Source organism: Chlorocebus sabaeus, chromosome 12 (genome assembly GCF_047675955.1).
Source record: "Chlorocebus sabaeus isolate Y175 chromosome 12, mChlSab1.0.hap1, whole genome shotgun sequence".
In the NCBI taxonomy this organism is placed as follows: Eukaryota; Metazoa; Chordata; class Mammalia; order Primates; family Cercopithecidae; genus Chlorocebus; species Chlorocebus sabaeus.
This window is the reverse complement of record NC_132915.1, coordinates 81,031,086-81,293,789: the sequence shown is the minus strand read 5'-3', so window position 1 is coordinate 81,293,789 and position 262,704 is coordinate 81,031,086. Positions and strand designations below refer to the sequence as shown.

The window sequence follows — 262,704 nt, the reverse complement described above, 5'->3', positions numbered from 1 at the left end:
GAACTCTAGTTAAACATATGTTAGATCTTTTGATGTTGTTCTACAGGTCTTAGTCATGTTTTAAAAATTCTCTTTAAGTTTACTGACTCTACCATGTGCATTCTGATATTAAAGCCCATCTAGCGAGTTTTTATTTCAGATATTTTAATTTTCCATTCTAAAATTTCCATTTTTTAAAATTTTCAATTTCTAATCTTTCATTAACATTTTTAAAAACTTCATGAAGCATAATTATAATTGCTTTTAAGTTCTTATTTGATACACATCTGGATCATCTTGGCTTTGGTCTTTTTTTATTGCTTCCCCCAGGTCCCCAACATCATTTCCTGGTTCTTCGTATATCCAGTATTTTGGGACTATGTCCCAACATTCCTGGACATTGTGCATGTTATGTCATGGAGACTCTGGATTGTTCCTTCAAAGAGCTGCTGTTCAATTTGAGCAGACAATGAACATGGTTAGACTCAAACTGCCAACTGTCTCCCCTTTGGCTCAGATCTCAGTTCAGCTTATTTTTGGCTGAGCTGTTTGCAGTCTGCTGTGAACATAAGTGGTTCAGAGGTTAATCACAGACTTGGGCAGAGTTACACATAGAAACTTGGGTTCTTCTCTGCTGATTTATATCCAGGATTTTCCCCTTACTTTGTAGTGGGCTCTGCCTCCCTCAGGCTGGAGAGAGGGTGATTTTCAGTGGGAGCTTCCACTGTTCTGTGCCACGCTCTGACTGTGCTTTACCCTAAGGACAAAGCCACAAAGCCCCGAAACTCACCCCCTGCCGGCCCCTTCCATGTTTTGGCTCTCCGCCGAAATCTACCCGACTCTGACTCTAGAGCCTTAAGAAAATTGTTTGTTTTTGTTTTGTTTTGTTTTGTTTTGAATGCAGTGTTTATAGTTTCTATATGCAAGGCAGTCTTCTGGGAAGTTACTCCACCATATTGGACATAGAATTGGAGAATATTTGTTTTTAAAAAGCTATACAAAGCTAAACATACTCTTACCATTCGATTGTGCTCATTGGTGTTTATGCAGGTGAATTGAAAACTTGCGTCCATGTAAAATCTGCACATGGATATTTATAGCAGCTTTATCCATAATTGCCAAGAATTGGAAGCGACCAGGATGTCCTTCAGTAGGTGAATGGTAAAATATAAAATAAACTGATACATCCAGAAAATGGAATATTATTCAGTGCTAAAAAGAGCTATCAAGCCATTAAAAACATGGAAAAAACGTAAGTTTATATTATTCAGTGAAAGGAGTCAATCTGAAAAGGTTACATCCTGTATGATTCCAACTATATGACATTCTGGAAAAGGCAAAGCTGTGGAGACGGTAAAAAGATCAGTGATTGCCAGGAGTTGCGAGAAGGAAAGGGTGAATAAATAGAGCAGAGAGGATTTCTAAGGCAGTGAAAATACTCTGTCTAATACTACAGTTGTGAATATATGTCATTGTACATTTGCCCAAACCTATAGAATGTACACCACCAGGAGTGAACCCAAAGGCAAACTATGAACTTCAGGTGATAACTGTGTGTCAATGTAAGTTCATCAGTTGCAACCAATGTACCCCTATGGTACAAGATGTTGATAGTGGGCAAGGTTGTGCATGTGTGAGGATAGAGGATATATGGGAACTCTGCATCTTCCTCTCAATCTTGCTTTGAACCTGAAACTTCTCTTAAAAGTAATGCCTGTTTAAATTACGTTTTAGATCTAAAAAAACATTTTTTTTTTTTTTTTGAGGCAGAGTCTCACGCCCAGGTTGGAGTGCAGTGGTGCGATCTCAGCTCATTGCAGCCTACGCCTCCCGGATTCAAGCAATTCTCCTGCCTCAGCCTCCCAAGTAGCTGGGATTACAGGTGCCCATCACCACACCTGGCTAATTTTTCGTATTTTTAGTAGAGATGGGGTTTGACCATGTTGGCCAGGCTGATCTCAACTCCTGACCTCAGGTGGCCCACCCACCTCAGCCTCCCTAAGTGTTGGGATTACAGGCATGAACCACACCCCCCACCCCCCGCTTTTTTTTTTTTTTTTTGAGACAGGGTCGCACTCTGTTGCCCAGGTTGGAGTAAAGTGGCATGATCATGGCTCACTGCAGTCTCAGACTCCTGGGCTCAGTTGATTCTCCTGCTTCAGCCTCCCAAGTAGCTAGGACTACAGGTGCACGCCACTGTGCCCAGCTAATTCTTGTATTTTTTGTAGAGATGGGGTTTCACCATGTTTGTTGCCCAGGCTGGTCTCGAACTCCTGAGCTCAAGTGATCCACCTGCCTTGGCCTCCCAAAGTGTTGGATTACAGGCATGAGTCACTGCACCTGGACTACACATGAGTTTTAAGTGAAAAGGAGAATATGGGTAGGTAATTTTGCCTCTGGTCAAAAAATTAGAGCAGGTTTTTAAAAGTTATTCAAATACGGAGTGTGGAATATGGTATATTTATTTGCACTGGTAACGTCTGCTTGCTCTCATTTGGATTCCTAGGTATTGGATTCTAGCTTATTCTTTTCTATGCTGATACGATCTTTCTAATTTGACATTGAATTATTCTGGCCATTTCAGGAATTTTAGAAATAGGGTTTTGAAATGAAGGTTTACATTGTTGAGAACTATTCTCCAGAAATCAAAAATGTAAGGGAAGAAGAAAAGTATGAAAAACACCTTTAGAATATTTCTTTCAAAAAGGGAGGTTTGTTTCCATATACTCCCTTTCCTCACACATGCACAACCTCACCCACTATCAACATCTTGTACCACACAGTGGTGCATTTGTTGCAAATGATGACTTTACATTGACATATAGTTATCACCTGTCTTGGGGCAGGGATTAACAGTCCGTAGGCCATAAAACAAGCCACAACTCCTGAGTTGATCTACAGATTCAATGCAATTCCTATCAAAATGTGAAAGTATTGAAACTGTAGAAAATGTACTCTATAATCACAATGAATTGAAAATAGAAATTAATAATGAAACTGGGAAATTTATAAACATGGCAATTAAGTACATACTTCTAAATAAGCAGGGAAACAAAGAAGAAATCACCAAGGAAATTAGAAAGTACTTTGAGATGAATGAAAATGATACAAAATTCCAAAACTTACGAAGTGCAGCTAAAGCAGTGCTTAGAGGAGAATTTATAACTAAAAAAAGGCCATCTTATTAGAGTATGAATAATAATAATAAAAGACCAGGTGCAGTGGCTCATGCCTGTAATCCCAGAAGTTTAGGAGGCCGAGGTGGGAGGATTGTTGGAAGCCAGCAGTTCAAGACCAGCCAGACCATGTCTCTCTGAAAAATTGTAAAAATTAGCCAGGCATGGTAGCATGCACTTGTAGTCCCGGCTACCTGGGAGGCAGAGGTAGGAAGATTGCGTGAGCCCAGGATTTCGAGGCTGCAGTGAGGCATGATTACACCACTGCACTCCAGTCTTGGTGACAGAGTGAGACCCTGACTCAAAAAACAAAAAAACCTATCCCAAACCTTCCTCTTGAAGCACTATAAAAGAAAAGGCAAATTAAACCTGAAGGGAGGAAACAAAGATCAGAGCGGAAATTGTGAAATTGAGAATAAGAAAGAAAAAAAAAAAAAGCAAGTTGGTTCTTTGAAAAGATCAACAAAATTGTTGATCAGCAAATCTGTAGGTAGACCAAAAACCAAACAAAACCCACTGAATTACTAAAACAGGAATGAAGGAGGTATTGCTACTTGCTAATCTTAAAAGATAAACCAAAATATAAAGGAATACTATGAGCAACTATATGGCAACAAAGTAGATAACTTAGATGAAATCAACACATTCCTGGGAAGCTACAAATCAAAAAATTAAATCTGACTCAGAAGAAATAGAAAATATGGATAGACCTGCAGCAAGTAAAGAAGTTGAGCTAGTACTCAAAAAGCTACCTGCAACAAAAAGTCCAGGCGCAGATGGTGAATTCTACCAAACATTTTAAAAGAATGCCAGTTCTTTTTAAAATTTTTAATTTTTTTATTTTGAATTATGGGTACATAATTGTTATGCCTGTATCAAAAGAATATCAATTATTTACACACTCTTCCGAAAAATAGAAGAGGGAGTACTTCCTAATTTGTTCTGTGAGGCCAGTATTACCCTAGTACCAAAACTGGACAAAGACATAGATGAAAAACTAAAGCTACAGAGAAATTTCTCTTATAGACACAAAACTTGCAAACAAAGTACTAGAAACTGAGTGAAGCAATATAGAAAAAGGATTATACATCATGACCATGAGGGATTTATCTCAGGAATACAAAGTTGGTTTAACATGAAAATCAAATTGTGTAATGCCTCACACCAATATAATAAAGGGGAAAAGCCATATTATAATCTCAATAGATGCAGAAAAAGCATTTGATAAAATCCAATGCGCCTTCATTTTACACACACACACACACACACCCCACTCAACAATTTGGAATAAAAGGGAACTTCATCAGCTAATAAGGGGGATCTACAAAAAACATATAGCTTACACCATAAGGCTACATGATAGTACATAATAGGGTTACAAGACACCTAATGAAAGACTGGATGTTTTCCCTCTAAGCTCAGGAATGAGGTAAGGATGTTTACTCTTGGTCCTTCCTTTAAACATTATGCTGGAAGTTCCATCTAGGGAAATTAGTCAAGTGAACAGAAGGCATCGAGATTGAAAAGAAAAGAAGTAAAATAACAATATTTTCAGATAACATTATGTTGTATATAGAAAATCCTAAGGAATTCACTAAAAACCTATTGGAACTCTAAATGAGTTTAGCAAAGTTGAGGATCAATTGATAATTGATTGATTTTTATAAGTTAATTAAAAATATCACATTTCTATGTTGTACCAATGGACAGTCTAAATGAAATTCAGAAAACGGTTTCATTTGCAATAGTAAATTCTTTGTTCAAAATGCATTTTTAGGGATGAATTTAATGAAACATGCAAAAATTACACTCTGGGAAATTACAAAATATTGCTGAAAGAAATTAAGGTAGAGCTAAGTAAATAGACATCCATTCTTATGATCAGAATAGTTAATACTGTTAAGATGACAGTAGTGACCAAGTTGATTTACAGATTCAGTAGACAAACTAATTCTAAAATTTATGTGGAGTGCAAAGGACCCAGAATACTTAAAATATTTTGAAAAAGAACAAAAGTGGGCTGAGCGCAGTGGCTCATGCCTGTAATCCCAGCACCTTGGGAGGCCGAGGCAGGCGGATCACGAGGTCAGATCAAGACCATCCTGGCTAACACAGTGAAACCCCGTCTCTACTAAAAATACAAAAAATTAGCTGGGCATGGTGGCATGCACCTGTAGTTCCAGCTACTTGGGAGGCGGAGGCAGGAGAATCTCTGGAACCCGGGAGCTGGAGGTGGCAGTGAGCCGAGATTGCACCACTGCATTCCATCCTGGGCGACAGATCAAGACCATCACACACACACACACACACACCAAAAAAACAAAAGTGGATTACTTCTCTTTCCTGACTTCAAAACTTAAAAACTATGGTAATCAAGACTCTGTGGTACTGGCACAAGACTGGACATGCAGTTCAAAGGAATAGAATTGACAGTCCAGAAATAAACCTTTACATTTATGGCAAATTGACTTTCAACACGGTGTCAAATTCACTCAATGAGGAAAGAATAGTCTTTTCAACAAATGGTGCTGGTACAACTGGATATCTACATGCAAATGAATGAAGTTGGACTTCTTCCTCACGTTGCATGCAAAATGAACTCAAAATGGATCAGACTTAAATGTAAGAGCTAAAACTAAAATCTTCAAAGTAAATCTAGAAGTAAATCTTCATAACCTTGGGTTAGGTAAAGACTTCTTAGACATGATACCAGAAGCTCAAGTGACAAAAGAAAAAATATATAAATTGAACTCCATTGAAATTAACATCTTTTTGTGTTTTCACAGGACACTATCAAGAAAGTAAAAAGACAGCCTATAGATTTTTATAGAGTGGGATAAAATATTTGCAAATTCTATACCTGATAAGGAACTTGAATCAGAAAAAAACTCTTACAACTCAAAAAGACAACCTAATTTCTAAAATGGATGAAGGATCTGTATAGACATTTATCCAAAGAAGATATACAAAAGATATATACATAAAAATTGCTAAAAATCAATAACCCTTAGGGGATTGCAAATGCAAACCACAATGAGATGCCACTACAAACTGTCTAGGATGGCTATTAAAAAAGAAGACACAGAAGTATTGATAAGGAAGTGGAGAAATTGGAACCCTCAAGCATTGCTGGTGGGAATGTAAAATGATAGAGCTGCTTTGGGTAACAGTTTTGCAGTTTCTCAAATGTTTAAACAAAGTGTAACATACTCAAGAGAAATGAAAACATACTTCCCACAAAAAATTATAGATACATGTTCATAGGAACATTATTTATAAAAACCAAAATCTCAGAACAACCCAAATGCTCAACTGATGACTGGATAAAAATTAAATGTGGAGTATCTATACAATGAGATGTTTGGCATGTATCATTATTTCATTCCTTTACTTGCCAAATATCTCATTGTATATGGATATCCAAGTAAAGGAATGAAATAATGATTCATGCTATGACTTGGATGAATCTTGAAAACATATAAGGGAAAGAAGTCAGCTTTAAAGACCACACATTGTGTGACTCCATTTATGTGAAATGTCCAGAATAGACAAATCCATAGAAACAGAGTAGATTAGTAGTTTCCTAGGGTTAGGGGTTGGGGGAAAATAAGAGAATTTCTGCTAATGAGTGTGAGTTTCTTTTAAGGGTGATGTTCTCAAATTGATTGTGTGCTGATAGTTGTACAACTGTGAATCCACTTAAAATTTTTGGATTGTACATTTTAAATGGGTAAATCATATGGTATATGAATTATATCTCAATAAAACTTTTTAAAAAACATTTGGAACATGTTGGGGCATTTTTGAATATAATTTATAGATACAAAAACATCTGTTGGTTATTTTCTATACACACTACTTGTTAAAATATGTTAGTACATCATATTTCCTTGAAAAAAAAACCAACATGGGTCATCACATATTGAAATGACGAATCAAAGAGTGACAAAATCAAGCGGTCACACACATGTGGAGCAACAGGAATTCTCATATCGCTAATGGGATAGCAAAATAGGAACAGCATCTTTGAGAAACAGTTTGACATCTCATACGAAGTTAAGCATACACTTGTACTATGACCCATACATTTTACACAAGTGTATTTACCTAAGACAAGAGGAAATCTATGTTTGCACAACGACTTGTAAGTAAATATTCATTATAGGTCAAAACCGAAAACCATCCAAATGTCTATTGATTAGTGAGTGCATCAACAGTTGTAAATCTACACAGTGGAATACTCAGTAATACAATAAATGACTACATAAACATAAGACATTTTGCTAAGTAAAATGACTGCATACTCTACATAGTTCTATTTATGTGAAATTCTAGATAAGGAAAAACTATAGTGAAGGAAGTCAGGTCTGTAGTTGGGGGCATGGGGTCAGGGGAGATAATTGACTGTAAATGGGCATGAGGGAACTTCTTGGTTCAAGAATATTCTACATCTTGATTTGGTCATAAACCAAATGATGTCTCTATCTTATTTAAAACAATTCTCCATTCTCCCAGAATTAATTTCAACTTAATATGGCATTAAACCCATTTATGATGTCAGTACCTCCTACTCTTGAAGTCTTATAAGTAAGTTTATGGTTTCATCTGACTCTTTTGACAATCAAAACAACTTTCAAATGCAAAAATGTGCTAAGCTGGAAGTTCCATATTGGCCATGGTCTGGAGTCAGCTACCACTTGAAAGACTTTTCTGGGAAAGTTTGGGAGTAGGGAGGGGGGACTCCTCATATGGGAGTTATCCTTTTTCATTGGTGATTACAATAAAGAGTTTGCAATCATTGGCTGCAGATTACAGCATACAGGCTAAAATGTTCTATGTGTAAGACAAGCAGTAAAATTGTATGATTCAGAAACAAATCAATGTTCTTTTCAATGTCAATAAGTTATGTATTAATCAGTACGTCAACAGTTGGAGGAACTCACAATAAGATCCCTTACTCAGGGAACAGGATGTAGGCCATGAATTATAAGACTTTCCCCAGGCAGATAATTTGAGAGTCTGCCAGATGTGACCTGCAGATTATCACTTCCACGACCCCTCTATATGTTTATGCTCACATAATTCCATAATGAAATATATAAAATTGGAGGTGTTCTTTTAGGTATTATTTTTACATGTCAACCCCTAATATTAGACAATAATTTATTTTTTTTGAGACAGAGTCTCGCTCTGTCACCCAGGCTGGAGTGCAGTGGCACAATCTTGGCTCACTGCAGCCTCCACCTCCCGGGTTCAAGTGATTCTCTTGCCTCAGCCTCCTGAGTAGCTGGGATTACAGATGTGCACCACTACGACCAGCTAATTTTTGTATTTTAGTAGAGAGGGGGTTTCACTATGTTGGCCAGGCTGGTCTCAAACTCCTGACCTCAAGTGATCCACTGGCCTCAACCTCCCAAAGTGATGGAATTACAGGCGTGAGTCACTGCATCCAGCTAGACCATAAATTCTTTAGTGAAATAACTTTCTCTTAGATAATTCTCCTAGAGAATATTTATTTACAGAATGAATCCTCTCCTTTCGTTAGTTTTACCAGTCCTTTTAATTCTGAGGATTAGCTCATCAGGTCTGACCATAGCTGAACCAACTCCTAAAAGAAAAAAAATCTAACCACAAAAATTAAAAATAAAAAAAAAAATTGAGTGAAAAAAAGAAAAGTTTCTAATCCAAAATCTTTGCCAAACTTATACTATTCAATCTCTCACAAATACTTCCATTAAGTAGTCTGAGTTTCTGACTCAGACATCCATGATATATAGGAAAATGCCTATTGTTTAAGTCACTAAATTTTGGTTTAGCTTGTTATGCATCAGTAGGAAACCTTGCGGTTTACTTGAGGGTGCACATTTTCATAACATACTGAAAAATAATTTAGTACTATCTACTAAAGTTGACTTCAGCATGTCCTATCACCTATCATTTCCACTCGTAAGTATATACCCAAGAGAAATGTGTACGCCTGTGAACCAAAAGGCATATGCATGCAGGTTTATAATGACATTGTTGAAATAGGCAAAAAGTGAAGACAGTTCAAATGTCTAACAATAGGACAACAGATAAAGTGTGTTGCTTATAAAATAGACAATAACAGCAATAAATATGGACAAGCTGCAACCACAAATGTCAACATGGATGAATCTTGCAGGCATACTGTGGAGGGAAGGACACCAAACACACCATAATGCGTATCATATGCTTCCTTTTTTTTTTGAAGCAAAGTCTCACTCTGCTGCCCAGGCTGGACTGCAGTAGTGTGATCATAGCTCACTGCAACCTCAACCTCCCAGGCTCAGGCAATCCTCCCACCCCAGCATCCTGAGTAGCTGGGACTTCAGTCATGTACTAATGAATTTTTTAAATTTTTAGTAGAGACAGGATCTCACTGTGTTGCCCGGGCTGGTCTCAAACTCCCTGGACTCAGGCAATCTTCCTGCCTCGGCGTCCCAAAGTCCTTGATGATAGGCCTGAGCTACTACCCCTGCCCTGATTACATTTTTTAAAAGCTGCAATAACAGGCAAACTAACATAGGAAGTAGAATAATTCAGGAGTGCAGTCACCTTTGTGGAGAAAGGGCATACTGACGGGCATGGGCACAAAATCAGCTGGTAATATTCCGTGATCACTGGAGAAGAATGTGCAGTGTGTGGGTGTGTGCAGTGACATGGTGAAGAAGAGTGGTGGCATGGTGGAGAAGACTGCGGTGCGTGGGTGTGTGCGGTGGCATGGGGTATTCTCTAGAAGCTGCTAGGTCTGTAGGTTTGTAGTGTAGTTTCAGCCTTACATCTTCTGTCCAGTTCTACCAGTTATTGAAAGTGCAGCATTAAAATCTCCAACTACGGTAGCTTAATTGTCTATTTTTCCCTCCAAATCTGTCAGTTTTTGTTTCAAATATTTTGGAGCTCTGTTTTAGGTGTATATACATTTATAATTGTGTCTTCTTGGTGGATCAATACTTTTTTTTTTTTGAGACCGAGTCTTGCTCTGTCGCCCAGGCTAGAGTGCAGTACTGCAATCTTGGCTCACTGCAACCTCTGCCTCCTGGGTTCAAGTGATACTCCTGCCTCAGCCTCCCGAGTAACTGGGATTACAGGTGTACGCCACCGTGTCTGGCTAATGTTTTTTTTTTTTTTTTTTTTTTTTTTTGTATATTTAAATGTAGACATGGGGTTTCACCATGTTGGGCAGGCAGGGACACTTTTATCATTATAAAAATATGGACCATACTTTCCTGTCTCTTCACATGTCTTATAATCTTTTGTTGAAAATCAGATATTTAAAATAATATGTGATTATATAATTACATATTATTTTAAAAGGAAATAAAACATATTAAATACTTAAATATTAAATGAAAACCAGATTTCCCTCCCATTCCAGGGTTTGTTGTTGTTGCTATTTTTTTAAAGTGACTTCCTAAACTAATTCTGCAAAGTCTTCAATTCTTTTTTATATGTGACCGTGGAAGTCTCTGCTCAGTTAGCTGGGTGGTCAGCTAATGACTGGACAGAGATGTCCTTAAGTGCCTTGCACCTAGAAGTCCTCCATTCTGGTAGCTAGTCCTGTTCTTCCATAATCAAAGCTCCATTATCCAAGACCATTGTATTTGCATGACTTTACCTGAAGGTTTGGGAGTGACAGACAGGGGAATCGAGAATAGTTGAAAGCAGTCAGTAACCTAAACTTCAATCTGAGTCCTCACTGTTTTTATAGACCTTAGCTTTCCCTTCCTCTTGTTAGTGTCTTTGGATTCCCTATTCCTGCAAGGTTTCTGGGCTGCTGCTTCTCTAATTCCCTCTCTGCTTTCTCTCCCAGTGCCCCAAGCTTCTCCTCAAGAAGCCAGGAATGAATGCTAAAATCCTATAAGATCATTATTAAATAGAAAAATTTAGTTATCTTTATCAACACATTTCCCCATTTGAACTAGCCCAGGGCCTGCTTTCATAAGAAAACAGATCCCTTGAGGTGTTTTCCTAAATAAAAGAGCCATGTAACCCGGAGGGGAGATCCTTATGCCACTCTTCTGAAAGGTGAAGTGGCTGAAGTATACATTTTGTTATTCCATAGCATTTTTTTCCTTTAAGTTATTTGGTTTTGTGAGAAACGCTTAAAAGACTCATTTATCTCTATAATCTTTTAGGGAAACACCTGCTTAGTGATTGCTCACTTGAAGTTTTCATTTTAATATAACATTTTTTTGTTTCATCAGAAAAGAATTATTTTTATTTATTGATAAAAATAATGTATGTTTCGAGAGGTAGACTCTAGATTTTGCATTGGTATACATCCAGTTTATTGGCTAGGGCACTCCTGTTATTAAAATTTTATCGTTCCTTTTTTGTAAGTTCTGCACTGTTCTCATTTGAGTCAGTCTAAGATAGCTCACATTTTTAATGCAGCTGATAATGGAATCTTTTTCCGGTTACCATATCTTCCAACTGGCTACAAGAAATTGGTTTTTATTTATTTCTTTTATTAGGCTATTTTACTAAACTTTTCACTTCTGGGGAACATTTTAGTTGATTCTCTTGTTCTTTTTTAGATATAAAATCATATAGTTTGCTAGTGATAATTTTACATGCTTTTCTTCAATATTTTTGACTATTATTCCTATTTAACATCTGATTGTCAATTTTTTTTTACCATTATAAGTGTTTATTTCATTATCTGTTTTCTGCACATTATCATTATATGTGTATATGTTTGTATGTACAACCACACAACTACTATATATTAAAAAACAATATTAAAAACATTCTACTGAAAGTGACCATCTTTGGTTTAAAAACAAAACAGAACAACAACAACAAAAAACACCAAAAAAAATCCTGACATTTTCGAATCTTTTTATTTTACATTGTATTGTGAGAATTATCTTTTGTCTTTACATACTCTTGCAAACTATGCTTTTTAATGATCAAATAGTATCCCAATATTTGGTTATAATTTTTAAATCCATCATTCTCCTTTGTTGGACATTTATGTTACTTCCCATTTTCACTCTTTGATTATGGGAAATAGGCACAACAATTAGTAGTAGCGCTTATTGACACAACCCTTCCCCTGTTCCCGATACCATTTTAAGTACTTGTCTCTCTATTAGTTATTTTAGTCCTCTATTATACTCATTCGTAGATGAGTTAACTAAGGCACAGAGCTTTCAAGAAAACGCTAAGTAACCAAGCAGTGGGGCATAGAGTGAAGAGTCCACGTTCTTAGCGAAGAGCTAAATAAATAACTGCTCATGGTCATACAGGGCCAGACACTGCTCTAAGAACTTTATACATAATAACTCTTTTATTTCCATTAAACACAACCAACCCTGCTTGAGACCAAGAGTTTAAGACCACCCTGGGCAACATAGGGAGACCTCATCTCTAAAACATTTTTAACAAATTATCTGGGCACGGGGGGCGGAGAAACATGGCTGAATAGGAACAGCTCCAGTCTCCAGCTCCCAGCGCCAGTGACACAGAAGACGGGTGATTTCTGTGTTTTCAACTGAGGTACCAGGTTCATCTCACTAGGGAGTGCTGGACAATCGGTGCTGTTCAGCTGCTGCAGCCCGACCAGCCAGAGCTGAAGCAGGGGGAGGCATCACCTCACCTGGGAAGCGCAAGGGGGAAGGGAATCCCTTTTCCTAGCCAGGGGAACTGAGACACACAACACCTGGAAAATCGGGTAACTCCCACCTCAATACTGCGCTTTACCAAAGGTCTTAGCAAAAGGCACACCAGGAGATTATATCCCACACCTGGCTCAGAGGGTCCCACGCCCGCGGAGCGTCCCTCATTGCTAGCACAGCAGTCTGCGATCTAATGGCAAGGCAGCAGTGAGGTTGGGGGAGGGGTACCCGCCATTGCTGAGACTTAAGTAGGTAAAGCCCCTGGGAAGCTGGAACGGGGTGGAGGCCACAGCAGCTCAAGGAGGCCTGCCTGTCTCTGTTGACTCCACCTCTGGGGACAGGGCACAGCTAAACAAACAAACAAAGCAGCAGAAATCTCTGCAGATGCAAACGACCCAGTCTGACAGCTTTGAAGAGAGCAGTGGATCTCCCAATATGGAGGCTGAGATCTGAGAAGGGACAGACTGCCTGCTCAAGTGGGTCCCTGACCCCTGAGTAGCCTAACTGGGAGACATCTCCCACTAGGGGCAGACCGACACCCCACACCTCACATGGTGGGGTACACCCCTGAGACGAAACTTCCAAAGCAAGATCAGACAGTTACACTAGCTGTTCAGCAATATTCTATCTTCTGCAGCCTCTGCTGCTGATACCCAGGCAAACAGGGTCTGGAGTGGACCTCAAGCAATCTCCAACAGACCTACAGCTGAGGGTCCTGACTGTTAGAAGGAAAACTAACAAACAGGAAGGACACCCACACCAAAACCCCATCAGTAGGTCACCATCATCAAAGACCAAAGGCAGATAAAACCAAAAAGATGGGGAAAAAGCAGGGCAGAAAAGCTAGAAATTCAAAAAATAAGAGCGCATCTCCCCCTCCAAAGGAGCGCAGCTTATCGCCAGCAATGGATCAAAGTGGGACGGAGAATGATTTTGACGAGTTGAGAGAAGAAGGCTTCAGTCGATCAAACTTCTCAGAGCTAAAGGAGGAATTACGTACCCAGCGCAAAGAAACTAAAAATCTTGAAAAAAGAATGGAAGAATGGATAACTAGAATAATCAATGCAGAGAAGGCCATAAACGAACTGACAGAGATAAAAACCATGACACGAGAAATACGTGACAAATGCACAAGCTTCAGTAACTGACTCAATCAACTGGAAGAAAGAGTATCAGCGATTGAGGATCAAATGAATGAAATGAAGCGAGAAGAGAAGTCTTAAGAAAAAAGAAGAAAAATGAACAAAGCCTTCAAGAAGTATGGGATTATGTGAAAAGATCAAATCTATGTCTGATTGGGGTGCCTGAAAGTGAGGGGGAAAATGGAACCAAGTTGGAAAACACTCTTCAGGATATCATCCAGGAGAACTTCCCCAACCTAGTAAGGCAGACCAACATTCAAATTCAGGAAATACAGAGAATGCCACAAAGATACTCCTCGAGAAGAGCAACTCCAAGACACATAATTGTCAGATTCACCAAAGGTGAAATGAAGGAAAAACTGTTAAGGGCAGCCAGAGAGAAAGGTCGGGTTACCCACAAAGGGAAGCCCATCAGACTGACAGCAGATCTCTCAGCAGAAACTCTCCAAGCCAGAAGAGAGTGAGGGCCAATATTCAACATCCTTAAAGAAAAGAATTTTCAACCCAGAATTTCATATTCAGCCAAACTAAGTTTCATCAGTGAAGGAGAAATAAAATCCTTTACAGATAAGCAAATGCTTAGAGATTTTGTCACCATCAGGCCTGCCTTAACAAGAGACCCCGAAGGAAGCACTAAACATGGAAAGGAACAACCGGTACCAGCCATTGCAAAAACATGCCAAAATGTAAAGACCATCGATGCTAGGAAGAAACTGCATCAACTAACGAGCAAAATAACCAGTTAATATCATAATGACAGGATCAAGTTCACACAAAACAATATTAACCTTAAATGTAAATGGACTAAATGCTCCAATTAAAAGACACAGACTGGCAAACTGGACAAAGAGTCAAGACCCATCAGTTTGGTGTATTCAGGAGACCCATCTCACATGCAGAGACACACATAGGCTCAAAATAAAGGGATGGAGGAAGATCTACCAAGCAAATGGAGAACAAAAAAAAAAGCAGGGGTTGCAATACTAGCCTCTGATAAAACAGACTTTAAACCATCAAAGATCAAAAGAGACAAGGCCATTACATAATGTTAAAGGGATCAATTCAACAGGAAGAGCTAACTATCCTAAATATATATGCACCCAATACAGGAGCACTCAGCTTCATAAAGCAAGTCCTTAGAGACTTACAAAGAGACTTAGACTCCCATACAATAATAATGGGAGACTTCAACACCCCACTGTCAACATTAGACAGATCAACAAGACAGAAAGTTAACAAGGATATCCAGGAATTGAACTCATCTCTGCACCAAGCGGACCTAATAGACATCGACAGAACTCTCTACCCCAAATCAACAGAATATACATTCTTCTCAGCACCACATCCCACTTATTCCAAAATTGACCACATAATTGGAAGTAAAGCACTCCTCAGCAAATGTACAAGAACAGAAATTATAACAAACTGTCTCTCAGACCACAGTGCAATCAAACTAGAACTCAGGACTAGGAAACTCAAAACCACTCAACTACATGGAAACTGAACAACCTGCTCCTGAATGACTACCGGGTACATAATGAAATGAAGGCAGAAATAAAGATGTTCTTTGAAACCAATGAGAACAACGACACAACATACCAGAATCTCTGGGACACATTTAAAGCAGTGTGTAGAGGGAAATTTATAGCACTAAATGCCCACAAGAGAAAGCTGGAAAGATCTAAAATTGACACCCTAACATCACAATTAAAAGAACTAGAGAAGCAAGAGCAAACACATTCAAAAGCTAGCAGAAGGCAAGAAATAACTAAGATCAGAGCAGAACTGAAGGAGATAGAGACACAAAAAACCCTCCAAAAAGTCAAGAATCCAGGAGTTGGTTTTTTGAAAAGATCAACAAAATTGATAGACTGCTAGCAAGACTAATAAAGAAGAAAAGAGAGAAGAATCAAATAGATGCAATAACAAATGATAAGGGGGATATCATCATCGACCCCACAGAAATACAAACTACCATCAGAGAATACTATAAACACGTCTACACAAATAAACTAGAAAATCTAGAAGAAATGGATAATTTCCTGGACACTTACACTCTCCCAAGACTAAACCAGGAAGAAGTTGAATCAATATCGTGAAAATGGCCAAACTGCCCAAGGTAATTTATAGATTCAATGCCATTCCCATCAAGCTACCAATGACTTTCTTCATAGAATTGGAAAAAACTGCTTTAAAGTTCATATGGAACAAAAAAAGAGCCTGCATTGACAAGACAATCCTAAGTCAAAAGAACAAAGCTGGAGGCATCACGCTACCTGACTTCAAACTATACTACAAGGCTACAGTAACCAAAACAGCATGGTACTGGTACCAAAACAGAGATATAGACCAATGGAACAGAACAGAGTCCTCAGAAATAATACCACACATCTACAGCCATATGATCTTTGACAAACCTGAGAAAAACAAGAAATGGGGAAAGGAGTCCCTATTTAATAAATGGTGCTGGGAAAATTGGCTAGCCATAAGTAGAAAGCTGAAACTGGATCCTTTCCTTACTCCTTATATGAAAATTAATTCAAGATAGATTAGAGACTTAAATGTTAGACCTAAAACCATAAAAACCCTAGAAGAAAACCTAGGTAATACCATTCAGGACATAGGCATGGGCAAGAACTTCATGTCTAAAACACCAAAAGCAATGGCAACAAAGCCAAGATTGACAAATGGGATCTAATTAAACTAAAGAGCTTCTGCACAGCAAAAGAAACTACCATCAGAGTGAACAGGCAACCTACGGAATGGGAGAAAATTTTTGCAATCTACTCATCTGACAAAGGGCTAGTATCCAGAACCTACAAAGAACTCAAACAAATTTACAAGAAAAAAACAACCCCATCAAAAAGCGGGCAAGGGATATGAACAGACATTTCTCAAAAGAAGACATGCATATAGCCAACAGACACATGAAAAAATGCTCGTCATCTCTGGCCATCAGAGAAATGCAAATCAAAACCACAATAAGATACCATCTCACACCAGTTAGAATGGCAATCATTAAAAAGTCAGGAAACAACAGGTGCTGGAGAGGATGTGGAGAAATAGGAACACTTTTACACTGTTGGTGGGATTGTAAACTAGTTCAACCATTATGGAAAACAGTATGGCGATTCCTCAAGGATCTAGAACTAGAAGTACCATATGACCCAGCCATCCCATTACTGGGTATATACCCAAAGGATTATAAATCATGCTGCTATAAAGACACACGCACACGTATGTTCGTTGCGGCACTATTCACAATAGCAAAGACTTGGAATCAACCCAAATGTCCATCAGTGACAGACTGGATTAAGAAAATGTGGCACATATACACCATGGAATACTATGCAGCCATAAAAAAGGATGAGTTTGTGTCCTTTGTAGGGACATGGATGCAGCTGGAAACCATCATTCTCAGCAAACTATCACAAGAACAGAAAACCAAACACTACATGTTCTCACTCATAGGTGGGAACTGAACAATGAGATCACCTGGACTCGGGAAGGGGAACATCACACACGGGGCCTATTATGGGGAGGGGGGGAGGGGGAGGGGGGGAGGGGGGAGGGTTTGCATTCTGAGTTTTTCCTGATGTAAATGAGGAGTTGATGTGTGCTGATGAGTTGATGGTTGCAGCACACCAACATGGCACAAGTATACATATGTAACAAACCTGCACATTATGCACATGTACCCTAGAACTTAAAGTATAATAATAATAATAATAAAAGAAATTTATGACACTAGAAAAAAAAAGATGTACTCTGAATAATTTTCTGTGTGTATCCAAGGGAGTAATCAATACACCTTCCTTTACAACTGAGAGCTGGGTTCAGCAACTCCAACAGTTCTCTGATTTCCAATTTTATCTCTAAATTCTAGTAAGGAGCAAAATCTTATAACTGGACATAACATGTAGAATAATAAGTGACTTACCAGAAAAAAAAAATTATCTGGGTACAATGGCACTCACCTGTAGTCCCAGCTACTCGGGAGGCCAAGGCAGGGGGATCACTTGAGCCCAGGAGTTTGAGGTTACAGTGAGCAGTGATTGCGCCACTGCACTCCAGCCTGACCCTGTCTTTAAAGAGAAAACCAAACCAACCAACCAAGCAACCAACCAAAGCAACCTTAGGTGGTGACGAGGCCAGGTTTAGAGGTATACAGACTTGGTTTCAAATTCTAACTTAAACTCGCTAGCTCTGTGGCCTTGATACAATGCATCCTTTGCAGAGCTTGTTCACTTTTCATAATATCGAGATGTTGATTTTTCCTACATCATATACTTTTACAGAGAGAATCTGTAAAATGCTTTGCATAATACTTTGGCATATGGTGAGCATTCAATAAATGATAGTTGTTGATATTAAAATTATTACTTCTATCATCTTAAAGTTAGCTTAATGTTCACCAACATATTCTTGTAATTATTATTTTTTTAAGATTTTATTTTTAAGGCAGTTTTAGGTTCACAACAAAATTGAGAGTTCTCATATACCCCGTGCCCCTACACATCCATAGCCTCCCCAGTTATCAACATCCCCCTCCAGAGTGGCACATTTTTTACAATAGATGAACCGATATTGTCACACCATAATTGCCCAAAGTCCATAGTTTGCCGTAGGGTTCACTCTTGGTGGTGTACAGTCTACGGATTTTAGAAAATTTATAATGACTTATACCCATTATTATAGTATGATACGGAGTATTTTCACTGTCTTAAAATTCTTCTGTGCTCCTCGTATTCATCCCTCTTCTTACCCCCAACTCCTGTCATCCACTGATCTTTTTACTGTCGCCATATTTTGCCTCTTCTAGAATATCATATAGTTGGAATCATACAGTATGTAGCCTTTTCAGATTGGCTTCTTTCACTGAGTAATATGCATTTAAGTTTCCCTCATGTCTTTTTTTTTTTTTTTTTTTTTCTGTTTGTTTAACCTTGACTTGAAACTCATCCCCCATGCCTTTTCTCAGGACTTAATAGCTAATTTATTTTGAGTGCTAAAGAATGTTCTACTGGCTGCACATACCATCGTTTATCCATTCACCTACTAAAGGACATCTTGGTTGTTTCAAAGTTTTGGGAATTAAGAAAAAAGCTGCTATTAACATCCTTGTGCATGTTTTTTTGTGTGGACATGTATTCAACTCCTTTGGGTAAACACCAATGGGCACAATTGCTGGATCATGTGGTAAGAGTATGTTTGACTTTGTAAAAAAGAAACTGCCAAACTGTCTTCCAACATGGCTGTCCCATTTGGATAAAAGTTTTAGAGTCAGTTTATTGTTATCTACAAAAGAACTTCCTATGATTTTGATTGGGATTGTATCAAATCTATAGCTCATGTTGGAAAGAGCTGATTTGTTTCTTCTTTTTTTTTTTTTTAATTATACTGTAATTTTTTGGAACACATGTGCAGAAAGTGCAGGTTTGTTACATAGGTATACATGTGCCATGGTGGTTTGCTGCACCCATCAACTTGTTATCTACATTAGGTATTTCTGCTAATGCTATCCCTCCACAACAGGCACCGGTGTGTGATGCTCCCCTCGCTGTGTCCATGTGTTCTCATTGTTCAACTCCCACTGACGAGTGAGAACATGCGGTGTTTGGTTTTCTGTTGCTGTGTTAGTTTGCTGAGAATGATGATTTCCAGCTTCATCCACGTCCCTGCAAAGGACACGAACTCATCCTTATTTATGGCTGCATAGTATTCCATGGTGTATATGTGCCACATTTTCTTTATCCAGTCTATCATTGGTGGGCATTTGAGTTGATTCCAAGTTTTTTGCTATTGTGAACAGTGCTGCAATAAACATAAGGGTGCATGTGTCTTTATAGTAGAATGATTTATAATCCTTTGGGTATATACCCAGTAATGGGATTGCTGAGTCAAGTGGTATTTCTGGTTCTAGATCCTTGAGGAATCTCCACCCTGTCTTCCACAATGGTTGAGCTAATTTACACTTGCATCAACAGAGTAAACGCGTTCCTATTTCTCCACATCCTCTCCAGCATCTGTTGTTTCCTGACTTTTTAATGATTGCCATTCTAACTGGCGTGAGATGGTATCTCATTGTGGTTTTGATTTGCATTTGCATTTCTCTGATGACCAGTGATGATGAGCATTTTTTCATATGTCTGTTGACTGCATAAATTTCTTCCTTTGAGAAGTGTCTGTTCATGTCCTTTGCCCACTTTTTGATGGGGTTGTTTGTTTATTTTTCTTGTAAATTTGTTTAAGTTCTTTGTAGATTCTGGATATTAGCCTTTGTCAGATGGATAGATTGCAAAAATTTTCTCCCATTCTATAGGTTACCTGTTCACTCTGGATAGTTTATTTTGCTGTGCAGAAGCTCTTTAGTTTAATTAGACCTCATTTGTCAATTTTGGCTTTTGTTGCCATTGCTTTTTATGTTTTAATCATGAAGTCTTTGCCAATGCCAATGTCCTGATTGGTATTGCCTAAGTTTTTGTCTAGGGTTTTTATGGTTTTAGGTCTTATGTTAAAGTCTTTAATGCATCTTGAGTTAATTTTTGTATAAGGTGTAAGGAAGGGGTCCAGTTTCAGTTTTCTGCATATGGCTAGCCAGTTTTCCCAACACCATTTATTAGATAGGGAATCCTTTCCCCATTGTTGTGTATGTCAGGTTTGTCAAAGATCAGATGGTTGTGGATGTGTGATGTTATTTCTGAGGCCTCTGTTCTGTTTCATTGGTCTATATATCTATTTTGGTATCAGTACCATGCTGTTTTGGTTACTGTAGCCTTGTAGTGTAGTTTGAAGTCAGGTAGCGTGATGCCTCCAGCTTTGTTATTTTTGCTTAGGATTGTCTTGGCTATGCAGGCTTTTTTTCAGTTCCATATGAAATTTAAAGTAGTTTTTTCTAATTCTCTGAAAAAAGTTAATGGTAGCTTGATGGGAATAGCATTGAATGTATAAATTACTTTGGGCCATATGGCCATTTTCATGTGATTGATTCTTCCTATCCACAAGCATGGAATGTTTTTCCATTTGTTTGTGTCCTCTCTTATTTTCTTGAGCAGTGGTTTGTAGTTCTCCTTGAAGAGGTCCTTTACATCCCTTGTAAGTTGTATTCCTAGGTATTTTTTTCTCTGTAGCAATTGTGAATGGGAGTTGACTCATGATTTGGCACTCTGTTTGTCTGTTATTGGTGTGTAGGAATGCTTGTGATTTCTGCACATTGATTTTGTATCCTGAGACTTTGCCAAAGTTGTTTATCAGCTTAAGGAGATTTGGGGCTGAGATGATGGGATTTTCTTAATATACGATCATGTTCTCTGCAAACAGAGACAATTTGAATTCCTCTCTTCCTGTTTGAATACCCTTTATTTCTTTCTCTTGCCTGATTGCCCTAGCCAGAACTTCCAACACTATGTTGAATAGGAGTGGTGAGAGAGGGCATCCCTGTCTTGTGCCAGTTTTCAAAGGGAATGCTTCCAGTTTTTGCCCATTCAGTATGATATTGGCTGTGGGTCTGTCATAACTAGGTCTTATTATTTTGAGATACGTTCCATCAATACCGAATTTATTGAGAGTTTTTAGCATGAAGGGCTGTTGAATTTTGTCAAAGGCCTTTTCTGCATCTATTGAGATGATCATGTGGTTTTTGTCATCGGTTCTGTTTATGTGATGGATTACGCTTGTTGATTTGCATATGTTAAACCAGCCTTGCATCCCAGGGATGAAGCCCACTTGATCGTGGTGGATGAGCTTTTTGATGTGCTGCTGGATTCGGTTTGCCAGTATTTTGTTGAGGATTTTCACATCGATGTTCATTAGGGATACTGGCCTGAAATTTTCTTTTTTGTTGTGTCTCTGCCAGGCTTTGGTATCAGGATGCTGCTGGCCTCATAAAATGAGTTAGGGAGGATTCCCTCTTTTTCTATTGTTTGGAATAGTTTCAGAAGGAATAGTACCAGCTCCTCTTTGTACCTCTGGTAGAATTCTGCTGTGAATATGTCTGGTCCTGGGCTTTTTTGGGTTGGTAGGCTATTAATTACTGCCTCATTTTCAGGACTCATTATTGGTCTATTCAGATATTTGACTTCTTCCTGGTTTAGTCTTGGGAGGGTTATGTGTCCAGGAATTTATCCATTTCTTCTAGATTTTCTAGTTTATTTGTGTAGAGTGTTTATAGTATTCTCTGATGGTAGTTTGTGTTTCTGTGGGATCGGTGGTGATATCCCCTTTATCATTTTTTATTGTGTCTATTTGATTCTTCTCTCTTTCTTGTTTATTAGTCTGGTTAGTGGTCTATCTATTTTGCTGATCTTTTCAAAAAACCTGCTCCTGGATTTATTGATTTTTTGAAGGTTTTTTTGTGTCTCTATCTCCTTCAGTTCTGCTCTGATCTTAGTTATTTCTTGTCTTCTGCTAGCTTTTGAATTTATTTGCTCTTGCTTCTCTAGTTCTTTTAATTGTGATGTTAGGGTGTCAATTTTAGATCTTTTCTGCTTTCTCTTGTGGGTATTTAGTGCTATAAATTTCCCTCTACACACTGCTTTGTATCTTAGAGATTCTGGTATGTTGTGTCTTCGTTCTCATTGGTTTCCTAGAACTTATTTATTTTTGCCTTAGTTTTGTTTTTTACCCAGTAGCCAATCAGAAGCAGGTTGTTCAGTTCCCGTGTAGTCGTGCAGCTTTGAGTGAGTTTCTTTATCCTGAGATCTAATTTGATTGCACTGTGGTCTGAGAGACTGTTTGTTATGATTTCTGTTCTTTTCCATTTGCTGAGGAGTGTTTTACTTCCAATTATGTGGTCAATTTTGGAATAAGTGCGACGTGGTGCTGAGAAAAATGTATATTCTGTTGATTTGGGGTGGAGAGTTCTGTAGATGTCTATTAGAGACATCTACATCTAGAGATTCTGTAGATGTCCGCTTGGTCCAGAGTTGAGTTCAAGTCCTGAATATCCTTGTGAATTTTCTGTCTCGTTAATCTGTCTAACATTGACAGTGGAGTGTTAAAGTCTCCCACTTTATTATTATTGTGTGGGAGTCTAAGTCTCTTTGTAGGTCTTTAAGAACTTGCTTTATGAATCTGGGTGCACCTGCATTGGGTGCATATATATTTAGGATAGTTAGCGCTTCTTGTTGCGTTGATCCTGTTACCATTATGTAATGCCTTTGTTTATGTTTTTTGATGTTTGTTGGTTTAAAGTCTGTTTTATCAGAGACTAGGATTGCAACCCTTCCTTTTTTTTTTTTTGCTTTCCATTTGCTTGCTAAATCTTACTTCATCCCTTTATTTTGAGCCTATGTATGTCTTTGGACATGAGATGGGTCTCCTGAATATAGCACACTGATGGGTCTTGACTCTTTATTCAATTTGCTAGGCTGTGTCTTTTAATTGGGCCATTTAGCCCATTTACATTTAAGGTTAATATTGTTATGTGTGAATTTGATCCTGTCATTATGATATTAACTGGTTATTTTGCTCGTTAGTTGATGCAGTTTCTTCCTAGCATCGATGGTCTTTACATTTTGGCATGTTTTTGCAATGGCTGGTACCGATTGTTCCTTTCCATGTTTAGTGCTTCCTTCAGGGTCTCTTGTTAAGGCAGGCCTGGTGGTGACAAAATCTCTAAGCATTTGCTTATCTGTAAGGATTGTATTTCTCCTTCACTGATGAAACTTAGTTTGGCTGGATATGAAATTCTGGGTTGAAAATTCTTTTCTTTAAGAATGTTGAATATCAGCCCCCACTCTCTTCTGGCTTGTAGAGTTTCTGCAGAGAGATCTACTGTTAGTCTGATGGGCTTCCTTTTGTGGGTAACCTGACCTTTGTCTCTGGCTGCGCTGAACAGTTTTTCCTTCTTTTCAACGTTGGAGAATCTGATGATTATGTGTCTTGGGTTTGCTCTTCTTTAGGAGTATCTTTGTGGTGTTCTCTGTATTTCCTGAATTTGAACGTTGGCCTATATTGCTAAGTTGAGGAAGTTCCTGGATAATATCCTGAAGAGTGTTTTCCAATTTGGTTCCATTCTCCCTGTCACTTTCAGGTACACCAATCAAACATAGGTTTGATCTTTTCACATAGTCCCGTATTTCTTGGAAGCTCTGTTTGTTCCTTTTCATTCTTTTTTCTCTAATCTTGTCTTCATGCTTTATTTCATTAAGGTGATCTTTAATCTCTGATATCCTTTCTTCTGCTTGATCGATTTGGCTATTGATACTTATGCACGATTCATGAAGTTCTCATGCTATATTTTTTAGCTTCATCAGGTCATTTATGCTCTTCTCTAAATTGGTTATTCTAGTTAGCAATTCCTCTAACTTTTTTTTCAAGGTTCTTAGCTTCCTTGCATTCGTTTAGAACATCCTCCTTTAGCTCAGAGAAGTTTGTTATTACCGATCTTCTGAAGCCTACTTCTGTCAGCTCGTCAAAGTCATTCTCCATCCAGCTTTGTTCCATTGCTGGCAAGGAGTTGTGATCCTTTGGAGGAGAAAAGGCATTCTGATTTTTGGAATTTTCAGCCTTTTTGCGCTGGTTTTTCCTCGTCTTTGTGGATTATCTACCTTTGGTCTTTGATGTTGGTGACCTACTGATGGAGTTTCTGTGAGGACATCCTTTTTGTTGTTGTTGATGCTGTTCCTTTCTGTTTGTTAGTTTTCCTTCTAACAGGTCCCTCTGCTGCAAGTCTGCTGGAGTTTGCTGGAGGTCCACTCCAGACCCCGTTTGCCTGGGTATCACCAGCAGAGGCTGCAGAACAGCAAAGGTTGCTGCCTGTTCCTTCCTCTGGAAGCTTTGTCCCAGAGGGGCACCCACCAGATGTCCAGAGCTCTCCTGTATGAGGTGTCTGTTGATCCCTGCTGGGATGTGCCTCCCAGTCAGGAGGCATGGGGATCAGGGACCCACTTGAGGAGGAAATCTGTCCCTTAGCAAAGCTCCAGTGCTGTGCTGGGAGATATGCTGCTCATTCAGAGCTGGCAGGCAGGAATGTTTAAGTCAGCTGAAGCTGCACCCACAGTCACCCCTTCCCCCAGGTGCTCCATCCCAGGGAGATGGGAGTTTTATCTATAAGACCCTGACTGGGGCTGCTGCCTTTCTTTCAGAGATGCCCTGCCGAGAGAGGAGGAATCTAGAGAGGCAGTCTGGCTACAGCAGCTTTATGAGCTGTGGTGGGCTCCGCCCAGTCTGAACTTCCTGGCGGCTTTGTTTACACTGTGAGGGGAAAACCACCTACTCAAGCCTCAGTAATGGTGGACGCCCCTCCCCCTATCAAGCTTGAGCGTCTCAGGTTGGCTTAAGACTACTGTGCTGGCAGTGAGAATTTCAAGCCAGTGGATCTTAGCTTGCTGGGCTCCATGGGGGTGAGATCTGCTGAGCTAGACCACTTGGCTCCCTGGCTTCAGCCCCTTTTCCAGGGGAGTGAACAGTTCTGTCTCACTGGTGTTCCAGGTGCCAGGTTCCAGGTTCCTGGGGTCTGAAAAAAAACTCCTGCAGCTAGGTTGGTGTCTGCCCAAACAGCCGCCCAGTTTTGTACTTGAAACCCAGGGCCCTGGTGGCGTAGGCACCCGAGGGAATCTCCTGGTCTGCAGGTTGCAAAGACTGGGAATAGTGCAGTATCCGGGCTGGAGTGCACCATTCCTCACAGTATGATCCCTCACAGCTTCCCTTGGCTAGCAGAGGGAGTTTCCCAGGCCCTTGTGCTTCACAGGTGAGGCAACGCCCCACCCTGTTCCAGCTCCCCTCCCTGGGCTGTACCCACTGTCTAGCCAGTCCCAGTGAGATGAGCCGGGTACCTCAGTTGGAAATACAGAAATCACCTGCCTTCTGGGTTGATGTCACTGGTTGCTACAGACCAGAGCTGTTCCTATCTGGCCATCTTGCCAGGCCCGTTTGGAAAGAGCTGATTTCTTGATGATCTTCTTTGATTTCATTTATCAGAGTTTTATAGTTTTCCTTATATAGATCATACACATATTTTGTTAGATTTATGCCCAAGTATATCCCTGTGGGGGAGGGATGCTAGTATAAACAATGTTGTGTTTTTAATTGCAAATTCCATTTCTTTTTTGCTTGTAAACAGGACAGCAATTGACTTTTGTTCATTAACCCTGTGTCCTGAAACCTTACTGGAATTGCTTATTGTTAGTTCCAGCAGTTTTTTGTTGATTCTTTCAGATTTTCTCCATAGACGGTCATCTCGTTGTCAATTTTCTTCTGAAATTCTTGTTGTCTCGTTATATGGTGGTGGGAGGGATTTGTCGTGAGTGCTGACATTTAGAAAAATAAAGTTTCAAGATTAATATTATTAAAACTTCAAGTCATTAGCTATCATGTTTCCTATGTTTTACAATCAAACAAGCCTATTGGATTTAGCCAGTTTCACTATTCCAAGCTCATGCTATTATGGGCTACTCTAGCCCATTATCCCCAAAATATAATCCTACTACTTAATTAGCTCTATTTTATATTTTTACATTATTCAATATAGTTGTTGTTCCTTCTTTTCCTAAGAAGGAAACAATTTGCTTATTCATATGGTAGGACCAAGTTCTTCTGAGGGTCTTCTTTCTGGACATTTGCCATCAGTGATCCAGAGTAAACGAGCTGTCATAAGAACACAGAAAATATGGAGGCTGCATGACTTGCAAAAAAATGTGGCAATAAGTGCATCTTCTCTCCACACATAATTTTTAAAAACCAAATTTTTACCAATGATTTGAGGGTAAATTGGAGACATTTTGCCCTTTTAACACTAAATGCTTCAGTCTGTATTTCCTAAGAACAAGAGCATTATCTTACATAACCATAGTACAGTGATCAAGATCAGGAAATTTGATACTCATAGAATATGAATATCTAATCCCCAGGCCATATTCAAATATTGTCGATTGTTCTAATAATGTCCTTTATAGCCCATTTTTTCCTGATTTAAGATTCAATGCTGGCCGGGCACGGTGGCTCACACCTGTAATCTCAGCACTTTGGGAGGCCGAGGCAAGTGGATCACCTGAGGTGAGGAGATCAAGACCATCCTGGCTAATACGGTGAAACCCTGTCTCTACTAAAAATACAAAAAATTAGCCGGGCGTGGTGGCGGGTGCCTGTAGTCCCAGCTACTCGGGAGGCTGAGGCAGGAGAATGGGGTAAACCTGGGAGGCGGAGCTTGCAGTGAGCTGAGATTGCGCCACTGAACTCCAGCCTGGGTGACTGAGCGAGGACTCTGTCTCAAAAAAAAAAAAAGAAAAGATTCAATGCTGGGGCATGCATCGTATTTAGTTGTCCTGTCTCTTTCAGGTATGGAACATTTTCTTGGTTTTTCTTTTTGTTTCCTGATTGTGACACTTTTTTTAAAAAATTAGGAGTTTTTAAATTTTATTATTTTTTCTTTTTTATTTCAGTAGGTCTTGGGGGAACAGGTAGTGTTTGGCTACATGGATAAGTTCTTTAGTGGTGATTTCTGAGATTTTGGTATACCCATCAGTACACTATCCCCAATATGTTGTCTTTTGTCCCCCAGTCCCCCATCCTTTCCCCCGAGCCCCCAGAGTCCATTGTGTCATTCTTATGCCTTTGCATCCTCATAGCCTAGCTCCCCTTTATGAGTGAGAACATAGGATGTTTGATTTACCATTCCCGAGTTACTTCACTTAGAATACTGATCTCCAATTCCATTCGAGTTGCTGCAAATGCCATTATTTTGTTCCTTTTTGTGACTGAGTAGTATTCCATGGTGTGTGTGTGTGTGTATATATATATATATATATATATCACATTTTCTTTATCCACTCATTGATTGTTGAGCATTTGGGCTGGTTCCATATTTTTGCAATTGTGAATTGTGCTGCTATAAACATATGTGTGCAAGTATCTTTTTTGTATGATGACTTTTCCTCTGGGTAGATACCCAGAAGTGGGATTGCTGGATAAAATGGTAGATCTACTTTTAGTTCTTTAAGGAATCTTCACACTCTTTTCCATAGTGGTTGTACTAGTTTACATTCCAACCTGCAGTGTAAAAATGTTTCCCTTTCATCCCATCCGTGCCAACATCTATTAGTTTTTGATTAAGGCCCTTCTTGCAGGAGTAAGGTGGTACTGCACTGTGGGTTTGATTTGCATTGCCCTGATAATTAGTGATGTTGAGCATTTTTTCATATTTATTGTGGCCATTTGTATATCATTTTTTGAGAATTGTCTGTACTTTTGGAAAGTATAGACTGATTATGTTGCATGATATCCCTACATTTAGGTTTGTCTGGTTTACACTCATGGTTAGATTCTGGTGATTTAATTTTGATGGGAGTACCGCAGAAGTGATAATGTGTTCTCAGTACCTCGTATCAGAATGCACATGGAGTCTATTTGTCCCAATATTGGTGATGTTAACATGATTATCTTTCAGGCCTCCCCACCGTAAAGTTATTATTTTATCTTTAAACTTACTAAGTAATTTGTGGTGAGATATTTTGACACCATGTAAATACCCTGTTCATCCAACTTTTACCTTCAACAACGACACTGCCTACATTAACCTAATACAACATTTTACCTATGGTAATCTATTGCCTACAAAACCCTTAACTGTGATTGATTATTTTCTAACATCATTCCTCTATATTTATAATTTTTGGCATCCTACTGTGAGGAAAAGCTTCCTATTTCTATTTATTTACATCATAATGAATACGTACATTTTTATATTATTCTATGAATTATGATCAATTATCATTTTTATTTTGATGCTTCAAATAATCTGTCCTAAATTTAGCAATGGGAGCTTCACCAAGTGGGTGTCTATGACCCTTTGCTATGTCTCTACCATTCTTTGCATATTTCTTATTTTCTTGTTCGATAAGATACACTAAGTTAATCTTGTTCTTTCCATATCCTAGCTCTGGTATTAGTCATTTTTCCAAGGAGCCATGTTTCCTGCTAGTTGAGAATGGTGTTTAGAAACTAATATCTGGGGCCGGGGATGGTGGCTCACGCCTGTAATCCCAGCACTTTGGGAGGCTGAGGTGGGTGGATTACTTGAGCTCAGGAGGTTGAGACGAGTCTGGCCAATGTGGTAGAGACCTGTCTCTACCAAAAATACAAAAATTAGCCCAGCGTGGTGGCACATGCCTGAGTCCCAGCTACTCAGAAGGTTGAGGCAGGAGAATCCCTTGAACCTGGGAGGTGGTGGTTGCAGTGAGCCAAGATCATGCTACTGCACTCAGCCAAGATCATGCTACTGCACTCCAGCCTGGGTGACACAGCCAGACCCTGTCTCAAAAACAAAACAAAGATCTAGGATGTGCCCATTACTACCGAGGTTTCATTGCTTTGCAATCCTCTCAGTATGGGTATACTGAATAACATTTCTGATCACTTGTTGGGGCAGTCAGTGATTTCTCTGCGGCTTTAAAAAGTAAATGTTCTTTCCCTAATTTCTGAAAACCAGGAATTAAATTCACAATTGCACAAAATGTATTTTAGGGACATCTTTTCTCTGTATTCTGTTAAGTATTCTACACTGAAATCATTCATAAAAAAAATCTTGACATAGCTAAGGATTGACAAGAAGAAAGCAAATAGAAAACTTTGTTTTCTGAGTTTTCCAAAGTATTTTGGAGGAACTGTGTGGTTCACTCTCTATTTGACTTTTTAAAAGTTTGATATAATTGGATCTTTGGGACAATATCCCTGAAGGATCTGAAGTTTCATACCTCTGTATATCTTAACTGCTGAACTCTAAATTGTTCAGGGACAACAGGTATTCCCCCAAAACAACAAATGATTTAAATTTGCCTAATATTTCAGTTGCTATCCTTTGATATTTTTAGTTATGGCAGCAAGAGTTAACAATTTGGAAAGAAATGAATTGCATTATTGTTTTCTACATAACATTTAACATTTTAAAAAGTGAATTAATTTATTATTTCTTGGACATAGTTAACTTTATGAAGAGCATCATAAAACAACATTTTATTTGAAGCTGGTGACAGGGAATTCAGATGGGAGGGCCAATTCTTCTTGGCTACTACTAAATACTTTTTAAATAACAGAAAATATCAGATCTCAGGTAACTGGGCTGATTTTTTCATTTAAAAACTTTTATGCTTGTTAGTCTTAACAGTGGCACAAAAATTAAGCTTCTTTGAAGTAATGCTTTATAATAATCTAATAATTTTTTATTATTAGAGAAATCTATTAAATCTAAAACTTGGCAGAGAAATTTGTAAGATGAAAGCAATGTTTAAGGACATTTGTATTTGAAAATACAAAAGACTCAGTGGAGAAAGAAAACGGTTGAAGGTTTATTAAAAGGCAATATGAGTGAAGAAGCAAGGTAAGTTTTCTGTAGTAATTTTTTGTTAGCAATGTGAAATGTAAGAAAAAAAATAACGCTTTGTTTCTGGCTGCCCTGCTAGAAACTAGTTTTGCCCTGCAGCGATCCCTCTGTGGGAATCTCATTGATCACAAGTGAAATTCTGGCGGTGCTAAAGTTAGTTTGCACAAGTTCACTGGTCATGGATATGATCATGACGGTGGTCAACGTTCTTCTCTTGCCAATTCCAGTGTTCCTATTTATAACTATATGCTCTGTAATCTTTTTTTTTTTTTTTGAGATGGAGTCTTGCTCTGTCGCCCAGGCTGTAGTGCAGTGGCATGATCTCCACTCACTGCAAGCTCTGCCTCCCAGATTGATGCCATTCTCCTGCCTCAGCCTCCCAAGTAGCTGGGACTACAGGTGCCCACCACCATGCCCGGCTAATTTTTTGTATTTTTAGTAGAGACGGGGTTTCACCGTGTTAGCCAGGATGGTCTTGATCTCCTGACCTTGTGATCCGCCCACCTCGGCCTCCCAAATTGCTGGCATTACAGGCGTGAGCCACCGCGCCCAGCCTGTAATCTTATTTTCAAAGAGATCTTATGGTAATCTTCCAAGGGAGTTTAGTTTCTGCATTTCCTGGATATATGGGTTTTCATGTATTGCCTGGCTATAATTTTTAGAGCTCTTCATACACTCACAAAGATATGGGGCTCAACAATGAATGAAATTGTACAGTGGATGTATTAGTATTAAATGTGTTAGTATTAAATTGTGTGACATAAGCTGGCTCTTAAATATAATCACAAATTAGTATCTACAATGCTTCGAGCATTGACTACATTGCCGTCCTTTTTGAAACCAGTGTACAGCCCCCCAGACTATTAGCTGGAAAGGGTAGGGTTCATTTAGACCCAGAGCCTCCACATATGAAGTTGGTTTAATTTTTGTTTCTTTTTTTTTGAGACAGAGTCTCACTGTCACTCAGGCTGGAGTGCAGTGGTGCACTCAGCTTACTACAACCTCTACCTCCCTATCTCAGCCTCAGCCTCCTGAGTAGCTGAGACCACAGACGTGTGCCACCACATCTGGCTAATTTTTGTATTTTTCATAGGATTTCACCATCATATTGCCCAGGCTGGTCTAACTCCTGAGCTCAAGCAATCCACCCGCCTCAGCCTCCCAAAGTGCTGGGATTACAGGCATGAGCCATTGTGCCTGGCCTAAAATTTATTTGTTTCTTTCAAGGTTCCTCCTCTTCTTTTAGTTAAGATCAATATTGCTTTTTATTGTACATTTGAGCTTTCTTTTCTCACTTATCTGCATTACTTTTCTGATTTGAGCTCAATAACTTCTTCAATGTACATTCATATTTTTCCTCATTCAGTCACTTTCAAATCTTTATTAAAGTCCTACTGCATGCTAAGGATAGGTTTAGGAGCTCAGATTCAAGTATTAAATATGTATATTCTTTTTTTCAAATTTGCTGTTTTCTAAATTTTGTTGTGGAAGGATCAACTTATATAGATGAAACCTGCTTCCCCCGCTTACATCAATAAACACACTATCCTGTGATTTCTTGTAGTAAAATTGCATTTATAATAATATGAAAATGTTTGAGAGTATTTCCTAACTTTATTCACACTTTATTCATTTCTTTATGTCTTCAGGTTAAATGAAGGGAATAATATTGGAATAAATATAGATGAAAGAAAGAAAATGGAAAGAGAAAACTTCACCATTTGGAGCATTTTTTTCTTGGAGGGATTTTCCCAGTACCCAAGGTTAGAGGTGGTTCTCTTCGTCTTCAGCCTTGTAATGTATGTGGCAACCCTCTTGGGCAACAGCACTCTTATTTTAATCACTATCCTAGATTCACGCCTTAAAACCCCTATGTACTTATTCCTCGGAAATCTCTCTTTCATGGATATTTGTTACACATCTGCCTCTATTCCTACTTTGCTGGTGAACTTGCTGTCATCTCAGAAAACCATTATCTTTTCTGGGTGTGCTGTACAGATGTATCTGTCCCTTGCCATGGGCTCCACAGAGTGTGTACTCCTGGCCGTGATGGCATATGACCGTTATGTGGCCATTTGCAACCCGCTGAGATACTCCATCATTATGAACAGGTGCGTCTGTGCACGGATGGCCACGGTCTCCTGGGTGACGGGTTGTCTGACTGCCCTGCTGGAAACCAGTTTAGCCCTGCAGATACCCCTCTGTGGGAATCTCATCGATCACTTCACGTGTGAAATTCTGGCGGTGCTAAAGTTAGCTTGTACAAGTTCACTGCTCGTGAACATGATCATGCTGGTGGTCAGCATTCTTCTCTTGCCAATTCCAATGCTTTTGATTTGCATCTCTTACATCTTCATCCTTTCCACTATTCTGAGAATCAGCTCAGCAGAGGGAAGAAACAAGGCTTTTTCTACCTGTGGCGCCCATTTGACTGTGGTGATCTTGTATTATGGGGCTGCCCTCTCTATGTACCTAAAGCCTTCTTCATCAAAGGCACAAAAAATAGACAAAATCATCTCGTTGCTTTATGGAGTGCTTACCCCTATGTTGAACCCCATAATTTACAGTTTAAGAAACAAGGAAGTCAAAGATGCTATGAAGAAACTGCTGGGCAAAATACCATTGCGTCAAACACACGAACATCTCTGATTGGGTCCCTATGGTTTTACCAGAGATGTGCCCCTGGCAGAGCTCACCAGAGAAATTCTAGACAACATACAACCTCTTAGAACTCTGATCGGATCTTACCTCTATATAATTTCATAGTTATGAGATGCATACACAGAGTGATTGCCTATTAACAACAGTAGATTCCAATTTGCATTTGTTAATATTTCCTTTTTGTGTTTTGCGGTTGTGAGGTTTTGAGTTACAGAGTCATAGAATACTTGCTCCAGAAGAAATCTTGTGTATCTTCTGTGCTTTAACCCTTTCTCAAATGAGGTGGGAGCATACAGAAACAAATAAAGACTGGCCTTGATTGTGCAAGTGAGAAAACAGAATTTAAAAATATAAAAGACTAGCTCAACATCACACAACTGTAGAACTGGGACTATGACATCCTTCCAATTTCTTGGCCAGAGCTTGTTCTACCACATGGTGGTAGCTCTCTAATTACCCTTCATTATTCCAGACTCCTCATTAAAACTCTGTATCTCCCTGAGTAAGGCATTCAATGATGCCTACTTGATTTTTCCACTTGCCAGCCTTGCTTTTCTAAGCACATAAATACTTGTGCAAATTGCATCTGCTTTTATGCCAGTATACTACTCATATACTAATTAAGTCTTTTTCATTCATGTTTTTCTTTTTTCTTCGTTGGATGATTGACTTCACAGGGACAAGTATTCCTGTTATTTTGTACCTTTTCTGTTTACAGCAGTCATTCAGTAAATTAACACATTTATCAGCTTTACACCAGTAACTTTGAGAAGAAAGTACCACTTGGGAAATTACAAAGAAGAAACAAGGGCAATGAGGTATATTGCTTTATAAATGCTTAAACATTATAGAGACAATATTTATATTAGTTGTTTTAAATCTTTTATTTGCGTACAAATATTGCTTGTTAAAAATGCCTTCACTCCCAGATATTCTGAGTCAGTGACTCTAGGGTGGTTCCTCAATAATCTGTAGTTATAGGTGGAGCCCCAAGAAATTCTGATATAGATTGTGTGGTGACCATATGGGAGACGTTATTTCCAGCAAAAATTTATCTTTCAAAAAGAAAAGTAGGGTTAGTTCTTGTTTCTCTCTTTTTCCTTTTTTATTTGATTTTTTCCTTCATTCTTTCTGCCTCCATGTGTACCTTCTCACTTGTCTATCTCTACTTCTAGAGTAGAGAAGGGAAGAGGGTTTTGACTGGAGGAATGTAAACTCACTGGACAAATTAAAAATATAAAATACTTTAAAAGTTTTAGCATTAGATGTTGACTTTTGGATTACTTAACTCTAGCATTAGGAGAAATACCTAATGTAGATGACAGGTTGATGGGTGCAGCAAACCACCATGGCACGTGTATACCTAGGTAACAAACCAGCATGTTCTGCACATGTATCCCAGAACTTAAAGTATAATAAAAAAAAAATAAATAAATACATTTAGGACTTCTGTTACATGTCCCTAGATGTGTAACCCATATCTAAAGAAACTCATAGCAAAATTCTGGAGAGGAAGCAATGAAATTAATTTTTTTTTTTTTTTTTTTTTTTTGAGATGGGGTCTCACTCTGTCACCCAGGCTGGAGTGCAGTGGCACAATCTCAGTTCATTGGAACCTCTGCCTCTCAGGTTCAAGTGATTCTCCTGCCTCAGACTCCCAAGTTGCTGGGATTACAGACATATGCTGCTATGCCTGGCTAATTTTTTGTATTTTTTGTAGAGGCAGGGTTTCACCATGTTGACCAGGCTGGTCTCAAACTCCTGACCTCAAGTGATCTGCCCATCTCGGCTTCCCAAAATGCTGGGATTACAGGTGTAAGCCAATGCGCCCGACCAACAACAGGACAAATTTGATGCCAGATATTGCTGCCAAGAGACATTTGATAGTAGAAAATGGAATTATGCCCCCAGTAATGGTTTTGGAATGGTAAGGGAAAGCCGACAGGGAATCATTTATCCTAGAAGTAACTATGTTTCTTCCTAGATACCTCAATCTTCCCAATGCAATGGGCACAATCATTGCCTGGCAATTTTAGTGTTACGTTGCATTGTAATTTTATAGTAGGCTTTTATTCGAGCAGAGCTAAATTTTGTTATAATAGAAGTGAATTGTCTGCTTTCTGGAATTTGTTATGTGTGGTTCTAAATATAAACAGAAATAGCTAGAGCTATAGAAATAGTTGGAAGATTTACTTCAAAGAGGGAACTATGAGAGACCTTGGAGACAGAGACTGAACACCCTCTGTAGTCAGTCTATCAGCTTTGACATAAGGAACTGAGCAGATTGGCATGGAACCAAGTGTTTTAGAATGGGATATAGACCAGAATGGGACAACAAAACAGATGAGAAATAACCCAGATGTCAGAAGATGACCCAGAACAGAACCTGGGTGGGTATCTCCTTGCACCAGATCTTGGTTAAGAGAATAGTAGTTAAAGCCATATGTTCCATAACATTGTTGTGCACAACTATATATATTATATATGCATAATAAATGTGCTTTATATATAATATGCAATACTAAAGTTAATTATTGGTAAAACAGTGCATTCTTTTCTTTGGATCGCAATCAACACTAATTTCAATTGTTACTTTTATAGAGCCTCAGGTAAGGGATCCTTTTGAGGTACTGTTAAAGAGGAATATATTTGACAGAGAAGGTAGAACTACCTCTGATGGAGAACCAATTCTCGCATGAAGGATTATGTGACTAGATTTATGCTTTAGAAAAATCCATTTATGCCACTTCTCTGCTTAAATCCCTTAGCACTGTTTCACTGCCCTAACATTTGAAGTCCTTAAGATGACATGCAAAAACTTTCATAATCTGATTACTCACCATTCACATCTTTTGCTTTAAGCACACCAAAATTCTTTTGTTTCATGAATGTGTTATGCTCTCTCTTGTTTCTTTCTTTCTTTCTTTCTTTTTTTTTTTTTTTGAGACAGAGTCTCCCTCTGTCGCCCAGGCTGGAGTGCAGTGGCATGATCTCAGCCAACTGCAACCTCTGCCTCCCTGGTTCAAGTGATTCTCCTGCCTCAGCCTCTAGAGTAGCTGAGACTATGGGTTGCACACCACCACACCTGGCAAATTTTTGTAATTTTTAGTAGAGACAGGGTTTCACCATATTGGTCAGGCTGGTGTTGAACTCCTGACCTCAGGTGATGCATCCACCTTGGCTTCCCAAAGTACTGAGATTACAGGTGTGAGCCACTGCACCCAGCCTCTTGTTTATTTTTTTAATTAATAGCATTTACCATACTTTGTAATTCAATAATAATTTCAATTTATTTACCACTGTATACCCAGGACCTAGCACAAGTCTGGCATAGAGAAGACAGACATTCAGTGCATAGTTTTTATAAAAAAATTAAGTGCTTACTGAACATTGATTGAATAAAAATATACATGTAATAAGCTTTTAATAGCTATTCAATTAGGTACTTGACCATTTCTGTGTTGAATGCCTCTCTTTGATTGCTAGTGGTTGGTAGGTGGTGGTGGTGGTGAGAATATCTACCTAGATTTAAAGAACAAAAATGTCATTAGTTCTTAGCATGGAATCTTTAAGACTAAAGCATTTGATTAACTATCTTTACTTTTCCAATAGAAATGGCACATTGTTAAAAAAGTTAAATATGCTAGAAATTATTGTTTCAGGTCTTTGGCCTCTGGTACTGTATTTGATACAAATTCTAATGATCAAGATGGAGCATTCTATGTACATTTATGAATGACTCATAATTTGAGTGACTCTAGGGCAGGTCCTCACTAATCTGTCGTTATAGGTGGAGCATCAAGAAATTCTGATATAGATTGTGAGATGACCATACATTGGGAGACATTATTTGCAGAAAAAAAATCTATCATTCCAACAGAAAAGTAGGATTAGTTCTTCTTTCTCTCTTTATGAGGAATAAGATGAACACTGGAAGAGTGTTGGATCTGATGAACACAGGAAGAGTGCTCACAATAGAATCAGTACTTGGTCTGTTCATAGAAGGGATTCAAGTATCACATGAATGATTGGGCCATATGTCCCTTACAGCTTTGACTCCTCATTTGCAAACTAGTAATTATAACATAATAGGCTTTTAGCATTCCTTCATTCTCAGCAATATAAATAGCTGTAATTTTTAGACCTATCTAAGCTATCTAACCTTAGAACTTGTCTCACTGGATAGAAGAAAAGAAGATAAGTATCATTTGTAGATAAAGTGACCTGGACATGAACAGAAGCTCTTGGACTGACTTGGGTTATACAAGTTTTACTCTCTCTTTTTTTGATAAGGCACAGAAATAGGAAGTAAATATTGGGCTGATATGTGAAGAAAAAGAGATGATGTGAGGAGGGGTAGAGAGTATCTCTGGCAAGGGAGCAAAAGAAAACATGGCATGAAGAACCGAAAGAAGACAAATGAGTAGAGGCACGTAAAGAAAAGGGAGGAGTGGGGCTGGGTGCGGTGGCTTAGGTCTGTAATCTCATTACTTTGGGAGGCCTAGGTGGGTGGATCACTCAAGGCCTGGAGTTCAAGATCAGCCTGGCCAACATGGTGAAACCCCGTCTCTACTAAAGATACAAAAATTAGCTGGGCATGGTGGCACATGCCTGTAATCCCAGCTACTCTGGGGACTGACTCAGGAGAATCGCTTGAACCCAGGAGGCAGAGGTTGCAGTGAGCCGAGGTCATACCACTGCACTCCAGCCTGGGCAACAGAGCAAGACTCTATCTCATAAGCATATGGAACAGCCATTGAAATGGCTTGAGTGGGGGTTTAGCAAGTATTTTCATAGAAAAGTCATTCTGGCCGCCATGTGGAGAACTGATTACGGAGAATAGAAGTGGTCACAGGGAGATCAAGTTGGAGAAAATTGTAGTGGTTCAGGTGAATGTTACTGGAAGCTTGGATTAGCATGGGGCAGTGGAGAAAGTAGACAGATTTGAGAGTTATTTAAAAAGTAACCTGTCAACAATTTGAGAGGTAACATCAGCAGGATTAGACATAGGCAGAGAGAGAGGCAAAAACATCAAAGATGACGCCTCGGTTTCTTGTTTGTAAAACAGAAGACCGATGGTGTCATTAACTGACATAAAGAATCCTGAAAGAGGACTAAGTTTGAGGTTGAAAGGTAGGTCATGATTTGTATTCTAGACATGCTGAATTTTCCCATGATTTTGAGATATGTGGTGGAGATATCAAGGAGTCAGTTGGATATGTTAGTCTGGAATTAATGAGAAAGGTCAGTCTGGAGATACAAATTTTGCATGTACATGATAATTTAAGTAATGAACATGGTTAACATTAACTAGGGAGAGAAAGTAGAGTGAGAACATTGCCTAAAATGAGCCTAGGGGAATGCTAATATTTAAAGCCAACCAATTAGGAAAAGCTAACCAAGGGGCATTGAGAAGAAACAACCCCTGAAGTCGGGGGTGGATAAAAACTAGGAGACCACTTCCAGCTTTGGTCGAGATGAAGTAACCACATTCCACTTTGCCTCTCCCCCTGATAGCAATTTAAAACCCTAGACAGAATGCATGGGACAGCTGAGGACTCCTCCAACCCCACCCCCAATGTAACTTGGCTGGGTGACTCCAGTGCAACCTGAAACCCAAACCTTCACACTGGGGACAGACAGAAAGCTCTAAAAGAAGCTCTAAGAGAAAGCTCCCTAAAAAGAGGGAAATGGGGTCCCTATGCATCAGAGTGAAGTAAATGCCCTGATTTTTTTTCTATTATGCCCAAATCCCCAGGAAATCCTGTGGTGGCAGTAGCAGCATCAACAGTGGTGACTGGACAGGCACCTAGAATTCTCGGGAAGAAGAACTCTTCTTTTTGACCAGAGGAACTGTGACCCCAAGAAGATGAGGGAGTCCCTATTGTTCCCTTACCCACCTCTATCTTCTTACCATTTGGCCCCTGAGACAGATGCAGTTGCGAGATGTGAACAGCAGAGTGGAGAAATAAAAGCCCTGGCTTTTTAGCTAGAGAAGGAGGACTTTTAGGGAGTGAAAAGTTTCAGAAAGATCATGGAGATGAGGGAGTCAATAAAGCAATCCCATAAAGTTGTATATAAACGCCTGGGCCATCTTCAAGTGGAACATGAATTGGTCTGACCCTAAATAGTATAACAAAGGCTTTGAGAACTAAGCTCTGTAATGTAGGCCACTTTTAAGTCCCAAATATGCCACTGGATGGCATGCATACAGGGCAGATTTAAATAACACTGCAAAGTCTCTGAAAATTTAGGTAACAGTGAACCATACCTTAAAGAAGATGGGTAGAAGCACATAACCTGAGCTCAACCAAGTCAATGGCTTGTTGAAACACACACACACACAAATCATAATTTTCTTTTGGATTTAAACAAGAGTCAAAGTCTCATGACATAATATTCAAAATGTCCAAGATATAATCCAGAATCACCCAGCATATGAGGAATTAAGAAAATCTCAGTATCTTGCAAGGGAAAAGGCAGCAAATGCCAACCCCGAGATGTTGAAGTAATCAGATAAAGGCTTTAAAGCAGCTGTTATAACCATGCTGCAAGTCGTAAGGGCAAACATTCTTAAAATGAATGAAAAGAAAGAGAACCTCAGCAAAACAAAAAAAAAAAAACAAAAAAAAAAAAACAAAAAAAAAGAAAAAAAAAAGGAAGATAAGAAAAGAAATAAGTGGAAATCTTGGGATTAAAAAATACAACTGAAATAAAAAATGTACTTAATGGACTCAATATAGAATGTAGATTACAGAAGAAAGAGTCTGTGAACTTGAAAACAGATCAACAGAAATCATCCAAACTAAACAACAGAGGGAAAAGATTGAAAAAATAAAACTAACATTTATTTTCCAGTTGTTTTTTGAAGAAAAAAGTGGTAATCTATGGCCAGGCATGGTGGCTCATGCCTGTAATCCCAGCACTTTGGGAGGCCAAGGTGGGTGGACCACCTGAGGTTGGGAGTTCAAGACCAGCATAACCAACATGGAGAAACACCATCTCTACTAAAAACACAAAATAAATTAGCTGGGTGTGGTGGTGCATGCCTGTAATCCCAGCTACTTGGGAGGCTGAGGCAAAGTGATTGATTCAGCTCACAACTCAAACAAAACAACTGAACAAATGCTTTTCCTCAAGGTAATCATGAAACTTCCAGATGTAGCAGAGCTGCATCCTTCCCATTTTGTCACAGTGACTATTAAAAACACATGTGCTCAAAGGTCAAGATTTAATTTTTTTTTTTTTTTTTTTTTACTGCTTCATCATATATGCTTCAGTGAAACTGGAACATTTTTCTATGAGTGCATTATGATAAAGAATACAATAATTACTAGTAGAGTTAGATGCTAGTGCTTTTATTTCTACTACGGTGCCATCAGTTTTACTCACCATTGCTTTTGCAACATTTGCAACCATTGAAAATACCATCAAGGTAAAAAAGTAAAATAAACTTGTTTGTAGAATTATAAATATTGTTTTGACCTCACAGAAAAGGGCTTGAAGACTTTCAGGGGTCTGCATACCATTTGTGTTAGTTTTCTATTGCTGCTGTAACAAATTACCCCAAACTTAGTGGTTTAAACAATACAAGTTTGTTATCTTACATTTATATAGGTCAGAAATCTGACATGAGTCTCAGTGAACTAAAGCCAGTGTATGGGCAGAGATGTATTCCTTTTAATAGGTACTGGGTAGCAATTATTTCCTTGCCTTTTCCAGTTTCTGGTGGCCACCCACATTTCTTGGCTCATGGCCCCTTCCTCCATCTTCTAAGATTTCTCATATAGCAACACCCTGACTCTGCTTCTGTCACCACTTCTCTTTCTCTGACTACCTCTTATGCCCCTCTTTGTCCACTTTTAAGGCCTCTTGTGATTGCACTGGGCCAAGCTCGATCATCTTTCTATCTTATGGTCAGCTGATTAGCAACCTTAATTCTATCTCCAACCTTTCTTCTCCTTTGCCATGTAACTAAAATATTCACAGATTCCATGGATTAAGACGTGGACATCTTTTGGGGCCATCATTCTTTTTGCCACAACTTGGTTTCAAAATAACTGCAGTAAGAAACAAAAACACGTAGAACTTTTGGATTTCTGAATATTGATTCGCAGCTTACTCCAATTCCCAGAGACCCAGAATGATACTGCAATATATGTATCTTGCTCCATGGCTCAGGCTGGAGTGCAGTGGTGTGATCACAGGTCAGTGCCGTTCCAAATTCCTCGGAGCTTCCTCTTCTGTTTTTTGAAATAATTTAAGAGGGTTGGTGTTGATTTTCTTAAACATTTAGTAGAATTCACTAGTGAAGCCACTTGGTCCTGGGATTTTCTTTTTTGACAGGTTTTTGATTTCTAGTTCAATAACTTTGTTACTTACAGGTTGGTATAGATTTTCTGTTTCTTCTTGAGTCAGATTTGGTAGTTTGTGTAGTTTCCAAATTGAAAAACAAGAAGAAAAATTATCTCTTTTGGTAGATGACATGATGTTATGTAAAAAATTTCTAAACAAGTGACCAGGAAAAAAAGAAAAGAGGCCAGGTGCGGTGGCTCAAGCCTGTAATCCCAGCACTTTGGGAGGCCGAGACGGGCGGATCACGAGGTCAGGAGATCGAGACCATCCTGGCTAACACGGTGAAACCCCGTCTCTACTAAAAAAAATACAAAAAACTAGCCGGGCGAGGTGGCGGGCGCCTGTAGTCCCAGCTACTTGGGAGGCTGAGGCAGGAGAATGGCCTAAACCCGGGAGGCGGAGCTTGCAGTGAGCTGAGATCCGGCCACTGCACTCCAGCCTGGGCGACAGAGCCAGACTGTGTCTCAAAAAAAAAAAAAAAAAAAAAAAAAAAGAAAAGAAAAACAATTAGAGGTAATAAATGAATTCAGCAAAGTTATAGGATCCAAGATCTATGTATAAGAACCAGTGATGTTCCTATACATTAGTAGTGAACATTCTGAATAGAAAAAAGGAAAACTATTTCATTTGTTTAGTATCAAAAAGAATAAAATACTTAAGAATAAATTTGACCTGGGAGTTGCAAGACTTGTATACTAAAAACTATAAAAAATTTGAAATTAAAGACCTAACTAAATGGAAAGATATTCCATGTTCATGTACTGGAAGACTTAAGATACTCCACCAAAGTGATACTCCCCCAAAGTGATCTACAGATTCTATGCAATCCATATCAAAATCCTAATGGATTTTTTCATGTTAAATTCTAAAGGACACCAAATAGCCAAAACAATCTTGGAAAAGAAGAACAAAGTAGGAAGACTCCCACTTCTTGATTTCAATAGGTACTATAGAGCTACAGTAATCAAAACAGTGTGGTACTAGCATAAAGATAGACATATAGGACAATGAAATAGAATTGAGAGTCTAGAAATAAATCCATACATCTGTTGTCAACTGGTGATCTACAGATTCTATGCAATCCATATCAAAATCCTAATGGATTTTTTCATGTTAAATTCTAAAGGACACCAAATAGCCAAAACAATCTTGGAAAAGAAGAACAAAGTAGGAAGACTCCCACTTCTTGATTTCAATATGTACTATAGAGCTACAGTAATCAAAACAGTGTGGTACTAGCATAAAGATAGACATATAGGACAATGAAATAGAATTGAGAGTCTAGAAATAAATCCATACATCTGTTGTCAACTGGTTTTTGACAATGGCACCCAGAACATTCAATGGGGGAAAGAATAGTCTGTTAAACAAATAACATTGGAAATGCAGGTTATCTATGTGCAAAAGAATGAAGTTGCACCCTTATCTCATACTATATATACATATATATAATTCACATTATATGTAAAATTCACATTATATATAAAATTCACATAGCTATAATTCACGATATATAGTGAATTGTATATTATACATTTATATAATATAACCTATAAATATATAATACTTAAAATATAATATTTAAAATAAAATAAATATAAATTAATAAATTAAAACATACAGTATTATATAATATATAATATAATATTATATAATATATAACAAAATAATATATACTATCATATGTAATATATATTATAAATATAATTACATACATAATATGTAAATATAATTACATACATAATATATATATAATTAACTAAAAATAGATCAAGGACCCAAATGTAAAAGCTAAAACTCTTTGAAGAAACAGAGGGGCAAATACTTATGACTTTGGCTATAATAATGGTTTCTTAGATATAACAGTCAAAGCCCAAGCAACAAAAGAGAAAACGGATAAATTGGACCTGATCAAAATAAAAGACTTGTAGCATCAAAGGATACTATTAAGAAAGTGAAAAGGAAACTCACAGAATGGGAGAAAATATTTGCTAACCATAAATCCAGGTCTTGGATTTATGGTAATCATAAATTAGATTCTAGTATATAAAATATATAAAATCCTTATAACAAAAAGAGAAACAATCCAATTAAAAAGCAGGTAAAGGGTGGGCATGGTGGCTCATGCCTGTAATTCCAGCACTTTAGGAGGCTGAGGTGAATGGATCACTGGAGGTCAGGAGTTCGAGACCAGCTGTCCAACAGGCAGGTCTCTACTAAAAATACAAAAATTAGCTGGGCATGGTGGCATGCACCTGTAATCCCACCTACTCACGAAGCTGAGGTGAGAGAATCACTTGAACCTGGAAGGCGGAAGTTGCAGTGAGCCGAGATCGAGCCACTGCACTCCAGCCTAGGCAACAGAGTGAGACTCTGTCTCAAAGAAAAAATTAAAAATTAAAATAAATAAATAAATAAAGCAGGTAAAGGATTTATATAGCTGTTTTTAAAGAAGATATACATATGGTCGATAAACACATGAAAAGGTACTCAAGTTATTAGTCATGAGAGGAATGCAGTTGCAAACCATAATAACATTCCCACTGGAATGGTTATAATTAAAAAATGGAAAATAACGAGTGCTAGTGAGAATGTGGAGAAATTGAAACTTTCATACATTGCTGATGAGAACATAAAAGGGAGCAGCTGCTGTGGAAAACAATTTAGTGGTTACTTAAAAAGTTAAACTTAGAATTATAATATGCCCCAGAAATTTGATACCTAGATATATACCTAATAGAACTGAAAATGTGTGTTTAAGAAAATACTTGTACCTGAAAACTCATAGCACTCTTCACAATCATAAAAATGTGAAGAAAACTCAAACATCCATCAATGGATTAATGGATAAACAAATGTAGTATATCCATACAATGAAAATATTATTCAACCATAAAAGGAATGAAGTACTGATATGCTACAACATGTATGAACCTTGAAAACACTGTTAAATGAAATAAGCCAGACACAAAATGCCATATATTGTGTGATTCCATTTCTATAAAATATCCAGGTTAGGCACATTCATAGAGACAGAAAGCGGGTTAGTGGTTGCAATGGGCTGGGAAGAGTGAGAAGTGGGGATTGCCTGCTTATGGGGTTTTCTTTTAGGGTGATAAAAATATTCTGGAAATAGATTGTGGTAATGGTTGTACAACAGTGTGTATGTGGTCAATGCCACTAAATTGTACATTTTAAGGTGTTTAGAACGACTATATGAATTTTACTACCATAAAAATATAAGAAAATACTATGAATGCTAATGTCAAAAGCTTTGAAAAATTAGATGAAATAGACCACATTGTTAGAAAAATATAACTTGTCGTAATTCAGTATGAAAGAGAATACTTGAGAGTTTCTTACGTAGCGATTAAAAACTTTTCTCACTAAAATATTTGTAAATTTTACCAGAAATTTTGGGACTAAGTAACTCTAATCTTAGAAAAAATAATTCCAGGATATAGAAGTGAGAATGCTTCCAAACTCATTTTGTGAAGTTATCAAAATCTTGATACCAAAATATAAGGAAGAGTATATAAAAATGAAAATCATAGGCCACTTTTATTCAAGAACATAAATGCAAGCGTCAGAGATAACCCATTTACAATAGCTACAAAACCAGAAAATATCTAGGAATCAATCTAACCAAAGAAGTGAAAGGAATGTAAGGAAAATGATAAAACTCTGGTGAAAGAAATTGAAGAGGATGCACAAAAAAGGAAAGATATTCCAAGTCCATGGATTGGAAGAATATTGTTAAAATGACAATACTATCCAAAGCAACTTAGGGATGCAACGCAATCCCTATCAAAATACCAATGACATTCTTCACCGAAAAAAAAAATCCTAAAATTTATGTGGAACCACAAAAGACCTCGAGGAGCCAAAGCAATCCTGAGCAAAAAGAACATGGCTGGAGGTATCACACTACCTGATTTCAAAATTTACTACAAAGCTATAGTAACCAAAATAGCATGAAAACAGACATATAGACTAATGGAACAGAACTGAGAACCCAGAAACAAACATACACATTTACAGTTCACTTATTTTTGACAAAGGGGCCAAGAACATACAATGGGGAAAGGATAGTCTCTTCAATAAATGGGGATGGGAAAATGGGATATCCATATGCAGATAAATTAAAGTAGACTCCTATCTCTCACCATACACAAAAATGAAATAACAATGGATTAAAGATGTAAATCTAAGACCTAAAACTGTGAAACTACTAGAAGAAAATGTTGGGGAAATGCTCAGGACATTGGTCTGGGCAAATTTTTCGCATATAAGACCTCAAAACCATAGGCAACCAAAGCAAAAATAGACAAGTTAGCTTGATTATATCAAGTTTAAAAGTTCTGCACAGCAAAAGAAACAATCAGCAAAGTGAAGAGACAACCCACAGAATGGGAGAAAATATTTACAGACTACCCATCTGACAGGGATCAATAACCAGAATATATAAGGAGCTCAAAAAACTCAATAGCAAAACAACAAGTAATCTGATTAACAAATAGCCCAAGAAACTAAACAGACATTTCTCAAAAGAAGATGTAGAAATGTCCAACACGTGTATGAAAAGATGTTCAACATTACTAATCAGCAGAGAAATGCAAATCAAAACCACAATGTGATAAACAGGCAGATAAAATGGTTTATATACAAAAGACAGACAATAATGGATGTTGGTGAGAATGTGGAGAGAGGAGAACCCTCATACACTGTTGGTGGGAATGTCAATGAATACAGCCACTATGGAGAACAGTATAGAGGTTCCTCAAAAAAACCACAAATAGAATTATCATATGATCCAGCACTCCCACTGCTGGGTATACATACAAAAGAAAGGAAATCAGTATATCAAAGAGATATCTGCACTCCCATGTTTATTGCAGCACTAATCACAATAGTCAAGCTATGGAATCAATCTAAGTGTCCATCAGTGGATGAATGATAAAGAAAATGTGGTATCTATATTCAACAGAATATTATTCAGCCATAAAAATGAATGAAATCCTATGATTTGCAACAATATGGATGGAATTGGAGGCCATAATATTAACGGATATAATCCAAGCATGGAAAGACAAATATCGCATGTTCTCAGTATTTCGTGAAGATAGAGAATAGACTGGTGGTTACCAGAGGCTGAGAGGGGGAGGAGGGAGGAATGAAGGGAAACAAAAAGAATATACGTGTATTTATTTACTATTACCACAGAACTGTACATTTGAAAATGATAAAAGTGAAAACTTATGTATGTATATTTTACCCCAACAAAAAAAGTTTTAAAATCAGAATTAAACAAGTAACGAAATCTAATCACGTATAAAAAAAGGTAATGCATGTAAAACTTGTATTACATGTAAAACATATCCCAGATATGCATTTTTTGTTTGTTTGTTTGTTTTGTTTTGTTTTCGAGACAAGGTCTCACTCTGGTGCTCAGGCTGGAGTGCAGTGGTGCAATCTCAGCTCACAGCAGCCTTGACCTTTTAGGCTCAAGAGATCCTCCCACCTCTGCCTTGTGAGTAGCTGGGACTACTGTGGGTGCCACCATGCCCAGTTGATTTTTGTATTTCTTGTAGAGACAGGGTTCACCCTGTTTCCCAAGCTGGTCTTGAACTCATGGGCTCAAGCAATCCACCTGCCTCGGCCTCCCAAAATGCTGGGATTACAGGTGTGTGCCACTGCACCCAGTCCTGCAAAGTTGTTTTAATAAAAACATCAACTACCACATTAGTAGATTAAAGGATAAAAGTTATATTGGCATCTCAACAGATGAAAAAAATCCCATTTGATAAAATTAACATCCTTTCATGATTTTACAAAACTGCTAGCAAACTTAAAATAGGCACAAACTTCCTTAACTTGGACAAAACCCCATATATTTATTGTGAATTTTGAAAGCATCTTTTGTCTTTAGTTTTGTGCAATTTGTTAGCTCATAATTTAATTGTTTAATTGAGATAATATTTGTATATTTTATGGGGTACATGTGATATTTTGTTCCGTGCATAGACTGTGTAAAATGATCAAGTCAGGGTATTTAGGATACACATTGCCTCGAGCATTTATCATTGCTATGTGTTGGGAACATTTTTTTGAGATGGAGTTTTGCTCTTGTTGCCCAGGCCAGAGTGCAATGGCACGATCTCGACTCACCACAACCTTTGCCTCTTGGGTTCAAGCGATTCTCCTGCCTCAGCCTCCTGAGTAGCTCGGATTACAGGCAAGTGCCACCACGCCTGGCTAATTTTGTATTTTTAGTAGAGATGGGGTTTCTCCATGTTGGTCAGGCTGGTCTTGAAGTCCTGACCTCAGGTGATCCACCTGCCTCGGCTTCCCAAAGTGCTGGGATTACAGGTATGAACCACTGCTGTTTCAAGGCCTCTCTTTTAGCTATTTTGAAATATACAATACATTGTTAACTATGGTCATTACTCTGCTATCGAACAGCAGAACTTATTCCTCCTATCTGTTCCTGTATGTTTGTACCCATTAACCAACCTGTCTCATGCTTGACTCCCCCCACTTCCAAGCTTCTGGTAACTATTATTCTACTCTCTACCCTCATGAGATTAACTTTTTTAGCTACTACATATGGGTGAGAACATGCAATATTTGTCTGTAATTTTTCTTTCTCAGGCTAGATTTATTGGGTCTGGATATAAAAGAACGCTAGCACTATAAAATGAGTTCAGAAGTGTTTCCTTTTCTCTATTCTCTGAAAAAGTATGTATAAAAATTGGAATTATATTTCCTTAAGTATTTGGTAGAACTCACTGGAGTTTTTCTTTTTCTTCTTTTTCTTTATGGATCATGGGTGAATAGAATTGTAGTAATTGGAATCCTTGGTTCATTAAATAATTTCATTATTCAAATCTCATTTATTTTGGATAATAGCATGAAGAGTCATGAGCTCATTCATTTGCTATAAATTAGAATATTGACATAATAACTTGTGTCTACCTATAGGCTCATTCCCAGCCTGTTCCTCGACCTTCCTATTAAGGTAAACACTGTTCTGAATTTTGTGTTTATCATTCTTTTGCTTTATTGTTATATGGTTTGTCATATATAATGAGGTGTATTTAGGATCTTCTTTGTTTAAGAGGCATCTCTATTATGTTTTGTGCGAGTAGGTATTCATTCTGACTTCTGCATAACATTCCATTGTGTGAACATACCAAAATTTATACACTTTCCAGTTTGGAGCATTGGGACTATTTTTTCAGTTTGTTTGTTTTTTGCTATCATGAACAGTGTCATTATAAACAATCTTGAACATTTCTCCTGGTATAAATGTGAAAGAGTGCCTGTTGGTTTTTGCTGAATGGAATTATTAGCTTGTATGAAATGTGAATGTTCACTTTTAAAGGATAATCCCAAACTGGTTTCAAGAGTGGCCATTAACAGTTTATAGTCCAACCACTAATGTTTCTGTTAATACACATGCTATCTATAGATTCTGTTAACACACATGCTATCTATAGATTCTGTTAACACACATGCTATCTATAGATTCTGTTAACACACATGCTATCTATAGATTATGTTAACACACATGCTATCTATAGATTCTGTTAATACACATGCTGTGTATACTTGGTATGTCAGAGTTTTAAATATTTGCCAATATGAATAAATATAAATTGATATTGTGGTCTTGATTGCATTTCTGTGCTTGTGGTATTAGCTCACTGTTATGAGGATACATAAGAGAATGATATCTTACCACATTTCCTATATGTGCCCTCTGTGCTGATGGAGACTATCTATCTTAGTTTGTTGTGCTGCTGTGACACAATACCTGAGACTTGTGAACACCGAAATTTATGTCACACAATTCTGGAGACTAGGAAGTCTGAGATCAAGGTACTCAGGTGTTTGGTGTCTAGTAAGGGCTGGATGTCTGCTTCCAAGATAGTGCCTTCAATGCCGCATCCTCCGGAGGAGATGAATGCTGTTCCTCACATGGTGGAAGAACAGAAGAGAGTGAATCCTCTCTTGCAAGTTATTTTTATAGCAGCATTAATCCATTCTCGAGGACCCTACCCGAAACACTTCCTATTAGGTTCTACCTTCCAATGCTTGCACTGGGGATTAAGCTTCCAACAAATGCATTTCAATGGGGAGAAAAATGTTGAAACCGTAGCACCATCAGATGATAGAATTCCAGCACAGCTAGGTCAGAAGATTGGCCTCAGGAATATGGTAGGAAGGTTAAATAGAAACATTTTGACTTTGGTGATTCTGTGACGCCCAAGAAATGTAAAGAAGGTGAAAGGTATTACCTAGGACTATAATGAGGGCTGTGTGAAAGAGAGGCAGCCCCAGATAGAGTTAAGAACCCCACTACCTCTTAGAAATCCTTGTAGAACTATGACTTTATCAGAGACAGAAGGTTCAAGGATCTTACTAAGGTTAAAGCACACTGAACAAATAACCTGAGATTTATCAACAAAACAAATTGAGGATGTTTTGCTTTGGCTTTCTGGGAGCTGGTGGTTCTTAGTGCTTGATTTAAGGAGCGGTGTGGGTATTATCAGATACTTGTGGGAAATAAAACTAGAAGCAAATAGCTTTCATTTGCCCATTAATTTTTTTCCAATTTTGGTATGGACATCTCTGGAGCCATAATGTCTTTGCGTGGTTCATGGAGATGGTGCTGGAAAATTAATTATAGGGAACTTCTTATGTATTTGGGCGGTATAGCTATGCCTGGAAGAGCTTCGTAGGTTCATAGGAAACTACTTATTAAAGAGTTTATCTTCTTAAGCAGAATGTGTTGAAATTGTCACTGGACGAATATAAATTCTATTGCAGTTTATTGAAATATTTATGGCATCTTTGTTCCAGATATGGGTGAGTACAAATGTCGACAAAATGCTAGCTTAATCTCACTAGTCCTAGAGGAATGAAGCCATTTTATGCTTGGTTCAAGTGCTATTAGCATTTTATTAAAAAATTAATGTGCATTTCTAACTCACCCAAGGATATGAGGACAGACTTTGCGCTATACAGCCAGATAGTGGATATAAAACCTAGAAGGAAGAGCAGGGATCAGTTTGCAGAAATATGGGACATGCCTATGAGCTGTCATTCATAATACATGAGAACGGTCAATCACCATTGAGATGTTAACTTTTGTAGACCCTCACATCTCTTTACTCTAGACACTTACGTTAGCTGGAAGGGCATAGGGATGATACAAGGATGACTCTGGGGAAGATGACAGTGTGAAAGCAGATCTGATGGTGAGCTAATAACTGAGCCATAAACTGGACTACACATGATACATTCAATATGCATATGGAGTAGTCTGTCAAACGGCTTGACCTAGTAATGATCCTCTCTGTTCTGACATGAGCTAAACTGAATGCTACAGCCTAATGCTTTCTGGCTGCTTTAGTTTACTGTAATTGTAGTATTCTATTTTGTTGGGTGCTAAGAAATAGAGGCAGTTTCTTTTACCTAGAGAAGGCTACAATCCAGGACATGGATATTATGCCAACTGAGATAATAAAATGGTCACTTCTGCTAAGAGGAACAGCCAGAGCTTACCCTGAAGGATGTGCCCAAATAATCTGAATTATATTATCCTATATTAATTGCTCCTGCCCCAGGAAAGGCGTGGGGAGCTAGGGAGCAGAGCACAGTGGGCTGATTTAGGGACTAGGTCAGTAATGGAGGAAAATATAGCCCTACCTGTGGGAAGGAGGTGAATTTCTTCCCAATGCATAAGAGTTCTGCTTTGAGATTGGCAGAAATCAGCACTAAGTAGAATGGATTGCATAGATTGTTTTTGTGGATTGTGGAAGCCCAGACATTTATTTCTTGCCTTTCTCTGCTTCAGCGTGGATAACATTCACCTGTGGAGCTTGTTATAAATGAAGACTTCTGGGCCTCATTCTCAGTAATTCTGATTCAGTAGACCTGGGGTGAAACCTAGGCAACTGCACTTTATGAGCACGCCAGGTGATTACACCATGCATGTAGTCCAAAGGCCACATTTCGAGGGACCATAGTTCGAGAGCAAAGTCCACCATTTCCAGTAGAAACATTATTGTACTCACTCTCATCCCGCTATGAAACTTCATAATATTTGCAATTTTGTAAACTTGAGAGTGACATTTTGAGAGTGAAATAAATTTCTTAAACTTGAGAGTGATTTTTTTTTTTTTTTTTAGACTGAGTTTCACTCTTGTTGCTGAGGCTGGAGTGCAATGGCGCGATCTCGGCTCACTGCAACCTCCACCTCCCGGATTCAAGTGATTCTCCTGCCTCAGCCTCCCGATTAGCTGGGATTACAGGCATGTGCCACCACGCCTGGCTGATTTTGTATTTTTAGTAGAGAAAGGTTTAGTAGAGAAACCTCCATGTTGGTCAGGCTGGTCTCGAACTCCTGACCTCAAGTGATCTGCCGGCCTTGGCCTCCCAAAGTGCTGGGATTACAGGCATGAGCCGCCGCGCCCAGCCAAGAGTGACACTTTTATGCCACTCTTTATGGGCCCTTTTATGAATACTTTCAACTACTCTCACTTCTCAATATTTCATTGTTGCCCAAAAGAAGAAATCAATTTCACCTTGAATCCACTTCAAATTCCCCTTAGGAAACTTTCTGAGAAGAAAAGTTCTCTTACTAATAAGTCCCAATTGTATTTGTACACACTCCTACGCTATTGCCTACCCCCGGGTCAGAGTCTCATGGTATCTTATTTAACCTGTGCACAGTTCCAGGGCAGGAGTGCCTCTTGGTTCTAACCCATAATGAAGTCTCTTGAAACTCAGCTCCCTCCAGAACAGTGAGGATTAGTCTGTAACTCATACTTGGTGTAGTGGGAATACTGTCATAATGAACTGAGGTGCCAAATAAAAAGAAAAGCATTATGACTGTGTTGGTTTGGTATATTTTGTCAACAAAGGCATACTCTTGGGCTATTTGCAGAGCGAAGCCAAGTGGCTGCTTCTCCCAGAAGGCCACAGGAAGGTCTTCCGAGAGGACTGGCGAAGTGAGAGACAGGCTAGGTGGAGTGGGCTGCGTGCATTTTACTGCTCCCCGAGCAAAGAAGCCCTTCCCAGTAGGGCTCCAGCTCCTTTCCCCATCTTCCATTCTTCTGCCTCTAATGCACCTGCAGATTAACCAAAATATTTTCTTTTATCTTCACGCTCTATTGTTCAATGGTTAGGGAAGAATGATTCCTAAACATTGTATTAATATTAGCACAGTGCCCAGGACAAGTCAAGGGCTACTTCCATTCTACCCTGCATGGGTCAGAACTGTTTCCACTGTGTCTGCTAAGTTGAGATGGAAGATACCTACTTAGTAATTATTCTGAGCAGTCCTGGTCCATAGGAGGCTACTCCTAGTACCAGATTGCCTGCCAGCTGTGCTTAGAGGAAACAAATTTAGGCATGGCATCAAAATCCATTTTAACTTCCCTTCTAGTATTGGTTGTCTTTCAGCCGTAGGCCAGAGTTAGCAATGGATGAAATTTATATCTAGAGACTAGCATTCCTATTTACGAGACATATCGATAAAAAATGGGGGCTATGCCATATTTTATGCAAATATTTCCTGAGTACATTATCCTTGAAAAAAATTATTTCAAGTTTTGTTGTATTTTCTAAATTATACTTTAAGTTCTAGGGTACATGTGCACAACGTGCAGTTTTGTTACATATGTATACATGTGCCATGTTGGTGTGCTGCACCCATTAACTCGTCATTTACATTAGGTATATCTCCTAGTTCTATACCCCCCGCCCCCACCCCACGACAGGCCCTGGTGTGTGATGTTCCCCACCCTGTGTTCAAGTGTTCTCATTGTTCAGTTCCCACCTATGAGTGAGAACATGCGGTGTTTGGTTTTCTGTCCTTGCAACAGTTTGCTCAGAATAATGGTTTCCAGCTTCACCCATGTCCCTACAAAGGACATGAACTCATCCTTTTTTATGGCTGCATAGTATTCCATGGTGTATATGTGCCACATTTTCTTAATCCAGTCTATCATTGATGGACATTTGGGTTGGTTCCAAGTCTTTGCTATTGTTAATAGTGCCACAATAAACATACGTGTGCATGTGTCTTTTTAGCAGCATGATTTATAATCCTTTGGGTATATTTTTAAATAGCACAAGTGATGGGCCAGGTGCGATTACAGGTGCTCATACCTGTAATCCCAGCACTTTGGGAGGCTGAGGTGGGAGGTTCGCTTGAGCCCAGGAGTTTGAGACCAGCCTGGGTGACATAGGGAGACCCTGTCTCTACAAATAATTAAAAAGTTAGCTGGGCATAGTGATGTGCACCTGTGGTCCCAGCTGCTCGGGAGGCTGAGGTGGGAAGATTGCCTGAGCACAGGAGGTCAAGGCTGCAGTGAGTCGTGATACCACCACTTAAGACCCTGTCTCTAAATAAATAAGTAAGTAAATAAATAGCTAGCATAAGCAATGAACCAATATATTCTTGTAAAAACCACTATAGCGATATGCTTTACCAGAGTTCTCCTTTGACCCCATTGCCACCCCATCCCAGCCCTACTCCTAGAGTTAATTTCTCTAATTAGTTTGGCATGTATCTCTCTGGACCTTTCTTAAGTCATCTTATAATAGTTCTCAAACTTTACTGTGTTTGAGCATCACTTGGTGTTATGGGCTAAATCTTGTCGTCCCAGAATTTATCTGTTGAAACCCTTGTCCCTAGCACCTCAGAATGTAACTATTTGGAAAATAGGGCTTTTAAAGGGGTGATTGAGTTAAAATGAGGTTCTGATTCATACAAAGCAATATTAAAATTATGATGTACTCTCATAATAGAATACCATGCTGTAATTAAAAATGATGTATATCTGTATTTATTCAACTGGGGAAAAGTCATGTGACATGAAAAGACAAAAATATGTATATATGAAACATTTTTATGTTACTTAGAGACAGCGGGTCCTGAAATCTGTCAAGGCAAACAAACTGGAAAAAAGCTACCATCCAAAGTTAGCAATGGATGAAATTTACATCTAGAGACTAGCATTCCAATTTACAAGACACGATGACAAAAAATGGGGGCTATCCCATGCTTTATGCAAGTATTTCCAGAGTACATCATCCTTGAAAAAAATTATTTCGCACAAGCAATGGGCTGGGCGCAGTGGCTCCTGCCTGTAATCCCAGCACTTTGGGAGTTATTATTAACTATTGTCACTCTGTTGTGCTATCAAATACTAGATCTTATTCACTTTTTCTAACTATTTTTTTGTACCCGTTAACTATCTCTACTCTCCCACCCCCCACTACCCTTCCCAACCTCTGGTAACCATCATTCTACTCTATTTCCATGAGTTCAATTGTTTTAATTTTTAGCTCCCACAAATAAGTGAAAGCACCCTGTATAATTTCTAATTTCTCGGATTTGGCTTTTTTTCCAGTCTGTTTGCCTTGACAGGGTTCAGGACATGGTATCTCAAAATAATATAAAAATGTTTCATATATAAATATTTTTGCCTTTTCTTTTTTTTTTTTTTTTTTTTTTTTTTGAGACGGAGTCTCGCTCTGTCGCCCAGGCTGGAGTGCAGTGGCCGGATCTCAGCTCACTGCAAGCTCCGCCTCCCGGGTTCCCGCCATTCTCCTGCCTCAGCCTCCCGAGTAGCTGGGACTACAGGCGCCGCCACCACGCCCGGCTAGTTTTATGTATTTTTTAGTAGAGACGGGGTTTCACCGTGTTAGCCAGGATGGTCTCGCGATCTCCTGACCTCGTGATCCGCCCGTCTCGGCCTCCCAAAGTGCTGGGATTACAGGCTTGAGCCACTGCGCCCGGCCTATTTTTGCCTTTTCATGTCACATGACTTTTCCTCAGTTGAATAAATACAGATATATATCATTTTTAATTACTGCAAGGTATTCTATTATAAGAGTAGGTCATAATTTTAATATTGCTTTGTCTGTCTGTGAATACTCATTGTTTCTCTTCTTGAGTAATTTCAATTTGCCCAATGGTCAAGGAGCAAATTTTGTCCCTTTGTCTCTTACTCATTATTTCCACATTGGCTGGATTCAGTCTGGATGATATTTGCTGTTCTTCATCAGCTTTGTCTTTTCTGTTTAGAATTGCCACATATCTGTTTACTGTGCTGGAACAAAAAGAAATTCTTAATTCTTTGTGATGTTGCTTTTACTAAAGACAGGCCTTTAATTCAACAGCTTTAATACACTTTATTTACTCAAAACATGCACTCTTTTATATGACTTTCGTACTGGTTTAAAAACTGCTGAAGGTCTTTCACTATTGTGTCTTCTAGTTTTATGATATAGAACATACACACATAAGTAAGAATTAATTCTATTAAGACAGAATGAGTCTGCCCACCTGTACACCCCTGCTGTTTTGAAAATGGGATATTGAATCAATATCCCAAGCATGATTGACTTCATCTAAATATATTTCCAAAGCAGTACATGGAAGGAGTCTTTAAACTTTTTGAAGATACAAAAATGAGAAGAGGTCTATACACAATCTGTTAAATAGTCAACATAAGCAGAATCATATGCAATAAACTATAAATCATATCCAGTGGGATTTTGATATTAATTTACAACTAGTGTGTAACTATGAGAGTTTGCCTTATTCTATCAGGCATAGATTTCTCTTTTCACATAATGTAGATTCTGCTGATCTTCCGTACAGGAGTTATGATAAAACTTAATGCAACAGAGTACCGAGAAAAAAGTCCTCTTTAAAATAGTGAAGGGAATGTTGAGAACATGAGGATCCAAACAATGAGGGGATAAGTAGTCTACATAAATTCTTGGTGAAACAAGAGAAGAATGAAGTTATGAGAGCCAACATGCACAATAGATGTTCCATCTTGGGACATCAATTGGGTCCAGGAAGGAGAAATTCTTTAAAGCATGACACACTCCAGGGTTGTTAGGTGGAGTCTTTGGCTTGGCTGAGTACCTTCTTGTCTGGCTTCATAGCATTCCTTTTTATGATTCCAAAGTATTGTAATTCTCAGGGATCAGAAACTTCTGGAAAGAGCTATGATTATTTAAGCAAAGAAGACTAATTTCCAACTTCCCAAGCTTTGGCGGAACAAAAGCGTAACTTATTGCATAGAAAACTGAGGAGCACTGGTGGCCAGAGGTCATCAGAGCTAGCAGGTGGTCAAGAAGAACTTTGATGATATGAGCTCTCTTACAAGGAAACAAATAGCCCTGGGTATTGGCTCAGAGAATAATACCATATTACTGTACCCAAGCTCTTGCTATTCCTTCTAGCTGGTATGCTCTGGTGGCAATCCATTCTTTTCCTCCTTCTGTCTCTCTTTCTTTTGAAACGTGCATCGGTACTTTTCATTGTCTCCATACACGTTGATGCCATTTCCTCCCACTTGAATGTGATTTTTTTGTTTATTTTCATTTAAAAAAATTTTACTTTAAGTTCTGGGATACATGTGCAGAACATGCAGATTTGTTACATAGGTATACATGTGCCATGGTGGTTTGCTGCACCCATCAATCTGTCAACTAGATTTTAAGCCCCACATGCTTTAGGTATTTGTCCTAATGGTCTCCCTCCCTTCGCCCCACACTCCCTGACAGGCCCCGGTGTGTGATGTTCCCCTCCCTGTGTGCATGTGTTCTCATTGTTCAACTCCCCCTTCTGAGTGAGGACATGCTGTGTTTGGTTGTCTGTTCCTGTGTTAGTTTGCTGAGAATGATGGCTTCCAGCTTCATCCGTGTCACTGCAAAGGACATGAACTCATTCTTTTTTATGACTTCAGAATGTGAATATTTTAATGCCCTATTATTAGTTGAAAATAATATATGTATCTTGATAAAGTAAATAGGTTTACCCCAACAGACAAATTCCTTGATAGTTTAAAAGGAGAAATTCGTTAATGTCTTCGAATGTACTTTTCTCCAGTCTGATATCTTTTGGATCCACACTAGGGGGCACTGTTGAGTTATAAACGCTTTCAACACTGCCTGTTTTGTATTAATGTTGAACTTGCAACTGCTTTCATTTATGTCAGTATTTCACCTTCTGTGCTAACAGTAGGATATGAAAAAGACGTGTGGATTTGCTTCCAGCACAGAAAAAAATAATGATGACTTAAAACAGTGCTTGTTGGAAGGTGGGGAAAGAAAAAAATGCATATTTGTGAAGGAGTGCTAATTTTCTTTTCTTTTGGCATTTTTGGATTATAAATTCACATTAGTGATACAGCCAATATACAAACCACAGTTGTAGCAACCAGAGAAAGAAACAGGATATGACCCCTTTTGTAAGATGCTCATAATATTCCCAAGGAGGCAGGAGAAAACTCCATTCATCTGTAGTTTATTCAGAATGTTCTTTTCTGTTGCTTGTCATTTTGGAATGGATTTAGCTGTTGCTAAAAAGTTACAGGAACAACAGCCTCATAGCTAGAAATCATCTGTTTCTTTACAAAACAAGTTCATCTCAGATCAGCCACGTGACTTGCCCCAGCAGTGCCCAGCCCTCTGACCTGAGTCTTGCTGGAAGTGTCTCTTTTGGGACTAAGAAAGAATTTACGTTCTAGTTCTTCCTGCTATTTCTCTCAAGTTTGGTGCCTGCTGTGATGGAGAGTTCTTTTTCCTTTAAACCAGATACTGAAAAGTAAACCTAAAAACCCAAATCCATTCAACAGAGAATTAAATGTGCAGATTTGGGATAAAATAAGCCACAAATATTTGACCACTATCATGATATACCAGTGCAAAAATTTACAAAAATTGGCCAGGATGATTGAGCTTTCTCAGTAGTAAAGCTGACATAGCATCTAAACTGTTTGCAATATTATTTAAGCTGTACTTCAAAAGATTCTTACATTAATTTTTGACCTTTTGTATTAATAGAGTCAGAGCTAAGTCTGTTTTATTATCTACACTTAATATAATTATCATTTCACAAATATTTTAGAAATGATATGCCCTCATTGACTTCCATTAAAAACCGTTTATTAAAAACACACATCTGTTTATGTAGTCGCTGTGCACAACCCGTTTTTTGTGATTCTTGTTGACCCGATGTCCACTCTCCACTAAGGCACCAAATATACTCGGGTTTGCATCCCAGCCCAGCGGGTGTATTTGATTCTCTGAGTCTCACATTAATGAGGATAATAATACCTTCATCATAGTGGCTTTGTAAGAATTAAATGATGCATTAATGTAGAGTAGCCAAGTTGGCAAAGTATTCAATGGGGTCTAGTGTGCTCCTCTTTGCATTCACTTAAGAGCAGCAATGATGTAATATACAGAAACAATGAGTCCAATCTGCTGCATTGTTGTGTGTTCCCACATGATCCTAGAAAAGTATCACAAAGGCAAAAAAACAAAAAACAAAAAACAAACAAAAAAAAACCACACACACAAAAAAACAAATTAGAAAGGGGGAATGCTTATTTCTTGCATTATGATGTCAAAGAAAAAACATATATGCTGTTTAAAACCTAGAATAAATTTGAGCTATTTATACTCCAGAATATTTTAATCAAAGTTTTATGAATAATTTTAGATCAAATAAATGAATAAAATAATCAACAGACGTACAGCCTGTATTTCTTTAATGCTTCATATTCATATTTAGAACATTTAAGTGAAGTACAGCCCTTTTGGAAAACATTGGGAGGTTCCTCAAAAAACTAAAAATAGAATTGCCATGTGATCCAGCAATTCCACTTCTGAGTATATATCCAAAGGGAATGAAATCAGCCTGTTGTAGACATAGCTACTTTCCCGTGTTCATTGCAGCATCATTCACAATGGCCAAGGTATGGAAACAACCAAAGTGCCCACCAGTGGATGAATGGATTAAAAAACCGTGGTATGTGTATACAATGGAATACTATTTAGCCTTTAAAAAGCAGAAAATTCTGTCATTTGCAATAACATGGATGAACCTGGAGGGAATTATGCTAAGTAAAATAAGCCAGACCCAGGGTGGCAAATACTGCATGATCTCACTTATATGTGGAGTTTTGAAAAAGTTGAACTTGTAGAAATGAGTAGAATGAGAGTTACCAGAGGCTGGGAACTGGGGAGGTAGATAGGGAAAGAGGAGATATTGTCAAAATATACAAAGTTTCGATTAGACAGGAGGAATAAGTTCTGGTGATCTGTTGCACAGCATGATAACTATAGTTAATAATAATGCACTGCATACTTTAGGACTTTAAATGTTCTGGCCACAAAAATGGTAAATATTTGAAGTGATGGACATGGTAAATAGCCTGTTAAGTGTAACAATATATACATGTATTGAAACATCACATCATACCCTATAAATAGATACAATAAAGACAGGAAAAAAGATAGTTTAAATTTCTAATTACATTAATTAGTGTGAAGGAAAAGTTAAAGAAAGGTCTTGTAATAAAAATGGATTTTCTTAATTTAAAAAATATGAAAAAATATAAAAAATAAATTTTGAAAAGGTAGTAGGGCTTGAGGTCCAAAGGGTACAAACGAGTGTAGTAAATGCATGTAAAGAAAATAGTTTTTCTTTCTTCTTTGTATCCCACTATCCATTGTCCTTCCCAGAGGCAGCCTCTGATAGATTTTTGGGTATCTTTCTATGGAGAGAGACCAATGGATATGAATATGGATATAGATATAGATGTTAATATAATCTTTTCACACATTTGGGATATATCTTTAGGATAAATTACTAGGAGAAATTGCTGATCAAAGTCTTTGTACATTTTTAATGGTTATATGGCTGCATTGCCCTCTGTAGGGGATAGGAGGGCAATGTAGCTATTATGACTATTATAAATATAAATATATATTTTTCTCTCTGTAATTCCATACACACATGTGCACATGAATATGTTCTTATCAGCAATACCTATATTCTTCAGCAGCATTGATTTTTTGATCATTTGTTATTTTATAGGTTAAAATATTTTAGTGTAGTTTTGTGACAGAAAGCACTCTTTTTTTTCTTTTTTCTTTTTCTTTTTTTTTTTTTAGACAGGGTCTCACTCTGTCACCCAGGCTGGAGTGCGATGGTGCCATCATGGCTCACTGCAGCCTCAATCTCCTGGGCTCAGGTGATCCTTTCACCTCAGCCTCCTGAGTGGTTGGGACTACAGGCACATGGCACAATGCCCGGCTAGTTTTTGTATTTTCAGTAGAGGTAGGATTTTGCCATGTTGCCCAGGCTGGTCTTGTGCTCCTGGGCTCAAGCGATTCTTCCACTTCAGCCTCCCAAAATGCTGGGATTACAGGAATGAGCCACTGTGCCTGGCCTTGTAAACACCTTTTAAGAGTCATTTTCACTTTTCTTCTGTGAATTGTCTTTTCATATCCTTTACCCATTCTTAATTGGACTTCATCTTTTTCTTACTAATATTTACATATATTAGGAAAATAAGACCTTTGTAATCTCAATTACAATTTTTCCAGCTTTCTATTTATCTTTTGGCCATTTATTTAAGTTTTAATATGCAGACATATACAATTGTTTTGTAACCAAGCCATACTAAGGTTATAAAAACATAGAATTTGCCACATGCTGAATCCCTATGTGTATTTTGATGTGTTTAGTGTTTACAACATTGCATTTTAAGATAACTTTTTCCTCCTTTCTACTGGAATTACTATCTTTTACTCTAAAAAATATAATAAAATTTTCTAAAACGGTTGGGAGAGACCAAATTGAATTATAGAAATGGATTGTATTAAAGAACACACAATATCAAAGAGTAGAGTAAGGCTTGATGAGTAGAGATAAGTGATTTTAATTGGCACGTTGATTGTATGTCTGTAAATGAATGCTTCTGATGAGCCTGAAACTAGTCCTTCTCTTGATTGGCTCTTTTAAGACAACTTTAGTTTAAGAAGAACATTTGTGAGGTATTCTGGCACTGGCTTTAGAAATATCCCATTAGTATGACCAATTACTTTTTAGCATTCCTGGGAATATCTGTTGTATATGACAGGTGCATTTTGCCCTGCCCAACAGCACAACATTACACTCATAACATAAGGTTGGAGAAATGTTTTATTAATGACCTTGTTTACATTCTTGATATATGTATGTATGTGTACACACACACACACACACACACATTTTCCTATAAAGGATAATGCTGAACATCAGCAGATAATTTCCAAGATATTTTTAAAAAACAGTAGAGTGCAATCTGATGAGATTTCTCTACACTACTTGTAGCACTTCAAGTCATCGTGTATTATATTTGTAAATATTTAAACAGTGTCACTGGGAGAGATTTTGGCTTATGAAAAGTTATTGTAGAAATGTGCTTAAAAAGCATTTGTGTAATTGTGAGAAGAGTTTCTCAGTGATTAAAGATGGTTAAAGAAAGGTGAGAAGCTGGTTGTCTTTACTGGTTCTCCTCGGCCCCTTTCAGAAGTTTCTGGTTTGTCCTACTAAATGGCTACCCATGGTTTTACTCAACAGCTGTAACTTAAGACTATCAGGGCTTGTTTCTTTGAGTGAAGGCTGCTGAATTGCTCTTTTTCCAATAAATATAGACTCTAATTTTTTTCATGTTAACCAGACAAAGATTCCCTTTGAAACTTGTAGTCTGAGCAACAAACACTGGACCCATTGTCTCTGAAACAATAAGTGCCACATTCAGTCTTTAGAAATGGTGACCAATTTGCTTGTATTCAAGAACCATAGAAGTTTTACACATCTAGAAAAGTGATTCACAGCTGAGTTTTCAATAATGCTAATACTGCATGTAGGAGTGTGATTTAATGCTGTGATGTGTACAGTATTGTATCCTGACTGTTATATATCTGCCACTCATGGATCAGTCTTGGACTTTTCACAATGAATTACTAGTAATTCACCCAGTGACTTCAAATGAGAGTAGAACAAATTCTTGTGGATGTTTAGTTTTGCATATAAGCATATAGAATTTGATTATAACTGTCATACACATTCTGGATGTAACGTGGCGCTCCACATCAGGGATAGTCTTGTAGGAGTTACTCCAGGGGCAGACACTGAATCGAGGATTTATGTGCAAATTATATTAGGAAATTGCTCCCTGGGAAAAACTCGTAAAGAAGTTAGAGAAGCAGATCAGGGAATGGAAGGAATCCAGCCAAGGGTAAAATTTCAGGCAAAGTTGTAGCCTCAGTTATATTGTACAGATGAACAGTGGAGATTACGTTATAGCTCAGAATTTGTTCCAGTTTGAGGCAAGGGGGCTGGACCTTCATAAGTCAGACATTGTTGAAGTATACTTAGGAGCCTTAAACTCTCAGATCTTCCCAACTCACAGCACAGGCAGGCCAAGTGGCATCCGTGGCTGAGGGCAGTCTTCTGAAGATGGTCATAGGTGCAGGCCCATGGAAGTAGAAGCACTGAATAGCTCAGGGTGTGTCAAAGTGGATACAAACAAGTGACAGAAGGACTTCAGGGGGATCTGGGTCTACTACCAATAGTTGTTTGCTGCAAAGGTATTTGGGTAATAATTCTGAAGAAATTTTTCAATAATTAAAAATAATTTATTTAGTGATTATAATACATAATATGTTTTTAAAATGTTAGATAAATGATTCTGATCAGATATCCATTTAGTCAAGGACTACACTACAGAAAATCTTACTTCTCACTATTTCTCAAATACACCACACATGCCTCTGTCTCAGGGACTTCTTATTTGTGTCTTTTGCCAAGGTTTCACCCCACAGATTGATTTTTGGTAAAAAGCAGGAAAAACATAACTTTGTGATTGGTCTGTTTCATCTTGATCCAGTCCTGCTGTCATTGACTAGATGTTGTATACCTCTTAATGTCAGGCGATATGAAATATACATGTTCATGAAGCGTTCTTGCCCAAAATAGAACCTGATCAGATCTTTCCCTAACTTCTGGTTCAGAATACAAATATTATTGTTTTATTTTATTTGTTTTATTGGACAGAGTCTGTCTCTGTAGCCCGTCCTGGAGTGCAATGGCGTGATCTCGGCTCACTGCCACCCCCACCTCCTGGGTTCAAGCGATTCTCGTGCCTCAGCCTCCCAAGTAGCCAAAACTACAGGCATGCACCAACATGCCCAGCTAATTTTTGTATTTTTAGTAGAAATGGGGTTTCATCATGTTGGCCAGGCTGGTCTTGACCTCAAGTGATCTGCCAGCCTCAGCCTTCCAAAGTGCTGAGATTACAGGTGTGAGCCACCACACCTGGACCATATATTATTGTTTTATATAGTCAATGTTGTTTTAGAACATTGGATTTACCCCCATATTTACCCCTTGCTTTCCTCAACCTCCCTTCTTGCACATCAGCCCTTCCATCTGGAATCACTTTCCTTCTATCTAAAGTGTATCTTTTAACACAGTGCTGACCGATATAGTGATCACTAGTCATGTGAATACTGAGCACTTGAGATATTACTAGTCTGAACTGAGATTTGCCATAAGTGTAAATTACACACTGTGTTTCAAAGGAAGTACCAAACCCAAAATATCTCACTAATGATTCTTATATCAATTACATTTTGAAATGATAATATTTTGGATATATTGGATTAAACAGACTCTTATTAAAATTAAATTTACCTTTTTTTGCTTTAAAAATGTGGCTACTAGAACTTTTAATTTACAGATTGCTCACATTATATTTCTGTTGGACAACTCTGTTTTAGAATGTTCTTTAATGATGGCAAATTATGAAGTTTTGTTTTGTCTGAAAATGTCTATTTTGTACTTGCTCTTGAAATTTTTTTCCACTGGATCTGCTGTGCTAGGTTGAGTTATTTCATCTTATCATATTGAGAATATTATTTTACTGCCTGCCTTCCATTTTTGCTGTTAAGATGTCAGTTAATGTTGTTACTCTTTTGGCATTAGTTTGTCTTCCCACTCTAGTTCCTGTTTGAAAAATCTTCTCCTGGTTTGTAATATCCTGATATTTTATTATGATGAATTTAGCTATATGTTTATTATTTTGTATCCTGCTTGGATTCACTATTGATTTCTTCTATAAATTCTAGGAAATTATTCATCATTATCTCTTCAGGTATTACCTCTTCCCCATTCCATTTCTCCCTTTTTATGAAACTCCATTTACATGTATATTACACTTTAACTGCTAGATCTTAACCTTCTTTTTATTGTTTTCCATCTTTTTGTCTCCCTAAGGAGCATACTAAGTTAATTCTGTCTAACCTTTTGCTAATACTTTTATCTGTGTCTAATCTTCCGGTTCAGCTCCTTCATGGAATTTGTTTCATATCAATGATTTTATTTTATGTTTTGATACTGGGAGCACAATTTGGTTCTTTTTCAAATCTGCTTACTCTTACAATCCCTTGCTCTTTAATCATATTTAAAACACTTCATTTCTTTGAATATATTTTAAATCAACATATTTTAAAAATATTCTATTACCAGTAATTCCAAACTCTTTGCAGGACTGATTTTATTGTCTATTATTATTGCAGGCTTTCTCAGATGGTAGCTTCTTTCCTTGTGTATTTTGTAATTTTTGACTGTAAGCTGCTCATGGTCCTTGGAATACCTTTGGTGGGAATTCTTTGAGGCTTTTGCTGAGGGTTGGTTCATTGAAAAAATATTAACATTTGCTTCTTTCATGAGCCTAGGGACACTGAAAACCCAGGGGGATAACTTTAAATTAAGTTCTCAGGTTGATTAGATCATCTAGATAGAGAAAATTTCAGATTCCCGAGGGGGTTAGCCTGTGGAATGAATTTGCATACTTTCTTTACCCCATCCAAGGTTTCAAACAGGCAATTTTCTCTCTTATGCCTTTGGTGTGTGAGGTGTTTGAGTCTATTCATCTTACACTGATGTACAAGTAGTTCTTTGGGAACCCACTTGTTATTTGGCCAGTTTTCCATGAGACTATGCATCATAGGTGAGCTTTGTCTTCTGTCCTCTGCAACCCATGAGCCTGTGAAAACAGAAGCCTAAGGTCACCTGGATTCAGAAAATGCCTCAAAACAAAGCCAGGTTTAGTTCTCCACTTATTCCTTTAGGTATTTTTTTGTTCTTTTCAGTTTTTATTGTCTAAAGGTTGTCTATTTTCTTATCAGCTTATTGAGTATTTAAAAAGAAGTTTAAAAACTATGTGTATATATATTTATTTATTTAGGGCCAGGTATGGTGGCTCATGCCTCTGATCCTAGCACTTTAGGAGGCCAAGGCAGATGGATCACTTGAGTCCAGGAGTTCAAGACCATCCTGGGTAACATGAGTGAAAGCTCGTCTCTACAAAAAATACAAAAATTAGCTGGGTGTGGTGGTGCATCCCTGGTCCCAGCTACCCCAGAGGCTGAGGTGGGAACATAACTTGAGCCTGGCAGGCTGAAGTTGTTGTAGTGAGCCATGATTGAGTCACACTGCACTCCAGCCTGGGCAACAGAGGGAAACCTCATCTCAAGAAAAAGAGTTAATTAAAAAATACATATATTTAATCTAGCATTTTTAGTCATTTTCACCAGCAGGGTCAATCATGGTCTTTAGTCCATTATGATACCATAAATGGCAGTCTTATGTTTGCTTTGAGTGAAATTTTAAAATTTTATTTGCAACAGGTTTTGTAGTTATTTTATGTGTTCTATTGTCATGTTATCTTGTCTATACGGACACTAGTGCTTTTATATTTTGACTTTTGACTTCTTGAATCCTCTTTCAACTACTTTAACTTCAGAATGTAGTTTAAGACATTTCTATCAAAGGTGCATTTGTGGAATTCTTGCTGTATCTTTGCATGAGAAGTTTTCTCTGTTGCTTTTGTTTGTGAAAGTTGACAAAGTTTAGAATTTTAGTTCACTATGTTTTTCCCCTCAAAATCTGGCAGACACACTTCCATTTTCTTCTGGAATTTACATGTGATGAAGCTTGAATTTTTTCCATTTCTAGATAAACTTTTCTTCTTCTTGTACTCTATAGTATTTTTTTATTCATGTAATTAAAATAGTTTGCCTTTCATGTTGGGTTTCTAGTTCAATAATTTTTCCCAGAACATACTGAACACTGTTTTCGAATACACTCAGGATTTCTATTTTTTTAATTCCAGAGATTTTTTTTCTTTCTTTTATGTTTTTTGTTCAGTTCATTTTTGGATCCTAATGTTTCTGACTTTTCTGTTTTTTAAAAATATTATTTTTCCTGTCATTGTTTAATTTTTGTTCTTATTTTCTCTCTGTGCAGTGATAGATTCTCAAGTTTGTCTTCAATATCATTGTTTCAGTTTTACTCGGTGTCACATCTGCTCGTTACCTTCTTCAATGGAGATTTTAATTTTTTAATAAAATATTAGAATTTTTTGTGCTTGTTTTTCTCATTTCAGCTAGTTCCTTCTGCATCTCTTTCTTCATTAAACTATATTCCCCATCCAAACTTGGAGTTTTTGTTTTACAAAGGTCATGTCTTCTTATAACTCTGGGAACACTAGGAAACTGTTATCATAATTTTCTTCTGATTCTTCTGGAAGTCATTTTATTATTTTTTTAGAGTCTACTTTTCTCCTGAGTTTTCATGCCTTATATTTGGCTTCCTTCTTTGTTGCACTGTCTTTTCATTGATTCTATATTGATTTATTTGTTATTCATTTAATTTTGAATATTTAGATCTCTCCAGGCATGGTATGGTCTACAAATCAGGGTAGAAGTTTATCTATCTATCTATCTATCTATCTATCTATCTATCTATCTACCTACCTGTCTATCTGTCTATCTTCTATCTATCTACACACATATACACACATACAGTATTTAAATAATTCAGATTCTGCTAGCACAAGTGTTTTTAAAATGTGCTCTACAGGTTCCTAGATTTCTAGAAAGATCCTTCTGGGCAGCCTCGGGGGTCAAGAATGATCACAAGCCTACCTGTCTGAGTTCTCTTATCCTGAAAACTGAGGCACTCCACACTTACCTGTTTTATATATCAAGTGTCTGCATTAAAATTTATTTGAAGAAAGGAGCAAGCTGTTTAAGACATTTCTGAAAACGATTCCTCTGATGTATGAGTAACATCTTAGGTTAAGTTAGTCACTTTGGAAACTTTGCTGTTTCAGGATATTAGAGTATCAAAAAGTATAAAAGCTGAAGGAAATAGGTCCCAAGAGAAAACAATGGACTACTAACTGCCTAAAAAGACTTAAACGAGGGGGCAAATGACTTAATAAGAGGAAATAGATGTAAATTACTTGAACAAAAATAAGCCAGCTACCATGAAGATGTGCTTAGCTAAAGCGAAATAAGTATGACTTGTATCTGAACTCTGAAATAAAGAGTGAGTCAGCTTAGAGGTTGATGAAGTTTCAGCTCCTTTGGTTTCTACTTACTCCCTTGTGACAACATCTAAAATACAACTGTTCCAATGAATGCTCCAGGATTTGATAGTTTCTGCAAAGGGAATCCAAGGGGACTGATTGGCTGGAAGTGGGGCACAGGACTTGAGAATGTCCATGGCGGAAACATTGTGGACAGCAGTGGGACTGACGTCTCAAGGTGAAAGACAAAACTTAAGGAACATCCAGCCCCACTAAGAAAGGATTTTTTCATATCACACTTTTTTTTTTTTTTTTTTTTTTGAGACAGAGTCTCCCTCTGTTGCCCAGGTTGGAGTGCAGTGGCGTGATCTTGGCTCACTGCAACCTCTGCCTCCTGGGTTCAAGCAATTCTTCTGCCTCAGCCTCCTGAGTAGCTGAGATTACAGGCATGCGCCACCATACCTGACTAATGTTTGTATTTTTAGTAGAGACAGGGTTTCACTATGTTTTCCAGACTGGCCTTGAACTCCTGACCTCAGGTGATTCACCTGCCTTGGCCTCCCAAACTGCTGGGATTACAGGTGTGAGCCACCATGCCCCACTTCACACATATTTTCATAAGTGTGTTTATGTGATAGGAATTGAGTGGATCAAAACTATAAGATAAAATTTGAGTAAGGAACTAGAATGAATATTAGTGTAGGGTTTGGATACATGGCAGAAGGTGGAGATGGGGGTGTAGTTCTGGGAGCATGATAATTTTCTCTTTGGCTCTTGTCATTGGCTTCTGCTGGCATCAGTTTACATTTGGGAGTAAAAAGCACACACTGCTTCTCTTCCCTTTCCTCTGTGTTCTTCTTCCTCATTACTTCATCTGTTATCTTACGGGTAATCACATGTTATCTTACAAAAGTACGTTTTTGCTTAAAAGCTTTCCTTTTCTATGCAACGAATTAATTTAATTTAATTTTTTTTTTTGGAAACAGGGTCTCAGTCTGTTGCCCAGGATGGAGTGCAGTGGTGTAATCATAGCTCACCATAACCTTGAGCTCCCGGGCTCAAGAGAGCTTCCTACCTCAGCCTCCTGAGTAGCTGGGATTATAGGCACGTGCTTCTATATCCAGCTAACTTTTAAAATTTTTGTAGAGACAGAGGTCTCACCATGTTCCCCAGGTTTGTCTCAAACTCCTGACCTCAAGAAATCTTCCCACTTTGGCCTCCCAAAGTGCTGGGATTACAGGAGTGAGCCACACTGGCTGGCCAAAGAATTGATTTTTTTTTTAAAGGAATTATCTCATGTAATAATCTTAGAATATGTGTTTATATATATATGTATACATATGTATGTATGTACATATATAAATATATATGTGTGTATATATCTATATATCTATATGGACACTTTATCTGTAGATAGTTGATGAACTTTGAGATATGTCATGGCTAAGTGGCAGGAAATGATTGAGCCACCTCGAAGGAGTGACTCAAGGTTGCCTTGAAGCTCAGCAGAACCTTTCCCAGAAAGACACTGGCCCCTGTGTGAATGTATTCCAATGCTTCCAATGCATTCCAATGCTTCCAGCCTGAAGCATCTGAGGCAGAGGGAGAAAGATCATCAAAAGGCCTGGAGATCCATCTTTGAGAGAGTTGATTTCTCTACTGAATGTGTGCTAGGATTGCTATGAAGGCCAGACCAGAGGTCAAACCCTCTGTTTCTCAGGCTGTATCATTAGGATAAAAGTGAGGCTACCCCATGTGGAGAAATCCTCTATCTCAGGTGAGAACCCTGCTACTATCTTGAAAGGTGGCTCAGATGTTCAGAGGGACCTGCTCGGTAGAACTGGTTTTATACCCTTCAGCAAGCCACATTGGCATAAACGAAACAGTATCACCGTCCTTGATATGGCACCATCTAGAACAAGGTGCTTAAACTGTGGCTGCCCCTAAGAATCACCTGGGGAAACTGTTAAAAACACAGACTTGTGGGCCTCACCACAGACCTACTAAATCAGAGCTTTTACTAAGGCAAAAGAAAATGAGGTAAACCTAAGACAAATTGTGCCCATATTTGTACCTTGTTGAACATATAACTCATCTTGCTAACAGTCATTATGATCGAGTAAAAGGTGGCATTGTAGTCTAGTGAAAAAGCACGGGACACTAATCACCAGAGAACCTCAAGTGTAAATAACACTCAATTATGTAATAGTTGAATGACCTTACACATTTAACTTCACCTTCAGAGCTTCAGTTTATTTATCTCTTCTCTTTTTTGAGACGGAGCCTTGCTCTGTCTCCCAGGCTGGAGTACAGTGGCACGATCTCAACTCGCTGCAAGCTCTGCCTCCCGGGTTCAAGCCATTCTCCTGCTTCAGTCTCCCGAGTAGCTGGGACTACAGGTGCCCGCCACCATGACCGGCTCATTTTGTTTTTGTATTTTTGGTAGAGATGGGGTTTCACTGTGTTAGCCAGGATAGTCTTGATCTCCTGACCTCGTGATCTGCCCGCCTCGGCCTTCCAAAGTGCTGGCATTACAGGCATGAGCCACTGCGCCCGGCCTATTTATCTTTTCTTAAGAATTATAGGCCAGGCACGGTGGCTCACCACTGCAATTCCAGTGCTGTGGGAGGCTGAGGTGGGATAATCGCTTAAGGCCAGGAGTTTCAGACCAGTCTGGGCAACCTAGTGAGATCCTATCTCTACATAAAAATAAAAATATTAGCTTGGTATGGTGGTGCATGTCTGTAGTCTTAGCTACTTTGGAGACTGAGAGGAGAGGACTGCTTGAGCCCTGGAGTTTGAGGCTGCAGTGAGCTATGATCGAGTCATTGCACTCCAGCCTGGGTGACATAACCATACCCTGTCTCTAAAAAAAATAAAAATAAAAGTAATAGGAACTGCGAAAGTTTAAGTTTCCTTCTCCTCATGTGTGGATCCAAAGAAATAGACCTTCTGAGTTTCACTGTATTATACTGAATTTGTATGTTCTCTATGTAACAATTCTACCATATTGAATAAGAAGTTTGTGATATTCTGCTTTGCTTCCATTGTATTACGGAAGTTAAAAGCATATTCCTTTGAATGTGCTTTTTTTAAAAAACGATTGCCCAAGGTGAAATAGTAGTTTACTGATCTGCCAAACAAATTAGCTGAATACTGTGTTGTTCCTTGTGCATGGCAAATTTCATGAGTGGATTTGGAAAACAGATTAAAACTATGAAATACAAAAAATTTCTTTACATTGATCTGACACTAAGTTGGACTTAACTGTGTTTCTTCATATGCCAGTGGATTTACAAGCTTTTCAAGTTTGGTTAGGGAAGGGGTTGTATTTTTACCTATTAGTTGAAAAGAATGTGTATACCATATTGATTTGCAGACAACTTGCAGCCCTCCACAATCTCAAATTTCTCAGATTGGGAAATATTGCCTTTTAGGAGACATTTTGGGACTGAAGGAGACTTATTTAGGTCAGAAAATTCAAATCCTCTCCTTAGTTTTATGCTGCAGATTCGTTTTTAGGACATTGGAGGCTTCTTACATTCCAGATGAATCCTTAACATTCAGATAAACGGGACCAGTTTCAGCACCTGCAGGTTCAGCACTCAGTTGGGGTCAGATGGAAGGGCATTTTTATATCTTGTTATTTGATCTGTCACAATCTATATTGAACAACATCTCCCAGGTGTACTGGCCAGTCAATGGGCCTACAATTTGCTGTTTCTACAGTAAAAATATGAGAAAAGCATTACATTTGTTAGGTCACAATAATGACTCACAAATCCTTTCAGTATGTGTGTGTGGCGGGGGTGGGAGGTGAGTGAGGGAGCTGGGAGAGGCTGTACTTTTTGCTTTGCCTGATTTTGGCTCATTGGTAACGGTAATAGTGTAAATGTGTTTTGCTTTTTATTATAACCCAAATGTTGGAACTCATCGGAGAAATCCATACATCTAAAAATCAATGCAAAATACAAAAGTCTAACTCAAAAACGTTTAAAAAACGATGATCCTTACTGTTGTTTTCTTGTGAAGATGGGGGAAGGGTTTCAGTGCATACCTTAGTACAAAGCTCCTTAAAAGTCCTCTGTAAGCATCTTTCTTCTGTGAAGTTAGTTTCACTCCACATAGCAGCTGCTCTATTTCTCCCCTTTTCACTTTCTCTTTCCCACCGTTTGCCTGAAACTCCTCAACCCCTTCCTTGTGCCTCCTTAGAATTCTGCCAGTGCACCTTATTCAGGCATTCATCAAGAAAAAGTCCAGTTGAAGGCAGACAGCCAACAAAACCCAGTCGTTAGCTACAGCTCTGGCCGTCCTCGTCCCTCAAGCATGCCCATCGGGAGCTTCCATTCATCTTACCAGTCTGTTATGGAAGATCTCAGTGAAATGGAAAACGCACAGAGGACTGAGAAGACCTGCTACCAAGAAGCAGTGTGGTACCAGTAAGCTTATTGAATGTTGGGCCCCATCTTTCTCATTCTACAATGAGGCTAGTAATTTCCACCTAACCAACCAGATAGGTTGGCCCTGCATAAGGGCTAAATTCAATGATGAATGCAGTGGAAGTGCTTTAAGAGCTGGAAACACTTTGATACTGGTATGAGTTTTAGAATAAGAATGTGATCACTGGCTGGGGGTCTTAGAGTTATCTAGTCCTATCCTTTACTTTAACAATGAGAAAATTGACAACCCAGAAGGTGTTGTAACTCACTCAAGGCCATATAGGCAGGTGGAAGCAAAACCAGATTAGAGCCAGTTTTCCCAGTTTGATGGCCTAGAGTTAGAATGAGTTTTCAACTGTTCCATAATGGAACAAACACAAATTGATCAAATGGCTTCCGGTGTTGGAAGTGATGCTAGCAGATTAAGGATAAAATGGAGGAACAGAGTCAGTGATATTGCTGATAGTGGACAACAAGGGAAAACCACGTGAAACAGGGCATCAATGTGGGAAAGAGTGATTGAATTCTTGGAGCTGTTGGTCAAGGATGATAGGGAGTCAGTAACATTTGTTATCCTACCTATTCTAAAACGCCACACAAAGATGTGTTTTGTTTGGAGCATTTATTTATTTTGAATGATTAATGATAGGTTATCATCTCAAATTGAATTCCCTAATTTCCAGTCTTAATTATGGCTATACAACAGCTGTGGATATGTGTCAGAAATTCATTTACTGGAATGAGAAAATTCCCCTTACCCATGAGTCATAAGAATCTTCTTGCCATTGGAGTTTTATTTTAATAGATCCAGTGATTTTTTTTTTTTTTTTTTTTTGAGATAGACTCTCACTCTGTCGCTTAGACTGGAGTACAGTGGTATGATCTTGGCTCACTGCAACCACCACCTCCTGGGTTCAAGCACTTCTCCCAGCCTTGCCTCTTGAGTAGCTGGGATTATAGGTGCCCACCACCACACCCGGCTAATTTTTTTTTTTTTTTTTTTGGATTTTAGTAGAGACGAGGTTTCACCATGTTGGTCAGGCTAGTCTTGAACTATTGACCTCAGGCGATCTGCCCACCTTGGCCTCCCAAACTGCTGGAATCTGCACCTGGCCAGGCATTGATTAAGCAACTGGCAAATTATTAGGTTCATGATGTCCAGATTCTCATAATCTGCCTACATGTATTGCTTACCTTTTATTTTGGGGTTCTCCATCACTTGGGTGAATAGACCTCAGATAAGGCAGATGGCCAGGTCATTCTCTCCTTCTAAATGGCAATGTCATGAGAGACCTGACAACCTGATGGTGGCTAGGTGAGAAGCTGGTGTTCCCAGGTAACAGAGTGATATGCATTAGGAATGAAGTGAGTTAGTTTACTCCGTGTCTTTGCTTTTGTGTTTCTTCCGTTTACATGTCACATGATGTGTGCTCTTAAAGCTTACTCTGTCACCAAGTGTTACCATTTTTCTTAAGCAATTCCTTCAAGGGAAGTTTCATTACCTCTTTCTTTGAAACGATACTCTCCATCTGTTTTTGTTGGCAACACATGGAACAATTTCCAGTACCCAACTGAAGTTATGCAGGCTGACTTTCATTAATATGTTGCCAAACATTTCTGACTCTTGTGCATTTTTTAAAAATAAAAAATCAAGGTCCCTTGGTAGTCACTTTCTGAACTTTCTACGGCTTACATCTGTTCCAAGTCCTCTTTTTGGAGGTACTAATGCTTCTTTCTTGTTATGGAGACAGCATTTTTTTTTTTTTTTAAATGTGAGGGACAATGCCTTGAAGAGCTCCGATAATGCTCATTTAGGTTCTTACCATGAACAGTGGGCCAGAGTATATGTATATTGCTGTGGTTGAAGTACATAACTTTAATATACATTCACAGTTTTGATTATCTTCTTGTACAATTTTGAAATTCTCATGTCTGAAAGCATGTTTTGTCTCATCACATCTCAAACTCTTGAACCTATTCTCAGGATGGACTTAAGGACAATAAGAATTTATCTGCTCGTTGCCATATTTACAATTCATCACAATTAATTTCATTTAATATAAAACAGATTCTGAAAGAAACTTTTTCAATTTTAACATGGTTGGATATTTCACGAAAAAAAAAAAGCCATACAGAAGCTAGAAAGAGGGAGCAGATCTGGAGAGTCAGAAGAAATTATACATTCTGATCGCAGGCTCTGTGGGGGAGAGAGGAGGGAGAGAGAGAGAGACAGAGGGACACAGAGAAAGAGAGAGAATGAATAAATCCTAGATAGCAGGTGCTGAGATCTGAAACCCCCTTGGATCCAGTCATCCTTGTGCTGAGTGTTTCCTGGGGAAAATGACTGCTTGCGAGTGTGTATAAGGTCAAAATAAATAAGGCACAGGCTTGAGTCTGGGCTATTGGTTGAGAGCTCTAAGAATCTGTGAACCCAAATGATATGGACCATATCCAAGCATGTGCCTGTGTTTCCTCTATCTTTTTGCCCAATAAAGTCAACAGTTGTACAAGTGGTAAATTATTGGTTAATGATGTCCAGGTACTCACAATCTGCCTACACATATTGCTTATCTTTTAGCCTTGGGTTTTCTACTACTTGGTTGAATAAACTTCAGATGACATCTGTTGCCATTGGTAGAAAAGCCTGAACTAAGGGGTCTATGCCTGGAAGTGGACCACAGTTATCACAAAACTGATGGGTTGGATGGGCACGGTGGCTCATGTCTGTAATCCCAGCACTTTGGGAGGCCGAGGAGTGTGGATAACCTGAGGTCAGGAGTTCCAGACCAGCCTGGCCAACATAGCGAAACTTCGTCTCTACTAAAAATACAAAAATTAGCTGGGCATGGTGGCATGTGCCTGTAATACCAGCTACTGGGGGAGCTGAGGCAATAGAATCACTTGAACCTGGGAGGCGGAGGTTGCAGTGAGCCGAGATTGTGCCACTGTACTCCAGCCTGGCAACAGAGTGTGAGTCTGTCTTAAAAAAAAAAAAACAAAAAAACAAACAAAAAAACCCTGATGGCTTGCAAGATTTTGATACAGGTGTGGGCCCATTTTACCATAAATCTAGCAAGAAAAAAAGCTGGATCGTACCCAAGTTACTGAACCACCTGGGCTTCACTAGTGACCTCATGTGGCAGTGCCAACCCCAGAGGCAGTAGAGTATGGGTCCATCTGGTGGACAAAATTTTCTCTCTGGCTGCATCCATGTTCCTGCAAAGGACATGATCTCGCTCTTTTTTATGGCTGCCTAGTATTTCATGGTGTATATGTACCACATTTTCTTTATCCAGTCTACCATTGATGCACATTTAGGTTAATTCCATATCTTTGCTATTGTGAATAGTGATGCAATGAACATATGCGTACATGCGTCTTTATAACAATTCTATTCCTTTGGGTATACATCTAGTAATGGGATTGCTGGATCAAATGGTAGTTCTGTTTCTAGCTCTTTGAGGAATCATCACACTGCATTCCATAACAGTTGAACTGATTTATGCTCCCACCAATAGTGCATAAGTGTTCTCTTTTCTCCACAACCTTGTCAGCATTTGTTATTTTTTGACTTGTTAGTAATAGCCATTCTGGCTGGTGTGAGATGGTCTCTCATTGTGGTTTTGATTTGCATTTCTCTAATGATGAGTGATATTGAGCTTTTTTTTCATATGCTTGTTGGACACATCTATATCTTCTTTTGAAGTGCCTGTTTTGTGTCCTTTGTCCACTTTTTAATGGGGTTGCTTGTTTTTTTCTTGTAAATTTGTTTAAATTCCTAATATATGTTGGATATTAGACCTTCGTCAGATGCATAGTTTGCAAATATTTTCTCCCATTTTGTAGGTTGTCTGTTTTCTCTGTTTCTTTTGCTGTGCAGAAGCTCTGTTTGATTAAATCCCATTTGTCACTTTTTGCTTTTGTTGCAATTACTTTTGGTATCTTTGTCATGAACTCTTTGCCAGTTTCTATGTACAGAATGGTATTGCCTAGATTGTCTTCCAGGGTTTTTATAGTTTTGGGTTATACATTTAAGTCTTTAATCCATTTTGAGTTGATTTTTGTATATGGTGTAAGGAAGAGGCCCAATCTTCTGCATATGACTAGCCAGTTATCCCAGTACCATTTATTGAATAGGGAGTCTTTTCCTCATTGCTTGTTTTTGTCAGCTTTGTCGAAGATCAGATGGTTGTAGGTGTGTGGACTTATTTCTGGGCTTTCTGTTCTGTTCCATTGGCCATTATCCTGAGCAAACTAACACAGGAATAGAAAATCAAATATTGCATGTTCTTACTTATAAGTGAGAGCTAAATGATGGCAACACATGGACACAAAGAAGGGAATAACAGATGCTGGGACCAACTTGAGGGTAGAGGGTGGGAGGAGGGAGGGAATCAGAAAAAATAACCATTGGGTACTAGACTTAGCACCTGGGTGACAAAATAATCTGTAAAAAAAGCCTCTGTGACATGAGTTTACCTATTTAACAAACTTGCACATGTACCCCTGAACCTAAAATAAAAGTTATTTTTTTTCTCTCTAAAAGGCATTTGTAACCAAGAATGAAGCTTTGAATTGAACAGTAAATTCTTGAGGTTGGTGGACTTATCTTGGATGTGACAGTGGTGTGTTGAAGGAGGAAGAATAAAAGGCATGCTTTAAAGAGAGATGAAGGATTCAAAAATAAGTAACTTTGTTTTATATCCTAAGCTACTAAAGCAGGAACTATCTGTTGCATAATATTAATTCTATGAGATTTTCCTTCAAACTGGAAAACAGAGAAATCACTTCCCAATTGTAAAGGATGCTTATGTTTTTAATTATTACATTCAATCTAGAATATGTAAAAATCCCATAAAAGGGTAAAATGTCAATATTTAGATAACAGAGGTCAAGCTATTATGCAAACGTGGTGAATCCTAGAAGCCTTTAGGCAGATTTTCTCTTTCTCACTTGGGAGAAAGAGCGCATCCTAACAGACTCTGGTTGGTGTTCTTTATATGAAAGTGGAATTTCTACTTGTTTTGAATGAAACAAAAATATCTAGGGCATACTTTGATAGGTGGAAACAAAATGTAAAGTTTCAGGGTCTTAGTATTTCTGTGGTATTTGGATAATTAGAATCTGATTTGACTGCGCATATTCCCAAGCTAGCATACAATTCTTTTTTTTTTTGAGACAGAGTCTCGCTCTGTCGCCCAGGTTGGAGTGCAGTGGTGCTATCTCGGCTCACTGCAAGCTCCGCCTCCCAGGTGCAGGCCATTCTCCTGACTCAACCTCCTGAGTAGTTAGGACTACAGGCGCCTGCCACTGCGCCCGGCAAATTTTTTGTATTTTTAGTAGAGACGGGGTTTCACTGTGTTAGCCAGGATGGTCTTGATCTCCTGATCTCGTGATCCACCCGCCTCGGCCTCCCAAAGTGCTAGATTACAGGCGTGAGCCACCGCACCCGGCCACAGTTCTTTTTTTTTTTTTTTTAAAGCCATAAAATTACACATCGCAGAATGTAAATTCTGAATGTAAGACGTGAGCAGGAAATGGAGTGTTATGGCCTTTTAACTCTTTTGTATGACTTACCTTGCAACTCAGCGGTGAAGAAGAGCGTCATGGGAAGGTTATGACTTTGAAATCATACTGACCAGGGTTTGAATTGTTGCTCTAGCATTTGCTAGCCAGTGTGACCTTGAACCTCAGTTTCCTTATTCATAAAATCTACCTTGTTATAAGAATAAGAAATCTGTGGCCAGGTGCAGTGATGTACACCTGTAATCCCAACACTTTGGGAAGCTGAGGCAAAAGAATCACTTGAGCCCGGAACTTTGAGACCAGCCTGGGCAACAGGGCAAAATGCTTCCTCTACAAAAGATTTAAAAAAAAAAAAAAAAAAAAAGCTTTGCATGGTGGCGTGTCCCTGTAGTCCTGGCTAGTTGGAAGACTGCGGTGGGAGAATTACTTGAGCTGGGAGGTTGAGGCTGCAGTAAGCCGAGATAGTGCACTTCAGCCTGGGTGACTGAGCAAGACTCTGTCTCAAAAAAAAAAAAAAAAAAAAAAAAAAAAAAAAAAAAAAAAAAGGTTAAAGTTCCAGGCACCTAGAAGTTACTCTTTAATGGTAACTATTATTATGACGACATGTGTTTTTCATTCATGAGTTGTACTTTTATGTGTATACATTCATATAAAATCTATACATAATATTTTTTAGGTTTTTACATCTTTTACCATCTTGTTCAGAAATAGTATACATCATATTAGTAAGCATCAACAATTGATTACATCAGTAATCAACCCCCCTTGTCCAATAAGACAGTATAAAATTATAAAAACTGCAACTTATTTTATGCATTGTTTATATAGATATTATTTTACATTCATTTATAATCTGCATCTATGATTCCTTTTGTACTTGGACACAAAGTCTAAATATTGTATTTAGAGTTATCTAAAACCTAAGAAAAATTATTAGAGGGCAGAGTTCAACAGAATTTTAAGGAGCAAAGGAAATAAGATAATTTCAAAAGATAATGAAGTTAAGTAAATGTGAAAAAAATTTTCCATTGGAAATCAAGGGAAAGGAAGCAATAAGATGCCACTCCCCACTTAATGAGATAACAAAGAAAAGAAGAAAAATTGTAAGATAGAAGTTGAAATTCTTAAAATGACAATACCCCAAATTTGAAAAGAAAGGAATGAAAATGATTTTTTTTTTGGTTATTTTTGGTAAGAACACATTCTGAAGGAAAAAAATCATCATAGAAAGCTGATTTGATTATATGTATTTATTGAGAATGAAAATTGTTTATTTACTTTGACTCAATATCCAGCTCCTCCTGGGAATTTAGAATGCATTGATTCAGGGAAAGGCTATTGAAGGTATATATTCTTTACAACATTCGAAGCAGTGTAAATGTTTAAATTTGGGGGGTGGTTAAGCAAATCTCAGCATAGTCATTTAATGGGCTATTGTGAAGTGGGTGAAAAATCATGAAGGCTGTAAAGCATATGAAAAATTGCTAATGACAAACTTTTAAAGAGAAAGGAAAAACATAAAAATTGATTATAGGCTATGACCACAGTATTTTTTTAAGTGGTCTTTCTTCTCTATGCTGGGAGGAGGCTAGTCTGGCTTATTTCTCAAGTCCTTGACATTCCCAGGTCTAGTGAGAGATGTTCTCCCTTGAGTCCTCCTTCCCTACACCTAAAGCCAGCTTACTACTTACAGAAAATACCTTTTGCCCTTTCTCCGGTTCCTTTGACCCACACTTAGTTATACAGACTAAATTCTTTAAAGAGCAATTCTGCCTTGTGTTTTAGTGTCCTCATAGGTGTCTAAATCCAGCCCTTTTCTGTTTATCATTTAGTATCCACAGGGCTCCAGCTCAGACCCTTAGGAGAAAGGGATCGTGCTGGAGAAAAATCTGAGTTGCATATACAATGCTCTACTGAAAATGACACCTTCCTTCTGGTCCTTACCCAGTGTGTTTGGCTTAAGCATGCGTGCCACATATTTCCTTTCCTTATGATGGGTTTTTAGCAAAGAAGCTTCTCACTTTTCTTTTTTCTTTTTTTTTTTTTTTTTGAGACGGAGCCCTGCATGGGCGATTCCACCAAATATCCAGTCATGCCCAAACCCATCTGAATTTAGATTGAGCATGTTCCAATGCTATTCCACTGAAACCACCAGTCCTCCCCCGACCCTTCACATAAGCTTTTGGAGAGTATCTGTGTTGCATATTGTGAGCTTTGAAGAGATTATATTATTACGTAAAATCCTTACACATCTTTTTTTTTTTTTTTTTTTTTTTTTTTCCTGAAGTAGTTTGGTAATTTCCAGGATGGTTTTCACTAAGTCCATTTGTTTCTATGTGTTTTGACAATATAGTCTTAGTTCTGCTACTGGATCGTTATATAAACTTATATAACCTGCTACTGGATAGTTATATAAACTTATATAACTACATAACTGTTTAATTTGCAATTCTGAATTCGCAAAAAGAGCAGGTAGACTTCCATGTGTTTAAAGCTCTCATCAGAAAACTCTGGGAACTCTTGGTTAAGGACAAGATGAGCTTCCTAAGGGGACCTTTGATCGTCCTCTCAAATCCCCAGGGACTCAGACTGTATTCTTACTTGCCACTGCCTACTTTCTCTTTTGGGGTTGAATAGCCTTCAGATTTTCATCAGCATGAGCTTTAGTATTTTCAGATCTTATTGTCTTTTTTGTGTGTGTGTGCTGAAAGGAAGCAAATATGTCATTGTAGCTTTGAGTTTTCCTGTTGTAAGGAGACAGACAAAACATAACCAAGGCAATAATTCTAGAAAGTTAAAAAAATGATCATGGTTGTGTTCATAATCTATGTTTCCCGAGTTCCTTTTTTTGTTTTGTTTTGTTTTCAGGAGAAAGCATGAATATAGTCCCAAGGTCCCCGTTCAGTTGGTAGCTGGAAATGTCTTTTAGATGATGCTGAAGGTTGCTTTTAGATAGCTGAGTTTCAGAGTAAGCTACTCATAAGGCAGCCTGCGATAGCTGCTACTGCCAGGTCTGGTGGTACACTATATTTTCAATCTGTTTTCTAATCTTCTTTCATTTGCTGTTTTCATCTATTCTTCCATTTGTCCATTCATCTATCAATCTATTTCATGTTGAATCTCACAACTTGCTACTCAGAAATGAATAAGATTCATGACCAGGTGTAGTGGCTCATCCCTGTAATCCCAGCACTTTGGGGGGCCAAGGTGGGCAGATCACTTGAGCTCAGGAGTTTGAGACCAGCCTGGGCAACACAGTGAGATCCTGTCTTTACTAAAAACACAAAAAAGTAGCTGGGCATGGTGGCACGTGCCTATGGTCCCAGCTACTTGGGAGGCTGAGGTGGGAGGATCGCTGGAGCCCAGGAGGCAGAGGTTGCAGTGAGCTGACTTCACGCCGCTGTACTCTGGTGTGGGTGACAGAGTAATGCCCTGCCTCAAACAAAACAAAACAAAACAAAACAAAACAAAAAACAGCCTGGCTAACATGGCGAAACCCCGACTCTACTAAAAATACACAAATTAACCAGGCATGATGACGATACCTGTAATCCCAGCTACTCGGGAGGCTGAGGCAGGAGAATTGCTTGAACCTGGGAGGTGGCGGAGGTGGCAGTGAGCCAAGGTCACGCCACTGCACTCCAGCCTGGGCTTTCAATGAACTTACAGGATATAAAGGAACAATGTATTGCTGAATGTGAGAAATGTAACAATCCAATCATGCACAAAATGAAGCAGCAGCACATTGGAGCCAATATCTGGCTAGATTTTAAAGAAGAAAACTTTTTTTTTTTTTTTTTTTATGAAGACAGGCAAGTACAGAGACATTCCAGGCAGAGGCAATAGTATATGCAAAAGCGCTGATATAGAAAGTAGTGTGGTGTGTTGGGGCCATAATGAGAGATCAGCTGGCTGAACAGGGGCCACATCGTGAAGAGCTTTGAGTGTCTTGCTAAAGAGCTTGGATTTGATCCTGTAGAGAATGGGGAGTCATCGAGGGATTTCAGACAGAGGGAGGTGTGATTCCATTTGTGCCTCGGAAGAATGGATTGACAGTACACAAGGCTAGAGGTGTGAAGAACAACTATAAACATGTCCAAACATGAGAAGCAGGACCCAGGCATTGTTAGTTAGGATTAGAACAAAGACGGACTAAAATATTTCGGAGGTAAAATGGACAGAAATGGGTATGTTTAGTATTGGACATGAAGAAGAGAAAGGAATTCAGGGATGACTTGTTTGTTCTGGCTTAGGAAACTGAGAAACTTTTGTGGTCATATACTTAGGGGCACTAGAGAGGTAGTTAGGGTTCCTGGTTGAGTTGTTATGATAGATACCTCCAAATACAATTGCTTAAAGAAAGATGAAGTTTATCTTTCAGTTCTCTAAGTGTCAGAATAGGTGGCTCAGGCAGCTGAAAACTTTTGGAGACCTAGGCTCCTTCTACCTTTTTTTCCTGTCATTCACAACATGTGGTTTCTATATCAAGATCTGGGATAATTGCTCCAGCCCTGGCCATCATGGACACACTGCACACACACCTTCTCTTTAGGGGAATGATTCAGAGGCTGAGCTCATCATTTCTGCTTACATCCACTCTGCTCACATTTGTTGGCCAATCTTAATCAAAAGGCCATAGCTAGATGTAAGAGACGCTGGAAAATGTTTTCACTTGGGTGGCTATATACCATTTAAAATTCTGGTGTTCCATTATTAAAGGAATCAGGGGAGATCAAATACTAGAGGACATTCAGCAGTGTTTGCCACATGTATGCTGTTTCAAGTGCCTGTTGGATATCCAAGTGAAAATGTCTGTATGTATTTTGAATATATAGGCTTACAGACCAGGAAAGAGGTCTAAACTGAAGAAAAAAAGTTTCAATACAGGACATTAACTCTCTTCGTTCTTCCCCCCTAGCAGAGATTGCCAATTCTCCCCAAGTATCCATTCTCTCCACCTTCCTATTAGTGATAGGAGTTGCAGAAGGCCAGGTGACTGCTCAGCTACAGACTCTATCTACCAGCCTCCCTTGCATATAGGTATTGCCATGTCATGAAGGTCTGAACTTATTTAACTATTTTTTTTTTTTTTTTTGAGACAGGGTCTCACTCTGTCACCCAGGCTGGAGTGCAGTGGCATGATCGCGGCTCACTGCAGCCTTGACCTCCTGGGTTCAAACCGTCTTCCCATCTCAGCCTCCTGAATAGCTGGGACGACAGTTGTGTGCCAGCCACCATGCCTGGCTAATTTTTAATTTTTTGTAGAGATGGGATTCTTACTATGTTCGCTTACTATATTCCCTATGTAGGCTGGTCTCAAACTTCTGAACTCAAGCAATACTCCCTCCTTGGCCTCCCAAAGTGAAAACTGAACCTTTTTTTTTTTTTTTTTTTTTTTTTTGAGACGGAGTCTTGTTCTGTCACTCAGGCTGGAGTGCCATGGGGTGATCTCGGCTCACTGAAACCTCTGCCTGCTGGGTTCAAACGATTCTCCTGCCTCAGCCTCCTGAGTAGCTGGGATTACAGGCACATGCCACCATGCCTGGCTAATTTTTGTATTTTCAGTAGAGACAGGGCTTTACCATGTTGGCCCGGCTGGTCTCAAAGTTCTGACCTCAGGTAATCTGCTTGCCTTGGCCTCCCAAAGTGCTGGGATTAGAGGCATGAGCCACCGTGCCCAGCCAGAACTGAACTTTTAAATGAAAATTGTTTTTTTTTTTCTTTTTTTAAATTTCCTCTCCAAGTATAGTGGCTTATTCCTGTAATCCCAATGCTTTGGGAGGCTGAGGCAGGAGGATGACTTGAAACCATACCAGCCTGGGCCACGTAGTGAGACCATCATCTCTATAAAAAACTAAAAAATTAACTGGGCTTGCTGATGTGCACCTGTAGTCCCATTTACTCTGAAGGGTGAGGCAGGAGGTTGAGCTCCGGAGTGTAAGCAGCAGTGAGCAATGATCACACCACTACACTTCAGTCTGGGCGACAAAGCAAGATCCTATCTCTGTTAAAAAGAAAAATCTGAAACCCTAAATGGAGAAGGAAGAGAGATGTTGAGTCAGCACACTGGAGCAGTAGTGGGGAAGAGAATGCTGGCAACTTGAGACCCTGCACAGTTTGGCCTGATGCTTCCAACTTTCAAATTTAAATTACTTTTCTTTAACTTTCTTAGTTCTTTTTCCAACCATCAAACTGAAGGTCTTAGAGTCACAGAATTGCTTTATACCCATTTAACCAAGAGCAATGCTATTGTATACAAAAACAATTCTTTAATGTAACTGTCACTTAAAAAAAAAAAACCAGGGAAATGATTGTAGCCTTCATTTCTTTCTGCTTTGTTCAGTATGTGACACTTTCCACCACAAAATTGCAAGTCCTTATCCCCATTTCTTATTTATTCATCTTTGTACCTTTATGTCTATCATCTTGTAGGTTCTGCATTAAATGGATTTTGAAGTGATTAAAACCACCATTATTCCTGGCTCCATCAGCTGGTGGAAGAAGCAGCTCTCCTATTTCACCTTTCCTCTCTCTTCCAGCTCCATTGCAATCAGAGGATTATTTATGTATAAAAAGCAAAATGGAGATATTTAAAAGACTGAGAGAGAGCAGAAAGCTGCTTAAGAAATTTCTGTGAGTCCACAGGAGGGAAGCACAAAGGAGATGGGATAATAGTTTTATACACTACATGGTAAGTGTAATAAACTCCAAGCTGGGAGGACAGCAAGGGCACTCTGTGTGGGTTAATTGGTGCCCTGCCTACACACAAGAGAGAATAAATTTTCAACCACATCAAAGTCTTCTCCAGAAAAAAAAAAAAAAAAAAGCTCATTAAAAATCCCATTTCCAGGAACCCTGGCAGCCAGACAATAAGAAGGCTTAAAAAAAAAAAAATCACCTCTATTTGGCCTGCTACTCCCTCAAACATTAAACTATTTGCCTTGAGAAGAACAAAGAAAGTATGTAAGTAATATGTTTAAATTCAACTTCTTAGAAAGTGGAGTGATTTAGCCAGGGTTGGCTTCGATCAATCTGAGACCTCCCAAAGCCTCAAAATGTATTATTTAGAACTGTGTAAAAATTCACCTTTGGATACCCTTCTGTCCTGTCCTCTTGAAATGCTTACAGTGTGATACATAGACGCATACAAAATTGCACAATTCCCCTGATGGGGAAAAAGGCAGATTGGCTTCTGCATTCACTTTCAAAGGAAGAATCGGTAGTTCATATTTTTTTTTTTCCCCCCACTATTTACCTCATTTATCCCAAGATTTTGTGTCACTGTGAGATCACTGATGGCAGGGAATATACCTTACTCAATTTTTAAGACTTTTAAAATTTGGAATAATTTTAAGTTTATGGAAAAGTTGCAAAGATATTATAGAAAATTCCCATATATCCTTCACCCAGCTTCCCCTAACATTATCATTTTACATAACCATGGTACATTTGTTAAAACTAAGAAGTTACATTAGTACAATGCTATTAATTAAACTACAGACTTTATCCAGATTTCACCAGGTTTTCCACAAATATCCTTTCACTATTCTAGAATTCATGCCAGTATACCACATTCCATTTAGATCATTGTTGCATTTAGGTCTTATTCAATTTTATATTTCTGGTACCCAGGATGGTGACTAGTAGGTACTCAGTGTATGTCTGCTGAAAGAACAAGCCAGAAAATACAACAAGAATTGAATGGTCAGATACTGAAGAGGGGACTGGGGTGGGGGCCATGGAAGTAGCAGACCTGGATCTAGCACTCAGCAGGGTCCACTTCTGTCTCAAAGCTTCAAAAGGGTGGAGGGGGCAGGAGACAGTTTTAATGAACTGAAGAGTGAGTGGGAAGAGGAGATTGAGTGTGGAGAACTTGCAAAGCAGATTGTCAATGAAAGCAAAGGCAGAAAAGGTACACTAATTGAAGGGGAATAAATGTCATAAAAGTAGTTTTAGGAAAGGGAATAGCGAGCTGTTTTGTAGTCTGAGAAAAGGGAAACATGAAAAGGTGGGGGTGGGTTGGGGATTGAAGACCCAGTACAGACGAGATGATTGCTGAAATAATGCCCAGGAAAAAGCAAGGGGAATATGATTTGGAGTCCAGGTAGAAATGGGGTCTTGCAGAGACTGATGAAAATTATTGGAATATCTGCTATGTAGTAAGGAAGAGTAAATCAACTAAGAATGAAAGAAAAGAATGACATCATTATTGAAGGCCCAGAGATAATCAGGTCATTATATTTTGGGTCTGGCACTAATGACACTTAGTGCTACTCTTAGACTGTCAGGCTCCCTGAGAACATGCAGTTTCAGGGAGTCTGGCAGTCTAAGTGTGGCGCCAATGTGAATCTTCTTAAGTTCACTCTTTCATTTCTGTTCATACGACTACATCATCGGTCAAATCATTTACTTTGTCCCAGGATTCGGTAACAGGCTTCATTGAATTCATAATGAATAATTTTTGTTTTGTGTTGGGATCCCATAGAGTGACCTGGATATATTAACAGTGGAATTTTTCTATGTTGTTTATAGCAAATTATTCTTGTAATATTTATCGTAATAAAAACAGTAACTATAATCAGAATTTTTTGAGCAGTTACTCTGTTATAGCAATGTACTACTAGACATTTTATGGACTCTACAAGGCATCTCCATTTCAAATGTGGGAACTGAGTCTTGGAGAGAGTCATTCTTTCATCAAATATTCATGAAGCATCCTCTATGTGTCAGATTCCACTTGAGGCAATTGGGATACATCAATGAGAAAGTGAGACAAAGATCTCTGACCTGTGATGTCACATTTTAGCAGAAAGTCCAAGCGAGTGAATGATGTACCTAAATTCACAAATGTAATAAGTAGCTGCAATGACCTTTACCAATTTTTAGCGGACTTGTGTCCATTTCACCTTCTTTTGGGGGGGAATTTTTCTTTCCCTATTTGATGCAGTTTTGTAGGACTGTTGGTCAAGGTGTCCTGTTTTCCCTAGTACCTATACACTAGGTACATGAGTAGTCTTGACTAGGCCAATTGAATGCTTTTTTCCCCCTAAAATACGACTCCTGTATCTAGAGGAAAAAAGTACAGAGAATCATTGAAACTTATCCACCCTTCTAGTATCCTAAGATTTTTTCTAAATGAGATCCCTTGGTGTGTTTATAGGGTTTCTCTTTTCCAAGTCTGATTGGCTAGACTCCCCTTCAATTCGGAGAGCTCCTCCAAATCATTCCATCATCATCAATCATCATCATCATCATCATCATCATTTTTACTTACACTAGCTTTAGTTAGTTTCTGTTGCTTACTATCCAGGAACCTGGATTTGTGATTCCAGAATCAACCCTTTGACTACACTTAGCTTCACTAACATACGTTCCGTCACACACTGAAATTCCTGAGAGATTGTCCAAGTATTTTTCTGTTAGCATATATATTCTGACTGGAAAATTTTCTGTCTTTAGACAGAACTGGGCATTGACTTATCTGTGTTTCTTGATTTTGAGCATGACTTAGAAAGGATGTCCCCTGCTTCATTTCTCTTGGGATATGGAACAGGCTAGACAGAATACCCAATCAGCTTTTACTCAGTTGGCCTTCCTACAATTGTGGAATTTGGCATTTACAAGTGGTTGATGTAATCTTATTTCAGCAAGGGCCCAGTCAGCAGTTCCCACAACCTCTGGAGACTTCCGTTGCTAGAATCTTATACTGCAGGCCCTATTCATTGATATTCATTGACACAGGCACAAGAGGAATAGCTGGCATTGCTGTCACTTGGAGTGTCATCCTATATTTGTAGAAACATGGAATTATTGTTGCTAGCTTTTATGCCTTGCTGCAGCATTGTACAAACCCCAGGGCACCATTCACATTGTAAGCATCATGAGTGGCACTCCCAGAGTCAGAAGATGCCTGGTGTGGAATTGGCTTCCTGCCTATTTCTTCCTGCTTGGCATGTTCTCCTGGATGCTGGCCCAGACTTCTTTCTTAGGACTCTTCATGGCTGCTTCCTCATGCCGTCTCTAGTTGAGGCTCAAAACTTAACTCTACACTCAGAATTTATTTTTCGTATCTGTTTTATCTAAGAGCTAATTCCTGGATATGCCATGTGTGTGCAGAGACTTTCACTACTCTTCCCCCTTTGCCTGCCTGACTCTTGACACTGCCTCTGCTCACTTTCTCTGTTGTGTGCACCAAAGACCTGCACTACCCGTACAGTTCTCTATAGGTGTAAGTTCAGGCCCACTTCTAAAATTGGTGGAGCCCAGTGCAAGGATAGAAGTGAGTGCCCACATGCTATGCTATCTAAATATTTACAAGTGATACTTCAAGCTAGTAACATACCTTCTGTCCACCTACCTTGACTAATATATCTTCATAATTACTTGGAAGGTCAGGGGTCTTGGACTTCTATAGGTTTTGCTTCTGAACATAGCAGCAGGGAGAACCTGTCCCCTAGTCCATATTCTGGCTCTGCCTTCGCTTCTCACTCTAGGTCTGTCTTATACAATGAGAAGTCTCATGCACATGTGTGTGGAAACTCCAGCCCATATTTACAAGCTCCATTCGCATCCCCACAAATGGCTCTCTTTTGGCCATTCCCTGGGCCTAAGGATGTTCTTTTCATTGGTGTGGTCTGCCCTCAAGAGACAGGGCCTAGGGAAGAGGCCTTCTCTGGCTCTAGACGTGAGCTCAGGGACACTTTGGCAGAGAATTTTGGGGTCCAGGTACGAGAAGCCTGGTCTAGAGGGAGAGATGCAGGTTGAGAGTGAGCCTATACCCTTGGATCCAGAAAGGTCTTCGTCTGTGAGAAGGAAGATGGCTAGAGAAGGCCAGGGGTTTTCTTTGCCTGAGCTGAAGTATGCAATGGTAAAAGGTAGAGCCAGTCTCATTCTTCTGTAATGCTGGGAGTATAAGCCAGTTTAGCCATGCTCTTCTTCTTCACAAGGGACATTTTGGGGCAATGGGAAGTAGTGGTTATCTTTATACTCAAGATGAGGAAAAAGTGTAAAATATGGTGTTTCTGACCTACTTCTCAGAAGGTGATGAACATAAAAGATATTTCCATTGTCTCTGGATCTTGAGGTAGTTATGTAAGCCATATGACTAGCTGTTTTAGAATAGTACTGTTGACACAAATGCCTAGTCCAAATGAGAAACTGTTCAAATATCATGTGTGGGGGAGAAAGCTCTACATTACTCAAAATTTCAGTGGATAAATTCACTCTTAATTTCATGCAAGAACAAATGTCAAGTTGCTTTACAGCTACTTTGTCTTTATTAAATTTAATAATCGTTTGTTGAATGTCTATTATGCTTTGAATTCTAACTGGAAGGCTATAGAATTAGATGATAAAATGTGATTTGCACCTTGAGGGATAAGAAGGGCATTACTGGGTGAGTAAATTGGAAGAATGTCTTTGAGAAACAAGTTTCTTCATCTGTAAAAAATAGCGATAGTGCTTACCTTACAGGGATTTTATGAAGATTAAAAGAGTAACAAAGGCAAGACACACAGCTCATACTCAATAAATTTTAAGTATTCCTGTTTTCTGTTTTTTTTTTTTTTTTAGTGGGAAGAAAAAGACAAAGAAAGTGGATTGAGAACATAATTACTTGTTTGAGAAGCTGGGTGCAGCTTGTGTTGTTAGAATACAGTTTGCACAAGAGAAGTGACTGGAGATTAGTCTAAAGAACTAATTGAAACCAGACTGTATTACCTGATGAAGAGTTCACGTATGTCCTATAGGCAAGAGGACTCAGTGAATGGCCTGATGAGAGGGCTAACACAAGGATATTTACCATTTTAGAAAATTCATTTGCATAGTATCATAGAGGATGGTTTGGAGATAGAAGAGACTGGAAACAGGATGATCTGCAATCATTCAGATAATACATGAGATGGTCTCAAACTAAGACTCTGACTGTGGAATACTTAAGAGAGGACCAATGTTAGTGGCCAAGTCAATGATACTTGGTACAAAAGGTTAGAAAGATTAAGTGACAAAGATACTTGAAGGTTTCTGGCTGTTGCAGCAACTTGTTTGGAGGGACTACCAACAGGGATAGGCATGACAGATTAGAGGAAGCTTTGTGGGGCAAACCTAGAATTGAAAACATGAGACAGCTGGTCATTGGTAACAGAGAGATCACAGTGGAAATACAAATCTGGTGTCTCCTTCATTTGTATGATGACTGGGACATTTTCCCAGTGCACTCACCTGGTGATATGGTTTGACTCTGTGTCCCCACCCAAATCCCATCTTGAATTGTAGCTCTCACAATTCTCATGTGTTGTGGGAGGGACCAGGTGGGAGATAATTGAATCATGGGGACAGCTTCCTCCATACTTTTCTCATGATAGTGAATAAGTCTCATGAGATCTGATGATTTTATAAGAGGTTTCCATTATTGTTTCTCTCTCATTTTCTCTTGTCTGATGCCATGTAAGATGTGTCTTTTGCCTTCTTTCATGATTGTGAGGCCTCCCTGGCCACGTGGAACTGTGAATCCATTAAACCTCTTTTTCTTTATAAATTACTCAGTCTTGGGTATGTCTTTATCAGCAGCAGGAAAATGGACAAATACAGCAAATTGGTGCTGGTAGAGTGCGGTGCTGCTGTAAAGATACCCCAAAATGTGGATACAATTTTGGAGCTGGGTAACAGGCAGAGGTTGAAACAGTTTGGAGGGCTCAGAAGAAGACACGAAAATGTGGGAAAGTTAATTTCCTAGAGACTTGTCAAATAACTTTGACCAAAATGCTAATAATGATATGGACAATGAAATCCATGCGAGGTGGTCTCAGATGGAGATGAGGAACTTGTTGGGAACTGGAGTAAAGGTGACTCTTGCTATGTTTCAGCAAAAAAACTGGAAGCATTTTACCCTTGTCCTAGAGGGACTTTGAATTTGAGGGAGATGATTTAGGGTATCTGGCAGAAGAAATTTCTTTTTTTTTTTTTTTTTTTAAATTTATTTATTATTATTAAACTTCAAGTTGTAGGGTACATGTGCACAACGTGCAGGTTTGCTACATATGTATACTTGTGCCATGTTGGTGTGCTGCACCCATCAACTCGTCATTTACATCAGGTATAACTCCCAATGCAATCCCTCCCCCCTCCCCCCTCCCCATGATAGGCCCCGGTGTGTGATGTTCCCCTTCCCGAGTCCAAGTGATCTCATTGTTCAGTTCCCACCTACGAGTGAGAACATGCGGTGTTTGGTTTTCTGTTCTTGTGATAGTTTGCTAAGAATGATGGTTTCCAGCTGCATCCATGTTCCTACAAAGGACACAAACTCATCCTTTTTTATGGCTGCATAGTATTCCATGGTGTATATGTGCCACATTTTCTTAATCCAATCTGTCACTGATGGACATTTGGGTTGATTCCAAGTCTTTGCTATTGTGAATAGTGCTGCAATAAACATACGTGTGCATGTGTCCTTATAGCAGCATAATTTATAATCCTTTGGGTATATACCCAGTAATGGGATGGCTGGGTCATATGGTACATCTAGTTCTAGATCCTTGAGGAATCGCCATACTGTTTTCCATAATGGTTGAACTAGTTTACAATCCCACCAACAGTGTAAAAGTGTTCCTATTTCTCCACATCCTCTCTAGCACCTGTTGTTTCCTGACTTTTTAATGATCGCCATTCTAACTGGTGTGAGATGGTATCTCATTGTGGTTTTGATTTGCATTTCTCTGATGGCCAGTGATGATGAGCATTTTTTCATGTGTCTGTTGGCTGTATGAATGTCTTCTTTTGAGAAATGTCTGTTCATATCCTTTGCCCACTTTTGGATGGGGTTGTTTGTTTTTTTCTTGTAAATTTGTTGGAGTTCTTTGTAGGTTCTGGATATTAGCCCTTTGTCAGATGAGTAGATTGCAAAAATTTTCTCCCATTCTGTAGGTTGCCTGCTCACTCTGATGGTAGTTTCTTTTGCTGTGCAGAAGCTCTTTAGTTTGATGAGATCCCATTTGTCAATTTTGGCTTTTGCTGCCGTTGCTTTTGGTGTTTTAGACATGAAGTCTTTGCCCATGCCTATGTCCTGAATGGTACTACCTAGGTTTTCCTCTAGGATTTTTATGGTATTAGGTCTAACATTTAAGTCTCTAATCCATCTTGAATTAATTTTCGTATAAGGAGTAAGGAAAGGATCCAGTTTCAGCTTTCTACTTATGGCTAGCCAGTTTTCCCAGCACCATTTATTAAATAGGGAATCCTTTCCCCATTTCTTGTTTCTCTCAGGTTTGTCATAGATCAGATGGCTGTAGATGTGTGGTATTATTTCTGAGGACTCTGTTCTGTTCCATTGGTCTATATCTCTGTTTTGGTACCAGTACCATGCTGTTTTGGCTACTGTAGCCTTGTAGTATAGTTTGAAGTCAGGTAGCGTGATGCCTCCAGCTTTGTTCTTTTGACTTAGGATTGTCTTGGAGATGCGGGCTCTTTTTTTGTTCCATATGAACTTTAAAGCAGTTTTTTCCAATTCTGTGAAGAAGCTCATTGGTAGCTTGATGGGGATGGCATTGAATCTATAAATTATCTTGGGCAGTATGGCCATTTTCACGATATTGATTCTTCCTATCCATGAGCATGGTATGTTCTTCCATTTGTTTGTGTCCTCTTTGATTTCACTGAGCAGTGGTTTGTAGTTCTCCTTGAAGAGGTCCTTTACATCCCTTGTAAGTTGGATTCCTAGGTATTTTATTCTCTTTGAAGCAATTGTGAATGGAAGTTCATTCCTGATTTGGCTCTCTGTTTGACTGTCACTGGTGTATAAGAATGCTTGTGATTTTTGCACATTAATTTTGTATCCTGAGACTTTGCTGAAGTTGCTGATCAGCTTAAGGAGATTTTGGGCTGAGACAATGGGGTTTTCTAAATATACAATCATGTCGTCTGCAAAGAGGGACAATTTGACTTCTTCTTTTCCTAACTGAATCCCCTTGATTTCTTTCTCTTGCCTGATTGCCCTAGCCAGAACTTCCAACACTATGTTGAATAGGAGTGGTGAGAGAGGGCATCCCTGTCTTGTGCCAGTTTTCAAAGGGAATTTTTCCAGTTTTTGCCCATTCAGTATGATATTGGCTGTGGGTTTGTCATAAATAGCTCTTATGATTTTGAGGTATGTTCCATCAATACCGAATTTATTGAGCGTTTTTAGCATGAAGGGCTGTTGAATTTTGTCAAAAGCCTTTTCTGCATCTATTGAGATAATGATGTGGTTCTTGTCTTTGGTTCTGTTTATATGCTGGATTATGTTTATTGATTTGCGAATGTTGAACCAGCCTTGCATCCCAGGGATGAAGCCCACTTGATCATGGTGGATAAGCTTTTTGATGTGCTGCTGAATCCGGTTTGCCAGTATTTTATTGAGGATTTTTGCATCGATGTTCATCAGGGATATTGGTCTAAAATTCTCTTTTTTTGTTGTGTCTCTGCCAGGCTTTGGTATCAGGATGATGTTGGCCTCATAAAATGAGTTAGGGAGGATTCCCTCTTTTTCTATTGATTGGAATAGTTTCAGAAGGAATGGTACCAGCTCCTCCTTGTACCTCTGGTAGAATTCAGCTGTGAATCCATCTGGTCCTGGACTTTTTTTGGTTGGTAGGCTATTAATTATTGCCTCAATTTCAGAGCCTACTATTGGTCTATTCAGGGATTCAACTTCTTCCTGGTTTAGTCTTGGAAGAGTGTAAGTGTCCAGGAAATTATCCATTTCTTCTAGATTTTCCAGTTTATTTGCGTAGAGGTGTTTATAGTATTCTCTGATGGTAGTTTGTATTTCTGTGGGGTCGGTGGTGATATCCCCTTTATCATTTTTAATTGCGTCGATTTGATTCTTCTCTCTTTTCTTCTTTATTAGTCTTGCTAGTGGTCTGTCAATTTTGTTGATCTTTTCAAAAAACCAACTCCTGGATTCATTGATTTTTTGGAGGGTTTTTTGTGTCTCTATCTCCTTCAGTTCTGCTCTGATCTTAGTTATTTCTTGCCTTCTGCTAGCTTTCGAATGTGTTTGCTCTTGCTTCTCTAGTTCTTTTAATTGCGATGTTAGAGTGTCAATTTTAGATCTTTCCTGCTTTCTCTTGTGGGCATTTAGTGCTATAAATTTCCCTCTACACACTGCTTTAAATGTGTCCCAGAGATTCTGGTATGTTGTATCTTTGTTCTCATTGGTTTCAAAGAACATCTTTATTTCTGCCTTCATTTCGTTATGTACCCAGTAGTCATTCAGGAGCAGGTTGTTCAGTTTCCATGTAGTTGAGCGGTTTTGATTGAGTTTCTTATTCCTGAGTTCTAATTTGATTGCACTGTGGTCTGAGAGACAGTTTGTTATAATTTCTGTTCTTGCACATTTGCTGAGGAGTGCTTTACTTCCGATTACGTGGTCAATTTTGGAGTAAGTACGATGTGGTGCTGAGAAGAATGTATATTCTGTTGATTTGGGGTGGAGAGTTCTATAGATGTCTATTAGGTCTGCTTGCTGCAGAGATGAGTTCAATTCCTGGATATCCTTGTTAACTTTCTGTCTCGTTGATCTGTCTAATGTTGACAGTGGAGTGTTGAAGTCTCCCATTATTATTGTATGGGAGTCTAAGTCTCTTTGTAAGTCTCTAAAGACTTGCTTTATGAATCTGGGTGCTCCTGTATTGGGTGCATATATATTTAGGATAGTTAGCTCTTCCTGTTGAATTGATCCCTTTACCATTATGTAATGGCCTTCTTTGTCTCTTTTGATCTTTGATGGTTTAAAGTCTGTTTTATCAGAGACTAGTATTGCAACCCCTGCTTTTTTGTGTTCTCCATTTGCTTGGTAAATCTTCCTCCATCCCTTTATTTTGAGCCTATGTATGTCTCTGCGTGTGAGATGGGTCTCCTGAATACAGCAGACTGATGGGTCTTGACTCTTTATCCAGTTTGCCAGTCTGTGTCTTTTAATTGGAGCATTTAGTCCATTTACATTTAAGGTTAAGATTGTTATGTGTGAACTTGATCCTGCCATTATGATATTAACTGGTTATTTTGCTCGTTAGTTGATGCAGTTTCTTCCTAGCCTTGATGGTCTTTACATTTTGGCATGTTTTTGCAATGGCTGGTACCGGTTGTTCCTTTCCATGTTTAGTGCTTCCTTCAGGGTCTCTTGTAAGGCAGGCCTAGTGGTGACAAAATCTCTAAGCATTTGCTTATTTGTAAAGGATTTTATTTCTCCTTCACTTATGAAACTTAGTTTGGCTGGATATAAAATTCTGGGTTTAAAATTCTTTTCTTTAAGAATGTTGAATATTGGCCCCCACTCTCTTCTGGCTTGAAGAGTTTCTGCCGAGAGATCTGCTGTTAGTCTGATGGGCTTCCCTTTGTGGGTAACCCGACCTTTCTCTCTGGCTGCCCTTAAGATTTTTTCCTTCATTTCAACTTTGGTGAATCTGGCAATTATGTGTCTTGGAGTTGCTCTTCTCGAGGAGTATCTTTGTGGCGTTCTCTGTATTTCCTGGATTTGAATGTTGGCCTGCCCTACTAGGTTGGGGAAGTTCTCCTGGATGATATCCTGAAGAGTGTTTTCCAACTTGGTTCCATTTTCCCCATCACTTTCAGGCACCCCAATCAGACGTAGATTTGGTCTTTTTACATAATCCCATACTTCTTGCAGGCTTTGTTCATTTCTTTTTCTTCTTTTTTCTTTTGGTTTCTCTTCTCGCTTCATTTCATTCATTTGATCCTCCATCGCTGACATTCTTTCTTCCAGTTGATCGAGACGGTTACTGAAGCTTGTGCATTTGTCACGTATTTCTCGTGCCATGGTTTTCGTCTCTTTCATTTCGTTTGTGAGCTTCTCTGCATTAATTACTCTAGCCATCAATTCTTCCACTTTTTTTTCAAGATTTTTAGTTTCTTTGCGCTGGGTACGTAATTCCTCCTTTAGCTCTGAGAAATTTGATGGACTGAAGCCTTCTTCTCTCATCTCGTCGAAGTCATTCTCCGTCCAGCTTTGATCCGTTGCTGGCGATGAGCTGCGCTCCTTTGCCGGGGGAGATGCGCTCTTATTTTTTGAATTTCCAGCTTTTCTGCCCTGCTTTTTCCCCATCTTTGTGGTTTTATCTGCCTCTGGTCTTTGATGATGGTGATGTACTGATGGGGTTTTGGTGTAGGTGTCCTTCCTGTTTGATAGCTTTCCTTCTAACAGTCAGGATCCTCAGCTGTAGGTTGTAGCTGTAGGAGATTGCTTGAGGTCCACTCCAGACCCTGTTTGCCTGGGTATCAGCAGCAGAGGCTGCAGAAGATAGAATATTTCTGAACAGCGAGTGTACCTGTCTGATTCTTGCTTTGGAATCTTCCTCTCAGGGGTGTACTCCACCCTGTGAGGTGTGGGGTGTCAGACTGCCCCTAGTGGGGGATGTCTCCCAGTTAGGCTACTCAGGGGTCAGGGACCCACTTGAGCAGGGAGTCTGTCCCTTCTCAGATCTCAACCTCTGTGTTGGGAGATCCACTGCTCTCTTCAAAGCTGTCAGACAGAGTCGTTTGCGTCTGCAGAGCTGCTGCGTTTGTTATTATTTACTGTGCCCTGTCCCCAGAGGTGGAGTCTACAGAGACAGGCAGGTTTCCTTGAGCTGCTGTGAGCTCCACCCAGTTCGAGCTTCCCAGCAGCTTTGTTTACCTACTTAAGTCTCAGCAATGGCGGGCGCCCCTCCCCCAGCCTCGCTGCTGCCTTGCTGGTAGATCACAGAGTGCTGTGCTAGCAATGAGGGAGGCTCCGTGGGTGTGGGCCACTCCCGGCCAGGTGTGGGATATGATCTCCTGGTGTGCCTGTCTGCTTAAAGCGCAGTATTGGGGTGGGAGTTACCCGATTTTCCAGGTGTTGTGTGTCTCAGTTCCCCTGGCTAGGAAAAGGGATTCCCTTCCCCCTTGCGCTTTCCAGGTGAGGCAATGCCTCGCCCTGCTTCAGCTCTCGCTGGTCGGGCTGCAGCAGCTGACCAGCACCGATCGTCTGGCACTCCCCAGTGAGATGAACCCAGTACCTCAGTTGAAAATGCAGAAATCGCCGGTCTTCTGTGTCGCTCGTGCTGGGAGTTGGAGACTGGAGCTGTTCCTATTCGGCCATCTTGCTCCGCCCCCATCTGGCAGAAGAAATTTCTAAGCAGCAAAATATTTGAGATGTGACTTGGGTGCTCTTAAAAGCATTCAGTTTTAAAAGGGATACAGAGCACATAAAAGTTTGAAAAATTCACAGCCTGAAGATGAGATGGAAAAGAAAAACCCATTTTCTGAAGAGAAATTCAAGCCAGCTGCAGAAATTTGCATATGTAACGAGGAGCCAAATGTTAATCTCTAAGACATTGGGGAAAATGTCTCCAGGGCATGTCAGAGACCTTTGTGGCAGCCCCTCTCATCACAGGCCCAGAGGCCTAGGAGGAATAAATGGTTTCATGGGCTGGGCCCAGGGCCCCCCTGCTGTGTGCAGCCCAGGGATTTGACGCCCTGCATCCCTGCCACTCCCGCCTTGGTTAAAAGGGTCCAAGCTACAGGTTGGGCCATGGCTTCAGAGAGTTCAAACCCAAGCCTTGGCAGCTTTCATGAGGTGTTGAGCCAGCGGGTGCACAGAAGTCAAGAATTGAGGTTTGGGAACCTCCACCTAGGTCTCAGAGTGTGTATGGAAACACCTGGCTGTCAAGGCACAGGTTTGCTGCAGGGGTGGAGCCCTTATGGAGAACCTCTGCTAGAGAAGTGCAGAAAGGAAATGTGGGGTTGAAGCCCCTATACAGAGTCCCCACTGGGGTGCTGTCTAGTGGAGCTGTGAGAAGAGGACCATCATCCTCCAGACCCTTGAATGGTAGATCCAGTGACAGCTTGCACCATGCACCTGCAAAAGCTGCAGACACTCAATGCCAGCCCATGAAAGCAGCCAGGAAAGAGGCTGTACTCTGCAAAGTCACAGGGGCAGAGCTGCCCAAGATCATGGGAACCCCTCTTGCATCAGCATGCTGTGGATGTGATACAAGAAGTCTAAGGAGGTGATTTTGGAGCTTTAAGATTTGACTGCTCTGCTGAATTTTACATTTTGGAGCTTTAAGATATGACTGCTCTACTGGATTTCAGACTTGCATGGGGCCTTTAGTTCATTTTGGCTAATTTATTTCTTTTGTAATGGGTGTATTTATCCAATGCCTGTACCTCCATTGTATCTAGGAAGTAACTAACTTGCTCTTGATTTTACAGGCTCATAGGCAGAAGGGACTTGCCTTGTCTCTGATGACGCTTTGGACTGTGGTCTTTTGAGTTAATACTGAAATGACTTAAGACTTTGGGGGACTGTTGGGAAGGCATGATTGGTTTTGAAATGTGAGGACGTGAGATTTGGGAGGGACCAGGGGCACAATGATATGGTCTGGCTCTGTGTTCCCACCCAAATTCCATCTTTAATTGTAGCTCCCATAATTCTCACATGTTGTGGTAAGGACCTGGTGGGAGATATTGAATCATGGGGGCAGCTTCCCCAATACTGATCTTGTGGTAGTGAATAAGTCTCATGAGATCTGATGATTTTATAAGGGGTTTCTGCTTTTGCCTCTCTCTCATTCTGTCTTGTCTGCTGCCATGTAAGACATGCCTTTAGCCTTCTGCCATGATTGTGAGGCCTCTCCAGCCATGTGGAACTATGAGTCTTTTTCTCTTTTTCATTATAAATTACACAGTCTCAGGTATGTCTTTATCAGTAGTGTGAAAACAGACTAATACATCCAGCAATGCCCTTCTTATCCCTGAAGGTGCAAGTCACATTTTACCCCCTTGTTCTCTAGTCCTCTGGTCAGAATTCAGGACATAACAGACCTTCACCAAATGATTATTGAATTCAGTAAAGACAAAGTAGCTGTGAGGCAACTTGTCATTAGTTCTTGCATGGGTTCTCTCACTTATAAGCGGGAGCTAAATGATGATAATACACGGACACATAGAGGGGAACAGCACATACTGGGGCCTTTTGGAGGGTATTGGCTGGGAGGAGGAGAAAGAGGACCAGGAAAAATAACTAATGGGTACTAGGCTTAATACCTGTGTGATGAAACAATTTGTACAACAAATCCCCATGACACAGGTTTACCTATGTAACAAGTCTGCACATGTACCCCTGAACTTAAAATAAAAGTTAAAAAAAAAAAACATAAATTATCCACTGATGTTTTGAGTCATTTGGAGCTTCCTTTCACACAAATGATATTTGAACTGTTTCTCATTTGGACTTGGCATTTTAGTCCACAGTACTATTCTAAAACAGCTAGTGGTATCACTTACATAACTACCTTAGGGTCCAAGATAATGAAATGCTTTTCATGTTCCTCACCTTCTAAAAAGTAGGTCAGAAACATCATATTTTATACTTTTTCCTCATCTTGAGTATCATGGGCAATGATCAGGTATGTCAGTGAGAGTATAAAGCGATGAAGAAGGAGAATCAAAGAGAAAGTGGGGGAAATAATGAGAATGAGACGAGGTAGTGTGGCAAGAGAGTTAAAGGACTTAGGAAAAGAAGGCTGGACTTAGGTTGTAAGGTGCTATATGTGAGATGGTAAAATGAAGTAAAGACTGAAAAGTGGCCATTGGATTTGACAGTGGGGAGGTAATTGTTGATCTTAATGAGATTAAGGGTTGAACAAGTGACAACAGGAGGAAACAGCTAGTTAGATCTTGTCATAGTGAATTTTGGGGCATTTTCTTGGGCTAATTTGAGCATACAAAACACTATTTTTATTAGAAAAACATGTATATGTGTATACACACATGTGTATATTTGTAACTCACAGAGATGTGGAAAAATACATTCTTTATGGGTGATAGTGTTTGCCTCAAGATAATGGGAACAGAAGAACAATGGAGAGATATTAGTAATATTTTCTTCATAAACTGTATGGTTTCAATGTTTATGAGTACTTCTTTTGTAATAAAAATATTTAAAATATGGCATTTATTAATAGTTGGTAACTTGAAAAATTAGATTCATGCCTACCAAAAATAAGAAGAATATTTGTAATAATAAGAAATACATCTAGTGAGTATAAATCAACCACAGGAGAAAACGTGCTGAATATGTATTAAAACTCTGAAGTATAGATGACTTTCTAAGCTCAGAAAAAAATAAAGAGATCTGAAAGGAACAAAGGAACATGTTTATTACTAGGGAAATATTACAAGATGTTAAAAATTAATTTTTAAAAAGTCACAACTAAACACAGGTGGGGCAAACAGTAGATTGGGGGAAGCTACGGCAAAAATAGCAGAAAGTCTAGTGTCTTTATGACACAGAGTCAGGAACGTGCGAGCTGTTATCTGATGGATGAGGTCTTCCAGCGCATTGTGGTGTACAATTTCTGCAACCCCTCTGTTTTCTCTCTCTCTTTTGAAAGTTGATCAGGCAGGACAGTGTGAGAAGTGACCCCCCAAGTGTGCTTCCTCTGTGGCAGGTTTTAGTACAAGAGAATCATTGTCTTTTCTTACTGGACTCACCCCTCTTTTGGAACCAAAATGTTTCTTTTGCCTTGAAGAGTGCCAACTTGGTCCTGTTCCCTCTCTGAACCCCAAAGCATTTTAAAATAAAATGACTTTACTCAGAATCTTCTCAATTTTCTAAAACCTCTTGGCTGGAAAATATTAAAACAAAAGGCTTGTTTCATTGAGCAACCTCAAGCCATGTTTTAGGAATTATGGAAAAAGAGTATACGCAGTTTCTTTGCTTACGATGAGCTTTCCCAGACATTTTAGATAAAACTAGTATTTTATCTTGATATTACTGAAATCATACCAAAGAACTTTGAAAGCATTTTAAAAAGCAGAGAAACCAAGGACTTGATGATCTCAAGGCTTAAAGTCTGCAGCCTGCATTTGCTAGAGCAAGACTTGAAGGGATCTTTCAAGATGCCTTCAGTGAGTGTAATTTAACAGAGTACCATAGACAGAGTAAAGTTTTATTAAAATAGAGTTCTTATTTGTTTTGTCCATTTGAGCACCAAGTCTTGGTTCAAAGAGTCAAGCAGAGTCCAACTACTTACATATAATAATTTTTATGGGACTTTTGGAGGATGATGACAAAAGTTCAGAATCCATACTCTGAAATAAGAACTAATGTTCCTAATCAAACACATCCACACATAAATATGTGTAAAATATTATATTTTTTTTCATAAAATCCAACTCCTGCAGAATAAAATATTATTACATGGGATTCTGATACCAGTTCAAGTTCCTCCTCAGTATGTGAAGATAACTCTTTTTTTTTTTTTTTTTTTTGAGATGGAATGTTTCTCTGTCCCCCGGGCTGGAGTTCAGTGATGTGATCTCAGCTCCCTGCAATCTCCGCCTCCCGGGTTCAAGTGATTTTCCTTCCTCATTCTCCCGAGTAGCTGGGATTACAGGTGTGTGCCACCATGCCTGGCTAATTTTTGTATTTTCAGAAGAGACGGGGTTTCACTATGTTGGCCAGCCTGGTCTTGAACCCCTGGCCTCAAGTGATCCACCTGCCTCGGCCTTCCAAAATACTGGGATGACAGGCGTGAGCCATCACCCCCTGCCCAATATGTGATGATAACTCTGAAAAGTCAAATAGTTTTGGTTCTTATCCAGTCTGGCGTTGCTTTCCCTGCATCTCTCCATGTTTGCATTAGAATGTCCCTTGCTTATTTCACATTGTGGCCTTATCAGGATTTGTACACAGTTCTTAGTCTTTGCATCTATGAATGCTCTAAGTTCACTTTCAGTACAGAATTTTGATGCACTACAATTTGTCCAGTAACATGTTCATCATATGCTTGATATTAACATTGGGATTTGTTGGGTCTAATGTTCCATTACCAGAGTGCCCCATCCTGTTTTTAATTCTCTGTTCTGGGTCTTTATTCTCCAATACTCTATGGCAGCATTTCTGAACACTGGCTTACCATCAGAATCACTTGGGGGAGGTTTTATTTATTTACTTACTTATTATTACTTTTATTGAAGAGCAGTCTTTCTCTGTCACCTAAGCTGGAGTGCAATGGCGTGATCTCGGCTCACTGCAGCCTCTGTCTCCTGTGTTCAAGCGATTCTCGTGCCTTGGCCTCCCAAGGAGCTGGGATTGCAGGCACACGCCACCACGTCTGGCTAATTTTTGTATTTTTAGTAGAGATGAGGTTTCACCATGTTGCCCAGGCTGGTCTTGAACTCCTGACCTCAGGTGATCCACCCACCTCGGCCTCCTAAAGTGTTGGGATTATGGGCATGAGCCACCACACTCGGCCAGGGGAGGTTTCAAAACATACAGATGCCCAGGTCCCATCCAAGACTAATCAGAGTCTCTGGGAGTGAAACTTGAGCATCAATACATTTTTAAAGCTCCCTAGTGATTCTAATGTGCCGACTGGTTTCAGAAATTTTACTCTAGGGTTAAAAGGGGGAAGATTTTTATGCTGCTTCTTTTGGTAGCAATTCACCCCCTTTTTGGATGCCAAAAGTTAATTAATCATCTGATTCTACAACACAGTGATACTTCCAGCATAACTCTATTAAATATCTCCCTAGGAGTACTAGTTCATGAAAGCATTTCATGTCCAATATTATGTTGGCTGGTAGTTAGCATTAAGTATAGGATAGCCTTCTTCAAGAATTGGGCTTCTGATTCTAGTTGCTTGTATGTTGACATTCATGGAATAGGTAGATGGGATAGATGACTATGTGTCATCAATGTTAAATTGGAGAAGGACTGATAAATTTTCTTTTTATTCTTGGGGTATAATTTCTATGATGAGTTTAGATCTACAGGGTTTCTGAAATATTACACTTCCTCTGTTTTCTATTTGTCTAATCCTTGCATGTAGGAATTTGAAGGTGCTACATCACCTGCTGTCTTCATGCACAGTAATAGGTTGAAACCTTGGGAGTGACTTGCTTTCTGGAATAATGAGGTTGAAGCCTTGGGAGGAAGTTGCTTTCTGGAATAATGAGGTTAAAGCCTTGGGAGGGAGTTGCTTTCTGGAATAATGAGGTTAAAGCCATGGGAGGGAGTTGCTTTCTGGAATAATGAGGTTAAAGCCTTGGGAGGGAGTTGCTTTCTGGAATAATGAGGTTAAAGCCTTGGGAGGGAGTTGCTTTCTGGAATAATGCTTAATCACACTCTCCTGTAGGGGAGGCTAGTTTGGGATGTAATATCTCTTTTCCATAGCTGTTGTGTATGAGGCCAGAGGCTAAACTCTGAGGGACAGTGCTTTATTTGAGACCAAGATGCACGTCCAAGATTGGTCATAAAAGCAAAAAGCAGGCATGAGGCTAGATTTAGAAGCTTTAAGCATGGATTTGAGCCCAACTTTGAGATCAATAGAGGTTGATGAACTAGGAATAATGAGAGGTGCATAGATCTGAAGAGTAAATATGAAGTCATCTTAAAGAATTCTGAAGATAGACGTCAGTGATTTTCACTAATTTTTCACATTGTCATGCTAGGTATCTCTATAGGAGAATATTATTTACTGGTGGCTGAGATGGTTGAACATAAAATAAACAATCCCAGGGCTATTTTGTCTGAATTGTTTGGTACATCCCAGAGGTATTGATATTAATTTTGCAAAACTCAATTTTGTGTCTGCCTTAGTTCTCATCCATTTCAAATTCATAGTAAAAATAATGATGTTTCACTGAAGTTCACTAAGGCATAGTTTGTAACTCTTGTCAATATAAATCCATTAATTCCTTCATTTTTTCATTCGGAAAACATTTATTGGTTGCTGTTGTGATTTGGATATGGTTTGCTTGGCCCCATGAAGTCTTACGTTGAAATTTGATTCCTAATGTTGGAGGCAGGGCCTGGTGGGAGGTGTTTGGGTCGTGGGGGTGGATCTCTCCTGAATGACTTAGTGCCCTCCTCAAGATAATAAATGAGTTCTTGCTCTATTAGGTCCTGAGAAAGTTCCCTTAGGAGCTGGTTGTTAGAAAGAGCTTGGCATCTTCTTCCTTGCTCTTGCCTCCTCTTTCAGCAGGTGATCTCTGCACCCCAGCTCCCCTTCCCCTTCTGCTGTGAATGGAAGCAGCCTGAGGCCCTCACCAGATGCAGACATCAGCGCTGTGCTTCTTGCACGGCCTGTGGAGCTATGAGCCAAATAAACCTCTTTTCTTTATAAATTTCCCAGCCTCAGGTGTTCCTTTTATAGCAATACAAACAAACTAAGACAGATGTCTACCATTTGCTAGACCTATGATACAATACCTATAGAATTCATTTCTGATATTTAAAATTTTTTTGAGATGTAATTAATATTTCATAAAATTCACCCATTTAAAGTGTACGATAGATGCATTTGTTATTCTGGAAATTTGACTATAGACTTTAAAAATGTCTGGACATTTGATATAAACAGAATCACATGGTAAGTGGTCTTTTGTGTCTGGTTTCTTTCACTTCATAATGTTTTCAAAGTTCATTCACCTTGTAGTAGGTATCAGTACTTCATTACTTTTTATTGCCAAATAATATTCCACTGTATGGATTGATCACATTTTATTTTATTTTATTTTATTTTTATTATGCTTTAAGTTCTAGGGTACATGTGCACAACGTGCAGATTTGTTACATATGTATACTTGTGCCATGTTGGTGTGCTGCACCCATCAACTCGTCAGCACCCATCAACTCATCATTTACATCAGGTGTAACTCCCAATGCCATCCCTCCTCCCTTCCCCCTCCCCATAATAGGCCCTGGTGTGTGATGTTCCCCTTCCCGAGTCCAAGTGATCTCATTGTTCAATTCCCACCTATGAGTGAGAACATGTATTGTTTGGTTTTCTGTTCTTGTGATAGTTTGCTGAGAATGATGGTTTCCAGCTGCATCCATGTCCCTACAAACGACACAAACTCATCCTTTTTTATGGCTGCATAGTATTCGATGGTGTATATGTGCCACATTTTCTTAATCCAGCCTGTCACTGATGGACATTTGGGTTGATTCCAAGTCTTTGCTATTGTGAATAGTGCCGCAACGAACATACGTGTGCATGTGTCTTTATAGCAGCATGATTTATAATCCTTTGGGTATATACCCAGTAATGGGATGGCTGGGTCATATGGTATTTCTAGTTCTAGATCTTTGAGGAATCGCCATACTGTTTTCCACAATGGTTGAACCAGTTTACAATCTCACCAACAGTGTAAAAGTGTTCCTATTTCTCCACATCCTCTCCAGCACCTGTTGTTTCCTGACTTTTTAATGATTGCTATTCTAACTGGTGTGAGATGGTGTCTCATTGTGGTTTTAATTTGCATTTCTCTGATGGCCAGTGATGATGAGCATTTTTTCATGTGCCTGTTGGCTGTATGCATGTCTTCTTTTGAGAAATGTCTGTTCATATCCTTTGCCCACTTTTTGATAGGGTTGTTTGTTTTTTTCTTGTAAATTTGTTTGAGTTCTTTGTAGGTTCTGGATATCAACCCTTTGTCAGATGAGTAGATTGCAAAAATTTTCTCCCATTCCGTAGGTTGCCTGTTCACTCTGATGGTAGTTTCTTTTGCTGTGCAGAAGCTCTTTAGTTTAATTAGATTCCACTTGTCACTTTTGGCTTTTGTTGCCATTGCTTTTGGTGTTTTAGACATGAAGTCCTTGCCCATGCCTATGTCCTGAATGGAATTACCTAGGTTTTCTTCTAGGGTTTTTATGGTTTTAGGTCTAACATTTAAGTCTCTAATCCATCTTGAATTAATTTTCGTATAAGTAGTAAGGAAAGGATCCAGTTTCAGCTTTCTACTTATGGCTAGTCAATTTTCCCAGGACCATTTATTAAATAGGGAATCCTTTCCCCATTTCTTGTGTCTGTCAGGTTTGTCAAAGATCAGATGACTGTAGATGGGTGGTATTATTTCTGAGGACTCTGTTCTGTTCCATTGGTCTATATCTCTGTTTTGGTACCAGTACCATGCTGTTTTGGTTGCTGCAGCCTTGTAGTATAGTTTGTAGTCGGGTAGCGTGATGCCTCCAGCTTTGTTCTTTTGACTTAGGATTGTCTTGGCTCTTTTTTGGTTCCGTATGAACTTTAAAGCAGTTTTTTCCAATTCTATGAAGAAAGTCATTGGTAGCTTGATGGGAATGGCATTGAATCTATAAATTACCTTGGGCAGTATGGCCATTTTCACGATATTGATTCTTCCTATCCATGAGCATGGTATGTTCTTCCATTTGTTTGTGTCCTCTTTTATTTCACTGAGCAGTGGTTTGTAGTTCTCCTTGAAGAGGTTCTTTACATCCCTTGTAAGTTGGATTCCTAGGTATTTTATTCTCTTTGAAGCAATTGTGAATGGGAGTTCACTCATGATTTGGCTCTCTGTTTGTCTGTTACTGGTGTATAAGAATGCTTGTGATTTTTGCACATTGATTTTGTAACCTGAGACTTTGTGAAGTTGCTTATCAGCTTAAGGAGATTTTGGGCTGAGACAATGGGGTTTTCTAAATATACAATCATGTCATCTGCAAAGAGGGACAATTTGACTTCTTCTTTTCCTAACTGAATACCCTTTATTTCTTTCTCTTGCCTGATTGCCCTAACCAGAACTTCTGACACTATGTTGAATAGGAGTGGTGAGAGAGGGCATGCCTGTCTTGTGCCAGTTTTCAAAGGGAATGCTTCCAGTTTTTGCCCATTCAGTATGATATTGGCTGTGGGTTTGTCATAATAGCTCTTATGATTTTGAGATACGTTCCATCAATACCGAATTTATTGAGAGTTTTTAGCATGAAGGACTGTTGAATTTTGTCGAAGGCCTTTTCTGCATCTATTGAGATAATCATGTGGTTTTTGTCTTTGGTTCTGTATATATGCTGGATTACGTTTATTGATTTCCATATGTTGAACTAACCTTGCATCCCAGGGATGAAGCCCACTTGATCATGGTGGATAAGCTTTTTGATGTGCTACTGGATTCAATTTGCTAGTATTTTATTGAGAATTTTTGCATTGATGTTCATCAGGGATATTCGTCTAAAATTCTCTTTTTTTTGTTGTGTCTCTGCCAGTGTTTGGTATCAGGATGATGCTGGCCTCATAAAATGAGTTAGGGAGGATTCACTCTTTTTCTATTGATTGGAATAGTTTCAGAAGGAATGGTACCAACTCCTCCTTGTACCTCCGTAGAGTTTGGCTGTGAATCTATCTGGTCCTGGACTTTTTTTGGTTGGTAGGCTATTAATTATTTCCTCAATTTCAGAGCCTGCTATTGGTCTATTCAGGGATTTAGCTTCTTCCTGGTTTAGTCTTTGGAGAGTGTAAGTGTCCAGGAAATTATCCATTTCTTCTAGGTTTTCTAGTTTATTTGTGTAGAGGTGTTTATAGTATTCTCAGATGGTAGTTTGTATTTCTGTGGGGTCAGTGGTGATATCCCCTTTATCATTTTTTATTGCGTCTATTTGATTCTTCTCTCTTTTCTTCTTTATTAGTCTTGCTAGCAGTCTATCAATTTTGTTGATCTTCTGAAAAAACCAGTTCCTGGATTCATTGATTTTTTGGAGGGTTTTTTGTGTCTCTATCTCGTTTAGTTCTGCTCTGATCTTAGTTATTTCTTGCCTTCTGCTAGCTTTTGAATGTGTTTGCTCTTGCTTCTCTAGTTCTTTTAATTGTGATGTTAGGGTGTCAGTTTTAGGTCTTTCCAGCTTTCTCTTGTGGGTATTTAGTACTATAAATTTCCCCCTACACACTGCTTTAAATGTGTCCCAGAGATTCTGGTATGTTGTATCTTTGTTCTCATTGGTTTCAAAGAACATCTTTATTTCTGCCTTCATTTTGTTATGTACCCAGCAGTCATTCAGGAGCAAGTTGTTCAGTTTTCATGTAGTGGAGCGGTTTTGATTGATTTTCTTAGTCCTGAGTTCTAGTGATTGCACTGTGGTCTGAGAGACAGTTTGTTATAATTTCTGTTCTTTTACATTTGCTGAGGAGCGCTTTACTTCCAACTATGTGATCAATTTTGGAATAAGTGTGATGTGGTGCTGAGAAGAATGTATATTCTGTTGATTTGGGGTAGAGAGTTCTGTAGATGTCTATTAGGTCTGCTTGCTGCAGAGTTGAGTTCAATTCCTGGATATCCTTTTTAACTTTCTGTCTTGTTGATCTGTCTAATGTTGACAGTGGGGAGTTGAAGTCTCCCATTATTATTGTATGGGAGTCTAAGTCTCTTTGTAAGGCTCTAAGGACTTGCTTTATGAATCTGGGTGCTCCTGTATTGGGTGCATATATATTTAGGATAGTTAGCTCTTCCTGTTAAATTGATCCCTTTAACATTATGTAATGGCCTTCTTTGTCTCTTTTGATCTTTGATGGTTTAAAGTCTGTTTTATCAGAGGCTAGGATTGCAACCCCTGCTTTTTTTTGTTTTCCATTTGCTTGGTAGATCTTCCTCCATCCCTTTATTTTGAGCCTATGTGTGTCTCTGCATGTGAGATGGGTCTCCTGAATACAGCAAACTGATGGGTCTTGACTCTTTATCCAATTTGCCAGTCTGTGTCTTTTAATTGGAGCATTTAGTCCATTTACATTTAAGGTTAAGATTGTTATGTGTGAACTTGATCCTGTCATTGTGATATTAGCTGGTTATTTTACTCATTAGTTGATGCAGTTTCTTCCTAGCATCGATGGTCTTTACATTTTGGCATGTTTTTGCAATGGCTGGTACCGGTTGTTCCTTTCCATGTTTAGTGCTTCCTTCATGATCTCTTGTAGGGCAGGCCTGGTGGTGACAAAATCTCTAAGCATTTGCTTATCTGTAAAGGATTTTATTTCTCCTTCACTGATGAAACTTAGTTTGGCTGGATATGAAATTCTGGGTTGAAAATTCTTTTCTTTAAGAATGTTGGATATTGGCCACCACTCTCTTCTGGCTTGGAGAGTTTCTGCCGAGAGATCTGCTGTCAGTCTGATGGGCTTCCCCTTTGTGGGTAACTCGACCTTTCTCTCTGGCTGCCCTTAACAGTTTTTCCTTCATTTCACCTTTGGTGAATCTGACAATTATGTGTCTTGGAGTTGCTCTTCTCGAGGAGTATCTTTGCGGTGTTCTCTGTATTTCCTGAATTTGAATGTTGGCCTGCCTTACTAGGTTGGGGAAGTTCTCCTGTATGATATCCTAAAGAGTGTTTTCCAACTTGGTTCCATTTTCCCCCTCACTTTCAGGCACCCCAATCAGACGTAGATTTAGTCTTTTCACAGAATCCCATATTTCTTGGAGGCTTTGTTCATTTCTTTTTCTTTTTTTTTCTCTAGACTTCTCTTGTCACTTCATTTTATTCATCTAATCTTCAATCATTGATACTCTTTCTTTCGGTTGATTGAGTCAGTTACTGAAGCTTGTGCATTTGTCACATATTTCTCGTGTCATGGTTTTTATCTCTGTCAGTTCGTTTATGGCCTTCTCTGCATTGATTATTCTAGTTATCCATTCTTCCATTGTTTTTTTTAAGATTTTTAGTTTCTTTGCACTGGGTACGTAGTTCCTCCTTTAGCTCTGAGAAGTTTGATCGACTGAAGCCTTCTTCTCTCAATTCGTCAATGTCATTCTCCATCCCACTTTGATCTGTTGCTGGCAATGAGCTGCGTTCCTTTGGAGGGGGAGATGCGCTCTATTTTTTGAAATTCCAGCTTTTCTGCCCTGCTTTTTCCCCATCTTTGTGGTTTTATCTGCCTTTGGTCTTTGATGATGGTGACCTACTGATGGGGTTTTGGTGTGGGTGTCCTTTCTATTTGTTACTTTTCCTTCTAACAGTCAGGACCTTCAGCTATAGGTCTGTTGGAGATTGCTTGAGGTCCACTCCAGATCCTGTTTGCTTGGGTATCAGCAATGGAGGCTGCAGAAGATAGAATATTGCTGAACAGTGAGTGCTGCTGTCTGATTCTTGCATAGAATATTGCTGAACAGCGAGTGCTGCTGTCTGATTCTTGCTCTGGAAGCTTCGTCTCAGGTGTGTACCCTGCCGTGTGAGGTGTGAGGTGTCAGTCTGCACCTAGTGGGGTATGTCCCCCAGTTAGGCTACTCAGGGGTCAGGGACCCACTTGAGCAGGCAGTATGTCTGTTCTCAGATGTCAGCCTCCGTGCTGGGAGATCCACTGCTCTCTTCAAAGCTGTCAGACAGGTTCATTAACATCTGCAGAGGTTTCTGCTACTTTTTGTTTAGCTATGCCCTGTCCCCAGAGGTGGAGTCTACAGAGACAGGCAGGCCTCCTTGAGCTGCTGTGGGCTCCAACCAGTTTGAGCTTCCCAGCGGCTTTGTTTACCTACTTAAGTCTCAGCATTGGTGGGGGCCCCTCCCCCAGCCTCGCTGCTGCCTTGCCATTAGATCTCAGACTGCTGTGCTAGCAATGAGGGAGGCTCTTGGGCGTGGGACCCTCCCAGCTAGGTGTGGAATATAATCTCCTGGTGTGCCGTTTGCTAAGACCCTTCATAAAGCGCAGTATTGGGGTGGGAGTTACCAGATTTTCTAGGTGTTGTGTGTCTCAGTTTCCCTTGGCTAGGAAAAGGGATTCCCTTCCCCCTTGCACTTCCCAGGTGAGGCGATGCTTCGCCCTGCTTCAGCTCTCACTGATCGGACTGCACCAGCTGACCAGCACCGATTGTCTGGCACTCCCCAGTGAGATGAACCAGGTACCTCAGTTGAAAATGCAGGAATCACCCATCTTCTGTGTCACTTGCGCTGGGAGCTGGAGGCTGGAGCTGTTCCTATTCAACCATCTTGCTCCGGAATTCCCACATTTTATTTATCTAGCATCAGTTGATGGACATTAGGATTGTTTCTGTTTTTGCCTATTATGCATAATGTTTCTATGAACATTTGTGTACAAGTTTCTCTTGAGTATATGCCTAGGAGTGGAATCACTGGGTCATATGGTAATTCTATGTTAAGAAACTACCAAACTGTTTCTAAAATGACTGCATCTCTTTACATTCCTACCAGCAATGTATGGCGGTTGTAATTTCTCCACATCCTTGCCAACACTTGAGTGTTGTGCTGAACAATCTTTTTGACATTCTTGATTTTCCAAGTTTAATCATTTGTGTATGGTATTTACAATCCTTTGGATTTTCTAAATAGTACACAACAGTACAGAAAATTGTCTAGTTTGAAGTTATGCTTTTTCAATGAAATATTTTATCTGTAAAGTTTTAGTGTTTTAAAAAGTAAAATGCAGTATGAGAATCCTTTTAGCAAAATAAGGTAGACTGTGTGAGACATATCAACTCTGAATGAACTCTATGAATGAAAATTACTTTATACAGGAACATGAAACACCTGGCACAGGAAACTCTCAGTGTTTTGAGAACTGGGGCTGTGTGGTGAAGCTGGAGCCAGATCCTGGTGGTTGTTTGCCTGGTCACTATGGGAGAATACAAGGGATCAACACAACATCTAAAAGGCTTCCTTTTGGAAAATGAAAAATATGATTGGCAGGAGTGAGGAAAAACATCAAGATTGAGAACGGGACTGGTTCCTTATTCTAAGACCGAATAATGACCTCTGGATTAGGACACGAAAACAAGAGAGCTCTGTATTGCTACTGCCGGCTCTAATGGGCATGCTCTGTCCTAGGCTAGTAATGTTTTACTGCAGGTAACAGTTGGGGGAAAGAATGGGAGACAAACATGCTGACCTCCGCAAGCTGTTTATTGTCAGCCTGCCCTCAACATACTGATAGCAGAGTTCTAATCCTACCAGTTTTTCATCCTTTCCAATCCTGGTTACCCTCAAATGCAAGCCCTTCTTGTCACCTAATCATTCCCCTACTTGCTCGCATTCTTGTATCATGCTATAGTGCTCTTCCTTTATGCAAATCCACATGACTCTCCCCTTTCCAAAGGACTCCTCTGTGCTCTTTGGCACATTCACTCCATGCTAAACGAACTCTGTTATCTTTTATGTCTTTTCTGAACGATCCTTCCACTTCCTGCCTTAATTGAAATGATGCTCTCATTTGAGGAGTGACCCCTTCCCCTGTAGCCTTTTCAAGAGGCTGCTCCTTCACCCCAGTCTCAGCTACTACTCAGATCAACATCCTCCCTGATTACATTGCATTTACAACCCATTGCTCTTCCACTTGCATGGGAAAATTACCTTCTTGTGAAATTCATTCTATCTAGGTAAACCGTTTTCTAAGTTCAGTTCATGCATGTCATCCATGACTGTGAGCCCTATGACCATATTCATGAACTACTCTGGTACTTGGCTCAGTCTTCTCTCCATCCAGACTCCTTGTATCATCTGAGCAAATATCATACTCATAGGACAATCTCCCAAGACTCTATTCTCACAGTTCTTTGACATTTTAAGCTTGAATGACTCTCAACCACTCACTTTCAGGGTTATACCTTAGCTTCATTATCATACACTAAAGTAGCAATCTCTTAAATCTGATTTATTTTATTTCATTTTTAGAGATTCATTCTTGCTATGTTGCCCAAGAACACCTGGGCTCTTGTGATCTTCCTGCCACAGCCTCCAGATAGCTGGGACTACAAGCATGAGCCATCACGTCCTTAAATCTTATATCCTAATAGCATACTGTTTGCCATGAACTATTCATCCCGATCTCTGTCTTCCTTGTTCTATGCTTGTTCTTTGGCCTCATTCTGGATCTGCTTTCTCTAAACTGAAAATGTTTAAGAGTAAGAAACAAATGAGGTTTTTGTTATATTTTGCTGGGTTTGTACCCACAATTATTGTTCATTAGCTGTCTATTTTTACTATCTCTTATTTATTTGGAGTTCTTCTTTGAGTAAGTTTTTCCAGGAAAGGTCATTTTGGGGCCTTTACATACCTGAGAATGCTTTTCTGTTACTTTCACATGTATTGTGTTGCCTGTACACAGATTTCTTTTTACTGCCTTTTCCCCAAAAACTCAGAAAAGCATTGCTGTACAGCACTTATTATTGTGGACTAGTATCTGGGGCCAGACTGAGCTTTCTTTGTACTTTAGTGGACTGTGATAGTTTTTTTTTTTTTTTTTTCCCTACCCAGTTCTTCTGGTTCCTTAGGGAAAATCTACATGGTCCCGTTGAGCCTGTCAATAATGATACCATGAGGGCCCCCAGCCCACCCTGCACTCCCACAGGGTGTGTACATAATGTAGGCTGATCAATCAAAGCACTGCAATCACTAGACATGCTGACTGCTTCTTGGATGGAACCTGACTCAGCCGGGGCCAACCAGAATATTCCCTGCAGCTGATACAAGGGGTTGGGAGAAATAGTTATTTCTGTTGGGTTTGATAATTGAGGGAATGTGAGTCTGGGATTACTGATAGCTATGTTGAGAGAGAGAGGATGGGGAGAGAGTAAGAGTGAAATCAAGGGAGAGAGGGAGAATATGAACATGAATATGAAGGTAAGCAGCGGCACACAGAACTGAGAAGTGGAAAGAGAAAGACAGCCCTGAAGGTATCATTTGAAGCCTAGAGTTAGCTGACTCTGAAGCAAAATTCATCCTAGACTTCTCAGATTACATGAATCAAAACATTTCTTAAGCTAATTTGAGTTGAGTTTCTTTCACTTGCAGCTGAAGGGTTTTTTTTTTTTTAATTAAAAATAAAAAAATCATTTTAGGCTGGGTTCAGTGTCTCACGCCTGTAATCCCCACACTTTGGGAGGCTGAGGTAGGCAGATCACTTGAGTTCAGGAGTTCAAGACCAGTTGGGGTAACATAGCAAAACCCGTTTCTACAAAAAATACAAAAATTAGTTAAGTGTGGTGGCGTGTGCCTGTAGTCCCAGTTACTCAAGAAGTTGAGGTATGAGGATCACCTTAGCCCAGGGATATCAAGATGTGATCACGCCACTGCATTCCAGCCTGGGTGACAGAGTGAGAAAGTGTAAAAAAAAAAAAAATTCTTTTAGAGTTGGAGTCTTGCTGTGTTGACCAGGCTGGCCTTGAACTTCTGGGCTCAAGCAATTGCTCCCACTCCAGCCTCCTGAGTAGCTGGGACTACAGGTATGTGCTACCAGGCCTGGCACACTGAAGGATTTTGACCAGTAGTGTCTTAGTCTATTTGGGCTGCTATAATAAAATACCACAGACCAGGTGACTTATAAACAACAGAAATTTATTTCTCACAGTTCTAATGGCTGGGAAGCCTGAGATCAAGGTGCCGGCAGATTAGGAGATGTCTGGTGAGGGCTCATCTTCTGATTCATAGATGGTGCTTTCTTCCTGTGTCTACATGTGATGGAAGGGATGAGCTAGTTTTCTGGGGTCTCTTTACAAAGGCACTAATCCCCACCATGAAGATTCTGCCCTCATGACCTAATCACCTCCCAAAGGCCCAGTCTCCTAATACCATGACTCTGGGAGTTAGAATTTCAATATATGAATTTTGGGGGTACACAAATATTTAAACCATAGCAAGTAGTAATAAATCCACTTTTTCCCCTTTGAGTAGTTGCAGAATTCTTCTCCTCATGAAATTTTAAAACATCTGCAGAGTATGGTTAAGTTGAGATATCTTCGCAGCAGATTTGCCTGAATTGGTAAAATCAGAATCATGAAAGTTTTTTTCTATTATTTCTCTGAATACTGCTTTTGTTCTATTTGTTCTTTTCCCCAGATGTTGAACTTCTTAAAACCAGTAATCTATATTTGTCACATGTTTAGTTTGTTCCCATCCTGCTATGAAGAAATACCCAAGACTGGGTAATTTATGAAGAAAAGAGGTTTAATTGACTTACAGTTCTGCATGGCTTAGGAGGCCTCAGGAAACTTACAATCATGGCAGAAGGGGAAGCAACACATCCTTCACATAGCAGCAGGAGAAAGAAGAATGAGAACCTAGTGAAGATCTCGTGAGAACTTACTATCATGAGAATAGCATGGGGGGAACCACCTCCATGATTCAGTTACCTCCCACTGGATCCCTCCCATGACAGGTGGGCATTATGGGTTTATAATTCAAGATGAGATTTGAGTGGGGACACAAAGCCAAACCGTATCATCACCTTTCTTGATATTTCATCTTCTTGATCTTTTTTCTCTGTAGTCGAGAAACCTTCCAAAGTTTGTCCTCCATATTACTGATTTGATTTTCTACATTATATACTTGGTCTTGACTACTTCCAATGAAATTTTGCCTTCTCTTACACTATTTATTTCCCAACATTACTTCTGTATCAACTTCAGATTTATTTTTAAATTTCTGCCTATTTTGTAGCCTCTGTCTTTGAGTCTATAATTTTAATGAGTCTATATTTTTTCAAATTTGTGGAAAGCAAAAGAAATTCACCTGAAGTTTTTCTTCCTGTAACAAATCTTTTGCAAATGCATATGCTTCCTCCATAGAATATTTTCATAAGCTGTTTTTTTCCTTCTACTTATATCTTCTTGAATAAAGATAGATCTATTTGTCCTTAGTGTTTACCTGTGTATCCACAAACAAGGGGGCTGAATTATTCTTGGATCTACTCCCTATATACCTAATTACTATTAGATTTTTCTTTTCAGGTTTTAAGCTGGAGGACTAACAGGTGTATATGTATATTTCCAGCACATTGAAGTGAGTGAAGAGGGACCATGATCCTAGGCTGTTACATGGGTAAGAACTTGGTGTTTATCTTCCTCTTTCCCTGAAGCTGTTGTACTTGGTGCTAATTATTTGTGCCCAGCAATCCATGCGGCATGGCTCTCTCTGTCATCCAGTCTTGTTCTGCTGCCCACTGCCTTGAAAGCCTTGCCTCACTGGGGAGAAGTGCTGTCATTTCAGAGAAGTCTTACTACACTGCCTGCTTCCTTCTTGGCAGAACAACAACACAGTGCTTGAAATCTCCTTAAATAGTTGCTTTTGATTGTTGCTATCTTAGTCAGTTTGGGAGTATATAACAAAGTACCATAGATTGAGTGGCTTCTAAAAAACAGAAATTCATTTTTCACAGTTTTGGAGGCTGTGAAGTACAAGATCAAGGTTCTGTGGATTCGGTGTCTGATGAGGACCTACTTCCTGCTTCATAGACGGCACCTTCTTGCTGTGTTATCACATAATGGAAGGGGCATGGGATCTCTCTGGGGCCTCTTTTACAAGGGCACTGCTCCCATTCATGAGGGTTCCACCCTCAGAACCTAGTTGCTACCCAAAGGCCCCGCCTCCAAATCCCATCATGTTGTGAATTAGGTTCAACATTTGAATTCTGGAGACACATAAACATTCAGTCTGTAGTGCTACCCACAGCTACTGGTATAATTCTAAGGAGTGCTTCTCTTTTATTCACTGCTACCCCATCCCAGTCCTTGCTCCTTCACATTTGTGAAGGTTAATAGGGGTATGCCAGGATGTTGTCCACTTACTTTTTTTCATTAGAGGCTCATCAATGTTGTCTCTAGGCATTATCTTTCCATCTGGTTTCATCAGAATCATTCAGAACCCATACAAAAGAATCCTTTCTCAATTTTTAGCAGGGATTCAGGTTTTCTCCCATGTTCCTTTTTTTCATTTCCATGGGGTTTGGGAGGAATAGATGAAAGTTAGACCCAGTTTTTCTAAATATCTTAAGTCTGACTCCTTTATTTCATCCCCATTGTTACTGCCTTATCTCCTATCTGAGCATATCTAACTCTTTATTGCAAGAGTCCCCTACCAGCTCTTCCTGCCTCTTTTTTGTCATTGTTCCTTTAATGTCGGTGTTCAAGTGAACAATGGTTTGAATCCTAGGAGATATTTTATTGTATTAGAATTGTGTTCAATTTCAAGTAATTAAAAATGGTTCTACTGTTGCTTTAGTAAGTACAGGGGTGGTCAATCCAGGACCAATGGAGTGACTCGATGATACCATCAAATCCAGGGCCCTTCTGCCTTCCTGCCTTACCATTTTCAGTGATGTCTGCTGTACTTCCAGGCTGTGTATGTAATAGTGAGAGGAAGGCTAAGGAAAAGAGGCAGCACCAAGAGATTCTGCTTATATTTCTTTGTCTGGGAGTATGCCTCATGGCCATGATAGCTGACAGGAGGCAGGGAAATTGAGTCTTTTACAGACTTCATGGCAGAGGCAAGCAAGAAAGAAATGGGTTGAGGAAGGAAGTGGGTCAGTTAAACTCTCTTGTTCCCCACCTTCTTAGTTCCCAACACCTGTTTGTAAGAGGAAAAAACAATGATAGGATATGGCTACTTTATTAGTCTGTTTTCACACTGCTGATAAAGACATGCCCGAGACTGTGTAATTTATAAGAAAAAGAGGTTTAATGGACTCACAGTTCCATGTGGCTGAGGAGGCCTCACAATCATGGTGGAAGGTAAAAGGCACGTCTCACATGGCAGCAGATAAGAGAGTTTGTTCAGGGAAACTCCCCTTTATAAAACCGTCAGATCTTGTGAGACTTATTCACTATTACAAGAACAGCACAGGAAAGACCTGCCCCCATGATTCAATTACCTCCCACCCTGTCCCTCCCATGACACACGGGAATCGTGGGAGCTACAATTCAAGATGAGATTTGGGTGGGAACTCAGTCAAATCATATTCACACTCAGGTCCCAGGGTATGGTTTCTAGACAGGGGGAAAATAACAAGAGGAGGAGAATGGCTGCAAGTGGATGTTTCTCATTTTTTCCCTTAGCTCCCATCTCTAAATCTCTGTCTCTTCAAATTAAGGGATATAATGTTTCCTTCCAAATTTCTTCCATTTTATGCCATCACACTGCACAATTATTTCAGTAACAGTGATATGTGGGTTTAATAGTTGTTAAGGTTGAAACATTCCCCTGGAATTTACATGGATTATTTTTGTTGAATAATTGTGCCTTTTAAAAAAAAATTGTAGTCTATTTTAGGGAGGGGTGATTTGTATATATATATTTACGTCACAGAATTACTCAGAAATGTCCTTGTTTTTTAGATAAAGATGTTTTTGTGGCTCCAGATCTTTAGTACCTTGCTTTTCTTATTTCTAATAGTCCAGCAATGTCTTTTCTTTTTTTTTTTTTTCCCCATCCTTTCCCTCTATGCTCTGACTGCTCCTTGGCATTTTGGACCACTCCAGAACATTAAGTGGCTTTTTCCATTTCTTTTGTGCGTCTCGATGGCCACAGCAGGTTCACAGCTGCAGCACAACTGTGGAGAAGGTCAGAGAATGCTAATGGGACATTTAGCAGCAAGTGTTCCTGCTTGACTTTGTTGAAAATAAAATTGAATTGACAGGAGGAGAAAGTGCAATTCTAACTTAATGTAGAAACAGTTTCAAGTTAGGGCTTTTAGATTAGTCATTGATAGATACAATTAAAGATATCATTTCACAAGAAATAATATCCTCACTCTAAAAATGGCCTTTTGAGTGAGTGATGAATCATTATGATGTGAGTCATCAGACATACCCTACTGAGTGCTTCTTCTGTAACATATTAGAGAGATTTGGACTGTGCCTAGTAAATATGCAGTAAAATGTGTACGTTAGAATTATGTTGAAATTTGAACATGAGGATAGATGAATAATTTGGGGATGTATACTACTACAATTGTAGTTCAAAAGACATTTTATCCACCTACTTATGGAAACATCGTTCCCTGTAAGTACAGTATTATGTACTCTTGCTTTCCCCCTTAGGCAATGTGATAAAGTGAAAAGGTCAGGTGATTTAAGGTTAGACGCTCTAAGTACAAGCCCTGGATCTCACATTTACTGGCTATGTGAATTCAGATGAATCACTTGATTCCTGACTCCAGTTTTATCATCCACAGAATGATGATAGTAGAGTACTTCACAGAGTTGTTGGAAGTATCACGTAGCAGGATGTAGTTTGCAAATTGCAAAGCGTTATGTATAAGTACGTACTATTTTGTGAACTGATTTTTTTAAATTTTATTTTTTGATGTTAGTGCAATGGCGCGATCTTGACTCACTGCAACCTCGGCCTTTTTTATGCAGCAAAGTTAAGTACACTTTTCAAGTGGATGCATGCTATTCCACTATATGGATGATTCCAACATTTAAGTTATTTCATATATATATATGAGAAACACATACATATCATATATGTAAATTATTATAAATACTGCTGCAATAAACAGCCTTGTAGACAATCCTTTGCTCATATATGTTTTAATTTAATTTAATGTAACTTAATTTAGGAGAGCTAAGTAATTAAACATGAGGCCAAAGTACGTAAGAAAGTGGCAGTCTTTTATTGCAAATATGCACACACTCTCAGGCGAGGTTCTCTGGTCCTCAGGTGTGGGGGCCAGGGAAGTTGAACCGGCACTCTCGGGTGATGTTCTCCGGTCCACAAATGCGGGGACCGAAGAAGTCACACTGGCACTTACCGGCGGCCGACTTTTATGCCTGGGAGCTGGAAGGGGAGGAGTTTGGGGCGTGTGTGTAGGAGTGGCTTCTTGAATTTCGGTGTCCCCAGCTTGACGTCATTCTGCGCAGGCTCAGTTGATTTGGTTCTTTCCCCGGGCGTGGGAAAATCTGTGATGAAGAACCCGGAAAAAACAGGGACTGCTCCATCTTGTTCACCTTCCTCCATCTTGTCCCTTCTCCCTCACCCAAACAATATACATTATTATTATTATTATTATTATTATTATTATTTGAGACGGAGTCTCACTCTGTCGCCCAGGCTGGAGTTCAGTGGCACGATCTCGGTTGCTCACTGCAACCTCTACCTCTTGGGTTCAAGCAATTCTCCTGCCTCAGCCTCCTGAGTAGCTGGGATTAGAGGTGCCCACCATCCCACCCGGCTAATTTTTTATATTTTTGGTAGAGACAGGGTTTCACCATGTTGGCCAGCCAGGTCTCAAACTCCTGACCTCAGGTGATCTGATCACCTTGGCCTCCCAAAGTGCTAGGATTACAGGTGTGGGCCACCATACCTGGCCTCATTATTATTTTTTAAAGAAAATATTAGTTCACCTGGAACATTCCTGTGACTCAACGACATGTAGAAGTTAGTTAAGCCCTTATCTGATTCCTAAGTATTCACAATCTAATGCTAACTCTGCCTTCTAAATTTGATTGGTTAGATTACAATCTCTTTTAGTTCAGAAAACACGCCTATTCACCACTGTATCTTCATTTGTTAGGTGATTAGACAAATGACTCCATTAATTGTTGCTGTTATTTTTATAATAATTTTTCTCATTAGAAAAACTTATGTTGTATGTTCTGTTCATTTACAGTCATGTGTTGCTTAATGATGGGGTTACGTCCTGAGAAATGTGTCATTAGCTGCTTTTGTTGTCATGCTAACATCATTGAGTGTACTTTCTGAGAAAGAAAAAACTTTTAATCTAGGAATGTGAACCCCCTTTAGTGATCAGGCCCAGAGAGGCACTGAAATGCAACAGCAGTCATGTCTTACTCCTGCTTGAGCGAAATTATAACCTCCTGAAGCCACCTCTTATGTGGGCTCTGGACTAACTTACTCCAGGGAGCCGTAAAATGCAATATGCTGAACACCGTAACTTATACACTGTGGTTCAACAATGCATAGCCAATCACTAACCCATGTAACTTCTGTAAACCAGGGAGAATTCCTGTAAAACAACTTTCTGTCAGCTAATTTCTTATCCCTTTGGCCTTTAAAAAACCTGCTTGCCAACATGGCAAAACCCTGTCTCTACTAAAAATATGGAAATTAGCCAGGTGTGGTGGATTACACTTGTAATCCCAGCATCTACTCAGGAGGCTGAGGCAGGAGAATCGCTTGAACCCGGGAGACATAGGTTGCAGTGAGCTGAGATCGTGCCATTGTACTCCAGCCTGGGTGACAGAGTGAGACTCTGTCTCAAAAAACAAAAACAAACAAACAAAAAACGCTGCTTGTAGCAAAGGCTGAAGGGAGCACTCCCCAAGGCAACTTGGAAGTGTGTCTCAGGCTGTGGTCCTCGACCTTAGGCCAAATAAACTCTCTATATTAATTTTGCCTCCATTTCTTTCTTTAGGTGCACATTACACCAACCTAGATGATACAGCCCTACTACACACCGAGACTAAATGGTATAGCCTGTTACTCCTAGGCTACAAACTGGTACAGCATGTTACTGTACTGAATACGGTAGACAGTAGTAACACAATGGTAAGTATTTATGTATGTAAACATATCTAAATATAGAAAAAGTACAGTCAAAATCAGCATTGTAATCTTATGAGAGCACCACCATATATGTGGTCCATCTTTGAACAAAACATTGTTGTGGCACATGACTGTATTTCTATTTCGCATTTGAATCACTTATTTCTCCCAAACATGGTATGAAGCAAACAGTTATTAGACAGAAATGATCCAGATGAAGGTCCTGCATGGTTTATTTCTCAAGTTAATTTTATTCTAAATTTCCATAATCTTTACATTAAACAGCAACAAGAGTACATACAACAGCTGTTTCTCTGTTTTGTACTCTTAATTTCTCTTCCCATCATTTCTGAATGATTTCTAGATCAATTTATTAATTATGGTTTCAGCCTCATTTTTATCCTATTCATGGGGAATTGTGCCAATATTCTCCAGTGTACTCACCTTACAAAGAGAAATCCTAAAGCATTTATATGAGCTTAAGTAGAGAGAGAACATGAAACCTTCAGGAGGCATATGGAAGCCTAGTGCTGTTTTGTGCATCCTACCATGAGAAGATTGTGCACCAGTGGATCATAGAAGCAGAGTGAAGGTTTAAATTTCTTCATAATCATTGAGAAGATTTTGTATAAATTCTTCTAAAGGTCTATTTCAAATACACTTTGGTTAAAGTATACGTTAAGAAAGGAAATATATTTTCATTTATCTTTTCTAATAAGGACAATTATAAAAGTAGAGTAATTTGCTTCTGAGCACAGCTTTGGCTTCCTCTCATATTATTTTCCAAAAAAATCAGTGCAGTAGTCCTCCCTTATTCACAGGGGATATGTTCCAAGACCCCTAGCAGATGCCTGAAACCATGGATAGTCTTAAACCCAATTGCTGTTAATAGAAACATGTTTAGGTCTTCCACCCACAGATTTAATGCCTTTTCCATCTTCACAAAGCACTTACCATGCACTGTGGACTTTTGCAGTTTGAGGTGCAACAGCAAAACTAGCATGAATTTCTTTTTTCTTCACAATTTCACTGATAGAAAGCTTGTTCTTATGGTAGATTTTAGCAACCTCAGTACGCAATGTTTTTATTTCCTTACTAACTTGAGAACTTTCACCTTTTCGCTTAAGGGAAGCAGCTTACAGCTTCTCTTTGGCATATCAGAATTGCCATTGTCACTATGCTTGTGCTTTGCGGCCATTATTTAGTAAAGTAAGGATTCTTTGAACATGAGCACTGGATACCATGACAGTAGAATGGATAACTGAGACAACTAGAGACAACTAATAACTGACTAGCGAGCGTGTAGTGTAGACAGTGTGGACACTCGCGACAAAGGGATGATTCAAGTCCTGGGTGGGACAGAGTGGGATGGTGCAAGATCTCATCATGCTACTCCAAACAGTGTGCAATTTAAGACCTCCTAAGTGTTTATTTCTGGAATTTTCCATTTAATATTTTCGAACCATGGTTGACCTCGCGTAACTAAAACCGGTGGGGTTGTGGGGAATACTGCTAATTGCTATTTCGATTTCTTTTTTGTGTATCTGATACTTTTTGTGAAAAAAAGTATTAAATCATACAGAAAATTTGAGAGAGTAACACAATGTAACAGATACTTTCCACCTAGATTCAATCATTGCTAACCTTTTGCTACTTGCTTTAGCTATAGATCTACATTTATTTTTTGCTCAGGCATTTGAACCTAAGTTTCAGATAATGTGACATTTCACCCTTAATTACTTCAGCATGCATCTCCTAAGCATGAGATGTTCTCCTAAGTTACCACAATAATATTGTCATGCCTAGGAAAATTCATAGTAATTTCATAATACAGGATTCTGTATGATCCAGTTTGTAATCAAGTATATCAAAAATTTCCCTCAAAGTATTTTTAAACTAGGATCCAATCAAGATTCAGCACCACATTGATTATTGGCTCTCTTTAGTCTCTTGTTCTACATATTGTTTCCCAGGGACACTGACTTTTCAGTCCTAGGCGGTTGTCCTGCAGAACGGTCTACTTCTGGGGTTGTCTATTTCCTCTTGATTAAACGTTTTTGTCAGGAATACGTCAAAGGTAATTCTGTGTTCTTCATATTACATCCCATCCGGAGGTATAAAAACCATGTTGTTATTAATACAACGCTAGTGATGCCAACTTTAGTTTTGTTACTTGGTTAAGGTTCTGAATGTTAGCTATCTCCATTATAAAGGTACATGTTTTCTATTGCAATTAAGACACAATGTGTGGGATGGTATTTGGTGCCATGCCAATATCCTGTTTTCCGATAATCTTTCATCTAATGGATTTTAGCATTCATTGATGCTAACACGAGTGTTATTACACTAAGAGTTGAAAACGGTGATTTTCTAATTCTATCACCCCTTTTACAGTTATTAGCTGGGACTCCTCTTAAAAAAAAGAGACTGTGTCTCTCTCACTTCCCTCTTCTCTCTCTCTTTTCCTTCTTCTCTCTCTGACACCATTATCCAAACATGGATTTTATTCTACGTATTAGTTCAGTTACTGTTGTTGTGTATTATGTCACCCATACTGTCCCAAAGTGGCCAATGTGAGCCCCTTCAAACTAGCTCTGTGTGTGACTGACATGCCCCACTGGCCTTTGAGAATGTCTTTGCTTTCTGGCCCCTGTGTTTTACCTATTCCAGACCTGGTATTAGTCATTCCAAGGAACCCTAGCTCTTTTTAGTATAGAATAATATTTAGAAACAAATATTTGGGTGTTAAGTATACTCCTTGATTTTACTGGATCATCTGCTTCCAGGATATTTTAGTGTGTAGATCTAGAAAATATATGTTTTTTAAAAATCATGAGGTCATGTTGATATTTCCAAATCAAGTTTTCATTATTGGCTATTGTCTTTGTTTACTTGTCTCTGTTGTTCTTATACTATATATCTTTTTTTTTTTTTTTTTTTGACTCTTGCTCTGTCATCTAGGCTGGAGTACAGTGGTGCAGTGTCAGCTCATTGCAGCCTCCACCTCCTGGTTTCAAGTGATTCTCCTGCCTCAGCCTCCTGAGTAGCTGGGACTACAGGTGCGTGCCACTAGGCCTGGCTAATTTTTGTATTTTCTTTTAGTAGAGTCAGGGTTGCATCATGTTGGCCAGGCTGGTCTCGAACTCCTGACATCAAGTGATCCGCCTGCCTTGGCCTTCCAAAGTGCTGGGATTATAGGTGTGAGCCACCATGCTCAGCTGATGTCTTTGTTCTTAATAGCAGTATATTTACTTATTTGTTTTCTACTACAATATACATCAAATGGGTTTAAAATTAAAATAGAAATACTGTTACTACAACAAATCTATATTTTTGTTCTTTCAATAAACTTCTCTAAGAATATGCAGTCAGCATACTACGCTTAAAAGTTTTGGAAATAATTATTTATGTGATGATGTAGCCAATTTGACAGGTTCACCTGTTCCTCTTTGAGCACAAGCACAGTGATTTTTTTCTTTTTTATTTAATTTTTGAACATGTTTAAATCATTTTCATGGTTCAAAATTTGAAACTATGTAAAAAGGTGTAGTTGGAGAAGTCTTACTTTCACCCCTATCTTCTTGATCCCTACTCCCACAGGTATCCTTTTTTTTTTTTTGAGACAGAGTCTCGCTCTGTTGCCCAGGCTGGAGTGCAGTGGCGCTATCTGCGCTCACTGCAATCTCCACCTCCTGGGTTCATGCCATTCTCCTGCCTCAGCCTCCTGAGTAGCAGGGACCACAGGCACCCGCCACCACTCCCAGCTAATTTTTGTATTCTTTAGTAGAGACGGGGTTTCGCCATGTTAGCCAGGATGGTCTCGATCTCCTGACCTCGTGATTTGCCCGCCTCAGCCTCCCAAAGTGCTGGGATTATAGGCGTGAGCCACCACACCTGGCCAAGTATCCATTTTTAATAGTTTCTTGTGTATCTTTCAACATTGTGGCAGCATAGTTATCTGGTGTGTGGTGTGTGGATATCTTAGAGGTTAATCAGTCCCCTCTTGATGGGTGTATGCATTGATTCCAGACAAATAGTGTCGCACTGAATAACCTTGAGCAAAGCATGAAGATATCTCTTTAGGATGAATTCCCAGATAAGGGATTGCTAGTGAATGCATATGTAGTTTTGTGAGAAATTGCCAAAGTCCCCTTCAAAATAGTATTTGCATTTTGTACTCTCATAATCAAATGAATAAGAGTGCTTGCTTTTCAGTATCTTGTCACCAAAGGTATTGTCAAACTTTTAGATTTTTTGCTAATCTGAAATTGTAATTCAGTGTACAGTCATCCCACAGTATATGCAGGCGATTGACTCCAGGGCACCTGTGGATACCAAAATCCTCAGTTGCTCAAGTATCTTATATAAATGGCATAGTATTTGCATATAACCTGTGCACACCCCCCTGTATACTTTAAATCATCTCTAGATTAATTATAATACCTAATGCTTTAAATCATCTCTGTATACTTTAAATAATCTCTAGATTAATTATAATACCGAATGCAATGTAAAATCTATGTAAATAGTTGTTATACTATATTGTTGTAAATTTGTATTATTTTTATTGTCATATCATTATTTTGTATTGTTTTATTTCTTGAATGTTTTTGATCCATGGTTGGTTGAATCTGCTCATGTGGAACCTGAGGATATGGAAGGCTGATTGTATTTTTGCTCACTTTTTTCTTACTATGAGTGATGTCGAGCATATTTTCATATGTTTAAGGGATATGTTTCTTTCTTTTTCTATGAATTTCTGACTTTCTGCACAGGACTACCTCTTCTTCCATATGAATGCTATTCATATCCATTTGGTCTAATTATGGATATGTTTTTAAATGGCATTTTAATTTTTTCATTTTCCACCAAACTCTTTGTAACTATAATTTATATTAACCAACTAGTGTGTAATCTTTTGTTTCTCTATGCTCAAATAATCACATATATGTCCTCTTATTTTTAAAAAATGGGGTAACATTATGTACTCTTCTCTGTGCCTTGACATTTCTTTTCTCTCTTGATGATGTATCATTGGCATACCCTCCAAGTCAACCAGTATTGTTCACTGTGTCCTTTTTAAAGGCTGTATAGTATTCCGCAGTATGGATTTGTGATGCTTTGTTCAAACATTTCCCTGAGATGGGCATTCCTTTTGTTTCTAATCTTTTGCTACTGCAGACATAGCTACTGCCAATATCCCTGTATCCAATTGCTAGATTACTCAGTCTTATAGACTTATCAAGGGGAGGTTCATTTCGGGCATTGGGGAAAAAAGAAGCTATTGATTATTTTCCTCTGGTTCTGGAAGCAGTGCTTTTATCTGAGACTTAGATTTGGGTTTGGAGGTGGGGAAGTATTACTTAAATGGCCTATTTCATATAGAAAAAGGAGTTTCCCATATGCTGCATCTTATTTTTTGGCAAGTTACCTTGGATTTTGAGGCCAAACCCCTAAACTGTAATAAAATGCTGCTTTATTCAGCTTTGCCTATTATGTACACTTATCTCCCTAAGACAGTTGTTTTCAACCGGGGGTGATTTTGTCTCCCTGAACTCAAGGGAATATTTGGTAATGTTTGAAGACACTTTTGGTTTTTACCACTGGAAGGATGCTACTGACATCGAGAAGGTAGAAGCCAGGGACACTGCTCAAAATACGGCAATGCACAGAGCAGTCCTCACAGCAAGGTTATTCAGTCCAAATGTCAACAGTGCCACTTTTTCTTAAACTTTTATTTCAGGTTCAGGGGTACATGTGCAGGTTTGCTATATAGGTAAATTGCATGTCACAGGGGTTCGGTGTACAAGTTATTTTGTCACCCAGGTTATAACTATAATACCCGATAGGTAGTTTTTTGATCCTCACCTTCCTCCCACCCTCCTTCCTCAGGTAGACCCCAGTGTCTGTTGCTTCTTTGTTTCCAGGTGTACTCAATGTTTAGCTTCCACTTATAAGTGAGAACATATGACATCTGGTTTTCTGTTCGTGTGTTAGTTTGCTTAGGATAATGGCTTCCAGCTCCATCTATGTTGCTGCAAAGGACATGATCCTGTTTTTTATGACTGTGTAGTATTCCATGGTGTATATATACTGCATTTTCTTTAGCCAGTTTACCATTGATGGGTAGGTTGATTCTGTGGCTTTGCTATTGTGAATAGTGCTGTAATGAATATGCATGTGCATATGTCTTTATGATAGAATGATTTATATTCCTCTGGGTATATGCCCAGTAATGGGATTGGAGAAACCCTGTCATAAGTGAATTCACAGAGAACTTGAATGGTTGAGAATAGATTCAGAACATCATTGGTCATCTTGGTCATGACATCACCAAATGCCAACTTAGTATCTCCCCATAACTGTACCCCAACTTAATATTTAATATAATACACATCAATTCATCTCATAGCCTTAGTTTCCAACAGAAAGCTCAATCAACAGATTGTTTATTTAAAAACTTAGGATCAGTTGGGGTCCCTTCTGATAATTAGCTAGAGGACTGGCTAAAATGTGTACATACTAGACTAACTTCCCATGTTTTACAATATTCATTTCATGTGGCTGTGCCAGATCGAGGTATGTGTTTCTGTTTCCACCAACTCTTTCTTTTTCCATTTGGTATCAAGAACTAAATGGATAAACATAAAAAAGGACAGTATTCTGCATGCAGGATTTGCATCACTCTTTCTATTTCTCTTTTGTCCTATGGTATTTTCCTTGTTTGGACTACACCTCCCCAAATGTCCTGCATAACTGACCCTCAATTCCACCCTTTTTGATGTCTGTGGTTGTTTAACTTTGAACGTAAGTTGCATGAGAAGGATGAAGAGGAAGGGAAGGGGAAGAAATTAATTTTTGGATTCTTTAGAAAGCAATACCCACACAGTGTATGGAAGGCTACTTAGTTTTCTGATTGGTTTAAATCCAGGGTCTCTGAGAAAGGAGTAAGCAATGGAGGAAGTGGTGAAATCTCTACTTACAGGTTTTCAAGATGGTAGTCTCCCTTTTTAAAGCAGCAAATCATACGTCAGCATGAGCCCTTGTTTATAATTCTCATTTTAGCTTTATGCATCTTATAATTTAGGAACATTCCTCCCTAATTTGGGAAAATAGTTGTCTCTCAGATTTGATATTGATTGTTGTCATTAGCATTTGTCTCTTTCTAGATATTTTAATGAGAAGTTGAGGAAGTCTGGTTTAGACCTCCAGTCAAACCCTATCTTAATTGTGATTTTAGCTGGAATAAATTGTTCTATGTTAATTGAGATAAAAACCTAAAGAAATCAAATTTGTTCAAAGTCATCATTTGCCAACTTTGGGAAGAAGTCCAAAAGAATCTAGCTAAGTCTCACACCTTTCAGGAAAAATGGGGAGAGACAATCTGTCTGTGGTTGCCTCTAGCATTTTATTATTTAAGACTGCATGTCAATTTAGGGATAAGCTAACAGTTGAGCCAGGCGCAGTGGCTTATGCCTGTAATCCCAGCACTTTGGGAGGCCAAGGCAGTTGATTGCTTGAGCCTAGGAGTTCAACACCAGCCTTGGCAATGCAGCAAGACTCTGTCTTTACAAAATAATACAAAATTTAGCCAGGCATAGTGGCACTCACACTTGTTGTCCCAGGTACTCGGGAGGCTGAGGTTGGGGGATCACCTGAACTGAGGAGGTCGAGGCTGCAGTGAGCCATGATTGTACCACCGCACTCCAGGCTGGGCAACAGAGTGAGACCCTGTCTCAAAAAAAGATAGCAGTTGATATTAATGAAATAGAAAGCCAAAAATGTTAGAAAGGACACATTAATCCAAAAGGTAGATAACCTAACCTCCTGGTATTTTGAAGTGGAAAAGTAAGATACAGAGAAGAATATGTAATACATTTATACATTTTATAAAACAATCAATGGCTTAAACTCCTGCTATGTATATACCTGTATATATGGTTTAAACTCCTGCTATGTATATACCTCTTTGTTTGTATTTGAATATGATTTTATTACTTTATAATTTTTGAGTGTCAGCAAAATAAGCAAACAAAGGAAAGCAAAGGCTATCTGGGGAACTGAAGAAAACCAAAGTACTGCATTAAAAATGATTATGTGAGCTGGGTGCAGTGGTTCATACCTGTATTCTCAGTGCTTTGGGAGACAGAGGTGGGAGGCCAGGAGTTAGAAATTAGCCTACACAACCTAGTGAGACCCTGTCTCTGCAATGCAAAAGAAAAAAATTAGCTGGGTGTGGTGGTGCTCACCTGCAGTCCTAGCTGCTTGACTAGGACTACAGTCAATAGTAGAAAAGAGGCTGAAATAAGAGGATCCCTTGAGCCTAGAAGTCTGAGGCTGTAAGTCTGCTGAGTTGTGATTGAGCCACTATACTCCAGTCAGGGCAACAGAGTGGAGGCCCTCTCTCCAATAAAATAAAATAAAATAAAAAATAAAAGTAAAGATGATAATGTCTCATGTTTTTGAGTTTTTAACATATGTCAATATGTGTTTAGGCATAAAAAGTGATGCAAGAAAAAATGGTCACCAAAATATTAATGATTATCTCTAAGTTGGTTTTCAGATGAATTTTTCTATATAATTTTATGTATTGTTCCAATTCATTGTAATGATAACTTATTGTTTGTAAATCATGAAAAACTGTTTTTGTTGCAAAACCTCACTCTCAACTTCTGCAATGCAAACAATCCTATAAATTAGATAAAAAGTGAAAGACAAATTGGCAGTGTCTTTTTATTACATATATAGCAAATTAATCTCTTTGATACACAAAGAGCTTTTAAATAAATCCACCAAAACCAGTTGAAAACATTAACATAATTTAGGTAAAGATCATCAACTGGCAAGAAATAAAGTTAAAATTAGAGTTCATTTTTTCCACTTAACATTTTGGGAAAGATTAAAAAGTTTGAAAATACAAAATATATTTGAAGGTGTAGAAAACCAGGCATAAAATATAAATTGGTGTGACTTTTAGGAGTCATTTCATATTTTCAAACATGTCAATGTAAAGTTTGACCCAGTATTTTAACTTCTAACAATTTATTCTATAAAATAAATAGTTGGACACTGGGGCCTGTCGTGGGGTGAGGGTCTGGGGGAGGGATAGCATTAGGAGAAATACCTAATGTAAATGACGAGTTGATGGGTGCAGCAAACCAACATGGCATATGTATACCTATGTAACAAACCTGCACATTGTGCATATGTACCCTAGAACTTAAAGTATTATAAAAAAATTGGATAAATATAAAAAGATAGTAGTATAAGGATGTTCACTGTAACATTTGTGCCTATATAAGTGTTAGCAAAACTAACTAGAAACAACTCACGTAGTCTGTCTCAACATGGCATTGATTGAATTATGTACAATCATCCCTTGGTGCCCAGGGTGGATCAGTTCCTGGACCCCTTGAGGATACCAAAATCCAAGAAAATTCAAGTCCTTTATATTAAATGGTGTAGTGTTTGTACACAACACACACATCCTCCTGTATGCCTTAAATCACCTTTAGATTACTTAGAATACCCAATACAATGTAAATGCTGTGTAAATAGTTGTATTATTTAGGGAATAATGATGAAGAAAATAAGTCTGCACATATTCAGTACAGGTACAACTATCCATGTTTTTCCCTGAACAATTTTTGATGCAAAGTTGGTTGAATCCATGGGTGCAGAACACAAGGAAACAGAGAGCCAATTGTATATTCATAAAATGAAATTTCATATAACTAAAAAATGAGACTGATTTCTGTATACTACATACTGATTTGAAAAGATTTTCGTGATGTGTTCATAACTGAAAGCAAGTTTCAGGTTTGCTCTTATGCACTTAATGTTATATGATGCATGCCATCAGGTACAAAATAATATGTGCTCATATATGTACCGACAACTTCTGGGAGGATATATAAGAAACTGTTAATAGTGAATATCTTCTGAGAACCAGACTTAAGTAAGTGAGTGGAGTTTACTTTTCATGCTATCCTTTCTCATACTTTTGGAATTCCCTACTCCCAATATTTTATTATAAGAAGCTTCAAACATACAGAAAGTTTAACAACTGTATGGTGAACACAGGAATCAAAAATAAATTTGCCAGACCTGGTGTGGTGGCTAATGCCTGTTATCTCAGCACTTTGGGAGATAGAGATGGGAGGACTGCTTGAGTCCAGGAGCTGGAGACCAGCCTGGGCAATATAGTGAGACCTTGTCTCTCCCAACAAACAAACAAACAAACCAACAAACCACCTAGATGTTACAATTAACATTTTGCTATCCTTGCTTTATCACTAAATTTCAAAAAGGAAGGATGATGAATTATTTTAAAAATATACCTAGCGGCCAGGCAAGGTGGCTCATGCCTGTAATCCCAGCACTTTGGGAGGCCGAGGCAGGTGGATCACCTGAGGTCAGGGGTTCGAGACCAGCCTGGCCAACATAGTGAAACCCCCGTCTCTACTAAAAATACAAAAAATTAGCTGGGCGAGGTGGCAGGTGCCTGTAACAGCTACTCGGGAGGCTGAGGCAGGAGAATCGCTTGAACCCAGGAGGCAGAGGTTGCAGTGAGCCGAGATCACACCATTGCACTCAGGCCTGGGCAACAAGAGCGAAACTCTGTCTCAACAACAACAACAACTACACACACACACACACACACACTTAGCAAGAAATGAAAGCTTTAGCCAGAAGAGCATAGAATAATGAAACAATAAAATAAAAAAGTACGTTGCCTGTTCACTCTGATGGTAGTTTCTTTTGCTGTGCAGAAGCTCTTTAGTTTAATGAGATCCCATTTGTCAATTTTGGCTTTTGCTGCTGTTGCTTTTGGTGTTTTAGACGTGAAGTCTTTGCCCATGCCTATGTCCTGAATGGTACTACCTAGGTTTTCCTCTAGGATTTTTATGGTATTAGGTCTAACATTTAAGTCTCTAATCCATCTTGAATTAATTTTCGTATAAGGAGTAAGGAAAGGATCCAGTTTCAGCTTTCTACTTATGGCTAGCCAATTTTCCCAGCACCATTTATTAAATAGGGAATCCTTTCCCCATTTCTTGTTTCTCTCAGGTTTGTCAAAGATCAGATGGCTGTAGATGTGTGGTATTATTTCTGAGGACTCTGTTCTGTTCCATTGGTCTATATCTCTGTTTTGGTACCAGTACCATGCTGTTTTGGTTACTGTAGCCTTGTAGTATAGTTTGAAGTCAGGTAGCGTGATACCTCCAGCTTTGTTCTTTTGACTTAGGATTGTCTTGGAGATGCGGGCTCTTTTTTGGTTCCATATGAACTTTAAAGCAGTTTTTTCCAATTCTGTGAAGAAGCTCATTGGTAGCTTGATGGGGATGGCATTGAATCTATAAATTACCTTGGGCAGTTTGGCCATTTTCATGATATTGATTCAGACATTTCTCAAAAGAAGACATTCATACAGCCAACAGACACATGAAAAAATGCTCATCATCACTGGCCATCAGAGAAATGCAAATCAAAACCACAATGAGACACCATCTCACACCAGTTAGAATGGCGATAATTAAAAAGTCAGGAAACAACAGGTGCTGGAGAGGATGTGGAGAAATAGGAACACTTTTACACTGTTGGTGGGATTGTAAACTAGTTCAACCATTATGGAAAACAGTATGGCGATTCATCAAGGATCTAGAACTAGATGTACCATATGACCCAGCCATCTCATTACTGGGTATATACCCAAAGGATTATAAATTATGCTGCTATAAAGACACATGCACACGTATGTTTATTGCAGCACTATTCACAATAGCAAAGACTTGGAATCAACCCAAATGTCCATCAGTGACAGATTGTATTAAGAAAATGTGGCACATATACACCATGGAATACTATGCAGCCATAAAAAAGGATGAGTTTGTGTCCTTTGTAGGGACATGGATGCAGCTGGAAACCATCATTCTTAGCAAACTATCACAAGAACAGAAAACCAAACACCGCATGTTCTCACTCATAGGTGGGAATTGAACAATGAGATCACTTGGACTCGGGAAGGGGAACATCACACACCGGGGCCTATCATGGGGAGGGGGGAGGGGGGAGGGATTGCACTGGGAGTTATACCTGATGTAAATGACGAGTTGATGGGTGCAGCGCACCAACATGGCACAAGTATACATATGTAACAAACCTTCACGTTATGCACATGTACCCTACAACTTAAAGTATAATAATAATAAATAAATTAAAAAAAAAAAAGTACATAAATCTGCTGAAAGAGACAACTAAATAGGATAATGTGATAAATGTCAGCAGCTGTTAGGAGTATAAAGTCCAGTGTTCAGGTCTATGCAAGAGCAAAGAAAAAGACTCTGTGAAGCATACAGGAGGAGTTTCCGTCCCGCAGTTCCTCAGGCCTGTGGTCAAGGGAGGATGTTCCCAGAACAGGAGACCTCGGAACAGGTAGTTTTGGCTCCACGAGAGGTTTATGGCGGATACATGCAGTGTGGTCTCTGGACCTCTAAGACTCTGCTTCATCAGGAAGATTTGCTGAAATGCATTTGACCCCCAGGAACCCTTACCTTAGATCTCATAAAAGTTGCAAATCAGTTTGGATTTGGATAATGCCTAAACAGGAGGTTGTTTTGTTTTGTTTGTTTTTTAAAAAAATTCCTAGTTATTTAACACGAGCTATTCCTTTGTATGTAAACCTTCAGTTAAAAGAAAATAGTTGGGTTCCAGAAATCTAAATTTCTGAATTCTGAAATCTGAATTTTTAACAAGCACCCAAGGTGAGTTCATTGCAGGCAGGTGTTGCAAAAATATGGTCGTCTTCTAAGAATGTGGTCTATTTGGGCCTCATGAAGATTCACCTGCTCCAGGAGTCTACAACCTTGCTTTGCCAGGAATGCCTTTCTTCTCAAACACCTAGTACTTATCTTCTAAATGAGCTTAATTACTAAATTCCTAAGGGAGTTGAACATCAAGGACTTTATCTCTTGGTGTGGATAAATTAGCTCGCTCAAATGTAAACCAGTTTGGACCTGGGAGGGGTCTAGAGAGAGGAAATTATTATTATTTGATACACAACATTTGTACATATTTATGGCATACAGATGGTAGTTCATTAAGTGTGTAGAACGAGTAATGATTAAGTCACGATATTCAGAGTATCCATCACTTGATTTATCATTTCTATATGTTGGGAACGTCTCAAATCCTCTCATCTAGCTGTTTTGAAAAACACAGTACATTGTTGTTAGCTATGATTATTTTTAACTTCCTTGTTATTTAATACTACTGCTATGCCCCTTTGTGTAAACCTTCACATGGGCATTTAATACCATCTTCTTTAACCCCTGGTTCACTGGGGTCTTCCAGATACAGGTGGTTTAATTCTTCGCTTTTCTAAGCGAGAAAAGTCTGCAAATCTTTTTTTCTAGTGTTTTTCTTTGGCAGCTTCGTCCCACTGTTATCACAGAGTATTTGAATTCTCATCAGTTTCCTTGTAACTTCTGTGGAATGTGCTGGTAGAACTGCAGCTGTTAGTCCTTGTACTTAGAATAAGTTTTCTTCCCCTGAAGGATTAATAAGGAGGCCAACTATTTGCAGTCGCTTCTACCCCAGCTCTGACAGTTCTTTAACCCCCTAAGAAGGAAGGATCTCAGAGTTTCTCATTCCTTCTCAGGGTGACAATTGTTGTGGATTCTTCTTGTCTATTGTTTTTACCTCCTCTTTTTCCATTTTGGCCTGTCAATTTGAGTTGAATTCGTTTCTGTGGTGGTCTATCACCTAACAGAAAACGTGGTGCACCAAGTAATGAGTAACTGAGTTTTAATTATGTTTTAAAAAAATACAATAAACATTTCTTGAGCACTTTCTGTGCACTAGGCATTTGTTAAATGCTGGTGACACGAGTGAGAAAGTGGGGACAGAGGCAGCCAAGTCTCTGAAGAATCTTGACACATCCAGTTTGAGAACATCCATCTAACAAGAAACAGCGTTAAGAAAAAGCCTGGAAGTAAATTTGTAAGATGGAGACAATTCAGGTATGCTCAGGATCCAGGGTACCTGGTGAGAAATAAAAGCTGCTTTTCAGACTTGAGAGCTGCTGTTAAAAATCTGAATATTACCCAATAGGAAATTATTTCTTAACTCGCTTCTAAAAGTTAAGCTATGGAGAACTCATTCTCATGCAAAAGCACAATTATACATAAAATGATGCTTCTATTTTCTTTTATAGTCAGTTTAGACAAGGGAAGTGTGGGAAGGGGTGGAGATGATAAAGGAAAAAGGGGGAAGAAATCCAGATTGAAAGATGGTCAGAAAACAGGATGTATCAGCAAAGAGAAAGCTACGTAGAGAAAAAGGTTGACAGGTCTGTTTCTTAAGGGTCTAGAACAGCATCTGGCACATAGTAGGTGCTTATGAAATGCAGTCATGTGCTGCATGATGTTGTGGTTAATGATGGACCGTGTATACTATGGTGGTCCCATAAGATTATAACAGACCTGAAAATCCCTATTGCCTAGTGACATTGTAGCCATCTTAACATGTATGCCTAGGCTAATGTTTGTATTTGTGTCTTGGTAGTTATGAAAAAAGTTTTAAAAGTTTAAAAAAAAGTTAAAAATAGAAAAAAGCTTATAGAATAAAGAAATATTTTTGTACAACTGTACAATGTGTTTTAAGCTGTGTTGTTACAAGAATTGAAAAATATTAAGCTGAAAGTTAAAAATGTTACAGTAAGCTAAAATTTATTATTGAAGAAAACAATTAATATAGCCTAAGGGTACAGTGTTCGTAAAGTCTACAGCAGTGTGCAGTAATGTCCTCAGCCCTCACATTCACTCACTGGCTCACCCGGAGCAACTTCCAGTCCTGCGAGCTTTATTCATGGTAAGTACCCTAGACGTACCATTTTAAATCATTTATACTATCTATTTTTTGTTGTATTTCTTCTACATTTGCAGATGTTTAGATGCACAAATACCATTGTGTTACAACTGCCTACAGTGTTCATTACAGTAACATGCTGTACAGGTTTGTAACCTAGGAGCAAAAGACTCTACCATATATCCCAGACGTGTAGTGGGCTATGCCATCTAGGTTTGTGTGAGTACACTTGGTGATGTCCACACAACTTTCATCAGTGCCTAGCAACACGTTTCTCTGAACATAGCCTCATGGGTAAGCGACACATGGCTGTAGTTATTATTAAAGGAAAGAAGAAATCTTTTAGAGAGAAAGATAATAAAAGGGAAATAGATGGACAAGCACAGATGTACAAAGAAAAAAATGTTGAGAGAGGCAACTAATGCAGATAGAAATACAAAAAGGAGGCAGGATGAAAGGGACATAGGGAAAGAAGGGATTGGGACTCAGGGAGGCTCATACATTTATGCCAAGTACTATTGAGCAAATAATTCTTTTTATGTTCTGTCTCAGACACTGTGTGGAGTATGTGATGTAGACCTGGGGAGAGTCATTCAACCATTCTGTGTTTATTTAAAAAAAATTTTGAAAGGAAATGGAATCAAATACAGTATTGTAAAATGTTAAGAAGACCTGGTGGGTACTTGGGATTTTTGCCTTACTAGTCTCTATATAATGTATGCTTGAAACTTTTCATAATACAAACTCAAAAAAATTTTAGAATGATCAATAATTGAGCATGGGCCCATTTAGGCCCCATTCCCTTACACAAAGTCCCTAGAGTTAGAATTGTCAAGGTCTGGCAACAGATGGCATGTGGAAGGCAAATGGGAGAAGGTCGTGTTCACTCAAAATGTTGGTGCCCTGCTGATTAAGAGGATGATTATTCCTCATGAATTGCAGGTTTTGGAAGAAAGCTAAGTAGTTCATTTCTAGTTTCCCTGATGGGGTCTCACTCTGTTGCCCAGGCTGAAGTGCTGTGGTGCGATCTCCTCTTACTGCAGCCTTTTAACCTTGCAGGCTCAAGTGATTCTCCCCGCTTAGCCTTCCAAGTAGCTGGGATCACAGGCATAAACCACCATGCTTGGCTGATTTTTGTATTTTTTGTAGAGACAAGGTCTCACTATGTTGCCCAGGCTGGTCTTGAACTCTTGGGGCTCAAATGATCCTCCCCACTTGGCCTTCCAAAGCGCTGGGATTACAGGTGTGAGCCACAGCGCCTGGCCAGAAATTTTTTTAATTAATGTTGGGGGAATTCTCAAGGAAATATTTGTAGACCAAAGGAATTTTGTTCCTTATAGAACTGGGGTTTCACGAGGCACAGTGGAGAGGCTCAGAGAGAGCGGGGCCTGGGTGGGGAGCTAGAAGACAGGGCTGGGGGCTGTGGCTTCTGGTTTTCAATAGTGAAGAAGAATGAGGTTTGGATGGAAGCCCAGACCGAGGGTGTGGCCAGGATAACAGCTGAATTGGTTGAATTATCCAGCACAGAATTTCTGGTGGAATGTTGATTTGTTGGCTTCTGCAGGGTTCTTTCGCCTCCCAGGTGCTGGGCACAGTTGCTCAAAGCGGCTCCTGCAGGGGAGGTCAAAGGGTCAGAAAGGAGGGAGGTCAGAGGAGAGAGCTGGCGATCTCAGCCTCTGCAAAATGCACTTATTTTTCTTGGCATTTAACAGGTGGACTGGATTGAATCTAGCTGAGGGCTGGGCCGGTCAACAAATTCCCTCAACTCTTTCTCATCACTTCATAACCTCCTCCCTTGTTTAAGGGATCTCTTCTTTTTAAAAATTTTTTATTTTTATGTTTTGCCTCTGGTGGATATTTTACTTCAGTGTTCATTTGCTAAATGATGGTTTAAGGGAAGAATATTAACCTAATCAACAAAGCAGTGGTGTGAATGTAGTGGTGTGATCATAGCTCACTGCAGCTCCAACTCCTGGCCTCAAGTTCTGTCTCAGCCTCCCAAAGTGCTGCGATTACAGGTGTGATCCACAGCACCCAGTCCTGAATTCCAGATATTTAGCACTATTTTTTAGGACTTGGAGCTGGCCAACTCAATTGAATTAGAGAAAGATTTTTTGATGTATGAGATTAAGAAGCAAAATTTTAATTTTGTCTATGTAAAGGAAGATTTCTAATGCAATGATTACTGATTGGTTTAGAATATCACAAACCTACCCTGTAACACGCTCATGACAACAAACAAATACTACATCAACAGGGAGTCTCAGCAAAAATTAGCATGTCCTAAAACAAAAACCAGCTGAACATCATAGAGGGGGATGAGAGAATTCAAACTTAATTATTTCCTTGGTTGGGAAACAAAATCTTTAAACAAAGAGAACATTATATCTATAAGGCACTAGCATTTCCAAGGTTCCACCCACAATAAGGCCAGAAGACATAAAGCCAAGTCGTTTGCTGGTTTTTAAATTACTCATATAAACTTGGAAAATTACAAGAGAGTATAACTGAGAGACTGTGTCTAGATCAGCAGTCCCCAACCTTTTTGGCCCCAGGGACTGGTTTTATGGAAGAGGATTTTTCCATGGATGGAGTCGGTGAGGATGGTTGAGAGATGAAACTGTTCCACCTCAGATCATCGGGTATTAGTCAGATTCTTGTAAGGAGTGCACAACCTAGACCCCTTGCACGCACAGTTCACAATAGGGGTTGTGCTCCTGTGAGATCTAATGCCACCCCTGATCTGACAGAAGGTGGAGTTCAGGCGGTAATGCTTACTTGCCTGCCTGCAGCTCACCACCTGCTGTGTGGCCTGGTTCCTAACCGATACCAGTCCATGACCCAGGGGCCCAGTATGGGAAACGTTCCTAAGACAGCTGATAGTCAAAAGACCGGTCTGCTTCCTTTTCTGTTTTCCTCCCTGAGTGTACCAATCAGTATTCTTGTCTTTTATTCTTTTGCATCCAGGTTGTCATCAAATCTGATTTCTTAAAAGTACTATCTATTTCTTACGATTCTTTAATATCAGTTGCAATCAAACTGCAAAACTTGTTTGTAAAGTGAGCGGTAAGAGTGAAACTTCATTGACTACCAGACACTATCCTAAGCACACACTATCACCTTTCATCCTTATAACAACTCTCCAACAAGGTATCATCATCATCATCATCATTGCAGTTTTACAGATGAGGAAACTGGGGCTTACAGCAGTGGTTCACAGCCATGGCTGCCCATTAGGATCTCCTGGGAGCTTTCAAAATTATCAGTGCTCAGGCCATCATTCACCTGGATCAATTAAATCAGAACCTCTGGAGGTGGCACTGGGTTTTTGTAGTTTTTTTTTTTTTTTTTGAGATGGAGTTTCACTCTTGTTAGACTGCAATGGTGCGATCTCAGCTCACAGCAACCTCCGCCTCCCGGGTTCGAGTCATTCTCCTGCCTCAGCCTCTGGAGTAGCTAGTATTACAGGCATGTGCCACCATGCCTGGCTAATTTTGTATTTTTAGTGCAGACAGGGTTTCTCCATGTTGGTCAGGCTGGTCTTGAACTCCTGACCTCAGGTGATCCGACTGCCTCAGCCTCCCATAGTGCTGGGATTACAGACGTAAGCCACCACACCTGGCCAGTTTTTGTAGTTTTTAAAGCTCCTCAGGTGATTACAAAGTGCAGCGAAGGTTAGAACCACTGGCTTACAGAGCAATTAAGCATCACAAGGTCACAAGATTGAGTAATGGACTTGCGATTGGAATCCAGGTTTGTTAGATTTCAGAGTCTCATTTTAACCTCTCTATTTTGTTGTCTTTCAAAGTATTTAATTGCTTTTAAACAAAAACAAATTAATATTTTCATGTTTTAGATAACTGTAGGAAAGTGCATAAAACATACATAGAGCTATGAATGGTAAACATACAGTGGTAGTGAAACCACACACATTTCAACATAGAACACTTCCCTATGGTGCCTTCCATGAGTGTAACTTTTATCTTCTCCCTTTAAGAATCTTATGTCCTGACTGTTGAGATAATTACTTTTTGCTTTTCTTTATGCTTTACCGCTTATGTATTTCTAAAAATTTAAGTTTTGCCTGTTTTTGAAGTTTATATGGAAGGATTCATACCATATGTAGTATTTTGAGTCTGGCTTTTTTCACCCAACATTATGCTTGTGAGTCACCTGTGAGGCGTGGGTATCTACTGTTGCTCATGTTCATTGTGATGTGATATTCCATTGTAAAAATGTAGCATAATTTGTCTACTTTATGAATGACATATTTCAGTTGATTCCAATTTGAGGCAATGGTAGCATATTTCCTGTTGTATGTGTAAATGAGACTCTAGAAGCCGACTTGCTGTAAGTTATGCCTACTTAAATTGACAGGTAAAAATTGTACATGCTTATGGTGTACAACATGTTTTGATATATGTATATATGTGGAATAGCTACATCAACCTATTTAACATATGTATCATCTCACATTTTTTTTTTGTGGTGAGAACACTTAAAATCTACCCTTAGCAATTTTCAAATATATAACATTATTATTAATTGTAGTCACAATGATGTACAATAGAGCTCTTGAACTTATTCCACCTGTCTAACTGAAATTGTGCATCCTTTGACCAACATCTCCCCAGTTCTCCCACCCAGGCTATACCTATTTTCAGATTGATAGGTAATGCTATTCACATTTCCAATGTAGCTTATACTATTAGGTTGGTGCAAACAGAATTGCGGTTTTTGCCCCTAAAGTAATGGCAAATTACAATTGCGATTACGTTTGCACCAACCTAATACTTTATCTTCTACACAGTGGTGCATGAGATTTCCTAATGTTCCATTTTCTACAATGCGTGCTAGTGTCAGAGTTTAATGTTTGCCAGTGAGGTGGTTCTAAAATAACTGTTGCTATTTTTTTTTTTTTTTTTTTGAGACGGAGTCTCGCTCTGCCACCCAGGCTGCAGTGCAGTGGCCGGATCTCAGCTCACTGCAAGCTCCGCCTCCCGGGCTCACGCCATTCTCCTGCCTCAGCCTCCCGAGTAGCTGGGACTACAGGCGCCCGCCACGTCACCCGGCTAGTTTTTTGTATGTTTTAGTAGAGATGGAGTTTCACCGTGTTAGCCAGGATGGTCGCGATCTCCTGACCTCGTGATCCGCCCGTCTGGGCCTCCCAAAGTACTGGGATTACAGGCTTGAGCCACCGCGCCCGGCCAACTGTTGGTATTTTTAATTTATATTTTTCTCATTACCTATAAGGTATAAAGTTTTCTCATATGTTTATTGTCTATTTGAATTTCATATTTTGTGAAGTGCCCATTTGAAACTTTTGACTATTTTTCTATAGGTTTTCTGTTCTTGTTGATATATAGTTGTTCTTTTTTGGCTTGAGACAGGGTCTCACTCTGTTGCTCAGGCTGGCATGCAGTGGTGTAATCATGGCTCACTGCAGCTTGACCTCCTGGGCTCAAGTGTTCCTCCCACCTCTGTCTCCTGAGGAACTGGGACTACAGGCACATGCCACCATGCCTGGCTAATATTTTTACTTTTTGTAGAGACAGGATCTCACCATGTTGCCTAGGCTGATCTCAAACTCCTGGCCTCAAGCAATCCTTTAGCCTCAGCTTCCCCAAGTGCTGGGATTACAGGCATGAGCCACTGTAGGCATTATTTATATATTCAGTACTTGCTCAGTAATATTATTGAAAATATTGCTGAAGTATGAGAAAAGTTCTTAATTTTAATACAGTTGAATTTTTCCTTTAGGGTTTATTCTTTTCTATGTTTGAGATCTTCACCTACCCTAGTTTAGTAAAGATATTTTCCTGTATTTTAAAAACATTATAGTTTTGCCTTTCTTACTTAGGTTTTCAATTTACATGGAACTAATTTTTGTGTACATAGAAGAGAAAGGACCAATTTCATTTTTCTTCATATGGGAAAAATGGCCGGCACCATATTTTGAGCAGTCCTTTCCCTTATGATCAACAGTGTTATTCTGTCATATATTAAGTATCTATTATGTATAAGTCTGTCCCGCTTTCTGTATTGTGTTGCTTTGTCTACTTGTCTGTCCCTGAGCAAATACCACACTATCTGAATTATTATAGGTTTATAATGTCTTGATAGCTGGTGAAGCAAGTCCTTCCAACTCTCTCAAGAATATTTTGGGTATTCTTAGGTCTCTGCATTTGTATAAATTCAAATGACTAAATCTCACAAAAGGAAACCTGCTGGATTTTGACTGGGATTGCAATGAGTCTATCTAATCTACTTGGGGTAATTTATACCTTTACAATTTTGAGTTTTCAGATTCATAACATGATATGTCTCTCAATTTTTTAGAGATTTTTATTAATGACTCTTTAAAAAGTTGTATAATTTTCTCTGTATAGGTTTTAAACATCTTTTATTTGAGTTAATCATATAGATGGTGTTATCTGTTTTAAAAGCACTGTTTAAATTTCATTTTCTGGTAGTATGTAATGGATAAAAAGCTAGTAGATATGAGTACCGGCACTTTTGCAAGGATACTAAGAGAAGGAAAAATTACAGAGTATCTCACACAATTATAGATAACAAAATTCTTTAATCAAACTGAATACTGTACAAAATAACTAACTTATCATGATCAATTTGGACTCATCCCCGAAGTGTGAAGTTACTTTAATGATTCTAATATTAGAACTTTCATTTACCATAATTAATTACATTGACAAATTAAGGGAAAAAGTAGTGTAGATAAAAATCATTTTTATAAAATTGAACATTCATGATTTGCAAACTAATCAAAAATTAGCTTAATCTAAAAAGAAGTTAACTTCAAAGAACATAGGGCAGGTATTATCTCTAATGGTTAAACATAGAAAACATCTCCTTTACAAGTAAGAGGATTCCAAGAATGTCTTCTCTTAACATTGAAATAGGAATCCTTGCTGGATCAATTTGGCAGAAAAAAGGAAAAAAAAGGGCATAAAGATTTGAAGAGAATAAACAAAACCATTACTATTAGCTAATAATGTCTTCACTGAAATTTCAAAGAAATTTATAGATAAATTAGGATTAATAAATAAATTTGGTAAGTTTGCTTGATACAAAAATCAGTATACACAATTATATTGCTATATTCTTGCCACCTACAGTTAAGGTAATTCTAAATTACCTAGGAATAAATGTGACAAACATTTGTGAGACTTTTTAAGGACAAAATTATAATATTAAAGTAACATTAAAGTACATACCATGTCCATGGATCAGAAGTCTCCAAATTCATAAAAATTGCAATGCTCCATCAATTGACATGTAGATTTGATTGAAGTCAAAATACCAACTTTGTTTATTTTTACAGAACTTGCCAATCTGGGCCTAAAATTTACATGGAAAAGCAAAAATTAATAACCCACTCATTCCTGAAGAACAAGGGAGGTAGATTTCTTTACTAGGTAGCAAGAATTATTTTAAATCCATAGTAGTCTGATATCTGCAAAGGCAGAGACACAGAGACAAATGAAACAACAGAAACAACAGAAAACTCAAAACCAGAACCAGATATATATATAAATTTGACTTTTAACAGAGTTTGCATTGAAGATAGACTACAATAAATCAAGCCACTAAAACTGGTTACTCATATTGTAAAAAGATCAAATTGTATTCCTATTTCTATCATATCTTCTCCCAACAGATTCCACATGTGTAAAAATTTGAATATGAAAGGTAGAACTATACAACCTTTAAAGGAAATTATCTTTATGACATTGGAATAAGTTTCTTAAAGGAGACACATGCACCAATTGTAAGATAAATTATTGATAAATGTAGCTATACTACAATTAAGAACTTACGTTTACCAAGGGACGCTGTAAAGAAAGTGAAAAGACAAACCTGGAAGAAGTTATTTGCAACACATACAACAGTAAAAATAATTGTAACCAGAATATAGAATAAAAGTACAGAATAATAATAAAAATATCCCAATAAAAAACAAAAGTCTTGAATGGCATTCCACAGAGGAGAATTAGCCAATAAACACATGAGATCCTCAACTTCTTTAGTTATTCGATAAATGAAAAATTAAAACACTGTGAGATATCCTTTCATATTCTCCACAGTGAAAATAATTTAAATGTCTGACAATATCAAGTGTTGATGAGGATATAGAACAATGGGTGCTATATATATCACTGATGGTAGCATGAGTTTATATCACAGTATTATAAAACAATTTGGCATTATCCAGTCAAGTTGAATATATTCATCTACCTCTGAATATATACTAGATATTCTAACAATGGAAGCCATATATAAGAATATTTATAGTAGCCGTTTTTGTAATAAGCAAAATCTAGAAATTGAAGTGCTCAACAGTAACATGGTTAACTGTGGTATGTTAATAAAATGAAATACAATATAGCAGTAAAAACGGAATGCACTCTAACTTTGCACAAAAACATGAATATTCAGGCAAACAATTTTTAATAAATCAGGTTCTGGAAAACACATTTCCATTTATTGATAATAATAAGCCATGTAATTTTATATTTGGTTATATAATATTTGGGGAAATTTCCAAAGAAAAGAGAAGGATAAAGCAGAAATTTAGGAAAGGTGCTGGGTCATGAGAGGACTACACAGATAACTTCAAATGTAATGTAATGTTCTATCAAACTGGATGGCGAGTATGCAGGCATTAAAATTTTATTTTCATAGGCATTTGCTTTAGTCTTTATACCTTATACATATTTTATAAGCATTCTTTTTATGTTGATAACATATTCTTAAAAGGTTATAGAAAAGAAGCACCATAAAGTACTTTTTAAGCAAAAAGCTAAAATAAGAAAACTAAAACAAAACCCAAAAAAGCTTATCAAAAATATCAGCACCCAGAAACACACATTAAGTGATAATCATTTCACAGTATCCTTAATACATATATACAGGAAGGATAAAATAGAAACTATTAGGACTCTCTCAGTTATCTACCATGCATAACAAACCACCCCAAAATTTAGTGGTTTATAACAACAAAACCAGTTATTTACTCATGATCCTGCCACTGAGCAGAGAGAACTTGATGGGATGACTAACTTTATTCCATGTGTTGGCTGCAGTTACATAGTTGTATTTAGCGAAGAACTCAGCTGGGGTTGGAACATCTCAGATTGTTTTACTTGTCTGTTGGCAATCTTTGCTGGAACAGCTGGGATGGCTTGGCGCCTATCGGCTGGGCTTCTCCTTTCCCATAGTTTCTTATCATTCAATGAATCTCAAAAATGGGGAAGCAGAAGCTACAAGTCTTTTAAGATCTGGGTGTGGAAGTCCCAGAATATCACTTCCGTGCATTCCATTGGTCAAAGCAAGTTACAAGACCAGCCCAGATGCAAGGCAAAAGGAAACAGACTGTCTTTTGATGTGCAGAGATGTGTGCCTGCAGGGATTGTAGGAATTGTTTGAGGTCGTCTTTGGAAATGATCTACCCCTGAAATCATAATAAGTATACAGCTTCCATAGTCTGTTGTCAGAACGCTGGTTTTGCCTGGTTCTTTGAACAATTTCATTCAACAATTATTACTAAACACCTACTATGTGCTAGGGACTGTTTTAGCCATGGTCAAAGAAATGAACCAAACATTTCAGTGATTCAGGCAATCATTCAGGTCATATGCAATTTTATACCAGAAGTCAGGATGGCAAAAGAGTGAATGTTTGGTTAGTTTAAATAAAAGAATAGCAACAAGCAATAGCTGCTGACCGTACTCAGTGGCTCAACTGAACTCAGAACTAATAGAACAAAAGTTTCCAGAAATATGAATCTGCTTGAGATCCCATTCAAACAAATTCAGCAAATACTATATAAAAAGATTTTTCCTAGCCTACTAGAGTGAGAGATTATTTTGGAAGCATTTGGTTTGATTCAATTAGGATTTGTTGGACCTATTTGTGAGTTGCCAAAGGAGATAAAAAAGATTAAAAGCACAGGATTCCTGGCCTCATGGTGTCAACGATGTTGAGTACTCGTAGCTATGATACCAGGGAAGTAAAAGTGCCATAACTTGATATTAATGCTAAGGGCATTATAGAAGCTAATATTTCATTCATCTGTGGGAATTGTGTTCATGAAGTAGGTAGCATTGTGAGCTAGTTCTTAAAGGTTGCCCACATTTTCATTTGACAGGATGCCAGCAGACTTGAAGAAGGACATACTAGCTTAATGTGCTCTGTACTATCAGCTTTGATGGTAGGTGTGTATTTCCTCTTTGTTTCTGACTGAAACTTGTGTGGTGCGTTAATGGTAGTTCAATGATTTCCATTTTCTACTTGAATTCCTTGTTTAAATGACCTATTTACATTACTAGTCTGGGTGACATCTATGCCTAGAGATGCCTACTAGTTGAAAAGGAACAAACAGCAGCTAGGTATTTCTTATCTCTAATGGATGGTCTGCAAATCCCTTTGCTTTAGAATTTTGTGTGCAACGAGTTTTTTTAAAAAAGGAATAAAAGTGACAAACACATGTCCAAGTGCTTTGTGTAAACATGATATTCTTCTTCTGTCGAGGTGACTCTAAACATAGGATATACAGTTGGAATGTGATTGATACAGAATTGTTTGTGCCATTTCCCTTACTCCGTTTCCTGTTTGAAAACTGGACTTATCTTTGGGGTGGAGAAACCCTTGAGATTTCTCACCTTTCAATGTCTTAATGTCTGCTATATTGAGATTCTTAAGGTATGCTTTTCATCCGGTTATTCCTCTATAGAAAAGGCTAAAATGAGTCTGAACAGCTGACTGCAGTCAGGCCATTTTTGGTGCTCTGGGTTCTCAGAATAATATTTCTACTGTATCGTGAACATCTTTCTCTTTTTCCTCTTCCTAACAAATATTCATCCATTGCTTTGACAAATTAACATTTAAATAACTGTTGTATACCAGCCGCTATTCTATGGACTTGGGATACATTTATGAAGAAAAGAAAGAAAATTCATGCTGTCTTGGAATTTATAGTCTAGCTATAAGTAATAAACTCAATAAGGAAGGAAGTTATAGAATATTAAAAGGTGATAGGTGCTATAAACAATTGAGTAGGGCAATGGGGGCAGGGTGAGAGTGTAAATTATAGCTGTAAAGAGATTTGTTGGGATGATGCTCATTAAGGAATGAGTTAGCTTTTGGTCCTCTGGGTGTAAGAGCCTTCTGAGCAGAGGGAGCCACCTGTGTTCAGGTGCTTTAGTGGGAGCTTTTCCAGGATGTTCTAGGAACAGCCTGTAGGTTAATGTGATGAGCAGACAGTCAACAAAAGGGAGAATAGTTGGGAAGGAGGTGAGAGTGGTAACAAGGACAGATTGCATGGGGATTTGAAGGAGTTTCTAAGGACTTTGACTTTTATCCACTGGAGGCTCTTCGGCAGACAAGTGACTTTTTCCCTTCTTTTGTGGTGTTGCTGTCATATGTTTTACCTCTGCAAATGTTGTAACAGTACTTTGTTGTTTTTGCTTTAAACACCAGTTGATTTTTTGGAGGGGTAACTTTTGGATTAATGTTTGCATGATATAACTTTTACCATTCTTTTACTTTCAACATACCTATGGTGATATATATGAAGTGAGTTTCTTATAGGCAGCATATTAATGGTTGATGTTTTTTATCCAATGTGCCAATCATGGTCTTTTAATTGGTATATTTAGATTATTTATATTTAAGGTAATTACTGATAGGGCTTAAGTCTGTATTTTTGTTTTTTGTTTGTTTGCTTCCTCTACTTCTCATTCCTCTGTTTCCCTCCCTCTCTCTCTTTCTACCCTCTTTCTTTTTATGCCTTCCTGTGGGTTACTTGAAGATAATTTGGAATGCCATCTTAACTTATTTATAGTAGATTTGTTTGTCTATACTACTTTGTATAGCTTTCTTTAGTGGTTGCTTGGGAGAAATTTTTAAAATTTTGATATCATTTTAAACTTAAAAATAGTTGCAAGAGTGGTACAAAGAACTCCTTTACCCTCTTTAATCAGATTAACCAATATTTTACATTTTGCCCCACTTGCTTTATCATTCTCTAATTTTCTCTGTGGTGTGTGTGTTTGTGTGTACATAAATTTTTTTGAACCACTTGAGAGTAAGTTGCAGATATTGTACTTCTTTAACTTGAAATACTTCAGTGTATATTTCCCAAGAGTAAGGACATTCATTTATAGAACAAGTATAAAAATCAAGAAATATAGGCCAGGTGCAGTGGCTTACAGCTGTAATCCCAACACTTTAGGAGACCAAGGTGGGCAGGTCACTTGAGGTCAGGAGTGCCAGAGCAGCCTGGCCAATATGGTGAAACCCCGTGTCTACTAAAAATACCAAAATTAGCCCTGCGTCGTGGCATGTGCCTGTAGTCCCAGCTACTCAGGAGGCCGAGGCATGAGAATAACTTGAACCTGGGAGGCGGAGGTTGCAATGAGCTGAGATTGTACCACTGCACTCCAGCCTGGGTGACAGAGCGAGACTGCCTAAAAAACAAAACAAAACAAAAACAAAACCAACCAACCAAACAACAAAAAAGCAAGAAATATAACATTGTACTCATTCATAAATCTGCTCCACAGTCCATATTCCAATTTTGTCAATTACTCCAATGTTTTATGAAACTATTTACCATTCAGTCTCTTTAGTCTTCTTTAATCTGGAGGAATTTTTCATTTTTTTTCCTGATGTTTTTACTTTTGACTTTTTGGAGAGTAAAGGCAGTTATTCTCTAGAATGTTCTTCAATTTCGATCAGCCTCCCTGCCTCCTTTTCTTCCTCTCCTCTCCCCCCACATCCCTTCCTTCCTCTCACTACGTTGGCCTGTTGCCCAGGCTGGCCTTGAACCCCTGGACTCAAGTGATTCTCTCGTCTCAGGATGCCCAGTGGCTGGGACTACAGGTGCATGCCACCATGCCTGGCTTTCTGATATTTCTTAAGGAAATATTCACAATATTTATTTGTAATAGAAGAAGTTTGGAAACAATCTAAATGTGACATTTAAAAAGTTTGGTTGAATACATTAAGATATACCTATATTATGATATATTATGTAGCCATCAAAATCATGGTATAGATATTTAAATATTAACATAAAAAGTTCTGAATACATTAAGAACAAAAGGCAATGTACAAAACTGTCTGTATAAATGATCCAATATTTGTAAATAAACATATTATTTACATGTGCAAATACGCGGGTGGATCACGAGGTCAGGAGATCGAGACCATCCTGGCTAACATGGTGAAACCCCGTCTCTACTAAAAATACAAAAAACTAGCCGGGCGTGGTGGCGGGCGCCTGTAGTCCCAGCTACTCGGAGGCTGAGGCAGGAGAATGGCGTAAACCCGGGAGGCGGAGCTTGCAGTGAGCCGAGATCGCGCCACTGCACTCCAGCCTGGGTGACACAGCGAGACTCCGTCTCAAAAAAAAAAAAAAAAAAAAAAAAAAAAAAAAAAAAGAAAATAGTTTGGAAGGAAATACACCATGTTATGAACAGTAGTGATCTCTGGATATTATTGCTATCTAAATGACGACCTAGAGATTTTTCCTCACATTTTTCTTTTTAAATTCTATTTCCTGTTTTTCTATAATAAAGATTATGAAGTTTTAAATAGGAGAAAAAATCTTTCTTACAACCTCATCGTTCATTATATTGAAGTTATTGTATATACTGTCACTGTATCTCAGCCTATTCTTAATAAAAAGAATCACACCTCTGAGGTTCCGTTGCCAGGAATGGATGAGTGATTTGCTGAGCAACTGCTTTATTTTCATTTCATAGGCATTTAGAGTTATATCATTGTCTTTGCATTAGCTGAAAAACATATTAGAGCCAAAGCTGTGGCCCATTCTTATCAATGTGAATTGTACTTTATGGCTTATATTTTGTGTACTTGACTTTTCTTAATGTCATCTTATTTTTTTTCAGACTTTGGTTTATCTTCTTTTCCCACCCTCGTTTTCTCATACCACACCTTAATTTTCTTACTGATTAAAAAAAATCCTTTTTATGCTCCACATTCATTTCACTTTGAAATCCTCTTTTGAATAAAGTGTGATACAAAAAATAAAATGAATAACTTATTAACTGACCAATTACTATAAAATCATATATATATATATAAAATACAGTAGAATAATAGCTGTTTGAGTGCTTACCTTGCCAGACCCCGAGTTAAGCAATCGATAGGCATTTTCTCATGAATGCTTACAACCATCCCATATGGTTGATCCTATTTATTTCTCATAATTTTTAGATAAGGAAAGTGATGCTTTGTTTTTTATTTCTGTATCAATTTTTTCTTTATTTGTGAATTATTTCTTAATTTTGAAAGAGTATGAAAATTTTTCCTTTAGTCTTTTGAAATTTCTGATTTGCCATATCCTAGGAAATAGAAATAATAAAAAGCTGCCGATGAGTGTGTATTATCACTAGAGGTATAAGCAGATGCTCCTGGGTTCTCAGAGGTTAAATAACTTTCCCAGGATCAGTCAATAAGAAGCACTGCAGAACTGTCAACTACATAAAAGAAGTATGTTGCATAAGAAAAATACTGAAGGGAACACAAACTCTTAAGTAGTTACCATGAAACTGGTAATTTGTGAATATGATTGCTATTTTTTTATGTTTTCCAAAATTTTCACAAGTATATAATTTTAATTAGAAGGAAAAAAGTTTGTGAACACACTAACGTGACCAGCCATCTTAAAATGAGACCATTTCAATAATTTCCCATTGACAAAGTTGGATTTATGAATGCAGATCTGTTCGGTTATTCACAGTTGTGTATCTTTCTCTTCTTTGACCAGCTCCCACCCCTGACCATTTTCCCCCTGAATATTTAAACAACTCACAACTGTATAGTATGGAAATTTCACTTCTGCAATGGCCTCTTCAAGTTGGCCCTTTGCCTACTGATCAACTCGAACAAGATGGGGAATGTTTCCGGCTTATATTTATAAGGATGGGCATTATCGATGAGGTTGTAAGATAGGGAAGATGTGTCCAGACAGTGCAAGAGGGCAGGACTATTCTGTGAACATGCCGGTGAAGCCACATCAACTATATTGCAGTTGTGTAGCCAGATATTGTTATATGAATAGCAAAAAACTTAACTGCCACACAAATAACCTTTAGGTATCTGGAAAAGCCAGTTTCATTTTCAATGTTTAAAATAGGAGCTCCTTAACTTTTCCAGAAAGCTGGGGGTATAAAAAGCCATTAGGGTGTAATGGAAAATACACTGCACTGAGATCAAGGCCAAATATCATTACTTACTTTTTGTCAGATCTTGGTTAGGAGCCTTATGATTTTTTAAATTTTTATTTTTGGACAAGTTCTCAGTCTGTCGCCCAGCCTGGAGTGCAATGGCATGTTCATGGCTTACAGTGGCCTCAACCTCCTCGGCTCAAGCAATCTTCCCACCTCAGCCTTGTGAGTAGTTGGGACCACAGGAGGGTGCCACCATACCTGGCTAATTAAAAAAAAAATGTAGTCATGGAGTCTTGCTGTATTGCACAGGCTGTCTTGAACTCCAGGGCTCAAGCAATCTTCATGCCTCGGCCTCCTAAAGTGCTGGGATTATAGGTGAGTGCCACCACACCTGGCCAGATTTTTGAGCCTCAGTTTCCTCACCTGTAAAATGGAGAACATAGTCTAACTTTCCTTTCCATTTCACAGTCATTTTGAGAATCAAATGAGATAATGTAAATTATAGCTTGTTGTAATCTTTAAAACCAAATACCAATAAAAGGCATCCTTACTTTTCACTGAAATTATTCCCAGATCATTGCATGCCAAAGACAAATTTTTCCTAAAATTAAGTACAGTTAAAAAAAACCCCAACAAAACCTCAAACTATCAGGCATTTGAACTTCATCTTTGAAAGTTTGCAGTGTTACATTTCTTCATCCAGTGACATTGAGCAGGAAGAATTAGCAAGTCAACTAATCATTATCAAGATTTATCTTTATGAACTCAAATCATTTTTCCATTTCTGCTTCAAATTTTTTTCACTTATTACATAATTGGCTATTTCTTAGTTTTGAAATAGTACAGAAAATTTACCCTTTTTCTTTAGACGTTTCTGATTTGCTGTGTTATAGGAAATGGAAATAAGAAAAAGCTGTTAATGAATGAGTAGTTACATCTGGATGCTTCTGAGATCTCTGAATTTCTGAGAAAGATAATGCACCCCATTTCTGGGATGGATGTAAATGCTTCACTGCCTTCTGCTTCTACTGACACCAGGACTGCAGAGCAGAGCGGGTAACTAACAGGGGTAAGGAGAAACAGCAGCAGTGATGGATAAGATGGCATATAAGATGGTCTTTGGTCACAGCAGAGAGACTTCTGGAGTCATCCAGGAATTTTGCTGGAAGTCAAAATAGCTGGGGAAGAGGTGATAGGAGGAAGCAGAATTGAGGCTCCAGCAGTTCATCTTGTAAGGTCACAGACGTTGGTTTTGGCTGTGCTTATTTATCCAGATCCAGTGTATGGTCCTGTCTTAGGCTGGTGGTCTGTTATGCCACGTTTTTGTTGTCCATGCTTTCATTGTGATGTTAAATAAATATTTAAGTAATAGGTATTCACATAATGGGGTTTAGAGGCCAAGATGGCCTTCCACATCCTGTATATGACTATTCATCATGTTGTGCAGAATTCATTGGAAGCAAATTCACAATGGCAGTGCAAAAGAAGCCACTGTAATCTCAGTAAATTTAAGAAAATCGAAATCATATCAGGTATCTTCTCAGACCACAGTGGAATAAAACTAGAAATCAATTGCAAAAGGAGCTCTCAAAACTATACAAATACATAGGAATTAAATAATTTGCCCCTGAATGATCTTGAAGTTAATGAAATCAAGATGGAAATTAAAAAATTCTTTGAAATGAGCAATAGTGACACAAATTATTAAAACCTCTGGAATACAGCAAAAGCAGTGCTAAGAGGAAAGTTCATAGCATTAAATGCCTACATCAAAAAGTCTGAAAGAGCGGCCAGGCGCAGCAGCTCATGCCTGTAGCCCCAGCACTTTGGGAGGCTGAGGCGGGTGGATCACAAGGTCAGGAGATGGAGACCATCCTGGCGAACACAGTGAAACCCCATCTCTACTAAAAATACAAAAAAAATTAGCCAGGCATGGTGGTGGGCACTTGTAGTCCCAGCTACTTGGCAGACTGAAGCAGGAGAATGGCGTGAGCCTGGGAGGTGGAGCTTGTAGTGAGCCAAGATCGCGCCACTGCACTCCAGCCTAGGTGACATAGCGAGACTCCTCTCAAAAAGTCTGAAAGAGCACAAATTGACAACCTAATGTCACACCTCAAGGAATTAGAGAAACAAGAATAACTGAATTCAAACCTAGCAGAAGAAAAGAAATAACCAAGATCAGAGAAGAACTAAATGAAACTGAAATAAAAAAATTAAACAAAAAGCTGGTTCTTTGAAAAGATAAACAAAATTGATAGATCATTAGCGAGATTAACAAAAGAAGAGAGATCTAAATACGCTTAATTAGAAATGAAACTGGAGGCATTACAACTGATACCACAGAGGTACAAAAGATTATTCAAGACTGCTATGAACGCCTTTATGTGCACAAACTAAAAAAACCTAGAGGAAATGGATAAGTTCCTGGAAGTATACAAGCCTCTTAGATTAAATCAGGAAGAAACAGAAGGCTGGGTGTGGTGGCTCATGCCTGTAATTACAGCACTTTGAGAGGTCGAGGTGGGTGGATCCCTTGAGATTAGGAGTTCGAGACCAGCCTGGGTAACATGGTGAAACCCCGCCTCTTAACAAAAACAAAAACAAACAACAACAAAAATATATATATAAATAAATTAGCCAGGCATGGTGACACATGCCTGTAGTCCCAGCTACTTGGGAGGCTGAGGCAGGAGGATCATTTGAGCCTGGGATGTGGAGGTTGCAGTGAGCTGAGTTTGTGCCATTGCACTCCAGCTTAGGCGACAAAGCAAGACCCTATCTCAAAAAACAAAAACAAGAAAACCCTGAACAGACCAATAATAAGCAGTGAGACCGAATAACTAATTTACAAAAAATGACTATCCTAAGTGAAATAACTTAGCAATTTAATTTTTTAAAAATTTATTTGTAACAACAAAAAAAGCCCAGGACCAGATGGATTCACAGCCGAATTCTACCAGACATTCAAGGAATAATTGGTACCAATCCTACTGAAACTGTTCCAAAAGATTGAGAAAGAGGGAGTCCTCCTTAGATCATTATATGAAGCCAGTATCACCCTAATGCCAAAACCAGGAAAGGATATAACACAAAAAGAAAACTACAGACCAATATCTCTAATGAACATAGGCATGAAAATCCTCAACAAAATGCTAGCCAACCAAATCCAACGGCACATCAAAAAGATAATACATCCTGATCAAGTGGGTTTTATCCCAGGGATGCAAGAGTGGCTTAACATACACAAGTTAATAAATGTGATAACATCATATAAACAGAATTAAAAACAAAAACAATATGATCATCTCAATGGATGCAGAAAAAACTTATGATAATATCCAGCATCCCTTACTGATAAAACCCTCAATAAACTAGGCATAGAAGGGACTTACCTCAAAAAAATAAAAGCCATATGTGACAAACCCACAGCCAACATCATACTGAATGGTGACAAGTTGAACACATTTCCCCTGAGAACTGGAACAAGACAAGAATGCCCACTTTCACCACTTCCATTCAACGTAGTACGGGAATTCCTAGCCAGAGCAATCAGGCAAGAGAAAGAAATAAAGGGCATCCAAATTGGAAAACAGGAGGTCAAACTACTGCTGTTCACCAATGATATGATCTTATACTTAGAAAACTCTCAAGACTCACCCACAAGACTCTTAAATTTGATAAATGAATTCAGTAAACTCTCAGGTAACAAAATTAATATACACAAATCAACACTGCTATATATCAACAACAACTGAGCTGAGAATCAAGAATTCAATTCCCTTTACAATAGCAGAAAAACAAAACAGAAACAAAACCTTAACCAAGGAGGTAAAAGACCTCTATAAGGAAAACTACAAAACACTGCTGACAGAAATCATAGATGACACAAACAAATGGAAACACATCTTATGCTTATGGATGGGAAGAATCAATATTGTAAAAATGACCATACTGCCAAAGCAATCTATAGATTCAATGCAATTCTCATCAAAATATCATCATTTTTCACATAGAAAACAGTCCTAAAATTCATATGGAACAAAAAGAGAGCCCAAATAGCCAAAGTAATTCTAAGCAAAAAGAACAAATCTGGAGGCATCATACGACTGGACTTCCAATTATACAACAAGGTTATAGTTAACAAAACAGCATGGTACTGGTATAAAAATAGGCACTTAGACCAATGAAAGAGAAGAAAGAACCCAGAAATAAAGCCAAATACTTAAACAGCCAATTGGTTTTCAACAAAACATATATAAATTGGGAAAACAACACCCTATTCAATAAATGGGAAAACTGGCAAGCCACATGTAGAACAAAACAGGATTGCCATCTCTCACCATATATAATAACCAATTCAAGATAGATCAAAGACTTAAATCTTAGCCCTGAAACCATAAAAATTCTAGAAAATAACATTAGAAAAAGTATTCTGGACATTAGCCTATACAAAGAATTCATGACCAAGACCCCAAAAGGAAATGCAACAAAAATAAATGGGACCTAATTAAACTAAAAATCATCTGCACAGCAAAGGAAATAATTGGCAGAGTAAACAGACTACGCACAGAATGGGAGAAAACAGTTGCAAAGTATGTATCTGACAAAGGATTAGTGTCCAGAATTTACAAGGAACTCAAACCAACCAGAAAAAAAAAATTTCATCAAAAATTGTGTGAAGGATATGAATAGACATTTTTCAAGAGAAGATACACAAATGACTAACATGAAAAAGTGCTCAACATCACTAATGATCAGGGAAATGCAAATCAAAACCACAATGAGATATCACCTTACTCCTGCAAGAATGGCCATAATTAAAAAGTCAAAAAACAACAAATAGATGTTGGTGTGGATGTGGCGAAAAGGAAACACAACTTACACTGCCAGTGGGAATGTAAATTAGTACAACCTCTATGGAAAACAGGGTGGTGATTCCTTAAATAACTAAAAGTGAATCTGCCATTAACTCCAACAATCCCACTTCAGGGTATCTATCCAAAGGAAAAGAAGTCACGAAAAAGACACATGCACACACATGTTTATAGCAGCACAATTCACAATTGCAAAGATCACAGAATCAACATAAGGGCCCATTGACCAATGAGTAGATAAAATGTGGTATGAATAACCAAGGAATACTACTTAGACATGAAAAGGAATGAAATAATGTCTTTCACAGCAAGTTGGATGATGCTGGAGGTCATTATTCTAAGTGAAGTAATTCGGGAATGGAAAACCAAATACTATATGTTCTCATTTATGAGCGACAGCTAAGCTCTGAGGATACAACGATATGCAGAGTGATATAATGGACTTTGGGGACTTGAGGGGGAGGGTGGGAGGAAGATGAGGGATAAAAGGCTACATATTGAGTGCAATGTACATTGTTCAGGTGATAGGTTCAGTGAAATCTCAGACTTCGCCACTATAGAATTCATCCATGTAGCCAAAAACCACTTGTAGTCCAAACCAAAAGCTATTGAAATTAAAATAATAAATAAAAAGAGAAACTATTGTAATCCCACAACACACAGAATCAGGGAGTCACTGAGTTTCTGTAAGAATGTTCAGCTAATTTTTTTTTTTTAAATGACAACAATGTCCCCAAAGCAATCTAAACAGTTTAGGCATCATTGTAAACCACTTTGTGAAAGAATATATTATAAACACAAAATTTACTTTCCTTAAAGATAAAGTCTACTGGAAAATTAAATCTTCAGGGTATTATTGAAGATTTTCACATTCTTTCTTAAAAATTTAATTCTGAAGAAGGAAATATAATCAGGTGAAGCAATTAAATCTGTTTATGAAAAGCATGGCAGACTTACCTCCATTATAGAACCATCTTATGCAGATTGCCTTTTAATTACTTAGCTGTTGCTGTATATCTTAATCCTAGGATGTTTTAATAATGTTGACAATCTCAATGGTGTATGGAGAAGGTTCATGCTCAACATGCAAATTTGGAACGTGAGTCAGGCTTGGTTCAAACACATTGAGAGTTTTTTTCACACATACTTTCTTTTGGTAAGTAGTCCTTCACAATATGTCAATATCATGAGATCATTATCAGTGGAATTAAACAGAAACAGCTCAAATTGATATAGTTAATCGCACCCTACATAGAACTAGATAGGAAGCAATTAAATGGCAATATCAGTGGCATACTTCCAGTAAATCAAGAATGGGGTTACAGAAGTATCCTGGCATCTTGGAGGCACATAATGAGGAATCCAAAGGAGCATCTTGATTCTTTTTTTCAATTACCACAAAGGATGATCATTGGGTTAGAAAGAACAGAGTTGCCTATGAAAAAAGGCTATTGACAATCAGTTTAGGATGGCAATACTGGGAGCTGCAGTATCACCCCTATCCTGCATTGCATAGTGAATTTTGAAGGGAAGCAAAGTCTTCCATTAACATCAAATAATTGCAGAAATAACTGCTAAGAATTAGCGGTATGTTCCATGAAGTGAAAAGTAAATATCCTAGCATAGAACAAATGGAAAAAAGTCCAGAGTGGGACATAGCAAGGAAGATGGGAACCATTAGTCAAACTAGTTAAAAAGATTAACTGTTGCTTGCCATACCAAGAAACAAAGGAAGAGATAGTCAAACTGGTTAAAGATTATTATGAATTTATTACTGAGTAAAATGTAGAAAGTGGAATCAGAATGTCCTAGAATAATGGATTGGAGCAAGGAGCCAAAGACAGGATGGATTAAAAATACATGTTCTCTATGAACCTGCAATTCCATGTCTAGGTACTTATCCAAGAGAAAAAGATATGTCCAAAAAACCTTTAACATAAATATTCATGTCAGCTTTATTTGTAATATTCCCAAATTAAGCTGGGAAGGAGCACACAGGAACTTTCTGGGGTAATGGAAATTATCTATACCTTGATTGGGTTAGTGATTGCATGGTTGTATACATCTGTCAAAATTCGTTGATCTTTGCATTTAAACTCCATGAATTTTATTGTAAATTATACCTCAGTAAAGCCAAAACAAAACAAAACAAAACAAAAAAACAGATGGAAGAGATTGGGGAGGTGGATGCAAACCTTCAAATTGTGGCACAGAATAAGTGGAAAAATCTTCTTGCCTTCCAAAATAGCAAGTGAACAGCAACATCTCCAGGTTCAAAGCGGCTCTGTTTTCTTGAGCCAATAACCCAAACTACTTTATAGTTTGAATGTATAACTATGTACAAGTAGACCATGTAAAGTTAATAGAGTCTCAGACTACAACTGAACTATTCAAAATATCCTTATTTATTTGGACACAAAGTTATAAAAACTTGGACATGTAGAACAAATAACTATCTTTTAAAATCTGACACACTTAAGAGAAATTTGCTGTCCTGATGCTACACAATTTCCAAATATTTTAGTGGGTGTGATAGAATAATGGCCCCTGATGCTACACTATTTCCAAATATTTTAGTGGGTGTGGTAGAATAATGGCCCCTAAAATATCAGATCCTGATGTCTAGAAGCTGTAAATGTTACTTTATAAGGAAAAAGGGTCTTTGCATATGTGACTAAGGCTCTTCAGATGAATATGTTATCATGGATTATTCAGGTGGGTTCCAAATGCTTTCACAAGTGTTCTCATAAGAGAGGAAAAAAGGAGATTAGAGAGAGACGCAGAAGAGGAGGAAGCAATGTGACCATCCAGGTAGAGATTATGGTGATGGAAAGCAAGGGAAAAAGGAATGAAGAAGAGCAGTACTTTATTTTTCATTACTTAAGTAAACGTGTGTGTATAGACCTGTCATGTCTGCCAGGTGGAAATTTCATTTTTAGTTTCTATGAGTTGTTCAATTCCATGAAGTTGTGCTGCAGTTTGAGGGGGCTTGCATTGTGCTAGGGTATTGGTGAGAAGTCCATCTGTTTCTTGGTCATTGGAACACCCAAACCAGTGCTGAAAACCCTTGTCTCTGGTTCACGTAGCCTCCCCCAACCAGAAGACCACTGCTTAATTGCTATGTTGGGAACCTCATGGTTCTTCGCTTCTGGCTCCTACTTTCGAAGTTAACTCCATGCAGACTGCCTTCATTCTTTTGGTCTAAAATCTAGGGGAACATCGTTCTGGCATTGGGTGGGGGCAGCATGGGGAAGCCCCACAACCTTCTGCCTGTTATTCTCAAATATTTAATTTATGCCCCAACCTTCTTTTTCCTTCAACTTTTAAGTTCCAGGGTACATGTGCAGGATGTGCAGGTTTGTTACATATGTAAATGTGTGCCATGATGGTTTTACATTTCAGTCTTTAATACATCTTGAGTTGATTTTTTTTTTTTTTTGAGATGGAGTCTCACTCTGTTGCCTAGACTGGAGAGCAATGGCATGATCTTGGCTCACTGCAATGTCTGCCTCCTGGGTTCTCCTGCCTCAGCCTCCTGAGTAGTTGGGACTACAGGAGTGCACTACCATGCCTGGCTAATTTTTGTATTTTTAGTAGGGATGGGGTTTCACCATGTTGGCCAGGTTGGTCTTGAATTTCTGACCTCAGGTGATCTGCCTGCCTTGGCCTCCCGATGTGCTGGGATTACAGGTGTGAGCCACTGCACCTGGCCCTTGAGTTGATTTTTGTATATGGTGTGAGGGAGGGGTCCACTGTCAATTTTCTGCATATTGCTAGTCAGCTCTCCCCCAGGTTTTTCTAAGATCAGATGGTTGTATGTATGTGGTCTTATTTCTGAGTTCTCTATTCTGTTCCATTGATCTATGTATCTGTTCTTGTACCAGTACCATGCTGTTTTGGTTACTGTAGCCTTGTAGTATAGTTTGAAGTTGGGTAGCATGGTGCCTCCAGCTTTGTTCTTTTTGCTGAGGATTGTCTTGGCTCTTCAGTCTCATTTTTGGTTGCATATGAATTTTTTTTTTTTTTGAGACTGAGTCTCACTCTGTCACCCAGGCTGAAGTGCAGTGGTGTGATCTTGACTCACTGTAAGCTCCACCTCCTGGGTTCATGCCATTCTCCTGCCTCAGCCTCCTGAGTAGCTGGAACTATAGGTGCCTGCCACCATGCCTGGCTAATTTTTTTTTGTATTTTTTTAGTAGAGATGGGGTTTCACCATGTTAGCCAGCATGGTCTCAAGCTCTTGACCTTGTGATCCACCTGCCTCAGCCTCCCTAAGTGCTGGGATTACAGGCATGAGCCACCGCACCCGGCCTCCATATGAATTTTAAAATAGTTTTTTTCTAACTCTGTGAAGAATGTCAATGGTTGTTTACTGGGAATGACATTGAATCTATACATTACTTTGGGCAGTATGGCCATTCTGACAATATTGATTCTTCCCATCCATGAGCATGGAATGTTTCTCCATTTTGTGTGTGTGTGTGTGTGTGTGTGTGTGTGTGTGTGTTCTTCTCTGACTTCTTTGAGCAGTGGTTTGTAGCTCTTTTTGAAGAGGTCCTTCACTTCCCTTGTTAGCTGTATCCTTATGTATTTTACTCTTTTTTCGTAGCAATTGTGAATGGGACTTCATTCATGATTTGGTTCTCTGTTTGCCTATTGTTGGTATATAGTAATGTTAGCCATTTTTGCACATTGATTTTATGTCCTGAGAATTTCCTCAAGTGGCTTATCAGCTTAAGCTTTTGGGCTGAATTGATGGGGTTTTCCAGATATAGGATCATGGCATGTGCAAACAGATAATTTGATTTCCTCTCTTCTTGTTTGAATACGGTTTTTTTTTTTTTTTTTTTTTTTTTTTTTTTCTTCTCTCTTGCCTGATTGCCCTGGCCAGAACTTCCAATACTATGTTGAATAAGAGTGGTGAGAGAGGGCATCCTTGTCTTGTGCCAGTTTTCAATGGGAATGCTTTCAGCTTTTCAGTATGATATTGGCTGTGGGTTTGCCATATATGAGTCTTATTATTTTGAGGTATCATCCTTCAATATCTAGTTTATTGAGAGTTTTTAACCTGAAGGGATGTTGAATTTTATTGAAGGCTTTTTCTGCATCTATTAAGATAATCATGTGGTTTTTGTCTTTAGTCCTGTTTATGTAATAAATCACATTTATTGATTTGCATATGTTGAACTAACCTTGCATCCTGGGGATGAAGCCAACTTGATTGTGGTGGATAAGCTTTTTGATGTGCTGATGGATTCAGTTTGCCAGTATTTTGTTGAGGATTTCTGCATTGATGTTCATTGGGATATTGGCCTCAAGTTATCCTCTTTTGTTCTTTCTCTGCCAGGTTTGAGTATCAAGATGATCCTGGCCTCATAGAATGAGTTAGGGAGGAGTCCCTCCTTTTCAATTGTTTGGAATAGTCTCAGTGGAAATGGCATCAGCTCTTCTTTGTCCCTCTGGTAGAATTCAGCTGTGAATCCATCTGGTCCTGGGGTGTTTTTCTTTGTTGTTATTGTTGTTGGTAGGCTATTTATTACTGCCTCAATTTCACAACTATTGCTTGGCTATTCAGGCATTGAATTTCTTCCTGGTTCAGTCTGGGGAGAGGTTGTATGTGTCCAGGAATTTACCCACTTCTTCTAGATTTTCTAGTTTATGTACATAGAGGTGTTTATAGTATTCTCTGATGATTGTATTTCCATGAGGTCAGTGGTGATATCCTCCTTGTCATTTTTGATTGTGTTTACTTGATTCTTCTCTCTTTTCTTCTTTATTAGTCTAGCCAGTGGTCTATGTATTTTATTAATTTTTTCAAAAAACCAGCTCCTAGATTCGTTGATTTTTTTGGAAGAGTTTTTTTTGTGTCTCTCTTTTCAGTTCGCCACTGATCTTGGTTATTTCTTGTCTTCTGCTAGCTTTGGGGTTTGTTTGCACTTAGTTCTCTAGTTCTTTTAGTTGAAATATTAAGTTGTTAACTCGAGATCTTTCTAGCTTTCTGACGTGGCCGTTCAAGTGCTATAAATTTCCCTCTTAACACTGCTTTAGCTGCATCCCTGAGATTCTGGTGTGTTGTCTCTGTGTTCTCATTAGTTTCAAAGAACTTCTTGATTTCTTCCTTTGTTTCATTATTTACTCAAGAGTCATTCAGGAGCAGGTTGTTCAATTTCCATGTAGTTGTGTGTTTTTGAGTGAATTTCTTAATCTTGAGTTCTAATTTGATTGTATTGTGGTCTAAGAGATTGTTATGACTTCAGTTCTTTTGCATTTGCTGAAGAGTGTTTTACTTCCAATTATGTGATCATTTTTAGAGTAAGTGCTGTGTGGCGATGAGAAGAATGTATATTCTGTGGTTTTTGGGTGGAGAGTTCTGTAGATATCTATAGGTTCACTTGACCCAGAGCTGAGTTCAGGTCTTGAATATCTTTGTTAATTTTCTGTCTTGATGATCTGTCTAATATTGTCAGTGGGGTGTTAGTCTCCCACTATTATTGTATGGGATTCTAAGTCTCTTTGTAGGTCTCTAAGAACTTGCTTTATAAATCTGGGTGCTCCTGTATTGGGTACATATATATTTAGGAGAGGTAGCTCTTGTTGTTGAATTGAACCCTTTACCATTAAGTAATGACCTTCTTTTTCTTTCTCAATCTTTGTTGGTTTAAAATTTATTTTGTCATAAGCTAGGATTGCAACTCTTGCTTTTTTCTGTTTTCCATTTGCATAGTGACTTTTCCTTCATCCCTTTATTTCGAGCCTGTGTGTGTCTTAGCACATGAGATGGGTGTCTTGGAGACAGCATACTAATGGGTCTTAGCTCTTTATCCAGCTTACCATTCTATGTCTTTTAATTGGGAGCATTTAGCCCATTTACATTTATGGTTAATATTGATGTGTATGAATTTGATCCTGTCAAGGTGTTAGCTGGTTATTTTGTGGACTTGTTTATGTGGTTGCTTCATAGTGCCACTAGTCTGTGTGTTTCAGTATGTTTTTGTATTAGCTGGTAATAGTTTTTCCTTTCCATATTTAGTGCTTCCTTCAGGAACTCTTGCAAGGCATGCCTGGTGGTGACAAATTCCCTAAGCATTTGCTTGTCTGGAAAGGATCTTACTTCTTTTTTGCTTATGAAGCTGTTTTGCCAGATACAAAATTCTGGGTTGGAAGTTCTTTTCTTTAAGACTGTTTAATAATTGGCCCCCAATCTCTTCTAGCTTGTAGGGTTTCCACTGAGAAGTCTGCTGTTAGTCTGATGGGTTTCCCTTTGTAGGTAACCTGGCCTTTCTCTCTGGCTGCCATTAACATTTCTTCCTTCATTTCAACCTTGGAGAATCTGATGACTATGTGCCTTGGGGCTGATCCTCTCATGGAATATGTTATGGGGTTCTCTGGATTTCCTGAATTTGAATGTTGGCCTGTCTTGCTAGGTTGGGGAAGTTCTCCTGGGTGATATCCTGAAGTATGTTTTCCACCGTGGTTCTATTCTCCATGTCTCTTTCAGGTACCCCAATCAGTTGTACATTCAATCTCTTTACATAGTCCTACAATTCTCGGAGGTTTTGTTCATTTCTTTTCATTCTTTTTTTAAATTCTTGTCTACCTGCCTTATTTCAGAAAGATAGTCTTCAAGCTCTGAGATTCTTTCCTCTGTTTGGTCTCTTCTGCTAATGATAGTTGTGATTCATTGTGAAGTTCTCATGTTGTGTTTTTTGGCTCCATCAGGTTGCTTATGTTTCTCTCTAAACTGGCTATTCTGGCTATCAATGCCTGTATTGTTTCATGATTATTATTATCTTCTTTGTATTGGGTTACACATGCTGCTTTAGCTCAGTGCGGTTCCTTATTACCCACCTTCTGACGCCTACTTCTGTCAATTCAGCCATCTTAGCCTCAGCCCTGTTCCATGCCTTTACTGAAGAGGTGTTGTGGCCATTTGGCAGAGAAGAGGCAACTCTGGCTCTTTGAGTTTTCAGCATTTTTGCATCGATTCTTTTTTTTTTTTTTTTTTTTTGAGATGGAGTCTCGTTCTGTCACCCAGGCTGGAGTGCGGTGACACGATCTCGGCTCACTGCAAACGCCACCTCCTGGGTTCATGCCATTCTCCTGCCTCAGCCTCCTGAGTGGCTGGGACTACAGGCACCTGCCACCACACCTGGCTAATTTTTTGTATTTTTAGTAGAGACAGGGTTTCACTGTGTTAGCCAGGATGGTCTTGATCTCCTGACCTTGTGATCTGCCTGCCTTGGCCTCCCAAAGTGCTGGGATTACAGGCGTGAGCCACTGTGCCCAGCTGCGTTGATTCTTATCTTTATGGGCCTATGTTTGATCTTTGAGGCTGCTGACCTTTGAATGGGGTTTTGGTTTGTTTTTTTTTTATGTTGTTGTTGTTGTTGTTTTCTGTGGGTTTCTTCTTCTTTTAACAGGCCACCCTACTGTCGAGTTGCTGTGGTTGGCTGGGTGTACACTCCAGACCCTAGTTCCCTTGGTTTTTCCTGTACCTGAAGGTATCACCAGTGAAGGCTGTGAAATAGTGAAGAGGGCAGCCAGCTCCTTCCTCTGGAAGTTCCACCCAGTGGGGTACTGACCGTAGGAGGTGGCTGGAGACCCTCATTGGGAGGTCTCACCCAGTCAGGAGGAATGGGATCAGAGACCTGCTTAAAGAAGCAGTCTGGCTGCTATTTGGCCGAGCAGGTGTGCTGCATTGTAGGGGACCTTTCCTTGTCTGCACCGTTTGTGTTCTCCAAAGCCAGCAGGCTGAAACAGCTGAGTCAACTGAACCACAGACATGGTGGTTGCCCCTCCCACTGGGAGCTCTGTCCCAGGGAGAGACCAGAGCTCTATCTGTAGAATCCTGGCTGGAGTAGCGGAAGCCCCCACACTGATGTCCTCCCAGTGAGGATAAATGGAAAGGGGTCCTGCTTAAAGAAGCAGTCTGGCTACAATCTGGCAAGGCAGCTGTGCTGTGTTGTGGGGGACCCTTTCTGGTCCAGACCCTTTGTATTCTCCAAAGCCAGCAAGCTGAAATGGCTGAGTCTGCTGAACTGCAGATGTGGTAGAAACTCAGACCTGTCTCCTGCAGATTCCAGCCTGTTGCCATTGGCTGGCTGGAATTCCAAGCCAGTAGGTCTAAACTTGTGAGGTGCTGTGGAAGTGGGGCCGCAGAATGACATTGCTTGGCTCCCTGGATTCAGCCCCCTTCCTAGGAATATGTACAGATGGACTTTCCACCTTTCTGGGGATCCTGGAACCGGAGTATGTAAAACTCCTGGGTCTCTGTGTATGACTGAGTGGCTGCTCTGCCAAGTCACCACACAGCTCCGTGTATTGGACCCAAGGTTCTGGTGGCATGGGCTCATGAGGGGATCTCCTCATCTGTGGATTGCAAAGATCCATGGGAGAAGTGCACTTTCCCAGTCAGGGTCACACAATCACTTACTGCTTCTCTTGGCTGGGGGTGGGGGTTCCTTTGGCTCCAAGCCATTTCCAAGTGGACTGTCACCTCCCCACCCCTCTGCTTTTCTTCATTCTCCAGGGGTTGAGTTGGTTGCCTAGTTAGTCCCAATGCAAGAACCTGGGTGTTCAAGTTGAAGGTGCTAAATTCACTCACCCCTTTTCATTCCTCTCTGTGAGTGCTGCAAGTCACAGCTGCTTCTAATCTTGGATTGCTCTACCTTAGTGATGTGCTTGTAATTAACAGAATGCAGCAGAAATGATGTTTCACTTCCAGGGTCAGTCAAGGTCATGTGGCTTCTGAGTTTATCTCTTGAAATTCTCACTGGGAGAAGCCAGTCGCCATGTTCAAAGTCTGACTTCTCTCAAAGCACCATGCTGGAGAGGGTGCATGTAGGCAGTTGAGTGCTTGGCTAATGGTTAGCAGCAACAGCTGGCTATGTGATTTGCTCCACCTTGGACATCTAGCCAGGTAAGCCTTTAGATTACTGCAGCCTCAGTGGACATCTGAATGCAACTGTGTGAGAGACCGCAAATGAGAGCTGCTCAGCACTGCTTCCCCCAGTTCCTGACCCTCAAACCTGGGAACAAAATAAACGAATTGTAGTTTATACCTCTAAATTGTGGAATGATTTTTATACAGTAAGAGTGACTGGAACAATTGTGTGGCCTCATACACTTTAAGGAAAAGTAGAAGCAAAGGTTTCAAGTGTCATCCTGCTGGAGAATTTCAGAGCAGGCACATCCTTTGCCAGAATGCAGTTTTCCATTTCATGTATCACTCCCGCCTCCCATCGTCTCCCTTGGTGAAACTCCACAGCCCTGCAGCAGCCCCAAATCTTATAAGCCTGTGTGATTCAGGCTTTAACTTTTCCTAGACTTTCTCATGATTCCAACAGCCTCTAGCTCTGTAAAATCTGCATGAGGAACTGTTGTCCAAACTAGGGGAATAAAAGAATCTGTGTTTCGCTCAAAGCCACTGATTGGATTTTGAATTGTTTTCCTTCTCCCTGACATTCCCAGAACAAGATGCTTGTTTTTCCAAGATTCTTTCCTGCTGAATAACAGACTACAAACCATGGCGTAATAGACTTTTGTTGTGAACTGGCCACATGGGCTCAAAGTTCCTTTTCCCATCTCCCTTTTTTATTTTACTTAGACTTACCTTCCTTGGATTACCATGGAGACAAGAGGAGCCTGGAGGGAGCAGGATTTTTCCTAACAGATGTGTAGACTTTTCACATCTTGCTTCCATTACTGTGACTTATATTGTTTTGCACCAAATTTAAAGAAAATTTAATGTACGATTTAGGGAAAATTTCATGGACCAATAACCGAACATTTTCACAATTTGACACCTATTTAAGGAGAGGCAATCCTTTCTTCCTCTCTTCCTTTTTTTTCTTCCTTTTTAATTTCTCTTACTGCATGAGACAACTTATTGTCTCGGTATTTTTTCTCCTCCAACTCCCAAAACAAAACTCATTTTATTTTTTCTTATTTACTTATTCAACAAACATTCATTGAACACCATGTGCTTCCCACTGTTCTAGCTCTGGAAATAAATATATGAGTAAACAACACAAAGTCCCTGATCTACTGTAGTTTGATAAATTAACTTGTATTAATGGATATGGAGAAGAACAAAGTGAGAAAGATAGGGGTAGGGATGGGAGTAGAAGCTATTCCTAATTTTATACAGGTCTATCATCAGTTTTTGATAATGTTTGAATTAGATCTGAAGGAAATTATAGTAGACAGAATAATGCTCCCTTCTAAAAATTTGCATGTCCTAATCTTTAAATCCTGTGCATATGTTACCTTATGTGCAAAAGGGACTTTGCAGATGCAATTAAGTTAATGGTTTTGTTTTGTTTTGTTTTTGTTTTGTTTTGTTTTGTTTCTAGATGGAGTCTCGTTCTGTCACCCTGGCTGGAGTGCAGTGGCACAATCTCGGCTCACCACAACCTCTGCCTCCTGGGTTCAAGCTATTCTCCTGCCTCAACTTCCTGAGTAGTTGGGATTACAGGTGCCCGCTACCATGCCCAGCTATTTTTTTTTTTTTTTGTAGTTTTAGTAGAGACAGGGTTTCACCATGTTGGCCAGGCTAGTCTCAAACCCCTGACCTCAGGTAATCCACCTTGGCCTCCAAAAGTGCTGGGATTACAGGTGTGAGCTGTCATTCTTAGCCAGGTTAATGGTTTTGAGATGGGAAGATTATTCTGGATTATCCCAAGAAAATAGTCCCAATGTAATCACAAGGCTCCTTATAAAAGGGAGACAGAAGGGTCAGAGTCACAAAAGGAAATGTGACATCAGAAGCAGAGTCAGAGAGATTTGAAGATGCTATGGGGTGATTTGACAGTGGAGGAAGGGGCCATGAACCAAAGAATGCAGATAGCCTCCAGAAGCTGAAAAAGACATGGAAACAGATTCTCCCCTACAGCCTCCAGGAGGAACACAACCCTGCTGTCACCTTGATTTTAGGGCTTCTGGTGTCTGGAACTGCAAGATCATAAATTGACGTTGTTTTAAGCTACTACACTCATGGTAATTTATTACAGCAGCAATAGGAAACGAATACAGTAATGTGGAAGTATGATGTGCAGGGAACTGGGGAAAAAGAAAACCCTAAGGAAAGGGCAGCAAGGGCAAAGGCCTTGCTTGAGGTGGGGTGGGAGCATGTAGGATGGATTGAAAAGAGAAAAGGGGTCCATATGGCCATGAGTCAAGTGATTTGGGGTAGGGCGTGTTATAAGGGTAGCAGTAGATAAGGCCAGAGAGCTGGAGGATATATGGAGTTAGACCTTTTTTCTGAGTGAACTAGGAACTCCCCAAAATAGAAAGCATTCATTACAATTGCACTTTGGGAGGCTAAGGCAAGAAGATTGCTTGAGCCCAGGAGTTCAAGACCAGCTTGGGCAATGTGGTAAAGCCCCGTCTTTACAAAAAATTAAAAAAATTAGCTGGGCATGGTGTGTAGTCCAAGCTACTCAGGATCCTGAGGTAGGAGGATCACCTGAGCCCAGGAAGGTGCAGGCTGCAGTGAGCTGTGATTGCACCACTGCACTCCAGCCTGCATAACAGAGTGAGACCCTGCCTCCAAAAAAATTATTCATTGCAGCTGAAAATATATTACCCCATTTATTCATATTTTTTCCTTAATATGTCAAAGTTTCTAAATTTCCTTTGAGGAAATTTTTATGCTTAGAAATTCTTTTTATACCTCAAATCAATTAAGTAACTGATTACTAATAAGTAATTACTTCCAGTTTGTAATGGTCTCACCTACACTTAACTTTTAAACTACATCTTGTTAATTTTCATGCATAGTATTATTAGGTAAGGATCAAACTTTATCGGTCTTAACTTTTTTTTTTTTTTGCCCCAGTGGAAGCTAGTGATCTCAACATTTATTAGATTGTTTGCCACATTTTCACTGTGGTGTAACTCCTCTATATTACACATTAAATTCCTATACGTACTAAAATCTGTCTTCTGGCTGCATATTCTGTTTCACTGATCTGTTTGTTCTAGACCAGACTTGTTATGTTTTTAGCAAAATGCCTAGAAATAGTATATATGTATTTTAACAACTTGCTAAAGGTCTGGAGGTTAAGATAGAGTTTGACTCATTTGAAAAGTTGTTCATATTATTATTGGAGTACAGGGGAAAGAAGGAGAGAAGGTGAGGTGGGGGCAGTGCCTAGAGATGATGCTAGACACATAGGCAAGACTTGTAAGTCAAGCTGAGCAGTTTATACTTAATTACAAGGGCAATGGAAAATTATTTTATTAAAAGCTTTTAAGCAGACAGTGATAGGATCAGATACAGCAGGCCAAAACAATTGTATTCAAAATAAACTCAGTGGAAAGTGAGAGCCCAAAGTCAGAAATAACCATGAGAATTTAAATCCCCTCCTTAGGAATATGCAAGATTTTGGGAGGAAGCATTGGACTTCCCCAATGCTGATCTAAGGGTGCACCCAACTGACCATTGTTCATAGAAAATAGTTAAATAAATGGTGGAACAGTCACAGTTTATTATTTTCCATATTAAAATAAACCAGTATCTAACCCCGACCTTACCAATGACACTGTAGGAGAATTTTCAATGACATAGAAGACAAATTTGTGGCAGATTGTTAAATGAAACTGGAAAGTTATCTTTGGATAGATAACCCAGAGATGTATAGGTGATTATAACATTTTTTCTATTATTTGAATATTCTTTTAATAATAAATTTGTTATACATTTTATACTTAAAAATAAAAAATTAAGATAAAAAAGACACTTGGATTCTGTATTTTCTGAATTCTTATATGTCTGGAATGATGATTTTTTCTTTCACACAGGAATAACTATTCATTTAGAGATAATATTCTCATGTCACAGCTTTTCCCCCAGGAAATCCTATAGACTTTTCTCTATTTATTTTTTATTTTTTGCATTTTTTATGAGACAGAGTTTTGAGGCCACACAATGTCTTTTTATGGGGATACAGTGTATTTCTTTGTTTGTGTGGTAATTTTGTGGGTCAAATTTCCTGGGCTAAAGGATGCCTAGATAGCTGGCAAAATATTTTTTTCTGGGTGTCTGTGAGGATGTTCTGGAAGAGATGGAATTGAATTGATAGACTAAGTAAAGATCTACCCTTCTCAACATTGAGGGGTATCATCCAATCTCTTGAGGTCTGGAATAAGATAAATAGGCTGGTATGTCAGAGCTGCTGCTTTTTTCTTCAGACTCTGAGACTTATACCACCAGCATCCACTCCAGTTTCTTCCTCAACCCTTCCCTTTTTACCTCTTCCCTCCCAACCCCAGGCCTTCAAACTCTATTCCATTGGCTCTCCTAGTTCTCAGGTCTTTGGATTCAGAATGAATTATACCACTGGCTTCCCTGGTTCTCCATCTCACAGGCAGCAGATTGTAGGACTTTTGACGTCCATAATTACATGAACTGATTCCCATAATTAATTATATCTGTATCTATATAATCTCTATCCCTCCTATTGGTTCTGTTTCTCTTGAAAACCCTGATACAGTAGGTCACATCCCTCTAACTCTGAAGACTTACAGGACATTTTCTTGATCTTTGTAATTCAGAAATTTTGGCCTGGCTCTCTTTGATAATTTTACCTAGAACATGCTAATCACCTTTGATATGAATAATCTAATTTTTACATATTTTAACTCAGAAAAGTTTTAACTTCTAAATTCTGATTTTGTTGGCCTGTCACTAATGTTTTGACTGGATTTTTATCTAATTTCTCTATATTTATAAAATCATATAGTTTTCTATATTTATAAAATCATATAGTTTTCAGAACACTCTGTGTTCTGGGTATAAGCATTTATTTACTTAAAATTATTTTTGTCCTACCCTCCCTGGTAGCTGAAGACAGAGGGCATATAATCTTGGGAGTGCTAGGGTCCCGACCACCGCTGGTTCCTCTTCATGCTACCACAGCTGATGCTCCGTGGAAAGCACCACTTCCCAGCAGAAAGCAAACCAACACAAAAATAGAGCATTAAGCCAACAAAGCTAAGAACCCTCATGTAGTCCATTGCACCCCCCTGCAACCTCCATCAGAATAGGTGCTGGTATCCACGGCTGAGAGACCCACAGATGGTTCACATCACAGGACTCTACGCAGACAACTCTCAGTACCAGGTTATCCAAATACCCTCACTGAGAAATGAAACAGGAGATGTTACAACTGACACCACTGGAATACAAAAGACCATTCAAGGCTACTATGAACACCTCTATGTGCATAAACTAGAAAACCTAGAAGAGATGGATAAACTCCTGGTAAAATACAACCTTCGTGGCTTAAATTGGGAAGAATTAGATACCTTGAACAGACCAATAACAGGCAACGAGATTGAAATGGCAATTTAAAAATTACCAACAAAAAAAGTCCAAGACCAGATGGATTCACAGCAGAATTCTGCCAGACATTCAAAGAGGAGTTGGTACCAATCCTTTTGACACTATTCCACAAGATAAAGAAGGAATCCCTGCTAATTCATTCTATGAAGCCAGCATCACCCTAATACCAAAATCACAAAAGGACACAACCAAAAAAAGCAAACTACAGACCAATATCCTTGATGAACACTAGACACTAAAATCCGTAACAAAATACTTGCTAACCGAATCCAACACATATCAAAAAGATAATCCACCATGATCAAGAAGGTTTCATACCAGGGACGCAGGGATGGTTTAACATGTGCAAGTCAATAAATGTGATATGCCACATAAACAGAATTAAAAACAAAAATCACATGGTCATCTCAATAGATGCAGAAAAAGCATTCGACAAAATCCAGCATCCCTTTATGATTAAAACTCTCAGCAAAATCTGCATACAAGGGACATACCTCAATGTAATAAAAGCCATCTATGACAAACTCACAGACAACATAATGTTGAATGGGGAAAAGTTGAAAGCATTCCCCCTGAGAACTGGAACAAGACAAGGATGCCCACTCTCACCACTCCTCTTCAACATAGTACTGGAAGTCCTAGCCAGAGCAATCAGACAAGAGAAAGAAATAAAGTGCACCCAAACTGGAAAAGAGGAAGTCAAACTGTCACTGTCTGCTGACAATGTGATGGTTTACCTTGAAAACCCTAAAGACTCCTCCAGAAAGCTCCTAGAACTGATAAAACAATTCAGCAAAGTTTCTGGATACAATATTAATGTGCACAAATCAGTAGCTCTTCTATACACCAACAGCAACCAAGCAGAGAATCAAATCAAGAACTCAACCCCTTTTACCATAGCTGGAAAAAAACCCCTTAGGAATATAACTAACCAAGGAGCTGAAAGACCTCTACAAGGAAAACTACAAAACACTGCTGAAAGAAATAATAGATGACACAAACAGATGGAAACACATCCTATGCTCATGGATGGGTAGAATCAATATTGTGAAAATGACCATACTGGCAAAAGCAATCTACAAATTCAGTGCAATCCCCATCAAAATACCACCATCATTCTTCACAGAACTAGAAAAAAACAATTCTAAAATTCATATGGAACCAAAAAAGAGCCCACATAGCAAAAGCAAGACTAAGCAAAAAGAACAAATCTGGAGGCATCACACTACCTGATTTCAAACTATACTATAAGACCATAGTCGCCAAAACTGTATGGTACTGGTATAAAAAGAGGCACATAGACCAATGGAACAGAATAGAGAATCCAGAAATAAACCCAAATACAGCCAACTGATCTTTGACAAAGCAAACAAAAACAAAGTGGGGAAAGGACACTTTTTTCAACAAATGGTGCTGGAATAATTCGCTAGCCACATGTAGGACATTGAAACTTGATGCTCATCTCTCACTTTATACAAAAATCAACTCAAGATAGATTAAGGACTATAAGACCTAAAAGTATAAAAATCCTAGAAGATAACATTGGAAAAAGCCTTCTAGACACTGACTTAGGCAAGGATTTCATGACTAAGAACCAGAAAGCAACTGCAATAGAAGGAAAGATAAATAGTTGGGACTTAATTAAACTAAAGAGCTTTTGCATGGCAAAAGGAATATTGAGTAAACAAACAACCCACAGAGTGGAAGAAAATCTCCACAATCTATACATCTGACAAAGGACTAATATCCAGAAGCTACAATGAACTCAAACAAATCAGTAAGAAAAAAAAATCCCATCAAAAAGTGAGCTAAGGACATGAATAGATAATTTGCAAATGAAGACATACAAATTGCCAACAAACATATATAAATGCTCAATATCACTAATGATCATGGAAATGCAAGTCAAAACCACAATACCATACCATCTTACTCCTGCAAGAATGGCCATAAAGGCCGGGCGCGGTGGCTCAAGCCTGTAATCCCAGCACTTTGGGAGGCCGAGACGGGCGGATCACGAGGTCAGGAGATCGCGAGACCATCCTGGCTAACACGGTGAAACCCCGTCTCTACTAAAAAATACATAAAACTAGCCGGGCGTGGTGGCGGCGCCTGTAGTCCCAGCTACTCGGGAGGCTGAGGCAGGAGAATGGCGGGAACCCGGGAGGCGGAGCTTGCAGTGAGCTGAGATCCGGCCACTGTACTCCAGCCTGGGCGGCAGAGCGAGACTCTGTCTCAAAAAAAAAAAAAAAAAAAAAAAAAAGTAGATGTTGGCATGGATGCAGTGAAGAGGGGAACACTTCTGCACTGCTAGTGGAAAAGCAAACTAGTATAGCCACTACGGAAAACAATGTGGAGATTCCTTAAAGAACTAAAAGTAGAGATACCATTTGATTCAGCAGTACCACTACTGGGTATCTCCCCAGAGGAAAAGGAGTCATTACATGAAAAAGATACTTGCACATGCATTTTTATAGCAGCACAATTCACAATTGCAAAATCGTGGAACCAACCCAAATGCCCATCAATCAATGAGTGGATAAAGAAACTGTGGTATATAGATACAATGGAGTACTACTCAACTATAAAAAGGAATGAATTAACAGTATTTGCAGTGACCTGGATGAGATTGGAGACTATTAGTCTAAGTGAAGTAACTCAGGAATGAAAAACCAAACATCATATGTTCTCACTGATGTGTGGGAGCTAAGCTAAGGACTCAAAGGCACAAGAATGACACAATGAACTTTGGGGACTTAAATGGGAGGGGTGCTAGGGATAAAAGACTATAAACATGGTGCAGTGTATTGCTCAGTTGATGGGTGCACCAAAATTTCACAAATCACCATTAAAGAGCTTATGTTACCAAATACCACCTATACCCCAAATATCACCTGTACCCCAGATACCACCTGTACCCCAATAATTTATGGAAAAATAAATTTAAAATTATTTTTAAATTTTTCATGGGTACATATAGTAGTTATATATGTGTATAAGGTATATGAGATGTTTTGATACAGGCATGCAGTGTGAAGTAAGCACATCATGGAGAATGGGGTATCCATCCCCTCAAGCATTTATCCTTTGAGTCACAAACAATCAAATTACACACTTTAAGTTGCTTTAAAATATAAAATTATTAACTATAATCACCCTATTGTGCTATCAAATAGGTCTTATTCTTTTTTCAGTACCCATTAACCATCCTCACCTCCCCTGCAAAGGGATTTAATACAGGTATTTTGGACTTACACAATCATTACACCATAAGAAGACCTGGGGGGAAGGAAGGGCATGCTACTTCTAAATGGTTTTATCCATTAAAGGAATTAGTTGTATGCAACAGAAATGGACTCTGGCTGGTTGAAGCAGAAAAAGACTTGATTAAAATTGTGTACAGTGTCGAAGTAATAGGAGGATCTTCCGGATAACATTACTGAGCCAAAGATTGTTCAGACACATACACTAACTAGCTCAGGTCTGTGAAGTTCATCTATATAAAAAAGGATCAGCTTGTGTTCCTGCTACGGACACATTCCTTGCTCATTCAGGCAAATGGAGATGTGCTACCTGCATCCCTGTGGAGTTGCGGTGGAGGTCTCTACTCCTCCAACCATTGGATTCCTGGTGCCTTTCTCCATGCAGATCTACCCCATCTTTTGCCACTCCTCATTTATTCATGGCACCAAAATCTCAACTTCCATTTATCATTCCTGTGACAGAGAATGAAAAAAGTGCTTAAGGGAAATCATAGAATCACAGTGATCCACTAGGATGAATGCAGGAACTGAGACAGTTCTGGGACCTTAGGAATATGGTATAATATATCTTACATAATATACAGTCTCCACTGAATGCATTAGGTAATCAGTGAACACTGTTACAACACCTTCTGGTTTCTGCCTCATGAACCTGCTTGACCATTCTTGTATTTTTGCATTTTTAAAATAGTATTGAAACATTTCTTCCAACCTTGAGCAGCATAATATTTAACAGTGAAAGCAGTGAAACAGGGTGAGAACAGGGATTCTTGATACTACCATTAGTTTACAATATGGTGCAGAAATTATTGCCAATGTATTAATAGCCAAGCTGTCTGGGAGCCCTTGGGAACTCTTCTACCTCATATCTTCTTAATTACCTATAAAATATGAATAAAACAATTGTTTGTCTCAGTTTCCTTGGGAATACCCTGGTTTCTAGTTATCCCAGTGCAATTATCGATAATGTCCCAGTTAGGTAAATTCTATAATCACCCTGTTTATAAAGGTCGCCTTTCCTCTGGGTATCATTATCTCAGTAAATCTCTATAGATGTTTGAATCCATAACTAGTTTAATGAATATTCCCTAATGTTTGGGGCAGATGTTTTCTAATTTTTTGCTTGTTTTCCACTCCTGCCTTTTGATGCATTGATGTAGGTTGCCATTGCCTCTCAAGCATGCTTTCATCTGGGACACTGACATTGGCTACTTTTTCCTCCACGAACATATTAGCAGGCAGGCCCTATATTCTTTTATTCCTTTCTGTTCCATGATTAGCATCCCTAATGGCGCATACCCAAAATTACAAGCTTGGCACGTTGTGGAAATGTGTAATGGTTAGAAGGAAACTCATGATGTAATGTTACATAAAAGGAGAGAGACTTGAAACTATTTCCATGTGTGGCACTAACTATGATTTTTTAATAGCTGTGACTAGAAACATAGTATTTTGAATTGGTAACAGTACTTATCACCTCCTGGGGAAACAATATTATGAAACAAATATTATTTTGTCTTTTACTCATACAAATTTGCCTTTATTCCACAATTCATCATATAACAGAGAAAGGATGTTTTTAAAATAATGCAATGGTGTTAGTTATCCCTTTGCCTTAAGGAGTGCAGAGTCCACAAGTTTCTAGAGGTGCTCCGGCAAAATCATTTAGTATGTAGATTTTAGATCAGTGACAAACCTCTCCAGCTTTCTTTATTTACATATGGAAAGAGACTCTGAGAGATATTTTCAAGGCCTCTCTACAGTGAGTTTAGTGGCTCCACAAGAGAGATGAGACTCAAGGTCATCTTTGGTTATCCAGAAAACTCCTCATCGGGGACTTTGAGGATCTCCTAAATTTGTCAAGCTTTGCATTAACCAGTTCACAATGAACCCAAGGAAATATGGAGCTTTGTGCATCACTGGAATTGATGGCTGGTTCTGGGCCATCTCGTGTTTCTTCTTAATATTCTCAGCATGGGTTGTATTATCTAATCCAGACATAAAACAACCAGTTAAGTATTGTGGATGATCTCTGAGTAACTTGATCTGCCAATGTCTCCCCATGAGATTTCTTGTCTCTTCAGTGGCAGCCAAAATAATTTAGTGAAAAGAACATGACTTTTCAAGTCAGGTTGTCCTGGGCTTGAATCTTCAATCTACCACTTAATAGCTTTATGTCTCTGGACATCAGCTTTTTTTTTTTTTTTTTTTTTTTTTTTTTTTTTTAACCCCTGTGACTCTGTTTGCCTAGAATAATCACAACTTCTCATTGATTATTGGGAACATTTTAAAAGTTTCCTCTACGGTGCCTGATGTGTAACAGGTACTTAGTCATAGTTAGCCATGTGGTCTGCTCTAGCAGCTGGGAATAAAAAGGTTGACAAGTATCTTGATTTTCAATTAATTTTCTATGAATGCAGAGGTGTACTCAGTTTAGGGGGTGTCCGTCTTCCAAGTCAGGTGGAGAGAGAGGACTGGCAGTGTGACTCAATCCATTGGCGCTACTGCTTTTTGTGTCTCGTTGCTATGGTAAAGCTGGTTCTGCTCAGCTTGCTGTTGAGAAAATCCTGTGGATGATCTGGATTCCTGCCGGCACTGCAGTGGTTCCTGCTTGGTCTACCAGATGTTCTGTTTTGGTCATTGTCCTTCTAATACTATGCCAGAGTGGCTAAGTCTGTAGGGCTTCCTATCTCAGTCTTTCCCCCTTAAAATTAGGCTTGCCTTGAGTTTGTGGCACCTACCTAAGAAAAGCCAATTATTATTATTATTTTTTCAATTTCTCTTTGGTGTGCTCATTGTCATTTTCTTTCAGCATCTCCTGCTGTGTAGTACCCTGGTTGAGCCCAAATTTCCCTAACCTTGGATTTTGAGGGAATAGGGGCTGGATTCTTCATTCTTTCCTCTTTGAAAAATCTGAGCTTCTTATGCAGGGTGATACATTCTCTACATAAAACTTTCCAGAGGAGGGGCAACCTTTCTTCTAGCTGAAAAGTGACTGCTGCTTTTATATTTGCATAATCAAGAGGAACCACACAGGTGAACTTTCACAGAACAGAGATCAGCTCCTAGGTGACTTTCTTTTTAGGTTTCTTCTTAAATTGAGAGGTCACTCCAGAACAAAAATCAAATAAAGCAAAACAAAGCAAACAAAACTCGTCTGCCTCATCAGTCACCATCATGAGAGCTGTTATATTTCATGAATTCTAGGGCAACACTGACAGTAAATGCAGCATTATTTTATGTTCCACTAAGGAAAATACAAAAGTAGTAGATGAAGAATAGAACAAGAAACCTTTGCCAATTAAACCATGATGCATGCTTGATTGTAAGACCCATCGAAATTACAGAGATATTAAAATATGAAAATAAAACAAAAACAGCCAAACCTGAGTCTTACAGTTGGTGAAAAAACGATAAATGACTTCCTCATCAGTAAGAATTAAAGAACCTCCTTCTTCAGTTAGTGATCAGGAGACTAACCAGACCAGATGGCATCCTGTCGATTCAGAGGGAGGTTAAGAGGTTTGGGGTAAGGAAGCGAGGAGGAGGGAATAATGAGGTGGCCGTGCTTGGTATGCATTAAATTCAAGCATGTTATATTCATGAGTGAGAAACCCCCTGCTTTAAATCCTTCATACACACACACACGCACACACACACACGTGCACACACACACACATTTCTCCCTCATTTCCATCTGGACTTTGTTGAAAACCTCAGGTCAAGCCAGCCTGGAAAAGAAAAAAAAGAAAAAATACAGTGGAGCGACCTTCTACAGCATGACATCATGTCTCCCCTGTTTCTCATTATAGAGTTGAGTTTCAGATGTTAAAATCATATCCTCCTTACCCCTCACTGCTTTCTTCTTGCCTTCCCCCACACAATCCCAATTTGATGGAGTTCCATTGTTTTTACAGTTAAACCGCAGTGCCAGACGCACAAAATTATTAACCTGACATTGGGAAAACACATCTTATGAGTCAGACTTCAGCTTCTATAATTTTTTAACTCGGCAGAGATTCTAGTGTATTTCTTCACCAGCTGCCAGCCTGTAACTTCTTTTTAAGTTTTTAGTTTGGCCCTACATACAAGAGGTTATATTTCATAAAATAAAACTTTGGATTTGTTAAACGGCATTACTTAATTTACATAATTTCTTAGGCACAGATGTGAAATTGTGACAGGAGTTACAGAACAATGTGTACAATTTTTAAAATTTACGAAATAGTAACATAGTTTTAAATTTATAAAATAGTGACAATTTTGAAAATTTATAAAATAGTGACATAATTTAAAAAATTAAAAATGGTGAAGATATGCCACAAAAATGGAATAATGCTTGTTCTTCTCACTAGAAAATATAGAAAGGCTGTATAAGAATTTTGGCTACAACATACAGTAATTTCTAAAATCTTAATCCAAAAATATCCAAATTATATGAAAACTTAGTTAAAAAATTTAAAGACTAATTTATAGTGAAACTACAATTTGAAATACATTGCATTATTTTTAATATTAGTAACTGTAGTCCCTAGTGTTTTATTAAAGAGGAACATTTGTGCAAGATAATATCAGCGGAAAATAGCAAACTAGCCATTTCTAAAATAAGTTACATTTCTATAGAATGATGACAATGAGATATGCGAAGCTGTCATTGTCTACCCCTCTGCCAGATGTAAGCGTCTATTCATAGAAGAGTTGTAGAAAACTGGAAAATGAGTGAAAGGAAAATAGCATGGTTGATCCTGGAAATGTAACTGACAGGTGAAGTGCTTTAGGTATGAATAGACAGGGAGAAGCCAGATGGAAAAGCAGAGTTATAAATATATACAAAACTTACAACTCCACAAAAGAAACATATTCTTTCTTAATATCTAAAGATATTTTCAAAATATATAATCATTGGCCAGGCGCGGTGGCTCAGGCCTGTGGTCCTAGCACTTCGGGAGGCCAAGGAGGGCAGATCACTTGAGGTCAGGAGTTCAAGACCAGCCTGGACAGCATGGTGAAAGTCCATCTCTACTAAAAATACAAAACTTAGCTGAGCATAATGGCATGTGTCTGTAATCCCAGCTACTCAGGAGGCTGAGGCAGGAGACCTGCTTGAACCTGGGAGGCGGAGGTTGCCGTGAGCTGAGATTGCGCCATTGCACTCCAGCCTGGGGGACAAGAGCAAAACTCCATCTCAAAAACAACAAAAAAACAAAATATATAATAACTTACTAAGCTATAAAAATAGGTAATTTAAAAATATAGAAATAATTCAGATTCCATTGTTCTACTGGAAAAAATATTAGAAATTAAAAAAAATTTAGGCCAGGTGCAGTGGCTCATGCCTGTAATCCCAGCACTTTGGGAATCTGAGGCAGGCAGATCACTTGAGGTCAGGAGTTTGAGACCAGCCTGGCCAATATGGTGAAACCCTGTCTTTACTAAAAATATAGAAGTTAGCCGGGTTTGGTGGCGGGCGCCTATAGTCCCAGCTAGTCAGGATGCTGACGCAGGAGAATTGCTTGAACTTGGCAGGCGGAGGTTGCAGTGAGCCGTGATCACGCCATTGCACTCCAGTCTGGTCGTTGCAGTGAGGCTTCCTCTCAAAACAAAAAAAAAATTAGCTGGGCATGGTGGCATGTGCCTGTAGTCCTAGTTACTCAGGAGGATGAGGCATGAAGATTGAGCACAGGAATTTGAGGCTGCAGTGAGCCAAGATCATGCCACTACGCTCCAGTCTAGGCAACAGAGCAAATCCCTGTCTCTAAGAAAAAACAAAAGAAAAATTTAAAATAAACAAAACAGCTAATAGAAAATATTTTTAAAACTGTGTAAGATACTGATAGTTCTCTACTTATCTGTGCTGTCATTTTATATAATAATAGAATTTTTAGGCCAGGCGCGGTGGCTCAAGCCTGTAATCCCAGCACTTTGGGAGGCCCAGACGGGCGGATCACGAGGTCAGGAGATCGAGACCATCCTGGCTAACACGGTGAAACCCCGTCTCTACTAAAAAAATACAAAAAACTAGCCGGGCGAGGTGGCGGGCGCCTGTAGTCCCAGCTACTCGGGAGGCTGAGGCAGGAGAATGGCGTAAACCCGGGAGGCGGAGCTTGCAGTGAGCTGAGATCCGGCCACTGCACTCCAGCCTGGGCGACAGAGCCAGACTCCGTCTCAAAAAAAAAAAAAAAAAAAAAAAAAAAAAAAAAATAATAATAATAATAATAATAGAATTTTTAATTGGGCCCACGGTCAACCAGTGAAAGAATACATTTCCTAGGATCCCTTGATTCTAGACGTGGACATGCGATCAAATTCTGGTCAATGTGGCGGGTGGCAGTGATGTTTGCAACTTACACTTTGCAAATCCTTTTCTTCCTCCTTACGCTGCTTCTGTGGGATAGAATGTGGTTATGATGCTAGGACCTACAAGAGTGATCTGAAATCACGACGGGAAACTGCCTATTGTGGAAACTGTTGTGGGTACAGCAAAGAAGAAAAAGACCAAGCACCCTCAGCCCTAGACTGCCTGCATGGACGTATACCTCATTTTAGCCACTGTTAGTTAGGACCTCTCATCTATAGCAACTGAACAAGATTTCTAACAAATACGCCTCTTTTCTTAAGTAGGAAAAAACCCAAATTCGAGATTATTGAAAAATGATCACGAGGATATTGGATATCAGATCTTATATGCTGGAAACTAAAAATATATCCAGAATATATTCTCTTGGTGCATTTTTTTAATTAAATAAGGAGGAATGAAACTAAGCTAACACTCATCAAAGAGTTAGAAAATATTCAAATTAATCTAAGGAAAGCAAGAGAAAAAATTATAGAAGCAGAAATTAAGACGGAGAAACTGCCGATAAAGTTAAATATATAGCGTGAAAACAAAACATTGCAAAATAATTTTCTCCAAGATGGATACAGACCTGAGTCATTTTTATGAGTTTTTTTCAAATCTTCTGATAACTGGCATTTGCCATGGCACATGAAATATTCCAGAGTCTACAAGAGGAAAGAAAGTTTTGTTATTTACTATACAATGCTAGCTTAACACTGATACCCAAATCTGACAAAACAGACTTTTTTTTTTTTTTTTTTAATACTTTAAGTTCTAGGGTACATGTGCATAACGTGTATACTTGTGCCATGTTGGTGTGCTGCACCCATCAACTCGTCAGCACCCATCAACTCGTCCTTTACATCAGGTATAACTCCCAGTGCAATCCCTCCACCCCTCCGCCATAATAGGCCCCGGTGTGTGATGTTCCCCTTCCCGAGTCCAAGTGATCTCATTGTTCAATTCCCACCTACGAGTGAGAACATGCGGTGTTCAGTTTTCTTTTCTTGCGATAGTTTGCTGAGAATGATGGTTTCCAGCTGCATCCATGTCCCTACAAAGGACACAAACTCATCCTTTTTTATGGCTGCATAGTATTCCATGGTGTATATGTGCCACATTTTCTTAATCCGGTCTGTCACTGATGGACATTTGGGTTGATTCCAAGTCTTTGCTATTGTGAATAGTGCCGCAATAAACATACGTGTGCATGTGTCTTTATAGCAGCATGATTTATAATCCTTTGGGTATATACCCAGTAATGGGATGGCTGGGTCATATGGTACTTCTAGCTCTAGATCCTTGAGGAATCGCCGTACTGTTTTCCATAATGGTTGAACTAGTTTACAGTCCCACCAACAGTGTAAAAGTGTTCCTATTTCTCCACATCCTCTCCAGCACCTGTTGTTTCCTGACTTTTTAATGATTGCCATTCTAACTGGTGTGAGATGGTATCTCATTGTGGTTTTGATTTGCATTTCTCTGATGGCCAGTGATGATGAGCATTTTTTCATGTGTCTGTTGGCTGTACGCATGTCTTTTTTTGAGAAATGTCTGTTCATATCCCTTGCCCACTTTTTGATGGGGTTGTTTGTTTTTTTCCTGTAAATTTGTTTGAGTTCTTTGTAGGTTCTGGATATTAGCCCTTTGTCAGATGAGTAGATTGCAAAAATGTTCTCCCATTCTGTAGGTTGCCTGTTCACTCTGATGGTAGTTTCTTTTACTGTGCAGAAGCTCTTTAGTTTAATTAGATCCCATTTGTTAATTTTGGCTTTAAAACAGACAAAATTAAAACTCTACATTTATGATCACCGAGGCAAAACTTGCTAAAATGCTTACTACAGGAAAAAAATTCTATGTTTCCAATTACATGGCAAAAAACTACCTAAAATGTTTATGAAAGACAAGAATAAAACTGTATTTACCATATAAAGACAAAATACTACCTCAATATTTTACAAACCAAATGTAGAACTATGTTAAAAATGATATCTAAGAATATGAAATAATATAAACACTATTAGTGCAATGTATCATGGCATCACTAGATCAAAGGAAAAAAATTTGAACATTTTTATAAATTCTGGAGATACATTTTCTATACTTTTTTTTTTGAGACAGAGTCTTGCTCTGTTGCCCAGGCTGGAGTGCAGTGGCACAATCTCTGCTCACTGCAACCTCTGCCTCCCAGGCTCAAGCAATTCTCATGTCTCAGCCTGTAGCTGGGACTACAGGCCAAGTGCCACCATGCCCAGCCAATTTTTGTATTTTTAGTAGGCTAGTCTCGAACTCCCGGCCTCTCCCAAAATACTAGTATTATAGGTATAAGTTCTATAAGTATTTGTTAATACTTAGAGATGCAAAATTGTATATCCAACCATGACAAAACAAGGAAAATTAACATGGTAGCAAACAGCACTCTCTCATAACACTAACATCGTACCAAGCCCACAAGGAGGACAGGAACACTGGTTTTCATTACTTTTTAAAGGTAGTTTTTTAACAGTTCTAGCCAAGAACAAGTCTATAATATTACCATTTCTCAGTGATATTTTGAATGTAAACAAAAATGACAACACAAAATCCTAGAAGGAAAATAATAGAGATAATGATATTTTCCTCTATATGAGAACAACATTGGTAAGTATTATGGAAAAATATATAATTAAAATTTATGTAATACCAATTCTAGATTAGCTAAGGAAAAAAACGTAAAACAATGAGAGACTCAAATAAAAATGAATAAATGGAGACACAGTATGTTTCTAATAGGATGATCCAGTATGTTAACAATCCTCCTCAGGTTGATTTATATATTTAACGTAACTTCAGGCAAAAACCCACTATGAATATTTTGGGCCTATCCAAATTTTTTTGGAAGTGCAGGAAGTCAAGAATACAGAATAATATGTACAATAAAGATTTTTAGCGTTGTCTATGTTGAGGTAATTGATACAGTAAAATGTACAAATCTTGATTTTATAGCTCAGTGAATTTTTATGAATGTGTATATCCCTTGTGATTACCACACAAGATATAAAACATTTTCACATTCCTAGAAAGTTCCCCCATGTTCCCTGCTAATCAACAGCCCCAACTCGGAGATCATTATGACCTTTACCACCATAAATTAGTTTTGCCTGGTATTGAATTGCATAAAAATGGGAGCCTATAGTATATACTCTTTCATGTCTCTTTTTGACCATCACCCATGTAGCTGTGCGTATCAATCATTTGCTCTTTCTTACTGCTGTGTAGCAGTGCATGGTATGACTCCGTATCTTGAAGATTCATTTTTCTCTTGATGTACATTGTGTTATTTCCAATTTTGGACTTTTGGAAATAAAGCTGCCATAAACATTCTTGAGTACGTCTTTTTGTGGCTATATACTTTCAAGTCTCTTAAGTATATACATAGGAGTGAAATTTCTGGGTCATAGGATAGATGAATGTTTACTTGATTAGAAACTGGCAAACATCTTTCCAAAGTGATTTTACTGTTTTTCTTTCCCCTCTCCCGTCAATGTATATGAAACCCAGTTGCTCTATATCCTCATCAGCACTTCTATTGCTGGTCTTTTAACTTTAGTTATTTTGCTTGTGTGAAATTGTATCCCATCATTTTAATTTTCATTTTCCTGGTGAATAATGACATTGACTATCTTTTTATTTGTTTACTTTCTATTCAAACATTTTGCCTTGTGAAGTGACAGATGGAGTCTTTTGCTTGTTTTAGTTGTCTGCTCCTTATTGATTTGCAGGTATTTAAAAATATATATGTTGGGCACAGATCTTTTTTTGTTAGGCATATGTATTGTAAATATTTTACCCCAGTGTGTGACTTGCCTGTTTGCTTTATTGATGAGAAGTGACTTTCTGATGAGTGGTATCATTTTTGATTCAGTCTATTTTCTTTTAAAGCTAGTCCTTTTTGTATATTGCCCAATAAATAATCTCTCACCCCAGGGTTGCAAAGATATTCCCATATGTTTTCCTACCGAGGCTTTAAAATTTTAGTCTTCACATTTAAATCTCTGATACTTCCTTGAATTAATTTTTGTGTACGATGTAAGAAATGGATAAATATTAATTTTGGTGGGGGAAGATGTCTAGTTGTTCCAGGACCATATATTAAAAATTAAGTTCCACAGTGAAAACACTTGGACACAGGAAGGGGAACATCACACACTGGGGCCTGTTGTGGGGTGGGGGGAGGGGGAGGGGGGAGGGATAGCATTAGGAGATAAACCTAATGTAAATGACGAGTTAATGGGTGCAGCACACCAACATGGCACATGTATACATATGTAACAAACCTGCACGTTGTGCACATGTACCATAGAACTTAAAGTACAATAAAAAAGAAAAAAAATTAAGTTCCAGTTTATAAGCAAGATAATCTCTTCATTTATTTAGATTTTATTTAATTTTATTCAGTCATGTTTTATAGTTTACAGTGCTTTTGTCAGAAATCAAAGGCTCATATTTTTGTGGGTCTATTTCTCTAGTTCCTTTGATCTATTTGCCTAGCTTTAACAACAATAGCACATCGCCTTGTTTATTGTAATTTTGTAGTAACTACCAAAACCTGGTATTGTAAGTTCTCCAGCATTGCTGTTCTTGAATTTCTTGGTTATATCAGGTCATTTGCATCTTCATATAAACCTTATAATCAGCTTGTATATCTTTACTAATAAAAGCCTGCTGATATTTTGACTGGGAATATGTTGAATTTTTAGAGCAATATGGAGAGGACTGGCAAATTAACAACATTGAGTCTTCCAGTTCATGAGCATGATAATCTCTCCATTTATTTAGATCTTATTTAATTTTATTCAGTGATGTTTTATAATTTTCAGTTAAGAGGCTTTGTATAATTTTCATTAGATTCCCACCCTAGGTTTTTATACTTTTTGATGCCCTTGTATTTAATGTTTAAAAAAAATTATTCCCAATTGCTGCGGCTAGTGTTCAGAAATACTCTTGATTTTTGTTCGCTTACATTATAACCAGCAGTGTTGCTAAAATTCACATATTATTTCTTGTCAATAAATCTGTCGGCTTATTTATAGATTTCTTTGGAATTTCCATGCACATAACCATGTCAAGTACAGAGCGTTACTTCTTCCTTTCCAATGCTTAGAACTGTTATTTCTTTTTCTTGCCTTATTTCAACGGGTAGAACCACCAGTATGATGGTCAATAGAAACAATAATAGTGAATATTTACATTAAATTTCCTATTAGCTGTACCACTGTTTTAGTAGATAACCTTTATAGATTTAGTTCTTCCTTATACCTACCATGTTAAGAGTATCCTTTTAAGTAAAAAGGTGTCAAATTTTATGAAATAATTTTTCTCTATCCAATGATAACATTTTGTAGTTTATTTTTCTGAATCATTTGATGTGAATTAAACTGACTGATTTTAAATGTTATGACAACTTTGCATTCATTGAGTAGCTAGACTTGTTTATGATATATTATCCTTCAAATATATTACTGATTCAATTATTTTGCATAGGATTTTTCTATCTATGTTAATGAGGAATATTGGTCTATGATTTTTCTTTTTCTTAAATAGTCTTGTCGTATTTTGGTATGATGGTTATGTGAGCCATATAGAATGAGTCAAAATGTACTCTTTCTATTTTCTGAAAGTTTGTGTAGAACTGGTATTTCTTAAATGCTTGGCAGAATTTTCTTCTTTATTTTGTTTTGGCTTGTGTGTCTCTTTGAAGATTGTTAATTTCAGGTCTTATCTCATAACTCTCTCCCTCTCAATTTTTTTAATGTTCTTTTTTCTCTGTTCTAATTTCTACTTCTATTGATCTGTCTTTAAGTTCACTCGGCATTTCTTCTGCTTCCCTTCTAGCCTGGTATTGTCCATCTAATGAATGTCTAATTTTAAATATTACTTAAAATTATTTATTTGTATTTGATGAATAAAAATTGTATGTATTTATGGTGTACGAACATGATATTTTGATATATATATACATTGTGGAATGGTTAAATCATGCTAATTAACATATGCATTAACTTAAAATATTTTATAATACCTATCTCAGTACTTCCATTTCTCTGTTGAAATTATCAAGTTTTTCATCCATTAGATCTATTTTTTGCTCTAATTTTAAGAGACACTTTTAGTAGTGATTTTACAGTCATTTTTGGGTTATCTGTAATCCTTATATAGATTATATTTTTCTTTTGCACAAAAGTTACATTTTCCATATTTTTGCCCTGAGCTGTAACTTTTTATTGTGTTTAAAAACCATGGAGACTTGTGCTCGCTTTGGCAGAACATACACTAAGAAGATTAGCATGGCCCCTGTGCAAGAATGATGCGAATTTGTGAAGCATTCCATTTTCAAAAAAAGAAAAAAATAATAAAAATAAATAAAAACCATAGAGACGGAAGTAAATATTATTTCTTCCAGAAAGGGCATATCTTTTCTTCTAATCAGGCAGCTAGAATGAAAATGGGAGGCTTTTTGCTTTGATCCAATAAGGAATTTAATAGGATTGGGGCTGATTTGGAGATCTAGTTTCAGATTGCCTTTGTTTTCAAGATTTCTTGAGTGTGAAATCTTATCTATGTATATAATAGGCCCTTCCTTCTTGTAGACTTTGGCTCTCTAATCACTTTTTAGTCTTGCCTCCGGCTTCCCAAATGCTTCTGTAAGACACTGAGCAAAAGTCTATGATAATTGGTGGCAGGAAGGCTCTGCTGGCTCTGCATTTGGGGTTTCTAAGGTTCTGTTTCATTATGCCAACTCACATGGCTGTTAAAAGTTTAACTGTTTTTTTTCGTACCCCAGACGATTCTTTCTGCCTAAATTCAGCAAGTGGTCCCAGGAGGAAAGCAGTTCATAGTCTGTGTTCACCCAAGAAGGGCTGCCCCTCTTTGGAAGTCTTTAATTCTTTGCATTCATAGTCCTTCAATGTGTTAAAAATATTCATTTTACTTCATTTTTTTCTATTGTTTTGGTGAGAGCAATAGTCTGTCAACATTCTATATCTGACTTTACTTGAAGTAAAACTCTGCAATTAAATTGTCGGGGAGAAAAGGAATCGCAAGGTGATGTTTGCATCACAGAATTTTAGAGCATACTATAATTTCACACTGTAGTATTGCACAGAGTAGACCAATGCAGTTTGGTAAACAGAATAGAAACTCAAAAAACGGGTTTTAGTTTGTGATAAAGATTATTTCCTCTCAAAATTTGTAGAGTAATGTGTATTTAAGACATATAAAATACCTATTTATTTAAAAAAGTTAGAGCTTTTCCTCACCAAGTAATCCAAAAAGAGATTATATAGGAGTTAATTTGAAAAATGAAGCTACAAGAGAAAATATTTTACAAATACAAGAGAACATACCAAGAGATGCAAAAAATAAAAAACAGAAACAGACTCTGCTTACATTAGTAAAATATTTCTAAGCATAAAATTAAGAAAAAATGAAAAAGGAGAATAAAAATAGAATTTTTCTGTCTCAAAATTATTACAAATTTGAAAGTCCAACTTCAAAGTAGGTGTATTTGCAAAATAAATGATACACAAGTGTTATCACCCTTAACATATAAAAAGCTCTTATCAATCAAGAAAAAAGCAAATAGAAAAATGCCTTAAGAGGTAATTCACAGAGACATATCAATGGCTTATGAATATATTTTAAAATTTACATCATTAGTAATCAAAGCTGCCTCATACCATTTTTTTTTGTTCTCCTCCTGAGGTGAGAGGGAACTCCTTAATATTTTCATAGACTCTTTTTTATTCTATATATTTTAGGTGTACGAAACAATGTTTTGATATACACAGTGAAATCATTGCTACAGTCAAACCAATGAACATATCCATCATCTCAGTTACTCTTTTTTTGTGCTAAGAGTATCTAAAATATACTCTCTTAAATTTCCAGGACACAATACAATATTATTAATGTGCAATACAATATTATATTAATAATACAATATATCTCTAGACTTATGCATTTTTCTAACTATGTCTTTGTATCCTTTTACCTGCATATAACAACTTACCATCAACGGATAAAAGAATTTTACATTTTTGTTCCATCCTCATTTTATGTTTTGATGTCACAATTAACATATTTTTTCCATTAAGGAAATATTGTATCTATCATTATTTACAATACTTTTGTCTTTTGACCTTTATACAAAGTTGTAAGTGATTTAAACACCACCATTATGGTATTATAGTATTCTGCATTTATACGTTTACTTTTACCAGTGAATTTTATACTTTTATGTCTTTTTATGTTAGTAATTAGTGTCCTTTCATTTTTTTTTTTTGAGATGGAGTCTTGCTGTGTTGCCCAGGCTGGAGTGCAGTGGTATAATCTCAGCTCACTGCAACCTCTGCATCCCAGGTTCTCCTGCCTCAACCTCCCAAGTAGCTGGGACTACAAGCATGCACCACCATGCCTGGCTAATTTTTGTGTTTTAGTAGATATGGGGTTTTGCCATGATGACTGGGCTGGTCTTCAACTCCTGACCTCAAGTGATCTGCCCACCTCAGCCTCTCAGAGTGCCGTACCCGGCCTTCTTTCATTTTCATTTGAAGAACTCTCTAGCATTTCTTCTAAGGAAAGTCAATGGTGATGAACTTCCTCAGCATTTGCTTTTCTGAGAAAGTCTTTATTCCTCCTTCATTTCTGAAAGACAGCTTTGGCAGGTATAGTTCTTGACATTCCCTTGTATGTGACATGTTGCTTGTCTTGCTGCTTTCAAAATTCTCTCTTTGACATTGACTTTGGAAAAGTTTATGATAATGTGTCTTGGTGAAGATCTCTTTGGATTGAATCTATTTAGGGAATTTGGGGCTTCATAGATCTGGATTTTCATATCTCTCCCAACATTTTGGCAGTTTTCAGCCGTTGTTTCTTTTTTTCTTTTTAAATGTATTATACTTTAAGTTCTGGGATACATGTGCAGAATGTACAGGTTTGTTACATAGTTATATACGTGCCATGGTGATTTGCTGCACCCATCAACCCATCATCTACATTAGGTATTTCCCCTAGTGTTATCCCTCCCGTAGCCCCCACCCCCTGACAGGCCCCAGTGTGTGATGTTGCCCTCCCTGTGTCCATGTGTTCTCATTGTTCAACTCCCACCTATGACTGAGAACATGCGACATTTGGTTTTCTGTTCTTGTGTTTACTGAGAATGATGGTTTCCAGCTTCATCCATGTCCCTGCAAAGGATATGAACTCATCCTTTTTGATGGCTGCATAGTATTCCATGGTGTATATGTGCCACATTTTCTTTGTCCAGTCTATCATTGATGGGCATTTGGGTTGGTTCCAAGTCTTTGCTATTGTGAACAGTGCCGCAATAAACATACATGTGCATGTGTCTTTATAGTAGAATGATTTATAATCCTTTGGTTGTATACCCAGCAATGGGATTGCTGGGTCAAATGGAATTTCTGGTTCTAGATTCTTGAGGAATTACCACACTGTCTTCCACAGCGGTTGAACTAATTTACACTCCCACCAACAGTGTAAAATTCTCCACATCCTCTCCAGCATCTCTTGTTTCCTGACTTTTTAATGATTGCCATTCTAACTCAACCATTGTTTCTTTAAGCTTTCTCTTCTTCTCTCTCTCTTCTCTATTTTGGAATCTCATAATGCATATACTGATTCGCTTAATGGTGTCCCATAAGTCCCATAGGCTTTCTTCATTTCTTTTCATCTTTTTCATTCTTTTATCTCCTCTGACTGGATAATCTCAAAATATCTGTCTTCAAGTTCACAGTTTCTTCTGCTTGCTTTAGTCTGTGGTTGAGGTTCTCCATTGCATTTCTGGTTACATTCACTGTATTCTTCAGCTCCAGGATTTTCTGTCTGGCAATTTTTTAAATGATTTCTATCTCTTTGTTGAATCTTTAGTGTTTTTTACATATTTTTTCCTGACTTCATTGAGTTATCTATTTGTGTTCTCCTATATCTTGCTGAACTTCTTCAAAATAATTATTTAAATTTCTTTCAGGCAATTTATAGATCTTGATTTCTTGGGGGTTTTTACTGTGTTCCTTCGTGGTGGCGTTTTCTCTTCCCTCCCTCCCTTTCTTCCTTCTTTCCTTCCTTTTTAAAAATGTTTTTAAAAAGCAAGACTTATAGCTTTGCATTGATGTCTGCATGTTTGATAGATCAGTCACCTTTTCCAAACTTTACAGCCTGGCTTTGGTGGGAATCAATTTTCATCTGCACCTAAGTGAAAGACTGCAAGCTGGGTGAGGCTGTGGCAGCTTTGTTTCCAGAGGGCGTGCAGGTATAGTCTCCATGTATTGCTCCCCGTTGAGGTCAGCATTGACAAAGACTATGAGGGCCTCAGTGGCCAAGGCTGCAGGTGTTTGTAATGGCAGCAATAACAGTGTGGGCTGTTGGAGTCCCCAGAAGGAAGGTTGTTGTGGTCCTTCTGTTATACCATTCCTCACAGGAGAGAGTCCTAGCTGAGGGATTCCCTCTTGATACTGGGTCTGGTGTGGGCTTCAGGAGGCTGCAGTGGTTTCAGGCCAGAGAACAGGTGCTCAGAACAGGTGTGGCACCTGGGTCTTGGGATACTGGTGCACTCACAGAGGCATGGGTTTATGCACATCACCTACAGAGCTGGGGTCTAGGACTTTGGGGTGTGCATCTCAAGCCCAGAGAGAGGGGATACAGCAGTAGCTCAGACTGTGGGGACAGAGTGCGGCAGTGGTATGGCCCAAGGGATAGAGTGGTGCTGTGATGACTTAGGTCCCAGGGTATGCGGTAGTACAGCAAAGACTCTAGTTCCTGGGAAAGCAGGGTATTGTAGTATCTCAGGCCCTGGGAGTGGGGGTGGGTTGGGGTGCTGTGGCAGTAAGACCCCAGAATGGTGGGGTGCAGCAGCAATGCAGGTCCCATGGGGTGGGGTCCAGCAGTGACTTGAGCCCAGAGGGATGGAGTTGCTCTTCAGCAACTTGGGCCTAGGGATAGTGGGGTGCTGGGTGTCCCAGGCTTCAGGTGGTAAGGTGAAGTGACAGCAAGACCCCAGAAATGGAGAGGTACTATGCCTACTCAGGCAATCAGGGGTGGGGTACAGCATTGGCTCCCTTAGTTGGGCTCAGCACTGGCAAAAACTGCAGGGTGTTGAAGCCTGCAGGTATCTGCGTGGTGATGAGGGCCACTGGGGTCCTCCTGCTTACCTTTTCCCCTCAGAAGAAATCCCTTCTGGCTTTGAGCTGATCCCAACTGAAGAATGGAGTAGTGCAAGCAGGGTGTTTTCTACACAGTCATCTTTGGTGTTTTTTGCTTCACTGAGTTTCTGCTACCTCTTTGTTCTACTCTGGAGCTCTCTCAGCAATTTCACTGGCATATAGTTATTAGTTGTTTTTGTGGGGGAGATGAAGATTGGCACCTTCTAGTCTGCCATTCTGCTGGTGCTACTCTCTATTAGGCTTTTAAATGAAAAATTTAACATGAATTAAAACTTAGTCAAGGAATGAATTGCCCACAATGAAGTATTTTTGAATCTTTCAAATAACCACGTCGTATTTGGTTATTTGTTTGGTGTCTTTTCTTTAGCTCACATTCTTTCATCCTGCCCACCCTTCTGAAAGTCTGACATTCATGAAATCTCCTAAGCATCAGTGCACCTGGTATCTACCATGACAACATTGATGATAATGCTAAAAGATGATTTTCCAAATCCCCAGACCCTTGGGGTGCCTGAGAGATACCGCAATTGCTTCAGTTTTCACCAAATCAAAGCGGTGCTATGTTGTAGGCACAAAGGAGGAGCCTGTACCCTCCCTTCTCTGTATCACACCTTATCACCCGGGTAGCACCATAAGCCTTTGTTTCCTTGGGGAAACAGCTCCTTTACCTCTTTCATATAATACCATCTATTCCAAGTTACAATGCCAGGAACTAAGATAAAATTATACCTTATTCCAATTAACCCAATTATAGTTATACCCAATTATCCCATTTAAAGAGCACCCTGGCAAGCAACTTTCATCTGAACTATTTCTTGTTCCACATACAATCAATGTAGAAAAATGGACACCTAAGCTATTAGCCCACTCCTTATCTTCCATGTCCAGATATAAAGGAATCTCTTTAATGATCATCTGCAACACCCACCAACAAATTCACAGGCTGAGTTAGGAATTAATCATGCTCCATTTCCTTATCTCTTTCCGAAAATCTTCTTCAAAGTTGGCAAGAACTCTCTGCTTCAACACTTACTGTATTGCTAATACTTGTTTGATCATAGGAAAACCATTTTGCTCATAGCCCTCATTTTCTTTCTCCATGTAAGTCACTATCTTTACCTATATTCCGGAGACACAGTGAAGCACAACTAATTGACTCTAGTCAATCTATAGTGAAACAAGTGGCAGAGAAGCCCAAAAATAAGCATCAGGAAAATCTTAAGACTCTAAGTCAATGAATTAAAGAGCTAAAAGCCTCCATAAGAAAGAGAACTGACCTTCTGAGCTTTTGTCCCTTGGGGAATATTAGTTTTACCTTTTCTGCTAAAATGATGGCAGCCAGGCTGGGAACTTAGGCTAGATTATTTATTTAATGTGACAGCCCCTCCTCTCCTTTCTCTCTCTCCAACCCTTTCCCCATGACCTTTCCAGATTCTGCAAGTTTTTTTCTTTTTAATTAAACCTCATCAAAAAATGAGAATTAGGTGAACAGGTATTGAAAACTTGAGTTACCTTTTGTTGCTCTTTGTTTCAAAAAAATGTTTAAATATTTCCCAGATGATCTTTACCTATGGAAATTAATGGCAGCAACTGCAGCCTTTAAAAAATGTTAAATCATCTCACTGATGTTCAGAAAAAACAAAAGTTCCGTAGTTCCAACTGCCTGTGTGGCAGGAAGAAAACTGAATTCTTGAAAAAGGTCTGTTAATTACAGCTTTCTCTTGTTAAAAGAATGATTGCTCAATGGGAAATGGAAGATCACAAATCTTCCACTTTTGGAACTAAATGATAGTAGAGTTTTAATACCCTAACACAAATAAAACCTCCTCCTGTGTGAGCTACTCAAACCCTGCATTGCTTGACTAATGTGTTGAGTTCAGTAGGGAGGCCTGCAATGTAGTAATTTCTCCAAGGAGGCTGCAGGGAGAGGAAAGTACATTCCAGACACCTAATCATTTACAATTGAGTTTAATGAGGTAGTAATTTACAGCTTTCGGGGTGGAAGTATGGAAAGGTCCCTGCCAGGAACTGGACAGACTCTTTAAAATCCTGGAGTTTAATGAAGGCATTAGAGGGTGGTTTCATACAGCTGAACTTGTGTAATTCCATCTGCTCAGTGCTTGGACAGGAAGTAAATGACAGGGCACTTGGGACCTACATCTGGAAACAACATGTTTCAGAGGATTTTATAAATCCTGCAGTAAAAGGAGAAGAAGAAGAAAGAAAAAAACAGAGGTGAAAGGGCATAATTATGGAGGACGAGGAAGTACAACAAAGAAGCGGCTTTGCAGGTTCTTTTCAGTTTGAAAAACAACATTTTCTAATGTCAAGGTCAGCCATTGATAATAATTGACAAAACACACTTATCAAGCCTGATACATGAAAACAGAAGGTACTGAAGCTTCCTTTTTGGACAGGATTTGGATGAAGGCTACAAAGTAGTTCAGGATCCACTGACCTTACCTGAAGATGCCCTTCCAGTCTTCCAGCAGTATAGCAGCTACCTTCTTTGTTGTCATCATTTCTTGGTTTGTAATATACTGGGTTAATTTTGCTTTCTGTTCACTGTTGCCTTTCAAATACAGCTAGCACATGAAAGGAGTCTGCCTTAAAGAGCTGGAAAAAGCTGAAGGCACGATGACATGTTGTAAGGGTAAAAAGTAGCTGCTAGACTGGTCTTTATATTATATGCCAATGGTTGACATAAATTGAGATTTGTTTCTTCTCACTTAGGCTGAATTTGTATGTCAATTTATGTTACCCCTGTTTCAACTCCCCCAAGAGAAAGTCTCATGCTCCCCAATTTCCAAATCCTCAAAAACATTCTCCTGTTCGTGACCAAGGGTTCTCATTCTTTCCTCCTCTTGTTGTTTCTGAATATTGGAAAGAAATGAGGTTAGATCAAAGAGAATAGAGAGGAACCATGACATTCCTGGCCATTAAAGAACATGGATCTCGCTTAAAATTCATCCCTTTGGCAGGCTGTTATAAAATATTTTAGAAGGAAATATTGTGTGACTATGTGCCAGGCAGGCAAGTGGTGCTAGCAAGAGAAATCAGATGCATTCATAGTGAGCTATGTTACTTATTGGCATCTCAATCACATTGACAATCCTAATCATTGATAACAATGTTTGAACATTTACTCTATGCTATGTGGTTTACATGCATTATCTCATTCTTTCAGTAATCCTATGAAACAGATTATACTTTTATCTCATTTTGCAGATGAGTAAACAGGTGCATAGACATTAATAGCTCAAGGTCACTAGGATAGTGGGTGGAAGGGAGAATTCAAACTCATCTTTTTGCTCATATATAACTCACATATCATAAGAATTAAGCCTACAGTCTTATCTCTTTTGATGTATTACCTTGAGTTTCATATGTTTGGATGTCATAGGAACTTTTAAAAGATTTGGCCAGAGTGATGGTCCTGATGACATCAGGGAAACACTTTCAATTCCTCCAAAAAGCAAAAATTTCTATCTTTAAAGTATGTCATATGATACTTAGACTATTGAGTACAGAAAAAAAGGATTTTTTTGTATCATACTTTTTAAAACCATAGACCTTAAATATAGCTCAAAGAAAAAAGAAATTGGTTTTCAAATGCTTTGTTTTCTTGTTTTCCAGAGAAGGAGCTCTTTTCCATGTCTTAAGTTTGAATACATTCTTTTGCTGATTAAAAATCATAAACAAGTTTTTTAGTGTCTCAAGATCTATAGTCTATGTTTTGAAAGTCTGGGCAAAATATCTACACTGGAATAATAATTATTCTTTGCAAAGTTATGTGTGCCTGTCCACAATGAGAACCACGTGACAAGGTGTTTAGTTACAATTCCAATCCACATGAACTGGGAAGGACTTTCAAGTTAAATAAACCTTCACATGTGTGACAAAAACAAGGTCCAATATATTCTACTATTGGTAATGCCAGCAAGGAAGTCTGAGAAGTGCTAATAAGGGTGGAGAAAATTTGAAAGTTTTAATATTAAGCTCTCATTTCTTTCTCCTTCTGGTCTGCAGAATTAATAGCCCGATTATTGTAATTTCATTGGGTACTGCTAGTTTATTTCCAGTTTTGAGAATATTACACTGCTAATCTTAGAAAAAACCAGTCTCTAACTTGGAAAAAACATATTTAGTTACCCACAAAACTGTTTTCTTTCTTAAACAGATCACAGAACTAATAAAGTAAGCAATCTCCCATCTTCTGGACCAGTGAATACAAGCTTACATTAGATTGCTGACATCAGATGTTACTTTCATGATGCTGGAGTTGTGATATGTATTACCTCTCAAATACATTTGGCATGAGTCAAACATTTAAAAATTAAGTCCATTATTCTTTTTTATCCTTTAGAGAAGTACACTAGTGTCCCATTTATCCAGCATGGTTGGGGACTGAGATCTTTTATTAAACAGATATTTATCCAGAAAGTTTACCTTCTCAAATGCCAGTTTTAAACACTTGTGACCAGATTTTATGGATCTTTCTGGACTATATGAGTTATCTGCTTGCCTTCTTAAAAAGAAGATGCTGAATACAACTTCTTCTTATCTTCACAACCTCTGATCTTTGTTCTGAATGACATTGACTGGCACTATCCTGTATTCTGCTGCATTGTAGAGTCACTGCTGATGTTTAAAAGGCTGTAGAGGTGTGAAGAGCTGTGCTAAGGCTGACTAGACCAGGTCATTTGAGTTCTCGCACAGGCCTTTGGAAATTGTGTGCGTATATGTGTGGGGGTGTGCTCTCTCTGGTACCATCCTCATAGTTGGTTGCTTCTACTCTCTTTGGATGGAATACCTCACCCTAAACACGTGGCTCTGAGAGAAGCTGCTAAACTCTGCCTGGGTAAGCTGGGACTTTGTGACATCTGTTTAGGTCATTTGGAGACCGTGGTTGTTCCATTTCTCATTCTGGATTGTGTAGTAGATATCCGAGACTGCCAGATTACTCACCTCTGAGTAAGCAGGCAATTTCTAATGTTATGCTTATTTTGCAAAATGTTAAACAATTTCACACTCTCCATCCCAAATCTTTGTGTGTGTGTGTGTTGTAGGCCTTACTTTACTAATGATACTACTGTCTCTTTCAATCACCCCCATCAGAGGCCCAGGTCATAGCATGGACCTTTGGGGCACATTATTTTAAAGCCCAATATCTGAGTTTGAATTTCTTTTCCCCAACTTGATATTTGCATGATCAGAATTAGGTGAACAGGTATTGAAAAGTTGAGTTACCTTTATGTTACTCTTTGTTTCAAAAAAAAAGTTTAAATATTTCCCAGATGATATTTACTTATGGAAATTAACGGCAGCAGTTTCAACCTTTAAAACATGTTAAATCATATAATCATTGTTTCTGATAGGATGATCCAATATGTTCTCAATCCTCCTTGGGTTAATTTATATATTTAAGTCCAAGCAAAACCCCAACATGAATATTTTGGGCCTATCAAAATTTTTTGGGAAGTACAGGAAGTCAAGAATATAGAATAATATGTACAATAAAGATTTTTAGCATTGTTTACATTGAGGTAATTGATACAGTAAATGATCACAAGCTAAGACCCATTTAACAAATATTTTTTGGGTACCTGTTGTGTACCAAAGAATATTCTGGGCTCTTGGGATACAGTGTACAACCTAGTTAGTTAACAACAAATAAGTAAATGTACAGATGTCAACTGGTGGTAGTGCAGGGGGTGTGTGGGATATGGTGTAAGTGGTTGAGATGAACTGAAGATGTTTATGAAAGCTGCTTCAGAGTGGTTGGGAGGAAAGCCTGGTAGGAATGCATCCAAGAGAGGATGGGAAGAGCAGAATTGGAGGCACCATGGATAGGTAAGCTTTTATAGAAGTTTTGTAGTAAAGAAAGGCAGAGATGTGTTATGGTAGCTGGGGTAAATGAGGGTTTTGTTTGACCTTCTAGCATTTTTGTATGCTGGTATGAATGATTGAGCAGAGAGGGAACTGAAATGCAGGAGAGAGAGGGAACAATTGTTGAAGCAGTGTTGTTATTGAGTTGGCGAGATGGATGAGATCTACTGCACAAGTGAAGGGTGTGGCCTCAGCTCAGACACCAACAGGTCATTCACAGCCCCAGACTGCTAAGAACAAGGCACATATACCAATATATCAGTAGATGTGGTAGCTGGTGCATGTCAATGCCTATTCTGATTGCTTCTGTTTTCTCAGTGAAAAAGGAAGCAGTGTTATCATCTGAAAGAGAACACAGGGTGGATGCATGGGATATTTTTTCTTTCTTTCTTTCTTTTTTTTTTTTTTAGGAGACAATGTCTTGCTCTGTTAGTCAAGTTGGAGAGCAGTGGCCCAATCAGTGCACTGCAGCCTCGGACTCCTCAGCTCAAGCGATCCTCTTGTCCTCAGCCTCCCGAGTAGCTTGGACTACAGATATGCACCACTATACTTGACTAATTTTTAAATTTTTTGTGGAGACAGGGTTTTGCTATGTTGCTCAGGCTGGTCTTGAACTCCTAGCCTCAAGTGATCCTTCCACTTCAGCCTCCTAAAGTGCTGGGATTATAGGGATGAGCTACTGTGCCAGGTCAACATAGGATATTGAGGAGAGAAAAAAGGCACAAACCAGTCGTCTTAGAAATTGAGTGAATGAACTGAAAAAAATATAGTTGAATTACCAGGAGGCTCTAACGGCCCATTTGAGATACATGATCATCAGTGTAAAACTTGATCAGTTTCTTTTTATGGAACATACTTCCCTTATTTTCCTGCCTTTTATGAAGGATTATCATATTGTCATTGCCTCTGGGAAGCACTGGATATTTCTGCCTCCATCCCCTCCTCCCATTCTTGCTTCTCAATTTCTTTCCCCTGTTCCTTCATTCCTAGGAAAGAAATTACTGGCTTTCCCTTTTGACTTTCTGGAACATCTTACACAGATCTTTATTATAACACTCTTAAATAAACTGTAATTATTTCTTTACATTTCTGCTTTTATCCTTAACCTCATTATGCATGAGTTTCTAACTGAGGTCCCTAGTACAATATCTTCATATTATAGATTTCTAGGTAAATGTTTACTGAATAAAAGAAGGAAGGAAAAACAAAAGTTCTACGTGTTATTTCTGTATATAAAGTTCTTATACATGGCCTCTTTCCGGTATTCAAAGATTAAAAATGAAATCACCCTTCACTTTGTATCTCTAGAGACTGGCTAGCAGTGATTTTTCTTTGACTTTATTTTGGAGATTCCATTTATTTGTTATTTGTTATTTTTCTTCTGGTGTCTAAATGATGGAGAATATTTCTTGGCACCACTTTAATAATACGAGTTAAAAAAAGATTTATTTTCTAACAAATGTTTCCCTTTCACATAATGGCAAATTACATAAAACATTTCTAGGTCAATCAAGGCAACTGAGAAATTTTGATTTTGACCACAGCTGAGGCAATTTGCTGTGGGGATGGCTGGAGGCACACAGAGGTTCCTGAAGCCAGTTGGTGGGGGCTGTAATTGATTTCAGATGTGCCTGAATAATGCTGAAGATAAATGTCCCAGAGGTAGATTATTGGAGAGCATTTTGGCTGTTTCTAATAAAATTTTCTTTAAAATTCCAAGTTTTTTTTCTACAGATGCATATAATAGTTCTATCGTGATCTAATGGGCCTGAGTGGAAGCTACATGTTTGTTTGTGATTTCCCATTTCCCCCTAATTATGAAGGGAATATGTAGTCTTAGTAGAACAATACAGATGACTATAAAAACCCAAACAAAAAGAGTCACTGGATATTTACATACATATATTTATCTAGTTGAAATCATACAGAATGTAATTTTGTATATTAATTTTTATGTGATATCTTGAACTTTTTCTCTCAACAAGATTACAAATTTTCAAGATATGATTTCAATAGTTTTATAATATTATATAGCAGTGTTTTTTTTTTTTTTTTTTTTCAGTTTCCCATGTTGTCTTGAGGATTTATAGAGATGAGAGTCTTGGGGGCTACCAAGGGCTTTGGGGAAGCAGGAATTGGGAGCACGGTGATTGAGCCAACAGTCTCCAGGATCCCCTTGGATTTTTCAGAGTTCACGTCTGACTAATTTTTATATTGGGCTTCTGCACAAAATTCCCCCTGAAGAAGAATTCCCAAACATGTTAAAATTTGAAATCAATATTGGTGAGTTATAATTTCACATTTGTTGCACATCTAGTGTTTCTATAGTTTAGTGTCATGGGGCACTTTGTACACACACACACACACTCACACACTCTTATTTCTTCAGGATATATAAGTAGATATAGAATTACTGGGTCAAGTAATAGATACTGTTAAATTGTGCTAAATATTGTCTGGAGAGTGGTTATGCAACTTCAACTTCAGCGGCGTAATAAAAGGACTCATCTCATAACACACAAATCACCTTTCCTTGGTTGTATTTTCTGTTTTGAAAAGTAACATATCACTGCTATTTTAATAAGCAATTGCTTTATAATGGTGAGGCTAAATTTTATTTACATGTTTATTAGTAATATTTTCTTGCCTGAATTTACTTGCTCATATTTTTTGCTAACATTTCCATTGGAGCATTAGTATCTAAATCTCTAAGGGTTTACTTGTATGCAAGATTTAAAGATTTAAACTGCAAGGGTCTACTTATATGCAAATCTTTTTCAACAAATACACAGATCAAAAATATAGTACTCACAGATGCGAAACCTGAGTATGGAGTGCTGACTTTTCATACATACAGGTTCCACAAGGCTGACTGTGGGACTTGAGTATGCATGGGTTTGGGTATGGGGGAGTCCTGGAACCAATCCCCCCCACATATACCAGGGATGACCATATAACTGTGCTTTGTATATTAAAGGTATTAACCTTTTGTCTTATTTGTGGCTATTTTTCTAGTTTGTCACTGAAGTGTAAATGATATTTTTATATCATTTAACATATTTTATGGAATGATTTGTCGATCATCTGCTTTATGACTCCTAGGACTTTTAGAAAATCTCTTTCCATTCACCTATAATTTATAGGTTCATTAAAAAATATTAATATTAATTCACGAGGATTTATTTGGGACTAAGATGTGTTTTATTTGTAATTTATAATAGCTTTTATGTTGCTGTTTGAATGATCCATACCAATTTCATTGAATTATTAATGTATGGGAATGTCATTAACTTTATATACTGACCTGTTATCCAACTATCTAAACTGTATTGTTTTCTCTGACCATTTATTTGAAGAGTTTCTTGGAGTTTGTAGATGGAAAAAAAAAACTATCAGAAAATAATTATTGTTTTGTTTCTTTCTCTACAACCTGTATGCCACTTATCTTTTCTTATTTCCTTACCCCTCTGGCTGGGGTAAGTACAATGTTGAATAGAAGTACTGATTGTGGGTGTCTTTATCACGTTCCTATCTTCAAAGGGAATGATCTAACTTCTTGCCATTTTGGGTGATTGTTGCAAGCTTTCATTAGATTCTGCTTATCAAGTTAAGAAAGTTCATTTTAATTTTTATTTGCTAAGAGTTCTTTAAAATTGTGAATTATTTTTGAATAATAAAAAATAAAATTTCCCCATCCATTGAAATATTCATTTGTTTTCTTTTGCTAAAGTAATTGAATTATGCTAATTAGGTTTTCTGATGTGAACCCATCTGAAATTGGACTCAATGCATTATTTATTTTATACATTGCTGGTTCAATTTAATAGTAATTGATGTAGGTACTTTTAAATTTATGTTTTAAAATAAATGTGGCTTATTCTCCTTTCTCCTTCTCACAGTACTTGGGTATGTTTTTGGAATCAAGGTTATAAAAACATCATAAAACAAGTTGGGGGCTGGGAGATGTGACTCACACCCATAATCCCAGCACTTTGGGAGGCTGAGGCAGAAGGACCGCTTGAAGGCAGAAGTTTGAGGCTGCAGTGAACTGTGATAGTGCCACTACACTCCAGCCTGGGTAACAGAGCGAGACACTGTCCAAAAAACAAAAACAAAAACAAAAAAAACCCATCTGGAAACCTCCAGCCATAGTTGAGCTGCTGTAGTCAACACAATGTAAGGTAGAAATAAACTGTTTATTCTGAGCCCTACCCAAAATTTGGAATCATGAGAAGCAGTAAATAATTGTTTTGTATTAAATTCTAATGTGTGCTTGGGTCTGTTTCTGTCTCATCACTTAGTGTGATTGTATCATCTGTCTTCTCTGTTTATGTCTCATATTGTTCTTAATATTGTTTCATTATATTTTAGAATCTGGTAATGCAATTCCCCGTGCTTATTCTTGTTGTTCAAAATATTATAGCAGGAGTCTCTGAGCCTACTCTGGCTCAGGAGACTGCCTGATAAAAAAGAAAATAAAAACTAATACTGTAGCTATTACTGTCTGTTTTGCCTTCAGGTGAAATTGAGAATGGTTTTGTCAGTTTCCTAAACCCTTTGGAATTTTTATTAGAATTGCATTAAATTTGTAGATTATTTTGCGAAGAATATTTGCAAGATTTTCTTTACAACCTGAATTGACAGGTCTTTTCAATATCTTCAAATATTGTTACATTCCTAATCTTTGTAGTCATTACATATTTCATGCAATCATGCATTTATTCATTCATTACTAATCCAGAGGGCACAATTCTTTTTTTCTTTTTTCTTTTTTTTTGTGAGATGGAGTCTTGCTCTGTTGCCCAGGCTGGAGTACAGTGGCACAATATCAGCTCACTGCAACCTCCACCTCCCAGGTTCAAGCAATTCTCCTGCCTCAGACTTCTGAGTAGCTGGGCTACAGGTATGCACCACCACGCCCGGCTAATTTTTGTATTTTTAGTAGACACAGGGTTTCATCATGTTGGCCAGGCTGGTTTTAAACTCCTGACCTGAAGTGTTTCACTCACCTCGGCCTCCCAAAGTGCTGGGATTGCAGGTGGGAGCCACCATGCCCGGCTGCAATTCTTATTAAGCTCAAATTTGTAGACTACTGCTATTTAGTGTACAAGATTTTACAGAATGTGCTTTATATATTAATCCTGTCATCTGGTAGTAGTTAATCTCTACTTTTATTTCTCAATTTCATACATCTTTTCTTTTTTAATTTTATTGTGGTACCTGGAATGATACTGTGTCAGTAATGGCTGAGCCTACTGCCCTCTTCCCTGGTCATTGAATGACCAATCTGAGGCTTCTCTGAGAAGGGTAAGACTTTGGGCAAAGCAACTCTAGGCAGCTGAGGCTGACCCTGAAGAAGCTGTCAGTTGGAGGCTCACCAATGACTACATTCCCCTTAGCTGGGCAGCGCAAGTCCTTTCTTGAAAGGTGACCTGGGCCATGCATTACTGTGTTATCCACAGCCTGTTTCTGAGAAACTTGGGAAAGTCACATCCCTGGCCCTGTCATGTGGGATGGATGAGGTGGTTCTCTGTAATATCTGCCCCTTCTCATTGTTCCAAACACTGCATTTTTCTCAACCACAGCTTTTCCTCTTTCCCCTGAGGGGTGTTTATTTAAATTGCTTTAAAGTCACTGGAGTAGCTTGACTTACAGCTTTGATGTAAAGTGTGCCTGCAAGACCCTCAGCATGTAGCTGTTCACACATAAGCAAGACACAGCTGTGACAGGGCAAGAGTCCTCACTGCTGGCCCTGGAAGGAAATCCCAATTAAATTGCATTCATGGTTTTATATTTAATGAAACCGCTTGGTGTGCCGCTGCCATTGTTTCATTTTTCTATGGTGTTTTTAGTGGTTTGCAGTATTGCATGCAGTTCCCAACCTCTAAGTTTTCTGTAGGTAAATAAACCTGAAATTGTATTAATGCATTGTTGGCTGCCATTTCCATTTGTCTACACCCAGCAGCCGTCTCTGCTGTTTTCAATGAACTTTTTGTCCTTGAAGCAGATTAATCAAACTCAGCTGGTGTCACCATTTTAAAAAACCCACAAGAAAAACAAAATTATTTTTCTCTTTTTACATTACCTGTTTCTCCAATCGTCTCAATTAAGTTCTCCTTGGGACCATCAGTCTAGTGAAAGACAAATGCAGAAATGGATATGAATAGCAGAACTGCAAATAGGTTTTTATGAAAAGAAATTATATAATTAAGGTGATAGGCTTTGAATTTTCAAAGAAATATAAAAACTATTTACAATCAGATACTCTCAGCAACTAATTTGGAGCAGTAATCTGAGGTCAAGATGTTTTAAACACTCCTAGGTATGGCAACTGTTTATTTTAACAATGCTTACTTAAAGTTGGTGCTACCAAATTTGCTTTTAAAACTCAGTATGTCATATATCCTTTCCCAGTATTCCATTAGAATTTTAATGGTATAGAAAACTAACTAGATAAGGACCCTAAAACCAAATAAAACTAAATTAATAAATATCATGCAAACTATGGATAATAGGAGAGCATGTTTCAGAGAAGAGAACTAACTAACTTCTACCAGATGCAATGACACAGAGGCTGGATTGAAACTAAAAGATTATAACCTATACAGACTTCCTTACTAATACCACTGAGCACCGCAAGCTGGAAAATAAAGCAGAGAGAGATTTCGATTTTCCACTATCTGGTCTTCACAAAACAAAAGATTTATTGGCCAGAAAAAGGTCAGTTTCCCTCCTGACCTCATATGTGAATTCTTTTGTAAGAGTGTCAAATATGCTTTCCTCCCTCTTAAACTGTTATTCCCCATGAGATATTCAGATTTATTTATTTATTTATTTCTTCTTCTTCTTCTTCTTCTTCTTCTTCTTCTTCTTCTTCTTCTTCTTCTTCTTCTTCTTCTTCTTCTTCTTCTTCTTCTTCTTCTTCTTCTTCTTCTTCTTCTTCTTCTTTTTAATGAGACAGAGTCTTGCTCTGTCACCCAGGCTGGAGTGCAGTGGCGCAATGTCAGCTCACTGCAGTCTCCACCTCCTGGGTTCAAGTGATTCTCCTGCCTCAGCCTCTCAAGTAGCTGGAACTACAGTCTCCCACCACCACATCTGGCTAATTTTTTATATTTTCACTAGAGATGGGGTTTCGGCATGTTGGCCAGGCTGTTCTCGAACTCCTGACTTCAGGTGATCTGCCTGCCTTGGCCTCCCAAAGTGCTGGGATTACAGGCATGAGCAAGCACGCCTGGCTGAGATACTCAGATGTCTTCTTCCTCCTCCTTCCTCCTTCCTCTTCCCTCTTCCCTCCTCCTCCTCCTTCCTCCTCCTCCTTCCTCCTCTTCCTTCCTCCTCTGCCTCCTCCTGTCTCCTCTTCCTCCTACTACTGCAGTTGCATAGCTTAAAGGAGTGGAGTACAGTGATGGGTTATTTCCCAAGATGTGTGTTTGCTCCAGGTGAAGAAGTTACATGTCAGGAAAGAAAACGAACATGGAGGGTACAGGAAAGGCTTCTATGGGAGTATATCTGAACAAAATAAATCTTTAGACTGCACCAATTTTCTATTGCAGTCTGAGGCCTCAAGTTACACTAAAAGTCTCTGTACATTAGTATTTCTGAGATAGAGATATGGTCAGGATGGAAATGAATGGAAGAAGAGTGAAAATAAGCTATATATTCTGATTGTAGGCAAAAATAAAGTCTGCATGAACATCTTGTTTAAGCCTGAGAAAACAGAATAATATGAGGTTCATGAAATATTCTTAAATGTGCATTAATACATTATAACACAAACATTTTTAATGTTATCATTTACTTTAAATATATTTTAATTATTACACAGAATGGACAGATTTTTTTAGTTATTCCCCTGTTGTCAGATATTTAAATCATTTTTCACTAACAGAAGATATAATAACCAATAATAAAAACTGTAAAATTTATAATTTTTGGTTAAAAATTCTATAATTTAAATTTTGTTAGAAAATAGTCTTAGAGACTGGGCATGGTGGCTTATGCCTGTAATTCCAGCACTTTGGGAGGCCAAGGTGGATGGATAGCTGAGCCCAGGAGTTTGAGACCAGCCTGGGCAACATGGTGAAACCCTGTCTCTACAAAGAATACAAAAATTAGCTGGGCATCGGTGCGTGCACCTGTGGTCCCAGCTACTCAGGAGGCTGAGGTGGGATGGTCACTTGAACCCAGGAAGTTCAGGCTGCAGTGAGCTGAGATTGTGCCACTGTACTCTAGCCTGGGTGACGGAGTGAGACCCTGTCTCTAGGTAAGTAAATAAGAAAATAGTCTTAACATGGAAATTATTGGTAAATAACTATCAGTTTTTAAGGAATCTTGCTACATACTATCAAGTTTCTTCCTAAAATACTATTGCACTTTTGGCCACCATCCCTTTTGGATGAGGAGTGCTCATTCTGATGGACAGTTGCCAGTAGAGGGCCTTTTGTGTTTGTTTTCCTTTAATAAAATAGCTGAAAATTTACATATTATCATTGTCATGATAATTTATCATAATTTGTTATAATTTATAAATTATGATAATTTGTATATATCTATTTAATATACTGATGCATTATATATTGATATATCTATATATTGTATAAATATATATACATATAATTATATACCATCGATGTGATATACAATTATATATGATATATGTGCTATATATAATGATATGTATGTGATATATATCATGATATATAATTATATGTATAATTATATATTTATAATTATGTAAATATTCAAATATAAATTTATATATTTGTAAAAATTTATGTTTATAGATTTTATATATTATAAATATAAATATTATATATCATATATATGATTATATAAAAATATATTGACATATACATACTGATATATAGATATATATGACATATATTAGTATATCATATATATCAATATGTCATATATATCATATATTGACATATATATCAATATATAAAACCTTGAAAACCATAGCATCTTCAGTATGCATTTTTTGAAGGCCTATTTTTATTATTTAAATATTTATGATCTAATGTTAATAATGCAGTATTTTTTTTCTTTTATTTTGAGACAAGGTCTCACTCTGTTGTCTAGGCTGGAGTGTGGTGGTGTGATCGCAGCTCACTGGAGCCTTGACTTTCTGGACTCAAGTGAACCTCCCATTTCAGCCTCCTGACTAGCTGGAACTACAGGCATGCATCACCATGCCCAGTTAACTTTTGTATCTTTTGTAGAGACAGAGTTTTACCATGTTGACCAGGCTGGTCTTGAACTAGACTCAAGGGATCTTCTCATCTCAACCTCCCAAAGTGCTGGGATTACATGTGTGAGCCACTGTGCCTGATTGTATGTAGTAATATTTTGAGGTAGCTACTACTTTTTGTTTTTCTCTATGTGTAAGTATTTTAAATGTTAAATTAAGAAAAATTTAGGATAAGAACTATATTTTGTTTTGCTAATAAGCATAAAAGCAGAGACTTAGAGAAGCAGAGCCTAGGATTCGAATCAAGTATATATGACTCCAAACCCCAGACTCTTCTTCATTAGAGCACAGTGCTTTAACAAGTTGACATCAGTGAGTCCTTTTCAGAGTCATTAAACTCTGTTTAGTGCTCAGCATTTTGTATATTTTGGCTTGTTTTCTTTTAAATACCATATGGCTTTTTAAGAATGGAGATATAATCTTACAAGTAATCACTATCCTAAGAAAACTAATAAATTTTGCTGAGTCGATAGTAAAAGTAACTGATAGTAAAAGTGACAATAATTGGAAACATTTGTAAGATATTTCACATTTCGCAAACTGTTTTTCACATGTCCCCGTTTGCAACATATTGTGAAACAAAAATACAGTTTACAAAACAACATGTATCGCTGATGCTAATCTTATTAGCTAAGTTTTCTAAAATTCATACAATGGTGAGGTTATAGGTAATTTTTAATTTTTTAAATTTTTCTTTATTTAAAAACTAAAGATTTTTGTATTCTTTTAATAATCATTACATTTAATCTTTTATATATTTTTAAAGCAATCTAAAAAGATTGAAGGTAAACACCAGACTTGCAATTTTAAAAAAGTTAAATATATTTTTTTGTATAGAACTTCTGTGATTTTATCAGGAACACATTAGATGCCTGTAGTTGAATGGCCAAACTTTATGGCATTCAATTCTCATAGCAATCTGAAGTAGATATGATAGAATTTTTTTTTTTTTTTTTTTTTTACAGGTGAAGAAACTACAACTTAGAGATGTTTGAATGATTTTTCCCCAACCCAGACAATTAATAATTTATGAAGCCAGAACTAGAAGAAACATTTTCTAAATATGAACAAGCAGCTGTAGACTCTTAACCCAATTATTATTCCATATTGAGGGCCAAACATAACTCAAAAAAGCAGCTATGGTCCCCTGCAACCAGGAAAATGAGGAGAAAATGCCCTGGAGAAAATGAAGTCAGAACTTGGAAAATCAAGTGGTGATGGGAACCCCCTAGGTTACTATCTGCTGATGGGTGTGCCTGTTCACAATGGAGCCAGAGGTGTCAGGACACCCTGAAAATCCAGGGGTGTGGTACCCATGGAAAGAACAACTCTAGCTGGCCTCTGGCCTCCCACGCTGCAGGGCCAATTCTTGCTGGGTGTGCTCCATATTACCCCAAAAGGCAACAGCAACAACTGTGCTAGTATGTCAGCCTTGGAGTCAGGCTTTCTCCTGACTCACATAAACATGGCCCAAATGTGCAGCTCTAGAGCCAAGTCTCTGTTCCCTACTCAAAAATTCTGGATAAACTGGTTAGTTCTTGCAAATCCAGTTGCTTAAAATGACTTACCTTGCTTTACATATGTTCATTACTCTCTTGTGTCTAGGTGACAGCTCTCCTATGAAGCAGTCATTCTAGAGCACTTGTTAAAAACTCCTGTTCTAGAGTGGCACTAGGGGGAGTCAGGCTGGTTCCTGGGCTTGCTAAGGTTCTGCTGTGATGTGTTGGACAACCAGACGGACCTAGGTCTCATCTTCACTAATATCCAGAGAAGATCTTCACAATCAGAAAATAAATCCAAATACCCCAAGTGATGTAGGTTGAGATGTACCAGTGTGGGATCTGGAATGTGAACTAGGGAAGTATTAAATTCTAAGTCAGTGCTGGTAGTGGGTATGGAGACGTTAAGCTTCCTTGTGAAATACTGGATTCTGGGGATGAGAAGGGGAGCAGATAGAACCTAGGAAATTTTGGTTGAAATATTAAGATGGTCACAAGACAGAGTTAGAATTACAAAACAAGAGAGGCAGAAGGAAGTGAAAAACTGAGTGGTATTTAGTAAGTAAATGGTATCTAGTGTCTTGTTAAGGGGTGACAGAAAAATGTGAGTCCACTTATAGTGTTTAATTTTTGCTTTGATTTTAGGCCATTTAGCATCCATTCTAGTTTCTTTTGGTAATAGCATCTGAATTTCCATTTGGAAATGATTTTTCTCCATTGTATACAGTCTAATGGGCAAGGAAGACCAGTTGGAAATTATCTGCATATTAGATTATGAGCAGAATGGTGAAAGTCTGTTAATTATTGGAGTTCTTTCATGACTGCATCAGTCCCTGGGGCAATGCTACACTTCCTGCTACTACGCTCTCTGGAGCAGTCTAGTTTCTGTATGTTCTGTGCCTCGTTCAATCCTCTGAATCCTGTGAGCTTCCCTATATCCTTCCCATAAATTCCTCATTTGCTTAAGTTAGTCAGTTTCTGATCACAACCAAAGAATCTTCACTAATACTCTCATACTCTAGGCAAAGTAATTGAAGTTGAACCTTGTGATGTTCACAGTGTTAGCAGTATACCGACACAACATAGCCTGTTCTGTTTTTGAGAGAATGAAACTGTAACGCCAAATATTTAAAATGATCAGGAGTGGAGGAGGTCACTGGAGGCTGATATAGCAATGTAATATAGTTACTTCCTAATTTATTCAGCATTCAGCCTAAGGATATGAGTTGATTTCTTTTTCCCTCCAGCATTTTATTATCCAAAATTTCAAACATATGGCTAAGTTGAACAAATACTATGATGAACATCCCTATGCCCGTTATTTACTTTCTATTATTAACATTTTACTATGCTTGCATTGTCACATATGTATCCATCGAATAGTCTTTCTATCCACCTAGCAGTCTTACTAGCCATCCTCTTTTTGTTTATGCAATTCAAGGAAAATTGCAGACCTTAATATGCTAACGTTACTATTCTGTATCATGAGTATCATCAAGAGTTAAATGTACATACAAAGAAATGCACGAATCTTCATGTTAATTTCCTCAGTTTTAACAAATGCATCCATTGGTGTAGCCCAAACTCCTATTAAGATATAGAACATGGCCGGGCGCGGTGGCTCACACCTGTAACCCCAACACTTTGGGAGGCTGAGGTGGATGGATCACGAGGTCGGGAGATGGAGACTATCCTGGCTAACATGGTGAAACCCTGTCTCTACTAAAAATATAAAAAATTAGCTGAGCATGGTGGCCCACGCCTGTAGTCCCAGCTACCCGGGAGGCTGAAGCAGGAGAATCACTTGAACCCGGGAGGCGGAGATTGCAGTGAACTGAGATTGCGCCACTACACTCCAGCCTGGGCAACAGAGCAAGATTCTGCCTCTAAATAAATAAATAAATTAGTTAATTGAAAATAAAATAAAATAAAAATAATAAGATATAGAACATGACTTGCCCAGAAAGTTTCTTTTACTCTTTCCTAGACAATTTTTCTTCCTCCCCCAAAGTTAACCACTGTGAATTTTTTCCCAGAGAGCTTACTTCCCATAATGGGGTAACAAGTGAGCCAACACGACAGCTGCCTGGGCCTCCAGTCATGGGGGTGCTGAAGCATTATTGGGATTGTAACTGATGGACAAAATCTTAGCACTACTCTCAGAGAGAGTTCTGTAGGTGGTTGGAGGGTGTTTGCTTAGATAAGCACTCTGGATGGGAGGAACTGGCTTCTAGGAAGCATGCTTGAGTCATAGTTAATGGGTCTCTGGTCCAGGGACAGTGCAGAAGAGGCTAAAAACTGTGACCCTGGTCCTCCTGGTGCAGCAGCACTCAGCCTTGTTTTTAAGTAAAGGTCACACATAGACCTATTAATATCTATTTGAAGGGACACAAGTGATTAGGCTACCTGTAGTATCAAATTACTGGCCTATAAAAGTCCCCAGATGTCTCTGGGCATGAAGTGAAATCAAAACGTGTGCTGAATAAATGTGTGGCAATTTTGTTCATGTCACTTTAATTACTAACAGGGAGACAACACACCAGGTCTTATCTATTTGCTACAGAAGGCTTAACTGAGAAGACTGGAAACTTAGCAAGAAAGCGTGGAGTTATAAATTCACAGATGGTAGACTGAGGACATTGGAAAGGGATGGGCTGGAATCTGGGGAAGACAGAATATCCTCCCCTTTCTCTGTTCCTCTTTTCCTAGGAAAGGTCCAGGAGGGTCTGTGGTTATCATGAATTGGTGAAATTTCAGATTCTGATGTTTTCTGTCTCTTTCTTTGCTACTATTTTCTGCCACAGGTCACAAGGTGGCCAGACCACTTCACATAATTCTATTTTAAGCTTGCCCCCTGCAGACAGGCAGGCTCCTTAGTTTTTTCAAAGGGTGATCTTTACCTGGAAATAAAAATGTATGCAGTTGCTCAGTATTACAGCACTGCCCTTTTTCTTCTGGAGGTTTATCACTCATGTATCCCACAATACTATTCTCTTTTTGGTATTCTTCCTCAAAAATGTTCACATGGCTGAATCAACATGATACATAGGTCTCGGGATTCTGAGCTCTTTAGAAGCACCTGCTGGGAGGGCTGAAAATGGGACTCTGTGGCTACCTGGCTGCCACATATCCCTAATTACCTTGAGGATTTTAGTTTATGGCCCAAAAAACCATGGATGCAAACAGACTTCATCTATATTTTCACACATAATTTTTCTTATAAAAGTAACTTCACCCTACCAAAAAAAGTAGGAAAAAAATCCGTAACCCGTCACCATAACAACTGTCATTAGCATTTTATGTTAGCTCTCCATATGTTTTATAAATGTGACATATGCTCATTACCTCTGTATATTTTACATTGTTTTTACATCTATTCAATCAAGAGTTTTCCCAGGTTGCATCTTTAAAATCATGGTTTTCTAAGAGTTCTGAAATATGTCGCTGAGCTAAGGTGATGGGATGTTTAACTATTTCCTACTCCTGTGCATTTTAGGTTATCTGCATTTTCTGCTGGTATAAATTGCGCTGTGATGGACACTTTTTTCACATAATATTTCCATGTGTTGACACTTATGTACAAGTATGAAAGGCAACTACTACTAGGGGCTATTACCATTTGCTAAGGAAGATGGAAGCCCTACCCTCAACATACATAAGCATAATAGTGAAGAGTGTATAATAAAGAACAATTAATGAGGTTAAGTAATAAAGAATAGATAGCGAAGATAGAGTGTCCCACTGGTGCAGTGGTGGACTCCTCTCCATTCTACCAGGAACTCTGAGCCATGGGAGCCTGTTTTGCAGAGAATATACTATTGTCCTCATGCTTTTTAATATTGTAAATTATTAAATACTTTTAACGGCTTAGAACATTATTGGCCATTTTGCACTCGTGTTGCTGCCTGTTTTACTCATCTCTTCAAGTTTTTATGTGATTCCAAAACTTTTATGCTGTGTTAATGGTTTAAATAACATGTTTTTTTCCTTATCGCTATTAATCAGTGTTATTCCTATGAATACATTTTTATTCCAAAGTTTTAAGGCATTTTTCTTAACCCATATTTACTTTTTTCATGCTTTCCTCTATATTTTTTGTTATTTTAAAATGTTTCCATTAAGTAGAATTAGAAGAGTTAGTTACACAAATATTTTGTGGCTCTCTGTATATATTACTATATAAAAAGTTGCCACATTTGTTATACCTTCATCTGTATTTAGCTTTTTCAAAAAAGTTATTAATGCATTTAGAAATAAAACTTGAAAACAGTAATCATAGACGGTGCAGCAGGAAGACACAAAAGCATCTGGAAAAGTAGATTCTGTCTCCTTGACTGCCTGTTACAAGAATTTATTGGTTTGTAATCCAGAGGTTCCTGGCTTCTACAGTTGTCAGAAGTGGCGCTTCCCTTCAATTATAAATGAAAGGATCCGTGCCCTCATTATGTTTGACCGCAGTCCCAAGGTCTCTGAGACTCCCTGGAGAATATGCCCATGTCACTACATCAGTCCTGGTTTGTACTGTGTGCTTTGGCCAGCAGCCCCATTCTGGCCTGCATCTCTGATCTCTGGATAATAATGTATTATTTCTTCACTGGCTTCCTTAGGCCATGATTACTCTCCCTATACAATTTCATTCCAAATATGAACATAGGCCTATCAGTTAATACCCAGAGCTCAGCTAAGATCAGGTTATAACAATTAAGCAAACTCTACTAAATACCAGAGAACAAAAGGAGATTCGCCATATAAAAGAAAATCCTGGATATTAAATATGAACATTTCCAGAGTTCACCAGCCAAAACCGATTCCTCATTCCTAGGATCCTCCAGAGAATCTATCTTTTTACTCCCTGCTTGCAAGTTGCAGGAACTGGTTCACATCTCCAAATTAGTGTGTCTTTGACCTTGTGCCCTGCAAGGGAGTCCAGGCCCCTCTATTCTTCCAGGACCCAGCCAAGGGAAAAATCCATTGTCCCCTCGCTAACTTTTAGCCCAATATCCTAACTTGAAAACAAATAAACATCCTGCAATGTCTGTTTCTATAAAAAGAAGAAAACAAACAAATATGTAGGTAAGCATCATTATCTATAACAAAGCCTCTGTAAATTTGGAAGAGCAGACACTAAAAGACATAAAAAGATTGATTATTAAAAACATATTAAACGAAATACTTATCCTAAGGAAATCCTAAAAAATATGACATTTCTTGATTCAAAGTACTATTTTGAGTCAAGTATTAATTCAAAATTGAAATGTAACTACTAAAAGTGAAAATAAGAATAATATGTGATCAAATATAACAAAGTATAAGTCATACATTGTGGTTGTTTAACCAGAAAACTCTAAAGAATAAATCAAAAAATTATCAGAATTAATAAAATAGTTAAGTAAAAGGCCTGAATTAAGGAAAACCTGTGCAGAATTAAGTGGTTTTTAATTATTTACCATTGTAGATAATCAGGCATAAGGAGGAAATGGAAGTTTACAAAAATAAAATGATAAATCTGGGAATCCAATGAATAAAGTTATCAAATATACTAAGTTATTTAAAAATTAACATAAAGGTAGAATCCTATTATTTATGCATTTATCCTTTAATTCCACAATTATCTTTGCCATGTCTATGTTGCAGAGACATTTACCACTGAGAATATATCTGAACAAGACAGACACAGTCCCTGCCTTTAAAATTCCCACCTATGTGAGGAGGGATGCATGTTTTAAATTGGCATTTTAAATAATTATATGGCAAATTAAAACTGTGATTATTGCGATATATAATGTAGGGGGTTCCCTACACATATGGAAAACATGAGGTGAGAGTGGCACATTTGAGGAATGCAAAGGCAGTTATAGTGACTCAGTGTCAAGAAGAAATGGGAAAAAATGAAGTGGACGGGTAGAGAGAGGAAGGTCCTAAAAGATCTGGGGTCTTGTTGACTGTGTTAAAAATGTTGACCTTATTCTAAGAGCAATAGGAAGGCACTGAAAGTTTTTATGAGGGTTTGGAAAAATGTGAATGGCAGGAAACAATCTATACATCCAACAGCAGGGGGAAAACTTTAGAAATTATAGCCAGAGCTAGAATATTTTTCATTACTAAAAATGTTTCTTCAGAATTATTAATGATATAGATAAAATGAAGATAACTAAGATTTAATATGAAGTGTGGCATCAACTATGTTAATATATGTATATATTACATATATTTTTATAATATATAATTTGTATATAACATGTTTTCTACATGTGTATATATATATTTTCTATGTATTTATGTGTATATATGTGTGTATAAGTAAATATACATATATATACACACACATGCATAGAAAAAGTTAACAATGGTAATCTATGATTGGGGCTTTCAGTTAATCTTATTTCTTTGATATTTTTTCTGGGTTTTCCACATTTTCTATAATGAATGTGCATTAATTTGACAAGTCTAGGAAAGCACTGTAGTCTTGTGATCTATTCTAAATTGGTAGCTTATCAAACACTTTATTTCTGGGCTACAAAAAGTAAATGATTGGGTACAGTGGCTCACGCCTGTAATCCCAGCACTTTGGGAAGCAGAGGTGAGAGGATCACTTGAGCCCAGGAATTTAAAGCCAGCCTGGGCAACATAGTGAGACTCTGCCTCTATTTAAAAAAGAAAAAAATACAAAAAATAGCCAGGTATGGTGATAAGCTCCTGTAGTCCAAGCTACTTGGGAGGCTGCGGTGGGAGGATCACCTGAGTCAAAGAGGTCGAAGCTGAAGTGAGCCATGATTGTCCCACTGCAGTCCAGCCTGGGTGACAGAGCAAGATGCTGTCTCAAAAAATAATAATAATAATAAAATTAAAATAAAAATAAAGTTTCGATTAAACTTTATTCATTTACTTTTTTGTTACTGTTGTTTAACTGAGTATGGACCAATCTAACACATTTTTTTACATGATTCCCATATCTGGTAATTTGGTAACTGTTTCTTAAGAGGGAACATATATGTACAGAAAAGAGTTAGCACAACAGTTCTGAGACAGCTGTCATTAGAAAGACCTGCTCGCAAGGTAGGGCCTTGACTGATGTCTGGAAACTTGGATTTTTGCAAATTTTTCCCACCATTTGCAGAACTGGTAAGAGTGGCTTGTTATGCCTAGATGGTTTATACAACCTACGTGGTGTACACTGAACAACTACTTTTCTGCTGGAAGTCTGGAGTTTTGGAACATGCTAGGCAGAAGGTAACCACTGTGACCAGCCCCCAGTAAATATCTTGGGTGCTGAGTTTAATAAGCCTCCTTCATAGATAACATTTCACACATACTGTCACTGCTTGCTGCTGGAGGAACTAAGCACACCAGGTGTGACTCTAATGGGAGATAATTCTTGAAAGCTTGGGCATGATTTCCTCTGGGTTTAGACTTGATTTTGCTTTGATATTTTTGCTATAATAAATTGTGCCATGAGTATAGGTTTATGCTGAGTCCTGTGAGTCCTCCTAGCAAACCATTAAACCTTGGAGGTGGTCTTGGGGACCCCCTAACCCAATAGCCACCTAAATTTTCATGTCTTTGGAGCTTTTATTTCCAGAATTGCATTTTTAATTGTCTATTAATAAACGTTTAAGTGTGGCTGGGTGTGGTGGTTCACAAATATAATCCTAACATTTTGGAAGGGTGAGGCAAGAGGATTGCTTGTGTCCAGGAATTTGAGACCACCCTGGCAATAAAGCAAGGCTATATCTCTACTAAATAATAATAACAATCATAAATCATTTAAACATAAGAGTTTAAGGAAACATCCATCATTTCAATAAAAGATGGTATTTATTTATTTTTTATTTTATATTTTAAATATTGATTGGTTGAGACAGGATCTTGCTGCCGCTCAAGCTGGAGTGCAGTGGCATGATCATGGCTCATTGTAGCCTTGACCTCCTGGGCTCAAGTGATCCTCTTGCCTCAGCCTCCTGAGTAGCTGCGACTACAGGTATGCACTGCCATGCCTGGCTGAATTCTTAATTTTTGTAGAACCAGGGTCTTGCTATACTACTCAGGCTGCTCTCAAACTCCTGGCCTCAAGTAATCCTCCTGCTTTGGCCTCGAACTGTTAGGATTACAGGTGTGAGCCATTGTGCCCAGCCATATTTGTATTTGCATATAATACAGAAGTAGTAGTTAAACCTGTGCTTGTAAGTAGCTCTATTACTCACGTGATTGGGCATTGATTATTCACGATCACAGTCCCGTTGTGTTTGAAAATGAAAAATGTCTAAATAACTTTCAAATATTAGGCAGTTCATCTAAAACCAAGTAATTCCCACTTTATACTTCACCATATTTTTCTATTTTGCTTGAAGTTATTAGAATTCACCATAGTATATAGCTTTAGCTTTAATTTTCATGTGTTTTGTGTTAAAACATGTTTACTGTCAAAAGTAAGCAACATATGAAAACATGAATTACCCCACTATACAGTGACAAACACTGCTAACATTTCTGCATACATCACAGCAACCTGTCTTGTCTCCCTTTCAATTTTTTGCCTTTTATGCACATACATACAATATTTTTAACAGAATTGAAATGTGTGTATGTATTTCTGCTTTGTTTCACTTAACATTAAATTGTGAATATTTTCATGTCAGAAAATATCTTTTAGAGCAAAATCTCATTTGCCGCATAGAATTCTATCTTATGGATATTCTGTATAATTAACCAGTCTCATCTCATGATACATATAAGCAATTTCTCAGTTGTTAGTATGTCAACAATTAACATACTTGATTCAGATTTTCCAAAAATTGTATTTTAAAAGCATTCTAGAAATAATAAAATTCAAAAATTATAAAGATATCAAAGACATAAAAATACCGGAGGTTGTATTCTAAAGAAAATGTTATTGAATATTTACATAATCCTACAGAAAGAGTTTTTAGGCATGACTTCAAATAATGACAGAAATTACAAAAATTGTTAGATTTTTCTGCATAAGAAATGTAAACAAACTTGTTATAGAAGAAAACAATATAAAAGGTTAAAATACAAATGACAAACTGAGAACAGAGAAACAAATTGAGAAAACCATTTGTAATCCTTATAACGCATGAAAAATATCAGCAATAGCTTACATATTTATTAAGGAAAAATAATAGCAATTGATAAATGGAAAAAAAGAATCAGCAGGGAATTTGCAATGGCCAGGAAAAATATAAAAATGTCTTCAATTTCATTATAGAAGATAATAAAATATAAATTAAGATAACACAAATATATTTATCCTGTCAAACTGTCAGTAAAAAATTATAAGATCTAATATGAATATGAATGTCTACAGCTTCAGCAAGGTTTGTGACGTGACTTCTCTGTCATGCTTATGACCAATGCAGACAAATAGTCTTACGTAAATCTAAAAGTGGGTGTTAGTTTTTTTTTTTTTTTTTTTTTTTTGAGACGGAGTCTCGCTCTGCCGCCCATGTTGGACACTATTCCAGACTATTGAATTTAAATCTCTAGAGGTGAGTCTAGGGAATTTACAAGCTGCCCAGGAGACCCTTAAACGCACTGAGGTCTGCACACCTCTGGGCTAGATGTCAGAAGCATGAAGGAAACTGACAAGGTAGAAGGTGATTTTCATATTATTCTGCAGTCTGTGTTCCCCAAGATATCCCAATAATCATTTTCATCAGTGACTTAGATTATGATCTAAAGATTGTCCCTTTCAAATTTTCAGGTATCACAGAGCCAGTAGAGTTAATGAATATCTTGGACAATTGCACCAAATGCCACGGATTGAGACAACTAGATCAAGATGTAATTTGATAGAAATAAATATAAGGCCACTTTATTCCAAGTATCAAGTGCCAAAGGGACACGATACTAGAGAAAGTTTGGGCTTAGCAGCACTGATGATGGAAAAAGTCATAGGGCTTTAGTTAGTAGTATCAGTCAACATTATGAATCAGCTACCCAAAAAGATTAATATGATTTTAGGATGCATTAATATAAATGAAGTAACTAGAATAACAAGAAAATTGACCTTTATCTTATGCCCATCAGTCCACATCAAATGTATTCAGGTTAGGTGCCAAACTCTAGGAGGCTATTCATAAATTAACCTATATTCAGAGAAACCAACAAGTCTGAAAAAGTGACTTGAAATCATGTATATAAGGATACATTGAAACAAGAGATTTTCAGCCTGAAATAGAATAAACTAGCATTGGAAAAGGAGAAGCATAATTGGAGTCTTTATTTTTTAATTTGCTTTTGCATGATTTACTGCTTTATAAAAGTCACATGGTTGTCCCTAGGTATCTGGGGTGGGGGTGGATCGGTTCTAGGACCATCATGAATACGAAAATCCATGGATGCTCAAGTACCTGATAGAAAATGGTGTAGTATTCGCATAAAACCTTTGCACATCCTCTTGTATACTCTAAGTCATGTTTAGATTAGTTATAATAACATAATATAAATGCTGTGTAAATAGTTGCTAATACTGTATTGTTTAGGGAATAATGATGAGTAAAATAGGCCTGTATATGGTCAGTTCAAATGCAACCATCTTTTTTTTCCCCCTAACATTTGTTTATCTGTGGTTGGTTAGAATCTATGGATGTGGAACTAATGGATATACAGAGCCAACTGTATACTTGCATTACTTTAAAAATTAAAAATTGAAAAATATCTCACTGAATGTGATTTTAAACATGTTTTAAACATTTCAATATACACGTGTAATATAATATCCAGGAGAGCTAAGTCTATAACCTTACCACCCTAAATTTTATATTTTCCAGACTTTTAAATGATTCTTTCACATCTGTTTTTCCAGAGAAACTTAGAATCATTTTGTTAAGTCAAAAAAAAGTTCTATTAAGATTTCGATTGGATCTACATGGAATTTATGGGCTAATTTAGGGAAGGTTGACATCTTTTCAATATTGAATTTTTCTATCCCAAGCAAGAGCCCTTATGTCCTTCCATAGAGTTCTTCAGAAGTTTAAAAATGGAGATATAATTCAAATACCATTAAATTCACCCTTTTAAAGTGTAGGATTGGATCGATTTTAATACGTTTGAAGAGTCGTACAGTCATCATCATTATCTAATTAGTACTTAAATTCCTACAAAGAAACTCCCACTCATTAGCAATCACTGCTCATTCCTGCTTTTCCAAGCCCCTGTCAAACACTAATTGATCTTCTGTCTATATGGATTTGCCTATTCTGGACATTTCATATAATGGGAAGCACACAATATGTGGCCTTTTTGTGTTTGGCTTCTCTCACATAGCATTATGTTTTTAAACCATGTTAAAGCATGTATCAGTGCTTCAATCCTTTCTATTGCTGAATAATATTCCATTGTATGGACATACCACATTTCATTTATCCATTCATCAGTTGATGGATTTTGGATGGTATCCACTTTTGGGCTATTATGAAAATTCTGCATGAACATTGTGTACAAGTTTTTTTCCGAACAAAAATTCCATTCAGAATGTGTACAAATTTTTATGTGAACCTATGTTTTCAGTTTTCTAGGAGCAGAATTGCTGGGTCATATGATTACTCTGTGTTTAGAGAAGAACTGCCAAACTGTTTTCTAAAGTAGCTGCACCATTTTACAATCCTACCAGCAGTGTACAAGGGTTCCAATTTTCCACATCCTTATCAATACTTATTGTCTATTTTTAAAAATTTAGCTATTCTATTGGGTATGAAGTGGTACGTCATTTGTGTTTCCTGATAGCTAATGATTTATTTATTTATTTATTTATTTATTTATTTATTTATTTATTTATTTTGAGATAGAGTGTCACTCTGTCACCCAGGCTGGAGGCTGGAGTACGGTAGCACGATCTCGACTCACTGCAACTTCCACCTCCCAGGTTCAAGCAATTCTTTTTCCTCAGCCACCTGAGTTGCTGGGATTAAAGGCATGCACGACCACACCCAGCTAACTTTTTTGTATTTTTAGTGGACACAGGGTTTCAGCATGTTGGTCAGGCTGGTCTTGAACACCTGACCTCAAGTGACCTGCCTGCCTTAGCCTCCCAAAGTGCTGGGATTACAGGCCTGAGCCACTGCACCTGGACAAATGTTGAACATGCTTTCATGTGCTCATTGCACATGACAGCACATTAATGTGTTTTCTCTGGAGAAATATCTGTTCAAATCCTTTGCCCATTTTCAGTTTAGTAACTTGTTGACTTTTAAGAATTCTGTATACATTCTGGGTGCAAATCCTTTATCAGATAAGTGATTTTCTAATATTTTCTCCCATTCTGTGGATTGTCTTTTCACTTTCTTACAGTATTCTTTAAAGCACTTGAGTTTTTAATTGCGAAGGAGTCCAATTTATTGTTTTTTCTTTTGTTATTTGAGCTTTTGATGTCATATCTAAGAAACCACTGCTTAATCCAAGCTGTAAAGATTTATACTATGCTTTCTCCTAAGTTTTACAGTATTAGCTCTTCCATTTAGGTCTTTACGGTAATCATTTTGAGTTAATTTTTGACATGGTGTGAGGTAAGTGTCCAATTTCATTCTTTTGCATGTGAACATACAGTTCTCTCAACAATATTTGTTGAAAAGCCTATTCTTTTATATTAAATTGTCTCTGTTTTTTGCCAGATATCAATTGAACATAAGTGTATGGGTTTATTTCTAGATTCTCAATTATATTTCATTGATTCGTATGTCTATCTGTATGAAAGTACCATCCTGTCTTGATTACTTTAGCTTTATAGAAAGTGTTAAAATTGATGTGTGTGTCCTCTAACTTTGTACTTTGTTTGTTCATTTTTTTAGGGATCGGTTCTTGCTCTGTTACCCAGGCTGGAGTACAGTTGTGCAATCATAGCTCACTGCAACTTTGAACTCCCGCCCAGGCTCAAACGATCCTCCCACCTCAGTCTCCTGAGTAGCTGGGACTACAGGCATCTGTCATCATGCCCGACTTGTACTTCTTTTGTAAAATTGTTTCAGTTATTCTGGGTTCTTTATATCACATGAATTTTATGATCAGCATGGTAATTTTGGGGGGAAAAGACACCGAGATTGATAAGAATTACATTGAACGTATAGATTAATTTATGGAGAATTTCTCTCTTAACAATATATATTTTTTTTAATTTTTATTTTTAGTAGAGATGAGGTCTTGTTATGTTGCCCACGCCTCTTAACAATATTAAGTCCTCCAATCCATGAATACAGAATGCCTTTCCATTTATTCTATTTACTTAGGTCTTTTACTTTTTCAAGGATGTACTATAGTTTTCAGTTGTTACATTTTGAACTTTCTTTCTTTCTTTCTTTTTTGAGATGGAGTTTCACTTTTGTTGCCCAGGCTGGAGTGCAATGGCACGATCTCGGTTCACTGCAACCACCGTCTCCCAAAGCCTTTCTCCTGTCTCAGCCTCCCGAGCAGCTGGGATTACAGGTACCAGCTACCATGTCTGGCTAATTTTTTGTATTTCTAGTATAGGTGGGGTTTCGCTATGTTGGCCAGGCTAGTCTCGAACTCCTGACCTCAGTCAGTTCACCTGCCTCGGCCTCCCAAAGTGCTGGGATTACAGGCGTGAGCCACCGCAACCTGCCTGAACTTTCTTTGTTAAATTTATTCCTGGGCCAGGCGTGGTGGCTCATGCCTGTAATCCCAGCACTTTTGGAGGCCGAGGTGGGCAGATCACGAGGTCAGGAGATCAAGACCATCCTGGCTAACACGATGAATCCCTGTCTCTATTAAAAATACAGAAAATTAGCCGGGCATGGTGGCGGGTGCCTGTAGTCCCAGCTACTTGGGAGGCTGAGGCAGGAGAATGGCATGAACCCAGGAGGTGGAGCTCGCAGCGGGCCAAGATCGCACCACTGCACTCCAGCCTGGGTGACACAGCAAGACTCCATCTCAAATAAAATAAAGTAAAAAAATAATTATTCCTGAGTATTGTATTTATTTTTATACTATTGTAAGGAGTTGTTTTGTGAAATAATTTCATTTACCCTCATTCTTTGTGTTACTGTCATAAATTTTACTTCTACATATGATATAAACGCTAGAACACATTGCCATGACTTTTGCTTTAAGTCATCAGTTGTCCTTCACGGAAATTGAGAACAAAAAATATTAACCTTTTACATTTACTCAAATATTTACCATTTCCAGTGCTTTTTATTCCTTTGTATCAATACACCTTTTCCTCTGATCGATCATTTTCTTCAGCCTAAATAACTTCCTTCAGCATTTCTTATATTGCAAGTTTGCTGGATACAAATTCTCCTAGCTATTTTTTATCTGAAAATGTCTATATATCATTTTCATTTTTAGAGAATAGAGTCACTGGCTAAATAATTTCAGATAGTTTTTTTTTCTTTTAAAGAAAATGCCGAATTGTTTTTAGCATTTTAAAGATGACATTCTCTTGTCTCTTAATCTCCACTGTTTATGATAGATCAGCCATCTTTTGTATCCTTGTTTTCCTGTTTTGTTGTTGTTGTGGGTTTTTTTTTTTTTTTTTTTTTTTTTTTTTTTTTTTTTTTTTTTTTGAGACAGAGTCTCTGTCGCCCAGGCTGGAGTGCAATGGAACAATCTCAGCTCACTGCAGCCTCTACCTCACCGGTTCAAGTGATTCTCCTTCCTCAGCTTCCCAAGTAGCTGGGATTACAGGCCATGTCACCACGCCTGGCTAATTTTTGTATTTTTTAGTAGAGACAAGGTTTCACCATGTTGGCCAGGCTGATCTTGAACATCTGACCTCAAACGATCCACTTGCCTTGGCCTCCCAAAGTGCTGGGATACAGGCATGAGCCACCATGCCCGGCCTCTTATATTTAATGTCTTTTTTTTCCTATAGCTCCTTTAAAAATTTCTCTTTACTTTGACTGTAATATACCTAGGTTTGATTTTGATTTTCTTTTAATTTATGCTATTTGAGTTCTCTAGGCTTCTTGAAGCTGTAGGTTTGGTTTATCACCGATTTTAGGAATTTTCAGCCATTGTATCAAACCAAAAAAATATTTTTTTGCCCCTTGCTCCTCTTATTCTTAGGGTATGGCTTTTACTTACGGGAATGGTCCTCATTCCCTAGGGCATTTCTGGAATCTCAATGTCCAGGATTCTCAACAGGGCCTCTCAACACTGTCTCGACTAGAAACCCAACATCTCTCAACCCTCTGTGATTCTCTTATCTCCAGTCAGCTCAGTCCTGCATCAGCTACAGTTTGCTGGACCTGTGGAGATGCACCCTGTGTATGCACAGCTCAGTCTTTAGCCAATAACCCACTGGACTCCCCCATGCAGACTTCTTGACCCCTCCTCCTTTGTGCAGCTACATCATCTCCCAAGCCCTAATCCAGCTGCTTCAGCAGCTCCAAGCTCTGACTCCCACTTCATTAGCTCAGTGAGGCTGCTATATTCTGCTTGGGCTTTACTTTCCCTACCCAGTCATCTGGAAATTGCCCCCAGGCAGCAATCCAGGGAAAATGTGAAGTTCATCTTACATATGTTCCTTCTCTTGAGGATTATGATCCTGCATTTCTTGTGGTCCAGTACCTGAAAGCAATTGCCTTATATATTTTGTCCAGTTTTAGAGTTGTTAAGGGTGATTACACTGTCATGGCAGAGATGAAACCTGACTTTTCTTGTTAAGTGATTGATTTAGAATATGCAAAATATGCAATCAGATATATGTAGCTTAAATGAGGCTAGCAAATTTAGATGTTCACAGGAATAATCCAGAGACATTAAAAACTAGTAAGATGGTTTAGGTATAACTCTTCTAGATGCTGAGCTACATGTATGTCCTTTGAAAACATGTTGGTCAAATAAAACTTTCATGAGTATTATAGCTCAAAATCCCTGGTGGCAACCTCTGGCTTCATAAACTTAGTCTAAGTCTCGGTTTTCTCATTTGTAAAATTAGAATAATTACACTTACAAGGTTATTGTGAGGTTTAAATAGATGCTTAGCAGGGAATATTCATTCCTTAAATAGCTGAGAGCTGGTTTCATCTACAGATCTTGGATTCACCATCAGCTCAGTCAAGGAAGTTGATTCTACTAGCTACTGGGACCCATGACTACCTTCCTCAAAAGATCACTGAGGACTGGGTGTGGTGGTTCACACCTGTAACTCCAGCATTTTGGGAGGATGAGGCAGTGGATCACTTGTAGTCAAAAGTGTGAGACCAGCCCGGCCAACATGGCAAAACCCCATCTCCACTAAAAATACAAAAATTAGCCAGGTGTGGTGGAGCATGCCTACAATTCCAGCTACTCAGGAAGCTAAGGCATGAGAGTCACTTGAACCTGGGAGGCAGAGGTTGCAGTGAACCGAGATTGTACCACTGCCGGGATGACAGAGGGAGACTCTATCTCAAAACAAACAAACAAACAAACAAACAAACAAACAAACGGGGGGCTTCTCATTGCCTTTAAACCAGTCAAAGCGTGAGTGAAGTCCCCATCATGGTTGCTGCTTCCTTACTCTTGAACTAACCTCTCTATATTCCTTCACATCTCAAACTGTCTACCATTCCCTCTAGAATTACTGTTCTATAGCCAGTGACCACTATCCCTTTATTTTCAACAATTGCCTCCGTGTTCTCTCTCTCTCTACTTTCTTGCCTTTAAATCTGGCTCTTTCCTAAGAAAACTAGAAGTAACTGTGGCTGTTTACCTTATTTCTTTTTTTTTTTCTTTTGTTTTTTTGGATCAGAGTTTTGCTCTGTTGCTCAGGCTGGAGTGCAGCGGTGTGACCATGGCTCACTGTAGCCTCTGTCTCCTGGGCTTAAGTGATCCTCTCACCCCTGCCTCCAAAAATGCAGGAATTATAGGCGTAACCCACCCTGCCTGGCCCATTTACTTTCACTAGTCCTATTTACCATAGGATCAGAAAGCAGAGCCAATATCCTTTTGTAGCTCACCATTTCCACTTCATTTCTCCACCATCTCATAAAAACCTTCTCCACTGAGGCTTATTCCATTACACTTTATTCTACCCTATTGCTTGCTATTTCATATCAATACTCCCAATTATTTCCCTAGTATTCATTCTAAAATCTTGGTACCTGTCTAATCTCCACCTCAATTCCTGTCTTCTTTCCACATTACCTATGGGTGAAGATGACATTGATGACCCAGTCTGTGCCATTAGCTCTGAGCTCCTTGATCTCCTAATTAGTCGTGGCCTCCTCATCTCCACTTCTGCCATGTACTCTCATGCTAATCACTAGCACTTCTAATTGATCCACTTATAAAATTACTAAATCATATGTAGTTATCCATGATCACAATCTCCTTTCCTTACAGTTGCTTGTTCAACACTCCCATCAGAATTTTCAGCAACCTCTTTATAACAGTAACGTAATAACTCTTTTAACATCTCTTTTCTTCATTTCCTTCTTTGTCTCCAGATTAATGTCTGGAGCTCAGGATTTCAAAAACACTCCTTCCTGTAGTCAGAATTCTCTTTAACCTCTGTTTTGTTCATCACCTTGGTCTGGTCTGGCAAATCCCTGATTCCAAATGAATTCATTCATCTGTTCCTTCCCTATCTGTCCACACCAAGTGCTGCTGGCGGAAGTCACACAATAGGTCACAGGAGTTCAGCTATAAAACAGTAATTGACTCAGCCATTCTCCACAATGGCTATTTCAAACTTCCTACTTCCCTTCTTCCTACTCTGAAGTTTTGGTCAACTGGAGTAATGCAATCTGAGCTCCACATTATGTGAGGTATAGATAGAGGCTCAGATCTAAAGCCAGGCACAAATGCCTAACTTTTATTCACAAACTTGGGCAAATATGTGGAGATTCTCAGTTCATCCATGAACAACACATTCCCAGTGTTCACTTTTATAGAGTGAACCCAGTTCTGACACAGCACAGCATTTGAGTCTTATGGTTTCAACATAGGGCACTAAAATCCCAGTCCCAAGGACTTGTATCTCATCTGGGTCCTCTATGGGCTTTGTACCTTAGCTCCCACTAAACACATTCCTTCTGTTTCTCATATCTTGAGATGTCTTACTCTGTCTCTTTCTCTGTTTCTCTCTCTCTCAAGTTCTATATTTTAAAATAATATAATTTTATATAGCATTTATATTCATTTGAAATGAGAGGGAATTATTTTCACTGTGTGCATTTTTTCCATCCCAACCTAGAAATCTAAACCTCTTGTTTGCAGCAGATATAATTTTAGTTGTAGCCGATGTAATTTTATATTTGTGTGATTATTTAACGTCAATATCCTCTACTGCACTCAAAGCTTCATTAAGGGCAGAAACCATGTCTACTTCTTGCCCACCATGTGTCTTCAGCGCAGATCATAATTCTCATGTTTTATAGGTATTCAATTGTTGATTAAGTGAACAAATTATTTTTATTACATATGTAGCAATGGCTTTTAGTATCCTGGACTATTGCTATTCCTAGATCATTCCTCTCACCTCACCAATCCAAACTTCCTTCTCTTAAGGCTTATGCTGTTGGGATCAGGTCATTCTCATCCTCTGCTTGTCATCTTCAGATTTTACTCCATACTGGTTACAGTTATATGAATGTCCTCTCATTATCTGAAACCATCCTTGAATAATTTAGGATGACTTTGGCTGCGAACCAAAGTTTAATTTGCCTTAAAAGATAAGGGAGGCCAGGGGCAGTGGATCACCACCTGTAATCCTCACACTTTGGAGGCTGAGGCAGGAGAGTTGCTTAAGCCCAGGAGTTTGAGATCAGTCTGGGCAACATGGCAATACCCTGTCTCTACAAAAAATACAAAAATTAGCCAGGCATGGTTGTGTGCACCTGTAGTCCCAGCTACTCAGGACATTTAGGTGAGAGGATCACTAGAGCCCAGGAGGTTGAGGCTACAGTGGGCCATGATAGCACCACTGCACAATCTGCTTGGATGACACAGCAAGGGCCTGTCTCAAAAAAAAAAAAAAAAAAAAAAAAAAAAAAAAAAAGGTTTATTGTGGCACTGTTCACAATAGCAAAGACTTGGAACCAATCCAAATGCCCATCAATGATAGACTGGATAAAGAAAATGTGGCACATATACACCATGGAATACTATTCAGCCATAAAAAAGGATGCGTTCGTGTCCTTTGCAGGGACATGGATGAAGCTGGAAACCATCATTCTCAGCAAAGTAACACAAGAACAGAAAACTGAACATAGCATGTTCTCACTCATAAGTGGGAGGTGATCAATGAGAGCACATAGACACAGGGAGGGGAACATCACACACTGGGGCCTGGAGTGGTTGGGGGCTAGGGGAGGGATAGCATTAGGAGAAATATCTAATGTAGATGACGGGTTGATGGGTACAGCAAACCACTATGGCATGTGTATACCTATGTAACAAACCTGCACATTCTGTACATGTACCCCAGAACTTAAAGTACAATTATAAAAAGGAGTTTATAACTCACATAATAAATTCAGACATAAAGCATTTCAGGTATACCCATATGAGCAAAGATATAAGCTAATATGAAAAAATAAAGCAATAGTAATATTAATATAGATAAATTTGAACTAAATGCAAACAACATGAATTGGGCCTAAGAAGGCAATTCATATTAACAAAAGATCTATTACAAAATGAAGGAATAATATTCATGAGTATTTATATACATTTTAATGAAACATAAAAAGAAATAGACACTGACAATAGCACAACGCTATCAAGAAATATTTGCATTGTTTTGGTTGAACTACTAAAAGCTTTTAAGAAGCTGTTACTCTTGATTGTAGACAATATATGGTGTTTGAGGTACTTTAGAGACACAATTTTCGTGTATATGTGAATGAAAGTTCCTGAAAAATGCTCAGATCAGTGGAAGGGGGGTCTAGAACAAGCTAACTCTTAAGAGTTCTGAGAGAAACAGTGACCAGGGGTTTTCAAAGCCTAAAGAATTATGCGATATCATAAATAGTTGTTCTGATCTAAAGCATATACTACATCCTGTAGGAAAACATCCTAATTGTGCAGGGTTTTTTCTCCCAGCTCCCTTTAACAAGTCACTCACTGCTTCTATGGTACATGGTACTATTAGTGAATTTCTTAGGCACATGCCCTTTAACATAGTTCTGTCGCCATTTCTTGGTCAGAAATGTTGTATGGAATACCATGACAATAAATAGAGCAGTCTATAAAGCCACAGGAATTTGTATGCATGTACTTGAGGATAAATTGTTACCCCTTCTAGATTGATGATGGCAGGTCACCTTGGGAAATGGTGCCTTATCAGGACCTTAGCACTAGTCTCATTTATTGGTAGAGTGGACAATCATCAGAGTAATAGCAAACTTAGCCTTGGTAAGGGGAAATCCACACTCCAAGCCCATGTATAACTTTCAACCCTGCCAACATGGTCACTTTGTGCATAAATTCATCAAACAAGTCACTGAGGGAAAGAGGCTATCCGATATCCACAGGATGGATCATCTTGTCAACCTACATTCTGAGATCTTCCTCTATAGTAGGTACCATGTGATGAGACACAAATATCTTCACCCACTTTGGCCATTCTGTAAGGTCCATCCACATATCTCATGTCATCAGTTCTGGACTTTTCATGTCTCATATATGCTGGCTGAACAGTCAGAGTTTATTTCCCATCATTTGGCATGCATATATCTTACTAAGGCATGTAGCCCACTTTTTACATCCTGCTTACCAAATCAAATTAGCATAAGGTCATGTATATAATAAACCAGCATGATATTCTATGATATATCAAGATCCCCAAGCTCCGCCAGACTGTAAGATAATAGATATCAAGAGAGTCAGCATAGCACAAAGTCAAGGCAGTGAAGGGATACTATTCTGCCTACCATTGGAAGGCTGAGGAGGGCGGATCACTTGAGGTCAGGAGTTCAAAACCAGCCTGGCCAACATGGGGAAACCCTATCTCCACTAAAAATACAAAAAAATTAGCCGGGCATGGTGGTGGACACCACCAGCTACTCGGGAGGCTGAGGAAGGAGAATCACTTGAACCCGGGAGGTGTAGGTTGCAGTGAGCCGAGATCGTGCCATTGCACTCCAGCCTGGGTGACAGAGCAATACTCTGTCTCAAAAAAAAAAAAAAAAAAAAAAAAAAAATTGCCAGGAATTGTGTTAATTTACTCCAGTTGACCTATCACATTTGCTCTCTGATAGCAGCTGCAGTCAGAAATACCACTGGCAATAACTTCAGTAATCATGATGCCACTGCATACAGCAGTTACCATATTTTCATCCTCCACCATAACCCCAAGCTGGGAGGTTATTTTTATTAAATAAGAGAATAATCTTGTTCAAGAATTCTTATCCACAGGGATTGATTATGGAACCACTTTTGGTTCCCGGTATCAGTCAGAGTTCTGATAATAGATAGAATCCATCTCAGTAGCTACAATTAAAAATTTCCATTAAAATACTACTTATAAATATATGGGCAGTATTAACAGATTTTGAGGTACCCAGAGTTAACATTAACAGGGAGCCATTAGGTCTGAGAGACAAAGGGCGGAAATAGTGTTACTGGAGCCCAGCGAGAAGAGAGTTGCCAGTGGAGAGCTGTATTTATGGACAGTCATGGCTATTGCTAGAGATGTAGCACTGAAGTGAAAAGGATCAAGGAATAAATATTCTGAGCTTTCTCTCATCTCACCTTCTTATCTCCATCAGCCAAACCTAGTGGGAAGTTGGTAGCAAGGGAGCCTTGGTGATACATCGGGAAGAGGTCACTTTTCCAGAGTAAACAACAGTGCAGAGAAGGGTAAATAATGAATATGAGGGTGAGGAAGCAAACAGATGATAATCAGAACAAAAATGCATGTAGAAATAAGGTTTATGTGGCCCTGATTTTAGATAACAAGAACTAAACCAGATGATCTATCCAAATATGGTCTTCATGAAGAGATTTCTACAAATGATTTTCTTTTCTTTTCTTTTCTTTTTTTTTTTTTTTGAGATGGAGTCTCTATCACTCAGGCTGGAGTACAACCACACGATCTCGGTTCACTGCAACCTCTGCCTCCCAGGTTTAAGAAATTCTCTTGCCTCAGCCTCCCGAGTAGCTGGGATTGTAGGCGCCTGCCAGCACGCTTGGCTAATTTTTGTTACTATAGACGGGGTTTCGCCATGTTGGCCAGGCTGGTCTCAAATTCCTGATCTTAGGTGATCCACCTGCCTTGGCCTCTCAAAGTGCTGAGATTATAGGCATGAGCCACTGTGCCCAGCCTGCAAATGATTTTCTATGATGATTTGTAATGGACAACTACTATTTGCTCAATGCGACTCAATACCTTTTCTGAGAATTCCATCCTCCACTACTCATCCATCTATGCAGTCTGAAGAGCTAAGTCGGTAAACAGCAAGATAAAGAATAAAGCAGATGTGCAGTGAGCATGTGGGAAGAAATGGGGGAAGCACATGGATAGAGCAGTTCCTTCTCAGTCTGTGCCAGAAACACAGTGTCATATTGCTCTCGCATTCCTAAAACGAGATTTCCTAAAATCCTTCAAACAAATTCATCCCATTTTCTTAAGCTTAATTAGTTTAGGATCTGTTATTTAGAATCCTAACTAATAGATCTTCATTATAAATGCATAGTTAGGGTCAACACAACTCTATTCATTGATATATCTTGTCAATTCAAATTTGTACCAATGTGTCCTTTCTTAATTTTAGGTGGTTCTTTCTGGAAAATGTGAGAAGCTAATGAAAACCAAGAGAAACATGACATATATAGAATATAGAAGAGCCAAAGTAGAGGAGAGCCAAAAAAAAAAAAAAAAAAAAAAGTAGAAACCAAGGGGGCAAAGTTTTCTATTATAACAGAATAACCCATTACATCTGTGTAGGCAGTTCTAGGATTATATTGACTGCAATATGTACATGAAATTCTCTATGGAATGTAGATAATTTCTTGTAGATTTTTAAAATGGTAAAGTGTTTGACTCACAACCAGTTTGATTTTGCTTTGCCAATGTATTCACATTCCAGAAATTAATGGAGGTCTCTTCTCAAAACTCCACAAAGACCAGTGACTTAAAAAAAACTATATATTTACCACTGGTGGAACTGAAATTAAAATGCATATTCTTGGTGAGGCCAGGTGCATTGGCTCACGCCTATAATTCCAGCACTTTGGGAGGACAAGGCGGGTGAACCACTTGAGGTCAGGAGTTTAAGACCAGCCTGGCCAAAGTGGTGAAACCCCCATCTCTATTAAAACTGCAAAAATTGGCCGGGCGCGGTGGCTCAAGCCTGTAATCCCAGCACTTTGGGAGGCCGAGGCGGGCGGATCACGAGGTCAGGAGATCGAAATCATCCTGGCTAACACGGCGAAACCCCGTCTCTACCAAAAAAAATACGAAAAACTAGCCGGGCGAGGTAGCGGGCGCCTGTAGTCCCAGCTACTCGGGAGGCTGAGGCAGGAGAATGGCGTAAACCCGGGAGGCGGAGCTTGCAGTGAGCTGATATCGCGCCACTGCACTCCAGGCTGGGTGACAGAGCAAGACTCTGTCTCAAAAAAAAAAGCATGGTGGCAGGCACCTGTAGTTCTAGCTACTTGGGAGGCTGAGGTGGGAGAATCGCTTGAACCCAAGAGATGGAGGTTGCAGTGAGCCAAGATCCTGCCACTATACTCCAGCCTGGCTGACAGAGTGAGACTCCATCTCCAAAAAAAAAAAAAAAAAAAAAGGGAAAAAAAAGACATTTATTGGAACAAATATCCTCAAGAAAGTAACATCGTTCTAATGTTCTCTCCTAAACCCAAGCTTAGTACAAGGAAATAAACTTAATTTAAGAATTGGCCACAGAAATTCAGTTTGGATATATGCTAAGAAACGTATTTATTACATTCTGATCTTGCCCCAAGAAAGGTTAAAATGACTTTGCTTGGTTGGTTGTGTTTAGTTGGTGGGAGAATGTTTGTTTTTCTTCTATATTGCTCTCATAAAACACGCTGGTCATTTTTTGTGGCCATTTGGTTTTGCTGTTTATAGTTGAGAGATGTTGCAATATTAAGTAGGGAAGTCTCTGTCACAGAAATTATTTGAACCATAAATGGTTATTTACAAACAAAGCCAGTTTATTCATCTGTGTTTTGTTTATGTTGCTAATTATCAGAGCTAAATGAGTGTTTTCCTTTAGACATCTCCTGAGTCCCAAGTTCCCTTCAGGCAGGTTTTAAATACCAGAGACTTTATTTTTCACTAACCACCATGAGGGAATATTTAACCTAATTTCCAAACTATCACTTTGTGATTATTGTTCCCTTATCATTCCCTAATCTCACAGAATCAACATTAAAAATAAGGAGATTTTGAATTCAATGGAATAAACACTGAATATTTTCATGGACTAGACCCTGTGCTAGCCATTTAGGGTGCAAAAATGCATGTAGTTCCTGATATATTTGGAGATGAAAGGAAACCAGGGGATCCATAAATGTTGGCCTTTTTCATAAAGTCAAGAAAGTGTTCAGAGTAGAAGGCAATGGGGAAGAAAAGCAGACTCAAGTTAAAGGAAAGGTTTAAGAAAAAGAACAAAGTTTAGGATTTGCCATTAAAATAAAGGCTAGCATTAATTGAGTACTATGTGCCAGGGAGTAGAAAAACTGCTTCACATACATTGTCTTTTTAATTTATAAAACAATCTTTTAATGTCAGTACTACTGTTCTCATTTTAGAGATGAAGTAGCTGAGGTTCAGAGTTTAAAGGGTTTGCTAAGGTCACACAAGCCTAGTGAATCATGTCTATGAAAGGAGTTGACTAGAAAGCAGTAAAGAATTGCTGCATGGCACTACGAATTGTATTCAGTTGAACATCTATGAATTTATAACAACACAAATCTGCAGAACTACACCAATTTTTCTAGCAAGCCTTAGCAACTCAAAAAAAAAAAAAAAAAAAAAAAAAGAATGAAGACAGCTCATTGTTGCATTCATCTGAAATTGATTGGGCTGGTCTGGCGATTGTGGCTGAAGTCCCATGATAGCAAAAGAATTGCACATGCTGAAGAGTCCTGTGAAAATGAATACTAGATTAGAAAGAGAAGATAGTTCCACCAGCTGAGTTCTGATTTATTAGAAAAATTGAGCTGGATTGATAGGATATAGGATTCAACAAAGACAAAAGCAGGACTGAACAGAGGTCAGGAAGTGAAAAAGATGAAAGAATAGCAATTGTTATTCTTGTGTAATTATGTTGTTCAAATTAGATTAAATTTTTTTTTTCCATGGCACAGTCTTAGGAGGTCCTGAGAACATGGGCCCCCCAAATTAGCTTTTAAATGTAGAGTTATGGAAGTCAAAATAGTTGACTCCCACAACGTTCAACTCATCCCAAATGATTACACTAAGCTAAGCATGGTAATCTCAGTCTCACTACTATGGGCTGATTTAGGACTAGGCCAATAATCTGTAAGTCTTGGTGTTATGAGGGAAAGTTCGAGGAGCTTCTGGGAAATGTTTTCTTAACTATAGAAAGGAAACACTGGAAAAAATCAGCTCCAATTATTCATTTGGATAATACAGTGTCTTGCTGCTTTGCCTGAAACTACTGTAGCCATCTTACTACCAATTGAAAGATAAAGCCAATGCAGAGAGGAAGACAGAGCCCAAGGGAGTACTAGAAAAACAAAATCAGAACCCTGATGGATATACTCCATTTCTGACAGGCAATTTGGCTGGAATTATTTGAAGGTAATCCCTGTTTGATTTTCTGCTGACATTTTAGTGGGAGGTGAGCATATATAAAGTAGCAGATAAGGCCAGGTACTTTGGGAGGCCTAGGCATGAGGATCAGTGAGCTCAGGAGTTGTAGCTTGTTGTCCCAGCTACACAGGAGGCTGAGGTGGGAGGATCACTTGAACTCAGGAGTTCAAGGTTGCAGTGAGCCATGATTACACTACTGTACTCCAGCCTTGGCAACAGAGTGAGACCCTGATATGGTTTGGCTGTGTCCTCAGCTAAGTCTCATCCTGAACTGTAGCTCCCATAATCCCCAGGTGTCATGGGAGGGACTTGGTGGGAGGTAATTGAATCATGGGGGCAGGTTTTTTCCTGTGCTATTCTTGTGATAGTGAGTAAATCTCATGAGGTCTGATGGTTTCATAAAGGGCAGTTCCCCTGCACACACGATCTTGCCTGCTGCCATGTAAGATATGCCTTTGCTCCTCCTTCACCTTCTGCCATGATTGTGGGGCCTCCCCAGCCATGTGGAGCTGTGAGTCCATTAACCTCTTTTTCTTTATAAATTACCCAGTCTTGGGTATTTCTTCATAGCAGTATGAAAATGGACTAATATAGAAATTGGTATTAGGAGTGGGCTGCTGCTGTAAAGATACCTGAAAATGTGGAAGCAACTTTGGAAATGGGTAACAGACAGAGGTTAGAACAGTCTGGAGTACTGAGAAGAAGATAGGAAAATCTGGGAAAGTTTGGAACTTCCTAGAGACTTGAAGGGCTCAGAAAACAGAAAGATGTGGGGAAGTTTGGAACTTCCTAGAGACTTGTTGAATGGCTTTGACCAAAATGCTGACAGTGACATGAACAATAAAGTCCAGGCTGTGGTGGTCTTAGATGGACATGAGGAACTTGTTGGAAACTGGAGTAAAGGTCTCTCTTGCTCTGCAAAGAAAGTGGTGGCATTTTGCCCCCACCCTAGAGATCTGTGGAACTTTGAACTTGAGAGACATGGTTTAGGGTATCTGGCAGAAGAAATTTCTAAGTGGCAAAGTGTTCAAGAGGAAGCAGAACATGAAAGTTTGAAAACTCTGTAGCCTGATGATACAGTAGAAAAGAGAAACCCATTTTCTGAGGAGAAATTCAAGCCAGCTGCAGAAATTTGCATAAGTTACAAGGAGCCAAATGTTAAATGCCAAGACAATGGGGAAAATATCTCCAGGGCATGTCAGAGACCTTTGTGGCAGCTGCTCCCATCACAGGCCTAGAGGCCTAGGAGGGAAAAATGGTTTCCTGGGCTCAGTCCAGCAGTCTCCTGCTGTGTGCAACCTCAGGACTTGGTGCTCGGCATCCCAGCCATACCAGCTGTGGCTAAAAAGGGCCAAGGTACAGTTCAGGCTGTGGCTTCAGAAGGTACAAGCCCCAAGCCTTGACAGCTTCCATGTGGTATTGAGCCTGTGGATGCACAGAAGTCAAGAATTGAGGTTTGGGAACCTCTGCCTAGATTTCAGAGGATGTATGGAAACACCTGGATGTCCAGGTAGAGGTGTGCTGCAAGAAAGGTAGCCCTCATGGAGAACTTCTGCTGGGGAAGTGCACAAGGGAAATGTGGGGTGGGAGCTCCCACACAGAGTGCCCACTGGGGCACTTCCTAGTGGAGCTGTGAGAAGAGGGCTACCATCTCCAGATCCCAGAATGGTAAAGCCACCGACAACTTGTACCCAGCACCTGGAAAAGCCACAGATACTCAACGCCAGCTGTGAAAGCAGCCAGGACTGGGGCTGTATCCTGTAAAGCCACAGGGGCAGAAATTCTCAAGACCGTGAGAACCCACCTCTTGCATCGGCATGACTTGGAGGTGAGACATAGAGTCAAGGAAGATTATTTTGGAGCTTTAAGATTTGACTGCCCTGCTAGATTTCAAACTTGCATGGGGCATTTAGCCCTTTGTTTTGGCCAATTTCTCCCATTTTGAATGGGTGTATTTACTCAGTGCCTGTGCCCCCATTATATCTAGGAAGTAACCAACTTGCTTTTGATTTTACAGGCTGATAGGAGAAAGGGACTTTTGAGATAAGGCGAAAATGAACTAAGATTTTGGGAGAACTGTTGAGAAGGCATGATTGGTTTTGAAATGTGAGGACATGAGATTCAGGAGGAGCCAGGGGTAGAATTATATATTTTGGCTGTGTCCCTACCCAAATCTCATCTTGAATTGTAGCTCCCATAATCCTTACATGTTGTGGCAGAGACCCGGTGGGAGGTAATTTAATCTTAGAGGTGGGTTTTTCCCATGCTGTTCTCATGATAGTAAGTCTCATGAGATCTGATGATTTTATAAATGGCAGTTCCCCAGCACATGGTCTCTTGCCTGCCACCATGTAAGATGTGCCTTTGCTCCTCCTTCACCTTCTACCATGATTGTGAGGCCTCCCCAGCCATGTGGAACTGTGAGTCCATTAAACCTCTTTTTCTTTGTAAGTTACCCAGTCTCAGGTGTTTTTTCACAGCAGTATGAAAATGGACTAATACAGACCTTGTATCAAAAAAAAAAAAAAAAGTAGCAGATAAAAATGGCTACGAGGAATCTAAAAACATGGTAATTAAAATTCACATTTGAGGAGAAAATTCAGACTGTGGGAAATCTCATCAATCAAGTAGAATACAAAATGGCTATGTTCCTGTAAAATGCTGAAGAAAAGGTTAATGATCAAAGAGAAAATGATAGCTGTAGAAGAGACTCGCAGACTCTTCTGGTTTTATTGTAAACCAGTTATCCTACAGAAGAGACCCAGAACAAGTGGAAAAATGGAAACAATTAAAGCTGCAAGGTAGGAAAATATTCCTGAGCAAAATTAATGAAAAGAAATCCATAATTAAACATATCCTGGAAACATTTTTAATTGTAAGGTTGAAGACAAAAATGCACATTTCTTGGCAAATAAAAGAGATCATTTAAAATAGAAGATACTCGATTTAGTTTTAGTTTGTGATTTTTGTCTTTTTTCTTTGTCTTCATAGTCTTTTTAGTAAGAAGTAGACAAGCTAAATGGGAAACTGCTAGCTAGATGTCATTATAATCTAAAAGTATTTTACAGAATTTTAGAAAAGCTAGGACAGAGTTTAGTTATTGTGAATTATGTTAACTGTCCAATATATAGCTATTATTCCTTGTGGTCAGAGGTTACTAACCAACAAATGACACTGGTGCCCTTTTGCTGTCTGAGTCTGTCCTGTGGCATGTATTTGTTTTATTATAGAGATTTCAATTCAAATTAGAAGTTTATGGCTCTACATTCCAATTGAATGAGATGCAAACTCCATTTACAACATAGAACAATCACAATCAGCTATGAACAAGAATGGGTGGGTGAGGAAGCATTTTCTTCCATAATTTTTACATAATTTCTTAAATTCTTATTTGCCCTTGAATACACTGGCCTGAACTGGTGTCATTTATATTGGCCCTCTGAAGTCAAATTGTTGCCACAAGGATTTTGTATGCAGTTTGGCATACTAGTCATAAATTATCAGTTTTAAAGTCTTTTCTTTACAGGGTCTAGATACTGAGTGTCTCATGGAATAGTCATGTTCTCCATGAATTTGAAATGTTTTTCACTGGATAGAGACTGTTGACCAGCAGAGTCTGGTTTGCAGTGATTCAGCTGAAATAGTTGCTCTCTGTCATCAGGGACTCAGAGGAGACAACCTGTGCTATGATTTTACTGTGTCCTGCATGGTTCGTGTGTTGGAAACTTGATTCCCAGGGTGGTATTGCTGGGAAACGGGGCCTAATAGGAGGTGTTTGGGTCATGGGGCTACTAGCTCATGAATGGATTAGTGTCTTTCTCTTTGGGGTTCATTATCAAGGGAGTGAGTTCCTTATAAAAGAACAAATTCAGCCATCTCCTTTCACCCTATTTTGCCCTTCCATCTTCTACCATGGGATGATGAAGAGCAAAGGCCCTCACCAGACACCAGCCCCTCAATTGTGGACTTCCTTGCTGCCAGAACTGTTTACCAAATAAATGTATGTTCATTGTAAATTACCCATCTGTAGTCTTCTGTTTTAGCAGCACAAAATGGACTAAGATAAACCCCTTCTAGCAAAAACAAGCAAATAAACAAAAGGCCATATCAGTCTTCTGGACTACTTAAATCTCTGTGTACATTTTAGCTAACAAGTCATTGAGGGGCATGGAAAGCATAATGTTGGTAGGTGGAGATTCATACTTATCATCTCTTCCTACAATGTTTTAATACTAGAAAATGCTTTGAAGTGTCAAACAGTATAATATAATATAATATAATGTAATATAATATATATAATATAATATATATAATATAATTAAATAATACATAATATAATTATAATAATATAATATAACCTAGGGTGATAGGAATCCTTTGCAAACCCTGCTGAGATGCTGCCCTAGGAAAGGAATTATGGCTCAAAGGTACTAAGTTATTGAATATATTCTGTCCTCAGAGCACTTGGGTGTAAGTCTTCTCCCAAAAAGCTGTATGTACTGATTGATTTCCTTTATGACTTCTGTTTCCTTATCTCTAAAACAAAATGGCTGAGCTTGGTTGTTATAAGGATTAATGTTAAGGGGCAAAACATACACAGTCACAGTCATATTGTGAGGGGATTGGTTCCAGGAATGCTGCAGATTCCAAAATCCATGGATGTTCAAGTCCTTGATATAAAAAGGCATAGTATTTGCACACAATCTCTGTACATCCTCTTGTGTCCTTTATTATGAATTTATTTTTACTTTTTGAGACAGATTCTTGCTCTATCACCCAGGCTTGAGTGCAGTGGTGTGAACTCGGCTCACTGCAACATTTGCCTCCCGGGTTCAAGTGATTCTCGTGCCTCAGCCTTCTGAACAGCTGGGACTATAGGTGTGAGCCACCACGCCCAGCAAAATTTTTGTATTTTTAGTAGAGACGTGGTTTCACCATGTTGGCCAGGCTGGTCTTGGACTCCTCCTGACCGCAGGTGATCCTCCTGCCTCTGCCTCCCAAAGTGCTGGGATTACAGGCCTGAGTCACAGCACCTGGACCCTCTTGTGTGCCTTAAATGATCCCTAGATTACTTGTAATACTTAATAAAATGTAAATGCTATGTTAATAGTTGTTATGCTATGTTGTTTTTTATTTGTATTATTTTTATTGTTGCACTGTTAATTATTTTTTAAAAACTCATTTCTATATATGGTCAGTTGAGTCCACAGATTCAAAATCTGACTATGGAGAGCCAATTGTGCAATGTTTAGTTGTAATAGATGCTCAGTACATGTTACTAGAGCTCCCTCCTTGATTCAATCTCAAGAGAAATAGAATGAGGATCCTTCTAGGTATTTCTGGGAGCAGTTAGAAAATTGCTTTCTATGAGGCTGGGTGCAGTGGCTCACGCCTGTAATCCCAGCACTTTGGGAGGCCAAGGCGAGTGGATCCGAGGTCAGGAGATTGAGACTATCTTGGCTAACATGGTGAAACCCCATCTCTGCTAAAAATACAAAAAATTAGCCAGGTGTGGTGGCACACTCCTATAGTCCCAGCTACTCGGGAGACTGAGGAAGAATCGCTTGAACCTGGGAGGCGGAGGTTACAGTGAGCCAAGTTCGCGCCACTACACTCTAGCTTGGGTGACAGACTGAGACTCTGTTTCAAAAAAAAAAAAAAGAAAAAAATTGCTTTCTATGAATTAGACTTTATGATTTTTTTTCTAAAAATGAATGTGGCTGTTTTGGTTCAACAGTTAATAGTTGGGCAATCTGAAGAAGAAAGATGTATGCCTGTAACTTACGTTGTTGGGGTGACCTTGAAGGGGGGAAGAATCCTTTGTATTGATCAGAATTAGGTCCAGAGAGGCAATACTTTTATAGAATAATGAAAAAGTACAGATTTAAGAATGAAATTAGACCTAGCTTTGAGGTTCTCCCACTTACTAGCTGTGTAATCTTAAATAACTTCCGTTTGAGCTTTAGTAAGAGATACCATTTGTGAAAGCAATGATTAATTTTCTTTTTTTTCTCCCCTCTGAGTTCTATTGATTATCACAGTTCCATTGATTTCCTGTTTTTTCCTTCATAAAATGAATAATATTTAAAGGAAAGTTTTCTCCAATTACCACATTTCAATATATAGCTTATCTCATTTTTCATCTTCTATTTGAACTCTTCTCTGTATTCAGACTCATTATTATATAATCTATTTTCACACTAGCACCTCATACTTTGATTACTCTTACAGTGTTTTGTTTGTGAATATATTTGTTGGAACTTTAAAAATGTTTATTTTGATAGATCTAGAAGTCGATGTAGAAGTGAATTTTATGTCTTTACCTATCTATTGATAATCATGGATGATGAATCTATATACAGTGTTGACCCTCATTCTATATAGATTATGCAAGGGCAAGATAATCATTTTACATTCTACATGTATAATACATAATACTCGCCATAACCTGCAAAGTATGTGTTACTGAACTTCTTTTTACAAATTGGGAAATTGAGGGTCAGAGTGATTCAATAGCTTGTTCTAAGTCGTATCTAAAAAGTGACATAGCTAGGAATTTAAAGCTAGGTCTCTTCCCATTGTACCATGGTACCTTTTATTTTTGATCTTCATCTCTCTCATTTTTTATACCTTTACAGTTCACACAAATTTAACATTGGCTTTATTCTTAAGGTTTTGGTGGCTGTTCTTGGGGCAGTTGCAAATGACCTCTACATCCTACACTAGATTTAATAGATGTTAATACCATGTCATAATTGCTTTAGATTTGTCTTTCTATTAAAGAAAGAAAATGTTACTCATACAGCTGAAGCCCATCTTTTCTTTTTCCTTCTTCCCAGGAGCTAGCCAGTATCCTGAAGCTTAACCACAAAAGTATATCTCTATAAATATAGTATTCTAAATATTAATAATATAATCATGTATCATTTCCTCATATATTTTAAAAATAATCAGACATCATTTTATCTGGAATGCAAGATGAACCAATAAGCAGATGTATTACTTTACAACAACTGGGGAGGAAAATATACCAAAAGCATTATATTTAAAACAGATGCTCTGTTGTCTGAAGTGATTCAAAGAAAAACAATTTTTTTGATCATAGAATGAAAGAGGAAAAATGGTCACTTTTAAAAAACATTTTTGTGTTACTTTATATTTGAAGAGGGAGATATGTTGAAGTATTTTCTTTGGTTAAAACTAATCAAGTATGGAAAAATTAATAGTCAAAAAGGAAATAGAATAAAAGGCAACCTAAGAAGGCTTTCATACATTTTGCATTGTGAGGGCTATAAAATGTCCTGGCATAGAGTTAAAGACTCTGATTAAAGAAATTGTTCATGAACTAGATTAGTGCAGGGCATTTCTCCTTTGTCTAATTAAGCTTCCTGAATCAAGGAATGTAAATTATACCTGATGATACTCTGTCAAAATGGACTCCCCTGTTTCCTAAGCAATTGAAGGTAATCAATATTAGCCTGTGGCCCACAACATCTAGGAAACTTCCAATGTATTTTCAAGTTTAGACATATAAAACCAAATATCTTTAGTCTCCTAGATAGATTACATATTTGCCCTTATTCAACATACTGTTGAATTTTACTATGTTTCTAATATTGTGTCATAGACATACCAAAATAAAACTAAGGTGGGAAAGCATAATTTAAGCTTGTTTACAATTCTTTTCTATTCTTACCTGGGCCATATGTTTACCCTGGCCTCAGCTCTATTCAAAGGCACGGCATTTCAGAGTTACTCATGGGGGGTTAGGATTCTTTTGTGGAATGCAGCCTCCGAATTATAGCCCCTGAGAGCCAGGAAAGATAAGGATGGAACTCAGGAAGTGGAAACATCCCTGGGCTATTAGCCTTCTGAAGCTTCCCAAACCCCTGTGACTGTCTCCCCAAGATGGCGCCCAGCCCTGACTTCCACTCTTCTTTTTAGTTTGTCAGTTCTTTCTTTTGAAGTGAAGTGGCAGCTATAACTACAATTCCAAGCTATTAGGGATATTAAAATTTACAAGACTGTAAATGTTTTGATTTTTCTTTAAAAATATCTGTAGAATTCATACTAGAAATAAGTAACTCTCTATATATAAGCCATAAAGCACTAATTTTGTTTTGTTTTCTTTTTTTTTTGTTTTGTTTTGTTTTTAAGAGATGGGAGCTCTCTCTTCCCCAGGCCGGAGTGCTGGAATGCACTGGCGTGATCACAGCTCACTTCAGCCTCAACCTTCTGGGCTCAATTGATCCTCTAACCTCAGCCTCCTAAATAGTTGGGACTACAGGTGTGTACCATCACATTTGGCTTTTTTATTTTTATTTTTTGGTATTTTTTGTAGAGACAAGGTTTTGCCATGTTGCCCAGGCTGGTCTCGCACTCCTGGACTCAATTGATCCTCCTGCCTTTGCCTCCCAAAGTGCTGGGATTGCAGGTATGAGCCACCACACTTGGCCATGAGGCACTAACTTTCAAATACCTGATTGTGTTTGAAATAATTTAAAGCAATCTTATAACCATTTCAGAATACCTAAGCATAAAGGAAAGTAAATTAATAGCTAAATTCTTAGTAGTTAAATTGAGATATGTACAACAGATGTTTGAAATTACTGTTGATAAAACAGGACTTTAGGAATTGTTTCTAAAGTGATTGCTTTCAAAAAAAAATTGTATTAAACAACAGAAGGATCATTTTTTAAAGCTTCTCCCTGTCCAATAACCCAAGTTTTGAAATCAAACATGAAAACTGAAAATATATTAGAAAAAGAATTACTGATTTTCAAGCTCCATATTATGAAAGACAAAGAAAAACATCAGAAGAAAAAATTGTCAACACAGTTGTAAAAACTCAAATTTTCTATGCAATTTGTCTTTTTATACTGAATATTAATCCCTAAAGGAAGATTTGCATGTTAGATGGATACAAATAGGTGTTCTCTACACAGATGAAATTTCCAAGGTCTCTCTCCAAAAATCATCTCCTTCATTGGTCTATCATTGCCCAAACCACTGCCCCAGTGCTATTAAAATTCTTGCCTGAAATTATCATCATTTAAAACCTCCTTGGTGAATTAGTCAATTGATGAGAGTTAAATTCAAAATACCTCATATTTGGCTGAACTGTTAGTATTTTAAAAATTTTCACTGTAATCTCATGTGAACTCTTGCCTCTCAGTCTTAAAATCCCAATTTGAGGTTCTATATTTTCCACAACACGATTTTAATTGGGTATTACTTCATTTAAAAATAATTATACTAAACCTATTACATCTTAACATGAATAACATTTTAATTTAAAATAACTATATTTTCCAAGACAAAACAATTTGGTCAGAAGAAATGCATTGTGTTATGTTTTTGCAAATGTAACGTCTGACTTTATAGACAGCTAGATTCTTACATCTACTTATGTATTCAATCTGCTGTAATACATTGTTTTGGCTGAGATTTATAAAAGTACTTGGAAAAGTGAGAGTGTTTTGTAGCCATTTCAGAATATTTTAGATATTCTTCTTTGACACTATACCAAATGACAAGTGACAGTTTCTTAAAAATTAGTTGCAATGTGAAATCTGAAACTGTATCAAGGAACTTTTATACTCAATTACATGACCAACCTATTGGTCTATTTTGTACTTTGAATGGACCTTTTATCTACTCATGATGTTAGAGTATTGATTCACTGAGTTATGTAGATCTTTCAAATGTTGATACACTTTATTATGTAACATTGAAACATCAAAAAGATTCATATCAACACCAATCTCAGAAAAAACAATTTAAGTAACTTAAAGGTAGAAATGTATTTAAGTGCAATGGTACAGGTTCCATTTTTCCAAAGTTGTGATTTTTGCTTGAAAGCTCAAACATTGTTATTGGCAATAAACACTGTCAGTTGTTTCTCTTGAGGTGACAGTCTCACTTTTTTAATTTTCAAGAAAGCTGCCTGTCAAACAACCAAATCTGAATAGTTTTCAGCTGTTTAAGTTAAAAAAAATCATGTTCCACGAAAAAAAAAAAAAAAAAGCTAGTTCAGCTTGCTACTCAAAATTACACAAGTGTTTTTCTTCAATGAATATGTTACTTTGGTATGTTTTTAAATGCATACTGCCAAGTTCATTACACAGAATATTAAAAAGTAACAAGATTTAATAAAATTAACACTTTTTGCGGCTTCATCAAGGACATTTGAAAGTGGAACTGGCTTTCCCTTTGTGAATGTGTGGCAGTAAAGAATACAATGACTGCTAGTCTGTTAGTACATTTTGGTGTCCTGCCTTGATTTGTACCAGCAGTTTCACCCAACATTGCTTTTGTACCATTAGTTCAAAAGTCAATGCAGTGAAAATGGCATGATATCTTAGTATTCTTATGAAAATCATTTTTTACCTATGGACCTTCTGAAAAATCAGGTCTCAGGGATTCTAGTTTGTATGTAGACTATGCAATGGATTATTGTTGACTCTGCCTCATCTAAGGTGTTGGGGAAAGTAAAGGTCTTCACTTCTCTACTTCACTTCTTGAAAATTTCGCCAGTACTGATACGGAGCTGCAACAAGCTGTTAAATTCAATGCCATGACAGGGGCTGTCCACAGAACTTGGAATTACAATCTGCTGTTGTGGATATTCTTTATTCCTAGATAAGCTAAATTATCAGGAATAGGAAATGAGATCCTCATAAAACCTTTCTTTCAGGTGCTAGGAGGATGGGAGGAGGAACAGCAGGAGGCATGGACTGATGTTTTCCCAAGTTCCTGCAGCCACAGGCTTCTTGGGAAGTATAATGGGCTTGTTGATCTAACACTTCTGAAAACCTGGATACCAAGGGTTGCCAGAGATTACTTTGCCTTGGAACTCTTCCACCCCAGAATTTGTAGCTTCTACAGCCCCATTTGCAGTTTACAAACCCATATCCTTCTTCTAGTCCTACGAAACATCCGTTACTCCATCCCACCTCTGCCCAAGGTATTAAAGGGAGTTAAATGCAGGACAGGCTTCCTATGCCATCATAGTCAGCTCTAACAACCACAGAAATGGCTAGCAGAGTCCCTTCCAGGCTTCTGTTGGCCTTACTTGGAGAACAATGCAATTATGCTCATGGGTGAAGCTTGCTTCAAAGTAAAGAACATCCGAGAGAAATGAGACAGGCTGCATCTGAGCATGGTATAATTCATGGTATAATTCTGGTGGCATTTTGGCTTTTCCCTGTTGCTGGTCTAAGATTCACCTTTCTTGAGTCTGCTAAGTTGGTTACCATTCATCTTTCTGTGATTTTAGTTTCCCCAAATTTGTTGTTATTGTTTTGCTCTGGGACAGGTCGGCTCTGGGATGATGACATTAGAGCTTTCTTTTTCCCCAGGGTGATGATGCCCTACAATAGCCATGGCCCATACATGGAAAATTTGTCAGAATCACTACATGAGGACTCAGGGCTGCTTTACATGGTTGTAAAGTTTGTCCATTTGACAAAAGGTGTCTGGCCCGGGGAATGAATGGTGGTTAGCATTCAGCCCTGCTCTGCTCACTAAGTCATGCCCCCACAGTGCTGGGTCTGTCCAGAGGGAGCATCTTTTTTATTATCTCTACAGAGGGAGTACCTTTTACAAAGGGACTACATTTTTCTAGCTCACAAACGATGCTACTGTAGAAGGCAGCAGCTGCCTTATTAGGACTGGCCTTGGCCCATCCTGGGACTTGTGAGTGATATTTTCCTTTACGGACTGCCAATGTGTGTCCTACTTAGCAGGATTATCTTTAAGGCCTTCCACTTGTCTATTTACTTCTTGCCAAACAGACACCTGCACAGGGTCCTGGAAAAGTGGGCCAAGAGCTATAATTCCTCCCTGTTGGCTAACTGGACTAAATCCTCCCACCAAGTTCCAGCAACTAAGATATCTCACCAACTAATCTCCTTCCTGTAACTACATCAAACACATATCCTGTTCTGTGCAGTAAACCATCATGGCACATGTATACCTATGTAACAAAACTGCATGTTCTGCACATGTAACCCGGAACTTAAAGTATAATAAAATAAGAAAGAAATGGCAAGAATGAACTGGGCATGGTGGCTCACGCCTGTAATCCTAGCACTTTGGGAGGCTGAGGTGGGTGGATCACTTAGGTCAGGAGTTTGAGATCAGCCTGGCCAACATGGTGAAACCCCATCTCTACTAAAAATACAAAAATTAGCTGGGCATAGTGGCGGGCACCTATAATCCCAGCTACTCAGGAGGCTGAGGCAGGAGAATCGCTTGAACCTCAGAAGCAGAGGTTGCAGTGAGCCGAGATCATGCCATTGCACTCCAGCCTGGACAACAAGAGTGAAATTCTGTCTCAAAAAAACAAAAAAACAGAAATGCATACCCTGTTCCTCAGGAGAAAAAAAAAAAAAAAAAAGGATTCTGTGAGAATCTAGGAGGGAAGAGGATCTGATAAGCCAGAGACCAATACACAGCTGGCAAGCACCAAGTTCTCCCTGGAGAAGATCACGTAAGTGAGGACATAAATATGATTTTGCTCTCACCACAACCAGATGATGTAGGCTATGACAAAGTTGTGCACAGTCCTGGCAGTGAGAACTGCTGCTGCTCAGTTCCTGTTGGGCAATCCACGATCCAGAGCAGCAGCTCACAACCAGAATCTGATATTTCTTTTCTCTGCACCTTCAGGTCAAAGGGTACTGCTAGCTTCCTTTGGGTTCCTTTCATCGTGGTCTGTGTACATAGTTCTTTCATTAACAAGTCTCCAGAAATTCCATTTAAGAGTATGGTTGGTTTCCTGTCAGGCCCTTGGCTGGTACATCATCATGAAATTACAACACCCTGGAGACAAACAGAAAAATCCTATAAGCTTGAAGATAAAGGTGGATGGTGGGGAGAAGATGTTAGCAGAGAACAATTTTGGATTTCTCAACAGCAAGATAGGAGGCTAGAAATCTATGGATCTTTTTTTTTAAATTAAAAAATTGTTCAACCTAGAATTCTATTCCCAGTCAGAATATCAGTTAAGTATGAAATGGACTGTAGATGTTTTCAGACATTTGGAATCTCTGGGAATTTACCACCAAACATCCTTTGTCCGGAAGCTATGGGAGGAGATGTTCCACCACAGTGAGTGAACAAATAAAACAGAAAACATGTGACCCATGAGACTAGGAGATACCCCCGAAGGCAGAAGCGAAGGGAATCCTCAGGGTGAGGCCAAGGAAGATCCCAGGGCGGCAGCCGCTTAGCAGGTGTAGGGAGCCACTAAACCAGTGAAGACAGGTCAGCAAGCTCCAGGAGACAGCTCCAAAAGAAGGAATTATTAGGGTGAAAGAATATATTGAAAGGAGATTTAGACAATGGGGAAGAACTTGATGCATTTGTGATAAATGTATAGAAAAGCAAATAAAAATGTAATTAGTAATACCACAGAAAGCAAAAGTGCTGGCCCAACTGGGTTCAGTGTAAATATTGACTATTGAGTTAAACAAAATTAATATCTAAACACGCCAGGAATATCAAGGGATAGGATGTATGTGTGCATGTATATGTGTGTGTGCATATATGTGTGTGAGTATATATGTGTATATGTATACGTGTATATGAACGTGTGTTTTTATATATGTGTGAGCACATATATGTACGTATGTGTATGGGTATGTGTGAGTGTACATGGGCATGTGGGTGTGCATACATGCATGTATGTGTTTGGTGATGGTGGAAGTGGGGAAGAGGTAAAGAAGTAGTCTAGGCAGAGGAGCAAGCCAGCCAATAGATAATGTCTAAAACTGACAAATCAAGAAATATCACTATAAATATGCTACTGAGATATATGGAAATAGAATTCACTGAAATAAGCAGTTGTCTCTGGATAGCAAGAAACGGGAGAGAGCTATGGTATGAAAGATTGCCATTTTTTGTTTTGTAATTTATTTTTCTTTTTGTCACAAGCCTTATAAACTTCAAGTTATCTGCAGGTATAATTTTGAAAAATGTAAAAACTACATTTAATATGTGTCAAGATAAAATATTTAAAGTGAGTATATTAATACAAAGGAAATAATTTTGAGTTTATGTTAGGAGAGAAGCAGGATACAAATTGTATATCCAGTGTAAGTTCACCAACTAAAACAACAAAAAACTCAACAAATCTAACCTAAATATAGGAAGAAAGATGTGAGAGCAATGAGATTGATGTGATTATTTTTTCTTTTCTATGATTTGTCTTACTAACCAATCTTTCATGGGACAAAAACCAACAAAAAACATTGCTGAGCGAATCTGAAACAAGAAAGCTGGCAGAAAACATTGTTCCCATGATGCCCTGGGCTGGCTCAACGGCTGTTGCCAGGTATCATGCTCGGCACCCACACAGCTTTGATCTCTGAACTGTATCAAAGGATAACAAGAAACCCATTTCACAGCCAGGCACGGTGGCTCACGTCTGTAATTCCACCACTTTGGGAGGCCGAGGAGGGTAGATCATTTGTGCTCAGGACTTTGAGACCAGCCTGGTCAACATGGTGAAAACCCGACTCTACGAGAAATACAAAAATTAGCCGGTCCTGGTACACACCTGGAGTCCCAACTACTCAGGAGGCTGAGGTGGGAGAATCACTTGAGCCTGGGAGGTTGAAGCTGTAGTGGGCTGTAATCGTGCCACTGCACTCCAGCCTGGGTGACAGAGTGAGACTCTGTCCCAAAAACAAAAACAAAAAAACAACTATTTCAGCTATAGCAGGTTGAATTGTGTCACCCAGAAGATATATCCGAGTCTTAACCCCAGGTGCTCGTGGATATAACTTTATTTGGAAATAGAGACTTTGCAGGTATAATTAAGGATCTTAAGATGAGATCATCTTGGTTTAGGGCGGGTCCTAAGTCCAATGGCTGGTGTTCTTATTACAAGGAAAAAGAAAGGGAAATTTGAGGTACACAGACACAGAAAAAACACAGGGAATGAGGCCAGGTGAAGAGGCAGGCGGAGATTGGAGCTTTGCAGCCACAAGCCGAGGAACATCAGGAGCCACCAGGAGCTGGAAAGAAGGAAGGATCCTTCGCTAGAACTTTTGGAAGGAGCGAGGCCAACAGTTTGGTTTCAGATTTCTGGGCCTAGGTCTGTGAGAGAATTAATTTCTGTTGTTTTCACCATCAAAACCGTGTGGTTCTTTTTGATAGCAGCCCTAGGAAAACTAACACAGCAGGCTTATGCTGATGGAGGAGATGCAAGCCTGTGAGCCAGCATGGATTTCCCAGGAACCTTGCTGTTTGCTAGGCCACGTGCTGGCCTCACAGCTGGTGATAAGAAGGCGAAGACAGAGTCAGCTTGACCAGGGCACTGTGGGCTCTGTGAAAGCCCTTGGCTTCAGCTTATTCACTAGAACAGGCCACTGAGGGCTCTTAAGGTGAGTTCTGTGCTTTAGAAAAAGAACTTGAGAGTGTGGGGGTTGTAGGAAGAACAGGTTGTAATGGGGGAACTGGAGAAATGTCAGTTACGACAGAGTTTCAACTGGGAAGTGTTTGGCCCCCTTACCAAATACCTTAAAATCTTGGCCAGAAGCCTGTGATGTCTGAAGAAGAAGATCCAACATGTCTATCGCTTTCATGATATAAATTATAAGAAAGGGAAGCATGAGAAAATCTTTGCTGGTAGAATTATGCAAAAGAGAGCGTGGTAAAACATGGTAGAGTGATGGATTTTAAAAGGTTAATAACAATGCACCTTGGCTGACACAGTGGCTGACGTGTATCATCCCAGAACTTTGGGAGGCTGACGCTGGTGGATTGCTTGAGCCTAGGAGTTTTAGACCAGCCTGGGTAACATAGGGAAACCCAATCTCTAAATAAATAAATAAATAAATAAATAAATAAATAAAATTAGCTGGGTGTCATGGTGCACACCTGTAGTCTCAACTACTCAGGAGGCTGAAGTAGGAGGATTGCTTGAGCCTAGGAGGTTGAAGCTGCACTGAGCCGTAGTAGTGCCACTGTACCCTAGCCTGGGTAATAGAGCAAGATCTTGTCTCAAAACAAAATGCACCTAATATTTTCTGAATGTTTTATTATGTATTATGCCAAGGATTGTTTGCTATTTCATTTAATTCTTCAATGGCACTATGAGGTACTCTTATTTTATTCATGAGGATTTTGAGGCTTAGGCTTGGGTGAGATCACACAATTAAAAGTGGCAGAGCTGGAACCCTAATTCAAGCAACTGTGTTTCTTAACTATTACATGGTACTGCGTTCCCTCTGAGAGGTTTGTTACGTGGATAATAGAATGGGCCAGAAATTAAAAGGGTTTGAATGGGGGCAGTGACAATCAGTATTGGTGGAGGGAAACAGATGGGGGGCTATTTTAAAAGTCATATCTATGGGACTTGGTGGCAAATTAATTGGGAAAAGGAGAGTTTAAAATGACACAAGCAGAGATGTTATAATTTTTTTCTTTCTGCTTTCGAAATAGATGATATTTAGAATTTTGTGTTTGAAATATTAAAAGTTCTACAGAGTCAACTCAATACAATCTGCTTAAAACAGTTCACTGTATCTTGAGATACAATGGGAAAGGGCCAAATCTCATCTGAGTCACAGAATGAATATAATTCCATGGAAACCTATTCATCAGTAAATTCTGTAGCAAAGATGATATAAAATCAATTAACCACTCACCAGTTTCTCTCATGGACAGCTGGATTCCTAGAGAACTTGTAAACAAGTGAATCCATTTTACATGACACAATTGTGCATCATCCAATACCCTTCATTGCAAAACAGGACTGATTTTTTTTTTTTTTTTTGGCCAGGTGTGGTGGCTCATCAGTAATCTTAGCACTTTGGGAGGTCAAAGTGGGAGGATTGCTTAAGGCCAGGAGTTTGAGACCAGCTTGGGTAACAGAGTGAGACCCCCATCCCTACAAAACAATGCATATAAAGACTGATTTTGTTTTCATTTAACTTCATCTTGGGGAATTACTGGTGCATATTTTATGCCACATTAAGAATTACCTATACAAGGTCAGGCATGGTGGCTCATGCCTGTAATCCCAGCACTTTGGGAGGCCGAGGTTGGCAGATCACTTGAGGTCAGGAGTTCGAGACCAGCCTGGCCAACATGGTGAAACCCCATCTCTGCTAAAAATACCAAAATTAGCCAAGTGTGGTGGGGCATGCCTCCAATACCAGCTACTCAGGTGGCTGAGGCATGAGAACTGCTTGAACCAGGAGGCAGAGGTTGTAGTGAGCTGAGATTGTGCCACTGCACTCCAGCCTGTGTGACAGAGTGAGACTCTGTCTCTGGGGAAAAAAAAAAAAAAAAAAAAAAAAAAAAAAGCCTAGGTAACATAGTAAGATCCCATCTCTACAAAAATAAAATTAAAAAAAAAAAAAATTAGCCATGCGTGGTGGTACATGCCTGTGGTCCTAGCTTTTTGGGAGGCTGAGGTGGGAGGATTGCTTGAGCCTGGGAGCTCGAGGCTACAGTGAGTTGTGATTGTACCACTGCACTCCAGCCTAGGTGACAGTGAAACCCTGTCACAAAACAAAACAAAACACAACAACAAAAAACTGCAGTGGCTCAGGCAAGTAATCCTAGCACTTTGGGAGGCCAAGGTGGGTGGATCACTTGAGGTCAGGAGTTCAAGACCAGCCTGGCCAATATAGTGAAACCCTGTCTCTACTAAAAATACAAAAATCAGCCAGGTATAGTGGCAGGCACCTGTAATCCCAGCTACTTGGGAGACTGAGGCAGCAGAATTGATTGAATCTGGCAGGCAGAGTTTGCAGTGAGCCAAGATTGAGCCATTGCACTCCAGCCTGGATGATAGAGCATATTCTGTCTCAAAAAAAAAAAAAAAAAAAAAAAAAAAAAAAAAAAAAAGAATTGCCTGTGTTAGTTTGTTAGGGTTGCCAAAACAAAGTATCATATCCTGGATAGCTAAAACAACAGAAATTTATTTTTTCACAGTTCTGGATGCTGCAGAGCCAAGATCAAGGTGTCCTCAGGTTTGCTTTCTTCTGAACCCTCTCTTCTTGGCTCGTACATGGCCAACTTCCAGCTGTGTTCTCCCATGATCTTTTCTCTGGGCATTCGTGTCTGTGTCCAAATCTCCTTTTATAAATGGATTAGGGCCCACCCTAAAGAACTCATTTTAACTCAATTACCTCTTTAAAGATGTTCTTTCCCATGATAATTACATGCTGAGTTCCTGGGAGTTGGGACTTCAACATACGAATTTTAGGAGTGAGGAGAACACAATTCAACTAACATCGCCCAGGGTCACAAAGGTCAGAAGAAGGGATGATAAGATCCAGTCACTCAGGCCATTTAAATCATCAGAACCAAGCCAAAAGTGACTTCACTGTGGGACGCTTAAGAAAGTTACCTCCCTCTTCCTTATGATGTGGCCTGTTTCCCGGGACTAAATAGAGATTTCAGTCATACTTTGGCTTTACTGAGAACCGTGGGGACATCTACATCTGATATTGGATGAGAATATGGGTGGGTGGAAATTGAAACGATTGTTTGTTTAGATACGAGTAACGGAGAGGCTGAATGAAATGGTATGATCTCAGAGGGTGGGTTGGAACTCGCAGGATACTTTGAAGGTCAGTCCTATGGGGCTGCTGGAATTATGCCACCTGTCCCCTAGTGCAGCTCTTCCTATTAAAAGTCGTCACACATTCATCAGCTTCACCTCACAGAAGAAAGGTTTCCTCTAACCCTACATATGACTCGGTCTATTTCTTAGGGGAAAAAGTATTGGAGGGATGTGTGTATTTCCCAATAAAACCAAGTGAGGGGAAAGATTTTTGCTACATTTTATTTGATCAAAATACATATTTCCAACAAATTTGCTTTCTAATTTAAAAAACCCACTATAATAACCTTCTATTGTTTGGAATCTTTTTCCCTTCCCTCCCCAGTCTGCTCCCCTGTTTGATGAATGGCCTTCTTTTTCTGCATCACCTGAGGCCTACATATGAATGGTTCCCAAATCTATCTACTGCTAGAATTTTCTGCCAAGCTTCAGGTGCCTATTGCCAGTTCCCTGTAGGTTTTGCCACCTGAATACTCTGCCATGTTGCTCAGGCTGGTTTTGAACTCCTGTCTTCAAGCAATCCTCCCACCTCCGCCTCTCAAAGTGCTGGGATTATAGGCATGAGGCACCACACCTGGCTGGTTCATGAAACTCTTAATCACCAGTTACTCAAATGAAAAACTTGGAGTTGTGCCTGCTTTCTTCCCACCTCTCATCTCCCCAGTCCAGACACCAAATCCTACTGACTCCGTGTCTTACACATTTTCTGCCTGTGCTTTCGTCTTCATTCTATTCAGTTTAGATCCCAACCATCTATCACTGAGCCTGTTGTATTTGCTTCTCCAGATGTCTCTGTCTATGCCACCCACTGCTGTTTTTATTTGCACCCCAAACCTACAGGATAAATTCAACCTCCTTAGCCCAAAAGTCCAGCCTTCCATCCTAGGCCCCACTCCTTAGCCTGCATCTTATCCTAAAACACATCCTTTGCTATAACTATTCGGAAGCAACTTGCTGTTGCTTTAATGTAACCTGATGTTTCCTGACTCAAGGTCATGAGTTCATTTGCAGTTTGTCCTTCTGCCAAACTCCTGTTTCTTTTGCAAGCATCATATCCTTGGGATCCACACAGCCTGAACTTGATGCTTTTCTGTGGCTTGTGGCATGTTGTGTGTGTCCTTCACTCCCATTATCAACTCAACTAGACTGATTTCCTTGTCTGTCTCATACATTAGATTTTGGGTTCCTTATACCTAGGAAAAGTTTTATTCACCTTTTTACCACCAGCATTTAGTCTGTGGATGTCATACAGTGGTCTCTGTAGGTATATTGAATAAGTTAATGTGAAAATGCTTTGAAAAGTTTTAAATTTGATGGAAGTATTGGGTTATTTTTACTTTACAAATATTCCTTAAACATCTACAACAAGCTCTTGTTTTACTGCAAGAAGAACAATAGAATCAGAGTTACAAGTTTCAAGTGCAGGCGGGGCATGGTGGCTCACGCTTGTAATTCCAGCACCGTGGGAGGCCGAGGCGGGCAGATCATCTGAGGTCAGGAGTTCAAGATAAGCCTGGCCAACATGGCGAAACCCTGTTTCTACTAAAAATACAAAAATTAGCTGGGCGTGTTGGTGTGCACCTGTAATCCCCATTTCTCAGGAGCTGAGGCAGGAGAATCGCTTGAACCTGCGAGGTAGAGGTTGCAGTGGCCAACATCACACTACTCCACTCCAGCCTGGGCAACAGAGCAAGACTCTGTCTCAACAACAACAACAACAACAACAAAAAGAAGCTTCAAGTCCCTGTTTATTGTCTAGCTGTAGTAAGTTTTCTCTACTGTAAAATAAGGATAGTAGAACTACTTAATCCAGTTGCAAGAATCAATTATGGTAATGTGGGCAGAATTTATTTCTAAACTATAAATACTGTTCTATGAATACATGGGTTAACCACTATGTTCAGTTCTTTCTAAAACTGGGGATACACACACATACACACACACACACAACTTTTTTGTAGTTCATCTTGCTTGACTATCTTGTGTAATGTTCCCTTGAATAGAAAGAGGGTAGTTTTGTCATTTTCAAAGGAGAGCAATTTTTAAATTAAGATTAGGCCTCGTTATTCTACTCATCATATATCAGTGCAACTGAATATAAAAGTGCTGCTCAAAAATTCAACCTGTTCTCAAAAAAATACGAAGATGAAACTGGATCCTATTTAGAGAGAATTGTTGTAAGCCACAAAAGTCAGTGATTGAGTGACCTGAGCACATGTCTTTATTTCACCTGAAAGAACCAGTAGGCTCACAAAGCCATTTGATCTTTTGAGAGCAGGTGGGAGTTAAACACTGATTTTGGACCTAGAAATGAAGAACAGCTTCTCTTCCCACCCCCCACAGGCATTTTCTGTTTTTACACAATATAGTATATAGAAAGTGCTCAATAATAAGGTGGCCATACCTCTTGTTTTGTTCAGAGACATCCTGTTACGAGTCTGTGGTCTTGGTGGAATTAATATAGCACCCCTTATACTCTTTAAATTGTCTGTGTTTGGATAATAAATTGTATGTTCATCTCAACCCCTGTACATATTGAATGAACGAATGAATTCTTAGCCTCATCCAACCTGAATAAAACAAACATCTTAGTGATAGCATTGTGTATCATGTCTAACAGAAATTTGACTAACAGTGTTTTACCCACAAGTATAATTTGACTATAGAAATAAAGATTCAGGTTTCCTAATAGAGAAGTCGAAAGATTCTTCTCTCTCCCCACTTCTCTCTTAACTTTTCCCATTTTCTTCTTTAAAAGAATTAACATAGTGATCAGACCTGCCAGAGCCATCAAGCCACTCATGATGTTCAAGGGAGCAAAAGGCTGTTGTGATGGAAACAGAGACCTTATAATCACCAGATTTCAGTGTTATTTTCTTATGTGGGATTTTAAACTTGAACCTGGTGGTGAGATTTGTAAAATTTATCTCCAAATTTAACATTGGCTCCATTCGATCAGGAATCTGAATTGCTTAAATCTGAGTTTCAACAATGGGATTGTTAGGGGTTTATTTGGTTTGCCCTTTGACCCCTCCATTTCAGAACACCTAGAGATCATGGGACAACAAGTCCTTTCACATGTGTAAAACAAACAACTGCTGGCCGTCTGGGAGACTTGCTAAGAATAAATGTACATTTATAGAGGTTCTTTGAATACTCTAAAGGCAGGAGCCCCAGGCAGGCAAAGCAGCACTGCTAAAATCCTCTCCTCCAGGCAGAAAATGTGACACAAGCACTCCAATTAGCATTAGCAGAAGCTGGCAGGCCAGGGGCCCAGTAGTGGACTCAAAAAAAAAAAAAAAAAAAAAAGCAAAAACCCTGTGAAGCTATGGGTAATTGCTCCCAGGTATTTACTTAACACCTGTGAGTTGGGGCAAAGGAAAGTTTATGGGGTAGGATCCTGCTAAGGAAACAAATGCCTAAGGGAATGGAGGAGGCTAATTAAGAAGGAAAATCGGAAGCCTGCAGGGATTTCATTTCCTTAAGTGCTCCAGACAATGGTGGGCTGATTTACCAGGCTCTGCTGATGTCATCTTGGGTTCCTACTTTGGATACAAACCTTGGCTAAATGTTAGCCCCCAGGCATTTGAAAACATCTGCTGCCCCTGGGACAGCATATGTAATCGGGCCTCCAATCTGAAGCCAGAAACTGTAGAGAATACAGATAGAGCACTAGGCTAAGCATGAAAGGGAAAAAGTCCTATCCCAGATTGGCAGCTAGATCAGAGATAACCTAAGTGGATGTGAACATGGGATAGCACACACAGGGAGGTGTCGCAGGGTGTCAGAGAGCATGCAGTAAAAGGTAGAGCCAAGAAGTACTACTAAATAGTATCTGAATGTCTCAGAAGTCATTACATGGGAGGGAGTGGAATTGGGACAGTCAGGACCAGAGTTAAGATGAGGAACAACAGGGTGCCTGTCCTGTGTGCCCTTCATAAAAGAAACATGGGTGTAAGGTCTACAGAGTCCTGGTCAGCGGACAGGTGCACTGGGATAAGGGTGGAGAGAAAGGCAAGGTTTAAGCATGAGTTCAAGTTGGTCGAACAGGGGTGCAGATTCTTAATGGAGGCCTCCGTTGGGAAGTAACTATTATCTGGCTCTGCCTGACATCACGAATTATTAAAAATGGTACTTCTTAAATGAAGAGATAAATCAGACTCATGCGAATTGAGTCTCTTGAGCTCTTGAATGAATTTCCAATGGCTTCTCAACTTCTTGTTTGGAATTTGTCTCTTAAGAGAAGGAGCTTCACATTCTGTAATCCAAGATTGTTTCAAGAGTTTGAAGCCTTATTCTAACATGTCTGAGTGTCACCTTACAAATGACTTGTCTTTGCTTATTTTGATAAGGGGGCCAAGAGAACATTTGTTGGGGTAATAATTACTGAGGAAAGGGAACATATAAAGTAGTTACAACCTGGGCTTTGGATATAGATGGGAACAGATTTAAGGAACTGCTTTAGACACTTTCTAGACCTTTTCTCATCCATAAAGTGAAGCTAATGTCGAGGGGTTAAATGAGATTTAAGCTTGTGTCTTTATGCAGTAAGCCCTCATTGAATGAGACCAGATGCTTTATAAATGGATTTATTAGGGGAAAAAATCACTGCTGCTCCTTACCAGTACTGGAGACCGAAATCTGGAGACTCCAGTCGTCTTTAGGGAGTTACCATTTGGTCAATCGTTGATAGACTGTGGCTTTGCCTGACAATATTCCTCTCTGCCTGCAAGCTCTTTTATAATGGAGAGAAATCTCATTAAGTGTCTCAGAGCTGGTCTTGACCTCTGAGATGGGTAGGTAGAGATAGATAACCCTCCCTATCTTAAGTTTAGGTTACACAATTTCTGTTATCATAGTAAAAATAATATTGGACCACAAGGGATTCGAGGGGCAGTGAAAACACCCTGTATGATACTGTGAGGGTAGATACACGCCATTACACATTTGTCTAAATCCACAGAATGAACACCACCAAACGTAAACTCTAATGTAAACTATGGACATTGAGTAATTATGATGTGTCAACACAGGTTCATCAATTACAACAAATGTACCACTCTGGTGGGGATTTTGATAATCAGGGACGCTATATATGTGTGTGGGGCAGGGAGTATATGGGAAATCTCTGTACCTGCCTCTCAATTTTGCTGTGAACCTAAAGCTACTCTTTAAAAAATTCTAACTTCTTCGAATATTTACTGCATGCCAGGGACTATCTTAATGCTTTAAGTGCATTTTCTTGTTTAATCCAATAATGACTCCATGAATGGTCCACATTAAATGTGTGTTCTTTGTTAAGAAAAATCAGATATAGAGAAAAATAAAAATAAAACCTCAAAAACAAGAAAAATTTTTTTTCAGGGGATTGTCGAGGATTATTTTAAATTGCAAGCTCCTTTCCTATTCTGTAGTCATTAAAAATATCATTTGATTTACCAAAATTCTATGTACGATTTTTCTACTTACATCTTTTCTATAAGGCAAGGTGCAGTTAAGGATTTTAGGTTTTGGACAGTGTTCTTTCAAGTCAAGTTCTTCTAATTCTTTAATCTGATGGGTCGAGAAGGGAAAGGAGGCTGGTCTGATGGGCTATCAGAACTTATTAACATTAGTGTCACTAAAGTTGGAAGACAATCCCCCACTGCTAAATTTGACTGACTTAAGAAGAAGCAAGGAAGGAAAAAAAACTTCAGGAGCCTTGAGAAGAAGCAATTACAGTGCTCACTGAGGCACATTGCTGTTCCCTGAGCAACTTGGGAGTTGATGAAACAAGAAGTCATCTGGTTTGTACAGAGCTTGAGCTTTACTGCTTATTCCTAAGAATTGCGCCATGCAGTTTCTCCTTTCTCTCTTTCATCAATCTTTGGAGCTCCATGTTGTGTGCCACCTGCATCACTTCTTTTTGCTCCCTAACCCTTACTCTGAGACCTTACACGCTTTCCTTTTTCTCCCTGTGCCCATTAAACTCTACTTTCCTATTCTTTTGTCATGCTAAGGCAGTGATTTTTAAAATGCGGTACAAGAACTATGCATGTTGGAATTCCAAATGGGACTTAAAAATGCAGATTCTGGGCCCCATTCCAGACTTACCAAAGAAAACTCTGAAGGGAAGGCACTCAGTTGTTGCTTTTACACTCTGAATTTTGATAACCAATGCAGAAAATTAGAATAGAGGGTTCTCTCCCAGGGAACCGAACTATTTAACAGAAATGGTCACTTTATACCAAAGGCTATTAAAGTAAATGAAGAAAAAACATCTTTTTATAGCAGCGATTCTCAACCTGGAGTTTATATTAAAACTCCCTGGAAAGATTTAAAACATTGTTTGAAAAACTGTCCAGGCCACACTCAAGACCAATTATATTAGAATCTCTGGAGAGAGGATCCACACTCAAGGCCAATCATATTAGAATCTCTGGAGAGAGGATCCAGGCATCAATATTTTTGAAAGCCTTTCCAGGTGATTTTAATGTACAACCACTGTTAAGAGCTACATACTCTTTTGTAGAACAGAAGGAGGCTACGGAAAAATAGAGTAATGCTTCTTGAACTTAATGTGCATGTGAGTCACCTGGGGATCTTATTAAAATGGAGATCATGATTCTGTGGATCCGGATGTCGCCTGAGAACCTGTATTTCTAACAAGCTCCCAGGTCCTCAGACCACACTTTGAGTAACAAAGCACTGAGTGCTTGTTCTCAAACTTAGCTGTAGATTAGAATCTGCAGGTGGCTTCACAATAGGTTGGTGTCCCACCTCCACTCTAGACCAATTAAATCAGAATTTCTAGGAGTGGGATCTAGCCATCAGTAGTTTTTTTAAAGCTTCTCAGGTGATTCCAATGTAGAGCAAGGTCTGGGAACCAGTGCAGAAGAGGGGTAGTCAATTTTTACTAAGTCCCACAGAAGATAGGATATTTTAAATATACTGAAACCCAAAAGAGCAGAGGACGTTGATCCTCTGATCATTGCTGATGTCAAAATCTGGCATCATGGAATTTTTAAAATCTTAATTTGTTTCACTTGGTTTATGAAAAAATTATTGTGTTCCCCCTTAAGATTTCCACCTTCCCCACCCCTCCCTTGTTACACCCTCACGGTGAGTGAATACTCATGTGTTTCTTCAATTTCCTGGTCCCAAGCATGCCTGGGATGAACTTCATGCCCAGTTAGTCTGTCATATCACATTACTTTGCTCAGACATGGGCTCAGCTGGCTTTCTAAATAAGACATCAAGTCCAGAAAATTTAAACACATGTGGGGGTCATAGGAAATCTGTTTAAAACAAACACTTTGGTGCTCATGGAAACAAGAAGTTTAATGACATTGTCTAAGAAAGCCGTCCAGAAGGACTCCTCAGAGCTCTCAAATAGTTCTTGGTTATCAGTTGCTGGGAACATCCCAACTGGCAGGAAGCACATCAGTTTGATGACATGTAGGGGCTGTTAGATGGAAGGATTTTAGAATTTTACTCCGGGTTTAACTCCATAGGGACAGATACTTCATGCTTCTCTCTGTGATCTAACCGAGAATCTTGTTTTTCAAAAGAGGAGTCCTAAAAATAAATTCATACCATGGCCATTTGATTTGACCTTCATCTTTTCCCAGTTTGTGCTAGGACGGGTCTTGTTTAAGTTCTGTAAGTGAACCCCACTGCTCTTCTCCTAAAGTTATTCCAGCAAATGATATAACCAGGCAAGCCTTACCTTGTGGTTTTTGTGCCTCCAGCAGGATATGACATGCAAGCTTCCTGACTTCCGTCTGTCTGAATCCTCTGGGTTCTGTCTTGTGATAAAGGTCTCAGCACGATATTCCACATATTTCATGCTCTCCTCTTCACAGAAACAGGCTGAAAAAGACAGCATGCTTTCAGGAGAGTCCCATTGAGAGAAGATGGACATAGGGTAGTACATAAAATGCTAATTGAAAGAATAATGGTACGATGCTTGAAACCTATAAGCAATGCGCTTCATGCCGAGAAGTGACAAGGGAAGATTTGCAAATTCAAAGAATCTGACTTTGTTGACTTTAGAAAATCTCACTGTATCCCTTTTGCTAAGATGCCAGAGAAAAGGGCCTTTTGCCATGATTCCAATAAGTGTGACCTGCTGTAGTTATAATAGTCCCATTTCCTGGTCCATGCTGAGTCACTGCTGAAGTTTTTAGTCATGGACAGTCAGAAGCCAGTCTGTGTAAACTCTCCTGGCCCCTCCTGGCTTCACCAGCTCTTCCTCTTTCTCTCACTCTACTTCTCTGAAGACAATGCTCTTTGGTTTCTAATTTTCTGGAATCCAGAATACACCCTCCCCTTTAGGGAAGTGAAATAGAGACTCTGGAGATATTCCACCCCCTGACAATCAGAGACACAGGGAAGGGGTCATCTTGTGGCTAAAAGTCAGGGAGATCAGAACCAAGGCCAAGGTTGAATTTCTCTCTGAACTAACCCTCAACTCTGACCTAGAATGTCCCCCTTTTGAGATTCTTTGTCATAGATGTTGCAACAGCAATGCAGAATCCCACAGAGAGGTCACAATGTTCCTGTTCTTCCAATTAATACAGGCCAGGATCAGGGACTTTAATTTTGAGATGAACCTCTCACATTTATCTTAGTAAACCTTGTTGCTGAAGTAGAAGGTCGCTGATACATAAACTCTTGAGTTTAATCAAATATTAAAATGAAGCTGGGTACAATGGCTCATGCCTATAATCCCTGTACTTTGTGAGATGAAGATGGGAGGATTGCTTGAGCCCTGGAGTTCAAAACCAGCCTGGGCAACATAGTGAAATCCTGTCTCTACCAAAAAAAAAAAAAAAAAAAAAAAAAAAAAGATTAAAATGGCAATTATTCTTTTGTATCTTTCAGAACTAATCTCAGAAGATTCACTGAGTGTGGGGTAACATGCCCTTTAACTCTGTTTGGCTGAATATTAAGACAATGTTCTCTGTTTTTTTATGCAACCTATAAGTATTGTTAAATGTTGATTATATGAGAGCTTACAGAGGGAGATCTAAGCAAGTGGTGCTTGCCCTTAAGTATAGACAACACCTTTTGGGAAAGAAGGCACACATATGTGAAAAAATAAGAGTGCAACAAGTATAAGCAGAGGGAGTCACCCCCGTGGGCTAAAGTGGTCATGGACAGCTTTGGAGAGAGGTTTTGGAGAAACCTTTGGGGGCTTGGTGTTCAGGGGCAGTCCTATAGGGGTGTGGAAGGGTGATATATGCAATCCTGATAAAATCTCTGTAGATACAGAAGTGGATTATATATGACATGTATGATCATGTATGTGTATATGTATGTGCACACATGTATGTATGTGTCATAGATGATGGACTCTATAAAGGCTAAACAATGACTAACATCAGATTTTTAATTAGGAATTTAACTTTAATAAAGAGTTATTCAGATTTTCATTTTTTTGCATCAGTTTTGGGATTTTTTTGCATCATTTTTTTCAGCTGAATTGTCAAAGTTATTGACAAAAGCGATTTCTAATGTTTTCTTCATCATCATCATCATCATCATCATCGTCAATTTTTGAGACAGAGTCTCACTCTGCCATCCAGAGTGCAGTGGCACAATCATGGCTTACTGCAGACTTGACTTCCTGGGCTCAAGTGATCCTCCCACCTCAGTCCCTGAAGTAGCTGGGACTACGTGTGTGTGCCACCATGCCTAGTAAATGTTTTAAATTTTTCATAGAGACGGGGTTCTTACTATATTGCACAGGCTGGTCTTGAACTCCTGGGCTCAACTGATCCCCAAATCTCTAGCTTCCTAAAGTGCTGTGATTACAGGCATGAGCCATCACACCTGGCCCTGAGGATTTCTTACTGTTTTTAATGTCAATAAGATTCACAGTGATATCCTTTTTTCAGTTCTTCTGATATTGGTTATTTGTATTTTCTTTTATTCTTGATCAGCCTGATGAAGCTCCTTAATTTTACTAAACTTTACAAAAAGTCGGCTGTTAATTTCATTGATTTTCTCTATTTTTTTTGTTTTCTCTTTCATCGATTTTCATTGTTTTATATTTTTTTCTTCTACTTACTTTGGGCTTAGTTTTGCTCTTTGTTTTCTGATTTCTTGAGGTGGTCACTCACGATCAATTTT

At 38.6% G+C, this 262,704-nt stretch overlaps 1 protein-coding gene and 2 long non-coding RNA genes across 4 annotated transcripts; 1 reads left to right on the top strand and 2 right to left on the bottom strand.

Moving 5' to 3' along the window:
- The first annotated feature begins 29,856 nt into the window (after nucleotides 1-29,856).
- On the top strand, nucleotides 29,857-33,159 carry OR2K2 (olfactory receptor family 2 subfamily K member 2). Its single transcript, XM_007968437.3, has 2 exons — nucleotides 29,857-29,986; nucleotides 31,906-33,159. Exon 2 carries the CDS (start codon nucleotides 31,955-31,957, stop codon nucleotides 32,903-32,905), a length of 951 nt encoding a protein of 316 aa, XP_007966628.2. The 5' UTR covers nucleotides 29,857-29,986; nucleotides 31,906-31,954; the 3' UTR covers nucleotides 32,906-33,159.
- A 102,133-nt stretch (nucleotides 33,160-135,292) lies between these two features.
- On the bottom strand, nucleotides 135,293-149,675 carry LOC119618878 (uncharacterized). Its single transcript, XR_005235233.2, has 3 exons — nucleotides 149,558-149,675; nucleotides 142,629-142,752; nucleotides 135,293-137,004 (listed from the first exon to the last, which is right to left on the bottom strand). It is a non-coding gene; the product is annotated as an uncharacterized lncRNA (long non-coding RNA).
- Nucleotides 149,676-150,448: 773 nt separating this feature from the next.
- LOC140712976 (uncharacterized) lies at nucleotides 150,449-260,853 on the bottom strand. Of its 2 annotated transcripts, XR_012094860.1 has the most exons (5): nucleotides 260,297-260,853; nucleotides 203,625-203,670; nucleotides 181,021-181,096; nucleotides 177,481-177,825; nucleotides 150,449-151,034 (listed from the first exon to the last, which is right to left on the bottom strand). It is a non-coding gene; the product is annotated as an uncharacterized lncRNA (long non-coding RNA). The 2 variants fall into 2 exon arrangements; XR_012094859.1 differs by lacking the exon at nucleotides 150,449-151,034 and having other exon boundaries at nucleotides 175,609-177,825.
- Nucleotides 260,854-262,704: the final 1,851 nt, after the last annotated feature.

What these genes read in the sequence shown, in the direction of transcription:
- OR2K2 (XM_007968437.3), top strand. Translation starts at nt 31,955, where the DNA reads ATGGAAAGAGAAAACTTCACCATTTGGAGCATTTTTTTCTTGGAGGGA.